Source organism: Lonchura striata, chromosome 6 (assembly GCF_050655825.1).
Source record: "Lonchura striata isolate lonStrDom1 chromosome 6, ASM5065582v1, whole genome shotgun sequence".
In the NCBI taxonomy this organism is placed as follows: Eukaryota; Metazoa; Chordata; class Aves; order Passeriformes; family Estrildidae; genus Lonchura; species Lonchura striata.
Genome location: NC_140708.1, coordinates 27884113 through 28125000, shown reverse-complemented (window position 1 = coordinate 28125000; position 240888 = coordinate 27884113). Strand labels below are relative to the sequence as shown.

Below are 240888 nucleotides of genomic sequence, written 5' to 3'. Positions count from 1 at the left end.
GGGGGACACGAGGCAGCGCTGCCCCCGACGGGGCGGGTGATGAGCGGTCTCTGGGCCTCCAGCTCGGTCCCGCAAGGCACTTCCATGTTCCCACACACCCTTTTGCCCATTGCTAGTTTTCACCTCTCCGGGCCAGGACCTGGGGTGTTTATGGGGATTAACGCCTTTATTTTTCTTGTCGGGAGTCACTTGAGAGAGGCCTGGGTCTCCCTCTACCCCGTGCCCACGTTTTCCCAGGGCGAACCGTGGCGAGCCAGTGCCCAGGGCACGGAGCACCGGGCTGGGGACGAGAAGCTCCCAAACGCTGAGGGTTTGCCAGGACTGTGCCCCCCGCTGTGAATCGCGCAGGAAGTACTGGGGGCAGGTTGAAGGCCAGACAAGGGGACAGCCGTCCCAGGTGTCCCCGGCCAGGAAGTTCCAGCTGGGGGTCTCGGCCCACTGCCCTCCTTCTCTGGGATAGCACTGGGCACGGACGGGAGCGGCCGGCGGCGAGGCAGATACGGAGACCCCTAATTTGGGGTAAATCTGGGAATCTGGGGCGGGCAGGAGGCGTTCCATGCCGCGTCCATGGCAGCAGTCCTCTGAGTGGAACGGGAAGGGCTGCGGCTGGGTCAGCCCAGAGGGCACGATTCAGTGCTGTCACTGCGTCCCTATTGCTGCTGCGGGGGGAAAAAACCCCCACAAACCATCCGACAAACAAACAAGAGTCCCACTCCCACACCCACCCACCCACCCCCGCCCCCCTAAGAAAAGAACAGAAACCAGAAAAAAACCCAAACAAACATACGGCCGGAAAAAAAAAAAAAAACCCACCAAAAAAACCCAAACAAAAAACGAAAAACAAAAATTGTATCTAAAATTCGAGGCAGAGCAAACCCCGAGCAATAAATCTACTCATGTAGGTGATCCCAGAGAACGGCACATTTCAAACTGGATGATAAACGAATGGCACAAGCCAGAGATTCATTTTTAAGCTAAAAAAAAAAAAAAACCAACAACAAAAAAACAACAAACAACTTTTGTTTGTCAAAATACAGATTAAACAGCCAAAATCACAGTTATCTGGAAATAGGGGGCTAGCCAAATTAACGGGCTACAAATCTTCAGGAGGAGGCTTTATTTACTAACCCGCCCCAGCCACGTGTGGTAAACTTCTGCGGGTGCAAGGCGGCCCGGCCTCTTCTCTTTGCACTCAGAAGTCAATAGATCAGAAACCCAAATTAACTCCCAGCCTATTTTCCATACACCCAGCCACTTTCTTTTTTTTTTTTTTTTCTTTTCTTTTCTTTTTTCTTTTTTTTTTTTTTATTTCTTGGTTATAGTGAATTGTACTGTTTGCAGCCTCATTAAATCCATTCCAAGACAAAAGAATAAAAGACTGGGGGGAGGGAGGGGACAGGAGGGGAGGGGGAACAGGAGAGGGAATGGGGAAAGAAACAGATAAAGAAAACAAATAAAGCCCTTTAACTAGATCTTCACATAAATGTCACAGTTTCTCAGCATTTACGATTTCCCTGTTTAGCATAAAAACACTTAAGGACAAGATTGAAGGCTTTCCGAGAGATCTGGACAGAAGGACAGAAGTCAAAGCTATCATTCGGAGGTTAAAAAAAAAAAAAAAAAGAAAGAAGAAAGAAAAAAAGAAGGGATGGCGGAGTGGGGGGCGGGAGGTGGCGGAAAACAAGTGCTCTTCCAAATAATACTAAAGAAAAGTGAATTTCATTGTAATTCATAGGCTTGTTCCAAATACCAAGAGAGGAAGAAAAAAGAATAGAAGAGCACAGATGCCCCGACGAAGGGAGAACAGCTCTGCTCCCATTGTTGTGGAGTTAAACAGTGGAAGGGAGGGTTAACCTAATCCATCAAATTGTCTGGAAATTGTGAAGAAAATTCAAAAACCATATGGTCTCCAAGCGCTCGCCTTCTCTCTGCTGCGGAGGGGCACGCTTGTTTCAGCATGGCGAACCGCAGGAGGCTGTATATGCTCCATTGTCGCTTGTCACTTCAGAGAAGAGGGCTCATTTGTCCCCAGTTTTCATGCTTTACGCTAAAAATTACAACCCCATCCATTCTCAAAGAGGAGAAAGATTTATTTAGCCTCGGAGAAACTGGACCAAAAAAAAAAAAAAAATCCAACCCACAAACCAACCCTGTTTTATCTGGACACTTCTCTGCCGACTCCACCACTGTACACCAGATTTGCCTTTCTCACATAAATTTTGCAAAGAATAGGGAGAAACACAGGTTGCTCGACTCCAAAGGCAAGTCACGCTGCCAAGAGAAAACACATTCACCAGAGCTTTAATTTTGGCTGGAAAAAAAAATATAAAAAAAAGAAATGGGGAAAAAAAAAAAAAGAAAAAGGAAGGAGGAAATTAAAAGAAAAATAATTAAAGGAAAGTAGGAAACGAAACATTTTCCATCCCCGTGGGCCCGTGGCAGCTTTTGCCCAGACACGGGAGGCCTGGCCCGCCGGGCGGAGGGCAGCTCCCCCCGCAGCACAGCCCGCTCCTTTTGTCCAAATCGCTGGTAACTCCTTGCAGCCGCTCAGATTTGTTTTTTATTTCCATTATTTATTTTTTTCCTCTGCCCCTCTTTTCCCCCTGCAATTTCAGGCTGGAAATGCCCTGCTGACAGCGGGAGGGCCCCGGGGTCCCGGTGGCTCCGCTCGCCCCTCCGTGCTCCCGCCGCCGCCGCCGCGCATCCCCCATGCCCGGGAAGCGCTGCCCGCACCTCCGGCCTTATCGATGCTCCTCGTTCTTCCTCTGCTAAACTCTGCCTGGCATCAGACTTAGAAAAAAAAATAATATTGGTCTAGCTCGTGTGCTCCTTTCCCGTCATTTTTTCTCGCAGATACTGCTCTTAGAGTAACTTTAAATGCAAACGGGATGGGAGATTCCTGTGGGGGAAAAGTCTGGTGTAGCCTCGAACCGGCGGGGTGTTTTTTTCGGTCACAAATGAAGGACGTTAAAAAGTATATTAAAATGGTAAAGATTTTATTGTATCGGAAAAAAAGAGCTATCTGTACAATTCTAAGAGACAGTAAATAAAGCGACATTGTCCCTATCGGAAATTAAATAGCAGGCCTTTTAAAATTTGTACAATTCAAACAAAACCAGGTCTTAAATCTGTACATTTTTTAAAATTTATAGTGTAATATTTAAATGTATTGATTTTGGGATTTGTCCTCTTTTATTTCCATAGCATGCAAAAAATTCTAAAAAGAGTAAAAAATAATTCTAGGATTTTTTTTTAGTTTTCTTTTTTTTTTTGTTACCACCTTCATATCAAAAATACGAAAGGCAGCTTTTTAATAAAAGCACAACAATAGCAGAAAATGGTAAAAATAGCTTTTAATTGGTAAAATGAGGCAGAAATTGCATTGGAGACAAACCTCTATGCTCTAGGAAAAAAAGAAAGTATATATTTTTCAACTTGCAGTATCACCCAGCCCTAAGTTCCCAAGATTGTGAAAGAAAAAAATATTTTTAAAAGGAAGAAAATTAGTTCGTGCACATCTGAAACATGCAAGGAAAGGAAAGCGGCTAATTTTTTGCTGTTGCCGTTTTAAGCCTAACTTAAATCTTCTCTAAAGTGGTTTGTTTCGGAAGTCTTTGAAAACAACTGCTTTCCCAAACATCTGTTGGAAGCCAGGTTTATTCCAAGCTTACGTGTCTCCCTTATAGATAAAATAATCATCACTGATAACTATTAGAAAAAAAAATAATAATCAAAACCTCAAAAAGAAGGGGGAAGAAAAAAAATTCCAATATATAAGTTTAAATATTTATACAGAAGCCGTCCGTAATTGCACCGTTCCGAAGATGTGGCAGGCGGAGGGATATCGACTCTACCCTAAATTAATCGGGGGGTGAGTGTCTGTGGTGGGGTTCTATTGCTTATTGCTCCGACCGAGGGGAGCAGCCGCCCCGCCGCGCTGCCGGGGCCGGGATGGGGGGCCGAGGGTGCCGGTTTGGAGCTGTCGGGATGGGGGGGGAGGGACATGGTGGTGGGGGGGGGAAGCCGGCCGCCCCTCAGTCATCCACGTCGATCTCCACGTCTTCCTCCTCCTCTTCCTCCTCCTCCTCGCTGTCCCGGCGGCTGCGGGGCCGCTCCGTGGGGGGCGAGGCGGGGCGGGGCGGCGGCGGAGCGCCGGGCTCCCGGGCGGCTGCGGGGGGCGGCGGAGGGGACCCGGGCCGCGCCTTGCCCCTTCCCTCGGCGCTGGGCTCCAGCTCGGCCAAGGCCACGATGTCCACGGCGGGGTTGGGGCCCAGCTTTTTGGCCGATTCCACGTCGGCCTTCATCTCCTCCAGGTCTCTCTTGAGCTTGGCGCGGCGGTTCTGGAACCAGGTGATGACCTGGGCGTTGGTGAGCCCGAGCTGCTGGGCGATCTGGTCCCGGTCCGCCGGCGACAGGTATTTTTGGTAAAGGAACCGCTTCTCCAGCTCGTAGATCTGGTGGTTGGTGAAGGCCGTCCGCGACTTCCGACGCTTCTTCGGCGTTTGACGCTGCCCGAAGATGGTCATCCCGTCCCGGCCTGCCGACGAGCCGCCAGATTGTCCCCGTTTTCCCGTATTCACCCCGACCCGAGCCCCCAGACCGCACACCGCTGCCCCGTCGGTATCTGGAGGGAGCGAGGCAGAGCCCCCTCTCCCGCACCCCGAGGGCCACGGGAGAGGATGCTGCCGGGTACTGGTCGGGTACGGGCCGCCCAGGGACCCCCATCCCACCCCATGCGACACCCTGGGAGATGTCGGGGGACGAGGACAGAAGGAAAACCAGGCCGTGGGGAGGAGCGGGGCACCCACCCGTTGGAGGGCCCCCCTACTCTGAGAGGGGCTTACCTTCCGCCGCCTGCAGCACGCTGACTTCCAGCCCCTTGAAGGTCTTGCTGGCCAGCTCTTCCAGGGCGCAGAGGGGCGAGGTCTGGGAAAGCAGCGCCCGGCCGGAGAGGGGCAGCCCGGCCGGGGGGTGCTTCTCGGCGGCGGAGAGGAGGTGGGCCGTTCCGCAGAGGGTGTAACTCCTCCGCACCGAGGGCTTGTTGAGGATGTCCTCGATGCTGAAGGGGGTGAGGGGCTTGTTGGAGTTGGCCGGCGGTGGGAGGTGATCCAAGGGGCTCCGCCGCCGTTCTTCCCCCGAGGAGGGCTTGGGTTCTTCTTTGGAAGTCATGGTGGGGCCGGGCTGCACGGGGCTGCCTTCCCCACCCGCGACGGGGATGCGCTGCCGCGGGGAGAAGCCCCCGGCGGGACCGCGGGGTGACGGCGGCGAAGACAGCGAGCAAAAGTTGAAGCCCACCTCCAACTCCGGCGGAGGAACCCCGGGTCCTCCCGGGGAGAGCCACGTCGGGTGTCGGGCAGGGCGGCGGGCGGGCGCGGAGCGGAGCAGAGCTGCCGTCGGTCCCTCGCCGAGAGGTGGTCCTGCCGTACCTCTTGTCCCAGGGTTTTGGGTCGGAGATTTCCCCCCCTCCTGTCTGTCTCCTCTCTCTCTCTCTTTCTCTCTCTCTCTCTCTCTCTCTCTCCCTCTCTCCCTTTCCCTGTCTCTCCTCTTTCTTTCTCTTTCTAGTTGCTATTTTAAGAAACACCCCAAATCACAGCACTTTCCCTGCCCCCCCCACCTCCAGATGATACCCACCCCAAAATAATTTTGAAAAATAATTTTTAAAAAAGAAAGAGAAAAAGAAAAAGCAGACTTCGTCGAGGGGAAGAGCAGCCCTCGTACCGAGACCTCGGACCAGGGGGAAAGAAGCGAGAAGAGATGGGGTAATTGACTATTGCTAACAAGTTATTGTTGATTGGGAGGTAATCAATTATCTTCAATGACACTTTTCGCCCTCTCTCTCTCTCTCTTTCTCTCTCTCTCTCTCTCTGTCCAATGCAGGCTTTTGCAAGTTCGGAGACCCATTAATTAGGAGGCGGTATGGAGGTGGAGCCCAGTTGAATTATAATGCTGAATGCACTTGTCATATTCTGGCCCTGCTATTTGTTTGGACATATATATTTTTAAATTACATTACAAACCAGCCTTTATTGCATCAGGATAATACAGTATAGTGAAAAATAATAATAAGCGAAAACAAAACAAACCGAAAAATATCCGGCTGTGTCTTTTTTTTTCTTCCCCCCCGAGATTTTTTTTTGTTTGTTTTCTTTTTATTTCTCCCTCCTGCTAATTTCTGCTACCAGGTTATTCAAAATGTCTCTCTCTAGCTCTATCTAGAGCCGTTTGATTTTTTTTTTTTTTTATGAGGGGAAGAAGGGGAGAGCCTGGTTTCAGGTAAGGCAGACCTTTCCTTTCCAATAAAACCCGAAGGTTTCCGCCGAATTTGTCGTGCTCCTCTTTCCCAGCGCCCTGTGTCGGAGCGTGCTGCGGGGGCCGGGGCGGGAGCAGGGCCCCTCCGGTGTCGGGAGAGCCCACGGAGGGATTGCGTGGCGGGCTGCGGGCCGGGAGTACTCCGGGGATGTCGGCGGCTTCTTGAGCTCCGGTGGCGCCGGGTGGTCCTGGCCGGGAGCAGCGCGGGGGGAAAGAGTCGGGGAGGGCCGGTTTCTAGCCCGAGTCCTTTTGCTGCGAGCCCACGGGTGGTTCTGGAGAGGGGAAGGGGTGGCGGGGGTTGCTGTGCCCCCCACGATCAAGGAATCCGGCCCGGCCCGGCTCTCCGCAGGGCCAGACCCGTTCCTTAGTATTTCAACGGGGATCACCATCCCGCTGCTGTCTCGCCGTTCCACAGGGACGGAGACAAAGCCCAGAGCTGGGGTAAACAGCTTGGCCCCCACTGCGGACGTGAACGGTCTCCCCACGGTCCCTGGGGGAACCTCGGCCGGGACACGAGCCGCTGGCCGGACTGGGGCTGGGCGGGACGGGCCGGGTGCTGGCTGGAGGGGCGGTGGGGCAGGAAGAGAGACAGGGGCTTGGATGCGGCCCCAACTTTCCCTCCTCACCTTGAGGGCCAAGAGGAGGACGGCTGGCAGCTCCCAGGCCGCTAGGTACCAAACAAGCACAAAAGAAGCAAATGGCTCCTCTCCTTAAAGCGCCCTCTTCCCATTTTTTATAGCTCTCTGGGAGTCTCTTTATGCAGTGACCTATTTTTAAAGGCCTATATTGGGTTATTCATCATATCAAATACTGCGAGGAGATGGGGGGGGGAGCCGGTCGGGGATGGGGGGGAGCGAATTACACTGATTCTAAATCGCCGAGCTTCTTTGCTTTGCTAGGTGGATTATTTGCTTCGCTTTGCTTGGGTTTTATGAAGTGATTTAAACATATTTTAACCAATTAGAGACTTTCCTCCTCTCCCTTGTGTCCCCTCGCATTGTTTTTCAGCATGTCGTTTTATGTCAGGTTCCAGGTTTTATTGAGAACTCAGCCGGGGTGCTGGTGTTATAATTACAGAAATAAGATTAAAAAAAATAAAAGGCGGGGGGGAACGAAACAAAAATAGTCTCGCTCCTGAATGCGAGTTTGGACGGGCTGGCGGGCGTACGGGATGCTCTGAGGCTCAGCCGGTTACCGGCTGCAGCCTTTCCAACTCAGAGCGGAGTGCAGACACGGGAGCAACTTACTCCCCATCTCAAGCACAGCCCGTTTCGCTCAGGGCACGGGCAAAAGTGCTGCAGACACAGCGAAATCCTGCAAACCGTTTTGGATACCCCGTTGTCCCCCTAGCCTACGTTTCCCCTCTCTTCCTACGCGGGAGGACAAGGCTGTCAAAGCACTCCGCTTTTTTTTCTTTTGGCTCCCTAATAGGGCCAGCGCCCTGGGGAGGACGGACACCAGCCTCAGTACAGACTTCCTGACACAGAGGGACCCTTCCTCGTTTGCTTCGGCCACTGCCTGGTAGGGAATAGCTGGGTTCATGCGTTGCATTAATAACTCAGCCCGGCGGCTCCAGGCCTGTCGCCTGCCCTTGCGCCCAGCCTCCCTCCCCAGATAGCACCTCACTGAAAAAAGGGTGCTTGAGAGGGAAGAGAGCAGATCCCGGCCCCCTTCCCCGAGTCCCCTGGCTCTCGGTGGTTGCCCCGGCGGGCTCCGACCGAGCCTTCTCTGCTGTGCTCTCGGCTGCCCGGTGCTGCCTTTGGCGGGTTCGGGTTCGTTTGTCCTGCGCTTACTTTTCCTTTGCAACCGCTGCATCTCCCTTCTCGCAAACGACTCCCGCTATGCGCACCGGGGTGGGCTGGGCTGCCCCCAACCCAGCTTAGGGGGAGAGCTCTTCTCCCCTCCTCATCCTTCGGAATTTAATTATTTTAATTTTCTTTTTTGGCAGCCTATTTGGCACCCAGCCCCAAATTAGGGACTCTCAGTGCCCCCCGGCGTGTCCCATTGCATCTCACTGTCCTCGGAGGGTTCCTGAGAGCAAGGGAGCCCCGGCTATCGCCGGGAGCCACCGCCACGGAACTTCGCATCCCTCGGGCTCTTCTGCCCGTCCTGCAGGGACGCAGCTGCTAGTCGTGTGTCCCAGCTTTGAGGTCGTTTGGGGAAGAACACCCTCATCCAATGTGCTCCAACACCCTCCTTCCTCCCCGCTTCTGCCTGCAACAGCCGCTCTGAGTGGGACCTGGGTCTCACCTGCTCCTAGAGCAGGCTGAAGTTTGAGTCGAGTCCCCGGCCGAGAGGCGGGGGGAAGCAGGGCTGGGGAGTACAGCGGCCCTTGGATGTCCCCGGGTATGGATGAGGGCTTCCCCTGAAACCTTTGGGGAAGTGTCGGTCTGGGTCCCTGCCTTCCATCGTGGAAGAAAAGCGATTAAAGCTGCGGCGTTTCCTCGTCACAGAGGAGAAAACTGTCGCTGAAATCAAAACTCCTCGTGAGAGGGGGCACACACACACAAAAAAAAAAAAAAAAAAAAAAAAAAAAAAAAATTCAGTCTACGAGTAGCATCTTTGGAAGCCTTTGGAAGCCTCTCCTCTTGCCGTCTCCAGAACCGTATTTCGGGGTGTGGGCATAGCTGCCCTCCCCGGAACAGTCCCGGGCCCGGCGGGCAGCAGCAGGACGCTCCCGGGGCTGCCCGGCTCTGGCTGTGTGCGGTCCGTTCCTGTCCAGGAAAATGTCACAGGAATATAATTAAAGCAGGCGGCATATATCATTCAAGTGTTGATCACCAAAGTAACTGCGTACAAATGACACCTCCTTTCCCGGCATAGCTGAGCCGTGCATGGCTTCCAGCTATGTCTGCCTAGTTTAAGTGGTCTAAACACGTTACCACTCCCTGTTAGCAACGGGGAGACGAGCAAAACTCCCTGCCTTCGAGCAGTATCTAGTCTTGGCACAGCATCTCTCAAAGGCCGGGAGGGCGAGCCGGGAACCTAAGAAATAACTGTTTTAGTTTTTCAAGAACTCCTCCAAGTTTGGGGCTGCGAGGGGCAGAGAGGCCCCGGTGGGACCCGCGGTGAAGGACGGACAGCCACAGCAGGGTCTGTGGTGCTGTCCCAGTCGACTCTTGAAAAACGGCCGATAAACGGTTCCTTACAGGTATCCCCCGATGCCGCCGCCGCCGGGCACTGCACGGCGTTGCTCTCTTTGGAAAACAACCGTCCCGAGCTGGGTGACCGTCGGCTCCCAGCTGTGGTGGGGAGGGAGCACTGGGGTACCGGGGAGCGCCGTGGGGCTGGGGAGAATGTTCCCAGCAGAGCACGTTTCTGGAGCTCGTTGTACAGCTATCGGCCGATCCTTCCTTCCCCCGCAACCACCTCCTTACAGGGGAAAAAACTTATCTGCACCAAAAATGAATGTGTCCCGAGTACTCGCATCCGGCCTGGGAGCCGGGGTTAGGGGCAGCGCGCCTGGCCTGGACCGGCCCGGCCCGGCTGGGACACACTGGCACCACGAAGCCCAGAACTTCCCCCGGCAGAGAAAGATGGAGGAGTCGCCGTTCCTTTGGAGGTCTTCGGCCGCGGGGTCGAGACCTGAACGGAGTCGACCAGGGACGAAACCCGCGGGCCCAGAAACCCAACCAGAAGCGGGATGCAAGGAGTAGCCCCCCTCGGGCGGACGGGCGGTGCGGTGCCCAGCTCTCCGACTCCACCTGGGGATTTTCGTTTGCAAACCAACTCTGGGGGCGACTCAGCGGCTTCGAGATCAGAGGAGCTGCAGGGACCGTGTACTTTCTGCCCACCCCTGGGACCTATTTGTTTCTCACCCGCAAAGTCCCCGCATAATGGAGCTGGCACGGCAGTGCTCGCACCGCTCTCGCTGTCCCGCTGTGGGTCCGGGAGGGGGAGTGAGGTGGGGGGCTAAATTTGGGCAAGCCCCTGGCCCGGTGTAAGCAGGCACTCTCTCGGGCTGGTGTAAAGGAAATAGGGAGCCCGTCTCCCCCACAAGCCATTTTAGAGCACAAATGGACAGGAACGACGGGGGTGGATGAACTTCTCCAGCCACCTCATCAACCTGCGTGGGGTCCCAGGGAGCATTTCCCATAGCGGGGGAGAAATGTGGGCGTGCCCCCATCCCTAATGTCTGGAACCAGTACATTGTCGGTCCTCTTAGCACAGCCGAAGAACCTCTAGTCCCACCACTCGTGGTGGATTTTAGGGATTTCCTGGGGTTCTTTGGGGCTGCAGAACCAGTCTGCGCTGATGGCTCCCCAGCCACACCCCCGGGCTTCCCCTGGGAATAGAGTCTCCAGTAGCCGTTCCGGGACTTCTCGTGAGAAAAGGGCCAACAGAAGCGTCTGAACGTATTTAATTTTTTACATTCCAGTATTTTATCTTCTAGTCCAAGAAATGCAGTAGGACTCAAGCTTCTTGGGAAGAACAGTCGGGACGTGCCTGTCCCAGCTCCAGGCAAGGCGAGAGCTTGATTTTTATCAATTCATAGTTTTAAACCCCCTTAAATACTCCAATAAATGCCGTCCACAAAACTTCTCTGGAGGGCAGGGAGGTGGGACCGAGACTGTCGGGGGCATTTCAGGCCTCCTGGACGTGTCGGGGTCTGTGGATGACAGAGATTTAGCAGCTCTCGGACCCTCCCTGCCCCGTCCCGGTTCTGGGAGAGGTAAGGCCGGGCTGCAGGGCAAAGCGGGGAAGACTCTTTAGAGGGGATCAGCTCAACCCCGGCCTGTTCAGAGCCTGTGTGTCCCCTGGGCCACTTTCGTTTTGGGACGGGGAGCAGCCACCCCCTTCTCTCCAGTCCCTCTCGGTTCCAGCGAAGAGGATGGAAGAGGGGAAGGGATGGCCACGGAGCTGACCCTGGGACGGCGGGGCTGGGCGCTGGGGAGGCGGGGGCAGACGGCACCCGGCCCGTGCAGCGGCGCCCGGAGGCGGCTGGAAATAGCGCGCAGCGCTGGGTCCCCCTGTCACCTCTGGGCCCCGCGGGGCTGGTCTGGGGGTGTCGAGACCCGAGGTGATGCCCATCTCACCCCAGTCCCGGGTATCCCTCGCTTCCCCTGGGCGAGAAGCTGCGGAGGGTCTGCCGCAAGACTTCTCCCTGCCCCGCAACTGCACTCCGGACTCGGGCTCCACAAAACTTTGGTTGGTTGGTTGGCGCGGGGGGGACAAACGATACAGCCACCCAGGACTGTGGCAGCCGAGCCGCACTGGCTCCTCCGAGACCTGCAATATCTCTGCCGCTCCCGGCACGCGTGAATAATTCACCAGGCTGCCAAATGCAAGTAACGTTTGTGCCAGCTATGAAAGAGCTGGGGAGGCGAAGGCTCATTTTTGGGGGGCAGGAGGAGGTGTGGGGAATCAATTGAAACTTAATAAAGGGAGTAGGGGGGGACAATGGTGGAAATAAGGCAGGCAACTTCTTCTAATAACAACTTGGTGTTAATAATTCAGGAGCAGTCATTGGATTATAGCGCAATATCCGAAGTACACGTTGCCAGCACTGTGCGGGTGGATAATGTAATCGGAGCTCATTTTGCCTTCCAATAAATTACAGCAGCAAAAGTTTCCTGTTAAAGCAGTTATTTGTATTTATTTTTTGAAGGTGATTCCCCTTCCAACAACTGCAGTAAGACAATTAATTAAAAACTAATATTTCCATCCATTGTAAGAGCAGCACCAAGACGCAAAGCCACAGTTTGACTGTGATCGCTTCCAACTTTCAGTGCTACGAGATTGCTCCTCCTTCTCACTTCTTTCTTTCGGTCCCCCTGTTTTTTCATCCCTCCTTTTTTAAATCCTACTCCATCTGGCCTTGGAGGAGCCCTCCAAGCTCAGAGAAGTGCTGCTGGAAAGAAAACTCTCCCTAAAATACATCTCTTCATGTTAGACTTGCCATGTTTGTTCTTCTTGTCCCTCTCAGGTTCTGTTATGAAGGGGTAGCAGCTAGAGGTAGGGTCAAACAATAGTTCACTTGTCTTTCAACTCACACATGAGGTGAGTTTGCAAGGCCTCAGATGATTCTTCTTCTTTTTATTCCAAACTGCAGCAGCATTTAGGAACATACACATCCCCAGACCCAGCCAGGGTATTGCAACTTTCCTCTTCTCTATTCCCCTGTACCTCTCACCAAAGGCTGGGCAATATCCTTGCCTTCTCATGGCCTTAATCTCCAGCTGGGGTTCAAAAGATGGTACACAAACCTCTCCCAGCCTCTGCTGCTGGACAGAGGGATCCACTCCAGTGCTAAGTTGCTCTCTGCATCCTCAGACCTGCTTCATAAAGGGGCCTTTCCCCAAGAGTTTGTCCATGACTATCAGACATCTCTGATGAGAGGCTTTACACATACGTTTATTTTATTCTGCTTTCTCTTTCAGGAACCTTAAACACATTCCTCAGCTGGTCATATTTCAGGCAGGGCTCTTTCTATGGGTACTTTTAGCATCCTGTAATGGTGACTGGCATTCCCATCCTGCATAATAGCTGCTGTCAGCTTACAGTGTTTCTGTACTGATCACTGTCAGATCAGGCTGTCTCCCTGTCTCCAGTGCTGCATGGAAGTACAATAGGGAAAGAGAGAAAAGAGCTTCCTGGAGGAGGCTGGAATGAAAAAAATATCTCTCTTGTTGGGCACTTTCCTAATTCCCACTGTCCAGATTCAGACTCTGACCTCTGAGGATTAATATTACTACAAAAATCTCTTATGATTCCACCTCTGAGCATTCTGTAGTCCTGTCCACTTCCCTTCTCTGTTTTATTCAGTTTGTGACATTTCTTGGCATCAAATTCCCATGTCCTCTGGCCTGGTACCCAGAACTCTTTCAGCTGATATACAGCCACTTGTGACTTGTGGAACTTTACAGCCTGGACTTTTTCTCCTGGGCACTGAGGAAAGCCTGTGTAGTGAACAACCTCAAGATTTATTTCATTTTTCTGCTTGAAATCTCTTTGGGATCTGTTTAGTTGAGTTGTTTTTTACAGGTGTGCAAAGCAGGTCTTCACTAGTGTCAAATATGCAGCAACAGTGGGTCTGGATTCTGCTCGCACATGGGAAAGCCAGTCAGGTTCTCTGCATTTGCCTGTTTACAGTTTAACAAAGACCTGCCAGTGCTTCTCAGTAAGAGCTAAGAGGGTGAGCAAGGGATGTATTAAGGCTGCACACAGCAGAAATAACCTGGTCTGGGGTGTGCAAAGGCACTGGCTGGCTGTTGTGGGCATCTCTCACCCTTGGGAGAGATTGGGGCATGAGGGATCCCTGGCTAGGGAGCTGCCACTGGAGGTAGGGCACCAAGGTCAGCCATGGAGGGGCTAGCTTGGTCTGTCTGAGAGCACAGATTAACTTCCCAGAAGCAGCCCTTCTCCCTTACTTTAAATCTTGGGATTTTCTGCTTGGAAAGCTGTGTACCTGCTCTGGACGCCTTTTACAGTCTCAGTGAAGCAATGGGCGTTGAAAGTCTCCTGCGCCCTGTGAACGTATTGCCAAACTCCAGATGGACCTTTGTTTACAGCGAAAGGAATGTTTGTGAATCTTGGAGTACATGGACTCCAAGGACAGGAGAGAAAAATGTTTTTAATTTCCCAATGCTAAATAAACACTTGTTGACTGGTAATGCAATGTAAAATTTACAGAAGATATGATTTTTTTACTGAGATGTGTACAGATCCCTAAATGGTGACCTCATTGAGTACAAGGAGTGTAGGCAGTAGGCAAGGAGGTGTGAAGTCCAGCAGTGGATCACCTGTGCCCCCACAGCTGTGGGTGCACCAGGGCCTCTCTTCTCTTTGGTCTTTGTCCTTTTGCCCTTACATGTGTGCAGTCTGCAATCTCACCAGCTCAGCTTAGTGGAGCTGGGCACGCTGTGCTGCAAGAACATGACCTTTTGCTCTGAAGATGGCAACAGCCTTTTGCTGGCAGCAGAACAACATACCCAGTACAAATAGAATCATTCTGATAATAAATCACCATCCATAATAAGAAGACATCGTTAATAATAAGTCATCCAGGGGCCTCTTGAGACCAGAGTACAACTTACTGTAAAAATAGATAGAAAACATGGTGTGATCATTACAAGCAAGATAACAAATAAAACAGAAAATGACTTTTATAGGCATTTAGCTCTTCTTTCCTTCCCCCAGCTTCCAAATAGTTCTGTTTTCAGTCAGGACGGCTATGATTTAAGTTTGGTCACAAACATTGACTGGATTTTTGCAGATGCAGAGCCCTGGGTTTACTACACCTGTAAACTGGCCAGATCACTATCTGCAAAGGAGCTGTCTGGCAAAAATCCCTCCTTTTTTTCCCTTCTGCTCACAGTGTGATCCTTTAGTTATCCTGATTTCTCCAAAGGTGATGGATACAGGCTCCCTGGCTATGATATACAGAAGCCAACTGAGGCTTTTCTCATAGATACAAACTCTTTCTGTATCCCCTCAGTTGGCAGGAATTGTTGCCCAGCTCCCATGTCTTTGTTTTGGTTCAGCTGATAGGGTAACTTCAGAAACCAGAGGAGAGTGAGAGGCAAATACATGGCAAAATGTGAGCTTTGAAATGAATGAATATTTGCATCAAGAACTCACCAGACCCAGGAATATTTTCACACATAAACTGCCTGGCAGCAAAAGACTCGTGAAAATTGCTTCATGCACAGAAGCAAAGGGAATCTCACACATTTGTTTAAGGACAAATTTGCAAGTCACCCTTGTACTGTTCTGTCAGCTCTAATCTGCTTGGGATATCAGTGCTGCTTCCTTGCAGCAGAGGGGAAAGAGGCTAGGGCTGTTCAAATCTTTCTTGGTTTTTCCTCTTGTTTGCATTTGCCAGGCAAACAATAGCAGATGTTATATAGTCAGTTCAGTTTGCTACTAGTCCCATTATGCTCTATTTATGTTTCACTTTATTGGCTTTTTTTTTTTTTATTTTCCTATTATTGTTTCACTCTGGGGGAGGCAGAGGATATAATATATTCATCTTTATTATACAAAATCTGTGTGAAGCATTTAATAAAATGCTGTTTCCACACAGCTAGGAATATTACTGTTAGCTGTTTTTAAGTTAATGCTCCTATTAAAAAATGTTTGATGGCTGCAGTGACTGGAACTTGTGTGGACAAAAAGCACACACCACTAAATAAGGCACTCATAGCAATTCAGAGATTTCTTGATGCCTTGTGGAAAACTTCTGTTTTGTCAGATTTCTGCTTATTTAGCATATTTCCAGCATTGTTCTTCCCTATTAGTTGTATTTGAATGGAAAATAAATTTTTTCTTTTTTCCCCAAAACTTTCCCCTGAGATTCAGGGGTCAAATCTGGCCCCCATCCCCAGGTCTCTTTCCCAAGCAGGAGTTTTGACAGAGTTTGGGCAAAGGCAAGTGAGGAAGGAGACTAATAGGAAGATAGTCATGGCTGCTCTCTGAACCTGGACTTGCTTGTGTCATGCTCAAGGTGCTTTCCTGTCCCAAAGCTGCTGATTCACACCCAAAAATGAATGCATGAGGTAGGCCAGGCCAGTTCTGCTTTGCAAGTGGGTGATCAGGGGCAGAGGGTTTATGCTTGCTCATGGTCATGGAGCAGGGCAGTTTTTGAGACCTCCATGTCACGGCACTTCGCTGTGCCAGGAATGGGGGTGGCTCTCCATGGACCAGGAGCACAGGAGATGGTGCTGTTTCTGGGGGTAGTCAGGTAATGATGCAAAATAGCAGTGAAAAGTCAATGTTACTGCATTAGATGAGAAGAGTGAGCAGTGAAAAATAATCTATTTCTGAGAAACTGGAGAAAGATCTTTCAGAAAAGTGTTTCCCTAATTGGTAACTTTCCAGGAAAGACTGGAAACCACACGCAAGACAAGACTGACTCAGAGAGTCTGGTTTTAGACCCAAAGCTCAGTCAAACACACAGTTTATCCTCAGCACAGGCAGGGGTCTGACATGGAGGTGTGGATCAGATGCTTTATCCTTTGGAAGAGAAAGGAGGCAGTTTAGTGACGTGAGTGTTACATGTTTGCAGGAGTGCTAATGGCATTCAGCCTGGCACTGATCCATACTGGATGTGAGAAGCTGAGGAAAGCCATACAGGGTTTAATGAAATTCTGCATAGCCTCATATCCTGACTCCATTGCTGCTGCTGCTGCTGCTGGTTGTCCTGAGAGAGAAAAAGACCCAACGGTATTATATATAATTCTGTATATTATTACCATACAAACTTCAGTAAGTATATGTCATGCTTCCCAGGGATACTTTCCCAGCCCTCAGCTGATTGTGGTTCAGAGCCAGAAGTGATACCTTCATGTCTTATGGCCCCAGATAGATTGTTTTTGCATGAATGCATCTAAACACTTGTTCTACCCATATAATCTTTTGGCATCCATGATATCCTAGGGCAATGTGCTTCATGGCTGATCTACCAGCTATGCAGATAAGATCTTCCTTTTGTTTGTTATGAATCTGCCACCTGATAACTCTACATCTGCTTGCACTTGTTCAGGAAGTGGTGGCACATACTTAATCCCTGCTCACCCACTCCTCAGCCTGTCTGACAGCACGGAAGTTCTTTGGTAAAACCTGTCAGCCTGCATGGAGCTGGGAGTGGGAGAGGTGAATCTCCTGTCATTCAGGACTGAGTACTCAATAGAGAAGACCAAGGAAAATCAAGATGCACCTCGGAGGAAGGATGACATTCATGGTGTGGTGGGCAATGGAGCAGCCTCTGGTGCCTCTGGTTGAGCAAATACCTGAGGAAGGTATTGGACCAACACAATGCATTGGAAGAAGTTTTTTGGCTGATACATGGGGTTGATAGCGGTCAGTGTGAAGGGTTGGCTAGTGGAGCTGCAGTGGTGGAATAGAAACAGTGGGGAAGGAGGTCAACCCAGTCAAAATCTCCAGAGCTTCCTGAGTAGTTAGGAAAAAGTAGACCAGGGGTTTGGGGTTCACACATTCCCTCTTGGAATGAACCTAAGCTGGACATAACTGCATTGAACAGAGAGCATCCACTGACAGCACCCAAGACATCACTGTCTGGACAAAAGACTGTCCCTCAGCCTGACCCCACCATGGCCTGAAATGCTCTGGGTTTGTTCCTTTGCCCACCGAGGTTTTGGTGCCTTTGTATACCCCACATTCTCAGGGCTGGGAGGGCTTTGCAGCTGAAAATTAAATCTAAGGGACTTTTTGGCCCTGCTATGAAGTTATGCTTTGGGACGTTACAGCAAAAGTGTAAGGACAAGTGTGCTCAGCCTTCACAAGGTTTTTTTCTAGACATGTCACTGTTGGGGAGGGAGAGGAGCTGGGGGAGAACATGTCAACTGTCAGAGCAGTCATTTCATGACATTGCACTCTCCAGACAAGAGCACCTGCCAGACAGAAAGAGTTTGGTAAGCTTGAGAAAGTGGATGTGTTTACAAAAGCACCATAAACATCTGCTGAGAGGTACCTGGGAACGTGACTGTGAGACAGAATGAGGAGATGAAAAGGGGAAGGAAAACAGGTCTTTAAAACAGGTGAAAGCCACCAGCCCTGTGGGGGTGATGTGAAAGCCTCAGTGGCGCTGTGGGGGGACACAAACCCTGCCAGGCTGAGGGCGAAGCCCCTGGGGAGACTTTCTGAGGCTTTTGCAATGTGGTAGGAGTAAAGTAAGAACCAGATTTGCTTGAAATACTTAATTTTAACTGCAGGAGGCTGCCGGCCATCTCCCTGCAGCCTCACTGGGATGTGTTTCTGTCTCAATCATACACATGCGACTTTTGGACTGGTGAATGGTGCCACTGATGGGCGAGGGCCAAATCGTCCCTGCTGTAGGTATCTCCCACTGTTTAAATAGATCTCTAGGGCTTAAACCCTGACCAGTGTCCTGCTGGCCAAACTCTTTGGGTCACCCAGTCTCACTGCTTCACTGGATTTTTGCCAGTTGTTAACATTTCACTTAAAATGTCACTTGGAGACAGTTCAACTTGCACATGTGGGTTTTCTCTGACACAGATATCCTTGAAGGTGAGTGAATATTAAGAACAATCCACTCAGGACAAGGGACATGGATAAGCCACCATGTATTTAATTGGTTTAAGCATTCTCTCATGATTTTGAGCCTGCTTCCCAGTATTTTTGGCTGCTTGGTGTTGACAGCATAGAAACAGAGCACAAGTTTCCTGCCAGGATCCAGAGTTCTAGTGATTTTCCCAAAACCCTCAGTCTCTAGAAGCCATTAAACAAAATAACTTTATTTCCTGCGACCTCCCATTACAGTTCCTGATCTGCAGTGTTGTGACACACAGCTCCCAAGGTTGCATCCCAAGGGGCACCTTCCAAACCCCATCTCTCTGCTGAGCACCTTGCAAATGAACTGCGGGTTCAGCTGTATTTGATGTGCTCCTTGTTGATGAAGAGTGAAGTATGAAGGGAGCAAATCTGCATGCTCCAGAGGCAAAAATGTGGTGCAGATATTTGTAGGTCTTTTGGTCTGGAAACGTCAAAGAACCCATGAGTTTATCCAGCCCTTCATCCTATAGTGGTAATTAGTCATACTGGGGTTTGTGTGAAATGCACCATTTTTCCCAGCAAGTGATCTCCATTGCTTTAGGTGAGGACCCTGAGACACAGAGAGGTTATGATACAGGTTCTCCTTTTGTGCTCTTTCCCAGCTCTTGGTTGTCTTGAAGGCTGTTATGCCAAAAACTTCTCCTCACTGTAATTTCCCAGTTCAGTTTCCCATAACCAGCACTGGATAATCTTTCTCCACCACCTAGCTGCTTATACCCCAGACCTGAAACTGCACTGCTGAAATAGTCCAGCTGAAACATCTCTACACTATTGTATTCCTTTCCATCAGCTCCAAACCTCAGAAATGAGTGACAAATATCCCTTGTGGGGTCTGAGGTAGGACCTGTCTCAGTCCTATCCATGCTGGTCTCCTGGTGTGGGTTGGACACCTTCCCACTGCAGGGCTAGTTCTTCCCCTGGATCCCAAACTGTGTTGCCCTGGGAGCAGTGCCAGGTGGGATTTGCAGACTTACCTGTCCGATGGTAACTGAGTTCAGAGGAGGGATGTTGCCCTGGCTGTGGGGCCACGATGAGCAGGAGTTGTGGCAGTGTGGGACACTCCTCATCCTATGCAGAAACAACTCTGGGGTGTGGAGACAGATGAGGGTATTGGGCAGAGCATCAGGGGCAGGCAGAGTATTGCAGACATTCCCTTACCATAGCATCACTGCATGGGAGCAGATCCCTCCCCATCCCATAAACTTCTCTCCCCTCCCCAGAAAGGGTTTTTCCTTTTCCCTCCCTGTTGGAGGGTTGGGCTGATGTGCATTTGCTGAGCCCTGGCTGCTTGCTATCTCTGCTGCCATTTGCTCTGGGAACAGCCCACGGCACCGGCATCGTGCTCTGCTGTCTGTCTCAATGTCTCTTTAATCCTGTTTCCCTGGTTTCGCATGGCAGCGGCCCATGTTTGCTTGTGCAAAGCCTTCCTCTGGATTGCTGGCAGCCGTGCTTCCAAACCCAGCTTGCCGTTTTCCCCAGAGTGGTGGGATTGATTGGCTCCAGCCGGAATGGGCATGGCTCTCCGCTGCTTGGACCGAAATGCAACCATCTGTTACACCTCTAGTTAAAAGTACATAAAGTTGAGCATTTGCGTGTAGACAATTCCACCCCTGATACGCTTTCCACCACACATCCCTCTCACACTTTGGCAGGATCTTGCACCGCAATGGGCCCAGTACAGGCAAAACCAGCACTTTAGCTCTGCTGGAGCCAAGCAGCGTGGAGATGTTGGGGATGTAAATCAACCTTTCCTTCTTCTGCTGTAGCAGGCCACCGTCAATTTTGCAGTGGGTTGTGCCCCAGGTTTACCCCTGGCTGTGGGTGGTCCTGCTACCTGCTCTGCATGGAAAACCCTGCCCAGGCTGGCAGCCAGGCTGCCTTGTGCCTGCTGCACCACCAATGCAGGTGGAAATGGCAGTGCATCGCTGAGCCTCAGCCGGGTGTTCCCATCTAGGAAAGGCACTGAGGACAAACACGCAGCAGACTTGTGGGAAGATGGGACTGGCATACGAGATAGCCCAGAGAGTGGGAGGTGAGCATGGCAGATGCATTGTCTGTATAGCCCTGCACCTGCAAAGGCCTGGACAGTCCACCTGCCTCATCCCTGCCCTGTGCTGCCAGCCTGGCTTTGTGCTGCCCATTCCCTGTCTACATGGGCCTGTGCAGCTTTGCCAGAAGGGGAAGGCAGGGAGTGGGCTGGGAACATGGCTGAGCCGCTGCCTCTTCCCTGAAAATGCTGGGCAGAAGACACTGCTATGGCTATAAGGAGATTTTCATGGGCAGAAGAATTCTGGTTTTCCAGTGTTGCTTTCCAGTTCCTGCCTTTCCACATTTTTGAGACTCCCCTTCCCTGAAAGCTACAGAGAAATACTGCTGGGGCATAAAGTTGTTTGTCATGCTGCACTCCAGCAGCAGCCGCTTTACATCTGCCCACCCTGTCTCCAAGTCCTTGCTGTGCTTTCCATGTCCACCAGCAAGTCTATGCTCAGAGATCCACAAAAGCATCTAACAGACTCCTGCTGAGGTCTGGGCTCAGTATCCAACCTATGTTGGATATGGGTGGGCAGGGAAAGCTTTAGCACCTGTAAGGTGGAGGAAAGCCTAAATGTGTGCAGCAACAGCCACAGTTGTTGGAATTGCTGAGGTACCAGATATCCCAGTCCAAAATCATCCCCTGCTCTGTGTCTTTCCATGGAAATTGTGACCACATTAATAAGGCCGAGAAGCAGAGGACAAATAGAGACACTGGGGTAGGAAATGGTCCCGCCAAGCCCAGAGAACAGATTGGAGTCAAGAAAGGAATTAGTTTGCTCCAGCCCATTTATAACACTGTATCACTGCACCATTTGCTTGACCCACTATTTTCTCAAAAACACATGGCTGTTGCTGCGATGGGGCAGCTCCTTTTGGAAAGACTTAGGACAGAGAGAAAACGAATCTCCCAGCCTGCTGAGGCTCGCAAATGAGGAGTCATCAGTGATAAGGATCCTTAAAATGCAGAGGCATTCCCCATCAGTATCAGTAACTGTCTCTGGAAATACTGGTCTCTTAATGCTTTCACTAGAGCCATAGTTCAGAAGAAGTGAAAAGAATGTCATCGTTGCAACGTTCACATGAGTGATGTCCCAAGGAGCCAATGGATATTGGGTAGCCAAGTCTTCTTCCAGGTCTCTCCTGAATTACAGGCATTACAGGTCCCTCCTGGATAATACCAGAGGGACTGGTGGTGCTGTATGAGACATTCCTAACCCTGCTTATGGGGCAGTGGGGCAGTGAGGGTGGTGGGGGAAGGAAAAGGCTAAATGCACATCCCAGAAGCCAGGGTGGCTCTGAAAGCTGAGAGGAGAGCTGGGGGCTGGAGGAAAAGAAGAGACATCTGAGCTCAACACAGGGACAGCAGATAGATTGGAAGGAGCATAACCTCATGGCAATGCATGCTCTGGTCCCTGCAGCTGGCATTAAGGGTCAATTATTTTCAGTGTAACAACTCATTTCTAACTGAAAAGAGAGTGACCTGATGACACTGATAGAGCCTGCTGACGTCCATCTCCCTGCTATGGGAGAAGACAGCAGCACAATTCTTGAGCTTTGCTTGATGTGTGATCACAGACCACTGTGCCTGATTCCCTTCCAGACCTCCTGGTGGGCTGAATCCAGCACTTGCAGGCCTGCAAAGGAAGTGCTCCTGCAGATTTTTTGAGGGGCAGCAGCATGGTGTTGCTGATGAACCTGCATTTGTCATTCACCCCTTTTAAGAGCTCTAGGAGATGTAATCTTTTTCACCCCATCCATATTAGCTGGGCTTGGATCCTCTGTCCTGATCCAGATCAGAGCCACTTCAGCAGGAAAGGGCTGAGGCAGGACCCTGCATGGTGGCGGGCTGGATGCCAGCCTGGCCTCCAGTCCCAGTTTCTCACCTGTGAGTGTATGCACACCTGGACTCTGCTTCTTATGGAAGAACTCCCTAGGGCTAGAGGGCTTTCCCACTACAAGGTGCAGCCCACCAAGGCAGCAGGGTGTACATCAGCCCTGGTTAAAGGATATAAGGCAAGGTTGGGGTGCTGTCCTTGCTGTGAAGCATGAGTCACCCATCTGCAGATGGTGACTGCTGTGCATGATGCTCCAGCATGAGCTGCCCTTTCATGTCAGCACAGTTTAATTTAACCCCTGGAGCACTAGAGTCTAGATTTTACAGATGCAGACAGCATCAAAGTAACTTTCAGGAAAAGCATATCCCAAGGGCTATGGTGGAGGACAGCCCTGGCACCCTGACTTTGCCTGTACCACAGTCTGGGACATATGACAATCAAGGCACAAGCAGTGCCAGGGACAGTCATTGCCTTGCTGTGTTTCCCTGTGCTGTTCCCATCAGTGGCCGAGCTCAGGAGCTCTGTGCTCCTTGGGAAGGGGTCCAGCCAACTGACATGAGTAAAACCCCCCATCTTGTGCCATCCACGTCTGGGAGTTAAGTGATACCCTGCACTGTGCCAGGTCCTTGACCCGGGAGGAATTGTTTGTGCTGTCAGAGTGCACTGGCCACCCGACTCTGGCGACAGCCTGTTGTGAAGAGAATCCACAGCACAGCCTGGGGCAGTTTGGTGTGTCTCCTTTGAACATCCCTCTGATCATCCCTCTCTGGTGCAGCCACATGACACTGGTGAGGTTCATATTATTCACCTGCCCCACGGTGTGAGGATGTGAGCAGTAATGGAGGAGGATGCTGAAATAGAGCACCCCCCAAGCTCTCTCCTGCCATGGTACGACACGGTCCCAGCTTGGTCCCATAGACTGAGACCCATGGTCACCAGCACCTCCCACCATGCCAGAGCATGCAAATGCAGCAGTGGATTGGATGACACCCTAAATCACAGCAGGGATGTTCTAGAGTCTACTCTGCCCAGGATGGTAGGAATAGTATACATGGAGGGAGAAAGGGAGCAATGCAGAACAGAGAAAAAGACCCCAAAAAGGCACAGGGTGAAAATAACCAACCCAGGCAGCAAAAGAAAGGGAATCAGTCAGACCTTCAGAGATTGAGTGTAAAAGGATCTCAAAGGGAGTGGATGCAGCTCCTGTCAGTCCAAAGCCCAGACAAAGGAGATGATGACAAGCAGTTATTTTAGCTGATGGCCTGAAGCCATCCTGCCTGGGGTGGTGCACTCAAGTCTCCTAAACTAAGCAAAGTTTAGCCTGGGATTGGGAGTTGGGAAAAGCCAAGATGGTGGGATGAAGGGGTCATCCCAGACCAGCACCATGAAAGAGCCAGATGCTATGCGACACAGGGAACTGCCACCTCCAAGGGTGTCAAATTTCCAACATGGTGTTTGATACAGCTTTGTTGCTGAGGAGTTTTCTGCCTGTTTTACAGTGATGGGAATGTGAGCTTCAGTGTTGTGTTCCAGTAAGGGGATCTCAGTAGGCACCTGCATGGGATGCTTCAGGACCTGCTCACCTATGAATGAGGCTTATGTGGGACTGCTGCTTTCTGAAGGGGCATGTCTCTCCTCCTATAAAACAGAAAATTAGTCAGGTTCATGGTTTTGCTGAGATGCAGAACTTACACCTGCTCACAAGGTGCCTTGGGAACAAGAATAGAGAAAAGATGCTTTTCGTCATATTTAAATTTCCTTTCTTTTTATATTTTTGGTGGTGCAGCAAGGGGTGTGTGGGAGTGAGGCACATCAGGGGAGCTGCTGGAGTGCCCTGCTCTGTGGCACAGCAGTGAGCTGTTGGGAAATACAACCAGCAAATACCTGAGTATCTCTCCTAAAGCCTCTCACTGTTGTGTTCAAGGGACCATGGGAAGATGGTGCTTCTGTGAAAAGGATTCAGGACTCAATCCACAAAACACCTGCTTTACTTAAAGCACAAGCATAAATTCCTTGAAAGCCAGAGAGATTAAAACACATTTGGAGAGAAGCCTGGCTGCCAGCATGCTTGTTGAATCAGAATGGAGTCTGTTATATAAGCAGAAAAACTGTTTTGCAAATGTGGCTGCTTTGAATTTGTCACCCAAATTCACATGGAGGCACCTTTCTGTATGCTCCAGTAGCCAGAGCAGAGCTGCTGGGTCATGGGAAGCTGCCATTTATAGAAGCCAGACCAGAAGCTGTGCCAGGCAGGCGTGGAGCAAACCCAAGAATGTCACACATTATTTGAATTGAGACATCATTGACAGGGAGCAAAAAAACCCCAACAACCCAAAGCTCCTAAATCCACCAAGCCTTAAAATGGCAGGAGGAAACAGCCAAATGAATTACACCCAGGATGAACTTGGCCCTGCTGCTCCTTCAGCAGTGATTTCTGAGGCAATGTGGAGTCTGGCATTTTTATCTCCTCTGACGTTTTTATCCTATTTCATTAATTCTATTTATTCCTGATCCTGTTAACTTTATCCTATTGATTCAAATGCATTTTCATACTCCCTTATGGCCCCTTTTGCATCACTTTCAGCTTTTAGGCAAACAGGATGGGCTTTTTCTCTCTTGGAAAAATAATGTTACCTTGGGAGCATGCTTCTCCCAAACTTCTTTCCTTGTTCTGGGAGACTCGGGTCTATTTATTTTTCTTAGTTAGACAAATAACTTCATTTTCACGCAAAATAGGATATACTTCTGAATGCATACAGAAAAGGTCAAAGGTCTTTAAGCATGCAAAGGGCAAAATCTGAGCCTGTTGAAGTGATGTTGGTGCAGTTCAGAATGTCTCTGTGAATGGAGCCAGCCCTAAAGGCTGCAAATATATTGGGAGGTGGAGATTTACATACCTGTCAGCTAGCAGATATATTCAAGCCTTCCACTGTAGAGAGGTCCCAGCATTACTGCTGCCTTCTGCTCTGTGTTGGCTGCTGGTACAGATTTGGAAATCACATCTCTTGGAGATGCTAGATTTTACTGTTGCCTGTTTGTAAGGACACCTTTAGTATTTAGATGTATCTGTAGTTGAATACTGAATCTTCAAGGCCCAGAGAGAAGCTCGGGTGTCAATTTTAGGGATAAGAACACACTTGTTTTGATGAAGGTCAGAGACAAAGGGTGGCAGAGGAGCATGGGCATCTGAAACAGAGGTTTTACGCATTAGATTCCTCAACAGTAGTTTTTGCCCTAGCCCAGTCAAAGGCCTATCTCCAGTGGAACTATAGATACTTGGTACTGTGGGATAGGAAGAATGGAGAAAGCAGGGAATTTGGTGTTTGCAAGAGTAATTATTTTCAACAATACTTTCCTCAGATTTGGTGCCTTGACTCTAAGCAAACTGGGGACCTTCAACAAGAATGTCCCAGTGGATCTAGACTTGGAAGCAGTGGGTGTCTCCATGGCTTGAACTCATCAACTTTTATCACCCTGCAAATTTTCCTTTTGAATAAAATTTGTAGGGGCCCAGACTACCACTGCTTCCAGATTGTGCCTCTGGCTGCACTCTTTTGAGATAAAGACCTGTTTTCTGGCACGTACATTTTGTCTGGAAAGAGGAATAAAAGACCTCACCGTAAATAAATACAAACCTCCAAATGGCATGCACAGTGCCTTGTTCAAAGAGCTCGGCCTGTTTGAAATCAGCAGCCCCATAAAATCCGAATGGGTTCAGAAACACTTGGAGTCATGGGATCTCTCCAGATGAAGGGTCCGGCTCAGCGGCTGCCCCTCACTGGGGTATCAGGGCTCGCTTCTTGAGCCAGTGAGGCTCCATCGTTCCCCACCTCGCAGCCTGGGGCTGCAGCTCGGGACACGTAAATCAGAGCCTTTGCCCTTCGCCGTGGCTCTCAGCAGTGAGGTCAGGGGTCACGAGCTCACCTCTCAAAATAATCCTGGACGATCAGGAAGTGTTTCTCATTTGATAAATTAGGTGTATAAAATCCGTGAAGGGCTCACAAATGGACAGACCTTTTCCTTTCTTCATGGGGATAATATTTCATGATTTGGGGAGGAAAGAGTGCAGAGGGAGGGGGGAAAAATAATTAGTAATTTGTGATTAACTCTTTTCACGCATATTTTGTTTCTTTGTTCTCTGATGTTGCCTGGAGCCATTTAAAAAATGACTTAACAACAACAACCAAACTAATCACTCTTTGTAAGTAATGGCTATGTCAGAACTTGGAAATCAAACCAAGGAGTCTTGCAGAAGTTGCAAGGGAGATGCTGAACACAGGGGAAGAGGTGGAGAGGAATTCCCTCTCTGGTATCAGATGGATGCTTAGAAAGGGCCCAGAGATAACAGCGATAAAGGGAAAGACAGGAAACACTCCCTAGAAAGCCGGTGGCTGCTCTCACAGATCTATGTTGACCAGGCTGCCTGTGATGCACCTTTAGTCTCCACATGGGCAAAAGTTTTTTTTTGGTAGCACTTGGAGACAAATTCTTCCAAAATCATCACTTCAGCTCTGTCTGATGCATTATTTAAGATTACAGAATCATAGAATTATATAAATTGAAAAAGACCCTTGAGATCATTAAGCCCAACCACTAACCCAGCACTGCCAAATCCACCACTAAACCACATCCCAAAGTGCCACACGTACTTCTTTTAAATAGCTTTGGTGATGGTGATACAACCACTGCCCTGGGCAGCCTGTTCCAATGCTTGACAACCCTTTCTGTGAAGAAATTATCCCCAATCTAAATATTTTCTCCCCTGGAACAACCTATTTCCTCTTGTCTTGTCATTTGCTACTTGGGAGAAGAGGCTGACACTGATGAATAACCAGATTCTATAACTTTGACTTTGGGCTGGCACAGAGATTCCCAACAAGAATGTGAGCAATAGGTGGAATTCTGGTGCTGTTGCTGACTCACCAAGGTGAGTCCATCTTCATAAATGATTTGGAGACCTCTTCTCATATACACCCAGTGCATGAATTAGACAGAGCAGCACTGCCTGCTTCTGGCTTGCTCGAGTTTGGTTTTTGCTGCAAAGTGAGGTGTGTTTCTGGCTGTTAGAAGGTAAGCATCAAGGAGTGCAGGTAGTGGGAAGCAGAAAGGGATGGGATTCAGGGTAAGGTTGCCTTCCAGTCTTGAAGGCCACCAACAAGCAGCATGTGTAAATGGTTATCAGGTTATCAGAAGTGACTGGGGTCCAAAGCCTTGTGGTCTCTAATTGGGCCACACATAAAACAGAGTTTCAGATTGAAGGCCTTTTGGAGCTATGATTTAGAAAGGCAAATCCATTATGATATCTGATTATGACACTGACATTAAAAGCACTGCGAACCTCTAATCGATGAAGGTTAATTTATTTAGACCATAAACCAGGAATTAATTTGAAAGGGGCTGTGGTGAAGCTGCAGCTGAGACTCCAGCCATCCCTTGTGTGATGCTGGTGGGTGACAGGGACAGGTTGGCCAAACTGAAGGCAGAGACCACAGTTCTACTGACTCTGTAGAGCTCTGCCTGTCCTCTGTGTTAGCCCTGTGCAGACCAAGGAGATCTTATTACAGAAAGATGAGAAGCTGAGTCTCAGATGAATGTTATCTTTGATTTGCCCTACAGTGGAGATTGTCCCTCCTTGGGCATATCAGGATCCCAAATCATGGTGAGAGTAGAGTCCTGTTTTCTGAAATGTTTTTCTGGGCACACAGTGATGTGGCTCAGTCCTCCAGCAGGTACCAATGTACATTGTGCCCACACCAGAGACCCCTTGGGCAGATGTGGCCAAAGAGCGTCAGGTCTGGAGGGGTCTCAACACAAAGGGTCATAGCAAGTAGCTCTGGTCCAGAGGAGTGATTTACAGTTCCTGGCTCCTACCTAGAGGAGTGCTGAAGTGGAAGAGATTTCCTTAGCCCGTCACTTTTATTTTCCTTGGTTATTGTTTAAAATGCAGAGATTATGGGGTCAAACTTTCCCAGCCAATATTTTTCCTAATGAAAAATGTAGTAGGGTACGAGTCAGTGATCGAATCTATATGGTGAGTGTTCCACACTACAGTGATTTCCACAGACAGAACTTCAATAAATCTTGTTTTCAGAGAAATTATATGAGGCTGATGCTCTTTTTTTGCCAGTTTAAGATCACTTTACTCCTCTGCTGTGCTCTGTCCAAGTGGAAGTTTCCTTCTACACCAACTCAAAGGTCTTCATGGCTACAATGCGAGCAGGGCAGGGCAATGAAGGTGGCCACCAAAGTCCCTCTGGGGCTGTCCCACATGACCATGTTGTTGTGGGGTCCCTTTTCCGAAGGGGACCAAAGATGCTCCTTAGACTGAGCAGTAACACTGTCTCTCAATATTCTAGCCTGAGTTCTGGCAACCCTGGGGATGTCGCCTTTTCCTTGTAGAGAATCACAGGCATTGGGTAGTGCTGCTTCTGCTACAGACTGTGTGGGATATCCATCACAGAGCTGTATTTGGTGAGAGACATGTCTTTGTCCTTCCACCACACACAGTCTTGCCTCTTGTCAGTATTATTTAATGCTGGAGCTGCCATGGCCTCAGTCAGTGCCCCACCATGCTGTGTGTGATGCAAAGGCAGCCGTCACCCCGGACGTGCATGCCTGCAAACATCCCCGATGTACTGATAATATTAGTATTGGTTGGATGGATGGGAGAATTCTTCAATATCTTCTCTCCATTCAAGCCTAGGAGCTTTTTCCTGATTTCCATCTCAGTTTAGTGTTGCTTATCGGGGAGGCAGATGCACGGGGGCAGCTTGATCCCCATATTGACTGCCCTGCTGTCAAATGCCTCCACTTGCTCAGTGGATTCGGCGACAGCCCATGTACAGCCATATTTCACAGCCTGCCCATAGGATCAATATGACATTTCCATTCATCATTAAATATGTCTTCTTTACTTTGTGCTGCATAAATCAACCTTTCAAATGTGGCTCCTGGAGTAAAGAGTTGATCTCAGAGACCACTGACCAAAACAGGAGCTTTTCTAGGTGGCTTCAGAGTTATCATGTGCTGCTGGTGTAAATGGTACAAACTTCGTGAAGAAGCACAGAAATTAGGTGCCTCTTGCAGGAGTTGGTGGAGTTTTAAGCTTCATACTACCCCTGCATGCCCTGCCAGTTGCTCAGAGAAGGAGGAACACACTGCAATAGCATCTGCTTGCCTCAGGATTTGAGAAGATACCATTTGGTCTCAGGTTGTGCTGGGTTTTTTACCTCTTAGGCTGATTACAAACCAGCTTGGTGTGAGCAAGGTCAGGTGCACAGGCAATGAGCTCCAGCTTGCCCTCAAGATGCTATTGATCCATACACTGGAGGGCAGGTAGTTGTCTCTGCTGGGGTGAGTTTACCTGTCTTCTGGGGTTGGACCAGGAACTGTGGGAGCCATTACCTCCCCAGATAAGCACAATTCCTGCTTCAACCCACCTCCAGAGAGGTCTGGAGCAGGCTGGAAACAGCCTCTTTCTCACCTTCTGCATTAGATGTGACCCTGGAGAAGCTGGTCTTTGCTCATGTGCTTCTCCTCCAGACAAGGATGTCCAGCACCCACACCTGCTTGTGCAGCTCTGGCTCCCATAGTGGGGGACAATGTGGGACTAGGATTGCTCTGCTGAAATGGTGGGGAAAGATAAAAAACACCACATTCTTGGTGACACACAGGTGCAAGAATGGTGGATGCATAGGATCCATAGGATGTCTGGGCAGAAAGGTACGTTCAGACCTCTCCAGAGCTGTCACAGCCCTTGGTGGCAGCGGAGACAAAGGGAAGGACTTGAAAGGCACACATGGAGCTGCCTCTGCAGCATGTTCTGATCTCCCCCGTGAGGAGTGGAGCCCTCCCCATGCTCTGGCTTTTTGTCAGCCGGCTCCCTTGTCCCTGCTGCACACACACACACATTTTAGCACTGTCTGCAAAGGAGTTTGGGAATCGATATTGCAATTGTGTTGTAAGTGAATTAGTTATAGATCAGCTTGGGGTAGGATTAGCTTATAGATCAGCAGGCTGGCAGGTGCAGGGAAGGAGCACAGGCAGACATGCACACTCGCACATCCCCCAGCGTGCTCCACTGCTGCCCAGCAAGGAGAGGAGGGTGAGTCAGGGCTCTGCAGGCTTGGGACTGCTGCCCTACAAAGTGCTGCCATACTATGGTGTTATAGACAGGTAAATACTTGCTCCTGGGTTTCACAGTTGTTGGGGCAGTCGGGCAGGGCTTCAGAAGCAGCAGAGGTGATTTTACAACCCAGTCTTGAATTTGCAGATGTAGAATGAGAACTCATCAGCTGGCTGCATACAGTCCTGGCCCCTTGGCTTGCATCCTTCCTGCAAATGCCCACACCTCTGGCAGGAAACTGCTGGGGGCCTTTATCTCAGCATTTTTGCAAGAAATGCATAAAAATACCATAAAGACAAACCAGTCAGAGATTTCCTTTTATGTTTTCTTAGAGATTGAAAAAAATGGCTCTTTTCTAGTTGCCATCTGCACATCCTAAGTCTTGACTCTTTATTTTAGTGACCTCACATGAAAGTTGTATCCCCACACAGGGATGGGGAAACTGAGGCACCAATCATAAGCTGCTTGCTACAGCCAAAGTGGCTGATTCGGTGTATCCACACAGACTCTCAGCACCAGTCCATACATGATTACTCCTGGACCCCACTTTCTTCTGGTGTGCTGCCCACTTCTCAAAGGCCCACTGAGACTCTTGTCATGACTCCAGAATAGTCTGGCTTCTAAAATTAGCCCAGTTCCTGGGTCCATGCTCAGGGGTTTTCCCTTTAAATAATCCCCCTGCCTTCCCTCCCACTTTTGCTTTGACTAAGCATGCTGCAAAAACAACTTGCTTCTAAAATAAGCATCTCCTCTAACTCCCAGTTTAAACCTGAGTAGCTGAGCATGACATAGCGGAGTTGGGCTGGCAGCTGTGCCATCTCTCAGGCTACCTTTTGGTGCAATGGCACCTGGAACAGCTGGGGCAAGCACACATGTGGATTAGGGCAGTGTGGGCTTCAAAGGAGATCTGCTGGGAGTGTAGTGGGATTATGAGGTAGGAGAGAGAGTGTCCCCACAGTAGTACCTGCTGCTGAACAGTCTATCTTCTCTGAAGAGCACATTTGACATCGGGACGTGTTCATTTGTTGAGATGAAATACAGGCAGACCTCTGAGGAATGCCAGCCCTCTGGGCAAGGGATAGTGAAATGACTTTTCCCTGGCACCTTGTGCTGACTTTCCTAAGTAACCCTGTCTCCATCCTTCTTCTCCTTATGTCAATCCATTTTTCAGCTGTGGGGCCAAGTTGCTACAGCTCAGTTTACACCCACAGGATTTGAGCTGGGGCCAGATCCCAAGCTCAATTTCAGTCATAAATCTGGAGTAGTTCCACTGAAGTCAGGGGAGTTAATTCCAGATTTACACCCGGTGGCACTGAGGTGGGACCCAGAGTGTCTCTGGCTTTGGGAGCAAAAGGGGTAAAGTCTATAGAGGATTTGCCCTGGCAAGTTGCAGTGCTCGACCCTGGCAGTGGCCTGAGGATCCCATGGTTGGAGTTATTAGAGCAAGCTTTCTCTTTATTATTTGATATAATCTACTGCTATCCCACCGGGTTTCCCTCACTCTGCACTCTGGGAAACCGAGTGGAACTAAGCCGAATAGGAGGATTACAGGCTCCAAATGGAAATGGTTGCACCAAGCCGCCAAGCGGAGCTCCTTGCACTGAGCAAAGAGGGCGGCTGACAGCCTCAATGACATGCCAGCACTTAAAATGCTGGATGATGGATGAATGTCATCCTGCTGGGAAGGGAAAGGGGGGTAGGGAATAGGGGGGTTGGGGGGGCAAGGAGGGGAGGGAATCCAGCCCGGAGGAGCCAGGGAAGAAGAGCTGGCACCAGAGTTGACGTCCGCACTGATCCTCATCCGTGGGCTGTGATTCATGGGGAGAAGGGAGGGCTGAGCTCCTGTCCACAGGCCCCACAGCTTTCTGCACGCTGGAGCGAAATTTTACTGTTGCTGGCAGCTCTCTTGCCCACAGCACAGGCACGTGCACAGATGCATACATTTATATGTGCATGCATAGGACATATAAGAAGACTGTTTAACACGTGTGTGCAAATGTGTGTATATTTATATAAACATCTCCCCTTGACACGCATACGCAAACATGTGAGATTTCCTCATTAAAGGCCATTGCTGTCCCCACCTTTCACTGTATATTATAGTTCATCCACAAATCACAGCTATTAAATAACTAAAGGTTTTCTGCTAGGTTGTTGGGTTTTTTTTGTATCCCCAGATGTCAGGGGATGTCAGTGATATGGCTGCATTACTCAGAATATTGCAGTCCTGTCTCCAGAGTGCCCAAGCAGGGGATTTCTCTCTCTGTCTCCTGTTGTATTCCTGACAGCAAAGTAATTTGCTTATATAGATTCTGGCAACAAGAACAACGCAAAGCCTGGCTGCTTGACAGTGTTGCATTTTTAACTCGAGGTTGAACAGCTTCAGTCTGAAGACCTCTGGGATTCCTCTTCCAGGGTTATTGACTCTTGAGATTTGCTCCAGCATTGGGTGACTCGGTAGATGGGTCCACGCTGGTGCCTTCCCCAGCACAAGGGCTGGTGAAAGGGGTCCTACTGTTGGCTGTGTCCTGGGCTGGGGCAGAACAGGACCTTTCCTCTGGGGAGGGTCCACGATACTTTTCTGCTCAGAACCTCATACTGCAGGCATACCATGCCACATGTGGCCTCAGAGCTGTTCCCAGAGGCACGAGTCCCAGAATGGCCAAAAGTCCATAGCTATTCTGCAAAGACATGAGGACTAGCCAGGGGGAGAGGGATCCTGTGCCTCAAGATGCCTGTGAGCACGTGTTCTCCAGGTGCGTGAGCACATCCATGCTCCAGCAGCCAGGCAGCTGACATGCTAGAGAATGAAGCAAAATCCATCTCAGTATATGCAAGTCGTGGTTCTGCAAGGCCAAGGGGGTAGAAGAGAGAGGGGCACAGCCTGGGAACAGAGCCCGCCGGGGCAAGTGCAGCCCCCAGGAGTGGCGGCGTTTCGGCAGGCGGCGCTCCTGCCCCCGCCAGCGCTGACCCCAGCGCCCCCGGGATCCATCCTGTCACCCACCTCCGACAGCAGCTGCTTAACCGCGCACAGCAACCCGGCACAGCAGTTTCGGCAAGAGAGCGAAGAAACCCGTATCCAATTGAAACCGCAGGGGGGATTTAGGGAGGCAGAAGGTAATTTCCCGAGCTGGAATATGGCCAGCATACAAGGACTAATATCCTGGCGCTTGGGGAAACAGTCATGGGATCTTTGCTTGCTGAGAGTCATCCTGATCTCTGTTTTAAGTCAGATCTGGAAAAAAGGAAAACGAGACAAAGGGAAAAACCCTTCCAAGATGTCAGGGCTTTGGGGCACTGCTTAAAGCTGCCCTCACCACAGGGAAGATTTTCCTGGAGGCAAAGCTGACAGGCATCCCCAACACAGAAGCCTGGCAGCTGATACACGCCTGCTTGCCCTGGGGCTCCCCCATGCTCCCAGATGTGGCCAGAGTGCCTTGGCTCCCAGAAGAGAAGTAGGGTGCTAGTGTCCATCAGTAGCATTACACAAACTATTGCTGTAAGCTGGTCATGTCCTTGTGCCAGTGTTTCCCTCTGCTGGGAGATACCAGGGAGGCTCAGACAGGTCTCATGTCAATGCAAATTTGGGGATAGAGGGCTGTATGCTAGTACCAAACAGCCCACACTACAGCTGTGGAAAGACTTCTTGGTTGTGTCCAAAATTTATGCCAGATAACCTGCTGCAGGGTAGAAACTGCTGCAGAGAGGATGGAGTGGGAATACAGGCACCTGGTGGCCAGAGCAGTGCCAGTGTGTACACTGGTAAATGCTGCTCCCAACACAGACAACTCCCTTGCTCTTGGTATCTGGCATTAGGAAGGGATCCCACCCACTGCTTGGTGCCACAGAGCAGGCAGGAAGGAAAAGCATCCCTGACATGCTGGGGCAGGTGAGGGCAGGCTGCCTTGTGAGCTGGCTGAGTGCACATCCCCAGCTTTTATGCTGCTGGTTTGGTTAAGTGCTTTGCTCAGGCAGAGCAAGACAACCCCAGCCTGTGCTTGTGTGAAGCCATCTCAGTGAGTGGTGCTGAAGTGCTGGTCTAATAATGGAAGTGAGGGCTGGGTTAGCACTGCTGGGGCAGCCCAATAGCTTCCTGCCTGCAGGAAAAAGAGAAAAGAGCTGCTCTAAAATTTAAAACACTTGGAAACAACACTGGAAGCACTTCTTGGTTAAGTATTATTGCTCTTCCTAGTGTGGCTAGAAAACCTTGAATGTAAGCTATAGGGTAGTGTGTCTTTAATCAGTGTCTGCAGCAGGTTAATAGCTAGTGCTCTCCTCACCTTTACAAGTGATCCTTTCAGGTCATCCTTTTCTATGGCTGGGCTCCCTATGATCTGCCTGCTGGCTGGCAATGACTTTTTGCATCATCCCCTTGTCTGTTGCTGCAACAGGGCAGGGGATAACAAGCAGCAGCCCATCTCACTGCCCCATACATCATGGTCAAGATCTGTATTCTGACAGTTGCATTTTGTCTCCTACTTTCTGAGCAATGTTTCCTCAGAAAGTCAGGGAACAAAAGTATCCTCAGGTTTGATTGAAGACCCAGGGCAGGCAGATACATCCTCCAGACCACCTTGGGAGATCTGGTTGCTGTGAGCTTTTGTCTTCCTAAATTCTATCAAGGGATAGCAAGAAAGATGCCAGTGCTTTGCTTTGCTGTGTGGTCTCACTGCTTCACCTGTTCCTCCACTCGTGTTCCCGCCTGCTGGCAGCCAGGAATGAAACCAGCCAAGACCTAACATTAGCAAGCCCAGACCATTGCACTGTACATACTAAGAGTTTGCTCTCTTGTGGCTGGGGTGACTGGGCAACACCCCTCACAGATAGAGCATGCATGGAAAAACAGAGTCACCATTCACATGAAGCCAGTGGTGAGCCACAGCATGTGGAGGAAGCAGGGAGATTTTCATGAGAAGTAAACCAAAGTTCCTGCCAGGACCTGTGTATCACTGATGCAGTTTCCTATAGAGCCACAGCCTGCCCTTGAAGATCAGAAAAAGATAATTTTGGCCATTATTAATAATAAAAGTCTTGGTGGCAACTTCTTGCCCAGCTGTGCCTTCCCCAATGGACCAGTTCTGTGTTTCCCAGCCTGGCAGGGAAACCATCTCCCAGTCTTCCCACTGTCTCTCCAAGGAAGCTGTGTTTCAGGAGCAGGGGAAGGTGCAGCTCCATCATGCTCAGTGGGTGAAGTTGCGTGCACGTGTTTCAGAGCAGGACTGAATCAGCTGCTTGCAATTCTCTGAGGGTCCCGTGTCTTTGCAAAGGCAGCTCTGTCAATCAATAAAAAGCAATCACAGTAACGAAGTATCATGTAGGAAGAAAAGATTTCAAGCTCTACATTGTTGAGGGATTGGGGGTTTTCTTTAAATGAGGCAAGAGAAGCTGGGAAAGCAGAGCCCATCAGGGATGATAAATCTGTTTCTTTTGCATGGGGGAAGTGGCAGGACAACAGCCCCTCCAACCAGATCCAATAACAAGGGAAAAGCTGAGAGAGAACCCCCTTTCTGCAGACGCAAAGGACAAGCCAGTGGCGGCGACTTTCTCTCTGAAAAGTCACGTTTGCCAGGGGAGGCTGTGAAATCTAAGACGTTCCCAAGAGCTTGTTCCCTTCCCGTCCCCCCAGTCAGGGGAAGGGAATCATTCTGATTTCATTTTTATTATCGTTATTCCCTCCTGGGTGAGTGCTGGGAAAGTGGTGAATTTTGCAGCTGCCCAAGAGTCAGTGAGAAGGGGGATGTGAAGGATGCATGCCAGAGCAAGGGTCCCTTCTCACCTTTTCCCTGCCTTCCCATGGGACAAGGAATAACTGAAACCAAAGCATCTTTTGTTGTCTTTACCCTCCAACTCAGTCACCCCACACAACCTATTGCCCCTTCAGTAGGATCTGTGGGGTGGTTTGTGCCATGAAAAGGAAGCAGTGCCCAGTCATGCAGGAGTGTGCTGCCTGCATTGGCAAAGGAAAGAGGAAAGGTATTTATCTCAGTAGCTGTTTAGAAAGCAAGTCATGAGCTGCCTTTTACTGGAGGAGAAGTTGCTGGGGACTCTGGTTAGAAAGGCTGGTTAGGGATGGGGAGCTCCCTCCTGCCAGTGCTTGCCAAACTGGCCCATCTTGCCAAGGCAGGGCTGGTCCTAACAGGGCTTTTTTAGTGCCTTTTTTAGAGACAGGTCACTCAAGTCATCTTCTGTAATTAAATCTTACACAAACTGTAGCAGTCTTTACCTGCAGCCATGCAGCTCCAATAGGGCAAAACTCTTTCCTGCCATAGCAACATCAATTAAAAAAAACAATCAATGAGATTTCTACCTGGCAAGCAAAATCTCCACTGATCCATGGAGATAAGGGCTGGATGTGATTGTACATGGTCTGAGAAGGCCTGAGACAGGATCTGGGATTGCTGTGAAGGGATGTAGGTCAGTCACACTGATCCCATGTCTCTAATGCTAGCTTAAGAGGAATTTTAAATAGTCTTTTATAGGTATGAATTTATTATGGCCACAACACAGACAGGTGAGTAAGGTAGAGACAGGGACACATCCACTGCCACTTTTGCAGAGAAGAGAAGCTCAGTGTCCTGACACCTGAACTTTCCTGCAGGGCAGCTGTAGTCCCTACACCAGCTTCACCTCTTACCTCTCCTCCCTCCTCCACCTTGTACTCGATCTCTTTGCTCTGATTGTACTGATTGCCAGAGAAACACTCATCACTAAATGCCCAGATTCTGATGGTCTTTGAAGTTACTGGTAACATGAACCCCTGCAGTGGCAGGAAGGAATGGAAGAGCCATGGGCTGTGGGGACCTCACCAGTGTCTCCCACATGAATAACAATCTTGCAGTATAACGTGTGCTGTCACTCCAAGAGAGGTGCAGATTTAAATCCCCTAATTTCTTTGATATTCTTGCAGAGCTGCTTCTTTATCCAGGTGGCAGCACCTTGGGCTTCAGTGCTTCAGGCCCTGGGTATAAGGCAAGCTGCTCCAGCTGGGGACTGGCTGCAACTCTTTCCCTGGCCATGGCATCCCAGCTCAGCCTGGGGAGCTGTTGCACCTGCCTGCCTTGAGCCTTAGCTCTCAGCAGAGACCTTGTCTCAGAGACAGGGTGAGCTGCTCTTCCCATCCTCTGTGGGCTTTGTCCTCACTGGGGAGATGCAGATGTGGAGGAAAAGATGCCCTCTTGGCAGGATGGGCACAGCTGTACAGATTCTGTCTGGAAGGCATCTGCTTGCCTTTCCAGCAGAGGGAAAATGACATAAAGTACCTCTCAATTCCAACTTTCTTCATGGAAGCAAGGCTTGCCATTGTTGTCCACCTTTGTCGAATCAAAGAGACAGTACTGGTCCCAGAGATCACCAAGCTTCTAGTAATGGTCTGACCAAGAACAGCATTGGTTTTGCTGGGTACTCCTTCCAGTCCAGCAAACAGCCTCCAGCTCAGGCCATAGGAGATGGGAGGAAGAAAAGAGGACAGATTTATTCAGTGAAATTAATGGAGTGACACTGGATATTAATGGACTATTTACCAACATCTCCTCCTCTGTCTTTCACTTAGCCTGAGAAGCTGCCCTGCCCTCAGCTATGCCTGTTGTGCTTTCTCCCCAGTTTGTTTCAGACTCACAAGGAAGGGCCCCTCTCTAACAGGAACTCCAGAGCCAGACCCCCACAGAAGACCTGACTCAGCTTACCTGAGTGTCTCAAGCCCACATGTTCTCACTCCCACCTTGTCTATACTTGCTGGCAGGAAAGATGAAGTTGAACAAACCATTTACACGCCAAGTGGATTAGCCAAATTGTGTTAAGCTCCCGCAGGGATGTCCTTGTTCACAGCCTTCATTTGATTTCTCTTTCAAAAGCCCACCAAGCTGAATGTGATTATGGCCTCTTAATCCTGCCTGCATGTGTCCACGTGGGGTTAATGCAGCGTAATAGATGCCCTTTACAAGTGCACGCTGGTGACCATTGCTGCATGGCTAAACCTCAAGCCCAGATGTTCAGCAGATGTAAACCCAAAGCACAGACTCGGACTGCTACTCTTTGGCCAAAAAGTTGCTCTCACAGCTAAAATATGGAAGGGAAACTCCATCTTCCCAAGGTTGAGCAGCAAATCTGTGTCAGAAGCAAGAACCACTCTTGGCACTCAGATCCAGACTGGTTCAACTCCTGCAGAACCCAGCACACTTGGCAGATCCAGCCTGTGATCAGAACTTGCTTCTTCCTGGAGATTAGGAAGCGGTACCAGACTCCCAGCCCCATCAGGAATGCTGCCCTTCCAATCTGATCCCCACTTGTCAGCATCTGCAAGCCCCTGCCCATGGCTGGCTCTGCTGACAGGCAGATTTCTTTGTGAAGGAGTATCACTTTCCTAAGGCAGAAGCTACAACTAAAATGTCATTGCAGCCAAACAGCAACAGTGGAAATCCATAGAGATGCTCAGCTAGGTATTGCAAACCTGTCTGGCTCTGCCCAGCCAGGCATGGGAGACTGTAAAACACATGGGAAGACATTAGAATTGTTGCCTTTTGCAAATAAAAACCAAACTGATGTTACCTTCAAGGAAGGAGGTCCACAAAGGGCAGAGGGAGTTATTCCCCAAGTCCATTCTGTGAATCACACTTTAAAACAAATCCAGGACTTGGCACAGCAGGATTTGCCCTGTCCAGAGCACCTCTCCCTGTTTTCACAGAGGAAACTACCCCAAGCCACTCACACATTTACAAGAAAGTTTGCTACAGCAAGATGTGCAAGGTGCTCCATTTAGGGAGAGAAACCTGCCATGGTTCAGTCCTATTATCAGCAAGAAAAACCTACCAAACAAACCTCAAAGACCTTCTTGTCCAGAGACAAGGGAGATGGAACTACAGGGGGTAATTTCCATAACTCTTTCAGCCACCACTCAGCACACAAACTCTCTTTTCTCAAAGTCAGACCACCTGCCACGGGAGCAAATCCATTCCTCTGGTATCTCAGGACTGTATCACGTAATCCCCTTAATAAAGCAATCAAGTCCCAGATTAAAAACAGTTAGATTTCTACCCCGCTGAAAGGTTTTTTTTCCAGAACATCACTAGGAGGAAACCTCCTTAAAATGTGCTAGTTTTGCTGGGCTGACCAAAATAAAAAATAAAAAAATAATATTCCCCCCAACAAGGAAACGGTAAAACTGTTATTTCCCCATGGAAACTGTTGGGTTAGCCAGAATGATATTTTCCATTAAAAATGTTTTGCTGGAGAATTCCCAACAAGTCAGGCTGCTGCATCACTGATTTTAATCGAATTTAGAAATTCTTGTTTCCTTTTGTTCTTAAACTTATATTTAGGAGCAGGGATGGTTACAGATCTGTCTGCCTCCTTCACCAGCAATGTAATGTCACCCACCAAGTGACACATATGAAGAAAGATAGCAAAGAAAACCCAACGTAGCTCTTGCTACAGTCGGTGCTCCCCAGGCAGAGGCATAATCTCTCAGAAGGCTGCCTCAGCTCTCAGAGCCCCCTTGATCTCCAGCTGTTTTTTTGGAGATGCTCATTTTCCTAAGCATAGCTCTAACAGCGAGGCTGTGCTGAATTCACAGATAATCAGTACCTAATTGGATTAGGAACTGATAATATCTTTGACCTTTTTTTAATGGCTTGTCTGGCCTGGCTTTCTGCAAGGCTGAGGCTTAATTTTAGGCAGGAGGTTTTCCACAAGTGAAGCGTGACCCTGTTAACCTCTGAATCAGAGAGGTGACCTTCCCTCTCCCCAAGCACGATGGAGCTGTTGGAGATTTTAGGTACACACGGGCTTCACAGCCCGAACAGACTGAACCTACCTTCTGTAGAAACCAGAGTCAGGACCTGATTTTCAGCCAGAGCTATTCTGGTATTGGACTAAATCTTCAGACAGAAATGATGAGTCAAAGGAGTTTGAAGCTCCTGTGTAGTCAGTGTCCCTGCCAGTATCTGCTGCACAAGTCACCGCTTTTCCTCACCAGTTCTTCCACATGCAATCTGGGGGAATGAATCACCAGTGCAACAAAGGATCCAGAGATTTGGATATAGGGTGTTTGTGAGACAAAGGCACAGGAATGCTTGTGCATTTGTGGGGTTACATCTTGCACTGGCTCACCTAGTCCCATCGTTGCAGCTAAGTGTGTGCTCCCACACATGTGAGTGGGTTCCTGCACAGCTGCGAGCAGAGACAGTGTGTTTCTGTTACACCTAGCTCATGCCCAGCACAGACACACTGTATTTTGGGGCACTGGGATTTCAGGAGAGGCAGGGAACAGGAGGGGAGGGAAGGCTGCCTGATGAACAGCAGATGTTGGTGATCATTGGATGGAGCTGTTAATTTAAATGGAGTTTATTGAATAGCAATTAGGTTGGGGTCTCATTACTGTAGCCAAGTGGCACAAAGATGTGCTGTTTAAACCCAGGGAAGAGGGATGTACACGGGCAGAGTGACAACACTGATGGCATATTTAGGACCTGGGGCAGTAAATCTTCTCACTTGCCCGGAGTTTCTTCTCCTGGGTGGTGCTGGCTGGAGCTTGGCACCTGAACTGAGCTGCTGGGCTTGTCTCAAGATGGGACGCTGGAAACACAGTGAAGGGTAGTGAGTGTGTGTACTCGGGGAGCAGAGGACAGCAGAGAAATGAAAGTCTGAAAACGGTGTCAGTGAAGAGGTGTGAGTGAAGCCTGGGTAAGACAGCAGTTCTCTAACTCAGCCAGAGACAGGGATGGAAGCAGGACAAAGGTTGGAAGAAGGGTTTGGAAGTCTGTAAGATACATCCAGGTGTCCTAACCTGCCAGGGGATGGGACAGGGTGTCTTGGTGCTTTAGAAAGAATTACACAAAACAAGCAGAGCAGCACTACAGCAGGGTGGGTTTCCATTTTGTGTGTCAGAGACCACATGTTTAACTGCTACTTCTCCAGGAAGCTAGGATTTGTGTTTCACACCTCTGCTGTGTAGGGTGGCCTTGACACTGAGAGGGAGGGAAGTCAGTGCTCTGCTCCTGCTGAATGTGGGCATGAGATCCACCAAGCTATCTCCCAAGAAAGACCCAAAGGTGCTCACATCAGCACAGCCTGAGTATTTGGCTTAATAGTGCAGAGAGAGCAAAGGCACATTCCTACCCCTGCACCACCTTCCTGAGCTTTTCATTGTCCAGTGCAGAGTAAAACCCAAAGAGAGGATAGAGGCAGGGCAGAAAAGTCCCAAACAGAGCTTGCTTCTAACACGAGAGGCATACACAGACACACACAAAACCACATTCACTCTTCTAATGACAAGATTATATCTTGCTTCTGTCTTGGGGGAGAAATAAAATTATCCAGGTTCAAAAAAACCAAAAAACTTCCACTAATGAACAAATTGCCAAACTAGAGTGCAGCAGGGATTTGGAGGGTTAAAATGTTTGGGATTAATTAACTGATTAATTAAGCCCTTGCATCAGCCTTCATTCCTGAAGCTCTGCTATTGCATGAGGGATGTACTGGGAATGTATGATCCTGTCAGCATGATGCAGGAATGCTGGGGGGAAGGTGTTCAGCAAGGGAATTTTACACAGACATTTGTGATTGTGAGGTTAAAGTCAGCTATGCCCTGCAGACCTCCTTCACACCTCTGCCCTGATTGGAGTGGCTGCACATCAGGGCTTCTGGCTGCTTTGAGATCTTAAAAGAAAAGCTTAGTTCTCAAAAGCTAGAGGCATTTCTCTCTCCTGAGGGCATGGGGCTTCCCTTTGAGGTGCCCTGCTGTGAACATGACAGCAGTCCTGCTCTGCTCAGCAGTCCATGATTCCCAGTGTCTGCTTATCCTGGAGAAAGGGAGCAGTGGGCATTGCGGTGTGGTCTCAGAGGACAGTAGCTGTGGGGCTTTTTGCATGGGTCTCTGGCCCCATCTGAGTATTTAATGCTCAAAATTGGGTGGGACCCTTCATTTCACAAGTGGCCAATCTTACTGCATGGGGAGAAAAAAAGGCAAAATGCTTTTAGCTTTTTCTTCCTTCCCTCCTGACCCACAAAACAACCAAAGGAAACCTCTCCATGCCATGAGGCCACCTGTCTGCTTCCCATAATCTGACTTGGTAGATGTCTGTCCACCAAACCTACTGTTGGTGGATCTGGAGGACCATCTGCTTCCTGGTACAGTCTTCAATACTTGAAATACTGCTGTACCAGTCCTTCTAACGCTTAAGCTGTTTACAACCCATGCTCTTCTCACGGGTCAGCGGGCTTAGTGTCTGGAAGGGTGCAAACGACTTTGGTTCATTAACAAGACCTGGTTTGGGTACTTCCTTGCAGCTTTACAAAGCCGTGCTAGCAGATCTCTTGTACATCAAGAACAGCTTTGCAACCCCTCCCATGAGAGTAAGTTAGAAAATAAAGAAACTCAAGTGGGTTTGTACACACAGGAGTTGATCATTAATCTGAAGCAGGTATTTTTATGTAAAGCGCAAGCAAAAAAAGGAGAATGGTTACAGCAGGGTATAAAGCATGCCCAAGCAGATTAAAATAGCCTGCCTTGGAGATATCTTTCTGAGAGTGGATGACACCAGCTTAGCCTGTCTGACATGTGTTTGTTTAGCTGGATGCAAGCACAGCAAAGGAAATGGCAACCGGAGCTCAGCCCACCACTGCTTCACAGCTTCACACTATAAATAAGGCATCGAGCTATTGCACCCACCAAATTCTTCCCTGTCTTCCGGTCTATGGCAGTGTAGTGTCTGGGCTATGTATAGCATCAGCCCCTTTGTGGTATCAGGTGTTTTCTCTAAAGCCCTGTCTCCTAGATTCTGCTATTACATGGTCAGCTCCGGATTTTTTTGGAAAAAAACAAAGCAGACACTGGAAAGAAAAACTTAAGATTAGAGTCCAAATGCATCTAAATAGTCAGAGTTGATCTGTTTTGCTTAAGAACTTCTTATGGAGAAAAATATGGTTATTCCAGCATCAAGATCTTTCTGAGGAAAATATTTTGATACAGTTTTTTTATTTTCTGATCAGGAGAATCAAAGCAACAATACAAATCATTCCAGCTTCAAATTCCCTGGCTGAGCAGCAGGCTTTATTTTAAAATATGACAAGAAATTTCCTCTTCCAAAGTTATATTTCCAATGGAAAAAGAGATTTTTCTTGCTGGTGTTTTCACTTTCTAGATTCATGACTTAGCTGCAATCTGCAGTTTGGAGATGTTTTCTTTTGCTTTCTGACATTTCACCTTTTCCTTCCAATTCCCACTGAATATGATTTGGAAACACCAAGACTTCCAGCAAGTGGAAGTTTCTGTTTATTTTCCTGCATTGCCTGGCTGACAAGACCGAGAGTAGAGAGAAGTTACTCCAAGTTCCAGGCAGAATGTCTTGGTTCTGTGTATGAACATTGTTTCTTGGTGCTGGCTGCCTCAAAGGCCCTGACTTTGTCCCAGATGAGCACTGTGAGTGTGTGGAAGTACCACAACAGCTCTCCCTGGGAGCTCTGCCTGGAGAATATCTTGTTGCAAAGGCACAAGGCTCTTCTGCTGAAGATGAACAATTTCCAGATTGCAAACCCCACAAGTATCACTGTTCATTTGCCACCTGCAAAGGAGATTAAACCACGGTTGGTAGAAATGCAATTTTCATCAGGTGTCAAATAAGTGGCACAGGCTGTAAAGTCTGCAACTTCAACTTGAGGTCAGGTGGGCTTACCCAGCAAGATGAACAATTTCTACTGTTTCAGGATGGGATTCTTCAGCAGCTGAGCTCATCTGGGGGCATGAGGCAGCTCTTACACAGGCACAGGCCTGAGGTTACCTGGGAACAGAAGAGACTTCTTGTCACTGGGTGCTGAGCAGCAGCACTGCTGACATTCTTGCTTTGTCCATTCATTCCAGCCATGCCTCTGAGGGTCCTCGCAGTCCACACAGACTCACACCAAATTCTTATTCTTCAGTAATATACTGTGATTGCAGCAGTGCCTGGACAACCCCAGGGAGATGCTGGTCCAACTGCTGGAGCCATTGCATGTCTCCAGGGCACCAGACAGGTCAGCATCTAAGAAGAGAAGATGGATGCACAGTGCAGCAAAAAGAAACACAGCGACTCCTGTTTCAGAGGCAGGAGAAATGGAGCAGAAAAAAAATAATATTAAGTCCTGCACTCCCCCAGAAAGTTTTGCTGCTGAAGCTTTGAGTGTATCCATGAACTGGCAAATTCCCCAGGTATGAGTGAACCAGGATGCAGTGTCAGGCCTCCCCCTTTGCAATCCCTGGCTCCATGTCATTGGAAAACACCTGGGTTTAGTACATCCTGGATGGGCACTGGGATGTGCAAACTGCTTTTCTTCCCCATGGCTCCTAAGCTGCTGCACCAGCTTCCCTGTTGCTCTGGGGAAGGTAGAGCTGAGGGTTTGCTGATGCTGGTTGGAGGGGGTCCAGCCCCATGCAGGGAGTGTGGGTGCCACTCACATTGAAGATGTGCTGGGGACAGAGAAATTCTCCTCACCCAGAGAAACTTGAGGATGCCAGCCAGGATAGCCTGAAGAGTTTGATGATTCATCAGTCCCATGTTTTTGGGTATAGCAGGAATTTACATGGGCCCTGAGATGTGCCAGTCTGGCAGAGGGTCAGAGCAGCCTCCGGAGTATGTTCCAGCACTCTCTGCACGACCACTGTTCACCCAAAATCACCATGGGAGCCTTCGGGCAGCAGGGATGGGTGACAGCAGACAGCCCCAGTGTGGGAGGGCTGTGCCGTGCGACCTGGGGAGCGAGGAGGGCAGCTCCGGAGCTGAATCGAGAGGATGCCACTGCGAGCCAGAGGCAGGATGCTCTGAGCACAGGGCTGCAGGCAGCGGGGAGCTGCCAGCACAGCCTCCCGGCGCAGAGTGCTGACGCTTCTTTTTGTTCAGCCTGACAGCGAGCACCTGGTGCCCCACGCGCGGAGCCGGCGGCCGCAGCGAGCGCAGGCACACACGCGCGCTCAGCCCCGCAGCTTGGAATCGATGCAAACATATGCTGCCATGAATGTGAAAATCACTTCTGCAAACATGAGGGTCTTTCTATTCACGGCCTTCCACTCTCCCTGCAGGGAGGAGGGGGGTCAAGTGCAGACCTTTTATGTGAAATCACTGAAAGGGACAAGGGGGGGAAAGGGGGAGATGGATGGGGCTGATTGTGATAGGGAAAACAAGACAACAGCCCAGGCTAACATACAGGAGCTGCTCTCCTGCCATGAAATGTACTAAATCTGCAATGTTGCCTTCCTTTCTCTCAAGCCAAACGCCACACTGGGGCTGCCAGTTTTGCCCTTGCCTATTTCTGATAAATGCAAGAGGGGGCTCTGTAGAATAGTGTGACCAGATACTGCAATGATGGGGGCTCATATAGGAACTGAGGGGGTAAATTTATGAAGAGGTGGCAAGCCCTCCTTTCATGGTTAAAAAAATGCTGATGAGGAGTGCTAGCTAGAGTAGTTGTGGTGTCCAGCATTGGAATACCCAGTCTTACCCTAAAGCATAACATATATTTTGGCAAGCCCTGGTGTGCATGGCCTTATCAACAGAGTCTGGTTATCCGGATGCTGCTCCTCTGCCTCATTGCAGTGATTCAGTCTGCCTGCTGCAGACACGGCTGACTCCTCTCCTCTTTGGGCAAAGTGGCTCCTCTGATATCCTCGATACCACTGCCTGCCTGCTGTGAAACACCCTGAGTTCTTTGTCAGGACAGTGACAGTGTGGATGTGGGTGGGCAGGTTTGGTTCACAAAGCATCAGGGGTCTGTAAAACAGCTGGAAGGGCTCTCTGTGAATCTGAATGAGAAAAGGGAAACAGCTGACATTAGCAGAACCAAATGGAGTTTCTGAACCTCTCAGTTGTTTGTCAAAGGCTTTAGAGCAACACTGTGAAATGTCACTAAAGTGCCTTGCCCCATTCTGTACCCACCTCCCCCATGAGACAGGCTATGTCCCTTGTCTGTCCTGTACTGAAACAACTTTATGTCAGCAAGACTCTTCTACATATCTGCAAAATCTCTGCAAACTCTCTTGTGGGCTGTTGGTTGTTGGTCTGATACAAAAAAATAATCTTCTCCAAAGCTTAGAAAAACACCACCTTTCTTTGCATTTTGTTTCTCAGTACTGAGCTTTTCTTTGAGAGGGAAATTTTTCCTGGTTCAGCTTTATGTCCATTTCAGACTCATCTCAAAGCACTTGGTACTTTACAGCATCTCCATTTTGTTTCCTTGTGATGTCCTAGACCAAGCACGTGTGCTGAATTCCCCAGCATCTGGCCTTCGCCCATATCTATCTGTTGGAAGCTGAATGCATCTCTGATTTGGGAAATCAATCACACTTAATTGAAGGGTGATTGTTTTCACATACGAGCCTGCCACATCACTTTCATCTTTATCACATTCCCTTTCTCTCTGGGTTTTGTGTGACAAGATACTGCAGAGCAGGAGGGAAGAGGTTGTTGACCCTGGACCTGGATATAATTGAAAAAAGGAGGGCAGCATCTTCCTTTCTCTCCTTGGTGGATCAGTTTGCATTTCCTTCAGCTGTGGGACTGAGCACGTGCATATGCACCCAGAGCCATATTTAATGCAGCCTCACACACAGCTGTGCTGCCATTCTGCACAGCAGAGAAGCTGGTACCCAGCATGGCTTGGCATTGCTGTGCCATGGAGGTCTGGCCCCTCAGTGAACCACAGTGGGGAAGGGGGAACAACACAGCATTGGTCTGATGTAGCAGAGTGTTTTGGGTGCCCAGTGTTCCAGGGTGACTCTGAGCATCCTGAAGAGTAGTCCAAGGGAGATCAGCATGAATTTTGAATAAAATTTTGGGGCAAGCCTATTTTCTATTCCGTCTTGCATTTTGCCTGGCCACACCTAGAGACCGTCTTGAGCCAGGATTCATTCTCCTTTTGCTGGAACATTATGCTGCACAGCAGGGCTGTGATTTCCTTCAAGAGCTTCCATAACACAGATGGTGCATGAGCAATCCCTCCCAGTGGGCTGTTGCAGACTTGTGCAGTCCAGCCCCATGTGGCCACCTGTATTGTCACCCCACTGGGACGTACCAGTCCGAACTGCTGCTAAGCCCTCAGCTCACAGAGATGTCTTCCTGTCTGTACCAGCAAGCTGAATTGTAAGCTGCTCCCCAGATTCCAGTTTGAAGGTCTCTATAGTATTGACTTTCTCGCACTTGGAAGTGCCTCATTTATCTTATGCTCTGCATTTGTCTTTCCTGCCAGTGTAGTAGTAAGCAGCTGAAGCTTGCTGCCAGCTTTTCTCCCTTAATGATATTCCACATATGCAGACAAAGATCTGAATCAGTGCTCTGGAGTCAGTCTCCACTTCCTCACTTTGGAGAAATGTATCTTAACGAGTAGCCTTCCTTTGCAGTTTGTCTTGGGGCTTGGCAGTGAAACAGCCCCAATACCTACCTCTGAAGGTTGCGGTCCAGGGCATGTGTCCAGATTTTAGACTCATTTGAAGGCTGATTGTGTCAACAGGAAGACTCCTGCTGGCTCTGATGGCTCTTGGACTGGGCAGTCCCAACTATCTCCAACTTTGGCTCTTTTCCACTGGGGACAGATTTATCCCTTCCAGATGTGGGGAGAGCCTTTCCCAGCAAAGACCCAATACAAGCCTTTACCAGACAAAGGGTCTTTTCTAGATAGAATGGAAGGAATTTTAGATTCCTCTGGGTGGATGGTGCCTGTTTTTTCTTATGTACCTTCTCCACAGGCCTCTCTGACAGGTGCTGATGACTTGCAGCCCAGGCAGACAGGACTTAAAAGGGTAGAAGGACTGGATTGTGTGATGGAGCTGTGGGTTTCATTGATTTCTAAATAAAACTTTCATCAAGACATGGAGCCCCACTTCCCTCCCAATTTTATAAAGCTCTTGTCAATCTCTGACACAGCTGCCAGGGCAAAAAAACAAAGCTGCTGGCATCATTGTGAAGGTGTGTACACAAGCAGAACAATGGGTGGGGAGTTGGATATCTTCCTTGTGGAGAGGAACCAGACCCCAAGCCCAGTACCCTGCAATGTACCCACTCCCTGTCTTTCACTCAGGGCCAAATCACCCCACCATGATGAAAATGCTCTGCTTCCTCTGGGCCTGCTCTTGCCCAGAGGGGATTTGTATTTGCAATTAACTTTGTGGTGGCTGTGTGGGTTACAAATGACATTTTACAAAGCCACAGTGGAGGTGGGCAAGGAAGAATGTGATGTTCACCAAGGCTAGGGATATGTGGGCAGAGCTCTGCACTGGCCAGGGATTGAATGAGGTCCCTGGGGTCTCCTTATGATGGTAGAAGGTCACCATCCTCTCCCAAACCTACTTACTGAAAGCTAACAGGAATGACTCTAAAGAGCCAGCAGGAAAACCTTTTACTGCAAACTGTGTCTTTGGTGGAGCCTTCCCCATCACTGGGAGACAGTAGACTCACTCCTCCCAGGGCTAGTGGAGGACGCACAATCTCCTTGCCCAGAAACTGCCATGTTCTGGAGCAGGAGGATGGAGAAATCAAGCCAAAAGCAACGATCCAAACATTATTTGCCTCTTGCACAAAATTTGATGAAAACAGATGGAACATTTGCAGGTTTTTATTAAAAAAAAATCAAAACCCAAAAATTTGAAAGCAATCTTGTATTTGCTATTAGACTTTTCAGGCTTTGTTTTTCCCTCTTGGCAAAATATAATTGACAACATTTTCCATCACCAAAAAAATTCCCCCAATGAGAATTAAGTATAAAGTCTTCTGTGTTGAGCAGAGATAAAAGGAAGGAGAAATGCTTCACATTCTCTTCGTTTAGTCCAAAAGGGACTGGAGATCTGCTGAGAGTCTGTGTCTCCAGCATCCAGAGGGAGCAGAGACTCTCCAGAGCACTCTGAGTTGTTGCTGTGCCTCACTAAGGTGGCAAAGTTCTCCTTTGTGAGCATGAGGAGTATCTGCAATTTTCACCAGCCTTGGAGTCCAGAATGGCCTGAATGGCCTTTGCTGGCTGGCAGAGGGAGCCACTGGAGTTTTCAGGGAAGACCACCTGTGATGGAGAAAGGGAGACATCATAGTGGGGGTGTATGGGGCAGTGGACCACAGGGTGTCCTGGCAACATCCCCAAGAGAACAACCAACACTGCAGTGGCCAGTGCATCTTGTCCTTGGAAGCCTCTTTACCTACAAGACTCAAGAAATTGAAGCCAAATGCCTTCACTCTCATCCATCAGCAGGGATGGAGGAGCCCATGGCCTCCCTCCTCCTTCTTACACTGGCATTTGATTCAGACATAGACTAAAAAAGGAGCTGTCGGTTAAAGTAAGAGCTGGTTTTTCAGCTCTCAGAGGATCCCCCTGGTATGACCTGCAAGGTGTTGCAATCCCTCTCTGCCACTGGCCTGCCTGGTTTTTGTCACACATGCACACACCTTCCTCCCCCTTCCACAGTGCTTATCACAAGCGTTTTGGTAGAACTGCCCTTGTCATATAAATCTAAACATAATTCTCTCTTTCCTGTTAAGCTAAAGAAAATAAACGTGTAGGGCTGTTACTGGAAGCCAAGCTGTAGGACTGCCCTAAATTCTCTCCTTATTGAGTCTCGGCTGAAAATCACTCAATTCTGCTGAGGACACACATCTATGCTTGCACACACAGGGAGGGAAGGTGGGAGGGGGAGGGAGAGAAAGAGAGAGAGAGAAAGAGAGGGAGAGGGAGAGAGAGAGAGAGAGGACATGGTGTGTATAAATATCTCCAGCTCTCTAGATAGTCGGCAGATTTATTCCGCTGCCAAGCCTGCAGAAAATTGACTTGTTTCATGGAGGCAGGCTATTGACACATTACCGCAAGGAGGGTTAGGAGAGAAAGCGGTGCGGCTGGCGCCCCTCTATTATACGATAATGTAATCAGCATTGTGGGAAATGACTGTGGGTAAAATGGCATCGCTGACATTTATATTAGAGGATATTGATGGCAGGAACTGTGACCACATCTATCGTACCTCCCGTTTGCCAGGATTGACACAGACGGCTCTTGTTGGCTGGATTTCCTCTCTCTCTTTCTCTCTCTCTCTCCTTCCTCTTAGCTCCGTTGCTCGCTGCTGTCACTGCAGATAGATAATTGAAAAATGGATCTCACCTTTCCAGCAAACAGGAGTGGTTCAGGCAATTACTGCAGAGGTTATCTACTCAATCTCGAGGCCTCTTCTCAGAGAGAGATTCAGAGGAAATTGGATTTTACATGGATGTTTTATTCTACAAGGGCTTTAGTATAAACAGAGGCAAGGAGACACCAGCAGACTGTATGGGTGAGAATCACATGCAGAGGGGTAGGGTGAGGTTTTGCAAGGGGGGCTTGGCTGTAGATGTGGTGGTAACATAATTTGGCAGTCCTCTACAGAATTTCTGATCTCAATTTTTTTTGAGGTTGCTATTGTTGGGTTTTTTTTCATATTTGGCAAGGGTTTTTTAAAGTGGAGGCTAAGAGAAGCTATGTCCACCTGCAGCAATTTGGCTACATTTTGCCCCTTGAATTTTAAAATTAAAGGGAGTTGTTCCCAAAGGAAAGAAAGGCAAAGAGAGATCAAAATGCTCTGAAGATGAGAGGGCAGAGGAGAGCAAGATGTATTAAAAGAGCTCCGGAAAATGTCTGTCTCTGAAAAGAGAGAAAATTCTCTCAGGCAGGGAATATTGCCCATAGGCCTATTCTCCATCAGCATCCCTGAAGAGCATTATACCTTGAGGTGAGTGGTTATATGAGAGGCAGAAATATACCCATGGTCCTTTCATACACACTGCAGTGCCAGGCTTTGGGCTGAGCTTGGTGGCAATCTAGCCCTTCAAAGCAATTTGCAGCTGGTACCCTTGCCCTCAGAAACTGCTGAGACAGGGAGGCCAGAGAAGGATGTTGATGGTCTTGGTGACCTTGACAGTTTTAGTGGGCACACAGGAAGACTGTAGGGTGACCCTCAGAAAGGCTTGGCAGATGTATCTGATCAGGGACCACTTTCTCAAGAATAGAAAGCTAAAGTAGGGTCTGCCAAGGAGTTCTTGGAAGAAACTCATTCCTCATTTAGGGAAATTCACCCATCATTTAATGTTTAATGTTATCCTTTCATAGCTGCCACTTTTTCATGTGGGTGTTTGCACATGTGGGTAAACACTCATGCATGTGGGTAAGAGCAAAGGTCCTTGCACCATCCAATTGGTTTTACTCCCAGCCAGTGCAGGATGTGTGGGAGCACAGCTTTGCACCAACATATCCATCCCAGATGGAAGCAGCAGGGATGGTTTTGCAGGAGAAGAAATTCAGCACAGCATTAGACAGCCTGATCAGCCCCTTGCTGTCCCCAGCAGAGATTCGTGCCATCCATGGGTGCTGCTCTGCAGCCCTGGGTCTCTGCACCCTGCCATGTGCTGCAGTCCCACTGTCCATCACCAGCTTTTTCGCACTCTCCTCTGTCTGTCCCCTGATGTCAGTGCTAGAGGTGCTCATCTCTCTGGCTGATCAAATCATTCCTGACATGCACAGTGGCAGACTCTTCCTCGCTGAAAATCTGTCTCCAAGGTCCTAGGTGAGGTCCTGCTCTCTCTTCCCCAGACAGTGAGAAGGCAGAGGTGGGGGAGGGTGGTGAGGAGGGGGTAGGATGGGCTCCCCCAGCCCTCACACCTCTTCTCTCCACGATGCTGGAAACCAGAGGGCCCTCACAGCCTATTGCCTATTCTGGCAGTGAATGCAGAGCTGGAGATGAAGCCAAATGGCTTTGAATGAGCAACAAATCCCCATTTTTAAGTGAAAGAAGAGATGAGCCGCTGGAGCTCAAGCCTAAGGCAATGATGGCTGTTATGTTCCTCAAGATTCCTGAGTCTGGGAGGGATGTTTTTTGGGAAGATAAGCACAGGTGATGTGGCTGATCCTAACCCAAAATCTCCCAGCATTAACTGGCAGGATGGGATGGGGAGAAGAGTCCAAGACAAGTAAAGCTTTGTGTTTGCCCTCATACTGCATCAGTCCTGGGCTTTCAGTGGTGGCCATGAGAAAAGGTCTGGCCTCCTGAAACAGGACCCAGAGCAGTCATCTAGGTTCTGTAGAAAAAGGTGGCCAAGCTCTCTGAAACTGACTCATAGTAAAAAAAAAAACAACAAAAAACCAAACAAACAAACAAAAAAAAACCAAACAAAAAAAAAAAACAAAAAAAAAACAAACAAAAAAAAAAACCAAAAAAAACCTGTGGAGTTCAAATTTTCATATTGATTTTTGCACATCTTTTTTGAGTAAAGGAAATACTGAGTGATGTGACCCTAACCTGCATCTGTTGAAGAATGACAAAAATCTGCTTTCTGAGCTGCAAATGATAGACCGAAAGAGGATGAGGAAAGGAAGAAATTTTTTAAATAGCAGCAAAAAAATTTTAGATCACAGTGAAATAACACATTGGCTTCATTTCCTTCCAAATTTTTTCATTTAAAGAAAAAGGCAATGAAATGCTGCTGAAATGACATTTTTGACAAAGTGCCATTTTTCACCATGACCTCTTGGACCCACTCACACCAGTGCTGCTAACTAGTTCTGCATTCATCAAAGCCTGCAGGAGCAGCAAGTACTAATGAGCATAAATGCCTTGGGTTTTCAACACATGCCTTGGATTTTTTTCCACCAGCACCCCTCAGGTCTATGTCCCAGAGCAGTTTTTGCTGGAGATGTTCTGGCTGGGCTATTGGTGTCTATGACTTCAAGAAAAAAGGAGGTGACACAAAGAGACTTCTTGGTCATCAAGAACCTTCTCTTGTGGATGTGATTTGCTCCTGGAGATTGCTGGTTCCTGACAGGCTTGTGCTGACACAGCTCTTGGAGGGAACAAGGCTTGCAATAGACAGTGAGCTTTCCATCTCCTCAAGTTAGCACATGAAGAAATCCCTCCTGCAGAGTGCCAGAGTGAGGCTGTGCTGAGCCACATAGAGGAGACAGCAAGGCTCCTGCTTTCCCTGCTTTCAAAATCAGAAGCACATGGAACCCAGAGCAGGATGAGAAACCACACTACTGCCGAAGGTCTTAGTGATTGACCACTGTGGGTTCTGAACACTACAAAAAGTCTCTTAATACATCTAAAAGCTTAGTGGTTGAGCTGGTTGTCCTGGTACACTGTCTCCTCTGTAACCCCTGTAATTGTCCTGAATATAGCATTTGCTTTCATTACTTCACCTAGATTGCTGTGGATTGTTATTACCTACCCAGAAATAGCTGCTGTGTTCCACCTTGGATGAGACTGTATGCCACAGAAGTGGTGAGAAGGCTTTGCTGCTAAATAAGCTTTCTTGAAGTGGGATGGATGCCATGAGACTTCCTTTAAAAGCTTAGATCTCCTTGGATTGAGGAGCCCAACATTACTTTATTAGCATCACCACAATTGCTAGTGGTATTACCAATATCAATCTTATTATAGACATAATATCTGCTCAGGATCAGAAATTATGAAGCTTGACTAGATAAGTGAAATGCTGGGTCTCAAGCCACATTTCCCTGGTGGGTACATAGTGATTGTCCACCAAGGATCCCAGCCCCACCACTGGAGAGGATATAAGCCCTGGAGATCTTGTAAAATGCAAAACACGAGCATGTTGTTACTTTAGTTAATTTTTCTTGGTATTACCCTACTGTAGTGAGATATGTGCCTTGTATCAGGGTCCTGCTTGTCACTCCAGCCTCAGAAAAAAAGAACTGTCTTCAAATTGCTAAAAGCTCCTGTGCTTTGCTCAGCTGGTGTTTAACCTTTCCCCATGTCCTTGCCCTGGCCATGCCAGCCTTTACTCCCAAAAGAGCATCTTTTGAGCTTTGCTTTCCTCGCTTCTCTTGGTATGCACCCGTGGGCAGGAGGAAGGTGGGAAGGGTCCATGGCATTGATCAATAACTCTTTCCTGTCTAGCCAGGAACCCAACCCGCCCAACTTTATTACTGCAACCAGATCCTGGCTCGAGGGATGTTACGGCAACCAGCCTGGGCCGTGGGGGCCAGAAGAACAAATACCTCCCTAACAGGCATGACTTGAGCCAGCACATGCCCCGCTGCCCGGATAGCTCTTCTGACAGAGGAAGCCCCTGTGAGGATTTACAAGTCCCAACCACTTCCTGAAATCACCACTCCTGCTTGTTATCTCACCCTCCATCACCTGCAGGGTCCGGATACTGTTTGAAGGGAAAGGAGAGCCCTGAGAAGGAAGAGGAGGAGGTGTGTGAGTCCTGGTGATCTGGCCATTAGGCTGGGGGATGGCAATGGACCCCAACGATGAAATATCTGAGCACTCTGGCTCAGTCTTTTTATTACCTGCAATGGAAAATGAGTGCCAGCTGCAAATCAGGGATTTCAACAGCCTCTCTGAAGGCATGTCAAGCATTTTATGGCTGGAAATACATTTAGGGTTTATTATGGGCTGCCCACTGATCTTTCCTGCATGCACAGAGTGGCTGGACCCAGTTCCCACCCTGTCTTTGGATGGGAAGGGGTCCCCACAAATTGATCGGTTTTCAGATGGCAAATTGATTGGTTCCATTTGCTGCTTTTCTACTTTCTTTACCCTGAACAAGGATTTAACCTCACATTGAGACAGGCTGGAAGCTGATTTGGAGGACAGCCTCAGCCTGCAGGGGGATGCAGCATATGTTGCAGACCTGTCAAATGTCACACAGAGCAGCACTTGCCCCTTGGGTCCCTCTGCAGCAGAAACAGGCTCTCCTCTTCTCACCACTGTGCCACCACCTCCTCAAACTTCAGCACTTGACATTTGTAAACTCCACACCTTCATGGAGGAGCACTCCAGTCATCCAGTCCCATGCTGGTATCTTGGGAAAGTGAGCCAACTAATGGGAACTGAACCACTTGGAGGTGGGAAGCTGGCAAGACAGCATGTAGCAACACAGCTTTGCAAACCAGCCTGCAAGCTCTACAGGAGCCAGGGCACAGTCTGAGCTGTTGGAGAAAACATCTCTTGTCTTCACTTCTAGACATGCTACAGCCATGTCTTCCTTGCACAATGCACACCTCAACTATCCAAGTCCTTCTGTTAAACCAAGTGCTTTATAGCTCCTTTCAATTTCTTATTGACTGGCCTCTTCTCTTCTCATTACACTAATATCACATTTTGAAATTTCCTCTACCAAAAAAATGAGCAGGAGTTTCCCTGCAGTGTCCCGGTGTTAAGAATTTGGATCTTGAAGGCCTGCAGAAAGTCATCACTGGTGAGAAAACAGGAGAGAAGGGATAAAAACAGGGATGTATGTGGAGGAAGGAGAAAGAACAAAGGGAGGAAACAGGGAGAGCTGCTGGAGTAAATCTGAAGAGCTGTGGGGAAGGTCAAGATCTGCTATATTGTCACCCCTGAGAGAACAGGGTTGCAAGGTCTCAAGCGGAAGAATCACAGTCCAAAAGCAAGCTGGGAAAAATGGGGCTGTAAATCAGTTCCTGCCCAGTGCTGTGACAGCTGTTTTGGCTTGAGCCATGGCTGACATCTTGCCCAATGCCATGGCAACCATTCTGGCCTATGCCATGGCTAACACCTTGGCTAACCCACCCCAGCTGGCCACTGAGTCTACAAACACACCCCCTGCCATTCCGGGTCTGAATTCACTGTAGGAATGGTGAGTACTGTGTTAAACTCACGGTGTCCATGGCCTTGTCAATAGGGAAGGACTGCAGCCCCCCTTGGTGCTTTGGCCCTGGGTGCTGCTTTCTTGGCAGTCATTCTCTCTGGACATGAGGAGCAACATTGCAGTGTCCAGCTGGGGATCCCACTGTGGATGCCCATCCCCTTGTTTACTCCTGCTACCATCTGCTGGAAGGAATCAGCCTGTGCACTTGCCTGCCATATGGAAACTGTTGGGAACCATAACGGGACAGCACAAGGACAAGAGCAGCACTAAGGTGAATCTGCCCACAGACAGAACAGAGATAAGGGCCATGCTGGGGTGAATCTGCCTGTTCTCTGCCTTCCCACCCTGTATTCAGGACCAGGACACCCATGTATCTCTCCTAGGGCTGTTTAAAGCCAGGAATTTTGGAGGCTTCCTTGACTCTGACACCATCCTACTCCAGAGCCTGGCACAAGGCATTGTTTTGGTCTGAACCTCAGTTTCCCTGTTACTACTTAAAACACTAACCTTTGGTGTGGCTCAGTCCCCTCCATTTGACTTACTGTGAATGTAAACACTGTCCCTTCCTAGATAGGTGCCATCACTTTCACCATATTCCCATCCCTGCTCTACCCCACCATTCCTAAAACAATTCCCACTGAACAGTGCTCCCCTGTCACAGAAACACAACCACACCTTGAATGAGGCATGAGGGCTGCTCATCTGTGACCATCTAGGAAAAAAAAAACAGTGCTGAAAGCCAAAATATCTGCTCAACACACTCTCCTGTGCAAGCTGGCCTTGGGACCGAAGACAGTCAGTACCAGGCTGGAAGCTTCTGTATTTTTGTTATGGGTTGTTGAACAAACCACACAGTTTTACCCCACAGGGTGTCATAAATAAGCAATGAAAAAGCAGAGAAGTGAAAAGGAAAAGTATTTGCCTACAAAAATATGCTACACAGCAAATGAGTCAGAAGGATGTGGACTGAACTGTGTAGGGCCTGCTATGTCTAAAAGCAAAGCTTTTATAAGGTAGGGAAAGTGATTTAAGAGTCTGCAGGTAAACATGGGCTGCCACGTATTGTTCTGGGGAAAAGTGGCAGAATAAATATGCAAATCCTTCTTATGTGACAGCCAGAATGGTGGAAATGATTATGAAATAGACCTGAAGAAGCCTGATTAATAATTTATCCTCAAATGGAAGTTGATTCTTGGCTGAACAGCAAGGATAATAAGGCTGAGGAATCAATAAGAGCATTTACAACTCTGTAAAATGCGTTTACAAGTACAAAAAGATGGGTTGCTTTGTGGCCATGCCTTGCATGAGCTAGGAGAGAGGGAAGGGAGAGAACACAATAGTGACTGTGCAGCATTGGCCACATAGAGGAATCTGGAGAGGGAGCTGAGCATTGTCTTTGGATCGTTACTGATAGCTGAATGATTCTCCACCATTAACACATATCCTGACAGCCCATGGAGGACACATTAATTGAACTCAGTCACTTAAGAAAGTTTGCATAATGAATGCAGTGTTGACAGAGCAATTCAGTGGTATCTTCAGCCAGAATGTGACTGTTCTCAGGGATACAGTGTAGAAGTGACTGCCTGGACACCATGCCCTTGGGTGGCCTGTGCACATCTGGCCTAGCTAATCCCCCTCTTCACCACACCTGTATCACAGCACACATCAGTAGGAAACTCACCCTGCTTTCACAGAGAAACAAGTGACCATCAGCAGCCTCCTTTGATGTAAACTCTTAAAACTTCATACCTCAGATTTCTAAAAATATTCTCAGCAAGATCCATTGGGCAACTGGAGGTTCATTGCTTGTCCACCCCACCTTCCCTGGGCAGCTGAGGAGTGGGTGCCTTAACAGCAGCCCTGCTCTGTGATGTGACAAAGCTGGAGGTATTTCTACACAGCCTGATTCAGAGCTGTGAGCAGGCACTTCTGCCTTGAGGCAGATGGGAAGGATGGGGTCTCTCAGCTTGGCTCCAGACTCTGTGACCCTGGAAGGGACATGAACCCATGACATGTAATTGTCACAAACATCTTCCAGTCTGTGGTCCATGGGTTCCCAAAATGAGAAAGAAAAGCCAGTGGGGCTGTGAATGACCAAAATCCACCTTCCCCTGGCAAGTTTTTCTTTGTGATGTCTTCTGTAATGAGAGCAGTGACATTTTGGGGTAGCAGAGGGAGGTGAGAAGGCAGCTCCCACTGAGGATGTGCCTGATACTGAGACCCTCCCTGCCTTGGGCAGAGATTACAGATAATAGATTCGCACAGATTTCCTCTTAGTGCTGCTCCTCCCCTGAGGGCCTTTGGCAGAGTGTGTCGAGCGCCTGGATGGCACGGTCTGTCCTAGACGAATGGTTCAACAGTGGGAACATGAAGGGAGAAATGAGAGGCTGAAGGGACCCTGACAGACAGACTTGCAAGACAGCTCTCCCTAAACCCTCCCAACAGATGGGTGTCCAACCTGCTGGTAAATACTGCCAGTGAAAGAGGCTCCATCCCTTCCTGACAGCTTCCAGGGTTTGTGTGCGCTCAGAGCTGGAGAAGTTTCCTAACACCAGACCTAAATCATGCCTGCTGAAAATGGAGCCTTGCTCTCCTTATCTTGTCCCCATGCTGAATATGGAGAGCAATTCATCCTTATCCTTGTAGAAAAACCTTATATACAGAAATACATTTTACTTGCTGCCTTCTGGTCCTTTTGTTTTCCAGACGAAACAAGCCCAGTTCCTTCAATTTTCCTTCCAAGGTCAGATTTTCAGCATTTATCTTTGTTTCTGGTGCCAAGGAGTGGCAGAAAGCACTCTGGATGTCCCACCTGCTGTGAGCAAAGAGGAATAATCAACTCTAGGGTGGACTCCTGGTTTTCCTCTCACAGGGCATCAGCAGGACCTCATGGAAATGGAAAAGAGCTACAAGGATGGTCAGAGGATTGACACTGCTAGGTGTGAGCTGAGACCCTTCAGCTGATGCAAGACTAGAGGAAAGATAGGTGATAGAGGTGAATGTTATTGAACAGGTAAATAAGGAATGACTGTCCACTGTTTCTTTCAATGTAAGAACCAAGGCTGTCAAGTGAAAGCAGCAGAACAAACAGAAAGATAAACTGTTTTTGCTGTGTATGACTAACCTGAGAGACTCCTTGCCTTGGGATACATGGAGATTACCTGTTTGAAGAAATTAAAAAAAGAACGCAAAAAAATTATTTGGAAAAAACCATAACAGCTGCTATTGAATGCAAATGTTTGACTGAGGAAGTCCCCCAGTGAAGACTGGGAAACAATTCTGAAGAAACCTCATAGCACATCAAGCCCCTTCCTACACTTTAGGTCTCCTCTCAGAAATGGTGCAGGATTGTGTGGACCTTAGATTTGACCTGGTTGGTCTTTCTCTGTTCTGGCTCACACCATGCTTTTGTTGAGCATCCAGAACTCTGGTTACTTTAGTGAACGACAGGCCTTGCTAAAAAAATGGGTTCAGCATCAGCTGTCAGAAGGACACCTTGGCTGTCTCAGTCATCCAGTCTTTCAACAGCAAAAGAGAGGAGACCTGAGGGACATGAAGAAAGAGAGGAAAAGAAGGCATCAGTGAGTCTTGCAGAAACCCACACAAGAACAGACCAAACTTAGTGGTCCTATTTAGGAGTTTGTCTTGTAGCATAATACACTGTGATCCTGAGAACATTGCTCAGCTAAAAGCCCCTGCTGTGCTCATGTGGGACACTGAAGTGGGTGGATGCTGACCTGCCTCACAGCCTTGTGTAGCCACAGCTTCCTTTAAGTCTCTGCTCCTGGAATTAAGGCAGTTTACAATGAGATCTCACACATCCCATCCTAGCCAGGTGTGAGATCAATTTACTGTCTGGAGCAAAGGTTAAGCATCCCGAAGGGTGAAGTCCAATGCAAAACAGTGTCTTGGCCCATCTAGGCTGAAGTTGTCAGCAGCCATGGTTTTTGTGTCTGTAATTTAACCCTTAACAGACAGAAAGACAAAACTTTGTGAGGGAACTCTCATCTATTTCACTTCTACAAAGTTTGGGACTGGAGCACTCAAGAGCATCAGACCTCACCTGATATTAAAGTCCTTCTGGCATGAGTTGAAAGATGCCTTTTGCAGGTAGAGGACACTCTGTGCTTTAGAGGCCCCATGTTTGTAAATGGTTGACTTCTACAGCAGCTCCTTCCAGGGGACAGTGCAGACTCATCTATCACACAGCTCAGACGGTGTGAGCAGCAGCTGGTGAGACCCAGGGAAGGGTAGCTGAAGAGAACATGAGATTTTGCTGTCCCCACACCCAGCATGTGCCTGGTGGTCTCTCTATTTCCTTCCTTAATAAAGTTCATGGATGACTTTGTCCAGTGTTGAGACATGGCACAGGCTGTCTTTTGGTTCTCCATCTATCACATTTACACCTCCAGGGTTCTCAAAAGCATTGAGGATGATATTTCCTGTGGGATACACTGTGTAGCTGCTCTTATGGAGGTTGATGGCATTAGCAGGAAGGAGAGGGCAATTACTTAGATTAACAAGGCCCCAACACATGGACTTGAGAGTAAGGGTGGGCACATTTGTGGGTTTAAAACACTATTTATTTTTATAATCCTCCTGTTTCCCACCTCCCCTCCATGGTGTCTTGGAAATCAAGACTGACACCTGCCAGGATATGAGAAGTCCAGACAAAATCAAAATGATCCTCTCCAAAGCTGGAGTGGAAGGGAACTTTTTTCAGCCCCCACAGAGATCAAAGAGCCAGCTGGGTCTGGGGTTGCAGGGCTGGGCAATTCCCAGGTGCAGGAGACTGGCAAGGTGTCAGTCATGTCCCCCTGCACATGCTCCTGCAGACGCTCAGCATATGACTGAGGGGCAGCTGGTGGCAGCTAAACCTTGGCCCGCACACCCCCTTCCTTGAGAAGCATGACGGAAGGGATTAAGTGGCTTGTAAGGTGACACGGGGTTGATCAGCTCTCTGTAGTGTGGTGGGAGGGAAGATGCTGAAGTGGCTTTCCATCTCTGCTCCTGGTCTCCTCTCCAGTACATACCCAAGCCCAGAAGTCTGTTGTCCTGCTGGAGGAGCAGCACCTCCTGTTCCTGTCACCCACTTTCAGACCTTACCTCTATGCCCTTTTCTCTCTAGGGGTGAAGGATTTGTCCCTCCAATCTCTTCTTTATGTCCTAAGCAGTGACATTCCAAGGGGAGTATTTCCAGGAGCTGAAGGTGCAAAGGATGAAAGAGGGCAAGTAGATGCTATTCAAGCACAGATGTGACAATTAGACAGGATGGACTCTGCAAATCTCTCTCTCCTCGTCCTTGCAGACCTGTGGCAAGGCTACAGCACTGCTTAGAATACGAGGATGATTTGCAGCACAAAATTGCTCCTGCATTCATCCATGTGTCTGCTCCACCACAGGGACACAGGAGCCAGACATATCCAACCATCTTAGCTCCCACAGGCAGATAAACCATCACACACCCCAGCACAGGGAGCTTCCCAGGGGCTTGAGGATAGATGTTGCCTGGCCATTAGGGAGGGAAATCTCTGAATGCAGCCCTGTGCTGAAGGTGTGAGCATCACTTATTTTGATCACCTTTTCTTCATCACTTGTCAGTTCTACCACTGTGATTTTCCCTCCAAAAGTCACACAAAAACATTGTGGAACCCTACCACCATCATCAGACACCAAAAAAGAGCTGTGCCACATGAAGAGCTCTTTCTCCAAGCAGAGGTGGCTCCAGCGTCTCCCTGTAATTCCCTTGCTCTGCCCGCTCCTTCTTCCTGCCCTCAGCCAGCCTCCTGGGCAGGTACTTCTGGATGACTTGAGTGCTCTACACTGGACCAATTCTTGTAACCCCCATTGCCACTGACAGACAATAGGATGCCAGCACACGGGTCTTGCTGGCAGGGTCCTAACAGCCATAGGGAGCAGGATTAGCAGCTCCTGTGGTATTCCTCTATTACCACATGCACTATGAGCTTCGTTATTCCTCTGCAGCCTTCCCACCCTCCAGCGACACCCAGACATTCTGTAACACAAATTCCTTTCATAGGGAGGCACCAGAGAGCAGGGAATAAATTTACAAGATTAGTTCATGTGGTCAGGGCTGAAGCTGAACAGATTTTTTCCATCTAATTAGTTCGCATCCCTGCAGCACCTATGGACCCCACTGAGGTCAGGCACGCTGCGCTTAATCAGTGGACCTTCGGCAGACCTGCTGAGTTTTACAGGAACAAGAAACACTTTTGACTGTCCAGTCTTCTCTGCTGTCTCAGGGCCAGTTGCTGAGCTTTCCTTTCCTATGGCAGGTGATGTCAGATCAGGTGCTGGAGCACAGAGCAAGGCACAAGGATACTGCTGGCATGAAGACAGTCTCTCAGGGCCCTAATGAGCTTTGTTTCCCTGCTGTATATTCCTCCAGTCTCCCTCCTGGTCCAGAAGGCTGTATGTCAGGCATGGCTGTGTCAGTAGTAGGGGTCAAAAAGCAGGGAAGATACTCGGTGCTGTGCACAAGTGATATCCAGACTGGCTGCAGGGCAGGAGATGAGGCTGTACACTTAATCCTCGAGGTATGACAGCGTGGCACTGCCCTCTAACAGGGATTTCCCGTCGCTGTGAGAGCCTGCTGGTGACGGCTCAATCCAAGAGAGGCAAAAAGGCTCGTAACTGGCATTGGTAGTGGAAAAAACCACATCCTTAAGCAGCATCTCTAGTGGAAAATATTGCATCTCTAGAGTGGAAAAAAATCCAGGCCAGTTCCTCTAGAGAACAAATCTCAGAAAGTACGGCTCTGTCTAAATATGTATCTCTCTCCGTGAAGGTCCCACAGCAGTCTCAGCGCTGTCCTGAGGTGATGGAAGAGCCGGAGGCAGAGGGTGCAATACAGACCTGGCAACATTAGAGGGAGCTTTGGGAAGGGGTCTAGGAAGAGTAGGAAACAATAACTAGATGTAAATTACATTTTGTGAGTTCGTTTAAATAAGGGATCCAGTTTAATCCCATCGAGTGTTTGCTTAGTGTACAGCTGAAAATTAGCATCAACAATTTTATGCACACTAATAAATTCAAGCCATTACTCTCTCCATCTGCATCTTCATTCATATAGTTTAAGAATCAAAGTGATTTCCCTGTAAATTTCCAAGCCTCAGTAATTTACTCCGAAGAATGTAAATAGAAAGAGCCTGAAGGCCCAGAGACACAGTCTTACAAGCCCTCCCTCCCCTCCCTCCTCTTCTCACTCATCTCAGGTGAAGATGATGGGAGATGTCCAGTTTGGTGAGCCAACATGGATATCAGACTCTGGTCTCTGACTGCCCACTGGTGTTACCCTGCAGTTGGACACAGAACACATCAGCTAGGCAAAGGGAGCCCTGCACATTGGGATGCTTGGTGTGGGTATAGCACTGTGCTCCGAGGCGGCTGCGAGGAAATCAATCATCTTTTATTGTTCTTTGCTCCTCCGGTCGGGGTGGAACATTCCTCCTAAAGAGAAACTTGTTATCCTCCCAGGCAGCGTCCCTGCCGAATTCCTGGCATCAGCGGCTATAAATAACCCCCTGTAGATGAGAACAGCATGTGGGCAAGGCTCCCAGGGACTGCAGGCAGCGCAGGATCCATCCTGCACACACACTGGGCCCTGCCATCAAACCCCCAGGAGAGATTTCCAGCCGGCTGGGGAGGTTGTTCCCCCATTCTTAGCTTAAAAGCCAAGGCAAAAGAGGCAAAAAACTGCAAGGAAACCAGCTGGTTGGGAATTCTCACTCTGGGGTTTTAGGCTAGGCCTGTCCAGCTGGGACAAAGTTAGGATAAAGTTCTATATCTTTATGAGTTTTACAGTCTGAGGCCTTGAAATGTGGCATGGAATTAAGGTTAGAAAGTCTTGTTGTTTTTGGGTTTTTTTTCCTGAGAAATATCCCATCCCTAAGTCAGTACAACACCCACCAACAGTTACAGCAGCCCTTTTTGCCATTCCCTGAACTCTGTGGTCAGAAACCTGGATGAATATATTTGTATGTGCCAGTTTGAACCACTGGATTTCAGTTTTCAATACCTCATCAAATTATTTTATGGTGTAAATGTAAAAGTCCCTTTTAGATAGAAAACATCTACTTTTTCATTGTACAGCCTGTAAACCCTAAAAAAATGTTAAATTTTTAAAAATAAAATAGGAAACATATCTAAAGCAGCCAATTGGACAGTTTAGCTTCAGCAATTTAAAATATAAAAATTAATAAACCACTGTTCTGCTTAGGCAAGGTGTTTATATTTTACAGCCAAGGAATTGGTGGATTATACAAGAGATCTAGGACAGAGCAAGGGCATGTTTGGAGAAACCTAGGGGTGGTAGACTAAAGTGAAGTGGATGCTGCACAAAGATATGGTAAGAAACAATTTTGGAGGAGAAAATCCATGCTTGTAAATGAAAAACATTTGGCTACATAAGAACTGAAGCTCTGGGATTTGAGCTGACATTGAGGCTACCATTTTTAAATGCTTCTATAGCATTGAGCACAATAAAGAGCTGGACAGAGCTCTGCAAAGTGCAGAAGTTTGCAAAATCCAGAGGGGAGAAAGAATGCTGAGAGTTCCAGATGTTCAACATTTAATTAGAAATGTCCATCTTGTTCCCTCTCTCCTTTCACTGATCTCAAAATTATCTGCAAAGGAAGGTCCTCAAGGAGCATTCCTTTCAGATCAGATTAATTAATTTCATTTTAATGTCAAGGTTTAAAAGTATCATACAGCTCAAATGTTAAAACAAAAAAGCTGTGTCTAAACAGCATAGTTTTTGAAAATATGGAAGTGAGATCTTTAAACATTGACAAAATGTTTCCTTTGTATTTTCTTCCAAATGAGCATCATGCTAATATTAGGCACCACTCTGTCCTTTTCCTTAAAGTTCAGGGGACCAACGTGTCAGGAGGAAGAAGGCTTCTTTCAATAAGCATAGAAATCATGTGTTTAAAAACATTATTTTATTACTGTTGTAAGGCTCTACTGACAAGTCTAAAAAATTATCTTATGAAGGTAGAAAACAATCTTATTTCTAAGGAGAAATAAACCATAACAGACAGATAGTTGTCCCAAATAATTTACCAAGAAGTCTTTCAGTAATGGAAAACACCAAAAAACTTAACACTTGAGATGAAACACATTGATTGACACATTTGACCTCAATCAGGTTGTTGCCTGGGTCTTTTTGAAAAACCAAGGGGAGAAGCAGGGAAAATATGAAAGTTAAACATGACAAGAAGCCCCTCCACAAAGCTAGAGAAGGGATCCTCCTCACACCTTTTGGGTGGACAGACTCTAGCTTATCCAGTTTTTATCTTTTTTCCTACTAATATTCCCCAGGAGTAAACAAGGCTTCAGACTGTCCCTACAGAAGACCTTGGAAGTGCCTGTCTTGCTTAGGGTGACTGCTGGACATCCATCTCTGCTCTGGAGGGGACAGGCAAGGAGGCACAGAATCTATCCCCACTCCTGGCAAGGCGATGGCAGCAAGCCAGGCACAGGGGCTGGGGGATGTGCTCCCACCCAGATGTGCTCCCACCTGGCTGCAGAAGCAGATCAGCTGCACTGTTTCAGTGCAGGATGTCCTTATCACTTCTGGAAAGGGGAGGCTGAGAGAGCTCGGCTTGTTTAGCCCAGCATGACACCCGCTGAGAGGGGATCTGATTGCTGTCCATAAATACGTCAACAGGCCTAACAGCAGGGAAGAGCCACTGAAGCTAAAAGAGGACACTGGCACTGGAGCAAACAGGGCTAAAGCACAAGGAAAGAAAATGTAGGCTGGAAATTAGCAGCAGATTTGTAGCCAGCAAAGAGAGGCTGGAATAGGCATCCCACAGGGCCAGAGTGGGCCAAAGTCAATGTTTGTGCAAGACAGAGCCTGCTCAGTCCATGAAGGAGCTGCAGTACTGGATGTTCTCAAGGCATTACTCCCCAGCTCCAGCATGTTTTATATGCAAGTCAGGTATGGCTGGTGAGAGGCACATTTCTTTGGCTTTTCTCTCTCTCTCAGTGGAGATAATGGCACTGGGAGTCCCCCTTTCTTAACCAGATGGACCAGCTTCTCTACTGGGATGCACTCTGTCTTCAAGCCCCAAAGGGCAGATAAATGTTTGATTTTCCACATGGGGTCCAACCCATCCAAGCCATAACTTAAGCTGTGCTCACTCTCTGTGCTAGCAAGACCACACTGAGGTGGTTAACACAGTTAAACTTGGGTTGAGTGCGCCGCAGCAACATTATCCCTGCCTCCCTCCCTGCCTCTGCTAGAGAGACCAGCCCTGGGGTGGTCAGCATAACCCACTGCTGAAGATGAATTTGCAGATTTATGATTGGGAGGTAGCAGTGAAGGCCATGTTGTCTTCTGCCCTTTCTGCTCCAAGAATAGCAACATCTAGCAGAAGAGCAGGGCAGCCAGCAAGGGAGAGCAAGGGATAACCCAAGTGCTGTAGGCCAAGGTCAGATACCATAGCCCTGACCCCCTGACTGGCCCTAGACCCAAAGCTGCCCCTTTGCAGCACAGCAGCTGAGTGGCTGTATATTTGCTCCCAAAGTGCACAGCCTAAACCCTGTCTGCAGATGTCCCTCTGTGCTGATGCAGTAGTGCCTAAATGCTTTTGGTAGATCAGGATGTCTCTGGGCTGGATGCATGATGTGTTCAGCTGTCTCGGGTTTCGGAGGGCAGCAACATCTGTGAGAGCATGAGGGAATGGCTGCAAATTGATGTATCACACATGCCTCCCATTCGTGTTGGGAGCTCAAACGCACCATGCTGACGGAGCCTGATGTGTTCAGGCTGCAGCCAGCCAGCTGGAGCCCAGGGACAGCAAACTGACAGGTTTCAGCCATCAGCTGGACACAAGAAACCTGGATTTGGTCCAGTTTCTGTCCAGTTCCAGAGCAGGGAAAACCGACAGCTCTGCTGGAGGCCCTGTGACGTCAGTGGCTCAGGCAGTGTTTGGGTCCCAAGGGGATTTGAAGTGGGCAGTGCAAGCTCAGCAGGTTTGCACTGGGTGACCTACTTTGCCCCAGGCTAGGTGTGAACTGTGTGGCCGGCCATGGAGCTCCTCCAGTCCCCGCTATCCGCTTGGGCCAGACTTCCCTTTTCTCCTCTATGCCCAGTGCAGATCGTGTTTTATGACAAATTGAATTTAGTTATGTGGTTCATTGATTCTGTGCCCTGGAATTCCCTCACCCCAAGTACCTCCTCCCTCCAGCATGTGCTGGGAATCTGCTCTGAAGCAAATCCCCTCTGATACCGGCTAATCCTTTTTGTCTCACTCCACACCACCATGACCTGAGCTGATACCGCTCTCTCTGCAGGGGAGCAGACCCTTCCCCAGTGACCCGCTTAACAGAAACCACTGCAGCCTTTTGCAGTTCAATACATGCTCAGCCATTTGTTGTCGTCTCTTATCTGGTCAGTGACACTGATTTTGGCTGATGGCATCTAGAACTGTAATTGGTATCCATAACACTGCTTCCCAAACAAGTTCCCTGGCAGCAGCAAAACTCAAAAATTGAGAGCAGTGCTTGCCCTGAGCTCAATGACTGCCATGAAGTTTAGATCCTTGTGCAAACATCTCTTGAAGTGAAAGCCATCCCTACACCTGCAGCAGCAACAGCATCACCTTCCCAGGCACCCTGCCTGATGACAGACAGCTGTTTCACGTAGGCACACGACTAAGAGAAGATGCCCAGTAGTTGTTTTTTCCCCAGCAAATGTTGTGACAGTGGCTCTGAGGCAGGTAGGGGAGGAATGCAGTCCTGGTTCCTCTCCTGGTCCGCTCTCCTGACGACAGTGTTGTGTAAATGTTGAAATATGGCTCTTTTGTACTTCCAGTTATGAGAGGTGGGTATCCTGCTTCGATCTGTCTCTCTCATACACATTCATAACATTCAAATTTATAATGTAATCTTACTTGCCGTTCCATATTTATGAGAAGTTTTGATGGGTGTTTCTTTATGTGATAATATCAAGCAGAATGCTAACCCATTGCCTCAAACCACTGTAAAGTCGTTTTCTTACATAATTGACACCAGCATATTCTTTCATTATACAAGATTTAGCATGCATCTGCTCCACCATTGCACGGCAATAGATGACTTTTTCCAGAGTCTCCTATTATCAATTCAAATTAGCCCCATTTCCCGAAGCTACTGTATGGATTTTACAGTTGACAGTAAGGGAAAAACACAGGAGCATAATGACTCTATTAAATTATTCAGGCCTAGTTAAACCCAGTTCGGTCTGTACTGGAGAGCAAGGAAACAGGGAAGCGGGGGGGAGACAGGCAAAAAAAGCCTTAACTCTACGCAACTCATTGGTTATAAAATGCAGCCATCTTTACAGTGAGTTATAGAGTGCATCACCTGCAAGAAGCCTGGAAGTCCTTAATCAAAGAGAAAAGTCTATCATATGACAGAACATTCATTTTAGTTAGGGTAATTGGGTTCAGCAAGAGGCTAAGAAGAAAAGTTTGGTGAAGAGATGGACGTTTATCACCTTTTATCTTTCCCAAATTTTGGTCTTGTGGGCTTTTCTTTCCAAATTGTCTCATGGGGCTTCCTGCCCCACCTCAGTCTTTCCCTTCTGTAAGAACAGGCAGCTGGACAAGGTGCCATTGGGCTTTGCCATCTGATTCCATCCTAACCAAACTCAGTGTCCTTTATTCCCTTGGACAGACATACAGGTAGACAAGGATGGACCTTTGACTTTGGAGAGGGAGATACTGTATGGGAATGGACAGGAAAAGGGGTGACAACTGGCTGCCCATGAAGGAATTACTGGAAAGAGAAAAATGGGACTAGGTGTTTTGACCAGATCACATTTCAAAATGGAGGACAGATATATCAGACTACCTGAAAAATGGAAAAATAAGGCTCAGAGACTACTCAGACAGATGGTAAGTAGATGGTAGATGCCAAATTCCCAAATAGCTTTCTAGGGTCTCACACTAAAATGAATATATTGGACATATTCAGCTGTAAATATTAGACAAACAAGCTCTTTGATATTCAGTGTGGCCAGTCAACCACCTTCCCTTCTCTTGGCAGCCCACTACCTGGTCTTCTCAGCCAGTTGCACCTCCAGGTTTGGCTTTGTGCTGTGGAAACTCAGTGCAGACAAATGGAAAACAATGGTTTCAGATGTAGTGATGTTCCTGCCACTTTGCCTGGACTATCAACAAGCCCCAGTGTTTATCTATATCCTGTAGAGTCTGCACAGTGAAATGATAACAATTTGTAGGTTATGACTTTCAACAAACAGCACTAAGCCCACAGAGCTATATTCCCAACAGACCCTGCCACAGCATCAAGACTCATCTCTGTGAGCAAAACTTGGTTCTAACCCATGGTTGTGAAAGAATGCATGAGCAGTGGAGCAAAATCCCCCTGCTGTACACATTTTTGCAGGAAGAGCAGGAATGAATCAGGGATTGTTGGGGGTTTTTTGGGACAGATGAAGACAGAGGCAGAAAAGCAGCAGAGAAAAAGACAAAGACCAGAAGGAGCTTTCTGGGAGGCATTCTGCATCCCTGGGTCGAGGTTGCAAAAGGCACAAATAACCTTCTCTCAGCTGCTCTCTCCTACTTGGACGTATTTGCCCAGGTTGAAAGCAGTGAGTCCAGGACAGTGTAAACTTGTTGTCTGATAGATCGATATAATGCAAAGAAAATCCCTTCCCCATTTTTTTGCAAACAAGTATTTTGGCAGCTCTGAAGTGTTTGCCAGGCTCTGGAAAACTGAGTAGAGATTTTCTGTGGAGCATGGTGTGCTAGCACCAACCACTGCGCTTGGTCCAGCAGCTGTGGTCTGTTGGCCTCCCCAGTACCTTGGTGACAGTTGAGGCACAATGTACGGATTCCAGACTTGCAATGCCCTGAAATACCTATTGTGGTAGAAAAAAGATGGGATCTGGCATCACTTTGAGAATCCTGGCCAATCCAAACTGCTCTCCATTAACAGGAAGGAGCCTTAGGGATCAGGATGGAGAGCAGCAGGAGGGCATGGCCCTTATGCCCAAGGTGGGCTCTGAGGAGCTTGTAGACTCTTCTCATTTGGAGTTTCCCCCTCAAACTGAGTTTTTGTCTTCTTTTCTTCTTTCTGTTCTGGCTGTACTCAGGCTTTTCTCACTCTGCCTTTTTCATCCATTGCTATTTGCTCTAGAAGCTGTTTCTTGCTGTTTCTACAACAGTGTGTCCCTTGGGTCTCACTGACTACTGGGGGTTTCTTTCACTTTTGCTTCATAGCTGCAGGTGATAAAGCCCAAAGAGAACACACCCTGGGGAACTGTGCCCAGTAAATTGCTGGTTGAATTGGAGAGGATCATTTAACAAAGCAGGGAATTGAGTGAATGGCTGAAATCACAGGATCTGAGGAGCAGCCAGTGGAGTCAGACTGAGGACCCATGCCCCAAATTCCTGCAATCCTCATGCTCAGCAGATCCCAAAATGTTTTAGAGCCAATTCTGGTTATGCTGCCTGTTTTAACTGCGTGGCACAGTGTTTAGTCCAGCTGGCTGGGTGCATGGGTCCACGGGTCCTGTTCTCCAGCTGCTCTTTAGACTGTAGGGTTGCAGGGTGGGCTGCCCTGACCATCCCTACTCTGGCTACAGTGTGTGCAGGAGCCCAGCTTCAAATTCCCCTGCCCATATCATGGCTGATCTTTCCAGAGAATTTGCGTCGAAGGGCAAAGTCTCTGCATAGTTTAGTAGCAGCTGTTTTGCCTGATTTATTGGCTGTTGCAAAGGCCTGTGTAAATGTAGCAAAGTGGTCTATTATCACAAGATATATCCAGTGCCCCCTGCCTCGCTGATGACTGATGCCCTGATCCAGCAGCTTATTTAACACCTGTTCAGTTTTAAGCACATGGGCCCAACTCTTTGAAGTCCTCTGGGAGCAGTGGCAGAGCTCATGTGGTCATAGTTTGAGTGTGTGCTTCAATATCTTCGTGAGTTGGGATCCCAGTGGGGCTTAGCTTTGAAAACAGCAAGGGGCAGGACATAAACCAATCTCTGTGGAGACTTTTGCCCACTCACAGGGTGCAGAGGGTTGGATAGGATTAGGGTACATGTGAACAGAGGCTCATCTCTTGTGTCAGTGGGGACAGGGACATGACTGCTCTCACAGATTGCAAAATCCCAGGAGAATGGGGTATGAAAATCCACAAAGGGTGCCTAGCATGGAGCAGGGAAGGTGAAGCAGTCTGGTGAAACCCAAAATATCTTGCACAGGTCCCTGTCAGCAGTTTTTGTTCCTAGTGAATGAAAGTGAAGCAAAACCAAGAGTACCCACTGATTAATCTCATCTCTGTTTTCTAGAGGGAATTTTCTGTATGTGGGGTTACTGTGAGAAAATGCTTTTGAAACCCAAATAGCCTCAAACAGGAACAAAGACTGCTTTGAGCCCTTTTTTTACAAAACATGTGGAACTTTCTGGCCTGGCTGTACCTGACATTTCTGTCTGTGTGACATCTCAATCTAAGGAAATTTTTTTTCTGGATATTAGGAAACCATCTCTTCCCCAAACCTGCTAATGAGAATATTGCTTTAAAACCCCAAAATACCTCACCATGGTAAGTACTCCAGAGGAGATAGTGATGGGACAAAACAAAACAACCTGAAATATTTTGTTTCATCAGTCCTGCATTCTATATTTCAAAGAGGCATTTTCAATTTTAAAAACTGGTCAAAACTTTAGCAAGGGCAGAAAAGGTTACAGGGGGTACAAGTTGTTAAAATGAGTTGGAGCTACAATGAGTCCTGGAGTCAGTGATAAAAAAAGCATGTTCTTGATGGGAAAATGAGAACAGCATGACCCTGTCACCCATCTGCAAAATGGACTACCCTTTTCCAGCAATGATGACTGGTGTTATGACAGCTTTTAATTAAGCTCCTTGTTAATGATCTGGGAAGAGGCTGCTTCATTCCTGAAACCTGCAGGTGGTAGTAAAGTCAGAAACAGATAGTGAAATGACACCAAAATATTTAGCACCCGGTTTCATTCCCAGTGGGAGCTGGATGAAGCCCATGGGAACTGTGACCTGGGGTTTGAAATAGCAGATGAAGGTCAGCTTGGGAAAACACAGCTGATCTGCAAAGGGAAAAATAACAGATGAGCCCATCAGGTTTGTTCCAGCCCCAAACTTCAAATACCCATTGGTGGCTTGACTTCTCACTGGCGGAAAGAATCCTGTTCCGTTTTCACCTGTTCCACTTTTTACGTGAGTTGCCACCTCCTCCTTTATGAGATTAAAGGAAAACAGTCTGGCTTTCTTCTGAACAATAATAAGCAGAATGGAAAGTTACTATCTTTTTTTCCCAGTCTACATTGGTTCAGCAGGTATTGGAACACAGGCACAGCCATGAGTAGCCAGTAAAGATGAGATTGCCACGGGAAAGATGCTGATATGATTTAGGACTGAGCACAAATGTACAGAGGGAAGGATCAACCTAGAAAACCCCTCAGCAGCTTTGCCTTCAGCCCAAGTAGAGTTCTAAGGGTCATTTGCAGGCTTATGACCTGAAAGCCATTGGCATGGTTGGAAGACATTCAGAAAAAGCTATGAAAACAAGCAGAGGTGCAAAGAGAAAGATTTACAAGGAACTTTTGAAGGAGTTAACTGCAAGAGCTTAACCTAATGATGGCACAGTGAGGACACGATGATAGCTTGCAAATATCTGAGGGGTATTAGCACTAGGAGCCAGTCACGGGGGACTGAAAGGGTATAATTTAGAGGGACAGGAGTCAGGGAAGGAAGGCAAAGAAGGAGCTCCAAGACAGCTTCCAGAGAACCAGGAGCATTAAGAAATGGGATATGCCTTTCAGGCAATGGTTGGAAGCCACCTGGGACCTATGAACAGCCTGAACAAGGAGCTGAAATGTGTGCTGGGGAGCACACCTGCCATGAGGGGCAAGAGGGGCAAGCTCATGGGCTTTTCACATTGCTGGCCCATGTGATTATTGGTGTGACAGGTTTGTGCATTGCTGGGGAGTAACAAAGCACTGGGCACTAGAGGCAAGCATTTATGGAAGTTCTGGGAGCCAGTGCCAGCCAGCCATGGCTGGAAGCCAGTTGAATCCATGCCTTAGTCACACTCACACATCAGCTGGGATACATAGTCCAGGACTTTGATGTCCAACCCTGTCCCCTTTGCTGGAGCCCTCCATCCAGCTCTGCCACTGCTGCTCAGGCACCCTTTTCTCTCACTGTATCCTTGGGCTCTCCCTGCACCCTTGGGCTCTGCCTGCATCCCTCTTTTCCTCCTTATCCCTTCACAGGGACCTTTGTGCATCCACCATGTTATGGTATGCCTGACCCTTCCCACCTCTGTTATTTCAGGCCTCTGTCTTTCCAAAGCAAGGATTCCCAACCATCCTATGTAGCACATTGAGGGATCTTTCCCTTTTATTTTTTCTTTTTGATACTGAATATCTATTGGCAGCAGGCTCTGGAGAGCATGGGCACTCTGAGCCACCTCCCTGCATGTCCCCATGTGTCCCAGCAGTGTCAGATACAAGGTCACCTCTGGAGATGGGATGCCATGTGGCACAGAGATGTGCCAGCCCTGTCAGCTGACGCAAACACTGCTCCTGCTCCAAGGGAGCAGCGCCAGCCACAGAGAAGGGAGGGGATGGAAGAACAGGGGAAGACTGATTGCAGGACCTGACCTTACATTTGGACCTCCCAGAAACTCTGCCAAGGTTGCCCCCATATGCTTTCTAAATGAGCCCTGTCTCTCCCCTCTGCATCCCTTCCAGACAGGATGAGGTCTTGGAGACAGGAGCCCCTCAATCACATCCACATAAGGCTGGGCTGACAGGTCCTGCTTCTTGTGAAAACCCCTCAGCATGTCTTTGAACAGAGAGACTCTTCCTCTGGAGCAGAAACTCCTTAGAGATGGCGATAGGGTGGGCTATCTCTAGGGGAGCAGCGCTGCAAATGGTGCGTCACAGAGGTGGCACGGGGAGTGTGACGGATCACCCGGTGCCTCCGCTGCTGGACAATCAAAGAATTCCTCCAACTGGCTGGATTTATCCAAAAGTGGCATGCATCTGGGCTGGGGGCGGGGAGAGGGGGCTGGCAAGGGAGTCTCCTTTTGGTAACAGCTGGGACCAGACCTAAATATGATTAATTAACATCATAAAAAAAAGAAAGATCAAGACTGAAAGAGAGCAAGAGAAAGGGGAAATGAAAACCCAAGTCACAGACACAATTAAGATTTATGAACCCAGAAGGATGAGGAGACTGGGGATGGAGAAGAACAAGGAAGGAAGGAGAAAGAGTGCCAAGAAGGTAGATTACAATGTAATGCTTCTTTATGCTCAAAAATTACAAGAAGGGGCTGAGTGTTCTTCCATGTTATGGGGACTGCTGCAGCTTGGTTGGGCAGGAGTGGGGAGGTGCGGGGTGCAAGCTTGCTATACTTTTTGAAGGGGGGGAACATGTCCTGAGCAAAATGCCACTGAAGGAATGTGCAGGCATGATTTACAGCCCATGGGACAGCCTGCCCGGCTGCACTGTGCCAGTGCTTTTTTGGCCCACAGGGACTCAATTCCATGGGATCCTGAATTATGTGGGACAAGGGGGGTGGCTGACTCCATCCCCCCAGCTCTACCCACCCCACAAATGTCTCCTCAGAAAGGCAAGGGGGTGAGATCGAAGGGCCACAGCAAGGTGCCCACCACCACGCAAAGATTTTGCTAGATAACACCAGGTCTGAAATGGAGAGGGAACAGGAGGTGGGGCAGGTGACCCACTTTGAATGAAATAGGAGCCATCTGGGACCTCTTCCCAAAACCGCTGACCAGTCCAGCATTGCTCTACCCCCATCAACTCAGCTGTAATTTATGGAATGGAGGGTACATGATCCCAAACAGCCCTTTCACATCTCTGTTTAAGAGCTGTCTTGTACCAGCTAGAGTTGTGACATAGCATTGACATTTTCCTTCTGCCTGCCCAAGTCTGTGTGCAACTGCCAATGACTTCATTTTTTCTCCTTTATTTTTCCTATCAATGAGTAAATACTCTGGAGGAGTATTGGCTGGAAGCAACCTGCCCTTCCTCTCTTCCAAAATCAGCTTTCAAATCCAGATTTTGTAAAATATGCTTGGCTTTCCAAAAATTAGAAGAAACTCCTGGTTATATATTTTTTTTTTTGCCTTGCTAAGACCCGAATTGGACTCAAGGGCTTTGCAGAATCATAAACAAAACAATAACTAGGGGAGTTCTACTGAAGTGAAAGGTTTCTGCAAAGGGTTTGGTGTGCTTTAAAAAACATTTAGTCCAAAATATTTTGTCACCTGGCTCCATCATCATTAGCTGCAGATGAGCACAGCTCATGAGCAGGGTTATCCTTTGCCCTTCCCTTCTAAAACATTGGCATCACCAGTTCTGTTGTCTCTCATCTCACAAGGAAAAAAAGGCTATGACTCCACTGACTCCTTCCAAGTAACACCTTGTGGCTTTTCCCAAAACTGCTTGTAGAATGCAAAGCACCACCCTCCCAGGATCTCTGCGTGCCCTCTGACCAGTTGGCTCCTGCAACAGGCAGCAGATGTGAGGTGGGGCAAGCCAAGGGTTTGAAATCTAGTAAAGAAGGAGATTGCTGCTGTCTTGTGCCCATGAACTGTGTCCCTGGGTAACTGCAGCCATACTGCTGACCAGTGAAGGAAAATTTCCTCCACAACACAGAGGTCTACAGACTTTTCTGATGCTGTGCAAATCAGAGGGTGTTTGGTGAAGACAGGGACTAGCAACCTTCTCTGTTTCCCAAAGTCCTGGAATGTTCATACCTGTCTCATAGAGCCATGGAATTGTTTGGGTTGGAAGGGACCTTAAACTTCATCTAGTCACAACCCCTATGCCAAGGGCAGGGATGCCATCAACTAGACAAGGTTGCTCAAAGCCTCATCCTATCTGTCCTTGAACACTTGTAGGGTGCAGAAGATGAGTGCAGAGGTCTTGGTGGCTGATCAGACTACACAATGTCACAGGTAGGACAGAGGAAAATACAGACTCAGGAGTATCCAGTATCTGGCCCTGAGGGAGTGATGCTCTTGTGGGAAGGATGTTAATCCTGGCTACTTCGCTGCAGTGCTTTATTCTGTGCAGAAAGGGACTTGCAAGCAAAGCACCAACAGAATGGCATCACATTGATGTCAGAAAGTGGGAATAAGGAAAAGTTGGGGGTGTTTGGTTTCACTACAGCAGATGGGAAAAGTAAAATAATATAAGGAATTTAAGAATTTAGACCGGAACCTTGACTGGACTTAGCACCCATCTGGGCTGTCCTTCATCCGTCTGTCCATCCAGGGATCTTCCATGAACCACCCATTCATCCCTTTATCTTCCTCTTCCTGCTTGCAGAAATTGTTGGCACAAGGCATTGCACAGAGGAAACCAGCTGCAGAGTGCAATGTCGATTTGCGTGGCATTAATTCCCCAGGAATGATGCTCCATGGTCCTACAGGCCTCTGAGTTGCTCTCTGCACATTAACCCCCTGTGTGTAGCAGAACAGCCACCTCAGCATTTCCATGGTTCAGGGCCTGCTCTGAGAAGAGCACTGCCCCAAATCTGCTCCCCATTATATCAAGACATAGGGATGCAAGGAGCCTGGTGATGAGGCCAACAAGACCTGGAGCAAGCACAGAAAAGATAGAAGCAATGAGGCAGGGTTTGGATGCAGGCTGATAGGAGATACCCAGTGAGAAGTGAAGACAGGAAAAATAAGGGCTGTTTACAGGAAAATAAGCAAGAGACAGGAGTAAGAGTCAGCAGCTGCAGTGCTGGGAGCAGATGGAGTTGTGCTGTGCACGGGTGTCTTGAAGGGGTCCTCCAGGGAAAGATAGAGCTGAGAGAGGTAATAAGAGAAGCAGCGAGACCTGGTGCCCATGTCCCTTGGCATGGGCAGTGCTAGCTCCCCAGCCTGGCAGGCTGCTCTGTCCCATGCTGCTCCTCAGCCCCACTAGCATGTTTCCAGCTGTGTCCCCTCTCCAAGGAAAGCCCTGATTTCATCAGGAAAAAGGCAAGAGAGCACACTCCAAAATGGGATGTTCATAGTAATTCACTCTTCACACCCCTGGAACTGCTGTGGGCAACAGTGGCTGGCATGCTGAATGTAAGCCACATGTCACTCCCATCAGGAATGAGGCAGACAGCATCCTGACCCAGGTGGTTATCCCATGCCCATGGCACTGGGAGGCTGCCCTGATGCTGTGTCCAGTTAGGGAGGGAAGTAGAGGAGCTGAGTAGGGTCTGTTGGCCAGGACCATGGCAGGGAGCAGTGAGAACACAGCGGGTCAGTCCTGTACTGTGAGAGGATTTTTACTGCATTACTCAAGTGTGTCCCTGTGTTTCTGTAGGTTGGACTAGACTTGCAAGAAAGCTGAGCTGTTATTTATTTGAGGCAAACGTGAAACCTCTCTGTCCCTTTTCTCTGGGATCTATCCTCAGATGGCTCTTGATGCATCTTAAATCTGACCCAAAATGCTTCCTACTGATGAGCTTGGGAAAGGGACCAGGTGCTCTGAGCTCATGATATGCTCTGTTTGGGCAAGTCACCAACAAAGGTTTTTCTAGTGTGTTGGATCAAGGCAGCTTTCAGTTCACTCCTCTCCCCTGCAGCACAGAACACATAGGGGTCAGTCTCACTGCTTCTGGTTGACAGGCTACATAAACCAGGGGAGTCTTCTGGAAACCAAACTCCCCAGGATCTAGGGAACACATACTGAGAGAAGCTAGAAGGTGATCTATGTGCTGGAGCTTGTGAAGCAAAGTTTCCCCTTTGAAAACATATATGGTGATATATTCTTCTCTGGTCTCAGCATCATCATGTGGCAGTGAGAAACAAACTCCTTGTGTCACCCCCATGTTCTCTGCTGTTTGATTCCCCTGGAAACCCCTTAGTTTTGTGTGGCAAGACTGGGAGAAGACACATCAGCTGCTTTTGCTATTCTGCAGTTTTCTCCACTCCCTTACATTCTTCTTCACAATCACTACTTCCCTGTTCTCTCCAGCTTTTCTACAAAGGAAAGTCTTTCCAGTCTCCCTGTCAGAGGCTCAGCCAGACATACCTAGGCAGGAAAAGCTGCAGTTTTCAGAATCCTTGTAGGGAAAAGAAATGGCTTAATGCTTAAATACCCTCCCTGCCATGTCGACACCTTCCTCCCCCCGACCTGGTGCATGTTGAGCGAGCAGCAGGGTACCCCAGGGAGCTCTGCTCCAGCTGCACGCTCATCAGCCATACGGGGAGCGCGCAGCAGTGCTTCGCCACTAACACTCACCGTGTTTAATCACACATCTGTGGGTTCAAACAGACTTAGCCAGCATGGGAAGGGATGCACCAGGTAGCAGCAGGTGACAGAAGTTGCTGATTCTGGTTAAACTGTGAAAAACTGATAAGCTAGGGGCAGGAAAGAGGCGGTGCCATGGGAAACAAGGAGCTAGGGGCATCCTGGCCTGGGCAGATAGGGTAAAAAAAAAATCTGTGTTTGTGTGTGTGTGTGTGTGTGTGTGCACCCATGTTCATTGGGAATACCCAGATGTTTGTACCACTTTGGTTACTGTAGGCTGTGCAGCCTAGGTCTGCCATGTTCCCACTACCTGGCTCACATGGGTTGGCAGTGCCTGAGCCTTTGGGTGATGTCTCCGCACACAGAATAAGCACCACATAATTTGGGCTGAGAAGTTTGTGAAGCAGTCAGTGCTGGCTGCAATGATCCCTCGTGGGTGTGTTGGGACAACAGTGTATTGCTGTGTGTGACAGAGCTCCATGTGGGCGTTTGGCAGGAGGAGACCTTCAGTCTTGTGTAGGTGTTTGCTGAGGTCTTTGTCTGTGAGATGTCACTTTCTTTATTTGTTTGCATGCACTAGCAAAAAAAAAAAAACAAACAAAAAACCCCAAAAAAGAGCAGGGATGCCTAGCAGAGGGAAATGATGAAATGAGGTTTTTGGAGCTTGGGCTCCTGCTTCATGAGTGTGTGCTTGTTCTCCCTAATGACACATGCATGTGTACAGGGACTGTGCGTGTGCCCCACACACGTTCAACAAAATGCCTGCATGCAGGCTCCTGAGGAAGGAGCTAAGTGGGCTGTGGTCTCCAGCTGTTGGCCATGGTAGAGCTTGCATGGCACAAAGGCAGCTCAGAGCAGCCCCTCTCTCTTTGTGTCCTTGGCACAGCCTCTCCTGCAGCTGAGGAGAGGGGGAGATGTCAGCCTGGTGCCAGAGCCAGGCACGGCTGGTACTGCCATGCCCAGGGATGAGGAGCTGGGCATGGCCACCTGATGCTGCTGCTCATGAGCAGCTATTTAGGCAGTTCCCACTAGCCATCATCACAGGCAGTCATGAGGTACTCCAGGCTGTATTTTTCCCCAGGGATGTTCCCCAACTGCCTGTATGCATAGCCTGACCTTCACTCTGGCTCTGCTGTCCCTGTCCCCAGTTCCCAATGCCCTGTAGCCTCCTTTCCTCTTGCTTTCGAGCCCAGCTGGCAGCCTTCATGCTCTCCTGTTTCTCCAGCCAGCCCCTTGCCGCCTCCTGCCCATCCCAGCTCACTGTCCTTTGGTCCCAGCCTACCCCGAGTTTGACACACGGGGTGTCCTGGCTGGCAGCCACACTGTGACGGCTGGTGGAGGGGACAGGTGGGGTCACAGGCAGTCTCTGCTCTGCAGCATGGCACACTTTGGAGCTGCATTTGACTCCCTCAGTGGGAGGGAGGCGGACGAGGTAATGGCTGCTCTTTCGGGAACATGAGCATCCATCTGGTGCACTGAGGCCACAGGGGGTTTGGCACCCAGGAGCTGGCTCTGCCACCACGTGTCATGGAAGGGCCAGGTCTGAGCTCTGCCTGGAATGGAAAACTTGTCCTTCCCTCTGACCTTGGTGCTGAGCAGTCTCTGTGGAGCAACTGCATCCCTCAGTCCCTCTGCTCTGCTCTGCACCAGATCTCCACATAAGCCAGGCACAATTCAGAGTTTTCCTGTCTCCTCCCAGGCTGTGTCATGCCCTGAACTGTGAGAGAAAATCCAAGGGACACTGCTCTGGGAGCTGCACCTTGTGCCATTTGCATCAGTACAAAATATGAATGGAAGAGCATTTCATACACTAGGTGTGTTTGCAAATGACTGCATAGCAAACCAAAGGGTCAGGAGTCTGGAGAGGCACAGGAAATTCCCACCACAGTGCTGCAGGTCCTCATGGCGGGGTGAAAGCAAAAAGCAACAGCAAGATGTGAGGCACACAGCTGAGCTGACTAAGAAGGTTTTCCAGTGGGAGTAGAGCACATTTAAGCTTGCTATAAACCCCACTGAAAGAAAGAACTTAGCATATTTCTCTGTTCTTCCCACCTCCCAATATCTGCCTCACTTTACCTCTGCAAGACTAGTTATATTTATTTTCCTCTTTTGTTGTTTAATAACACCCTCTGTTTTCCTCAACCTTTGATTTTTGTTATTCTCTCAAACTGTGCCCAAAAACACATGGTAAATGCACCCCTTGGATGCCAACACGCCTCTGCAGATGCAGGAGCCTGCTGGAAAGTGTCCTTGGTAGGAGAACTCAGGGACACTGGGGTGCCAGCACAACCTCAGCGTTACTGCTGACAGATGCACAGTTCATAGTTTATCTTTTTAATGTGTGTCACTTTGGTATCTAAAAAACTCGTGCCTGCAAGTTGCCTTGGGCTGCAGTATCAGGGCACTTGCTTGAGTTCCAGGCAGAGCAGTAACTTTTCATCCCTGGATCTCCTCTCTGTGACTGCCTGGGGGAAGCTGGTGATCATGACTTGTCCTCATCCCACAGGAGGTTTCCCAAGTGCTGCTGTATGATGGATAGCAGCTCCTGGTCTGGAACATGTTCTTGGACTTACAGGCTCTCCAGGATGCCAGCAGCAGGATGGGACCAGGATCTACAGCAGTCAGACATGAGTGACAGGAGTGGCAGAAGAGGAGTGAGGTTGGAGGGTTTTGAGCATCATCCTTTTCTTTGCATGGATTTATTCCAAAAGAACTCACCTACATCTCCACTACATGCTGCTGCACGGACACCCAGCACCATCCCAGCTGTAGAGCTGAAGCTGGAGTTTGAAGTAGAAAGTCCAAGGTTGCTTCTTCACCCAAGAAATCTTTGAGGGCCGACGGGGAAAGTTGGCTAATGCATGGGACATGCAGAGTCCACAGAATGTCACGCTGACTCTCCATCTCACAGAAATACCAGAGGCATCAATAATTCACATCCCCAAAGCCCTTGCAGTCCTCTGCAGCCTGCAAACAGCACCACGACATTTACACTGATCCCCTCCTCTCGCTGCTCTGCAGCTTCCATCCCTCTGGATCCTCAAAACTGAAACGGCGGCTCAGTTTCCTTGGCATCACGAACAACCAGGGCTGTGAGAATTACTCGCAGACAAACGCACCCGGGTGCTCGCACCTACTGCCCCATCCCTGACAGCCGCTGCCCCCAGCCCGCTCCCGGCTCGGCGGCAGCGCGCCCCGGGCACAAACCATCCAAACCATCTCTGCCCGCGGCCCCGCACGGCGGGAGCCCCCACGCCTGCTCAGCAGTCCCGGCTGCTCTTAGTTTCTCCCTACTGAAGAATTATGTAGCATGAAGAAGCAGGCTCCACCATCTTGAACTGGCAGTGAACTTTGCTTTCTACATATAAATACAGATAGCAATCACACCCCAATCAGCACACAAGCTTCAGGGCATCATCACGGCAACTCTAACTTTCCCATTACGATAATGTGATTTTCACTCAGTCTATAATATCACCAGCCATGAATAAAACAACTGGCTTTTTCTCTCTTTCTCTCTCCCTTCCTTCTCTCCCCCCACCCTCCCTCTCCCTTTCTCTCTCCCCCCTCCCTCGGATCACAGTCTTTGCATACTAATGATGGCTGAATAAGCTTCCAGGGTGCGATCTCTGATGGATAGGGAGGTCAGGCTCTGTGTGGATCCTCGGTGCTTTCCAGTCCTCACACACACGGCTTCATCTCTCTTTGACCTCCTGGGTACGTGGAACCGGACTGGACTAGCAGACCTGTTTGGACAGACACGCAGTCACTGCCTTCTTGTCCTATCTGCATCATGCCCCTAGAATGGGGCAGGACATGCTTTAGGTTGTGTGGCTGAGTAGAGGGAACGTCCTGGTCCCCGAAGCCTACCCACCCCTACCCGGCTCCCTGGAGCATCTCCATCTCAGCTCGAATGCTCTGGTGTGTGGGAAATGTGTCAAACCGGGATTAATCCTGCCCCAGGGCACCCTCACCCCTGCTGCTCAGCCAAGCTGTTTGTCTAACCCCGTTCAGGTCTGCTGTCCCTGAGGATGTATGGAGGCTAGATCAGGGGAACAATCCCACTGAAAACAACCCTACCACAAAAAAAAAAAAAAAAAAAAAAAAAAAAAAAAAAAATTGGAAAAAAAAAAAAAGTAATTCCCATAGGGATCAGGTACTTGATCCAAACCACTACAGAGAGCAGAGCATTTGCAGGACATTAGGGCATTGCCTGGATTTTCCCAATGAGAGGCAGCTTGCTGGATCAAATCCTCTTCTGGTTCCCAACATGATTAACAGCTGCTGCAGAGAAGAATACCCTTCTGCAGGCTTCTCAGGAATAACCCTGACAAGGAGTTCCTGCTCATTTCAGCAACTCCAAAAATTGCAGCCTGATGAGTTTAAACCAGCCATATAGGGTTAGTGACAGATATTGGGGGTTTCTGGCAGACTGAGCATCACTGTGCATGTTCTGGTGCAACTGGGGCACCACTGTCCCTGTACTACATGCACGGCTCTGCATTCAGCCCCAGTTAACATCCCGTGCCTGCTCTGCATGCCTCTAGCTGAAACTGGCACCCAGCTGTCACAGGAATGGCATGGTAGGGAGCACTCCCATATGGAGAGACTCAAGATATGTCAGTTTGATTTTGTTTCCTATCCTCACTCCAGAAGCTATTGTACCAAGGCACAGAAACTCAGAAACAATTTTGCACTTTCCAGACCATGCTGATCCAACTTGCTAAGCCAAAGTTTAATTCCCTTGCATCCTTCCCACACTTGTCTGCTTTCTAAGTTTTCAGTAGTCTCTTGTTTGGGAGCACTGGTGGAGCACTGTGAGGTTTTCTAACCCCAGAGTCTATCTCAAAGACAAAAGCACTGTTCCTTTAACTCCTCTCCACCCAGTGCTTTTCTTAGGATTATTATCTCATGTGGATAATTAATTCTCTTGAACATCAGCATCTGGCCCTAGGTGGGAGCTGTGCTGGAGAGAGCAGCAGAGCACAGGATTGGGTTATAAGGTGCTAGAACACCTGTTTGTGCCCTTTGTGATCTTCCTCAAATCTATAAAGCAGGAGAGGGAAGGAGATAAGGTCTCTACTCTGCCCCAGAAAGGTGCCTGTGGGCAAGCTGCATTGTGGAAAGGACTGGTTCTGCTTTTTGAAAGATAAAGGGATTTATTGAGTGCTAATTGCTCAAGTGGCTGTTGAAATGTCAGTGTTCCTCATGAGCACTCCTTGCTGTGTCGGGAGAGTTGCAAGGGGAGTGTTGAGTTACTGGAGCCCTCCAAAGGCTGAAGCAGCAATAAAAGGCATTAGGAGCAGAAATAGTATAGGATGGTGCCTAGACTTCGCAGTGGCTGAAATTGTGGATGTTAAATGTGTGCTTGCAAGTTTTGAGTGTTCAAAGGGGGAAAACAGGCAGGAAAACACAAAGGAGCAGCAACAGATTGCCTGAGGCAGACTCTGATGTTGTTGACCTGCCAATTCCGCGGTGGGCTGCGGCTGACCTGGCTGGACAGTGCATGCAAAACCAGCCCTGCATGCCCTGAGCCTGAAAAGCACATGGCCAGGGGCTGCCATGCTCATGGCACTCCTGTGCAGCACTGCCACTGCTCCTGACTGCTTTGCTGGAGAGCCACATAGGGAGATGGAAGACTCGGTCCCTGCAGCTTGTCTCTGGGACAGGATAAGCAGGGAAGCTGCATATTACAGACACTTGGATCCTAGTTAATATGTGCCATGGGGTAGCAGACAGGGCATCTCTCAAAATGAAAGACTGAGACAGGCTACCTGTTCACTCCTGCCTGTGAGCATTCATGACTTGTAAGTGTCCTTATATAAATCAAGCTTCTTTCCCAGCTGATGGCTGTCCTTGCAGTATAAGTGGCTTTGGGGATGGCTTTATCTCTGCCATCTCTGAGATGTGATATAGGCTGATTCAGGGTCCTGCTGCAAGCAGCCTGGAAGGTGCCCTCTGCAGATGAGAAAAGTGTGCTGGAGTGGTGTAGCGCAGAAACCTAGGCTGGCATCTATTGCATGTCCTTTCCCCACCCCCAGCAGCAGTCTGGGGTATGGGTTGATTTGGAGTTACAGAGACAGGGAGGGATGAGTCCTCAGCTTTGCAGCTGCTTTTGCTTCTTCTCTAGCTGGAAAAGGCTTCCTTACCTTCCCTGACATATAGAGAAGAGCAGAGGTACCCAAAAACCAGAAGGCACCTGTACCAACGGATCCTGGCACAGGGCTCACCCCACACAGCAGGCTACGAGTCCCCGGTGGGTGACAGAGCTGGCTGAAATGGATGGGGCTGTAATGGAGGTACCTGCCGGCAGGGCTACCTGGGAGACGCTCTTATCTGTCATCTGATTTATCCAGGTTAAAAGGCTGCAATCAGTCACCAAGGTAGATTCATTCCCCAGTAAATAGTGCCCGAGGGCTTCCAGGACCTATTTTACTGCTAAGCACTCTCTTTCCAATGCTTGAATACCTTTGCTCCCGATGGAGCTGTTGCCGGCTGATATATATATGATATGGGGAGTCCCGGTGACTTTTTTATTTTTGCTCTGTACAGCTCCTGGCCTTGTCTCGGCTGCGTCGGGCTGCACGATGAATTATCTGTCCAAGGCTTTCTTGCGTCTGGGGGCAAATCCAGCCGAGACTGCTCTCGGCTGCCGGGAGAGCTGTCTCTATGAATCAGCTCTGCCTGAAGCCTGGACGATTGGCACAGCAAGAGGAGAGGCTTGGAGGGGAGGGAAGTGCTGCTCAGAGTGCTGATGGGCTGGTTTTGGGCTGGGGGCTAGGAGGGACCATCCTCTCCCGCCCTTGCTTCTGTCGTGGGGCGCTTTGTGATGGGGTGATAGAGCTGGGCTGAGGGACAGTCATTTGCTGTGGTGCCCAAACAGTTGCTTTCTCCAATGACCGTTTCCTGCTGGATCTGCCTAGAGCCTGTTCCCTATCACAAGTGAGTCCTTTCCAGGTTTGGATAACTCCCGGGTTAGGAAGGTTTCTCGAGCTATGGAAAGCAGTGACTGACATTACTCAGACAGTGGGACCTGGACCCCGGTGATCTCCCGAGAAAGGACACTCTCTGCCCTCTGGGGTTTGACTGTCACCTCTCATGACATGTCACAAAGCCAATCTGATTTCTTCTGAACACTGAGGTCCTCTACCCTTGCCCTGCTGTCTGGGGGCATGTTTGCATTAAACTTGATGGTGGAGAAGAGGAAAACTCTATCAAGAAGACTGTGGACAAAACAGCAGATTATATCCTCATTTTTATTTTTACTTATTTTTTTCATCCTGGTTGAACTCAATAACAGATCCATCAAACTGCTGGCAAGGGGATGCCATTCCCATCCAAGCTCCAGGTGTTACCTGCTCCCCCATCCCAAAGGACAGAGGAAGGGCTGCATCCTGCCCCCTCCTTTGGGGAGGGTTCAGGAGCCCTTGTCTACTACACCTTGTTCTTCAGTACCTTCAAGCATTTGTCCTGCAAACATCTGAGGTTTGACTGCTTTTATTCCTTTTCCTGTCTTTGACAAACCTCTTATGTAGTTTATCAACCCAAATCGGTTGTTAACTTCCTCCTGCTCTTCCCATCCCCTCCCACTCCTCCTCCCACTAATTGAAATGAAGGACTAATGGAGTATTACTGTGAGGGACCAGGCAAGCTTCCCAAAGTGCTTACCTAAGAGGAGAACACTTTGACTAATAGATATGCATTAGGGCTCTGCATCCTCTTGTCCTGAGAGTGGGAGGAGGGGTCCAACCGTACAGAGCAGAGCTCCAGACATTGACATTACTGGCTCTCTCCAGATATCCAGACTGTACAGTTAGACCATCTCTGCTCTTAGATTCACACTTAGGGATGGGTTTCAGATCTAATTTGCCCTTTGGCAGCACCCAGCCAGGTGGATTTGACCTCCGGTAAGTGCAATGCTGTCCTTTGCTAGTTATGGATATCAGTTTTCCTGCTAGGGCAAAACAGGACTTTTCCCCATGCAGTGTTTGTACAACACCCAGCACAGGAGGGCTCCTTCAGTACCCCAGGGGATGTTCTGAAGTTTGTGCACCAGTACTTTGAGTATTGGATCACCCAAAGCTGTCCTGGGACAAGACACTGGGATGGCCAGAAGGAGAGCAGGATGAATGTCTGGAGGCAGAGAGCACTTCAGGAGCTGGTGCATACCTAGACCTTCCAGCCATATATGTCATAAGAGTTTTTTTCCTGCTAGTTGCCTGGCTTTGAAGCCTCCTATGAATTTTCCAGGGGCCATATCCACCACTGGAGGAGGCTTTGAAGTTGTAACTATGCAGAACCACAAAACCTGAACTTTGGAGATGCACTGGTATGATAGCCTGTGATGATCAATACGTGCCCCTATCCCTGGTCCTGCAATTTGGTTTCTGAACTGATGCTAGGGTGCAGAACCAATTAGATCAGCCTGGTGACCATCACCAACGTCATCTGCAACCTTCAAGTGTTTTGTAGCTCAATCTTCTGAACCCCTGGAGGGCATCACACTGACATTTAAACATTGTAAATGGCAGCAGTGTTCAAAAGCACCAGGAGAAAGGTCAAATGCTTCCGTAAGAGGTGGGCTGGTGTAGGACTGCCATGGGCCTTCAGGGAGGGAGAAAGTATTTCCAGAAGCTAGGTTTGGAGAAATAAAGCCATGATGTTTATGAAATGTAGGTGCCCAGGTTCAGCAGACTCCTGATGGCTGAGTCTGGAGACAGCATCAGGGAACAGTTCACAGCATGCTTCTGAGACCCCTTGTTTCACCAGGGAATGTGAAACTTGCTAAGTGGGTACAGGATGTGCATGTGGCCAGCCCTACCTTTGCTTTGCTTGGGCTCTCCAGGTATCCCAGATTTCTCTCTGCCACTTCTTACTGGGAGCCACCCTTAGGGTGTCCGACCTCTCAGCAATCTCACCTAGGTAAGTGCTGGCTCTTTGGAAAGCTCTTGTGTGTTCCTGGCTTTGCACCCTGATTAGCAGTAGCACTATAACAGGAGGATGGTATGATAAACAAGATGGAGTGATAAACACAGGATGGGTTCAACTTGTCCAGCTTCACTCCCTATAGTCAGCACCTGCTGAGTCACCCAGACTTATGATATTCTTTATCAGGATGCTTCAGGAGGAAACTCGGCCAAACTGAGCCTGAGTCATTCATCTCCTCTTATGCTGGGCAAGGGCATGAAACCCACAAGAGCAGACACTGATATGAGAACTGAGTTTGGCCCAGCTGCAGCATAGATTGCAGTTTGTGCAATCTCAGGCTCTGGGCTTTCAAGCACTGGTACCTGACACAGTGTGTGGTGGGAGAATGAGGAATCCATCGTAGCAAGAAGAGCGTCCTCAGGACAGCTGCCTATGTAAACGTAAAGGTGAGGGGGTGGGATAAAACACCTTCCTGATACAGGGAAGAGAGTTGTCATCATCCTGGCTGCACCCATGCAAGGGAATCCTTCAATCTCTTTATGTGAGCACTGGGGAGGAGGAATATCAAAGCTCCCCATGAGCTGGACACCACTCCCTCCCTGCCCCAGGGAAGGCACAATGAGCGGCCACAGAGCGGGGTCACTCGGCAGTGCTCCCATCAGGGAGGAAGCCTTCCCGTGCCCCAGCAAACCCCTAGTGAAAGACAATCAGGCTCGCTGTCACCGAGCTAATTCCGATGGCATAAAAGCAGTAATGAAATTCACGGCAGGATTAGCCTCTCCATCCAATGGGCCGGCGCCACAGTGACATATCGTGCTTCTTGCCCGAATGTAACACACCATCTAATTTACGTCGTGTAGCGAGCGGGAATGAAATGTTCATAAAGAATTGCTGAATCTTGTCACCTTAACTGCGGCCCCGGGCTCTGAGGCATCTGTCAGGGAGAGGAGAGAGGAGAAGGAGGCTCCTGCCTTGCAAATCTGCGACCAGGGCTTTGGGAAAGGGGAGATGGCTGCATTAATCTTCTGGGTCTGTGCAATGGAGATGTAGCACGTGGGGATGAGGACTCTAAGCTGGAGGAGGGGGGCTGCAGAGCTTCCTTACGTGTGCATGCTGTAGAGTGGTGTTAGCAACAAGAAAGGGGCTTTTAGAGCTTCCCCACCCAGAGAACTGCATGCCTGGGATACATGAAAATGGACATGTGGTGGCATCGAAATAAGGGGTAGCATCCTTGGAGATACAAATGCTCGCAGCAGAACACAAGTTCCCAAATTCCATTTTGGGTCCCATGTGCAGGTACACACTATTTAGCAACTGCAGGTGTTCACTTGTCTGGGGAAGCACGTGCACAACCTTTTTGCTGTGGCTTGGCAGCCCCGGTCCCCCTCCCCTCCCCAGTGTTTATTTGCAGTTAATTTTCATGGATTCTAATGGCTCAGATCCTGCTAGGGGGGATTGCGCTTGCCTCTTCAGTCAGAAAGTTTGCTGAAAAAAATAGCCCTTTCCTGTTGTGTTTGGAGTAATAGCGTCTTGGTGTCCAGAGGGGAGTTGGCAAGGAAACAGGGAAGTTTATTAAGAATAAGAGATTGAATTCCACTGGGTTTAATTGGAAGTGCTTGAGCAAACAGCAGAGGGAATTGTCCAGTCCAACTCTCTGGAAACAGCAGTACTAGCCCCAGGCTTCATGCCCATGGAGCCGACTAGTCACAGGGCCACCTTATCCTCTTGACTGCTGGGGAAGTTGCAGGGTCTGTTTTGTTTGCTTCCTTGGGGTCATCTGTGCACCTCAACCTTGGCTTTCTATTCCATCAGTTGCTAAGGTTCCTACATGGGATCTGGAAATGCATAAGATGCAGCATTTGGATTTGTATTTTACTTTGGAAGCTGGTTCAGGGCACAAAGTGTGCAAGTGAGGCATAAGTCCTTGTCCTTCCTGTCCTCTCTCAGTCCTCTCCCATGAAAATCTGGCTTTTCTCCCTTGGTAGGGACAGCACAGCTCCAGGCTGGGGCTCAGCAGCAGCTGGCTGGACTGCAAGTATTGGGTATGGAATTTGCAACTGTGATGTGTTTTGGAAGAGTAACCTAAACTTAAGATGCCTGCTCTGCTTTCCCATTTTAAAGCAGAAATGAAGAAAATCCACTTCTGGATCCTAATCCGTACACATCCTTCAGGGCACAGAAAAGTGTCCAAGTCAGATTCCCATGGATGAAACCATCTGCCTGCCTTGGGCTGGTCTGAATGCTGCCTGCAGAATGAGCTGCCGCACCACTGTGCCTCTCCTGCACTGATAATCACAGGTATGCAAAGCGGTGTAGAAATGTGCCTTTGTGGTAGTAAAAGGAGCTGAGGGCCAAAAGTCTGATTCCTTCCTAGAAAAGCCTCTCCTTCAAGACCTTCTCTCACACCATGCTGAGTTGAAAGAGGCATCAAGCATTCTCTTTGCAGATGAAGGTAAATGGGGGCTCAGACATTTGTTTTGCCTTGAATTCAGCTGATCGCTCTGCTGAAAAATTCAAAATTAAAGAACAATAAATAATTTATTACTTTATTTACTTTAATTCAATAAATTGCTTCCCCACAAATTAAGATATATTGCTTCAAATTAAATGTTTCATTAAATCTGAGATTAAACTTTTGGGGGCTGGGGAAAGTAAGACTTTTTAATTTGGCTAGAAACATGAAAACTGCTGTTTTCCTTTGCTTTAATTGCAAACTCTAGAACCAAAGTGACACACATTTTACAAAGTGTGGTTGTGCTGGTTTGGTGTCTGCTCCCACTCCTCTGGGAGATCAATGGGTTTCTCTTTCTGACTCTCTCAAAAGGCTGCAGACTTTCAGCTGCAAATCCAAATGGAGCATGTCTCTAATCCAAACCTCACACAAATGTCCTCTAATTGAAGCACTTTGTGTCTTCTAGACTTTACAGAGTCCTGTTTCTCCATAATCTTGCTTTATGGATGAAATGGTCATAGTGGTTGACTGTGCTCCAGCCACACTCTATGCTCTTTGTTTCAAATATATATAAGTTAAATATATATTTATAAGTTAAACATGATTTTTATATAAATATATAGATTTAATTTTCTTTTGGTTGATGTCCTGTGCTGGGACTCTTAAAGGTGGGATTTCAGCTGTATGCTATTTTCCAGTCTCCAAATATGTTCACCTCTAATGAACTTGAGATAAAACCTCATGTATCTGTTTTCTAGTGGTTTTATTCACGCAGAGCTCTTCTGCAGATTTTCACCAGTATGATGGCCTAGCCATAGAGATGAATGGGACAGGCAGACTTACAAATGTGGAAATCTATGCAGTCTGAAATGAAGGAGTTTGCCAGTTTCCTGGGCAGCGATCCTCCAGAAGTGCACCTAGCATGATTGAATCTGCTACAGAGTGGCATTTCTGGGGCCTGCCTGGCTGCTGGATATTACTACCAGCTTTTGGAATTTATTAGGGACTGTTGAAGGGACTTCCAGACAGTTCAGCACATGCCTCTATAGGAACTCATGCACCTCTGCACCAATACAGCCACTGCAGAGCACTTCAGTGCTCTGTGACAAAGACTGTGCTGCTCAATTTAGGAACAACCTGCACAAACACAGTTGCAGGAAAAACAATTGCTAAAGGGCTTCTATCTTTCCCCCCCCCGCCCAGACTCTGCAAGCAGATGAACTGTAGGCGCTATGAAACAGTGTTGGAGGAGTTCTCCCTTTCTTATCTAACCTCTGGTTGGAAGGTTTTGAATGGCAGAAGTGCTCAAAGTAGTTGCTTGTGACTCTTTGGTGCCCTCTTTGCCCATGGCTACAGACACACAGCTCTGGGTTCTTCATTGTCACGGTATCTGCTGCAGGTTTGCAAAACTGGTACCATGGTTGCCTTTCACAGGAAGGTTAGGGCAGCAAAAGGAGTTTCTGAGATATTGGGAGAGGGAGGGAGAAGGCCTTGTGATGCCTACTCTGCTCTGAAGAGGATTGGTAGGAACTGGGGCAGAGACAAGGCTGTGTGAGTCATTTCCTAGAGGGAAATCTTTCCCATGAGGGCTTTCAAGAGAGGTGTCCCTCTTGGGGGAAAGGGCTGGGAAAATCTCCCTTTCTGAGTTCTCCTTCAGACACCAAACGACAGGAAAATGCCCCATGAGGAATGAGGTGCACATGAATGAATGGGTTAACTCTGCAGGCAGGATTCCAAACTCCTCTTCTGAGCAGTGAATGATGCTGTAGAAGCAACCTGTAAGAACTGCATGTCTTTCAGCTCCTGGAACCCAGGTCACTCTTGGACTCGTTTGGTCCATGGCAGAGGGCAATGACTTTTGGATCTATGCATTGTAAAGTGCCTCTGTGATATGGAGAAAGGCACAGTCACTGCAGTAAGTGGGCTTTTGCCAGGAAAACTCTCCTATATACTTACTCTGTAACTCAAAAGTATTTACAGGAGATCTTGCTGCCTGTAACTTAAAGCTTTAGCGAAACAAATTGGAATTGCCTTCTGGAGGCCGTTGTTATAAATTACAGCCCCAACATCTGTCCACAACTGCAACGTCTAGACAACCCGTCTCGGCTAGAAGAGCGAGCGAGGGGGGTGCTGTGATCACAGTGGGGAGGGGAAGCAAAGGGTTTATGCTGGGGTTTGTGCCAAGCACCCTAGCTCATGCTGCCCTTCTGCTTTTGAGCATGATGCTTAAAGCAGGATCCATCCCTGCCTGGCCAGGAGGGACTTCAGGAGCATTCAAGGTAGGAGGAGAAACATCTGCCTTTCCCCATTGCAGATTGATGCTAGCAACAAATTTGGCCCTTGGAAGTCGTGACTGCTGTTGCCTCATTTATTGCATGTTGAAGGATGTGAGAGAAGGCAGTGCCTTCAGCCAGGCTTGTTCCTTGTTTCCTTGGCCCCTGTGCAGCACTTTCGATAAAGAGGCCAGGCCCGTCAGCTGAACGATTGTATTTTTTTACAGTTCCTAGCGAAAACCTTCTCATTTATATGTAAAGTAGCCATTAGTCATAGCTCTGTTCCCTCACACTGCCTGATGTACAATCACATTTTGCAGTGGATGAATCTTTCCACACAGCTGCTCTGCTATGAATAATCCGTTGCTGGGCCCATAAATCAGAAAAAAATCATGCACCTCCTTTGCCTGATCCTTACACAAAGTCATATATTTTACATGAGGACAAACTAAATATTCATGAGGCTTTAAAAGGCTGTTCTGACTACAAGGTACTTGTTGGGGTTGTTTTTGTTCTGTCGGGTCAGGTTTGGTGGTTTGGGTTTGTTTTTTGTCCTTGTAAGAAGAAATCTTTCTTTCCCCTTTGCCACCCTTCAGGCAGCAGCACTGAGCTCCCAGCAATGCTCCTCTGGACTCGTATTTGCTGAAGGACTGATGAATTTGTCATTGCTGCTGTGTCAAGGACAGGCTGATGGAAGGTGCTGCAAACACCAAAGGACACACCCCAGGGGAGGTAGCAAGGTCTCAGAGAGGGAAGGAGCTGTTCTAAGGGTAAAGAGGCACTTCCAGATCTGTGCTGGAGGCACCTGGCAGGCTGGGATTTGGGGTGCATGTTTCTGTATGTGCCACAGCCTGGTGCTCCTCACCGTGGCCTCTGGCAAGACCTCAGAGTCTGGGAAGGCTGCTGAACAGTTGGTACAGCACCTGTGCAAGAATGTTGTCACCCTGATTCATTTTAATCCATATTTTTAAACAAAGCACCTACAGAGTCTATGGAAAAGACTGGGACCAGGGCTTCAGCATCGTCAGCTTCCCAGTGGCCCAGTGAATCTGGTGGGGGAGCAGCACCATGCAGCCACTACGGTAGGATGGGAAGTGAACTCAGGTTTAATCTGCTCAGGATTCCTGTAAGTATTCCAAACTTTCAGGATGTGTTCTCTCCAAGACACTCTGCCTTGGCCATCCAGAGCCAGTGATGATGATATTAGTGCAGAGAGGGCTCTCAACCCTCAGGAGGGTCCAGGGATCCTGACAAGTGGGAAGACAAGAAGTTTTCCACCTTCTGTTTGCTGAATTAGCAGCTCCCAGTAACTAAGAGGGACCAATCTCATCTTTCTTTGCCCTGGTCCACTTGCCCTTACAGCAACTTTGCCATTTGTGTGGTTGTAAGAAAAAGCCAGTTTGACTTGTGAGCAAAGTGTTTAGTTAATATTTCCTGAGTATAATTTTCCTGCCAATATAGTCAACTAAACCAGCTTACTGTGCTAGCAAATAGGTTTCGGAGCCAGCAGAAGGTGAGAAGAAACATGTGGCTGTCAGACACAGGAGAGAGGATGCATCTCCCCTTTGCAGCAGCATAAGAGATATAATCAGCTCAACCCATAGACGTTAATCTATAGCCTACACTACTGTGGTTTCTCTGCAGACAAGCCTTTCTCTCTGGTCATCCCCTCCATACGTGCAGCTTTGCATGTCTACTTATACCAAGTAATGAGTACTGTCCTGCTCAGAGAACATAATTCATACTGTGTGGTCCTGGACTCCCTCCCTTCCCTCTTGCATGACTGAGTGTCCCTTTGTCCTAAAAGAGACCCTTTGTCCACAGGCTACAGGGAGGCATTCTGCCCTCAGTTTCCCTAGGCCATTGCACACCAAGTGCCTTTAGCTGAGATGCCAGAGCCCTGTGTGGGACATGACACTGTCAGGAAAAGCAAGGCTGGAGAGGCTGAGCTGACCCACTGGGATGTTTCTGGTTGCAGGGGTCCCTGTCACCTTCTCACAAGCTCTTGTGCTACCAGAGATTGCCTCTGTGTTCAGCCCTGTGAAACACAGCCCCAGTAGCAGCTGCTGCTACTGCTGCTGCCAAGTTCTTGCAGGACAAAGGGAACAACAAAAGATTCTTCCACCAGTGAACTCTCTTATTTTCACTTCCCTTCCTCTTTGCTCCAACTTGGAAAGAATGAAGCCAAGGCACTGCCAAAGTAGAGGAAAACAAGGCCAAGCCCACACAGATGGCAACTCCACAAATTTAATTTAAAATCATCCTTTATTATTCAAAATTTAAAAATTCAGGCAATAATGCCCAAAGGAATCGCACTGATTAAAGTTCCCTAATGTTTTATGGCCAAATCTTGCTGCTTCCACCATGGGTCACTGGGACAAGAAGTGAAACCCCTCTGGAGTGCAGAGAAAGGTAGGGCTATACCTGCTGTAGATCTCTTAACCACTTACTTACTGACCCAATCAGCTTCACTTGAAGCAAAGCACCAGCTGTTCCTTACCCAATTAATGACTGCCACAGCAAATTAACATGGCGTTACACCAGGCGTGGATGTGGTCCACAGAGTCTGGAATGCACAGAGCAATATGCTATTGTAAAAATAATCACAGTAATATCTTTACTGTTAGGTAGCATCCTTCATCTGGAAGGATGGTGAGGCCCCTGAGCACTATATGGGCTCGTTTCAGTGCTCTGCAGCGAGGGGGTGGAGGGCAGGGTGGGGGGGTATGATTGCTGTTTCAAGGAAAAGTAAAGGGCAGCTCTACTGTGGCAGAGACAGCACTGACTACACATGTCCAGTTCCTGCAACTCAAACAAATAATTGGTGGTAAATCTATTGAAGTGTGCCTTCTCCCTGCCTTATGAACCACACACCTCTCCAATTGGTCTCTGCCTGCTGTCTGATGTGACACCTTGATGGTGTCACAGCTTGGTGTGCTGATCATCATCTCCTCTGGCCACAGAGGACTCAGCAAGCTGGTGGGTGCAGAGCTGGCCATTCAGCTGCAGGGAGCATCCCACAGTGGGAAGGGGCGACAAGGTCAGGCCACAGACGTAGAGATCCAGGTGAGGTTCTCACAACAAGGTGTCACTCCATGCTCAGCGCTGCTGGGCCAAGTGCTGTTTCTGGGAGTCTTTCCTCAGTCACTCTGTGCTGCAGCTGAGGCTCCTGCCCTGTCCCTCTGCAGTGGTTCTGTGTTGTGGGGTTCTGATGGCAGTGTGGCAGAGTAACCAAGCCATGACCTTCTACCACCAAGTTTAAGTCCAGCACCTAAACACTCATTAGTTCTGGCTCCACAGAGTTCAGGGACATTAATCCCCTGTAAGTTACAGTCCAGACAGATCAATCAGCCTGGAGGGCTTTGGGACACTGGTGTCTAATGCTGAAGCATTACACTTTCCAATTTTCCAACAATTAGGTCGGCATCAGATATTATTGACAAATAAACCGTGCAATCAAAGCTCTGAGCCTGCCACGCTGCTACCAGGAGGATCCATTTACACCCCAAGCCAGCTGCAGGATGCCTGGAGGAAGGAGACATGGGAGAGCCCTGCCTCGAGCACCAGCAGCCCCTGCTTGCCTTCAGTGCTGTTACAGGAGCCCTCCCTTTGTAATTATAGGATTCCCTCCTTATAATTACTGTTATTTATATAATCGTGGTGAGTGTTCTCAGTGCTGTCAGCAGTCTGGAAAGTGCCCAGCCCCACTAGAGCCAAGCATTTCAGGCATTTCACTGCTAAGAGTCTGGGCTTAAAGCACGACAGCCAAGAGCATGGCTGGGTCATGAATGGCAGCCTCTTGTCCTGGTGACATGGAAGCTTTATTTGGGAGATTTCAATGCCCTGGGATTGTAGAGGGAGAACATCAGGTTATCTCTTCCTCCTTCTCTTAGACCACTGCTCTGAGAGCATGGATCATGCCAGCATCACACCCTGCAAAGGCTGACATTCCCTGTCACCTCTGCTGGGTCACTGGCTGCAGCAGACTCTCCTGGCACTGGATCACAAGGCACTACCTAGTCACATGCCCTGGGAGGAATCCAGTAATGGGCACATTCTCTGCATCCTCTGTTTTCTCTCTAATCATTCTGCCTGAAAATCTGGAGGAGATGGAGTGTTTAGAGAAAATGAGGGAAGGCACTGGGACTCAGGAGATACAGGTTTTGTACCTGCCTGAAGCTTCACTTTTGTTGCTGTGTCAAACAGGGAATGAAAACAATGGGTTTGAGCTGCACGTGGACATACAAGTGCTGATGTTTGTGGCTGGCTTCTTTGCATTTAAATAGGAAGAAATTCAGAGTATCTCACTTAAAATGCAGAGCCAAATATATAAATGCAGCAAGGAAAAGAACCAGAGTGTTTTACTAGATGACAAACTGGCTAGAAATCAGTGTTTTGTTTGCTATAGAGAAGTAAAAACTTATCAGGGTTTTATAGTTGGTATTAAAACCATAGGAAGCAATTCCTCTCTGCTGCTCCATACACGTCAGCTTAAGTTTTTGGGCACCGTGAAAAATGTAGAAAAACTGGAAAGAGATGAGACAAATTTAATAAAGAGGATTAGAAACAATGGTTGCCACGTGAGCTGATGTTGTAAGTGTGCAACAGAGAAACAGAGGAGATAAGATAAATTTTCTGTCTATATGCAGTTGCTAGTCAAGGAATGCTGATCAATTCTTTTTTTCTCTTTGCTGCTTAGTACAGCAAAGAAAACTTGGTCCAATTTTCAGGGAAAATTGATCTAAAACCATTATTAGAAGAAGGGCACCAAAGCACCACGGGAGGCTTTTTATGTACAGGATGGCTTCAAACAAACATCTCTCCAGAATGATGTCAGCCTCCTTGATCCATGCCAGTGATGCAAATTTTCCAGTTTCACATCCCCTGCGGACCTGGTAACTTTTCCCCAGACATTTCTGCACGCAGTGCAGGGGCTCAGTTTAGGTTTGCCAGCAGCAATGGGCTCGGGCAGCCAGCACGGAGCGCAGCGGGAGCAAAGCCTGGGAGCAGCCGAGCCCTCCTGCGGCGCGTTTGGGAGCGCGGGGCTGTGACTCGGGAGCCAGCCGTACCTTCCAGCCGCAGGGAAGGACTGGAGCTGGACACTGCCCACACGGCACCTGCAGGACCTCGCCTCCCTCCCTCGCCCGCCCCGAGCGGCCGCGTCTATCCTCCCCTGGCCCGCACCTCGCACCCTTAGGCCCACGTTACTACAACCCCCGTCGGCCCTTGCGCTCACACAACGCATGCGCCAGCCGGCTCCCAGCGTGCCCCCAGGCCCGGAACCTGCCGGGATTTGTAGTTTTATCCGGCAGGTCGGCCCTTTGCCAGGGACGTGACCGGGGACTCCATTTCCCGTGGGCCTGCGGAGCGGCGCATGCGCGGTGCGGCAGCGGGGCGCGGTGGGGGGGCGCGGGGCAGCGCAGGTTCCCGTCTGCGCTGGCTGCGGCCTGCACTGAGCGGGGGGGCGGCCCCGGCCCGGCCCCGCAGCGCCATGGACCCGGCCGAGGCCGTCCTGCAGGAAAAGGCGCTCAAGTTCATGGTGAGCGGCCGCGGGGGTCGGCGAAGGCGGCGGGGGAGGGTGGGCAGCTCTGCCTGTGGAGGGGCTGCGGGGGAACGGGGCGAGGTGGAGCGGGGAGCAGCGGGGAAGGGGAGCCGGGCCTCGGGGCTGGCGGGCGGGGAAGGCGGTGAGCGGGCCCGGGGAGGGGCGTCCTGCCGCGGGGAGGGCAGCGAGCAGGGTCCCCAGATCCCGGCAACGGGAGCCTCGGGAGCAGGGGGAGGCGGCTGCAGGTGCCACCTGGGAGAGGGGGAAGTTAAACCGGAGTGAGGCAGGACCTGGCAGAGGGGCCCGCAGGCACCGGCAGGCTTTGCGCATGTAACTCTTGGATTTTTTTCTTTATTTGTGCACCTTAGACTATCCTGCTGTACTGCTCACCATCTCTCTGTAATTTATTTTTCCTCCCATTCTCCTGCCAGATCTCTAAATCCTGGCAGTTAAGTGTTTCACCTGCTGCTGCAGCAGCACATCACTGATAGAACTGTGGGGAGCATATACATTGTTTAGGTTTTGAGTTGGTATGGAAAACAGTACATGCATCCAAGATGCTCTTCTAATATAGCTAATTTCCATAGATTTGAGGCATTGTGTACTTAAACGGTAGCTTCATTCTTCTTTCTTAATTTGTTGATGTTTCTGAGCATTTTGGCCAGAAATGTAAAATTTAGAAACGAAAACAAAGTGTTGCCAACTAAATTGAATGTGAATTCCAGGTGCCCTGAACTCTTCTTCCCTAAGGATATAATTCAAATGACTGGCAGCACTTGCTAAAAGTTTGTTTTGGATTAGTGCTTCTAGTGTCACAGAATTAAACTTGAGCTCATCAGGAAGAAGGAATGCTATTAAATTGTCAGAACATATGCCCAAAATGAAATTGAGGAAACACTAGCTGCAAATTTTAATTTCTAATTGAGCTTCAATACACTTGTTTGACTTTTGGCTTTTCATCTGGAAGAACTTGTTTCTCTCTTGAGACTTTTTAAGCCATTTGCTAGTAGTCTCCAAGTTTGTCAGATTTATAGAGTCTCAGCTAGGTGAAGTGGAAAAATGCTATGGACACCTAAATCAGCAAGATATCAATCAGAAGTAATGAATGGCCATCTTTGGTGTGGGGTTGGCCAAAGGAGTGTCCCAGATCCTGCTGCACTTGTGTTTGGCCAAGCTTGGTAATTACAACCTGCCTCTAGATAGTGAGTTTCACATCCCAGAAAGTTTCTGCTGAAACATTCTTGTCTGCTGCCAGACAGCATTGTGAGCATGCTATGCTGACTTCTCATACATTGCTTTTTGGCCCCCTGTGCTATGATTTTCATTCAAGGGCTTAGTCCGGGTGGTTTGAGATTGTCTGTAAGATTGGGTCTGGAGGCTGAGGGAATCCCTGTCCATCCTGCAGCTGGCAGGATGATGATGGACTCCAACAATAGCTGATATAGATGGACAACAACAGATATTGATGGACTCCAACAATAGAGCTCCCTGACACTGGGGAGAGGCATGCCTGTGAGAGGAAGCTGCTCTTCTGGGATATGCATCTGTTAAGAGCACCAGATAAAGGGAAGAATTATCAAGACCAGGCTGCACTGAGAGCTAAAAGCTAACCCACGTTCTTTCATGTTTTATTTAAGTGCCTCTTGTTTGCAAAATGCCTGTAAAACATACAGTGAAAGATATGACTTCTCTCTGTCCATTCTGAACTTTTTAGGGTTTTTTTGCTTACAGGTTGAGAATAGAGTAAGCAAAGCTTTTGTTAAGCACATCCCAGGCTTTTGCTTTAGTGTGCATCAGTCCAGAACATGGCTCTTCCTTTAATTCTGCTGATGAAGTGAAGTGTTTGTCAGACTTGGTGGGGTCTTCTGGTGTTCTGGAAGGGTGACACAGATAGATACATCAGCATACAGGAGCAATCAGTTGCAAGTATCATCCTGGCCCTTCCTGAAAATGTCTTTTCTGGTCCATGTAGCACTCAGACAGTGCTCAGGCACTGCAGTAGTGGCACTGGTACAGTTATCCACACAGAGGTAGCAGATCAGCTCATGCATCCTCTCAGCTAATGCTGAATCATTCACTGTGGATTACCCTGTCCATCAGAGTATGTGATACGCTTCATTTGCATCTTCCTTATTAGGTGGCTCACAGTTTGGCTTGTGATGGGCTTTGCTAATAATTATTGATTTTCCTGGGAGCTTCCCAAAGAGCATTGTAGGTAAAGATTCAAGTACATTTTGGAGGTATGAGGCCTATTGTCAAAGGCAGGAGAGACGGTTTTGGTTTTGATATGTGTTTGGGGTAGGTTTCATTTCATACTGAAAAGCAGCCCTCGAGGTGGTAGTTTGTTTATGCTTCTCTAGAAAATAATACTTTTTTTTCCACTTAAAAATGTGAGAACTTAATTTTTGACATTGACTTTGAGCAGCTCTTTTGAATCACAAGGTACCAGGCAAGATGGACTTAGTGATTTGATTTTCATTTTAATGTCCAAGTCTAACAGAAAAATGGGAAAGCTTCATCCAGTGCTAATATTATTAATTAAATTATTCTGCTTTAAAGCATCCATATTTGATGCTTTGAAAGACAAACAGTACTCTGTTGTTCTTCTCTATGCTCATGTCTGTGTAACTTTTTGATGGCAGTAGAAGGCAGCTGCCTTCTCAGTAGCTGGTGTTGGCTGGATTACTTGCCAATGAAGCAGTATTGCATTTAACTGATACCTGCTACATTTTCTGGTTATCTGTGCTCAGGTACAATATGTATAATCTAATACTTTAAGATTTAAGTAATTTATTTAATTTCATTTGCTTACTCAATTTACCTCTATGTCTTAATAAGACCTAATTTATTTCTGATATTAAATTGCTGTGTATGAACACTACACAATACTAAGCCACTGCTCACAAGGAAAGACTGTTTTTGCTGGTGAATGAGTGTCTTGTATCATGTGTTCTGCACATCATCTTTCAAAAGTTTTGTTGGTGTGTTTTTTTCCTTTTGAATGAAAGATGGTTCATAGATTTAAAGACAATCTTTAAAATTAAATAGTCTAGTGTTCTGCAGCTGCAGCAAAGATTTTACTAGAGTGGAACCTGTCTTAGTTCACTTCAGTCTCTTTTTTTTTTTTTTTTTGTACAGTCCTGCTGATGAAAGTACACTCTTTATAAAGTACAGTGTGTAATAAACTGATGCACTAGCTAAATAGAGAGGGGAATGTGCCCATTAACCTAAAAAAATGCACACAAAAGTCCCACCCAAAATCCCCTGCCATAGAGAGCTCTGCTTTTATGCATTCAGGAATATGGGATTTCCATATCAAGGCACTCAATAAGTAACTTTCAAGTTTGAATAAGTGTTTGAAACAGTAGATTGAAAGTATGAGTGTGATAGGCTCAACTGAGACTTTGATTAAATGTCATAGAAAGTAAACTACATAAGCCTGCATAGAATAGTAGATATTTTTTCAAAGTAGCTTCAAATGGTTCTGTTAAGTATACGAATGTTCTGATGATTATCTTTTTAATTAAAATGAGAAATCTTTGTTTAAAGTGGCATTCTTTTTTACGGCCTGTTACAGTCTCTGTAACAATCATTTCTAAGTCTGAACGTTTTTAATTCCAGGAATCCATTTATATAAAACTATGTTTAGACTTAATTAAGGAACGATTCTTACAAAGCTTGTAAATAGCCAAGAAAAAAGGGACAGAAAATAAAACTGACATTCACACTTAACAGAATGATTGTTACAAGGTATGTAATATGCTATAAAAATACAATAAAGCCCTTTTTATAAGAGTTCATATTTTTTGTTCCTCATTTTGAAAGGTATTTAAGAAAAATATCAAAGCTCTATGAAGCGACATCTGTTTTCTTGAATGGACTAGTGACAACTTCAGTTGTGTTTAATTAGCAGTGCCTGGAACAGTACCTGACCAGTTTGGGACCTTATCTAGGACCATTTGAAAAGCAAAAGCTTGATATTTAAAAGAGTTTCACTTTCTCAGTTTTTACGAATGAATGAATTTGCAGTAATTCACTTAATTTCCTGGCTTATGAATAGGAAGAAGTCAGTCTGAGTGTTCTTTGTGTTTTTTCCTGTTTCATCCCCAAAATACCATTTTTCTTTTTGTGTTGGATGATCAGATTCTATGAGCTGCTGATGGACCTTCCAGTTTCACAGGAGAACCAGAGCCTTCTGGTTGTATTTTAAGATGCATCTTTGGGTTGTTTTTTGATTTCTTTTTCTTTTTTTCTCTTTTTTTTTTTTTTTTTGGTGGTTGGTTTTTTTTTTTGGTTGTGAGTTGTTTTATTTTTTATTGAGGGAAAACTCCGAAGTTCATTAATTTTTATATTTGCATGTTTGTAGGAGCTCCCACATAACTGGCAGAAAATATAGCAAGGAATAGCCAATGTAATGGAAGGCTGAAGGGTAATAAAGTTGGAATTTTTTTTCCTGTTGTGTGCATGTGTGTCTATGGAACAGATGGGCAAAGGCTTATACTTTAAAAGAGGCTCTGCTTGCACTGAACCTGTATAATTCATGGTGTCAATAGGACCATAATTTTTAAGACCTGTTATTTGTTAGCTATTTTTAAAAAAATCTTTTGAGAACTTTTCAGTCTTTCCAGTAACATATTTGTGTCATGGACATTGTGGCTGAGAACCTTGGGTGTCCAAAGCAAGGATGTCATAAAAGCAATGAGACTAATTTTCTAAGCTGGGGTAACAGAGCATTGCCTCTTAAATGTGGGGCTGTAAATCCTGCTTGAATATTAAACATACACTTACCAGTTTTTCCAATGGTACTGAAATAGCATCCTGGTTTTTTTGGTGTTTGTTGGCACTAGTATGTTGTATGGAAAACATTAATTAATTTTCTTCTATCCCAAACTTCAAGCTGTAGATTTTTCTGCACTTCATGCAGGCCTTTGGTACTTCAGTAACTTCACCCTCGCTTTTCTGGTAATGTTTCATTTCAGCCATTTTGCTCCATTAAATGTATGCAATTAGAAAAGCAAATGGCAAATTTGCTATCGCATCACTGAAGTATTTAGTTTCATAGACTTAAAAAGCCAAATTTGTTGCACCATGCTCTCCTCACTGTAATATGTACTATAAACATCAGAGAGAATAGGCTGACCTTAATATTTGCTTCTCAGACTAAATCGCCGCCTTGCAGCAGTTATTTCCCACTGAATAAAAAGTTTAATTTCACGCCCTGATTAGTGCTAGTATGTGCAGGTGGATATTTATTTTATGCAGCTAAACTAATCTGCCTTGGCAAATTATTTGCCAGTCAGCAGAGCTATAATTCCTCTTGAGTATTTGGTACTAAATTATCATTCTCATTAGTAAGATAAAGCATACTGTTCTAACCACGAAGTTTGGTTAGGCAAAGGGCTTCCTAAATAGATTTTGGAAGATACAAGATGTGTGCTGGCCACAACATTCTCAGTATCCTGAAATGATTTGTGATATACAGAAAGGTAATGAGGATTTTAGAGGAAAAAATAAAATTATTCCATAGTTGTGTATCATGTCCAGAGGTAAGGTAGGAATGTACAGAGTTCAGAGATCACCTCTTAAAGATGTGTCTAATGAAGAAAAAAAATCAAATGGTCCCTTTGGTTGGCCACTGGAAATACTCCAAGCTCTGATATCTGGGCCATAAATGAGATGAAATATAAAGTTATGTTGTTTTCTTCTTTATTTTCAGTGCTAGTGCCTACTGAGGTAGCAGATATAATGACTCAAGACAAAAAGTTGAAATGGTTGAGGAAACTTCCTGGTCTGGTCTCATTTAAAATTCACTTCACACTTTTAAAACATTTTAAGTGGGGATCAGATAGTATTTCCTGACATACAAATATTGAGTGGATATATTTGTCAAGTGAATGGGTTCATCCATTATTTTGTTTTCTATGGATTTTACTGTGTTGGTAGTTTATTTGTATTGTAAAACATATTAATGAAAGATATTTATTTTCTGTTACAAGAAGAGTAATTTATACCTGGAAATTAGGAATTCTCACTAAGTATTGTATGAAGGGATCCCACTAAATTTTTTTCTTCTATATGGGTTGTCATATATTCTTCTCATATTCATTTTAGCAGTGATTACTGCAACAGTATTTAGGGTCATATTTAAGACCAGCAAAACCAGCAAGCTGAGCAACTTGATTTTTTATATAAAAATCTTCATGCTAAATTCATCAATGCAGATGGAGTAGGCTTTTTTCTCACTTCCTTGTCTGCTTGTATTGCATCATCTCAAACTCCATATGTGCTGGTGAGATTTGTGTAATATTTAACTGTCCTCAGCAGCAAGCTTAACTGGTATTTCCAGTACCGAGTGTTTTCTTCAGGCTTTCTCATTTCTTCCTTACAATTCAGGAGATGCTCAACAAACTATATACTTCATACATTTTAAGTGATTTTGCACAGAAGGGCTGTATCCACTGCGTGTTCAGCTGTGGAAGCTGAAAATTAATTGTAGCATAGCAGTGTCCAGTGGCTACAGCTGAAGAGTAAGTGCTCAAAATACAATTAATAAGCAATCAAACATGAAGCTGTTTCCCTGACAGGATACTGATTAGTGCTGTGAAAAACTTCTTGATACCACAGAAATGGTTGAAAATAAACATCCTGGGAATTTCATTAAGTATTTCCTGCTTATTAAACAACAGAGCTTTCTAATGCCAGTTTTTCTGAGGTGCTGGGGAGCTCTGGTGTTGGACAAATGCTACCCCTGCTTGCAGAAAGAGAAAGCTGAAGCTCAGAAATTTGCCGGGGGTCATGGACTGGAGGAGTTTGTGTAGGGTGATTTGGTACACTGATAATAGAAGGCAGAATACAAAGAAACCACTTCTTGTGATAGCTACCCTTGTGCTTCTGACCATGTTTTGGTTAATTTTACAATTGGCTAGCCACCTGTTAAGATAACCCGTTTTATCATTAAACAAAATTAATTTTAAAAATGGCTTGAAACTGTCTGATTTTAATGGGATCTGAATATTCTTAGTTTTAATCTGCCTCATGAGGCTTGTCTTTCTTCTGGGAAGTACATTGTTACATCATTAAAATATCATCCCCTACTGAGAGAGAAATCGGTCCCATTCACTAAATGGCAATGCTGAAACAATGACAAGTATTTCTAAAAACTGCATTAAAATTCATTTTTTTCTCTTCGATGTGCAAGTTCCATGGTCCCATTAACCAATGGGTGCTCAGCCTATTTGCTGCTGTGCATGCACAGCCAGATTTGTTAGCTGGGGTGGCAGAAGGGTTCAGAAGCAGACATGGTGACTTATAGTTTTAACTTATTTCACTTTTCTGCAATGATTTTGCTTGGAAACAAATGACTGATCATAATTTTGCACTCTCTAGCTACTTCTAGTCCTCATCTGTACTAAAAATTGAGAAACATCTGATTTAATTTTCCTTCCCCCACTGCTAAAACAGGGTCTTGTTTAGGCATTTGGACAAGAGCAAGAGAAAGGAGAGAATGAGGAAGAATGGGAAAGCTCAGCAAGGAGCCTTTCTAGTCTTCTTGAGAGAAGGACAGAAGTGTTTCCAGACTGTGGGCAGGAGCCATGCAGCCTCTTGGCAGAATCCATTGGAGTAACCAGTTTGGACTAGAAGCAACAAAAAGGCCTAATGCTGATTTAATTTGCTTTATCCCATGGTGAGGAGGGAAAGGTTGCAGGGACATACTGTAAAGGAATGAAGAGGTTCTTAAGTGCAGTTGTGTGTTAGCAGAAGAATAAGAAGTGTGTTCTTTTAACAGTAGTCTAGATGGATCTGTCTTCTTCAGAAGCACCCGGAGCAAACCAGATCTGAAGAAGATGGTAGAGAGGGAATTTGGGTAACACCAGCCAGTGCAGAACTCTAGTGTGAATTTTGTCATCTGGCTTTGTGCCCTACATGGGATTTTTCCATTTGTAGGAATACTCTCTCATGATATTTCCATCTTAGGGCATAGTTTTTCTTACAGAATTTTAAGAATTTTTCCCAAATATAGTGGGATGGATGAAACACTGTAGAGAAAGGTGATGGCTTGGATAGTAATCAGGGCTGGACTGTGTGCTGACTGGGAAAGAGTCTGAATTTTTCCATGCTTGCCCATACAGAAACCAGAACAGTCTCTAGTTGTTTCAGAGAAAAATGGTCTATCATGAAAGTCATACAATGTAGTCAGTCTCCCTCTCTACACACATCATCTGTAATTTATAGTGAGAGCAATACAGAATGGAGCAGTGTTTATGTGGGAGTTGCTTTTAGTTTATGGATAGTTGGCCTTGAATTCTGTCTATTAGGAAGATGTTGGCTATTCTCCAGGGGGGTTGTTCATTGGGACTGCTCAATGCTCTTCCTTCTTTTTTGCCAAAACTGTCAGCATGATTGAGAAATGCAGCCAGCTATCATTCATCTCCTGCAAATTAGAACAATGAGAAGGGGCTGTAATCTCAAGAAATGATGGATTGATCTTGTTTTAGAAGATGACTCTTAGAGGCATCCCAACAGAAAGAAATCCAAATAATGTTAACATTAGCCTCTTAAATGTGACAGAAAGTGTTTCCTGTTGCTGATATATTCAAAAGGACAAAAATCTTAATTCCCTTTTCTTTTTGTAACTTTTTCCTTCTCTTGACTACAGATGAGTCCAGTGAAACAAATTACTCTAGTACTTTGTTACAGATGTTGTTATAAGCAAGCATAAATACCCTGCAAGTTTTTTACTGACAAGAAAATATTCCTATAGTCTCATGACCTTAGCATAAGAATTTAGGTAGAGATGATAAAGGGCCCATCAGTGAGAAGGCACGTGTCAGTTGGACTGGAATAGGTCTTTTGGAGCATGGGTTCAAGCCTAGAGCAACCAAAGTACTCTCTAAAGCTTTCACAAACTAGTGAAAGCAGTTGCTAAGTGGAATTCTCTTTGCTATGCCATTGCAGAGCTTTCCAAATTTGACTCCTTTAAAAGTCAGAATCCTAGTTCTTACTTTCCTGCTTAACTCCATTCATGGCTGATTCATTCTCATTCATTCATACACCAGTGTCAGTGTCCTTGAGCTTAAACAGCTCTCTTTGTTCCCCTGTGTTCATCTGCAGATACTTGTGGAGAGCAATCATATTCTGCTCTGAGCTGGATCTGGTCAGGCAAAACCACCATTCTTTAATTTACTTTTCCTTCTGTTGTAAGACAATTCCTGGAACTTCTGATCATCTTAATAGACCTTTTTAACCAGCTGCAAAATTTGATTAGTCTCCCTGAAACACGAATGACCAGAGCTATACAGAACATTCCAGGCAATATTTTATGGATTCCTTGTGTTAAGGCAGTGATCCTAATTCCTCTCTTCTGGGAATTTTTTACTTTATACAATGTCCTATAGTAGTATTTGCCATATCTGTGGCCACATCTCATGGGTGAGCCATCATTATCTAATGAGTAACATATCCCAGAGCCCCTTTCCCTCTTCTCAGTTACTGAGTTGCTAATTTATAATGGAAATAATGTAACTTTTTGGATATATATGCATCATGTGTCAGTTCTGTTACCAAATTCTCAGGATGCTTCACCTTATATATTTATGCCTCTTTAATTTCAGTAGCACATCAGTAATTCTTGAGTATTTTTGCCATTAGTGAGAATATTTAACATGAATTTCAAGAATAATAATAGATTTCAAAAAGGGTCATTCTCTGTACAGCTTAATGGTTCCTTTTTCAAAATTGCCTGTGATGCTCTGCAGTTTTTAGTTTCTTAGCCTCCTTCTAACTCTGGTATTAATCCTAATCCTCTTCATTTTAACCAGTAACTTCCTACATGCCATCTATCAAATGCTTAACTACTTCTAATTTGTCTGGACTTCAGTGATCTTCTTAAAGAAGAAGATTGGGTTAGTCTAGCACTAATTCTCATTTGTTCTAAATTGGGAGTAGATTTACTTGGCCTCCCATGGTGACTGTTTCATTTTGGCAATAGTTATCAGTACTCAGTCTCAGTAGATGTCCTTTCTTGGGAGACAGGACATACTGTTTGTCTATGTTTTGGTGTTGGTTTTTTCTTTATGGCCAGCCATTTCTGCAGCAGTTTATATTCACTCTGGTTAGAATTACAGGTGGTTGTTCTGCGTGAGGATGCTACCAGGGGCTGCCCATTAGGTGTCTTCAGCTGCTGCTGTTGCCCCTGCTTCATTCTGGCATTGTAGTCCCCCAAGACAGCAGGTGATGCTTTGGTGTTTCTTGGTTGAAGGAGGAGTTTGCTCTAGTTAAGCCAAGCAAAGGAACATTTGTATCCTTTGCCAGGAATTGAGAATTGTCATGGAGCTGAACTTGGTACAGGGTATTTATATAAGGAAAATAAATGTAATATATTGTGGTAAGGTTTTGAGGCATTTAACAGATTCTGAGTTACTTCTGATGGGTGAAAAGGTCCTGCATTGTAATTGTAGCAGAGTGCTTTGTAAGGGAAATGTATTTAGACAGAATGGCCATTCCTGCAAAGAGGAAGTGTTTTGGTTACTTTATTGAACAGGAAAATGTTTGGCTAGTGCTGGGGCCTGCTCAGAAGATAAGAGCTCAGTAGCTAAGAAGAAAAGGTAGTGGAGTGCTGAAGTGTGCTCTTCAAAGTGTTTCCTTCTGTTTAGAAAAAAAAATGGTATTCCCTTTACAAATTTGTCTGCTTAATGTGTGAACTGCAGATTTCCTTCCAGGATAGTTGGTACAGACCTGTAACCCATCTCTTTCTCCTGCATGCTTTTTTGTCTGTTAGCTAAAATTCAGCAGGATATCGAGAAGGTGAAAGTTAATACTGTAGGTTCTTAGGCTGATTATGGAGATTGTCGTTTTCCAAACATAATTTGGTCTACCTTGGCTGTATTTTTTTTTAAAGTACAGGACTTTCTATTCCTTCTGTTCTGAATTTCAGTGAAAAATCCAAATCCAGGTGAGCTCTCTGACTTTTCTAGGGACTTACAAAAAAGAGACACAATACTTGGAAGGCAGCAGCTTCATTTTGTTGGTCTCTGGACTAGCTTCCAGCTGCTGATTTATACATAAATTCTTGTGCTGTGAATGTCAGTGTTCTTGCTGGATACTTACCTGGCACAAATTCAGGAAGTAGCATGAGAAATGGTCTTCACCACAGATCTTGCAGTCTTAAAGGAGGCTGGATATAGCACTTGAATTTCATACTTGAAGTGTCAAATGGTTGTGAAATCAAGTACAGGCACAAAGAGAATCTCCACACTGCTCGAGTAAGCAGGTTTGTGGATCTTGCTGTTACTTTGTTCTGAGATTAATGGAGTGCTGTCATGGGTCTCCATTTGGTTTTCAATACAGTAGCTTAGGTTTATTGTGAGCCCTAAAGAAAGCATCCAGGTGTTTCATGTTGCAGAAGTAGTTTACCTGGTTGCTGCTGCTCTTGAAGGATATAAAAAAACCTTGCATCTATTTATCTGTCAAGTTGTATAAATAGACATCTCCAGTGGGAGTTGGTTTTGAGCAGATCTCGGTCGAGGAACTCAGGCAGATTCATTAAAGAGCTGGAGTAGCCATGTTCACCACGTGCGGTGAACTCATTAAGTTCACAGGCAGTCAGAACCCACTGTTCGAGAGTGCTGTGTCCTTCTGAAGGAGTTTGTGTCAAACTGTGAGACCTGACAGTCAGCTGACTTAGTGTTTGTTCATTCTTTCTACAAAATCTCACAAAGGACACACTTAAATATTGGCAACTTAAGCTTTTAGGATCAGATAGCTCATGGGTTTTTCTCCTAATAACAAACAATGAAAGATTTTGAAATCGTGTGCTTGGTTTTGTTGAATTGGAGTCCACAGATCTAACTCTGCCTTATTTTGAGTATTGCTTTGGGCAGTAGAGTCAGGGATCTGTTTGGGCCATGAAGTTGTATATTCTGTAATAGGAATTCAGTTTATTGCTGTAATGGATGCAAACTCATTACAAGGTCTAGGCCACAGGGGATACTTTCCTTTGCTGTGGAAGTCATCTGAACTGGACAATCTTCAGTGCAACTGGCCATGCCCTTCCATGTCAGTGACTGACAGATCTAATTCTGCTTTTGTAGCCGACAGCCTGTTAGTTAATGGAGTCCTGAATATTGTTACTCAGAGGCAGCCTTCAGAGTATTAAAATACATTATTCCTGTTCTTCACTTTGATATTTATCAAACAAGGTGTTAGATCTAATGAATTTAATGCTATTGTCAAATACTGTGTGTAGATCATGACTTAAAGGAAATGGTAATATAAGTAGCTTCATTATTGCTTTGCAGTGATGGAGAGAGATGGGTTTAGGTTGCTTGTTTAAATCCTATATGATGGAAACCCAGAGTGAATGTCTTCTCTGAGGGAACAGCAAGCATTATGGGTGATATGATCAGATTAATAAGATCCTTAGTACATATATATTTCATATGGGTCTCTCCCCCCCCCCCCCCGCTCATTTCTTCTTACATGGAAGCAGATAAAATGCAGAAGCAGCAGTACTGCCTTGGAAGTACCATAGTAGGTTTCCTTTTATAATTATCATTCTTGACATATTTATCCTTTCTTATGGAAGTGAAGATGTAGATATTTAAGAACCCTTCTTGCACAAAAAAGCCCAATTTCCGCTCAGTACTTAATTAGCACTTGTTTATGACACAGCATCTGATTTGATTTTCGAAACAAATTGCACAGTAAAGAGGCTGATATTTAAACTGTATAGTAACCACAGCTCCAGCTGTGACTCAAATCTTGTAAGCCTTCAGGGGTTGTGTTTAGGCTTAGAAAATAGGAACTCAGGCCTATAATTAAATGTCCTCTGAAAATCAGCCTTGGTAGAGAAGTGGAGAGGGTACCACTGAATTTTAAATTACTGACTTGTTCTCAAGAATCATTCTGTTGTTCTGGGCTTTGCTAGAGACTGCAGAAATCAAATGGATTAAAAATGGAAGAGTAGATTACTAAAGGAGAAAAAAGGGGTTGCAGACAAAGAGATGAGCAACGTAAGCTATTTTGGCTCCCCAGTTTATAGACAGGTGCAATATATATAATGTTAATATATGGCTACCATACATAAAACAAGTTCTGTGAACACCAGAAAGACTAGAGAGAGTTAAGATTTCATATACAGTAAAATTGCATTTCAGAACTGTGAGTAAGGTGCTGATGGTCGTGGAATAAGCCATCTGGGATAATGGAAGGCTCATTTTTAAAGCAAGGCCTCAATAATAAACATGAATTTCTTGGAAAAGGAAATAAACTAGGTTAGATTACAAATTAGTCACTCACCTAAATCAAAATGTGAAATATTCACAGAATAGCATGATATAAATTAGCAGTTAGAGTGTTTTCAGAGTTACTTTTTGAGGAAAGCAATCACTACTGATGCTATTGAAAAGGAGAGCAAAATTCCCCTAGCAGCCTGACTTCTAGTCAAGGAAAATGCTGGAGCAGATGCTAAGAGAAAATGCTTATGAATGGTATTGAACCATGAGCATAAATGATGTGTGGTCATGAAAATACAAAAATGAGTAGGTCTTGCTGGGCAATTAATTGTATTGCTGGTAGAATTGCTTTGAATGGGTCATAATCAAGGAAGATTTTAGTGTTGATTTATAAATTAATACAGCTTCCAAACAAGACCGTTTTCTGGATCCCACATATTTTTAAGGCTGGGGGAAAGGGGGGCAATTTTAATTTATTTTTAAAAATTGTCAGTCCTCTTACAGTCCTGTCTGCTGTCATTGGGATACTGCAATTCAGAATATTTTAACCAGATATATTACTTTAATTGCATCTGAAGAAGAATGTGTTCCTCAGGATCATTTACAGTGTGCCTCGGAAAACCACAGAAATTCAGAATTTAGGAGATTGGCTGAACTTTTACAACCAGTCATCAACTAGAGAAATTTTAATTAAATTATGCTTTTCTGCTGTGCTTGTTTTGATGTAAATGGGGGCTCACTTCTGCAAATATCCCACCTTTATGGCATAAGCAGAAGTATGTAGGTAATGACATACATACCTTGTACTGGTAAAATTTGCTTCTCTTCTGTGTAGTCTCTCATTACTTCTTAAATGAGAGTAGATTTATCAAATGAGGAGAGGAGACATACCTCATTGAGAGGATTTTGCAAGTACAGTATTGAGGGATGAGTGATGAGTCTTAGTTTCTCCTATTTTTATGTTTCACTTGTCAGCATTGAAAAATAAATTGGGTTTACAGTAGATGCTAGTCCGACAAAAGTCCTGATTTCTTTTATTGCAATACTCAAGCAACTTTAAAGTCACAAAAAATTGTGCTGGTGAGAGTTGTCTAAATAGAAATACAAAGTTATCTTTGCTACTGGAAACATTTCTGCTGAAGAGTAATTCTGTTGCTGGCAACAGATTAGTTAATACACTTACATATTTGCAGGACCAGGGTCTTCAAATTAAATGGTTCAAGTCAGTGTCTTTAAATAAATTATTCAGACTGCTGTGGACTGATGGGCTAGCAAATGTTAGGGAGCCCACTGGTCTGAAGAGCTCGGCGGTTATTCTTTAATTTGTAGGTTAAGTGACAGAAACAGAAACAAATGAAGTAATTTTTCACAATTTATTGTGTATGGAATTTGTTTCTAACATCACAACAATTTGTTTTGTGAACTTGGGCACATCTGAAACTGGTATTCAGGTCTCTCTACATGTGACACTGATTTCAAATGATTGTTATTTCTACTTTCGAGTACTTTTAGTTTTTTTCCTGGATAGATATATATGGGCTGTGCTACTTTGAAAAAGAAACTGAAGTACTTGAGGCAGAAGGTAAAATTGTGTATTTCTGTAGTGCTTTTGCTAGATATGCCGCACTTGATATAGTTTTTTCTGTTTCTAAAACACATAGAAATGTCAAGAGCTCCTCTCAGCAAACCTGTGAGGTGGGTTAAATGAGTGTTGTCCCCATTTTAAAGTCGTAGAGAGACTAACCACCCATGACGTTAGTGCTGAAGGAAGGCTTAGGTCTTGGAGGATGATGCTTCTAGCGGTGTGAGAAGTCTCCTAAAACATAGTTTGTTAATGTGTTAAGCATTGCAAGTCCAAACGCAGCAGGTGAATGCAGTAACCAGACATACTTGACTTTAATTTATCACACAATGATGGTTATTAAAATTCATGTTCAACTCAGATCATTGGCTAGGACACCAGGGCATAATCTTGCTCCTACTTTGAAAGATTTAGGAGGATTTAAATTCAAACTGGTGAGAAGCAAAAATAACAAGTGCTTAAAGTGTACTGTAAAATCCTGTGTGTGTACTTCTCTTTAGACGCAAGATTTTAGTCTGCTCTAGTTCTTATTTTATTTTCAGATTCAGAGGCTGCCCACCATAGGTGTGAAGGTTTGTCATTCAGGCGTAACACTTTTTTTCTCTCCAACAAATTGTATTTCCCGGTGTTACAAATACCAAAGTGGATACAGTTTGTACAAACTAAATACTGTGTTGACTCGAGAACAAGTGAGAGTAAGCTTATCTTTAATAGAGCCATTCTGAAAATGAGTAAGCTTTTTCCAGCCTTGCAGGAGGAAGGAGTGATAGGGGCACACATCTGATTTGGAGGGGAGGTACTGTGAGTTAAGAAAGGGATTGTGAAGTAGTTTCATGCAGTAAGAAAAATCTCTGGACTTGGTGTTTACAGATGCTCTGTCTGGTCCTCTTGCTTAGATGTGATTTTAATTTCTAAACATCTCCTCTTTTTGGAGGGAGTAGGACACTTGAATCTACTTGAATGAGGGAGTATCTTTGAACTATAAATAAATGTCATGTCAGACAGTGTTTTGGGGTTTGTTGCGAACTTTTTCATAGCTGTAAGTTATGCTATATGTGTTTTGTGCTTCTAGAACAATTTGATGTCTTGCCTTTTCTTCAATCCAATAAAGCATGAAAATCGTAAATGGGGGAGATTATATTTGTCTGTTGATTTGAGGCATAATTTATGACTGTGTGTAAGTATAATAAGCTGTTACCCTAGTATTAAGGCTGCACCTCTTTGGGAATTTTCTGTCATCTCTTCATGTTGTCCAGTGTCTGGTCTGACCATGTTGAGGATGGTAACTGAAAACACTCATAGCTTGACTACTGCTGTTTTGACACCATTTGCTTTTTATGTAGTGTCAAAAGCATTAATGACTATTAGTCTTTGCTATTGCACCCACCACAGAGTCTGTGCTTATCCAAGTGCATTTTTGTGGAAATTAAAAAAAATACCTATATATTCTGAACTGAAATGTAAACTGGTGGAAAACATAAAAATAGTGTCTTTATTTAAAAAGTGTTCTTGAAGCAGTTAATATCAGAGCATTAAACAAGAACTAATCTGGGGACTAAACCTTCATATGCGACTTCAAAAAATCTGCATTGTTTAAAGTGCTCCAGAATTTAGACTTAGGTTAGCTAGGTCCCAGTGTAAAAGGAGGTCTCTCTTTATGTCTATTCTCTCCTAGCCCCGAATACACATGCCAAAAGATGGATTTCAACTTATATCTTCTGGATACCAAGCATGGCTAAAGCAGGTTGGACTGTATTATTGTTATTCATCTCATGTGAGGGACCGTGTTAGACACCTGTGCTTGTCTCATTAGTGAAGTACATAAATGAGGGTGTAATGAAGTTACAGTGCCATGTTAGCTGATACCCCTCATAGCCATCACTGTTTTGTGTTTATGCATGCTGTGTTTGTATAACATTTTCTCACCAGTCTGATGAATGTGCACTTCCTGTAAATAAAAGTTCAAAATGCAGTCACCTGGAAGCGAAGAGGGTCAGAGTCTGAAAACAGATCTACAACAACAGCTTGAATTGCAGAATTAAAATGGGCCTTCAAACACAAAGCTGCATGGTGGTGGTGCTGGTAATAATGGGGAGGCCACTGGGTTAAAACTCAAGAGAATTGCATCTACCATCTAATTCAGATCTGCCTGGGTGAATCAAGTATGGACACTTACTCACATCACATAACAATTGTGCAGTTTGACACAGTCTGACACTGTGGGGAGTCCCCACTCGGAAGTGGCCTAGTGCTATATTACTCTGGCTATTATTAAAGGCCAGGCTTTAGATGTCTCAGCAGTCTGCCTCTAGCAATTGCTGTCAGCTTTTCACTTTTGTGAGTGAAAAATCCCCCTTCAGAAAGAATAGCTTAATTTACAAGTGGCCTGTACATATCTCTTCTCTGATGAACATATATGCTGAATCCCATGTCCTTGAGAATATGTGGCTTAAAGTTGCTGTTTCTGTAGAAAGCCAGAATGTGTTGTTATGGCAACAAAAACTGGAAATATGAAAACAGCACAGATAAGCAGCATCCTGTTGTCATGGCAACTGCAGTTGTGAAGTGACAAAATGTTGTGGTGAAGGGATCTTCAAGGTGGTACTGTGAGCCCAACATAAACAAAGAGCCAAGTCACTTGAGCAGAGTGTGAGAATGAAAAGCTGCATCAGCAAATCCCCTTAAAATATGAGAGTTTCATTGAAGGTTCTAACAGGATGGTTTTGATGGTCTCCAGTCTTGTGTCAGTCTTGTGTCTACTACTTAGAAGCAATAAGTAGTAACTTGCTTGTGCAAGCTGCTTACTGCTGTCAACTTACTGACTTCTGTGCAACTGAGCAGAGCTTTGACGCCTATTAGAAGATGAGCAACAAATCTTATATTTGCAAACCATTTCTTTAAATGAGTGATATGCTGCAAGGGTGAAGTGTGCTTTGGAGCTTCTCTCTGAGAGACTGTTTCTCTCTCTCTCTCTCTCCTCAAGTCCACTCTAGTGAAGGTCAGTTGGGACACTGAAGCTTATGTTTTCTTGATTTAAACTTTGCTGAGCCGGAGGCAAGGTGTCTCAGAGGAATCTCAACTCTGCAGTTATTGTCTCACAGAGCTCAAGTTTGTTGACCTATGGGGCACGGCATCAGTTTCTGTTTCTTATGTGGGTTGGGAGAACAATAGGAAGAGGATTGTGTGGCTGTTCTGTTTTCCTTTTACTTCTGAGGCAAACAGAGCAGCCTTATATTACCAATGCCATGATGCAGGTGGGATATATGCTTTTTGAGCTCTGAAAAATACCAAGGGGGTAAAAAACTTTAAATGCACAGTAAAATTTCCAAGGAGACTTTGTACTAGGCAACCTCAAATAATGGAAGAACTTGCACTTTTTGAAAAAGATATTTTTTGTAAGTATGCTTTCCCTTTGATTTTTAGTTTATTGATATTAGTTCTAATGTCTATCTCAATCTTCTTACTCCTTGATCCAAGGAAAAGTTATAAACCTGTGCTTGTCATCAGCAGATACCGTCATGGAAATAGCTTTGCTATTCCAATTTCGTGCTGTGATTTCACCACAGGAAGTGTAAGGGTAAGGCAGTTGATATCAAGGCTGGGAAGAGCTTTCATGAGAAGGAGAGAGGTTAAATTTTTTTGAGGTGAGTTTGGTTTGGTGTAGGATATCTATAAAAGGTACTACGTGTAGGATTCCTTAAAACTATGTATTAAAAAGAAAACCACTTTTGATGCATGTAAAAGCATAATCTACATATGCATCCAGATGGAATGGGGGCTGTGCATCAGGTTTATTCTCCTGTTTTCTGTATTTTTAATGGGATCCTAACTTAATGATTTTCTTTTCCTCAGCATGGCTGAGTATTGATCTGGTGCCTGACTTACACAATGTGAGAAGTATCCCAGGAACACATTGTATTAATGTGGACTAAAAGCAGTTTATATTACAGATGAGGTGGAGGAAGATGGAGTTCTGCAAGACTGGACACATACTATAAATATCCATAAAACTGACAATTTTATCTAAAACCAGTGCTGGCTGCATTTGCGTATTTTCAGCCTTCTTAAACTGGAGATAATAGTTGAACACTACCTGAGCATGGGTTGCCCACACTGATGTCATTACCCTCTGCCCTTTAATGGCAGGTTTTATATTTAATGTTGCTGTGCTGTAATGGAGAGTTGTATTGTGTTCTTATGTGGGCTAGAGGAAATACAATACCAGTGGCCAGAAATGCGTGTTGCTTTAAGACTGACATTTTAAGTAACCTGCATTGTTCTCTTTACTCTAGCTCTCTCCTGTTTAGGTGTTTGTCTTTTTGTAGAAAATACAGTTGTTTTATTCAGCCTTGATCTTCATTTAAGCTTTTGTCTTGCTAGCAGTCTCTAACATCCCATCACCTAGGTGCTGCCCCTTTAGAGACAAGCCACAATTGACTTCTGAAGAGAGAAAGGGAGGGAATGTTTGTGTATAAATACAGTCAATAGACATGACATTTTAATTCCTGTATTATATGGACACTGTCTATAATATAAGCCAAACTATGAAACTGGGCAAGTTAAGCTAATTAGGTAAAACATTTACAAAACCTTATTTTGATTACATAAACGGGGAAGTAAAAGTATCATTTTTAGGTGGCTTCTGAAACATGATAATTCAGAGTTAAAGGTAATGCTTCCCTTTTTCATAGCATTCTGAGCAAGTATGCATCATGGAGGATATGTAATGTAATGCACTCATCTGAGCCTTTCTGCCTCCCACTGTCTTTTTGTAGTAGAATTTTTAAAGCCAAGTTATAAACCTGTAAATGTGTTTTATGCTGGAAATTCTTGGTGATACCTTAAGTAGATTGATACCAGCAAAGACCAGTATAATCAAAACAAGGCACTTCAGATATTAATGGTCTGCACTTCAGTCAAGTCAGCTGGAAAAGAGGGTGTAAAAACCAGGACTGTGGTAAAACCAGGATTCTTCTGCTAGAATTGCACTTTACTGAGAGAAAAATAAAATTATTCTGGATATATTTTGGTTTTGTAATTTTGTCATTTAGCATCCTTTCCTTAAGTTCTAAAACATGTATTTTCAGTGGATCCATATGTTTTTTAAAATTAAGATACTAACTCCTTAGGTGGAAAGTTGAAATAAGATTTCTTTCTGCAGTTCATTTATTAATACTTGGCACTCATATAGTACATTATGTCCTCATAGTGCTATGCAGGCATATCACTTATCCTTGAAACACTTTTGTGTGGTAGGTGCATAACAATAACTCTGAGAGATTTTTATGGAATTAAATAAAGCTGGAGATGAGGGAAAAATCTAATGAAACTTCCGTTTCATTTCTCCACTAATGTAGGTTTTTCTCTGCAGTTTGTGTCATGAAAATAGAAGTTCCAGAAATGTTACACGATTAAGTAGTTTGAGCACATTCTTTAGTATGCTGTGTTACTCTGCCCAAACTCATGAAGAATTGTTTGTGATTGATCAGGCTTTAGACACAGAATTATCAAATCATTAAATTTGGAAGATATTTCTAAGATCATCAGACAATAATGGATCTTAGTAGTAGCTGTGTTTTCTTGCTTACCAAAGGGCCAAGTGCACTTGGTCTTGTAAAATCTCCATTTTAAGCCTTCACATAGTTTCATGCTTTAGACCTTGGGGAGATTGCTCTTAGTAAGTTGGGTGTTATTTAAGCACACACAAGTCTCTACAAGTTTTACTCCTTAAAGAAGTGTATGTCACCTAAATCTTAAAGGTCTGCAGTGGCACTGATTTAGATTTATCAGCTTCGTGCATTAAAGAGCTATAATTATGAAAACATTAGTATCGTCGAGTTCAGATGTGAGCAATACAAATCCCTCTAGCACTTGGCAAATGAGGATCTTGTACACCTTATAGATGGAAGTTGGCCCCTTGCTGGGGCATGTAATTTCTGTTGACTTGAAGTCACAGAGGTTGAACTCCAGTAACCACTCTTGGGGAAAACATTTCTTCACAAACGTTTACCTAAAAGCTGTGATTTGATCCTCCAGATCCCACTCAGGTAAGTTATTATTTGGATAATCTGAATACGTAAATCTTTTTCCATGTGTCTTATCTTTGATATTTAAAAGTAGTTACTGTTAGCTAGAGAGTTACCAGAAGATTAGAGAAGAGTTTGCATAATACGTATGTTAAGGAAAATTTACTGAGCAATTACACGCAGAGTGGGTGGCTGAAGGAAAGAAAACCCTTTACAGCAGTTGGAGTTCTGTGTGCACAGCAAAGCTGGCAGAATGTAGTAACAGCCTGAGGGTGAAGGGGAAAACTGCTGCACTGAAGTCAGTGATCTGTACCAGGGCAAGAAGTCCAGTATTACCTATGTTTGGAATCTAGGAAGAGTGCTATAATTGAATCTGGTAGCATGTTTCAGCCTCTGATTTGTGAGAAATTGTTTGGAAGTCAGACCCTGGTTGTGCCAGAAAAATACACTCAGCTTTCCCCAAGTGAAATGTTGGTTTGGTTGATTTGCAGTTCATGAAAAATAGTCCAAGGGTCTTTAATGAGGTAGCTGAGCTTTGTTATGACCAAGCAGAAGCACAGACCACTTTGAATCATACCCATACATGCTTGTGGAAATGTGACCAATCTGAACATAATAAAAGGTTAGGAATTGTGCAAAGCACTGGTTGTGACAGGAACTGCATCTGACCCTTCATGATTCTGATGGAATATGTGCATTTAGAAGAAGTGTTGGTGGGCTGGTAGAGCCCTGCGAGATCCTTTTCATGGTCACACTCCAAGGATTACTACAGTTGCCTTTTTATTTTTATAAATTGGTTTTCTGACTGTGGAAAGACTTTCAATAAAACTGCCAGTGACAAAGTCAGAATTACGTAGTTATAAGTGTGGAAAACTGGTCTGGGATGCACATTTTAACTGTATGGCTTTTGACTGTTGTTTTTTTGTCTTAATTAAGACTTACAGCTTTTAATGTTTTCCTTATTTTCAAATGAAAACAGGCAAAAAACTTTCTCCAAAAGTTATGAAAGTATTAATTTGCTCTGAGACATTCTAGTCTCTTTGGTAAGTTTATAATTGGGCAGAATTTTTTTTTAAATGCATATTCTTGTCTCTCAGGTATATAACTACTTCATAACTGGTAAATCTGTATTCATATGCTAGGGTTTTTAAAGGCATATTATTTACACAATTCACTTGAATGGCTCCTTTGAAAGCTGTGTGGCTCTCTCATGTAATTATGTATTTAGTATGCCTTGCATCCATTGTTGGGATAGGGGTAAAGAAAAAAAAAAAACTAAGCCCCACAAAATCTACTAAAATAAATAATAAAAGAATATTCTCATTCTGTTTTGGCAGCTTTTTTATATACTTTTTATATACTTTATATACTTTTTTTTTTTTTTTTCAGATAAGAAGAGCTACCAAAGCTAAAAATCGAAATATGTATGGCAGGTTTTTTAATTGTGAAAGTATACAAGATGCACTGGGAGTACTTTTTTAATACTTACATATATTTATTCAGAAAACGCTTCTCAGAATGGTAGAGGGAAAAATAAGAGATACCTTTTCATTTTTATGTGAGAGGTTAAAAGAATGAAAAGTGGACCAGGGAAAGGATCCAAAATAATTTTTTAGCCAGAAGTAAATTTCTGGAATTGTTACTAAGTTTCATGAGACCAACATTTGTAATGTAAATAGCAGCTGCCTTATCTGATATGTTTCATGCAATGTGTTGCATTCTGTGGTGACAGGAATAGTGCAGACTGAACACAATGTGAAAGTGATGTATGTTATATTTTTGGCATTGGCTTAGTTAAGTATGTGGCCAAAAAAAGAGTAAGAGGAACTGAGTGAGATTGGAACGTATTGAAGTTTGTTCTCCCATTTCCCCCTTTTTTTTGTGGTGTATGATAAAAATAATTCTGAATATTAGGAATCCCAGTAAGATCTGAGCATGTGTTTGATAAAGGATTAAAATTCCTTAGGCACATTTCCTGAGAATTAGGTTTTATAGAGCATGCAGGAAACAGTAGTGTGAAAGATACTTTCAGGGAGAATTGTTCTTGCCAGCCATACCATACTTGCTTTCTGAAGTGGTGATCTATCTCCTCATATCAAGCTCACATCTGGTTTATATACTTCAAATACCCCTCAGAGCATCCCAAATGTTTTATCTGCTCCAGTTTGGGTGGTAGAATTTCTAGAACCTCTTTTCCTCTCATGTCTTGGTTTTTGTAAGAGTCAGAAATGGTTATTGGTTTATCTTTAGAGTTCACCTGCATCAGGTGCTGAATGCTGTACTAGGAGGGAAACAGCTCTGAGTTAGGGAAGGGCTGCAATAGATGTGGTTAGCATTTGAAATAAATCTTACGTACAGTATACCAAACACCAACCCTTGAGGAGAATATTTGGTTTCCTCTTTGGCTTTGTCACTAACTTGTGAAGATGTACAAAAATGTATTAGGCTGCCTGTAAATCAAAGGTGTTTTAAGTGCACAGGTTATCAAAGTTCAGTACAGGGTTCATACAGGAGTAGTAGGTAATACCTTACTATTTTAAAATGTGCCACAATTAGAGACAGTAATTCTGTACTACTGTCTAATTAATTTCTCTGAAGTGACTATAAAGAAAATATCCTTCAACTGTTGTTTGATTGTCTTTTGGGCATTCTTGTTTTATAGTGAGCTCAGTATAGTCAGTTTATGCTTTAATGTCTGTGCACTGTAGTTGTGAACTGTAGTAATGCAAGAACTTTTTTTTTCCCTGTGTAGAGCCACTTAGTTTTACAGGACAAGGTGATACATTTCTGACCTGTAACACAATTTACTAAAACTGTATTAGTTACCCCCAGTATATTGTATTTGCTGAAGGACTAGAAGAGAACAAATTTGATAAGAAAAACGCAGTCTGAAATGGTAATGTATAATCTTGTAATGCAGTAGCAAATAAAGTAAATAACCAATTTTTAGCACTGGCAAAAATTTAGCTATTGAGTGTGTATTGAAATTTGTCTTTAGGACATCAGATAATTGGAAGAGAGGGTAGACTATTAGAGGCAGAACATCTGATGTAGTAAAAAAATGTTCTTGCAATATAATTACAAGAATAATTGAATAGGTTAAAATACATCTTCCCTTCAGCTCATGGTTACTGTCCACTCAGCTCAGGCGGAGCCTGTGAATGCATCTAGCCTATTTTAATTCAAAGTAAGCAAACCCATTTTAATCACCAGTGGAGCAGCTGGAACCAGCCTCTGTCACAAGGAGGATGCTGGTCTTGTTTGAAACTGTACTCCCTGTATTTATTTAGTGGGAAAATACATTTCAGAATTCAGGGTGTAGGATTTTAAAATCAGTTGGAAAAAGAAATTGGGTTTGTCATCAAATAATTCCCTATTTTATGCCACTCAGTGTGTATTAAAGATGATTAGCTTTTCTGAATAAAAAGCCTTGTGTCTCTGGGTTTGAACGTTGTGCAGACATCCGTACTATTAATGCAGTTGGGAGTTAGGAAAGTAGAGATTGCTGCATCCTGGCCCAGTACTTAGCAAGCAGTACCAGCATTCCCATTTGGCTCTAGTCCAAGCACTGTGCCTCTCTATCTTTGTTTTGATGAATCAATGCAGATTGACTTGAGTTCAGGAGAGGATTTTTTTTAGTCAGCTTTCAAGTCATGAACATTGAGGCCAGTCCCTTGTTTGTGGAGCTGACAGTACAAAAGTGAGTGTTTGACACGTGGCTTGCTCAGTGCATGGGGAGAGAGGCTGTTGAGATTTTTCAGAGATCAGGCTCTAAATGAAGTTGTTCTGGTGGGTCACTAATCTGATTTACACACAAGCTGTTTTTCTTGAAGCACCTGGGGCCTTTTGTTCAGGCTTGTGAGTAAGCCTCTTTCAGTCACCAAAGTAATTTAGCGTCTCTGCTTCCTTCAATAGGTAAAAGGCAAGTACGGGAATGACATTTCCTTCCACACTGTGCAACTTCATGATTATATTTTTAAGAACTGTATCACTAATGTAGATTTTGTTGTATACTGGAACAGATTCAGAAATCATCTAAGAAATTGGTAGTTTTTTATTTCCTACTTCCTAACTCTGGAACAATACTATGTGGCAGGAGCACATGGGTGAGGAATGATAACCTCTATTGGACAGAGAGCTCTAAAGAATAGGCCTTCAATGGTTTCTTTTGTTATTGTGGCAATTTTAGAGGAAGACATTTCATTGCCCTGTAAGTTCCCTGGCACAATAGAGTGCCCTGCCTGCAGATTATAATGACTCTGACTTGAGCTGTAATCTCACGTAAACCTTGAGTCAACTAGAGCTTGCCTTTCCACTCACAGAGTGCTCCTCATTTTTCCAGCCTCTGTACCATTCCATGCTTCAGTCAGTACAAATATTTAAAGAAACTTCTTTTTTTGTATTGTCAGGCAGTTTTAATGACAATCAGTTCATTGAGTTCATTATCACAGTATGAAAACTTGAGGCAGCCCAAGAGATGGGAAATCTTGAGAATATGGAATATGGAATAAATAAATAATAGCCGCAAGTCTTGGATAACTATGTATGGAAAAAGAAAATAATCCCATATTTATTTTGTATTATGTTATGAATCCTGGGATGGATAACAATAAGCAGCTGATCCTTACCTAGTGAATTTGCTCTGCATCATCAGAGGCACCATGTAGTGAATCTTCTGTTACTGTGACATTCTTGGAGAATAATAAGCAATTTTGATTTAAATAAATAAAATTGGTGAAATGCATAACTATGGATGTCCATTTAATGTATGTATTTTTTTTTAAAGTTATTGTCATAACAGCTTTCAGTAGCTGTAGTAATACATATTACATTGCAAAGAAAAGATTTCTGGCATTTGGAAGGCTTTTATATGTGGAAGCGTTTGGGAGGTTAGAATGGTGGACAAGGAAGTATGGCTCACTTTTGTAGCTTGTTACAATACTATGGGTGTAATTTTTTTGGCTTCAGGAGGGGCATTACATACAAGTAGCAAGTTCATTTGATATGTACTCAAATTCTTGAGTTTCAGTATCTTTGTAAAGGGAAGAGTTTTTTTTGGTTTTTTTTATGAAAATGCAGCGAGGAATGTATTTTAAGGTATCATAGACTTCTATTGAGAACATTTCTATAGGTTATATTCCCCAGCAGTCTTTAAATACTAATTCTGGAACAGCAGTGTAAATTGCAACAAAGTACAGCAAAGAATGTGGTGACAGATAAGGTTAATCTCTGTGTCTGTCTGCACAGGACTAGATTATGGATGTTGGTGATCACCTTTCTGCTCACTCAAAGATAGGTTATGTTGCTCTTACTTCTCATTTAGCGCAAGATTGCGCAAGGTTTTCTAGCCCGCTCAAGAGCAGGAAGAAACGGAGGCTCAGAAGGCAGCTGTCATTTCATACCCATTCCAGCTGCCCTTTCCACTCAAATTTCCTCCCATTCCTTCCCCCTCTATTAAAAAAAAAAAAGAAAAAAAAAAAAAAAAAAAAAGAAAAAAAGTGGGGGCAGGATTGAAAAAAGATGGCTGTGTGAGGGTTTAAAATCTCTAGCAGCTAATCTATCACATCCCTCAATTTTCATGGCTATCTGCCAATTCAAAATACACTTGTTTTTTCCTGCTTTGCCAGTAATTAGACAAATGCAGTAGTGCTTATGGCATCAAAAACTCTGTGTCTGGTAAAAGCAATTGCTATCATAATGCATCCCTAAATTTAATAGTAGTGGTGTAAAATGAATAAGCAGCTCTCTATTTCAAGGGGTAATGGCTTTAACTATCAAAATGGCTAGTATTTTCCTTGATTGGCTGCTTTGGCTCCTTTTTTGTATTTTTGTTTGTAGTAACGGAATCAATTTATTATAAAAATTGTATTTCATTTAACAAACAACAAGGCAAGCAGAAACTCTTATAAAGTGTCACAAACTTCCTGTTCACCTTGGATCATAGGTTTTTCCTTTTATCCCATTTACAGACAAAACACAAACCTTTTCCTGCAAGTATTACACTTAAAGTTGTAATCTACTTTTCTGCTTTCTTTGCAAAATTGCTTGCCTCGTGTTCTGCCTGGAGCATTGCTGTGGATAGAGAAGAGGTCTGATAAATTGGAAAGAAACATTTTATTACTGGGAAAACTCAACACGTTGTGGAATATTAATCAAAATTTATTTTCTTGATCCATAGTGCCTTTTTTTTTGCTACTATGACATCTGTAAAGCTTCTCTCAAGGAAAAGATGCTTCAGCAGTTAATGCTCTCTTAAAGGGCAGTTGTGTTGATGCCATTTGGCTAAGCCTTAAAAGTTCCTGTAATCTGTGCCATCCTGTCTCATACAGTCCCATCTCATAGTTGTCCTTTCTCTGCAGTGCTCTATGCCCAGATCTCTGTGGCTGGGCTGCTCCAGCCTGGCGGACAGCATGCCCTCGCTGCGATGCCTGTATAACCCAGGGACTGGCGCACTCCCAGCTTTCCAGGTACTTTCTGTCTCTCCTCACTCCTTTCCTCTCCATCTGTGTGTGTGTGCATTTCCTTTACTTGCCTGCTTGACCTCTATTTATTCTGGTTCATACTCTGTGCCTCTCCTCTGTCATTCTGATCTCTGGTGTTTTAACCCATCTTGTGTAGATTCAGGGCAGCTGGGGCATTTTCATTTACCTTGATATAATTATTTTATCTAAGTTGGCTTGATACAATCATCTTCTTTTCATTGGTTTTAAATTGTGTCAAAAAGATACCACTTAATTATATCTGGCAAACAGCATCCATCACACAGTCTCCAATCTGGCTATTCTGGCTATTTGTGATTCCCCTCCTATCTAAATTTTCTGTGTGCCACTTAAACGACTGAGAGGGTGAGTCCATTGCCATGATGATAACTGATGCCAGAAATTCTCTACTTCAGCTTTGTTAGCAGGAGTCTGGACATTTTGACTACAGAAAATTGTTGTCCAAGCAAGCTGTCAGTCAAAAGGCAAATAAAGGAAACCTTTTTTTTTTATCCTTTGATCTCTGAATTTGTTAGATTCAGGCTTTTCTCTGTCATGAGTCAGCTTTCTGCCAAACCTGTTTGTTCAGACCCTTTGGGTGACCAGTGAACTCAAAAAGTGCAGACATTTTCCCATGGGTAGAGAGTAAGACAAGTGCTGGGTGAACATCAAGAAACCTAGACAAGCAAGCATTTTTGATGACATGTGGACATAACAGCAGAGACTGGGCTCTGGAGGTGTTATATTCACATTGGAAACTCTGAGGTATTTTATGAACTGCAGTGACTGAGGAACTTTAGAAGTATCTCTGCAGAGAGCATGTTTGAGCTTGTTGTAGCATGAACATTTACTCAAGGTTTATGCTGTTAGATTGTGCTACTGCTGGCCTAACCTGTGGCAGAGAGTTTTATTTACCAGCATCTTTCAAAACCAAATAAAAATAATAGGCCAGAATCTTTCTGAAATTTTCACTTCTTTTGGGGTAAGTTCATTATGCGCCTCTAAAGGAAAGCATGCAAAGATTATTTTAAGTTTTACTTCTTGCTCCCAGAGTGAGGATAGTGCTGTGGAAATAATCCTCTTAGTCCCAGAGGAGGCTTAAGTATCTTGCATGGTTTTGGTGCAACTCTTTTTGCTGACACAGCAGTAGCACTGATGGACTCTGGAAGGTGTCCTGCCAGGCCTCCTTTGCTGAAACAAGCTTTTAGTGGAGCTTTCTGTGGGGGAGGGGGAAACACGACTTTTTAGTAGTCTAAGAGGACTCTAGAGACAACAGTTTAGACTCCTAATCCTGATTTGCATAATTTGACTAAATCGTATGGACCTAATTTCTAAGCTTTTGGCTGTTGAATGAATCTCAAATCTCTTTTAGCATAGCAGTGTATGGGAAGTAATTTATAAACCTAAATTGAGACTTCTTCCTTTCTACTTGAATTATTTTTGATTACTTAAAATAGGCATATATTACAAAGGGAAAGAGAAATTAATTTATTTAAGCTTAAGATGTCCTTACTAATGGTAGATATGAGCAATAACTTCTGCTAATGCAGTACATTGATATTTGGGGTCAAATGAGTCAGCTGTACAACCATTGATTGTGTTGGGATACTGGGAGGACTGACATTCACATTTCTGCATATTTTGAGAGACATTTCCATGTGCATTTAGTGACTGTAGGAATTGGGGAAGTATGTCATACTTGCCATCTGAAATGGTAAACTGGTACTCTTCGCTGAGTTCTGACTGCTGTGTTGAGGAACACATTTACTGCCGGTTGAGAGAGAAACCACATTGCCAGCACCGACTTCTGCAGCACTGAGTCATCCACATTGCAGTCCATTTTTTTTCAATGGGCTCTGATTGATCCTCATTAGCTTGCATGGTTTGAAGAAAACTCCCCTCCGAGGCATGGCTTCTGCATTTTCCAGTGCAGAAGGGAGTGGTTTGGAGCCTGCTGGAAGCAGTGATGTTGCAGTATTTCATCATTCTTTAATGCTTTTTTTTTTTGTATCAAATCTTCAGGAAAGCATTAAAGACTTTCTTGTAACCCAGTGAATTTTCTCATATTAAGTTACTTTCTTTTTTCCATAGCAAGCTTGAAGTAACTGGAGAAGCATATCAATGTTCTTTGCTTGTGGCAAAAGAGAAGATGCCATCTGGAAGGCTACTTAGTCACTGCTGAATTTGTCTAGTTATTTACATGCCTGCCTTCATATGCTCAGAGAGAAATGTGGAAAGATGCTCTTTTTGAACAGCTCAGTTAAAGTCTTGCTGACTCCTCATGGGAAGCATTGGCAGGTAGTTGATTTAGATAGAGATGATTCTGTTAATATTGTCAGGTAACTTCATTTTTCTTCTTTTTGTTTTTATTTTTTGAGACAGGTGAAAACAGGATCTTCTGGTTCCTCAACCCTGTTTTTAGGCAATCATCCTGCAGTGAGAAAGGCTTTAAGGCTAAACCCATGCATAGGGGAATAAGGAGCTAGAAACAGTTCTTTTTTGCATCTCTTTTTATCTCAAAGGGCTTTGCAATTGATAGTCTACTGTGTAACTGAATTTCAAAGCAATCATGGTGGAAAATGGCAGCAAATTGGAACATGAACTCCTATAAGGCACTGTGGGAAGTGGTCAAGTCAAAAAGGGTATTTTAACAAGAGACAAAGGCCAGCTATTCAATTTTCAGTGTCTTGGATGCCAGATTTTACAGTACTGTTAATCTGCAAAGCAACTGAAAATTAGGTTGCATGTAGATTCTCCTAATAATAAAAAAAAATTATGCAGAATACTCTCTGTTTTTCTTAGAAATTTGTGCTTTGGAAGTTTCCAAATGTACCAATAGGTGTCTGTTTTAATGACATTTTCCATGTGAAGATAATTACTTTCCCTGTTAAAATATTTTTCCTTGGATACTCACCAGGCTCTATTTATGTTGTTTTTCATAGTTGGAGCACTCTGAAAATTCAAATTTACAATTACACCCATCAAGTATGCCAAGGGAATGATTGTATTAATCCTTCCAGGTTTGCAGAAGACCAAAGTATTTCCTTGAATTCATTTCTTTAGGCTGTTGTATAAATGAGGAGGCTTGAAGAGGAATTTGAAAGTCTTGATGTATCACCATAATCACAGAGAGCAGTCCGCCTCTTCCTTTTTACCTAATTCACAGCCAACACAAATACCAGCTCCTGTTTAGATTGTAAACTTCTTGGATCAAGAGTCATGCTTTTACTACCTTTGTCTGGAGCCTAGACACAGGTGGAAAAGAAGAGAGTTGTCTTGTCAGCTTTATTTTGTCAAATATGAAACTTTTATTTCTGTAATAGGCTCTAGTAATCAAAGAGGAGGATTAACTTCTGTGGTGGAGGTAGCAGCATCTTGTTGAATACGGAAGTGTCTCTATAGAATGTCAGAAATTTGCATTTTGTTTTACCTGAAGATCGTGGTCATGAAGAACTACACCTCAGGGTTTGTCAGGTGAAGGGGATAAGCTTCTGCTTGGTTTTGCAGAAGTGAGCATGTGAGACTTCCTTGGTCTGGGCTAAAAGCTCTGGCCTGGGGAGGCAGGTATGAGTGTACTGGACTAGGCAAATTGAAGCAGAAGGGAGTGTACTTGAGGCTGTGCAGTATGTATGTGACCTCTATTGACTGAGATTACTTTTGCAGAAAGGTGAAAATGCAAAAGATGTTAAAGGTATGTAGTGGTGGAAGTCTGTTGTCCCTATGAGACAGACATGAACTTATTCTGCAAATTACTTTTATATTATTTTTTCCTAGTGTTTATATTTTTTGTGTTATAAAGTGGAATATTTGTCAAAGAATCATTGCCAGTGTATTGGTAGAATCAGTTGTGTCTCTAAATTTCCTTCAGCCTGTTCACACACTTTTGTTTTAGAAGTTGACGTTTTATTGCTGGAAATACAGTGTAAATGTGAGTAGTAGTACATCATTTCTGGTTATACAGGAGGTTAGAGCTAGAGTCTTGGGGTGGGCAAACTGCATGCTCAGAAATGTGTTTGTGAGAAATACATTTGAAGGAAATTGTTTGGCTTTGGAGGCAGTGTTTGCTGGTGTGCATAGTTCTGTCTCTAATTGGGAAAGATATGGGGTGTCCAGTCATAGACTCCATCAGCATGGAGACACTAAGCCTGCTTTGTATTCACCCCTCTCGCTCTGCCAGTAGCTGTGTGAAGCTTGCCCGGGGGCTGTTTACAGTGCACCTCTAAAGCAGAATCCTAATTTTGGTGACTAATAGCCAGAGCATGTGGCTCCAGCACCCCCCTGGCTGGCAGCAGGCTCTGCCCTGGTTGTGAATGTAGTTAGGTGGCCCCCAACTGTTTACAAGACAGCAGAGGTGAGGTCTTTGATTGACAAGTCAGAAATGCATTAGATCATTCCTCTGCCAGTCTCTGGTTCATGCTGTTAAAAATGTCAGCCTCTCCAAGTTTGAATGGCAGCCCGAGGGCCTCAGAAGCTTTTTGTTTTCTGAGATGGAAACACAAATTGGATGTGTGCCTGAGCGCTTCATCCTGGGCTGTAATTTCATCTTTTAGCTAAGAACCACAAGGTACATGAGCAAAGCACCCTGTAAACAATAATACTGGGGGAAAAAATAAACAAGGTCGTGTTTCTGGTACGTTGATCCACTGGTGTCCTGACCTCTATCACGTTGAACATCTCCACTCTGATTGCTGTTCCCTTTGGCATTACAATGAGAGGAGATAGACTGACACAGGAGGCAAAGATTTAAAGTTGCAGTGCTGTTGCACATTCCTTGTATTGGCTATGAAATATTGAACTGCCACAATGTGACACCTGGTTTTTTAAGCCAAGTTTCTTGTCGGAGGTGTTCAGTAGGAGTCTTTTCTGTTTTTCCTCATTTTACCACCTGGCAGGAGCAATTATAAAGGCATGAGAGATTATAAAAGAAGGAGCAGGAATGAAGCCAAATCACATTTTTGTGTTTGACTTCAGCCCCATTTGTAGCTCAGATTTTAGGGAGCTTCACTGTAGGAAGACCACAGTGCTTAGCCTGGATTTCTTTATTTAAAGTGCCCAGTGACTACAGAAGAGCTTCCTTAAACATATTTAGGATTTATCCCTCTCTAAATCTGGTGACATTGTCTGGCTGGTGGTTTAACCTGTGCAGAGGCTGGGTTATGCTGGGGAGCCCACCAAACTCAGGGAGTTGCTCAGGGTGTGCTGCAAGATCTTAGCTCTTGGGTAGTAGCAAGAGATATTTTCCTCCTTTCAGATGGCAGTGAAATGAAGGGGATTAGAAAAAAAATCCTTCTTTGTGGATCAGTGGTATGGGTTTGGTTGTTTTTTGTAGCACATCACTAATTTCCAATTACATTGAGTAATTACATTTAGTAACAGAAATTGGCATTTGTTCTGCACTTATATTGATCCTCAGAAGTTCCATGTGCTTTTATTAGCTCTTTAATCTGAGTATCAAGAAGTGTGACGGTATCTCTCAGTGAGAAATACCACCTCAGTGTGTCCAGCACAATGATTAATTTAAACTGCATGGTAGCTACAAGGCCTCCCACTTCTTCAGCCTTGGTAGTGATGGTCCGGTTACTACTAATGTGCTTTTCCCACTAAGGTGAGGGCAAGGTTTCTAGCACACCAGCACCAGTTCTACTGTTTGGTTTAAAAAATGAAACAAAACTCATCCGAGTTTTCCTTCCTCCCTCGTTAGGAGTCAGGAAGGTGTAAAGCCGTAGTGACAAACAGCATATGCAGCACCGCGTTGGAGGCATACAGGTATCTTTAAAGCTAGCTCCAGTTCCTCAGGATTGCGAACATCTGCTTGGAGGTATTGTGGAGCTGCACAATGCACTAATTGAATTACTCTTTTCTGGAGTTGCAGGCTGCGCTAATTGAATTAGAAGGCGGCTGTGCGTGTGCGCGGGCGCGGCGCGGGGGCCGGGCCATGGCGCGGACTGTGCTGCGCTCCCCCGGCCGCGCCCGGAACTGCAGCCCGGGGCTCCGGGCGCCGAGCCGCGGGGCTTCGCCGCTTTAAAACATTCCTGCGGCTCTTCCGTGCTGCTCCAGAGCCTACAGCTTTGTCCCTTTCTGTGGAGAAAGGAGGCTCTGAGGGTACCCCGCTCCAAGCCCCTCGCACCAGCCACAGATGGTCCAGTGCGCTTAGATCCAGCTTAGTCCCTGTAAATCACCCCATTATCGCTTTGGATTTGATGGCTCCATGGGCAGTGAGGACTTCAGAGGGAGCTGGTGGCACAAGTACAAGTTGTACCTATTTGTGCACAACTGGCAAAGAGATAACACCAATAATTTTACTTTAAAAATGCAAATATGGAATTTTATGATGAATTTGGAGAAATCGTTAAATGCTTTCTTACCAACATCTAAATTTAAGCCAATCTTAGAATTTAGTCACTCTTAGGAAATATGCAGAGATAGTTCTGAATAATTCCGTATAAGGAGAAGAAAATGAAATGTTTCTTCTTTGAAATAAAGTGAATACATGCAAAATTTCAGGGAATCAACCAAACACTCTCTATAGAAATGCGGTTGCTAAATCTTAAAATTCATAGCTTGAAGAAGTACTTCGCTGCCCAGTGTCAGGTGGATTTCTTCTTATATCCTCTGCTTTCTGTTGGCTATTACTTACACAGTGTGTAAAAATACTCAGATATTCTCTTTCCTGTATTATTTCCTCTACAGATAACCAGATTACTCGCTTTTCCATAAAATCTCAGCTATTTTCACTCAGTTTTACCTGTGTTTGGTAGGTCATTCTCATAAACATAAAACATATCAGAGACAAGATGGTATTTGTTTTGCTTTAATGGTTTCTTGTATTTTGTTATATTTGAAATAAAAATAATTTTCTAAAATACATCTCAACTAAGTAAAGTTAAACTCTTTATGAAAATACACAACCAATACTCTGTCATATACATGATTTTTTTATGATGTTTGTATACTTGCCTTGTGTCTGGTGATGTTAAACATGGCTTCTAATTACTAATGTGAATTAGCAAAATTGCTGCTAAAGTTATTTAACAACCAGCTGCCCCCCAAAATAAAATGCAGATTTTTGTTAAATAGATGAAACAGGTTTTTGTTGCTTTTTGAGGAGAATTCCCAAAGAAGGTTATATTTTTGCGAATTCTGGTTTTTGTATTTTATTTATGTTTATAGTTATTTCCCTCTGGCATTTTGTTTATGTATTTCCATGTTTAAAGATATGTGTGTGTGTATAAGTATAGAAAAAAAATCAGGTTGTCAGTCTTCTTGGCTCCCTTTCTAAGTAGTCAGGTAGACTGCTTCTAGTTGCCATTGTGAATGAAATAGCCAAGTAACTCATCGATCATACGCAAATATTTATTTGGGGCTCATATCTAGTTCTTAAGTAACTACCAATATAATTTGGTACCATTGTAGAATTTTCTAAATTGTGTCTGTACATAGCAAGATCAACCATTGCTTTTTGCCTACCTTCTAAAAAAAAATCCCCATGATTTATTCTGTCAAAATACAGCCATAGATCCAGTGAACAAAGGAAGTAACTCTTCATTCAGCCAATAAAGCTGCTTACACTTCTACTCTTTCAGGAATATACCTTGCTCTTCTATCATATCTTCAGAGTAATAAACTGTGCAGCAACCCTTTGATGTAGGTAATAACATTTGACCTTGCAACACAGTACGTTCCCTTGTGCAAATGAAGACAAACTTAACACATTGATGTTGTGGTGGTTGTTCATTAAAAATCCCAAACACACACACAGAATTGGTGTGTAGGATAGCATAATTACGTCTAGTGCCTTCTTTTGGTAAGTCAGAAGTGAAGATGGTTGTGGTGAGATTGTCTCCTTTAAAATAATGTGAGAGTGGTTTTGGTGCTGCCTTAAGAGGCTGTAAATGGGAAAGAATCTATTCCATCCAGTGTATACAGTGCTTTTAAAATCAATCTATTTCTAGAAACTAAATTGTCCTGGGACCAGCTCTTGATATAAAAATTCATAGAAACCTGTTTTTCTGAGTGTGGTAACTTCTTGCCATAGTGCTGTAGTGTTAGAATTCACATTGGCCAGGTTGTTCTGTAAATTAAACAGTGACAGCTTCCCTCGGGGGAACAGCCAATGTATTTATGATGATGTGCTGATTACACAAAATACACTGCAAGCAGAAAACAGCTGCAGAGAACAAACCTCTTAAAAGAATACAATTACAAATAGCACCCTCAGTATTTCTAGTGGTGAGAGCAAAATACAGCATGCTAATTCAGGCTTCTAGTTTGCTTCCAAAGAAGAAAAGAGATCTGCAAAGAGGAGGCTGAAGTATGGTTGGATGCACACACAATGCCAATGTGGAGCGGCACATAATCCCCTCCTGAAGGTGAAGGGCAAGAACACACCTCAGGCCTGCTGTTTAGCTGTCCTTGTTGCTTAAAATTCCTGTGCCTGCAACTCCAACAACACTGGCTGGTGAGGTGGTGGGGCTCTGGCTTGGCGGTGTATTGACTGCTGTGGTTCATACCCTGTGTCCTGATTAAGAGCTGAGATGTGATTAGATGATTAATTTATGCTACCAGTATGACCATTATGAAACAGATCATGGGATATACTGTAGGAAAAAAAAAAAAAAAGGCCCTGGTTTAAAGCTGAGCTTTCTTTTGCTGCTAATTATTGCTTTGAAGGAACTTTTAGGGAAAAAAAAATCCAATTGTTCTTTGCAGTAGTCTGCAGTGCTTTGTTTTTGAAAAGTTCCTGTTTTGTATGTGTAGGGCAAAGTCTTGTACAGTCCAGTTTAGGATAAGATGAAATTTGAAACATAATATTACTGGAAGATGGTGGAGGTGGGACTGTGATTATAAGCTGAGGATACAGACACGTGAAGAGAAAAGGTCTTCAGCTGGAAGAAAAAATGAGAAGTAACTGGAATTGCTTTGTATAGTGCAGCTGTATGCAAGAGTTTTGTTAAGGAGCACTGTGGTGGGATTTTCTGTGAGGGCTTGTTGAAAATGAGGAGTACATGGCAATGGCAGCTCCCACAACTGCTAATATCTCACTTTGGAGAGTTGCAAAAGCAAAAAACCTCCGCAACTCCACAGCACATTCTTTTTTTTTCTGAGTTGATCTGTCACACTTAAATCATTAAAATATAACATTTGACTTTTGGCTACGCCATGTATGTATGTGGGAGGGTAAAAATACAAAGAATGCCCTTTCCATCCACTTTTTCAGAGTCACTGATAGATGAGTATAATGCCTTTTAAAAGTCTGGATTTACTGGTGTTTGGTGTCTTTGTTATGTTCTGGGACTGTATCAATAAAACATATTTCAGGCAAAAAAATTACCTGTTTAAAATGAATAAATGTGGTTCTTTCAACATACAGATCTGATTTGAGAGCAGATGAACTAAAAGTATTGGTACTCTAATTTGGAAGGACTTAATTCACTAGCTTTGAAGAAGTATCAGATTTTCCAGCTATGGATTGCTGGCTTGTACTAATAGACTGTTATTCATCTGTCTGTATTTTCTTTAAATCGTTTTTGAGTCTCTGTGTGTTGTCCTGCTCTGCTTACATGTATCCCATGTGGCAAGAGGGAGTTTTGTATAATCACCCTGCTTTAATCAATAGAATAATTGATAAACCAGATAAGATTTAAACTGATTACCTCCCCGAGTAGAACTCCCCGAGGGCCTTGGACTCTCTTAATTTTGACATGTATGTTGTGTACCCCGTGGATGAAGTGCAGTTTGAATTATCTGTTTTTATTTGCTTAATGATGGGGAGGGTGTTAAAGTCAAATGTTTAATTAACCCAGCAATGGGCTGCGCTGTCACTTACACACACATCCAGCTGATTGAGATATCTCACCGAGAATACTGAATAGGAATGATAATGTGGCACTGAGACGGAAGATTGCTTTTTCAATCCATTTGCTGGGTCACTGCTTTGAATGTCTTACTGGATGAAAGGCATTCAGCCTGGAAAAAAAATTCAGCATTTAAGTACATTTTGTTTTCCTGGCCCCTTTCCACCAAGAAGTTAAATAAAACAGATATGCTGTAGGTTTAATAAGCCATTCATGTTGTAACAAAAAAGCTGCAACTACTGGATCTCAAATAGGCGGTGGTCTAGAGCTGTACCATTTCCTTAGGAACAAAATGTTTGCCACCCCAATGTAGCTGAAGGTGAGAACCTGTGTACCTCTTTATCTTTCGTTCTTTGGTTGCTTGGCTACTCACCCCATTTGATGGTCTCCACAGCATGTCCAACTCTTCTTTCTTACCCAGTTCAATGAAATTTAAAATAATACTTTGTAACTCCTTGTTCTAGTTAAAGAAAACGGTGTTGTAGATTTAAAATTATTTTATTGCGGCAGAACCTAATAGTGAGCTATTAAATTTAAATGTCGCAGGAGGGGCTGTTGTGTTGCCACATTTAAATTCGCTTTAGCCAAATCGGGAGAGCCCAAGGGTTTGTTTCTTGGGTGGCAGCTGTTCAAAGGCTGCAGTGCTTTGCTAGCCAAACATTATAAAATGTAGTGCCTAATCTGTAACTTTCAATTCTTTTATTAGAAAATTATAATTTTTTTTTTTGCTTAATGTGATTGGACAATCACACCTTTTTTCATATCTACAGTGTTTTTTTCAACAGCACTGTATGGAGGTAAACACACCCTGTATTGGAAGCTAACTAAATTTGCCTCATAGTCCAGTGGTGTGATTGATGCTTCTTGTAAGAAATATAGCTTTGGAAGCTGGAAAAAGCACCGAAGCCTGGCTGTATGGACTAATGACTACTGTGAGGCACACTGGGGAGGTGGAGCTGTGTCATCCAAACTGCTCCATGGTGACTCTGGAGGTGCTTTGAACCTGTTCCAGACTGAGAACCAAGTAGCTTTGGCTGCAGGGTCACCTGGCTAACAGTGTCTAAGACAAAGATCTGTGTGCCTCCACATTCAGTGGTGTGGACAGTGTGCTGTGAATTCCCATCAGTTTGACACTGCAGTGAGATCACTGAATAGACATTTCTTATCAAGTGAGCTGCTTTAGGGGGGAAACTGTGCCTAAAAAGTTAACAAGTTTTGTTCCCCTATGCTCTCATTTTTACTTTGGACAGACAACTTGTGCTTCATGCCTTTGTTTTGTATCTCATTTTCCTCATTCCAATAAAAAATAGGAAGGAAAAAAACAACAAGTAAAGCATAAAACAGTACAGTGAGATGAGGATGGCATGTAGGTGTTTGAGAGTGAGAATGCCACAGGCTCTGAGGAAGGGATGTGATGACAGGTGGAGGTATTTTCTCTGTTTGACAGGGAAGTTCAGAATGAGAGGTTTTGGAAAAAGAACTGTAGGTGATGACCAGGAATGAGAGGGGAAGGGGTTTTATAGTCAGTCCAGTGAGTTGGTATTGGTTCTTCGAGAGAAATAGTTTAAAAAGTTAGAAAATAGTGCTTGGAGAAGGATGAAGCCTGTATAACTTAGATCAAAGTTACAAGGTTCTTATATAGATTGAATTAGAAGATATCAATATAACCTAATATATCTATATAATCTGGTATCAGTATAACCTAAATAATGACTTTTTATGTATCTATCTAACCTGATACCCATATGATCTGAATCATAGGTTTTTATACCCATATAACCTGAATTATAACTTTTATACCTATATAATCTGATATAAATAACTTTTGATACAATGTAATGGCTAGTATATGGTTAACTAGTTGCTGAATAGACAAAAAAGAAGAAAAAAAACTTGCCAGGTGGATAGATAAGTGTAGAACTAATGAAAAATCGGCAAGTGCAAAGCCAGTTAGCCAAAAAAAAAACAATTTAAGCCAGTTAAGACCAGACGGACCAAGAAACACTGTAACTGCACATGGTCCGAAGACAAAGTTGGGATGTTCAGATGTGAAGAAGACCTTGGAAGCCTTCATCAAAGGCCCCCGACCTCCCCAAGTTGGGGCAGCGCCAGCGCAGTGCAAAAGAAGTGTCTAATAACCATGAGCTCATATGATGTAAATTAGTTCTGGTGCCTGTGTGGTGATGTTGTAGTGATACAGTGACACTGAGCAGTACTTACTGTGTAAGTGTAGCACAGCACTGGACAAAGGTGGGTTAGGTGGAGATATCCCCCTCCCCATCAGCACTGCAATAAAGAAATATCTGCTCTGTAGGCGTTGGTCTATAGGGATTTATTTCCAGCCTATCTTTCAGGCATCAAGGACTTGAAATCTACAGCAAAACTAGACACTTTTACAACCAGTTTCTAAGAGCACTTGCAACTCCTATGCAGATGAAGTTGTAATAAATACTGTACAAAGAAAGTTAATCTGTATCTAGAGAATTTTAATAAATAAAAAGTTTTACAAAACTCTCCTTGGATCTGTTGGCTCTTGCTAACTCTTGTAGAAATATGTTTTTGACATTTATTTTGAATGTTGGCTTATATTCCAAGCTGACTTTGTGTTGTCCCCCCCACCCTACATGTAGGGGAAAGAAATCAAGAAAACGTCTTATTCCAAATCACTGATAAAAGCCTATAATTCATGAGAGGGGAGAATGCTGTGAACTGTGAATAAGAGTGTATAATTTCAAACTTTAGTACTTTTACACTCTGGAATGAGTGTTGAAGATTAATTTTTGTGGATGGAATGTAGCAAAATGAAAGCAACAAAGAAATGAGAGCCAAGTCTGGATTGATTCAGTTCTTCTCTAAAAGGCTTCAGTTGCATGCAAAATCCTTCTTCCTGAAGTATGTGTGGCACAATTCAGCAGTCTGACAGAAAAATTTAACCCCAGCTGAAACTGTTATAAAGGAATTTTTACGTGAATTTAAAAGATGGGAGAAATTACTAATGTTGTCCTGAAGAATAGAAAGGGAAGAATATTGTTTTGTTCAATGTGAGGAGCAGATGTACAAGGATAAGTTAGTAGGTAATATTCAGAACAAGTCCTGACACCAGTGTTACACAGATGATCTGGTTGAATATTTGAAAGTATACCCATATTATGTGTATTGTAAGGTTAATTGGATGTTTTCAGCCATGCTTTTTTGGGAATGTGTGCTTTGTATTCCTTAAAAAGATGTAGATGGCTTTGAACTAGATAAAATTTTGGAGTACAAGATGTACGCTATAAAATTGTGCGTAGAAAGTGCTAGCTATAAAAACATGTGTATACCTGTGAAGGTGCTGATCAATTTGTGCTATTTAGGAAAGAAAATTCCAAAACAGACCTGGCTGTGAAGAAATGCAAATAATAAAATTCAACTAGAGGTCCTTGAGGCTTCTTAAGCTCTAACCTTGTTATGAGGAATGGGGAAGTCGAATTGCCTAATGCAGATGTCTGTGAGTTGCAAAAATAACCAGATGTCCTGATTAGCAGAAGCAAATGTTCTTCCCTTAATCCACATGAAATTATATTCAAAGGCTCTCCGAATGTAATGTGTGTGTAAATAAGGGACCAACAAACATTGGAATAGAAAGAGCCATTGGCCAACTAGCTTGCAAAGCTTGAAATATTGAATATTAAAAACAAATTTGCCACTGCTGACTCTCTTAAATTCACAGAACAGAGCTGTTAAGCAGGGCTGCTTCCTGGGAAACGTGGAAAGCCTATTCTCATTAGCTATTTTCTCACTCTCTCTGTCTCTCTCTCCCTCTCTCTCTCCTTCTCTCTCTTGAAAAATGTGGATGAAATGAAACTAGCTTTTTAAAATTCCCCTAAATGACTTGTTCTTAGCATCTGTATTTCAGAGGGGTAGTGGTGGTGTTTTTTTGTTAGCTACAACTAGATTTTTGTTGTTCGAAATGCATCTGTTCATCAGATCTTTGATACTTGTGCTGGGTTTTGGTATTTTAATGTTAAACTAAATTTACTGTTCTAGTAATGCAGACTTCCCACACCATTAAATTACCCTTTATAGCCAACAAGTAATTACTAAGTTAAAGAACGTCATAAGAAGCTTTTCTTAATGTTATGAAATTCTCTTATCAAGTCTCATTGCTTTGAAAATTTATACTTTTTCAATTACTGATTTGAATGAAAAATAAAACCATGAAGGATCTGTTGTAAAGATGTGAAAACCAGAATATTGTCCTGTTGAAACTTTAGTTATCATCATCAGTGTTAACATAGAGGCAGACCAAATTAGGACTTGGGTGAACATAAATGTGTGTGTCTGGTCAGAGGTGTAGTGTTGTGCTTCCCATTTTCACTGCTGTCAGAGCTTCAGTTTTAAGAATTTAAGTTATAGCTGAGCAGCTTGGGCATGAATTTCAACTTGTAAATGTTCCAGGTGGGGGTAAAGTCTTCATCATGGGGCATTTATAAATGTACTGGAGGAAAAAAAAAGCACCATTATTCTGTGCAGCTAACAAGATAATACATATGATAAACAGAATAGGCATGTGCATGCCAGTCTGTAGAGCAGACACTGAACTGGAAGCCTTTTTAGTTTATTCCCTTTCATTTTCCATTATCAGTCAGTGCAAGGCAGGCTGCAGATTCTCTGTCCTCTCCTTCCATCATTCTAATGCTCAGCCAAAACCCCTTGCAAAAGTACCATTTAACTTTAAACTTGTAAGAGCTGGGAAACTTGTCTGTGCCTTCATTCCAGGCTGAAGTCACCCCCTTGTGCCTACACGTTGCAATTTATGGTGTTCTCTAAAAGGATCTAATCTTGGTGAATGATCAGAGCAGCAAATGCCAAGGAGGAATGGGGTCTGATACTTATCTCTGCATTTTCATTGCTGTGGATCTCCCTGTGTGTTATAGCTGTCATTTTTGTTTTATCTACTGAACAGCAGAGAATTCCCTTCAAACTTGCAGCTTTCATACTTGTTCTTTTCAAAGAGCATTACCAATCCTAAGGACTGGTTTTATATATTGTAGTGACTAGCCAAGTAAGTGTGAATTTGAATGTTTTGGACCTCATGATAGGAGAAAAAGGAGAAGCTATCCTTACGTGTTTTTAGTGTATCTTAGACACTTATTTTTTTTTTAACAGTAATACTGCTTCAGGCTGACACTGGCTATGCCAGGATTCATCCTAGCACTGTTTGAAATGGCTGAGATATTTATAAACTGACAGACAGCATTTATAAAATGAGGATGCTGACAGTCCCTTAACGATAACAATGGACTTGGACTCATCTATCACTTACAGAGGTTATTGGAAAGGGAACATAAGGCTTCTATGTGCCTCTGGTCTTAGACTGGTACTTATTTCCACACATATCTCTCTCTTTTCAGTCCTCTCTGGCTGACATCAGCATTAGGCAATTGCAGCTAATTTCTCCATACCTTTACCTGATGATGCTTTGTCCTGTTTTTTGCAAGACAACTAACTTTGAAACATCTTGGAGCAACACCCTCATTCTCCTAAACAAGAGGAACATCCTGACTTCTGGCCGGCTACTGGCTTGAATTGGGAGGGAAGAACAGCGTGCCCTGATTGACAGACTTAACCTGGGGCTGGGCAGGGGTTAAACAGGCCTTCTGCCTCCTTTTACTTTCAAACAGCACCAGTCTGCAGACAGAATGCTGATGTACCTCTTTATTCAGTGGCTCCCTCTTGACTGAGAGAGTACCCTTCTGTCCTTGGTGAGGAGGACCAAGTGCAATGTAGGGACACTTCCAGGAACATGAAAAGGATGTCAGTTATTTTCAATTTCTGATAAAATGCTGTGTTCATTCAATGCACTTAGGAGCTTGAGGGTCAGGTCATATCAACAGTTTGCACTGGAAAAGGAAAAATGCACTATTTCACTGGTGTGTGCTAAAGCATCTATTTTAATGTGGCAGCAGAAATACTGAGACAGCTATGTCTGGCATCCAGTTTGCCCTTGGAACATTTACTCTACTCTTACTGTTTGCACACTGTGTTCCCACCGTATTATTTGCTTAGAGACCTAAAATACCCAAGTAGGTTTCCTACATGCAGTTGGATCTGCTGATACCACTAAAAGCACACTCTGCACACCCAGGCTTCTGTTCGAACTGATGTATACGCACGCAATGGCTGGAGCGAGACTTGATTGGCTTGAGGGGGTCTATTTATCAGGGAACTCGATTAAAATACAGACTGCACATGACATCAAATTTGTAATCATTTTTCCACAGCAAGCAAGCAAGCAGTTTCTGTATTGGATGCAGGTGTTTAAAGCAATAGTGTGTTTTAAGGGCCAGTGCAACACAAATTCTGGCCTTTGGGATAAAGACAAGTGTTTTGCCTGCATAAACAATATATTATTTTTTTTCCCCTCCCCGAGGTCCACACACACCTAGTTTCCCTCAAGCTCATCATCTCTGTCAGGTTAATCAATAGGCACCGTATGGCAGAGGGTCAGTAATCAGTGTCATCGTGCCTTTAAATCGTGTTGAAAATTTGCTTAAAGCCTGGGCCAATTAACATCGAGATGATGAATGGATGGGTAGATGGGAAGAGCCTGGCGCTCAGGGGCTTTGTGAGAAGGAGATGCTCAGCTGTTGAGCAGCAGACACCAGCGAATAAAATCAGCCATTCATGTGAGCTCAGTCCACCCACTCTTAATGATAATGTCAATCTAGCAAAATATATACACATTGGAGTTGTCATGAGTTCATAAATCAAAGGAGTTTGTCAAAGGCATTCAGATTAACGAGGCAGCAGCAATAACAAGTCAAATTTGCATAGAGAATTGCCCGAATCTCAGTAAATTATGATCCTGTTTTTCATTTGATTATTTGCTAATGTCTCAAGAGGGAGAATGATTATATTAGCATGCAAAATCTACTCCAGAAGTAGAAATCCGAGGTATAGCAGACCAGCACACGATGACAATTAATCAGTTTCTGCATACTAGCATAAACACGCAAGGCCCAGAAATGAACTCCTTTTTTATTATTATTTCTCCTTGCTACTGATCCAAATGGTTCAGCTTGACAGAGACTTTATATTGCTTTAACAGTGTTCTGAATTGTGCCTGCAGGCAAGACATAGTTATGCAGCTATAACCAACCTATCCATCTGCCAACCAGATTGGAATTCTCCTATCCAAGGCTTCCATTAACCCCCACTGACAGCTCCAAACAGGATTAAGAATTTGAAAGCATAAAAAATAGTTGTGCTCTTCACACAGACACACGCTTCTCCCCCACCCCCACCTCCATACACTTGGAAAAAAGGCTGTGTCTGTACTCTTTTATAATTAGTGCAGGGCAGAACAGCATCAAAGAAAGCCTCCCCCAGTTGGCAGGGGTTTGATTTCCACCATGAGTGAGGCGGTACTAAAGGTAGCTCTGCCCAATTGGTAGTCCCTGGGAGTGCATTTCTCCATGTATTATATCTCATTCCCAGCAGTGTTTTGCTGGGCTGTGTACACAAAATACTGCATGTCATCTCCTGTCAAATGCTTCAGTCTGGGGATTTCATATGCATTGTAGCATGTTGTGTTTAGTGGTGGAGGAGGCTTCATGGGGAGAGTTAAATAGTAATAATTTTGTAGTGGTCTTTAAGACAACCTGCCATGGAGTTATATTCTGTTAATTACAGGCTGAAGTTTTAAATGCAAATCAGATTTAAAAAGATCTCATTACAGGCAGTAGCCATTTTAGGAAAAATGAGCTATGGAAAGCAGAGCCCCTTTGTAGGAATCTTCTGTTAGAGACAAAATTTCAAGGTTACAAGAACTATGAGCTTGGGTTCCCTGACTTCTCTTCTCAGTACTTCCCCTGTCATTGTGTGACCTTGGGAAAAAAAAAATATATATTTCACCTGTCTATGGAAAGAGGGGGTGCTTTGGAGATTTCAGCATCTAATCTTGCCTGTATTTGTTCAAAAGAAGAGACCCTTGCATGGAAGTACAAATGCTTTTAGCCAGTCCAGCTTAAGTCAAGGAGGCTTGCCTATGGGAAGTAAATATTTTCCCTGGTGGAACGGAGTTTTTTTGGCTTTTCAGCTTTCCCATGTGTACTAGTTTCCCTTGCTTCTTTCTTCCTAACAAATTCCATCATTCCCCTACTATGTATGAAGTATAGTTGCTGCAGATCTTTAATATTCCCGGTGAGTACATCCAACTTACCGTCTGGATGCCAAATGCTTCTTTCCAGGTCTGTGCCCGGGACGTGCATTTCAGTAACCACGAGAGGGTGCTCAGAGCGGTTCCTCCCTTTGTCTGCCTCTCCTGTGGCCGAGAGCATCGCTGGAGTCCTGCTGAGACAAACCTTATTCTGACCTCGCACATGTTTATCCCTCCTCCCACCTTGTTCAGCAAGGAGAAATATATAGATGTACCGTTTCAGTCAATTACGTTATGCTCTTCCCTTGGCCATGGCTAAGTGTTGCCCTGTCAAGTGAAATTCACTTCCATGCAGCTACAGTTAGTCCTGAAATATGCGGGGTCCTGTATCTGCACCTGGATTGATAGCTTTCCTTTTCCTGAGAAATGAGCGGGAGTTATAAACATCTGTGCTTTTTCTTAAGTGCAATGCTTTCCAGTCATTCTGTCTTCACCAAGCGTAACTTACTTGCCGACAAAAGTGCATGAGCAGCGCTCCTCTTTAATAGTCTGCTATCGGAGCTGCTGTGTTGGTGCTGTAGAATGGTGAGACGCCAAGCTGTGAACCACCATATGTACTTGGCAGTCTTTGTCTGGTCTTTGTTCAGCCAACCTCTTAGCCTTGCCACCTATAAAGATAATGAATGCAAAATGGTCCTCTGCTTGCTCTTAAAATTAGATGCTCAGCTTAAAGAAAAAGTAGATAACTTGATGCTTTACAGTAACTAGAAATTTCAAAATAAGGGCTAACAGTTCACAAGCAGTTCCTGCTTTTTGATGTTTATGGGAGGGAGGATCCTTAGTGGCTTTGAAAGGCAAGGAAAATGCAAGATTTCACTGTTGATGAGAGATTATTTGGAAAGGGGAATCGTTCTGACACTTACTGTAGTGAAGGGGGTGGGTGTTGACAAAGCCACAACAAAATGTATTTCCTTTAGTAACTCACCTCAGGTTCTTATAGTTTTCACTCTTGACCCTTTTTTTTTCCCCAAAGCACAAAAATTAAAATCCTGACTTGAATCAACCACTTACTAAATTAAATTTGTAGCAGAAAAGAGCAGCTTTAATGTCTGACCTTCCTTTTTGTATGTATGTGTTTCTAGCTTGTATGTTTTTATGATCACAGTTCTTTCAAAGCAGGATTTAATGTAATAACTTGGTCCTAACTGTGACCTCATACAAAAACTTTTAAAACCTACCCTCTTACAGTGATTTATCAGGCCTGTTTAGGATTGATTTCCATTATAAAACCCTGGTTACAGCATTCCAAATGTCATGGTGCCTTATAGGTTCTATATATTGTTTAAAAAAAAAAAAAATTCAAAATCACTAGTTGGTCTGCAAGCCTTGATTTACTCCTGACCAGTTTATGACATCCCAAGTGGGGTTTTACTATTGTGTTCCTCTCCCTCCACCCCTTGTCTGCCATTTCTCAGCAGCTTCTGTCCCTGCCCTGTGTCCTGGCTGTCCCTGTGCTCACGCAGCGCTGCAGTGGCACACGCTCTGCTCTGCTGACAGCTCCCGCGGCCGCCGTGCTGCTGCCGGCCCTCGCTGCCACTGCGCGCAGGGCCCCGCTCCTCCTCTGCCAACTTCTGTCTCCTGAGGTGTTGGGCTGGAAGCTGTCTCTGTGAGAAGCCAGGCAGAGCCATGCTCAGCAAAGGACGGGTTATTTGGGGGACAGGTACAGAATGCAAACTTGTGCTGTAATAGACGCAGTCCTGAGCCTGTCTGCAAGTAGCTGGATAGGCACCCTTTTCCTGGCAGAGCTCTCCCTAGGCAGATTTTCTGTATCTCTTTAAAACATGTTTAGTTGCTCACTGCTGAATGTGTGGGAATGTGGCCTAAGGCTATGAGTAGTGTGGTGATCAAAGTTATTTTAGATGTGTGTGTGGGATTCCCCCAAAGCTGGCTGTTATTTCTCCCTGAGTGCAGTAGCTGAACCTGTGGGAAGGAGCACTGTCTTCCAGAGTAGCTGACTTTGGCAGTGAAGTCAAGATTCTCCCCACCAAATCCAGCAGTTTTTAACCATACATTTGCAAGAGACTATTCATGCCCTGATACAACTACAGTTTGTCTTTAAACCAAGCAATATTTGGTTTCAATCATCACATTAGAATGACAAAAGTTTCCTAGTTGTATTTTTAACTCATGATGGAAAAGCCCTTGTATTTCTTGTCTACATCCTCTTGTCTGACTGGAGATGGCAGCTTACATTTTGGAGAATCAGTCTTTCTAGAAATAGTGCATGTATGTGGAGTCAGGCAGCAGGAGAGAAGCTGTTAACTACACAATATTTGGGTTTTTTTTTGGAAGGATTTCCTGACAACCTCTTTTAGAACAATTTGGCTCCACCATAATTTCTCTATGATTTTAGGCAGCCAGGCAGACTCAGTGCAATTAGTAATTGTTAGGCAGATTAAAAACATAAGGGGCACAGAGAACAACAGTTGCACCCATTAAAAACCTCTTGTTTTCAACAGGTTCCACTGTTTTAAATGGTTATTCTGGGGTGTTCAGGAGCACCAGTTTTGCCATGCTGATTGAACCACCATTCAATTTTGGAAGTGGCTGTTATTGGTAGTTTCAGAATAAATCCCTAAAGCACGGGTTTCTTCAATAGATACCTGCACAGTGTTGCATTGTTGTGTTGAGGAGGATAAATTCTTTCTCTGCCATAACAAGCTGTTTGGCATAAAAGTACAAGTTAGCCTCCAGTATGTGTATATGTAAAATGCTACAGCCTATGCAGGAAAAATACTCTGTTTCTTTTCTCCTCGCAGAGTAATATTAGAGATAAGAACTGAATTAAAGCTTACTTTCTTTCACAGAATTCCTCTGAGAGAGAAGACTGTAATAATGATGAGCCCCCTAGGAAGATCATTCCTGAGAAGAATTCACTTAGACAGGTATGTGATCAGTCTCTTTAAAAATGTGATAAAACTTTCTAGCTATTTGAATCCTTAAATGCTTCTGGAAGCTGAAGTCTGGCTTGTGCTCATGGAAATCTTTTTTCTTCTTTGAAGTCTGTGCAAGTCATATTGCACCCAGGAAAATCAGACACAGAGATTTAGCTTTCAGGGGAGTTTGATGACTCTGAAGAAATATATGCTTCAGTATAGTTCAGTCAACTGTGACTTTAGCTTTACCTTTCTCCAGTTGATGTTCATCAAGACTGCTTCAGCCTTTTATTTTGTAATTGTTCCTGTCTTGTTTGTAGTATATTTTACCTTGCCTCAGATCAAGACTCTCGATATGCTGGACAACAATTAAACTTTTTATTGCCCTTGAAGGTAAGTTTTCTTGGAGATGATATCCAGGTTAATAACCTGAAAAATGACCTGTTCTTGTTTCTTTTAAATTCATATAAATTACTAATGGGTAGAAAGGATAAAGGATGTTTACTAAAACAGTATTTATTTGTCCTTTATATATAGTAAAGCAAATTCCTTACCAATTCAAAATAATTCATTTTTTTAATCCCCATGGCCAGCAAAGGGATGCTGGCATGTGCTTTCTGGAAAATTTAAGCTGGGTTTAGTGATTTCTGATCCATTTTCACTTTGATCTTTCTCCCCACTGCAACCTTCAGGCATCAGAGGCAAAATTATGTCCATGCCTTAGCTGCCTGAGGTTGCTGCCTGGTGTATCAGAGTGAAGCCATTGGTGAATGTGACTTAAGTGAATACCCCAGGCCACACATTGCAACAGCTGAGGAATTGTTGCATTTCCTTTCTGCATCTCAGCCACAGGAGCAGCAGCCTCAGGCAGAGGAATAAGATGGCACAATCCTGCCCCACATCAGCTATTTCCAGGAGAAGTTGTGGGTCAGAACCATAGTAAAGGAAGATGTATCTTTTTGATGCAGTGCACTTGTGCTCAGAGTTGTTTGGTTGGTGTGGTTATTTTGAGGGGTTTTTGTGTTTTAATAGGAATGTTTGATTTTGTGGGAGGAGGTGTCATGAAAAGGACTACATACATGTGACTAAGACAGGTCCATCTAACAGATGTAGTCCATTTAAGTCTTTTAGACATGAGGCAATGTGCTGGCATAATGGCTGAGGTCCCATTTATAGCTGAGAAGGATTACCTTGCAAAATTGTTTAAATATGTTAGATGAAACTTAAACTGTTTCTGGCATTCAACAACAAACAAGAGCTGGAGGAAGAGGGCAAACCTACTGGGAATATCCTAGTATTCCCAGGATACGAAACAAGGTCCCCAGCATGCCAGAAAATCAGGGGGGTTTTATCTTAGAGTTATATTATCCATGGCAAGCCATCAGGTTCAGCAAGAAGAGATATATGACTCTCCTTCAAAAGAAGATTCATAGTAAGAGATGTTAATTAAGAAGATCATGAGTTAACTTATTTTGTATGTTTTCTCATTACACTGAGTCCTTCCTCGTAGTTATTGATTGAGGAAACAGGTATTTGGAAACTGTATTATATAGATGAGGAAGGTACAGTTTCTTGAATTGGGTTTCCATTTTGTTATATTTCAATCGGCAGAAGTATTCTTAGTGTCACAGGAAATTTGTCTTTTCCCTCAGGTCCACAAATCATCATAATCAAGTACATACCAGGAATACAACTAAAAAAACTACTTGTAGTGTCCCAAGATTTCATATTGGAAATAATTCAATGGACATTGTTTACATTGAAGATGGTTAGCTGTGTTGCACAATATTGTTGAGACTGTGTCAGTCTCCATCTTCACGTGACGGAGGCAGGACAAAATTATGCAGATCATCTTATTGCTATCTGGGGCCTTTGTGTTGAGAACAGTTTTTGTAAATAAATTCAAGATGTAGTCTTGGTCTTAAAGCAAGTGTCCTCTTGTCTAGATCATAAGGAGGTGGTTGTCTATGATTTTTTGCCTGTTATGGAGGGAATTCTGGTTCTTTACATAGACATAAATAAAGCTGTCTGAGCATTTTGAAAGCTCACGTTGCTCCTCTTCTCCATTAGCAATGGACAGGAGCAGTGGGGAGTTTTCTGGGGCTCTCATTCCAGAAGTCAGACACATTTAGCCATGTACCTAAATACACAAAATCAGTGAGTAATGCTTATTGGAAAGATCTGTATCTCCTATAGGAAGGTATGCAGAGTGACTGCTATGTCTTACATCTATCCATGCTTTGTAGAAAAAAAAGAGTGACCTGTAAATGCTCTCAAAGCTATAATACACATAAATGCCTTCCATCTTAATGGAAAGATGCTAACTTGGTAAATACTGTGTGAACAGTTTAGTATTTTTTGTTTCTCCCATAAGACTCCCTTAATATTTCATTACTGGGGAACATGGACCTACATGCACAGAGAAATTGAGCGTATGAGGGTAGGAGTCTGTTTATTTAAATGGTCTTTCCAGTGAATGTATCCTCATATTTAGTACTTTTTGATTAGTCTTAGAAAATTAATGAGATGCATCAGACCACTTCAGGGTAAGTGCTATGTCTTGACATGTTCAGCTGCTAACAAGTTTAAGTAAAGGTGCATTTCCTTTTCTTGCCTTGTTTGCAGTGCTGTTATGCAGCCTTAGCCATAATGTTTTCTCAGGTGGGTTTGTGGATCAGACATACCAGAAGGTGGAGGTGTTAAGGAGGTGTAATGCTTACTTAGCATCTGAAGTTGTGTGCAGGGGCTGAAGACACCCATTGCTCAGTGCTGTGGAACTCTTAGTAAGAGAAATATAATTCTGCTGTTGATTAAAATGGTTTATGGAGAAGGGTGTCTTCAGAAGTTTCAACAAGTGGGGCTGTTGAATTGCTGGAAGTGGAAGGCACAGCCACTGTTGGGTGCATGTGAGGGCAGCAAGGGAGAAAAGACATGGAGATTAGCACTGAGAAACAGAAGAAGGCAATGAACTTGACACTGTTTGCTGGAACAGTGAAAAGATCTAAACTATGACAGACTTGGGAATATGGATGCAGACGTTCAGTTTTTGCTGAATGCTTGATCTGACAAAATTAAATTTTGAAGGGATAAACTGCAAATCATAGTATGAAAACAGACCAGAAAAAAACAATGACAAGTGTGGCAAAAGTTTTTGGCAACTTTATTTAAGCTAACAAACGAATTTTCACACTGCAAAGTTATAAATTAATTTTAATAGGCTGATCCAGATGGTCCATTTGGAAAATGGATAGCTTGATCTGTTGAAAATTAAACTAAATTTATCTCTCTCATACTTCAAACTGAAGTAAGCGTGAGAAGAGTGCCCATTAAGTCCAGCTCATACAGATGGACCGGCAGGTCACACATGGGACTAATCTGATTCATTTTAAAAATAAATGCATGAGTTATTGAATCAGGTTCCTGTTTCAAGCCCTGCATGTGAGCGTGTGTGTGTGCTGCCCTTTCAAAGGGACTCGCAAATGCTTCAGTGCATTTTTAACCTGTGTGTTTCCATTTTAATTCAACTTCCTTGCCAAAAAACATAATTAGTTTTCAGTGCCTATCATTTAGTGTTAGACCCAAACACTAGATTGATTAGGTCAGCCATTTGTTATTTTAAGGGCTGTGTCTCCATCCTTCATTTATGAAGAACATGAGCTCAGTAGTCTTGGGGAGAGAGCTGGCCTTTAGAAACTGGGAAGGGGAAACTCTCTGGGGGCCCCTCCAGCCTTTTAGCTTCTGGGTGTTTTTAACAGAGCCATGAATGCAGATTTGTAAATTTATTGCAGTGCCATCTGGTTTTTTTGCAGGAACCGTATTATTGTTGGCTCGTATCTGTCTATTGTGGTGGTCACTCCCCGGGAGCTTGCCCTCATAGTCCAAAGGAAAGTGATGAATAGTGGGGGTCAACATGAATAGGTCACAGGGCAGCTGTCCGGGGCTGCCCTGAACTTGATTACGCTACTGGTTTTTAAAGAAGACGGGCACAATGCCGGTTGTTTAAAACCCTCCCTCCCTTCTCTTCACTGCAGCGATAATGAAGTGCCTTTTGCTGCTGTGGTTCATCTGTGGGCGAAGGTGCCTTGTGGGGAAAAGCTGGCAGCAGCAAGGCTGACACCGTGTACCTCCTGCAAACCTCACATTGGACTCTGCTGTCTTTCTGCAAGCTTCCAGATGGAAGTCCGGGGGAAAAAAAATCCCTGTCTGTTACCCCATTCAGACAAGCCCGTTAGCATTTTCAAGAATTCTCATTCTTACAGTTTTGGCACAGAATATTACCTCAATTCACTCTTACAGACTTGAGATAATTTTCTAAAATCACATGTAGCACCTAAAACATGCTCTGGGCACTATTTCAAAGTTAAAATAGGCACAGTCTGATCTTAAGAGTTTAATGCCAGTATTCAAGAAAACTGTGAGAAGCAGAAAGTGGCTGAATAAGGTAGAGCAAAGGGAAAACATGAAGTAGCAATTGTTAGTGGTTTACTTTCAGTTGGCAGCCTCACCCTGCTGCTTAGGGCTCCTCTCCATGTGCTTTTCTCCTCTGCAAAAGTGTTTCTGCCATGCAGTATTGAAGCTCTCTTTTTGAATGATGAGGGAAGTTGCCTGGTATGGAGGAAGAGAGGATCCTTCAGCTCCCTCCATCTCTTTGGGGAAGATGCTGCACTTCATATTTGCCTTGTGTTGGAGAGCTGTCTGAGGCAGGGCAGTCCTAGTCTATAAAGTTATCCTGGTCACCTCATCTTTTACACAGTTCTTGGTAATAAGGAGTTGCTGATTGAAAAGCCCCCTGAAATTGCTAGAGGTACACCCTTAGCCTTACTTGCAAGATTATTCTTTCTTTTACAGTTTATTTTCCCTCATCATTCTCAAACAACAACAACAACAAAATCATTTCCATTCCTTTGTGACACACTTAGTGTGTGTTACAAAGCTAGCTAAAGCAGGATGTGCTGGAGTCTAAGTTACAATGGGAGTGCTGCCTTGTGGCGGAAAGGCCACTGGGCTCTTTCAGCATTAGTGCTAATAGGAATCTGTCACCCCGCTGCATTGCTGCATTCCTCTGTAATTGAGTAAATTGCAAGTGTTGTCTGCTCCCCCCTGCCCTTTGTGTCCATGTCCACTTACCATCCGAAGAACGTGGGCAGTGATAAATAAAGCGCTGAACAGGGCTCCCAGCTCTTTGAAAGCAGCATGTTGCCAGCCCCCTAGTTATATTTCTTTAAGTGTTTATGTTTTTCTGTATTCTTTCTCTTGTGTGGCTGGAACCCTGGGGATCCAAAGCCATGAGAGAGGCCAAGAAGCTAACAAAAGTAGCTGTCCCCTTGTTAGCTTGTTCCTTTCTTCTTTAAAAAACAAGATGAAAACCATCTGGCTCAGGGCATTACATTTTCCTCCCCCATGCACCTCTATAGATTAAGAGTTTCACCTGCAGTGAGGGTTTACATTGATTAGGGAGGGAGCAGTAATTCAAGCCTCCATCCACTTCAGTGGTACTTTGCAGTCTTTAAAGGTGCTGACCCATTGAGTTAAACTGTCAAGGGAGGATAAAAAAGGATCTTCATCCCAGGAGGTAACAGCTGCCAGGTTTTCAACACCTTGCACGCTGCTGGAAAAATGTCACAAATTGTCAATGGAAAGAAAAATCACTTGGCTGCCATCTTCCCTTAATGATACGCCTTATAAAATGAAAGATTTAAAGGTTTAAAAATCAGCAAGTAGCTGTTAGGGGGAAAAAAAATCCTGGGGGTTTTGAACAATGGGCCCAACAAGATGTATCCTGAAAGACTGCGAATAATGTATCCAAGTTAGAACAACCAGACCTGATTGGGCTGACCATGGTTATGTCTGCACAGTGGGACAAGAGGGAAGTGAAAGGAGCAGCACAGAAGTCTAACATTACCATGCCTGTATTAACAAAAAAAAAAGTAGAAAAAGTAGTCTGATTCATAAGCCAGTGAACTGCGAGAAGACACTGTATTTCTGCTCTTCTGAGAACAATTTGTTTTCAAGCAGCTACCAGATGGCTAAATACCACATTTTCTTTTTTCTTTTCCCTTCTTTTCTTTAACAAGAGATCTAGTTTGCCTTGCTCTTTATTTTTGTTTGTTTTAATGCTTTTACTGAGCTGAACAGCCCCATGGTGTTGGGCATTGTGGCATACTCCTTTTTGTGTTTCTTCCCCTTGTGCATTGATAGATGAGTTAAAAAAAAAATCTTCAGCTTTAATGTAATTTCAGGTAACAGGCATATTGAAATAAAGCTTTTTGTTTGCATTGTCTTGAGGTTTTTTGTTTTAGGGCCCTTTTTTTTCCATGTTTGTTTTAGGTAAGTCATTTTAATTGTACTGGGTAATTAGAAGGTACACACAGCCAAGGGAGCTTTGTTATGGTAATTGCTCAAGAAAACCCACTCCCCAACTACCACTGCCGTGTGTTAAGACACGTCTTCCCTCTAGTGGCAATATTAAGGACTCTGGCTTTCCGAGTCAGCAAGGTGTAATTGCAATATGACAAACTGTGCTTTAGGGAAAATCCTGTAAATGATCCAGTTTTTTGTTTGGCTAGTCTTTATTTTGTCTTATGACTTTATTTCTGTGGAGACAATCCTTCCCAAGGCTGGGCTAGGGATAACAAAAATTTTGTCTTAAGAAAATAGTCGAGGCGGATCCTGGGTAATGTCTTACAGCTTGACTTAATTCTAGTCTTCTTTTTAATTACCTGTTTATAAAAACGTTTTTAAATTTGTTAAGATTACTTAATTCTTCCAGAAGAAGCACCTCATTTGAAATAAATAAATAAATTGCATTTATTTTAAATGGTCCATGTGAAAGACCTTTAAAGGGTAATTAATACAAGTCTCCTAAGACTCTAAATAAGATGAAAGTGATCTTTCCAAATCTGCTGGAGTGATTTGTTTATATAACTTCCCACTTCTGCTGAATTCTTCAGAGTCTAATAACTTTTTTTTCTAACTGTTTGGCAATTTGTGCTTAGCTACAAAAGCCCTTGTTCAAAAAGAACAGTTTAATAATCTTTTCCCTGAAAATGACTTGAAGGGAGGGTATGGGTTTTGTCGTTTTGCTGTGTTTTTATTAGTGTTATCTTTCTCTGATAAATCATGTAATTACTAACTATTGGGGGGGGGAATCTTATTGAACTCCTGGGTTGCAGCTTCTATTAAAAAGTGGAGCTTCGTTCAGGGACTGGGGATTCTTGGAATGAATGGCCAAAGAAATGGATTTCAGTTGGTAGAAAAGCTGCACATACATGGAGTTCTGCCTGGGGTTTGAGGCTTCAGGCTGGTGCTCAGTGTTCATCCAGAGCTGCACAGACAAGAGTAGAAATGTCTGTGTGTTTGTGTCAAAGAGCAGGATCATACTTTCTTTAAAAAGAAAAATGTAACCAAAGACACTTACGGAATGAGATCGGATACAGCTCTATCTTTAGTGAACCATAGTCTAGTGCCTCTGTGGCATTTTAAGCCTTTGGCTGAGAGTGAAAACAGCTTTGTGGTTCCCCTGCTTCTGACATGATTTGGTGCTCCCATATATTTGTGGGTTTCTTTTTTTCTTTCATTAGAGCTTGTTTGGCTATAGGGCTGCTTAACACTCTTCTCAAACGGCTTTTGCAAGGTTAAAGGAATGCAGCTTGGTAACAAGTTTGTGTCATTTTAAATATATACCTTCTAGTAAATAAGGAGGAGTCTTGCAATCAATCCCTTTTAGTGTGTTATATGTTTCACCTGACAACTAAACCCTCTATTGATTAACCATTACTTTGTTAGATAATCTTGTGTCATTGAAGCCACTGTAAAAATTAAACTCTTTAAAATGTTTTACCCTAGCAGCAGTGTGAAAATTGAAAACTTGTTCAGAATTACAGTCAGCTTCCACAAAGAGGGTAGTTTTCAACAAACTGGTTTATGTTTGCATTCTTTATATGCAATATAAAAACATATTAAAGCACTCCAACGCAAAGCTATCTGCCTGTAGCGTTGAACCAGGCTACCATTTCAGAATACTTTTCCTTGATGAAGAAACCTCTTATTTTGATGAAAGGTGAGGAGAAACTTGAACAGTTTTGGTGCAGATTAGATGAGATATGTAAAAGGGTCAAGCTTTAAAGGCGAACTTGAGAAATATCCTTTTCTAAGGCTTCGTTTTGGCTTTGATTTTCCTGCTTTTCTTCCACGTGAGTCAATGTTCCCATGGGTGTTGGAACAAATGGAAGGAGGTACTCTTATGTTGTGGTGTAGCATTAGACACCATCAAATGTTTCATCTAACATGGAAGGGCTCTGCATTATTACTTGATGATATTACATTAATTCTGCTTTCAGAATTCACTAGTCCAAAATACTTATTGTGAATAGGTCCAGAATTCACTGGACCTATTCACAATAGCTATTAGTGTATGAGCAATATCAGATGAAACCAAATCTCCATGTCCAGCAGCCATTTTGTGTCTCTCAGTAGCCAGTAACTACAGCCTGCAAAAAAGCATCTGGAGACTACCATGTAGTACTGCCTGGACAATATATTCTCCAAGCTTCTTATGACCTGGCCTCATGAGCCAAATGTAGCTTCTTTGTAACACTGGCAATACATTTCTGTTGAGACCTATCAAGCAGAGTGACATTACCTCTTTTTCCTCTGTACTGTAAGGAAGAACTGGGTTTTCTGTGTTTTGCTTTTAACTCTTTAAAACTTATTGTAGAACATGTGTGTGAATCTTCTTTGTGCTCTTTATTCATCCCACAAGGCTAATAAGGCATTCCTCTGTGAGAATTTGAAAATAAGAGAAATTTTGTAAATTTGCAAAGACAGTAATATATGTCAAACTGAAGAGTACTTTATGTTTTAGTCTCAAATATGCATCCTGATGCGTTAAATCCACAATATATACTCTTAATTTTCTCTTTTTCCCTTTTACTTCTACTGAGAAACAAAGAGCTGCTGAAGGACTAAATGGTCATCTGGTAATTTGGCACATACATAAATCCTTATGTAATGAAATTACTGTGTAAAGTTAGCTCTTACAGTAAAAGCATGTTCTTCTCTCCTGTGGTTGAAAAGGTTGGGAAGGAGGAGTTCCTTGGTATGTTATCAAAGAGCAGAGAGGTGTATTGATAGCATGAGAATGCCCAGGTCAGTCAGACCCAGAGCTCATCCACTGCCAACTCCAGCACTGTGGAAAGTGCTGTTGAATGGGAGCAAGGAAGTCTGGTCTCTTTTGGTACTCCATTGCCCTCCTGTTCCTGCAGCATCTACTGCTGTTCCACTAGGGATGTCTGGAAGATATCTGTGCTGAGTATCTGTGGAGCTGCTGTCCCTGAGTTTTAGTCCCTTTTTCCACTTCTGATGATGTTTCTTTGCACAATGTCCTGGGGCAGGAAGCACCAGAAGTTCACTTCCAACTATTTGAAGAAGTGTTTCATTTTATCTTCTTTAAATTAATGATATAATAGTCAAATGTCAGTAGTCCTGTTATTGTGGGATTTGACGAACAAGTTATGCTGGAAGTTCAATTGGTGCTGTTCTCATGAGATGTAATGTGTGGGTGAAAGTAATCAAAATTAAGCAATACACTAGAATAATTATTTGCATTTGCATTCTGACATGAATGTAACTTTTGAATAGTGCATAGTGAGCTTCTTTCATTCTCAGAAAATACTGATGTCTCTAGGTTTAGCATTTAGTATTTCACATTTTGTGTTTGGATTGTCTACCCTTTCCCATTTGTAACTGTGGAGAAAGCCTATTGCAAGCCCAGCTTTTAAAAAGCTGGCATGCAACCAAAGTTTGTGCATACCTGTCTTGGGAGGAAAAAGACTGACAAGACTTGAGTTCATGGTTCAGTTCACAGAGCCACAGACTTCTTTGTTGCTTTCAGTAAATGTTTATGGGGCTGAGCTTTTGATCTGCAAAGTGGAGTTTGTAGTAGCTTTCCTGAATCAGGGCTCCTCATAAAATTTACAGTATGTAGCAGACAAGTTGTGCAGAAGTACTGCATTTGGAATTCTAGGAATTAAATTGCAAGTGAAAAAAAATCACAGAATTCCAATAAATGGGTCAAATTACACAAATGTGAAAACTGAACAAAGAATCTTACCAACTCTTCATGTTTTTTTTCCTTCACAATCTGGTTGAATTTAACTAATACCCTGCCTGTAAAATGAAGTCTGCATGGTATTGTTTGAATGTCAGTGCAAAACAGATGGTATCAACTTTTTGTCTATCGGTTGGGATGCTATATCTAAGCCCCAATTTATAGTAGTTTATACCATTCTGATTTTTCTTCTGAGGAGAAAATTTTATGCATACCAGGGTGATGGTTTTATGATGTTGGCAAATATTTGCAAGAGGCAATCAGACTTATGTTTGCTTGTGGCCTAATCCAGTTTGAATCTGAACCTCTCCTGCTGAAAGATGTACTTTGTTCATCTGCACAGCACCTTGAAAGAATTCATGTGTTTGAATTCTTCAGTTTCTCCTTCTGGGTCTAGAGACAGAAACTGCTTGCTGGCTGCTAGTCAAAGCAGATATCAATGTTGTGACATGTAAGGAGAACTGCTGGAGCCAGAATATTCTGCATTCCAGTCTGTCACTGATTGTTTCTGGTTAGAGAGCTCAGTGAGAAATAAAACATGAATGCTAAAGCAATGAAGAAGATAAGGCTTCTGTGATCTCTTATGTTTCTGTTTCATGGTGAACTTTAAAGGGGCTCTGTAAATAGTTAAGGTGGAAAGGACTGTGATTTCCTTAATTTCTCCAAGAATGTCTGTATTGTGCTGGTCCAGTACAGATCCACCTAAACCAGTATATTGATTTCCCATTGTGTACAGTAAGGACTGTTTCATGAGGATGGTAAGAACTTAGGTGAATGTTATAAACTGACTGAGAACACTCATTTCCCATCAGTTGGTGCTTACCTGAGGTGGGGGCTGCTGGGAATGCTGGGTTTGTGGACATACCTCCTATCACTCAGTGTAAACTCCTTTTCATTTCTTTGCATTTTTGCCTCTGACATCCTATGCCATGTGCTCCTCTGCCAGTTTTTATGTTGCTGCTGACAACATCTTACACAGTCAGGCCTCTGGCAGAGGGGCAAGAGAAGGAGATTGTTTTTTGGTTCTTGGTATGGAGGGAATCTGGCCTCTGGTGATGGAGCTTTGGGGCAAAGGAGAAGTATAGGAGCCCTTATCATGCCAGTGTTGTCCACAGGTTTTGTAACCTGTAGCAGGTTTGGGGTTGAAGTAATTTCAAATCAAGCAAATAGAAATCGTAGCAAGCCCTAAAGAAAACATTTCCTGAGATTGCCAGTGAATATTACAGGGAGATAACTGACAGGCAGCTCACTACAAGTCTTTGTGCATCCTCCCATTAAGGCAATCTTAAAATACCATGAATGTTAGTATGCTTTACTTAGTGCTCTTGAAAATGTCTTCGTAACAAGTTTAATTTCATTCTTTTTCAGCATCTTTCTTGTGGTTTCCCCACACAACTTTTTGAGGTGGCAACATCTTCTCTGTGGTCCACTTTCTACTCTTGAAACAAATCAAATTTGTGTTTGCTTTTGAGCTGCCACTTTTGCATGGGAACATTTTTCTGTAAATGGTGGCAGGTGTATTAATCCCATACTGAAGCTCTTAGATGCAAAGGTGCTGGGGATGAGGAGGAAAGCCTCTGTTAGAAGCTCCTGAGTTCTTCAGGCATATTAGTTTAAATAGCCAACTCAACCAAATTATAATTGTAAGCCCACTTTGTAAGTATTGTTCATACACTTCCCTCAAAAGGGAGAGACTACAAGTGATGTGTTCTGCAAAGACTCTGAAGTCTTCAGCCCCATCTGGGGGTCACTTGGTCAGGACAGCATTAAAGAAAAAAGACATTCTACTTTAAAACAATTTTAAAAGCCTTACATAACTGGGAAGATTAAATACAACAATGGAATGTGGTCTGCATTTGCTCCCTTCTGATTATAGCATTCATTGTGTCCCATGTATTTTACATTTTATATTCTGATAGTCAGATGTTTATTCACATTTGATGTACTCTCTAATAACTAGTGTGTAGAAATCACCTTGCTTTAATTGTTCCATTATGCGGCATTTTGTGAAAGAACAAAAACTGAGATGAGATTTTTTTTTCCATTTTCAAAGGAACAGAGAAGAAAAATTTTCGTCTTTGTACTTCCGTACTGTAAAATTGTACATGGATTCTCAGAGGATGTGCATGCCCTGAACTTAGACTTTTACTATAAACTAGTTTATATTGGTTTGAAACATTTACATCTTAGAAAAAAGAAATGTAGTAGAGTAGTAGACTTAGTGTAGGTTCCTGTGCCAAAAATGTGGTGCCTGAAAGAAAATTGTGTTCTTCTATTCATAACCATTTTAATCTTTTTGCAGACCTACAACAGCTGTGCCAGACTGTGCTTAAACCAAGAAACAGTATGTCTAGGAAGCACTGCTATGAAGACCGAAAATTGTGTGGCCAAAGTAAGTAACAGAACAGCTTTGGTTTTGAGGGATTTTTAGGAAATTGTTCATTGTTAGTCAAGTTCTTGTTAAATATTAAAAAGTTCTTCTAAAATATTACAGTTAGGAATAAATATTTAAACAAAGTGTAAGTATTTTGGGTAGGCTTGTCTCTCTTTCAGGATCCTGTTTTGCTGTTTTTCTCTGCTGGAAATGATTACTTGAGTCCTGACCTATGTAGGATTGAAGGGTTCATTTTGCCATACAAGTAATAGGCTTTTCCAGTGGGAGGACCTATGCCGGCCATGTAATTAGCTGTGGCAACTTCAAATGACAAATGCCCAGATACATATTAGAAATACTGCATGAGAGCTCTGTGTATCATGGTTCCCTTTCTTAGCTACCAGAAGGGAGGTGCAAAAAGACTTTTCAATTAAAATACAGTGAACACTGCACTTAAAGGAAAGGGACAGAGGAGATACTACAGTCAGAATGATAAGAAAATTAATTTATTAGCTTGTCACAGAAAAGTAATTTCTTGACAATTAAGGTAGATGTGATTGGAAAAGAACAGATGCCATTAGCCACCCTCTTGTCTTAGATTTCAGCATAACTAGAGTAAACCAATGTACAGCTTGGTCTGTTTGTGAATAGAGGACATTTGAACCATGATGATGTGTGGAAAGGCTGCGTGAAGGATGCGTTTAGTCTTGTGTAAGCTTTGTATTTCCACTGAAAGGAAGTTTAGAATGGGCATGCAGGACAGATCAGTGCATGCAGCCATCTGTTACTGAAACCAGCTGGCATTTTGCTGCTCCTCTGTCACCACAAACCTGACCACTCAAAAGCCTGTTTTCTCTTTCAGTTATTATTCCTTGATCTTCTTGAAGTCCATTTCTTTCGTACTTTGATTGGTTGTTAAAGGTGCCTTGTCCCTTCAGGGGCCACTTTTGTACTGACCTTTAAGATAATTTCCCAGCTAAATCTTTGCTGGGGTTTTGCTGGTGAAATTTGGATGTCCCATTACTTTTGACTCTTGTCAGGGCTACCATAGAAGTTTGTAATGGTGCTTGCAGGTGGCTTAGCATTCATAAACTGTGTTTGACGTGCCAGTTATCTTCCACTGGAGAAGCACTTTCAAGAGAAGCTACCAGTTCTGGTACAAATTCCTGGTACAAAGTTTGGTCCCAGTGCTTCCATTCTTAACATGACCCCATTCTTAACTGGGGGTCTTGCACATTGCTTCCTGAGGTGTTTTATGATACAGACTAGGTGAAACTCTTTAAGCAGAGCAGCTCTGGCTGAGTTATCTCATTGTGGAGCATTGTTCCAGTGCCATAAAGCAGCTCACAGCAAGCTCATGGGAGTAAACCCATTCAACCCCATCTGCTCTGCAGTGTTGTGTTTGACCTGATTGCCTCACTAAGGAGCAAGGGTGTGCAAGAAGTACAGCTAATTTAAGTTGTGCCTCTTTTAAATAAAATCACGTACTTTAACAACTTAATGTCTTAATAAACTCTCCAAAAGTTATGTTTTCAGCAGATTTGTGGTGAGAGGTGTGGGTAGGGCTCAAGGCAGGAACAGCAAGACTTGTTTCATGCTATTGAGGATGAATTTGAGACATCATCCTGGAGATAAAAAAGTGTATGTTTTAGAAGTATCATGTCTCTATATGCTGTAGGGCAATATATATGTATATATACTCTTTGACAGTCTGCCATCATATATATATGGAAAACCATATATAAACATACATATATATGCATACATACATGCACATACATGTGTGTATATGTGTATATATATATATATATATATATATGACTTTTCTGGGGGTATAATTCCTCTAGTACTAGCTTGCCTGGCTAGTACTTTGCCTTCCTATCTACAAACCAAATGAAGTTGGTTCTAAGCAAACTTGTCTTTCAAATTCCAGAAGTTTCAAAGCATTTATAAATCCAGCTATCTAAATGCACATGGTTCAGTGATGGCATAGGCAAATGGCAAAACTGTTAAATGTTCCCTAGGTGAAGGCTTAAATGCTTTGTATAGAGTTCAGAGGCCTTCTCCTACCACATACACACAGGAAGTTTTATCTTCCATTATTGATGTATTTTATAGCCTTGGATTTTAAAATGTTTTGTCAGGGAGGTGAATACTGGAACGTGCTGCAGTTTTCATTATCTGCAGCACTTTTCCAAATGTATTGTAGGGGGTTCATGAAACATAGAAAGGGTTACTTTGGAAATAATTATTTTTTTTTCTGATCCCTGACTGGGATTAGCTGCATTATCAGCTGCTTGTCAGATGTGTCAGTCAGTCTGCAAGAGACAATGGTTTTTCTGAAAACTAAATTTCTGATTCTGCACATACTTGTAGAAAAGATAATTGTGCTCTCTTAAGACTGTATTAATGGCATTTACTGATTGTGTGCTTGACATTTCTAAAAGTTTGTTCAAAGAATGAAATGCAGTTACCCTTGAGGCCACACATACCAGTACTGAGGTATCTTCTCTCAGACTGGAGCACTGCCCATTTGTTAAACTCTCTTGTGAACGAGTGCTTCTGTACAGGACATCCAGTGTAAACCACCAACCTAACAACTGGCATTTTTCCTAAAACAGAAGGAGGAAAAAACAGATACACATATTCAGGTGTGGAAAGCAGCATAGGGCCACAGTACTTTGATCACTCAAGAAGGTTTGTGTTTATTAGGAAACCTTGTCTGTCTGGTTTTGTGTACAGTCATGCTGACTCTCCAGCCAGGTGCTCTGTGCCTTTTGCAAACCTATGAATTAGCTATTTTTATTCAGACATTTTAAAATAAAGCTAGAATGTAATATTATAGTGAATCTTTGTGTCTTGTTCTTAGCTCTTCTTTTCTGGTATTTGTCCTCTGAAACTCCATTGATGGGACTTAGGACTTCCTTGTTTGGGTAAAAGCAAATAAGGAGCATTAGAAATTGTTTCAAGTGTGTGCATATTTTGACTGAATATATGGGATCTTAAATTAAAAATTATACATTGTGATGGACAGATTTCATATGTGTGATTTGTAGCATCATTTGTCTTGCATCTGTCAGAGTTTTTCTGTTATTTTTTGGCATTTTTTGCCCCTTGCCTTTGAGTGATAAACAAATCTGATGTATATTCAAGCCAATGTCTTTTGAAAGGAAATGCAATCTCTAATTGTGTTTTTACATGTATGTGTACACACACTGGCATATATATATATATATATATATATATATATATAAACTTCCTCTTTTTGCTTCTTTACTTACTCAAAAATCTCTGCAGGAGAGTTTCTTTTAATGATGCTACTGGTGTGCAACCACAAGTGGACAACTTTCTCAGGAATTGGTGCTAGGTGCTTAAATAAGGTAGAAATGTAGCATGAACCTGGGCTCCAAGGACAGGGTGTTTGATTTTAATGAGGCTTATTGAAATCTGGCCAAATGAGCATCTGTTCCTATTGTTTGTTCCATATTTTGTAAGCCAGTATCTTCAGGCAGATAATGGTGTTGGTGTGTGCTTCATCCTCAATTAGAGAGGGACATAGTTAAAAGTCCCCTGGCATCTGGTATGTCACTAGGATTCTTTTGATGCTCCTGGGTGTGCAAACAAGTTTCTCTTCTGTTCTGTGCCCAGGAAATCTTTCTGTGGTGACCTTCACTCTTTCTGTTTGATGTGTGGTGAGGGATGCTCTGGTGTGTCTCCAGTCTCCTTGGCTGAGTATTTGCTTGGATGGATTATATACAGTCCTGTTTTCAGAGGTCATGCCTTTTCACACCTTTGTATGGTGTGTTAGTTTGAGTTTTGCTGTTTGCTTTGAGTTTGTTAGATTTTGCATTACCCTGGATCCTAGAAATACCCTTTTGATTCCAAATGCTCTTTTCTTTTTCATCAGGAGATTGGTGTGTAGTTGATCTCAGAGCTTTCAGTCAATACCCATTTCTTCCATTCATTAGATAGGTCTTACTGTTTGTTAACTCCTGCAGCTGGTTCCAGTTCATCTGTATCTCCTGTACAAAAGAGCGTTCTCAGTTTCATTTTGCACATTGAATTCTTTCCTACTTGTGCCAGAGACAGGCACCCTGTGGCATCCCTGTGAGAGACAGCACTGATGAGACACCTTCAAAATGGCATGCAGCATCTGCAGGTTTCTACTTAGTTCTGGACTCAGCAAGAGCAGCTGGGAGAGAGTCTCTGCCTCTAGCTTGATCTAAGTAGAATTAGAAGAAGAAAAATATAGTCACGCATGCCACCCTTGAAAAATCCAACTTCTGTTCCAGACCGCTGCTTGCTACCCACATGTGATAACTGGTCTTGCTTTTTAAGGTCCTGACAAACTAAGGGACTTCTCAGGGTCTTTTAAGCATTTTCTGTCTTTTAGGGAATCTTTGCTGTTCATCGTACTTCTAAAGGTGGAGGGAGCTCTATTGTGCTTAATTCTGGAAAAACAGAACTGTGAGAACAGGCCTTGGCACTTCCAGCATGCTATGTGAAATTTCTTTCAAAAGATGCATCTTATTATTTAGCTGTAGCTACACATTTTACACTCAAGGGTGATTCAGCTAAAGCAAGGAGTGGTGGAAGTAGCTGGTAATTGAAATCTTTCCTTTGTCAGTTCTTTCTGCATCACTACTTTTGAATTTTTAGAACAAACATAGTCTGCACAATAATAACATTAAGTCTGGAATTTTTATATGAATTTAAAGGAGCAGCCACAAGCACTCTTTAATAAAGAAGCGTTTAGGGTTCCAGGCTGGATGTTCCAGTTGGCAGTAGGACAAATTGATCTGAAGATGTCCCTCTTGTACTCTCAAGTCCCTTTATGTCACAGATTGATGGCTCTTTTTTTCCAGAGTGTGTGTCTGCATTTACTTTGCATGAATAGCACTATCAGCTCAGAGTTCTGCTGTGATATACCACTGACTCAGTGCATCTTCAGATAATGCATTGTTTTCTAGTGATTTTGAAGCCTTTCCAATCCCTGAGATTTAAACTAGAGCAATTTAATAATGAACAAATACTCTTTGGCTAGCAATGTTCAGTTTCCAAGTATTTGTTCTACTGTTTTAATAAGAAAGTATGTTAGCTTCTGTGTAATGATGCAGAGGGACTGTCAGTGGACATGCTTCCAGCCCCAAATCCCTCAATAAAGTATCCTCTACTGTCTTGGCTATACCTTTCTCTGGGAGGGACAGCACTTTCTGAGGTTGTTGCAAACTGGATAAACACTACCTTAGCCACTAGCTGACAGAGATGTAAGCATGTCATTCTACCCTTCTGTTGGAGGTATTCTCTCTGTAATGAGAATCGTGTGACTGGCAGGCATTGCTGGAAGTACTTAACATGCAAAAGGTGCTTTGAAAGGGAATACTCAGACAGCACAAGTAGAAAATGGTATCAGAGTTTTATCTAAAAGCTTTGCCCTTAATGATGATCTTCCTGTCACAAATATGACTATTTTTATCCTCCTTGCTAGGTCCATCTATCTTTTTTTAGGTCAAGACAATTTTATGCTTTAGCTTCATCTTGGTCTAATAACCTCTTTGCAAATTATGGAGAAAGAAATGTGATATTCCTGCTCCCCCCACTCCACCCCACCATACACATTCTCCAGATTTTGATAGACTTGTTTTATTTATTTCCAAAATTATATCCGCAGGAAACAAGCTGTTTAAATTCAGATTATGCTGAAGCAAAATGGTCCTGGTATGAGAAGCAACGTGCTGTTTTATGAGCGCAGAGTCCCTTTTCTCATAACTGATTGATAGTAAATATTTTCCTGAAGAATTATTGCCAACCATGAACAGTGCAACTGTTTCACTTTTTTTTTCTGTGCTACTTGCTGTACCAGCCATTGTCTGTAATTAAGATCTACAATTCACAATGCAGACGTTTGCACTTCCTCTGGGTCTGAGCTATTTATAAGGCATTTCAGCTGTTCAGAGTTTCTTTTGAGTGTTAAACTATGTGTAAACAGGCTTCTTTAGTCTTCAGTTACAAAAACATTGTGGAGTGGTTGTCATTTCTGCTTCTCTTACCACCCAAAATGACTTTGCATGTCAATGAAACCACAAATAAAAAAAGAATTACACTTGGGTTTTTTTAAATGCAACCGAGACTTTGGAGAAACAGTAATATAAAAGCTAACTCATACATTGCTTTGTAGCTGAGGGTCTCTTAAGCATATTATGGAGATCAGTTCTCCAAGCTCTGCAGTAAGGATGGTCAGGCAGGGGATAGGCAAAATCTTGATATGAAGAATAATTTTCAAATTTTGGTCAACTCAGTGGAGATGTTTCTACTTTTTGGACCCCATGGTTTGGAATCTTGGTAAAGCAAATTGCATTACATTTCAAATTGAATTCAGTAAATTAACTGGAAGGTCCCCCCCATAGATGTTAGAAACTCTTCTCATGTTTGAGTGGTTTCAAGGAAGAGTTTTCTTGTGGTGATGATAGTCAAACTGGAGCAGGTTACTTTTGGAGGCTCTTCAGCTTCCATGCTTGGAGGTTTACAAGAGCCATGAGCTACCTGATCTGACCTCATAAAGCACCCTGCTTTGAGCAGGAGGCTGAGCTGGAGAATTCCAGGGGTCTCTTCTAAATGAAATAATATTGGAATGCTCTCAGTGTACAGAGAGTGAAGATGTAATAGAAGTCTTTTAAAATGTAGAACTTGGCCTGGCATCCTTAGTCAAAATTCCTCTGCGACTATATTATGGATAGTATCACATGCTGTTGTTCCTTGCTGTGTTTGCTGGTTTGGTGATGGGTACTCTGCATAAAGAATTACAGCCTTGAGGTCTTCATTCTATATCCATCACATCAAGCTTGTAAGAAGTGTTTGAAACCAAACTGGACTTGTATTTACAAAGTACTTTAGGATCCTTCGTGCTGGAAATGTGAAATAGTTTGGAATCCAAGTCATTGGTGGCTTCGGTGATAAGTAGTGGCAGACATGGGAAGCATTGCTTTTTAAGTAATCACCTGCGGTGACAGCACCCTCAGATGGTACAGAATACATGACATTAGATGTATTTTTAGTATTTTTCAAATACAAGAATTTAAGAAGTTGTTCGACAATATGTCCAATTCTTGTGCTAAAGCTTGTGGTATAAAATGCTGCAATAACAGTTTCCTAGTGTAGCCCACTGCAGGGAAGTCACTGATGTGGCCAAGCATCACATTTCAGAAGGCAGAGTGAGTTCTGAGTTCAGCCTGGCAAGAGAGCACCCAAAAATGAGGCTGTTTATATAGCCTGATGGGGATTAAGGTGGGGTGGGCTCCAACATCTTTGCTGGTGGGAGCGGGCAGGGGAGGGGAGGTAGCGCGGAGCGGGTTGATGGCGAGGCGCGCACTGCAGCACTGCCCAGTGGTGCATGCCGGATCACCCGCACGCAGAGATCACATGGCTCCTCCAAAAGTCAAACGATCAATTCGCCTCGTTTTGGCTCTGTACTTAATGCACAAACAGTGCGATCTGCAGGGCTGTAATTGCATTGTTAGGGCCAAGGAACAAGCCTGTGCCTTTTCAGCAGACAGCTGGCAGGGAAAGAGGCATGTTGTTAGGAAAGAGAGAGGCAAGGCAAATAAAATTACTGCTAACGCTCAGAGATCGGCAGGAGTCCTACTTGCCTAATCTTACCGGTGGGAGCAAGCGGCTGTTGTAATCCAATTATAGCAGCATAAGCAATTTGTTAGACACTCCGCATAATGTAACAATTTCCCAATAAACTCTGACTTGTAATAACGTCGGCAAGAGCCCACATAAATCTGCCCGAATGGTGGGGGCTGGAGTGTTCGGCTGGGGGCTTGTAATTTGTGCCATCAGCACGTTTTGTGGAGTGTGGTGTGGTGCAGTCTTTCAGTGCAGGAATTTTAAGAGGAAAAGCATGGCACGCCCCTCCAAGAGAACACCATTAGCAAGGGTCAAAAGAGATACCAAATGAAGCTAGGAGGTGGCTTTTCTAGGAGAGAGGAAAAATGAAACCCCAAACGCACGGCTCTAGCTGATGAGGATTTAAAAATATTAAAAAGCAGTAATGAAAACTGTAGCATTTTAAATTACATCGGGGGAGGAGGGGGAACTAGAATTACATCTGGTTTGGAGCAAGGGGGAGGAGAATACCCTTCTTCATATTTAATCCATTTAAATATTAAAAAAGAAGCTCAATTCTTGAAAGGGATGCTCTGTGCTTACAAGACAGAGAAACCACAGATCCTGTCCCAAGCAATTCATAATTGACAAAGGAAAAAATTAAACCTTTTCTACCACCCAGTTACCCTCCCGTTGTCTTTCTTGCAGCTCCTAGCTGGCTTCATGCATATTGGCACAGCATCTTGATGATGCGTCTGAGAGATAAAACGTGGGTCTAGAACCATTCACTTTGAGTGTACCCCAGTGAATTTAACTTTTTTGGCACAATGATGAATGTCCCCTCTGGTTCATGCAGATCTACACAAAGAACTAATCTAATTTAGATATTATTTAAAAGTAAAATCAGTCTGCTGTGCTCTGCCTGTCACTCTTGGAGTACATTGCCAGTTAGAATATCGTAGACACCAGTTAAGTGTTTATGTTTAGCAAGATTTAAGGTATCATGTTTCTGTTAATCCCATTATTTAGCATTTCTCTTCACTAAGATGTAGATAAGCAGCAGGCAAAATAATGTGGGACCCTTTATACACAACATAGAGACAGTCAGAGGTCCAGAATTTTCTGCGTGTTCTAAACACTGCTGTGGTGTAAAAATAGTTGACTTCATGCTGCTAACAATACTTTATTTATTTCTTAGCTCTGGGATCTGGTGAGGCTTTAGTGTGGAGTGACATTTCTGAACGTGTTCCCAAATTGTGGCAGCATAATGTCTTTGCGTAGGGTAAAAAATAGCTCCCAGCCGTACAAAAGAGTTTCTCTTAGTTGGACTTTCTTCTCTCAGACCCTGTGTTTTGATGCTGGACTATGCAGGTTCTTTTGCTTAGCCACAAAAAAAAACCCCAAAAAAACAACAGAAAATGAAACCCAATACTAAATCTCTGACCTTGTACATACAGCTCATACAATCATGCCTGTACCATGTCTGCCTTTATGGTAGTACTGTATTTTGTGTGATCATAGGGTGTATTTACATATTCACCTGCCATACTAGTCCTGAGATGATTTTTATTTAAACTGTAGAAGAGTAGCTGAGACGTGCATGCAGGCTGCCATGCGGATAATGCTGCATATTTTGCCCTTCTTTATGTGGAAGTCAAGCTTCCATTGTTCTTAATCTTTGTTGTCTGCCAGCATATCAAAATAACAGGCTGAGACAGTGAGCATTTCCAAAAGTATCCTAATAAATATTTTCTTGCTACATAAGTGCACCTTAAAAAGTGTGTTTAAGGAGGATAGGTATTATCTTAGTTTACCAAAGCTGAATCAATAAACTGCAGTGCTTCTAATAAAGCCACTCAGTGTCTGGGTTTAACTAATGGCTGATTTTCACGGCTTTGACAGTGAGCTGTGTGCGTTATTTTCTCCTGATATTGTAAAAATAATGAGAGCAAATTAGAACAATCAGTTTACCCCGATAGCTGCTGATTGGAGGTGATGGGCAATATGGCAGCGGGTAATCCATCTTCGGGCTCCTGTCACATTAACTTCAGCAGTGTGGAAAAGATCAGGCGGAGCGAGTGGGAATCCTGCCCAATCAGAAAGCTGAAATTAATGAGAAGAGCATTGTTCTGTGATCAACCTTTTAATTAGCAAGAGTGGAGATGGAGGGAGTGATGAAGCTGGCAGCACAGCTGCACAGTGTTGGGCATGTTTTCGGCGAGGGGGAGGAAAAACATGGGTTTTAAATTACCCCTTCTGTGCTCCCTGTACACCAGCAGTGTGTCTTCATTCTAACCCCCTTAAAAGATCTTAATAAACAGCCACATCCAGGTTAATATTGCAAACGTGGCTGTTACTAATGAGTAGTTTCGAAGTAGGTCGTTTCAGGGGTCATTTAGGAAAATGTTGATCACTGTTTACAAAAAAAGAGAGAGAGAGACAGGGTTTGGTGTTAAAGTTTCGCTGCATCAAGGAAAGAAGAGGAGGGAGATGGATAAAATTAGAGTAAGGGACTGCCTGTTTTAATACTCCTCTCCTTATTTAGTATATGTTTGAAATAAGATTCCTCAGCATATATTTGAAACAAGACTCCTCAGTTAAAAATACTGTGTGCCATGTGGCTTTCAGCAGCAAAAAAAGAGGAGACATCAAATACTGGGTTGATTTCCTAATGTCCCTTTTTGTAGGGTTTTTCCAATGTGGTTTTTTTGTCTCAGTATTTTTTGTTTGTTCACTTAACAACAAGAAATTATAATTAAAAATATTTGACTGCTGTAATTGCTGGAATTGACTTGATTTTTTTCCTGGTTTGAGAAAAATCACAGTTTTCTCAAATGCATTCTAAAAAGAGACACTGGAGTTAATGGCTGTCAGTTCTGAATACCAGTCTTAGGAAAATCTTTATTTTTGTAAAGGGAGAAAAATAATGTGGGGGGGAAAAGTGATATTATGGAGCAATATCTGGAAAGGAAAATAAATGTTAGAAAAGAATATTTATGTTTGCAGTGGGAATGCAGCTACTTCTGATTATCACAGTTCCTGTTCTTCCTTCCTTGCTCTCTGTATTGTTGTTTTCAGGCAATTCTTTTTTCCTTCCCTGTAATACCCATAGAAGTTGTAGTGGTAGAAGAATGAGGCTCCATCACACTGTGCACCGCAGCTGTGCTGCTTTCCTTTCATTTTTCCCGTCAGAACACAGGCTCTCTTTACTTTCGGGTACTCCACTTTCTGATGCTGAAAAGCAAATTGTCTTGTCAGTTTGCAAGAGAAGGCAATAGTCAGTGCCCTGCACGCCCCAAGCCGTACAGGCTGTTGTGTGAGCTGTGAGCCCTTCGTGCTGCCTGCTGTGGGTAGGCAGCACTGAGCTGGGGAGGAAAGCTGCTGTGGGTGAGCTTGGCTCCTTTGGGCTTCAGTGCCAGGCAGATCTCACCAACTTTGCTTACTGTAGTATTTGGGGCATTCCTAGTTTTGTAAGAGTGATGTAATCTCTTTCATTGTCACCCCTCTTTATAAAATGAGGGCTTTGTATGAGTTTGGTGGTGTCTATAGCTTTTATAAGCTGAAAGACACTGCATCTCCACACAGAAGTTAACCTGGTAAACACAGTTGTACTTCTAATATAATAATGAGTGGGGCTTGCAGTTCTGCTTGTAAAAGTTGTCTTTTTGTTTGTAAGAAACAGTTCCAATTTTCTATAACTTTTTCACTTTTTAACCCTTCAAAGTAACATTTTATTTCACCCTCCCACTCCCTGCAGCCTAAGGCAGAAAAAAAATTTGGTGTGTGGGATGAACTGTATTCACTTAACAAACAGCTGTTCAATATTTTATTTTATTCGTATTGCTTGTTCTGTGCCCCAGGCTGTATTTACTGCATGCCTTTCAAGTCCTGGTCAGAATATGGAAATAAGGACTGTCTCCTGGGGGTTTCCTCTACACTTTCAGTGCTTCACAAACCTTAATTAATCCTTCCAGTGTTTCTTGGGGTGAGAGTTGGACTCACAGCATACCTTTTTTGCAGAGAGGTTCAAAAGTTATTTTAACAACTGAAATTTAGGAAGGAAATAGTTTATTTGTAGTAAGCAATGAGGTCTCACAGGATGAATATTAGATTAGTAATTGTTACCCCAGATTTTGATATCTTTTGTCTTTGCTGTAATCTACTTTACTTTCATCTGTAGAAGGATAATTCTGCTTAACATTTCCTAATTAGACTTTTGGGAATCTAGAAACGTGGTATCAGTCAAGCACATTTTGTATTTAAACACTATTTTTGTTTATATACACCTAATATTGATTTGGGCTCTCTTGATGTGGCATCTTCTCTTTCCCCAGGACCATGTACATTTTTAAAGGGCTGTGAAATAGCAAATACTATCCTGGATGGAGCCAAGAGGAAAGTCAAAGAGAAAGTGGCCAGTTACTAAGCCAAACATTCTTCTTCTTGTGGCATAAACCACCAAAAGCTCTCAAAGCCTTTTGTTCTCCTTTAATAAAACTCAAGACCCAGTAAATTATTCCACAGCTGCTTAAATCAGTTTGTCAGCTTCCAAAGAGATTCCCCTGTAGGCAGATAGCAAGTGGTAAATACTTGCCCCAGAGTAATCATACTGCAGGAGAATAACTGGAAAGATGCAATGTGTTGCAGAATCCACCTTAAGTATGGAGCTTACCACCGTGACTCTGTAATGGGATGTCCCAACATGGGGTATAATATCATAAATACTGTAAATATGCCATTTGTGAACTAATAGGCAGCCTTGGGATTGTTAATGTTTATATATATGTTAAAATGAACATAGAAGCAATATTAATTCTTTTTTTAACCTAGTAAAAGAATTCATTCTGATTCTTGGCTAGGTTTTGCAAGTGTATATTTTTATCAGTGTTGAATTTCTTGGTTGGGTCTATATTTTACTTAATGCAATTATATTTTCTTTCTTTGCTCTTTGAGGGCTAGCAAACTGTCTACTAGCTGTTGACAGAATATCAGCAACATTTTTTAAAATTACTCTTTATAAAATTTTCTATAAAAACTGTGTTAAACAAAGTTACAATTTTCAGGCAATTTAGCCTGACTTTTGCATGTTGAAAAGTAACAGCAAATTTAATATATCAAAAGATTTTGTATGTTTATTGTCGCTGTATTATTTTCTATTCTTTATACTCTTTTACATATAGTAATACTCTTCAACAGAAATCCTTCTTTTCTTGATGCAATAGTATTTATTATAGGTGAAGCACTTTAAAATTTGAGATTCAAAATTTTCACTTGATTTTAACTTCCCCTTCTCATATAAGCAGTGTGAATCAACCTGTGATACATAGTAATTTTGTTCTTGGGTAGTGAAACATCGTATCTGTTTTATAAAGTGTAAGTACATGAAACTCATTTTATTAATAACTTTAAAACACGAGGGTAACATTTATTTTAAGAGAAATAACTTTCGAAGTTTACTTATTAAGGGTTTTTTGTTGGCTAAACAGTTACTTATAATCTGTTCCAGCATGTAATTTGTCTTTAAAGAGATTGTAAAACCTTAGCTGTACTAATGAAATTAATACATATTTTAAAGTACTATTTCCTGAAATATGTCTTGTAGTTTCCTAGAAGGTGCATCAGAGAAATGTGAATTTATGCATTGCATAGATAAGTTATCAGTTGGGAAATGGGAGCAGCACTGTTGAGTCTGCAGTGTCGTATCCTACAGTAATGCTTAATAGAGTAAAGCAGTTCTCGTAGGACAACCTGATGTCTTGCCCTCAGTTTACTTCCAAATATGTAATTACCTTTATTTCTGGGCACTTATTACCATAGTAGCATATTTGGATCAAGTACTGACAGGTGGAATCCCTTCTAATATGAAAAATCAGATCAACACACTTCAAATCCTGTCCTCAGGTGGAGACACATTTTCTTTCAAGGTTTCCTGATACTGCACTAAAGAACTTTTCATCTTATGTAGGATCTCAAGTGACTCAACATTAATAGTTTGTGTGGAGGTCAGACCCTTGCCTCTATCTCCTTTCTCTCAAAGTAAATCACTATGAATTGGCAGGACACGTTTTGATGGTTGTAAGAGTTGATTTGGAGTCATACTGGGATCCAGCTGGAACCTGTCTGAATTTTTGCTCTTTGCAATCTCAGGAGTTTTCAGATAGCCACTGCAGTCTATACCCATGTCACTGCTCAGTTAAAGGCACAATGCAGCAACAATATTGAAATAAACTAAGTAACTATTCTTCTAATTGTGGAAACAATAGACAATTGGCCCTGGAGAAAATGGAGTTCATAGTTGCAACATCTTGCTGCCCAGGAGATCTTGGCCTAATCTTCCCAGTAGGTGACTTGACAGCAACTCCTCCAGCAAAAGTGCCTCCATATCAGGGACTCTAAGGTCGCTTGCATTACTCAGTCTGGATCTTCATCTGACATCCAGACATCACGTGAATGAAGAGCTTAAAGGTTTGTCCCAGATCCCGTGAGAGTTTACCTGGAGGCAGTGAAGGTATGAAACGAGATCGTCTCTGTTCCCATGTAATACATTTATTATAAATGTATCAGATACCATGAGGGATATCCTGTGAAACCAGTGACAAGCACAGTGAATATGGCCTCGGGGAAATCTGAAGTTACCTGGGAGTTTCCTGGAGGCGAGATCAATGGATAAAACCTCACCAGAATAAGTACTGTTCCTGTGTGTCATGTGTAACTCAGCAGTTCAGCACATGGTGGAAACGTGTAGGCTGTACATTTCATAAATCTCAGGCTCAAACTCACTGGGCACATGCCAAACTGAAAATTGTCAGGTCTTCCAGTCATTCATGAGAGAAGAATGAAGCCCCATCTTTGTGTATTAACAAAGTGGAGTGCACAGTCCCATCAATGTTCTCTACTCATTCTAAGTCAGTTTGCTTAGCTGACAATCAGCAAGTTTGCATCTGTGCCTTTTCAGGTATGTTCTGAGCTGTGAAGTGATGAGTGTCTCTTGCACAAGAATTACCAGCCTTGTTACACCAGAAGGGCTGGAAGGAGGATCCAGGGAACTACAGGCACAGTCTTACCTCAGTGCTGGCGAAGGTCATGGGACAGATCATCTTCAGTGCCATGACATATGGGGCACATATGGGACAAACCATGATCAGGCCCAGTCAGCGTGAGTTTATGAGGGGCAAGTCCTGCTTGTCCAGCCTGATCTGTGGTAAGGGAAAGGCTGTGAATGTGTCTACCTAGACTTCAGTAAAGCCTTTGATGTCAAGTCCTGCAGCATTCTCCTGGAGAGACTGGCCAAGCCCAAAGAGTGGTGGTGAATGGAGTCAAGTGCAGCTGGTCACCAGTTAACAGTAATGCTCCCCAGAGCTCAGTACTGGGGCCAGTTCTGTTTAGTATCTTTATTAACAATATGGACAAGGGGATCAAGTGTATCCTCAATAAATGGACAGACAACACTTAATTGGGTGGAGTGTTGGTCTGCCTGAAGGTAGGAAGGCTCTGCAGAGGGATCTGGACTGGCAAATTATGAGATTGAAGAAAGTGTAGTGCCAGGTCCTGTACTTGGATCACAACAATCCCACACAGAGCTGCAGGCTGGGGCAGCATGGCTGAAAACTGCCCAGCAGAAAAGGATCTGTGGGTACTGGTCAGCAGCAGCTGATCATGAGCCAGCAGTTGCCCAGGTGGCCAAGAAGGTCAATGTATCAGAAGCAGTGTGGCCAGCAGGACCAGGACACTGACCATCCCCCTGTACTCAGAACTGGTGAGGCTGCACCTGAAATTCTATGTTCAGTTTTGGACTCCTTACTACAAGAAAAATATTGAGGTGCTGGAGTGAGTCCAGAGAAGGGCAACAGAACTGGTGAAGGGTCTGTGCTTTAAGTCCTATGAGGAGTGGCTGAGGGAGCTGGGGGTGTTTAGCCTGAAGAAAAGGAGTCTCCGGAGCACCTTATTGTTCTCTCTGACTGCCTGAGAGGAAGGTGTAAAAAGTGAGAGTTAGCCTCTTCTCCCAAGTAACAAACAACAGGATCAGAGGAAATGGCCTCAAGTTGTGCAGGGAAGGTTTAGATTGACTATTATAAAAACATGTTTCACTGAAAGTTTTGTGGGGCATTGGAACAAGCTGCTTAGGGGAGCTGAGTCACAGACCTGGAGATATTCAAAAGACTGGTATATGTAGCATTTAGTTTAGTGTGGACTTGGCAATGTTAACAGATAGACTTGATGATCTTGGAGGTATTTTCCAACCTCCATGACTTGATGATTCCACCTTTGGGGACCTTGCAGGTCGCTGGTTCCAGCCTCTTGTCTTGTAGATCCTACTTTGTCCCTTTAGTGAACTTACAAAGTTTCATCTTACAGTCAGTTAAGGTCTGGTCAGAAGTCTTTTTTTCACTGTTTCCATCAGAAGACTTTTCCAGAACCCAGTTGTTCTAATGACTGGAAATCCCCAGCTAGAATTTCCAAGCTAGTTTATTAATGGAGAAATTGTACCACTGGTTCTTTGTTTCTTCCTTTTATTTTAGTAGTTCTTGTTCCATTTTTGATGTTTATCCACATATAGTTTTAGAGAGCTGTCATACCCACTTTGTTTTATTAGGACAAATTGAATGGTCCTTAGCTTAGAGAGTTGTATGATTTAAGAAATGGAAAAGATGTTTAAGCATTGGTGGTTGAGGGCTTAGTTTTCTAGAAAGAATTTATTTATGTTTACTTTTCTGATCATTTTCTCTTAGGCAAAAGTTGTGAGATTATTGCCCTGTACTGTACTAAAGGTATTGACAGTAAAGGTAAAATCTTTCATGTATGTAAAGGTATTTACATACATGTAAAGATTTAATCCTTCTGGCTGATGCAGTGACACAGCCTGCATACTTCTAAATGAAAGAGAGACCTTGGACTAATCACTGCATCCTCCAGCTTGTTATTGTCAGGTATCATGGTCCCTTGATTTTCCTGGAATATTGTTCTGCCCTGTGCAGTACCCAGCAAATACTACTGCTTGACTGGAATACAGAATCATCAGTAGTCACTGCCACTAATTGGCAGATTTTAAAATTTATCGTTTTCTCGGAGGGAGCTTGTAATGGGAAATAACTCATGTTGTGCAGTAAAAGCAACTGTTCCATATTTTCCTTCATGTATATTTAACGCAATCTGTAATTTACAAAAATAGATTTGAATTAGTCTGCCTGTGGAAGCTCATACCTAAGATAACTTCAGCGAGGCAGGCAGTCCCTTGTTGCTTGTAACCGATGGCTTAGTTGAGGCTGCAGCTTGGAGGGAGACAGCAGTAGTCACTGTATACATTGCTGAACCTTACTGTTGAGGAAAATTAAAAATGAGCAGCAAAGTAGTTGTGCTCACAGTCCTGAAAATAGTATTCTAAGTAGCTGCAATTTTTAAAATGTTGCCATAATAATGAATCTTATCAGGCAAGTAGTCCTTACCTGCTCAACTCATGTTACTAGGCTGTTTGCCTGTGCCCAACAGGCAAACTTGCCTTCCTGATGCCCTGAATTTTTGAAATGCAATAGGTCTATCCTATATGTGTGTGTACAGGTTCAGATTCAACTGTCTTCTCATAACATTGAAGTCTGAAAAACTCCTGTTGCTTCTCAGCACAAAATGAAACCTTTGTAACAGTGACAACAAACTGAGAATTCAGTTAAAGCAAGACTAAAATATTTCAGCATTGTTTTTTTGACCTCACTTCTCTCACTTTAAACAACTGCTTTTCTTTAGACTAACATTCATTTAGAAGAAATAAAAGTGAAAACCACTTAACAACTATACTACAAAAAATTAGATGTTTAATTAACTAAGACTTGTAATTTCTCAGCAAAGAAAGCTCCCTCTCTGACAAGTAAACCTTCCTTATAGGTCTTTGATTGTAGGTAATAAAAATGTTCTTAATTAATGCCAATTATGTGCATTTATTGTTTTCTTTCAAGTCACTGTATTTTACAAAATGGTGTGAACTACAGAGCTGAATCAGGTTGTTCTCCTGCCATGTTGATTTAGAACTGTCAGCCCAAATAGAGTTCTGAGGTGGGTTGTAATGGGAGTATTTCATGGCTTGATTTAGAAGACTGCAGATGATTAGACTTCACAGGCAGTTAATTAATTGTAAAACCTGAGTTTTGAAACTGGTTCAGGTTATAAGTGAAGATATGTTTGGAATTTAATAATTTGTGGAGAGTATCAGCTAAAGTTCCTAGAGAACACATAAAAAAATATATAGTTTTTGAACATTTTTAAGTAGTTGGACAGATGTAACTGAAAATCAGTATTGGGTGTCTGAACAGATGACTACTTCTTGCTCTCAACTTGTAAAGCCAGAAGGCAGGTATATCTGCAGTACTCTTGAACAACCTGGTCTTTAGTGGCTGCAAAAAATTAACAGCAAAGGCTTGTGAACCCTAGATTTGGAAAGTCTTATTAAAAAATAATTCTCTATACAGCATTTTTTTAAAAGAGTTCCAGATTTCACCTATGATAAATACATAATAAATACAAAGTTGTGAGTATCCAAAAGCCTGTTAAGTGTGTATGAGCTTTGATAGTGCGGTTAGAAATACAGAGTCACTTAGGCTGGAAAAGACCTCAGGAAGTCCAATCTTCTGCTCACAGCAGAATAGACAATATTGAATTCATTACTCCCAGGTAAGCTCCACTGCCAGGTACCTGCTTCTCCTGGGTTTTGCATCTACAGAACATCTGCCTACAATCTGAGGTCTCAGACTGCGCTGAGAAATTAAGCCAGCACGTGCTTTGCCTAAGAAGGGCTACATTTTGCCCTAAGCTCTTGCCTGCCTATATCTCCTAAGATAGCACCAAGGACCACCTCATGTTATGTAGTCTTGAAGTAACAAAGACATAAAACCAGCTGCAAGCTGCTTTCCTAAAAGGAAGGAGGATATATTGCTGTTAATATGCAGAAGTGATCACAGATCTCAAAAGTTTCAGTACTTGGTCATGTATGTGGGGGAAACTGCTGCTGCTGCCTTCCTGCTGTGTGGTCAGCACCACCTTTTACCTGTCTTATTCAGACCTAAGCCACAGCTCTGTGGAGGTGGGGGGAGAACAGATGGATTGTAATGTCAGCCCAAGAGACACCCAGCTGAAGGTCACCAGCCCAACCAACAGATCTGCAACTGCAGAGATCTTGCTTTCATTTGAAATGTCCTTTCACTGCTGCTGGACAGGTCAGATGTCACACTATAATCCTTCCCTGCCACATGCAAGAGGAGTGGGGAGAGAGAAGTTGTTGCCAGTGCTTTTCTCCAACTCCTCTTAAGGGGATAAAAGGAATGGCCTTGGATGCCATCTGTACTGCAGAAGGAAGGTCTGTGTGTCAGGATTTGGGTGCAGCAGCAGGACTGTGTACAGAGTTCGGGCCCAAAATGGCAAGGACAGCTGTCAGATGGGACTGAGGGACATCAGCAGGCGATGTTGGGAAGTTTTGGTCAGGTGCTTCTGTCATCTACTCGGGTCTAGTTACTTCTAGTCTTTCTTATTGGACTTGTCAGAGACATAAAAACGTAGCTGTGGATAGTCTAACACATCCTACTGTATTTCCTCATCTCTGTCACATACAAATATTAAAATCACAAACTTCTAAACCCAGGCAATGCTCTGAAGTCCCCCAGTGGTTACATGTCAGAATTGCTGTGATGACTAAAGAAACTTACCTAAAGCATATCCTCCCTAGGGCACTTACCTTCAGCATGTGAGTTGTTGCCATGTCTGTATTGATTTTGGAGTGGTACCTGTGTTTTTCAGTTTGAGAAAACTCAGCGTGAATTTTTTTCATAACACACCTTTTGGTTCTGCTTTGGAAGGCTGTGGAAACAATTAGTACTGCTGCAGTTTTTCTAACTGGTGAAGTGAGACCATGCCTTTACTAACGAGTCTGTTTTGTTTAGCTTTTACATGACAGATTTGTTTGCTGACACTTGAGAGGAAGTTTACACTTGTATGGTGTGGTGTCACTTTGTGACATTGCCCTCAAAGAGCACCTTTGGGTGCTGAGGTTTCATTCCCAGCATTAAGTGGTGCTTTGTCTGTGTGAAGCGTGTTGGGACACATCTGTTTAACTGATAGACTTGTGAAATGGAGTGATTTGCCTATGGCAGCACAGGAAGGGAGTGGGAGAGTTAGGAATAAAACTCAAAAGACTTGGCTCCTGTTTCTCTCATTTTTCCATTTGTACTGCCAGCTTTCAGTTTATCAAGAATTCATAAGTAATAACCTATGATTGAAAAGGTTCCGATGCTTTCTGTTATGAGATGTTTCTCTGTTTTCAGCATTTTGCAGAGCTCAGAATTGTTGCACCTTTTTAGTTTTACTTCAGCAGCATTACTCAATATTTAATGTGAAGAAACGTGTAGTTCACAACTGCAGTCAGCTTCATTGGGATGTTTGTCATCCAAAAAGGGGTGAGGTAGCACAACTTTTTTATGCCATAAAAATTGAAAATGTTCAACAACTTTTTAATTTAGTTTCTTGCTACATCTCACATTGTACACTTGGCTGACATGATAATCCTTCAGCTTGTTGTAAATTACATTTTAAAATAGAGATCAGTTAATTACAGCAATCTGCGTATTTTTAATCAGCTATAGAGGGAATTTCTAATGACACTTGTTTCTCTTGAATTTCAGATAAACTAGTAGATGTGTTCTTAATTATGCATATGACAAAAAAAAGTAAATCAAGTAAAAATTACAAACAACACTACTCAAGACTGCTTTGAGTGAGATTGGGTAGTCACAGCTTAGCATCTATGGCTTTTCTGTGTGGAAAGTGCTAGAGGGAGCTCTAACCCCTCGATCGAGGAACAGGCTGTCAATGGTGCATCTCCGAGTGTGGGCTGTGGTAGGAAACGTTGACTTTTGATGTTTTAATTTTATTTTGTAGCAGGAAGTTGCATATGGTTTTCCAAGTCATGAGCCCAAATTGCTCTTCCTAGATGCAAAGATGCAAATAGTATGTTTGTGAGTGTACTATTATTAGATTTAATATAGCTATTGTGAGCTACCTGAAAATACAGAAAACAAGTGAGAGGTATCACTGGGATGTTTAGAAAATAGTGAGTGCTAAAGTCTAATGGTCTTTTCCTTTCACAAAGGAGAAAAATTCTCACCATAGAAGACCTAATGGTATTTAAAAGAGAATACATTTTAAACTGTTGGAAGTAGAAGCTACTTTACTCAGCAGGTAATAGGTTCTTAGATGTTTAGCCAATTATTATAGTAGAAGTTATAGAAAATGGTGGTGGTTGTTAGGCAGATTTAGAAATGGGATGCATCAGTGCATGAGGATGTGAGAGATTTCTCACATCGTATACTCCACACTTGTAACATTCTTGATATGACATGAAAGTAACTCTCAGAATGGGATGAAAAAAAAAAAGAAGAGAAAACTTGTTTTTTTATTTGTAGAAAGGAAAATATAGGTGAACTGATACTATTTTCATTGTTTATTAACAAACACACTAAAAGGAATAGCAGAATCATGGCTTTGAGTGGAGGAACATTATGTGGGGAATAGAATATACTGAAGCACCAAGTGAGGCTAGCAGATCTGTTTTGCCACAATTTACTGGGGGATTTATATTGTTTATATGCTATATTCAAATGCAGCCGCTTTGATTGAGTCTACTATAGAGAGAAAAGTAATGGAAAGCTTCCTCTCTCCTTTAGTTTGAGGTAATTTTTGAAAGATTATTGGCAGCTAAACACTGAGCCAAGAAGGGATCCCTAGTGGAACAGTCTGTGACAGGCTTCTGAGTTGTGCAATTTGAGTGTCAGCTGATAGGAACAAGGTCTGCTCAGCTGTGGAGCTGCATATGCCTTTCTCAAGTGCTGTTATGGTTAGACCTGGTCCCTTGCTGTAGCAGAGGGTACTGGTTTCTGCCTTCCTTCTGTCATGTGCATTCACATTTCAGCAGCAATTGGCCTAAGCCAACTTAATGCACTTTCTGAAGATACAGAATTCATTGTCCTTAGCATGGATTTTTGGAGTCTGTTCCTCAGGTCATAAATCTTTTGCCACTTACCAATGAAAGAATGGACCAACACAATCTTAAGATATAAAGTCAAAGAAAACTTCAAGGTAGGATGGACCTCTGGAGGTCCAGCTGCCTGTTCAGGGGACGATTATTTTACAACCAGTCCATTTTGTTTGGAACTATGTCCACCTATATTTTGAATATCTTCCTTTTAATGTCTAGAACTTTGCTTGCTACAGCCTGTTGCTGTTGCCTCTCTTACCTGTCATAATAGATTTCTGGAAAGATTCGGTCTTTCTTTCCTCTGAACCTTCATTTAGGTAGTGGAAGGCTGGTGGATAACCCCCAGTATTCTCCAGGTGAAACACATCCATCTTCCTTTGCAATCCTAGGGGTCCTCCATGGGAATCATCCCGCTTTGCCAGGAAGGTAAGGTTTGACTGAAAGTTTAGCAGAAGAGCTCATCTCAAGAAGACAATGCTCATTAGCGAAAGAGGGGAGGCTACAAGGCAATATCTCAAGATTTTGGCTGTAGACCACTGACCAACTTTAGCTTAGCACTGTACCAGAATATTTAATGGATTTGTCCTCTTACAACTGTCTCTGTGGTAGCTGCTAACAGCAGTAGTATTGGTATTAGGCAGTGTGAGTTGCTGAGATGTCCTCTTCTAGATCTGGCTGTACTGGTGGAAAAGAATACCATGCAGCCTTTGCCTGGCTGCTGCAAGTTGCTGCCCTCCAGGATCTGTCAGCAAAACTGCAAACCTGCTCTCAGTTAAGATGAGGTGTTTTAGCGTAGACAGTTTAAATAGCAGGTTTCTGCTAACAAGCTTATTTTGACTGAAATAGGTTAGGGAGTGCTCATGTAGCTAACTCCTCCAGCAGATTCAAGGAGTACATTTGCAATGGGAGCAGAGCACATACATGAATCTTGTGCTTCAGAATGCTGCTGGGTTTTTGTTTGTTACATCTCTCCAGTATGCCTGGAAATACATATACTCCTGTAGCTGGAAAATATTATATGATACCCAGCATATATATTTCTGACTTCCAGTTCTGAATCTCTCACATTGCCTTGGCCAAGTAGTTTGGTGTGCGTATGCCCTCTTTGTTGTTGGTAACAAAATGCATCTCAGAGGAAAAACTAATGGAAAATGCTACTGAGTAAGCCATCTTGGAGGGCTTGTGTTTCTTGGTGCTAAAAGCTTTACATAGGCAGAACCAAGTGGTTTGAAAATCTCAATAGTGTTATTGAGAGCAGATAAGTTTTTATGATCATTCTCTTTTTCTGTTGTTCACAGTGGTATCAGTCTTCACTGTTAATTCAGCCATGTTTTGAATCACTTGAGTCCATCTACCTGCTCCTGTCTGTTTTTCTCTCTAGGTTAAGGGAGCACTTGAAGCAAGAAGGAAATCAACAGTAACATCCATAAAGAGTAACTTCACTCAGGCAGTAGATCATGCTTGAGTGTTTTAAAAACAGAAGCAACTGTTCCAGAAAACTGAAACTGCTGCTTGGAGCATTGTTTACTTTTGCCTCTCCCTGACATAAATGAGCACTTTGCTGCTACTGGCCATTAGCCGATGACTTTAGTAGACTGGTTCTCCAAGTCATAATGTGCATATTCCTTCCCTCCATTAACAGTAATAACATGTAATGGTTCCAGCAATTCAACTCTGGTTCTGGTAGCCATGCCAAGGAAGAAATAATTTCCTTTGGTGTTTTCCCCCCGGAAGAGATTTGTTGTTACTGGAGTGTCTGCTTTAAAATTAGTGTATGATCACTTTACAGCTAGTAAAAGGTGTGCTCTGAAATCTATCTCTTTAAGAGTGATGGTGCCTGCCCTCCCCCCATATGTCTAGATAAGCATTTGGTGAGGGATCATAGTTTGGGAAAGTAACATATGCCAGTGCTGTGCTGATGCAAGCAGATTTCTCATCAGTGCTTGTTATTTTCAAAGACAACTTGGAGATGAGGAGGAGGAGAGGGACTCCCAATTCGCATTCATGGCATCAGAGAAATTTTATTTTGGAGGTTTTTGTCAACACTTAAAATCTAGGTGGGAGACCTATATCGAAGGAAAGTTTACAGTAAGAGCTATGAGATTCCAGACAATTAAACTTTATTAGCCTGTCTGAAACATTAAGTATTAGCTTAAAAGAATAGTTTTTTAATCTCCTCCCTGTTGCTGTTTACTGTGTAGCAGTGTGGGAGGGGAACATCTTGTCCAGCAAGGTATTATTGCTGCTCTTTGTATGGCCTATGTGCAAGTACCCATGGCTCAGTCCTGTCTCCCCAGTTCCAAGAGAGATTCCCCACATTACTTCCCTGGTGCCTGCAGCTTTTCCTAGCCTTGAACAAAATCAGCCTTTTCCCTCTCTTCTGTATCTGAGGTAATATCCTTAGCCAGGTGCCCTCCAGGCTGACACCATATCATAGGTACTTAGATGGTACCTCTGAAAACTATTGCCCTCCCAGGATTTCAGAAAGTGCAGCAGGTTGGGCTGCTGTGTCCAGCGTAATTCCAGTGATCTTTCATCTAGATGTATCCTTTCTTACAAAGCTTTTCTGCAGTGTGATTAGAAACCAGATGTGGACAAGCAGTCTAAAGCTCCAGAGAAGCAAAATTGCTAGTTCCTTGGGTGCTGTTAATTTCAGTATGTGTGTTTTGAATTTTCTCTTGAAAATAAACAGTAGAGATGCTGTGGTTTCTTTCAGGGTGCTTTCTTTTTGACTCTCAGATGTGATTGATGATCATCTACTTCTGGGTTATGTTCGTTTTTCAGAATGTTTCAGTGAGCTTTGCAGCGTGGAAAGTAATTCAGTACTGAGCGAGTAAGTCCATATATGAGCTAAACCCATGGTTAACCTCACAGAGGCTGTTATGTGAGATGGAGGCAGGCAGAAATGGGTAGATTCTAAACTGAGCTTTTAAAATAAAAGTAAATGGAGTGAGTTGTTTAATGACCTAGCATTGTAGCCTTGCTGTCAACTCAAACAGTGGAAAAGCAGGTTCATCCTGCAAAGGAGAAAAATGAGGAGCTGGCTGCCCTACTCATGTCTCTCGGGTGCTATGGCTCATGAGATCGTGTTTTTTATGGTGAGACAACCCCCTCACCACCCCTCAATTCTCAAAGCAAAGGAGTTCTTTTATAGGGAGCTGCCAGTGAGGAGTTGCAAAGGAACTTCTTTCCTCTTTGTTTCGCCTTGGCAGTCTAGGAGTCAGTTCTGCAGCATTTGGTAATTGCAAGCCTAAAAAAGAAGAAGCCAGCCATAGAAACTGAACCTGTATCCTCTTAATTGTGGTGTTACTGCCTTTAGGCCATGCAAAAAACATCCTTTGTCTGGATTCTCAAATAACTATCTCTGCCTTTAGCATGGAGGGCTGGCATACCTCAGCCCCGTTTCACCATTTTTATTATATTGCTGTGGTTACATTGTTGTAGTGAGTGCTACTTCATCATGTGCAGTAGCAAGCAATTCATGGCCACACAAGTAACTTTGGGAAAGTCAGCTGGGCTGAGCTTCTCTGATTAAGAGCACCTTTTCAGTCCTCAATCCAAATCATCCCATGGCCATGCTGGTACTTTTGAATCCCTCTGTTTTTCCCACATGCTTCTAACCTGATCCAGAATTCCTGAGCTTTTGCTGCTGGTGAAAATAGTTTCCTGGTTGGATTCATAGTTCTGGGCATTTTTAATGTCTTGAAGAATATTCAGGATAGAGAGGCAAGCATGGCTTTGCTTCCATTGTGAAGTTCCTGTCTTTCCCCACCTTCCCTGGCCCCTGGACATACACCTCCGTGGTTCCTTTCTTTGTCATTCCATTGCTTGGGTTTTTTTTCCCCAGTGTCTTTTATCTTGTGAGTAAAGTTTGAACAGTACGCAGGAAGTTAACTGCCTGGAGTCTTTTAAATATAAGTAACACGCACCCAGTAATAAGCTGTCGGTTGTTTTTTTGCTGCCTGCAAAGAAACATAAACACAGCGCTCATTTCTGGCAGGTTTTTACTGTCAGAGTTTCTCCTATTATATTTATCTTACAATTTGCCAGGGGGTGAAGTTATTAAGTTTTAGCAGCAGCCATCGATCAAGTTCACAAGTTAACACGATAAAGGCTCTGTGCCGCTCCGATCCGGGAAAATGATGATCCTCACTCGGTAATTAACTAAATGAGAAAGTTAAATCTTACTTGAGAGCTGGGAGAGATGAAAGAGAGGTGTTTGTCAGTTTCTCAGTGGAAATTAGAAGCAGTTTTCTGCAATTCCCTAAGCTGCTGCTCTGTCATATTTTACATAAGCACTGGGAAAACGTCTTGTAATTAGTGCTGTCATGGAGGATTTTTTTTGCTGAAGGATGTTGGAATAATTCATTAGATTATCAAGAAAGGCTTGTGTCCTGAAATGATTAGCACAGTGAAATTTAAACCATTAACGATAACAAGTTTAGAGCTTGCTGCAGTGCAGAGGCACCCGGGGTATGTCTGTGCCTATTTCAATCATTTCTTATAATTAAACATTATGTCCTCTTTTTTCCTCCCCTTCACTAAGACCCATCCGAAATTCCTGTTAAGGTGGCTCTGTCTAAATCGGTGACTTAACCACAACGGGCAGTGCAAGCAGTTGGAGGTGAAATGCTGCAGTTGCAGACAAGCAGTAAAGGACATTTGTCTGTGTCAGAGCCTGTAGTCCCAGTGAGTCCAGGAAGGAGGGAAGAACCCCAGTATGACCTGTTGGTACTGGAACGTGCAAGAGAACACCATGGAAGAGAAGATCTTTCTTTTTATCTAGGGAGAAACTGAAATTTGCAGTGATGGTCTAAGCTCTCAGTATTTTCAGAGCTTCAGCATGAAGATGTCTTGAAGGTTCAGAAGGTCCCAAACCTTGCTGGGATCACTTAAGCCATTCTTAATATCCTAGGAGACAGTTTCTCCTTGACTATTAGAGATGTCTTCTTTGCACTGAGAAACACAAAACCTGAATTCATCTACCCAGTGAAAGGTGCCTGAACAAAGTTCTCTGCAATGACTAGAGGATGTAATTTTTTTAAGAAGTGTATAAAAGTTGTGACCACTCGTATTGGTGGTTAAACACTATTACTATACTACAGTCAGGGAAGTTGCTTGGTTTTGTTTTTTTCTGTGCTTCAGGAGGCTCCTTGGTCCCCTGTACTGAACAAAACCAAAAGTAACCTTGGTTGTCATATATGGGTTACAGCTGTGATTTACCATAGCTGGTTTGTTTATATGCAAAGCAGTAGATTTACCCAGTCTTTATTTATCTGTGTTGAAATATTACACCTTCCTACAGTTGAAAGCCATTATTTAGATTAAAATCCTTTCATATATTAGTCCTCTTCTACTTCACTGGGCATACAAATGTGCTTTGTGTTAAATGTAGCCATTTGGAGAAATGGTCTTGTAATTATGAGCTGCACTGGAGCATAGTACGTAGATCCCTGAGCTAGTACCAACCTGAGGCACTCAATCCCCTGGGTCTCCTGGCACAGCTTATGAGCTCAGCTCAGCATTGTCAGAGGACACCTCTGCCATTCCTGCAGAAGATGAGTCATGGTGCCCAGAGCCAGCTGGGGCACCTCTCAGCCCTCACATACAGGCCTTTCTAAAAAGGGAGTTGGTAAAGTTTCATCTGTTCCAACTTAGTAGTTTGCTCTGTTATACTCAAATTTCCTCCCAGATGATGAACTGCCAGTTCTCATTCTTCTTTGCCATTTTTGGAAGTAAAGCTTATAGAAAATGTATACAGTGCATTGGGATGGATATTTACCCTAGCAGTGTGGATGGCAAGTGAAACAGGTTTTTCTTTTTCAGGTGAGGCCTGATTATTGTATCAAGAGAGGGAAGAGGCTGTAGATGACTTAATAACACAGAAGCTTGATGATGTTGTTTTTTTGATGCTTTATTTTGTAATAGGCCTTTTTCACTGAACTGCCCATGGATTTTCAGGAATCTTTAAATTACAATTCTGGAGTTTTTGTTCTAAACTGTAGTTTGAGTGATTTGAGAGCCCTGTCAGTTTACCTGTCTCTGCAGAACTGGTGTGTTCATGCTTGGTCCCCTGCTGGCACAAACCATAGGACCTGCTGGGCACACCTCTGGGCTTCTGCTCACTCCTTTTGGTGCGAAACCAGAGCAGGCAAGGGTGCAAACCAGGTCTTAAGCTGACATAATAAGAATGCAGCTGATGAAGTATGAACCTAAAAAATATGGTGTTCTCACATCCACTAATTTGGACGTAAACACTGTAACATGCTTTTCTTAGCAGAACCACTTCTAGAGCTGTTAAAACTGCTGCTCAATGAATTCTTTAATTTACTCATTATTCCTTTCCAAGAAGCCTGTGTTCAGGCAGAATTAATTGTTTTGTCCCATCTAAGCCATCTATTTGTACACACATAAGCCATGACTTGTATTTGGAGATGTTGCAACTTCTATTTGATACCACAAACCAATGTTTTAGAAGTAACTGGGGAATGGAAGGGTGCTAGGAGAAGGGTGTTCAGAAGGCAAGGAAAGGCCAGAACATGGTGCCACCCTGTGAAAGGAGCTGCTCTTTCATCAGCTTTGCACATCAGCTGTATGCTCACTCAGGCTCAGCAGAGTCAGTCTCAGGCAGACTTCAGAGTCTCTCAAATTAAAATACACTTGGATAGGTTTTTTGAAAGGGCTTTATAGAGACAACCTTTTTTTTTAAGATGCACAGCATACAAAATGAAAAATTAAATGAGATCAAACTTGTAGGTTACAACATCTCCTCACTGTCTTAATCCAGCATTTTTACTGGGATGCCTGTATTGCAGGCAGTTTACCTGCAGCAAAACTTACCAGAATCCCTTAACACAGGTGTTCAGTTCACTCCACTGGTAATCATCTTTTGCCAGGCCCTTAACGAGTGTGGACTTTGCTAGAAAAAGTCTAGTCTTTCACACATAAGGCTTGATGCCCACAGTCTCTTTGGTATTTCTCTTGGCCCAAGAGAGAGTTTTTCTTTCCCACTACCCAGTGCTGGCTCTGTGACTTGTTTGCAGTCAGTGCTGTCCATGTGAGGATTGAATGAAATCGTAGCTCACTGTCCTTGTCTTGCATGATCTTGCTGGACACAGCCACACACAGCCACAGCCACACATTTGCAGGGAGGAGCAGGGATAAACCTGAAAACATTGAGCTACAGAATGGAGCACTGATGGTGTGATCACCATGTTCTGTGTTCTCAAAGAAACTTAAGTCATACTACAATACAGAAGGAGAAAAAAGCTACTTGGTAAAAATCACAGCTCTTTTCTGCCTTTTTCTACCAAAGGAAGGTCCAGCTCTCTAGAAATGTTGGAAAGCTTATTTAGGTGCATTATCTCTAAGAAAATTAAATGTATACGGTGATCAGTTAAGTAAATTTTCAAATTATGAAATTTTGGTGTTCCAAAGTCAGGATTCCTGTTGGGATTGGGAGGTATTATTCCCAAGAAATGGAAACTCCTGCATTCCAAATCTACTACTGGTAACTAAATTTTGTGGTCTCTAAATAGCCTGCTGTTTTGGCACTTGGTGAAAAGAGGGTTTTTTGTTGTTCTTCTTTTTCCCATAAAATCAATGAATCATTGCATTTCTTTTAGTTCACTAGATATCTTTGCAGAGAGATTTAGGGATTCATTTTTTCCCTTTAATTTAATAAGGGCCCCTGGCAAGGTTGATGCTTGGAATTATCATCATAGAACAAAAATATGTCATCCCTTCCTCAGTGTTTTATGTGTTCTTATTTCTGTCAGTTATTTTTAATTATTTGATAATTAGTGAAGAACCTCTGCATGTATTTTTACAATAAAAGTGATGTAATAATATTGACTATTATTATAATGCTGTCTGGTGTTAAACTGTTACAATGAAAGAGTAAAAATCACATATTTTCAGCAGGAAATAGAAACTATTTGACCAGCATAAGAAAAGATAATTTCCCAGTGAATGGTTCATCTTACTTTGACAAAGGATACCCTTGCAATGCAAAATGCACACTTTTCTTACAGTTAAATCATTTAGAAAGCAGAATTTATATCTTACTATCAAGTAGTAAATTGAAATGTCAGTGTTTTGTCTTGCATCTGAAACTCTTCTTTGAGCTGACTCCTTCTGACAAGATATTAACAGTGATCAGAAAGTTGAAAATATTTTACTCTGTGAAAGAACTATTTACCAAATGTCATGGTATATTTTAGCTGGCTTTGCTCTCGAGGTATAATTCAATTTTTTTCATCCATTTTATGCATTCCCTATGAATTTTAGCAGCAATCCATTCTTCAGAAGAAAAAAAAAACCACCAGAGTACAAATGCAATTTGCTGTAGGTGTATTGAAGTAACTGGTATATGTACATGAGGAATCCAAATGCATTTTACTGTCGACATGTTAAATAAAATTGTGTTTATGTTAAACTGTTGCTGAAGGTCTCCCGTATGACCAGAGTCCTTTGTGTGCAGCTCTGGCACGAGCCAGTGCATTGTCCTGCAGGCTGCGCTTGGGCTGACGGCACCAGCCGGGATGGGTGGTCTGACAGCTTTCATGTGGCAGAGTGCTTTTTGCATTCTGTTGTCTGTCCCCTAAAAGAAATTGTACAACTGCTTGTGTTTCTTCTCATATGTGTTATTTGGGTTGTTCCTCTCCTTCCTGTTTACAGACAAAACTTGCCAATGGCACTTCCAGTATGATTGTGCCCAAGCAAAGGAAACTGTCTGCGAGCTATGAGAAGGAGAAGGAGCTCTGCGTCAAGTACTTTGAACAATGGTCCGAGTCTGACCAGGTGGAGTTTGTGGAGCACCTCATCTCCCAGATGTGTCACTACCAGCACGGACACATAAACTCATACCTCAAACCCATGTTACAGCGGGACTTCATCACTGCACTGCCAGGTATTTCTGCAGGCAGAGGGAGCTTGATCCTGTCTTTCAAAAAACTGTTCTGTTCTACCCTACCCTGCTGGAGAGGTCTCTTGTAGGTTCAGTTTGCAAAACAGAGCTTTTGAATGAAAAGCTCTATACCACCATGAAATGTCATAGTATTTTAATTTGTCTTCCTACTGCATGTCAAGGCATGGTCTAACACCATCATGGTTTATCTAGGAGTAAATGATAGCTAATCTGTGTATTGTACGGGTAGTTATCCCAAGCCACAGGGCAAGTAGTTGTGCTCTTAATGCCCACAACAATGCATGAATAACGAAAAATTTTAAAATTAAAACTACTATTCTTTCTGGTTGCTCAGCTGAGGTTTTCCCTTTTCTTATTTAGATATTTGTCTCTCTTTCCTACTGAAATAACTTCCTAAAGCCATTGCTTTGATTATGTGTTAATTGCTAATAGAAAATGGAGGGTATAAGAGCAAAAGATGGAAGTGTTCTGGGTTTTACACCTTTGTAATGCTTTCCATTGAAAATATTATCCTAGCTATTCTCAGATGTGGCATTGGGCAGATCTCACAAAATGCACACATAAAGTAGTGTACATGCAGTTTTATATCAGCCCTGTCTTATAGATGGGAAAAACTAAGGTGGTGAGAGATCAGATATATACAGCAATAGAGTTTCAGAACTAAACAGAAATTCCTGGCTCCTTAGCTCATATTTTTTCAGACCATTAGATCATACCTGTGTAGATACATAAATAGGTAGATACTTAAAATATTAGCATTCCCATGCCATAGGTCCTTAGTTTGAGAGAGACCTGAGCAGCAAGTGGTACAGGTGTTGTCTCTAAACAGCCAGTTGAAGAGAGGTGTTTCTTGACAAAATCTTATTCTTTGTATACCTTTGGAGAAGTGCTGAACTTTTGGCAATTTGATCAATCCTGTAATTTGATTATTCTTCAGAAGGGACTTCTCAACATGAAATATAAATTCTAGCCTTAAAAGATGGAAAAAAGTATGTTTAACTGTGAATTATATAAAGCATAAAGGCACTGCAGGAGTTTTGCTAGGAAGTTAAATAGGTAGACTCATTGGATTTTAAGCTCATTGTGCCCAGTAATCAAATGGCTGTTGTAGCATTAAAAAAAAATCTTAGTTATGCTAAGTACCTGCTTTATGTTAGTTTTTAGTAGTCCAGTGGCAATAATCTTCTTGTACTTAGAGCAGCATACTTGTGGAGCTGCTCTGTTTCAGAAAAATAGGAAGTGTTTGGAAACTGCATTGGTTTCTCCATTTCATAAGTAGAAGTATACATGTAGGTGCTTACACAGTTTTTCCAGGTCTTTCTCCAAAGAGACCCATGAAAGCACCCCACAAAATCAAGACATTTCTCTGCACTTGGTTAATTTCTTCCTACAGGGCTTTTTCTGAGAATTTTGGGCAGGTGCTATAAATACTTGTAGAGACATTCCATATTTGCTTGCCATACCATACTTGTTACTGGTCCAGTCATAGTTGCCCAGGAAGCAGCTGATTTTATTCTATCAGAATGCAGAATAAATAGGAATCAAGCAGCTAATATGTGAGTATTTTAATGGTTGGGGAAAATGTGTCCGTAAATAATGTATGTGCATCAATTTGCATATTTACAAAGTGCAAATGTCCTAGTGAATATTGCTCTGAGGGAGAAAATTAATAGCAAGGAATTACACTGGTGCAGACTCTGCATTCTGTGCAGGATGTCCTAAGTATAAGCAGGTTCTAGTGAAGGGAATGGGAAGGGAGGAAGGTAAGAAACTGCCTAGGAAAAAGTGATGAACCCAAAATTCTAAATTAAGTCATATAATGAAAGAAAACCCCTAAGCTCTGTAAGTATTTTTTAACTTTCTGAAATTCTCAAGTGTTAAGTACTCTGGTTTCATTTTTACTACTTCATTCTCTCTCCTGCTCTCCCCCTTGAGTGAATAAAACAATAAAGCTACTTCAAAATCATGAGGCATCTTATCTCTGTCCTCCTAGCACAGTCCCAAGGAATGACCAGAATTTTAGGTAATTTTAGATCATGGGCGTGTGTTACCAAGATACAGTAAAGTTGGCTCAGATTATTTTCCCAGTTCTTTGAACAGAATTAAGATTGTTTGAAAAATACAGCTTAACTGTGTACTTAACAAAATTTGTTCAGTTTCTGAAAAAAATAAGGTTTCTGCTTAGCATTTTCAAGCTATTTAACATTTTTTATGAGGAAAGTCATTTTGATAAGGATTTCATGTGTGAAATAGCTGAAACATTCTTGTTGGTTCAGAGGGTTGAAGGGCTAATCGTGTTTCACATCCATTTAGCAAAATCTTCTGTGAGCAGAGTTTTCCCTTTTTAAGGAAGCAGTGCTTTGTTAGATACATGCCTCAGTGAGTTGTGCTGTTCCTAAGAAACAAAATAATAAAATTGAGTTTGCAACTAGGCCAGAATAGCTCTGCCCATCCACTTACCATAAATGTGAGGAGAGGAGGCCAAGACATTAGTATTCTTTTGCTGCAAAGGGTCTAGTATAGATGGCAAAGGATGACTTATTGCAGCCAGGATCTAAAGTGCAACTCCTGATGAAGTAGAAGGGACACATGGGTGAAGATTACTGTGCCCAGGTGTTGCAGTAGCCCTGCTTCCTAAAACCACGAGTTGTTCCCCATATATAAAATTAATTCATCAGGTGACACTGCTGACTTAAAGCCACCTGTAAAGATTCCATGGAGGCAGGCATTTGTAAGTGTCCCGGTGGGTCTGTAAATGTCTGTGAGCCCACTGGAAGCAGCGCAGACTGGGAAATCTGTCATTTCCACACAAAGCTTCAGGAACAGGGAACAGGATGTCCATGTCTACCCTGCCTGTTGTGGAATTCCTGCAAATTCCTGTTCACATTCACTAAACTGTTGTCTCTCTCTTTCCACAATTTACTGTGGAGTCAATCTAAATTTGCAAACACTTTTTTTTTAAATAGTGGTTGTACATATCTTTTCAGATTAAGTACATAATAAAGGCTGATGATGCTTTTATTTTGCAAGTTGACATCTAATTTTGCATCTCTAAAGATAAGAAATGTCAGACCTCTTTCTCCACTCTCTGTGCCTGGTATCATTCACATGCTTTTTTTACATAAAGATTGAAGCATAAAATGCTGAGCAGAAAGTCTGACCCAAAGTGTATTCTAAGTTTAGTATATTTGAAAGCAGCAGGAGGACGCATGCTGAATTGTCTCATTTTCATGCAGTGGGAGATCCTTTTGAGATCTTTTCATTAAGGAAGAAAAGGTTGGGCCATTTTGTGTCATGAACTCTAATCAAAGTCAGCTGGTTGCACCCAGTTTGGGTTTGCAAAAGTCCAGACATGTGACTGTAAAAATGTACTTACTGCCTTTTCCTACCCTCTCACAAGCAGGGCCTGGTCTTTGAGGCTGTTGTTTTAAAAGCAAGAAAACATGTATTTAACTTTGTCCCAAATGTGAACCTGAGGGAAAATGCATCTAATACAAATCTGCCATGCTTCATTTTTGGCTGGACTGAACATGATGCCTGAGGGATGATGTGGTCTAAACTTTCACAAAGCGTAGGAAATTTAACCTGTGAAGTGCGATAATCTCTTGGTGTGTCTCACTTGTGAATTAAACAGCCTGCAAGAGAAGCTGTAAGCTTTTTCATTTAAGCGGCATCTTGTTTTCCTGAAGTCTTGATTGTGATTAAATTTGAGTTGGTAAGGGCACATTTTTACTGACTACACCCATCCAGTTAAGAAACATAGCGTAACCTTCCCTGCACAGACATTACATTGAGCTGCTTGGTGCCAACCAGGCAATTGCTTTACATTTCATTCCAGTCATGCTGAGGTAAAGCCAGTCCTGGTATTCACACTGGGAAATATTTGCAAATGATACTATTTTGGTGCATATTTTTCCTTCACCACTAAAATAAATGAAACTAGCAAACCTGCTTCACTTCTCCTTACACAGCTTCTCCTTCCCTCTTGACGTCCCTGTACATCTGCATATCCTTCCCTCCCCCCTGTCTAAAGGTACCACTACTCTTCAGGGCACACATTGGGAATATATATTTTTTTCTTCATTACATTTAAAAGCTACTGCTTTAGCAAAAACAGCTTTTGAGCCGTTGCAACATGAGAACAGCTGTAGCAGTGAGATGAGAAATGGTCCTAATATAGAGAGATTTTGGGGGCTGCATTGCTGAGTTGGAAATGCCATCCATAGAATATCCCCCTAGTGCTAAAACCCATCGAAGTAGATTGGAATGACTTCTTGGATTCTTTATTATTTTTAATGACTTGTTGTGCTATATCCAAAGGAAGTTGGATAACACTGCTCACTCCTGAACTTAGCCTCAAATGCTCTTCTGTGCATTTTGTCCAGCTCCTCATGCAGAAGAGGAGATGGAAGGAGAATGTCTCTTTGTACTAGCAGGGGGAGTTGTCTGTCCAGCAAATAATGTTTTTCTGTTGTTGTTGTTCTCCCCCAGCTCGGGGATTGGATCACATTGCTGAGAACATTCTGTCATACCTGGATGCCAAATCTCTGTGTGCTGCTGAGCTGGTGTGCAAGGAGTGGTACCGGGTGACGTCGGATGGGATGCTGTGGAAGAAACTCATTGAGAGAATGGTCAGGACAGACTCTCTGTGGAGGGGTTTGTCAGAGAGGAGAGGATGGTAAGGAAACTAAATCTTCACCTCTTTTGCCCCCATTCAGGACAGTAGAGGTTGTGTGTTTCAAACCATATTTGAAGAGGATTATCCAGCACTGAAACATCATGTTGCTTCCAAACCTGACAGTTGCTTACACCAAAAATCAGCCATTGGGGAATTAGTTGCCACATTTGGCTATGTGGCAACATGGGGGATTTTTTCCTCAACTTCCTCTTCTAATCATGCTCTTATCCCACTGTGACAAGTGAGATATACAGACTGAGATATACAGACACCCAGCTGTCTTTCAGTTCAAATTAAGAAGCTGTGTGTGCCTCAGGGGAACCCTAAACCGGTCAGCAGTTCAGAGCAGAAGAGCTTTTTCAGGAGTGGCAGTGGGGGAGCATGTGCTATGAATTAGTTCTTTCCTGATAGGTCTGTTTGTTTTCCTCAGCAGATTTTCACTATTAGATATCTGTTTAATTTTCAAACTGGAAGCTGAGGGTAGGTACCATGGAGAATAGGGGACTTTAGAAATGCAGATAGATTAGTTAATAATCATCTGGAATAGCCGTACTACAATGTAGGTCTCACTCAAGTTTGAAGCTGCTCTGCTAACATTTCATTAGAACTTTCTCTCTCAGGGGTACACCCTTTAATACATAATTTTCTTTTCCAAGGGTGTCCCTAGGATGTTGGCAGAAGGGAAACTGGGTATGAATATTTCATAAACAAGATAAAAGTGACAGCTCAGGCATTTTGGTTGCTATTAAAAAGAAAAAGATACAGAGTTGCAAACAAAGACTCCTGGTTTATGGTTAATTTTGTTATACTGTTTGTCTCAGGAAGTAAAGGCAAGTAAATCAGGATTATGAGACATTCTTTAAAAATAAATACTACTTTGATCTGCTTCCGATAGTGCAGTGTTTCTAAAGAGTGTAAAATAAACACAAGCATGGCAGTGGTAACTTTTGCATTTCTTTTAATACCTTATTCTCTCCAGGACTTCCATTTTTTCTCCCTACAGTTGAAGTCACAGTAAGTCTTAAGAGGAGCTTGAGAGGTCATTTAGTCCTTTTTGTTTTCCATAGGAAGAGACAGGTTTTCCTTAAGTTATCCCAAATCTTTGTCTTAACTTGTTCTTAAAATCCTCTACTGATGGAGATTCCCCAGGCAATGCCTGGGAAAAGAAATTCAATGGTTTCACTTTTTCACTCTTTCTAAATTCAGTGTTTGAGAGGTTTTCCTGATGTCTAAGCTGTCTTCCTAGCTACAGTTTGATTTGTTGCATTTAAGCTGCACAATTAACCAGGACAGTTTCTCATTCTCCTTTTTGCAGTAATCTTTTCCATATTGGAAGATAACCATGTTTCCTATGTTTAGGTGCCCTAGCCAACCATAATGATGTGTTGTCTTGTCCTCTTACTATTTTTGGTTTTCTCTCTTTAGACCCTTCCCAATTACTCCATTCTTGCAGTATGGTGTAATCAGCTGAGTGTCTTCTGCCGAGGCATCACTGGGCTTTGCTCCCTCCACACGTTAGAAATAACATTAGCACCAAATACTGGTCATACAGACACATGACATTTCTAAAGGACAGGTGCAAAATTTTGCTTCTCATCTCAAGGACAGTCACCCTGTTACTGCACCTCTTCTTCAGGTTTGTGCTATGTGCTGGAGGTTACTTTGACACAAGAGCAAGTTGTGCCTAAGTCTTTCAGATTGCCCTCTGGTTATCCCTGTGATGAACAGATAGAACTGTGTGGTTAGGAGATGCAGACAGGAAATAACCCATGCAATTGCATCTCTGCCATATAGAACTTCATAGCTTCTAATCAGTGCTATCTATGTGCATGGCACAAGGAGGCTACTAACTGGACAGGTCAGAATGATGGCTGGTGTTATTTGCTTACAGCTCCCCAATTTGCACATGAGCTGCCTGATTTCAGCATTTGCAGCTCATGATTTACAACAGAACCACCCCCTCCCCCTTCTGCAGCACGGCAGCCTTCACAGGCAGATTGTCAGGGAGCAGTAAGGGTTACACAGATTTAGAGAAATATAAAACAGAAGCCCAAAATCTCGGCATGCTTGTGTCCATCTGATTGAATTGGCTGGTCATCAAAACCTGCAAACAATAGTTCCTTTTATCCCAGAGCCACAGCACAACAACTACTGGGATGCCATGGAAATTCCAAGCAATCCTTCAGCTGAACAGTAAACAACTGACTATACGTGCAGCAGGGTACAACTTACAGGTAGCAACCAGACTTTGTGTTACATTAGCTAGTAAAGTTAGAAAGAATAAAAAGGGTTTTAGGCACATAAGCTTGTACACAGGTTTTTCTAGACCTGCCCCAAGTCTTCCAGGATGTCTCCGAGGTATTCTGTGCATCTTGAAAGAAGTTTTTGTCATCCTTGGCCAGTAATGCTAATTTTCATGAATGCACTTCCAGGCTGGATCACAGTAAATAGGCATTTGTCTAGTTAGCAGCTTGTCTGCATCCATGTGTGCCGCCTTCATGTGTTTGGTCCCATATGCATGTCTGCTGGTCATTACATGTGAAGAAACAGGTAATTCCTCTGTCCAAACATTAAGGCACCTTTCTCTCTAGTTGTATTAGAATTCTTGATTTAAAGAAGTATCAAAAGTTCTTTTCCTGAGCATTTGTCATTTTGCTTATCCAGTTCTGTAGTTTGGTATTGCCTTGCAACCCAAAGATTTTGGTTCATTGTTTTGGTCTCTCTAGTTCAAGTGTATCAGGGCAGCTAATGTACACTCTCTGAAATGAGTTTTGAGGTGTACTGTATGGAAAGGATGGGAAATGCACAAGGAAGTATTGAACAATTAATTATGCTGTAATGGAGCAAGGGAGGGAGAAGTGGAGAGCTGGCCCAGTGTAAACTCTGTGCCTCTGATGCCAGGATTACACTCGGAGGCATTTGTGCCTCTCTCCATTTTGTGAGGCATGTTGCCAGGCAGAGCAGCAGTTAGTACGCCCATGGTGGGGTTTACTAGCTTCCACACCGTGTTTGGTGGCTTCTTAACTTCAGGATGAGGAATTAAAGTTTTTTACACAGCAGGCAGTGATTGCCGTTTACAGATTTTTTTGGTAACAAAACTCTAGCTTGGGATATGAGTATTCCAAATCAGTGTTGAGATGAGGGAGGCACCACAGATGAGGTGCTGCTTACCAACACAGAGTAGTAGCAGTAAAATGTCCATGTACCCAAACTGATACTGTTCCTGCTAATGCAGATAAAAGCTAGCCTTGAATGTGTGGTGAATTTGAGGGTTCCTTGCCTTCTTTTGTTTGTTTTGCATGCTTTATTTTAAAGGTGACCTCTGATAATGTGTGTGAGTATTGCAAGCATGAACTGCTGTCAACCCTTACTGAACTGAATGGGCCCATGTCCATAATAGAGAATTTATTTCCCTTCCCCGAGTTACTAGACACAGATTTTTCTTGGGCATTTCAGTGTTAAAATGCAACACTGACATGTTGCAGGGCAAACAAACAAGGAGCCATCCCATCTTAGTAAATGACGTTTGACTATGAATCTGTCAGCAGTGGTTATCCATTTGTAAAATGCCAGGAGGACCTTTCTCCAAAATGCTGAAAGATGATTTGTGTTCAATTGAAATGTTCTTTATCTTCCAGGGGGCAATATCTATTTAAAAATAAACCTCCTGATGGAACTGCACCACCCAACTCCTTCTACAGAGCACTTTACCCCAAAATTATACAAGACATAGAGGTAAGAAACAGGTGCCAGATATGGTGGTGTTTCACTGTTGTTTTTTTAGTTTTGTTTTTTTCAAATGTTCCCGATGTATTCATGATGCTGAAATTCTGGGGGTATTCTGTTGCAGTGTAATATTTCATTAAATCTGACATGTTGTGTTTGTCTGGAGTTTGTAGATCTGGGATAATTATAAAAGATCCTGCTGTTCCTTTACACGGAGGATGAGTTGGATTGTTCAGTGAGCTGTTTGAAAGTGAAGTCTCCACACTTTGCATATCAGATATCACAGCAGCATTATCTTGGTTTTCTCTGTTCCATGGTACTTTGCTCCTCTTGGTGCAATGAGACCTAATAGGCTATTAGAGGAAGATGTCAAGAACTGAGGCAGGGAGAAAATGCATTTCTGAAGTCTGCAGTCCTAAGACTCAGGGAAAGAGGAAGCAGCTGAGCATGTTTGCCTTGCATTTAGTGTGAACAAAATGGCATGTTCTGGTTGTTTCCTAACAGCAGAACCAGTGCTCAGGCACGGTTGCGACAAGTTTGTAGATGCATTTAGAGCTCAACTGAGACTTTCTCTTCAGTTATTTAGCTGTTGAGTCACAAGGGGCTAAAGATTGGAGATAGAAAAAGGCTTTTAGTTACTTATTCCTCACCATTCCCAGCAACACAGACCAGTTTAGCCACAATGTTTTCCAAGCATTTGTCTGTTTAAATGGTTTTATTATATATATTCTAGAAAGCAGTTATGTCATTGTATGGGCCTGATTGCAGGAAAAAGCTTAAACAAAAGTGTCTGCTGCCTTCTCAACCAAACAAAAAAAAGGGTAGATAGTTCTGTGCGTTTTTTTTTCCCCCTACATTGCATTTGTCTCCTGTCTCTCCTCAAGACAATAGAGTCGAACTGGCGGTGTGGAAGGCACAGTTTACAGAGGATCCACTGCCGAAGTGAGACAAGCAAAGGGGTTTATTGTTTACAGTATGATGATCAGAAGATAGTAAGCGGCCTACGAGACAATACTATTAAGGTGAGAATGCTCCATCATGGCATACTAATGGCTTGGAGTGCCTATGCCATAAATAATCGTGTCCTAATTTTAGTGACACCTACCCAGTCTCTTGTTAGTAACCCAACCTTCTCCTTCCTCTTCCCCCATCTCCCACCTGCACAGCAGCTACTCTTTTATCTGGCTAGAGACCCTGTTTTCAGACAGACAAGCTTCACCAGCAGAGTTTCTGTCCAGCAGTAATTACAGGCTATGTAATTACTGGGCCCTGTATCCTAGTGAGAAGGGTAAAACCAATATTCGTAGTAAAGCCAGTAATATCAAAGACGTCAATGTATTGCACCAAAGAGCCTGTAGAAGACTCTGCAGATGCCACTAAAGGTGTTCCAAATGCACTGTGGAAGATGTGCTGTAGTGAAAAACAGTCTAGTCAAACCACTAAGTGCTAAAAGATGAAAACCCTACTGAACTGACCAGTTTTGAATGTTTGCTGTCTTAGATCTGGGATAAGAATACATTGGAATGCAAGCGAATTCTCACGGGACACACGGGTTCTGTCCTGTGCCTCCAGTATGATGAACGTGTGATCATTACTGGATCTTCAGACTCAACAGTCAGGTGTGTGCTTGTGATTTGGACCTTTCTGTTTGCCTCTTAAGATTTTAGCTTTGCAAGCTGCTGAAATGATCTCTTCTTAAATGTGTGCTGTTCAAACAGTTTAATGAAGTAGTTCAGCATATTTGTCCAGCATTGTGCTATCCTTATCAGATTTCCATGAAACTCACTGTTAGGGAGAAATGAGAATCTGAGCCAAGGCCAGTCAAGGTCAAGATGACTTAGGAAGGCCATCTGGCATTTCACCAAGGTTTTGCATAAACCTCCCTGAGAATGTTATAAATTCTCTTTGAGAATAACTTCTGAAGAGTTGAGGTTTTCAAAGCAAGTTTGAAGGTTTAGTTGTCCGTTGTCATTTAATTTTAACAAAATATTAATGACTTGAAATTAAATTTCAATTAAATGAATGACTTGAAATTAAATTTCAGCACAATGTTTCTTTTCATTAAATCTTTCTAATCTTGCTTTCCTTCAAGTCTCCAGTAAAAGGCTGGACACCTTGATGTAGCACTTGTGGTGCATGTTGTGCATTTGTGAAGTCCACTAGTCATATTAGAGGATACCAGTGAGTGTAAGACCTGTAGTGTAAATAGAGGCACATATGAGTTAATGAATTGCAATATGAACTTGGATGTGAAAGGACAGGTCTACTTCTCCGTGCTGTTATATACTCCCTTCTTGTCAGAGTACAAGCAATGCTCATGTAGTGGAGTTAGACAGCAAAAAGCTGCATCGTTGGCCCATTTTTGGAGCCATTAGCATGCATTCAGATGGCTGCAAGGTCCTCTGTGCTTGTGTAAACTACTGTTGTTAAGCTAATAGTAGTATTGTTAAGCTAATTAAATTGAATTCCTGACATGTGATGCATTCATTCTTGCAGTTCTGCTAGGTTTTGGGGTCCTGTCATTCATAGGAATCCAGAATTTCAGCAACGCTGCCTGCCCGGAAATGATGTGGGAACTGCACTGGACTAAACAGATCACAAAAGGAGAGGCTGATTTCTGTAACAAGCACTGTCATTTTCCATATCAGGCCAGGCAGGCCAAATTGCAGACTGGCTACTTGCCCAGGAATACTTTGTCTCCCACTGTATCTATGAATGTTTGTGCAGACCCCAGAGGCACATAGGATGCATCACTTTTATCCTTGGGTCTCCTCAGGAAGAGAGGCTTCATCCAATAGACAGTACAGATGGGCTCTTAATGCTTCTGAGATCTCAGGGATGCACTTGTCCAAAGAAGTCAGTGGGTCTCCAGCTCCTGTTCAGTTTGGCAACCCTGTCTGCAAACTGTTCGTATGTTAATGGCTCAGGTCTTTAGTTTTTTCTCCTTTGCATTTTCTAATTGGAATGTGGTTTTCTTTCTCATTGATGCTTTTTAGTTTCCATAAGGTATGAAATAAGACATTAAAAGTCTTTCTCACATCTTGCCTTTTCTTACTGCTTGCCTTATTGGCAGCAAGAAGTTTTAACTTCTGCAAGATCTGATGTGCCTGATGATACAGCCATTTTCTGCTTTCATATAGTGTATCTGGGATATAGGTGTGATAGTACCAAAAGAAATCTCTTCATGGAGGATAAAAGAAGTTTGCCAACAGAATAGCCCAAAATAAGTATTTTTGAGGCTTAAGATTTTCATTCCAAATACTAAAAGTTCTGTATGAAGCTTTTGTCTAACTTGCATCTTAAATTATCTTTCAGTTGAAACAGTTGGTTCCAATGACATTAAATTGACATAAATGCTATGTCTTAATTTGGGTATTCAGCGCATTCCTGGAATGTAGCTGTGTACCAGATGCACTGCAGGGTAAATGCAAATCATGATGCAACTTGTGACAATTACTTGTATTTGTTTGAAAAGAATTGTCTTGTCTTCTGCTTCTGTATAAATTACCACTTGAGCTGATAGTCCTATGAGAGAGGTCAAAAATGAAGCCTGTCAGGGAACTTACTTCTCCACATTAGCTGGAAATGAAGTGTATAATAGGCTGGCACAACCAGGAAACACCAGTCTTTAAGGCCATCAGTCTTCTACCTTTCCTCAGCATTAAATTCCCTTAATTAAATAATGCTTTTTTCTTGGGTGCATTATTTTTATGGTGTTAACTGCATTGCAGGGTTTTTGGCTGCTGGTCTGTCTCAATGCACACATAATCAACAGGTTTATCTAATACATTTTTTAATGAACTATTTAATAGATGTAGATATAACTTATGGTGTTTGCTTCTCTAATATCACTAGAGAGTCAATTACCTCTCCCTGTCCCTCTCTCGCTCTGCAGAAAATTCACAGTGCAGGTTGTTAACTCTCTTCTCTCTGGTTTGAAATCTGAACCTGCAGAGTGTGGGACGTGAATGCAGGCGAGATGCTGAATACCCTGATCCACCACTGCGAGGCCGTGCTGCACCTCCGCTTCAACAACGGCATGATGGTGACGTGCTCCAAGGACCGCTCCATCGCCGTGTGGGACATGGCCTCCCCAACAGACATCACCCTGAGGAGGGTGCTCGTGGGGCACCGAGCTGCCGTCAACGTAGTGGACTTTGATGACAAGTACATTGTGTCAGCTTCAGGTGACAGAACTATCAAGGTGAGGTGTTTCAGAGGCTTTTTATCTGCTGCTCTGGGGTATTTATTAACAAAGAACAGTGACCAGACAGGGAAGATGGCCCCTGGCAGGGTCTTGAGGAGCAGTGTTCTTCCTCCTGCTCATTTGCACTTGTCCCTCCTCAGTTGAGCTGGCACAGCTCATTTACAGAACCTATGGCAAATCAGTTCCAGGACAGATGCAGCTAAAAGAGAACATTTTTTTCTGTTTTTTTTTTCGACTTGACCACTTCCATAACCTGTTCAGTCATTTAAACAGTTGTTAGAGGGCAGCATGGGGACAGAAGTGAAAGTGAGTGGATAGGAGACACTTAAGTATTACTGCTATGATCCCAGTCTGCAGCATTAAACCTCAGGAGAATCTATATCGTGTGTAAACAAAATCATAGCCTAAAAAATGCTAAACCTGGAAGCTAATTTGATACTGTGTGGCAAAATTCTTCTGTGTACAGTGACCCAACCTGCTATGATTTGCAGAATATAATCACAGGTCATCAGAGGGATGATTTTCCCAGTCTTAATGGTAGCATCTTCATTAAGAGCATTCTGGATGCATCTATTTATCATACAGACTCCATCTTTTGTTAGTCTCTTCGTAATAATTTTGTCTCTGTGTGGTTCCCTCCCCCCTTCCTGTCACAGGTATGGAACACTAGTACCTGCGAATTTGTGCGCACCTTAAATGGCCACAAACGAGGCATTGCATGTCTGCAGTACAGAGACAGGCTAGTAGTGAGCGGCTCTTCAGATAATACCATCAGGTGAGAGACAAACTCCCCATCACAGGGTTCTGTGCAAGCACGCTGTCTCTGGTGCCCTGGGACGTGCTGAGGTTAGGCAGCTGAAGTGCTCTGTACCCTTGTCAACTTTGAAATATGCTTTCTTTAGTATAGAACATTGGGAACTGCTAGAAAGAGATATTAGAAGCCTGTTTTACTGTGTTGTCTTTCATCCTCTACATCTCAAGAGTCCCATACTAATCAACAAGTTGAATTTGCTCTGACAGTTCTGGTGTATGAAAGAGCTGGCAAGTACCACTTTCTACGATGTCCTCTTGTGATATTTTAATTGGGCTATGTGTCTAGTTAAAGGGGTCAGATTTGCAGTAAGAGGCATTTAATCCTCTGCAGAAATCCTCCTGGGCTCTCGCCAAACTCTTCTTGTGGTACTTGGCACCTGGTTAAGTTTGGAACAGCTGGTTTAGAGCATGAAGTTCAGTTTGCTGCCTTTTGCACTTCTCCAGCTGCCCTGGTTGCCGTCTGAGATTTAACTCTTTCTGGTATCAGAAGCCAGAATATCTCCCTACATCCTGCAGCTGCTGGCAGAGGAATTTCTCACTAATTTCAGGATGTATGGAACAAGCTTGAACATTAGTTTACATGATACAGAAAAATGACTCTGTCATGGAAATGGGAATAACAGCAAACTCCTTTTCCCTTTGTCATTTTTTTAAGTAATTATCTGCCTTTTTATGAAACTTGAAAACTGGATAGTGTAAGCAGGAACCCTTTACTTCACATGTCAATAATAATTTTTTGTCAGTGAGAATTATCTCTGCTATTGTTTGCCTGTGGACTTGGTTTGCCACATGCTCTGTCTGCTCTGCATTCTGTAGAAAACCAATGGTCCTTTGGTTGACATCACCAGGTCACTGTTCCAGATTTTAGTACAGGGCTGTCTGAGAGCATGACCAGGAGAGCTAAAACTTTGTCTCTTAATCAAGTGAAGAAGTATTACAGGCATTGTGTAAGAGCAGCACCAGTGCTGAGAACTGCACTTGAAATAGAAAACATAAGCCTCTGCAGTTGTACTGTGAAACTTGGCCACAGAGATAGAGCAAGAAATAGTTAAATACTACAGCAGTTAGGGAAGGATCTAAAAATGCAATGCTAATAAAAATAAATGTTAAGATAGTGATAATGCTAAACAGGAATAGTTACTTTTATGCTTGCATTGGACAAAATCCCTACTTAACAGATAAATTGTGCTAGAATTTCAGGAATGTCAACAGTGAATCATAATGGAAGTCAAGTTTAGCAGTAGTGTGAGCAAGGCAAAAGACTTACCCAATGCTAAAAGACAGTTTTCTCCCAGCCATTAGCAGAGGCACAAGTCAGTGGAAGGATGATTAAGAAAAAGATTCCTAAGTCCTCTCTGTGGGTGGCTTGGTGCTTTGTAGGTTTGATTTTAATCCACTACTAGATGTTGTATACTAGACTTAAGAACTTAAAAGCCCATTATTCTTCAGTTGCAGGGAAACTTTTTTCCAGAAGATGACTTTGTGATTTCTAGTTTTGCAACTGCAAATGTTAAGGACATGTGAAGTACCTGAGACATGGAAAAATTATTTAGGTTTCAATTTAGGCCAGAAATTTTACCTGTGTAAGAGGACACAGCTACATAGACATCACTAGTATTGTGCCAATTTCCATCTGGCAGAAACTGTTTAATCCAATCACTTCAGTATCTTAGCTTCTGCAGCCAAAGTTCCTAATTGCTACAGACAAAACAAACAAACAAACAAACAAACAAACAAAACAACCAAAAACAAACAAACAAACAAAAAAAAACACCAAAAAAACCCAGAGAATTCAGGGCAAGAAAATATCATCTTGGGTTAAATTTTAATGGGTGGTTGGTCTTCATGTGTCTTTTTCTAGGGTGTGCACACATAAGGATCTGATGCCTATCTGTTTAGACAACAGCATTCTCTCTAAGAGATGGGGATTCAGATTCACCTGCCTTCTGTACATCTCCCCACTCAGCTTTCAAGTGAATTAAAGGCTGAGATAACTGCAGACCTCCCTATGTTTCCAGGAGTTCTCCCAAGTTATAGGAAAGAGCAGTGGTAATGTTTTTTACCCCCTTTGTACATGAAAGCTCATTTGCCATGTGACAAGGGACATGATCACCTCTTGTAATCCCATCCAGGTAAAACCTCAGACTGGGACCTGAAAATACAGGCCTGAGTTAGTATGATGCAGCCTTCCAGAGCTGCTGGCAATTTCAGGATCAATGGCAAGGAATGGAAACACATGGCACAAAAGTTTCTGGCGCAAGATTGCTCTTCAGACCTTTCTGCACCAGTTAATGTCTGGCATTGTCCATCCTGTTTACAGTCCTTGAGAGACATAATGCTCTCTATCAGCCAGAGAACCTTTGGCTGACCTTTGTCATGGAGTTGCTTGCTCTGACCTTGACTGGTGTGCTGGACTCAAGTGAAAACTGTTGGGCCCTTCACAGATTCCTGAAAGATCAACTTCACAGATTGAAGAATCACTTTGAGCTCCTTGTTGGCTTCAAACATGTGCATAGACCTATCCTTTCTCAGTTCTACAGTGACAACAGCGTTCTGTTCATTCCTCTGTTGTCCAAAGTGAGAGGAGCTTGTTGTGGCAAGACAGCTGCAGTCATTATCCACCAGCCTTGGGCACACATCAACCAGATCTGGATTATTCCCTGGGGAACCTCAGGAATAAAATACATGGGGATGGTTTATCTCTTTCTTTGTCTCTCAAGCAAAAGTGACCTGACCTCTCTGCAGCTGTACTGCTTCAAGATGTATCACTCAGAGAAATTCCACAAACCCCCATATTTCTCACTACTGTGAAGTTCATGCCAGTCAGAGCACTTACTGAATAAGCATTTGAGAACATTTGTGACTGCTTTCTTTCTGCTGTGTGTCAGGGAGTCAGAGTAGATACTGCTATTACAAGACTGCTGTATGAGCAGAGCATGTCTCAGCCAGAGATGGAACACCTCTAGACAATACATGCCAAAGAATTTCAGTTCTTGTAGGCAAATAATCTTTTTATCCACGGTAATTTGGAGTCATGTCAAAGAGCTGGCAAAAGTATGGAAAACAAATAGACTTATTTCATTACTGTTTGAAACATTTAACTGGTTTTCAAGGTATTTTGCAAGTGCAAAAATTATGTATTTTAATTTATTCTCCATGCTGAAAACCCATCACAAAAACTGAAACTTTGGGATAGTTACATTTGAGAGAATAATGTGTTGGCTGGGCCTCTTACTGTATGTTGGTTTGGGTGCCAGAATTTTTTTTAAATGCTGTATTATTAGAAACAGTTCACATAGAGCCACAGGAGTTATTTGAGAGCAAGAAAAGAAATGCATTTAAAATAATAAACACAGATAATCCGTTTTAGTTTATGCATAAGGTGCCTGGATTACAGGTTAAACATATCTTCAGGGAGAGAAATGACAAAGGAAAAGGTCTTGTTAATTCTTGTACCTCTCACCATTATATTGATAACTTAATTTGCCTGATGGTAGTCTCCAAATCAGAAATGGGCATGTAGGGGAACAGAAAGGGGCACATGCCCCATTGAAGGTGATCATATAAATTGAAACAAGCTGCTGAAGGGATTGGTAAGTGTCACTCTCTTAATATCTTAAAACCAAGGCACAACACTTTTACAAACTATGAACCTCAGTAAAATAAAGTCAGGCTCACAGTGAAGATAACTGGGAGATACCCTTTGTTACTAGAGCTGTAGATACTAGATACAACTGGTTTGTGACTCATCTCCCATGTGTTACTGTAACAGCATAGGGTCATGTGGAAAATCATGTATCCATTTAACTGTGGGAAAAGGAGTGATGATTGTAGTTTGTTTCTTCTTTGTTTTTCCATCATAAGCTTTATTTCCACGTTTCCGGTAACTACAAGCAAAGACCAAATGTTTCACTGCAATGCTAAGGTATTAAAAAATTCTTTGTACTCTCTTCCAGGCTGTGGGATATCGAGTGTGGGGCATGTTTACGAGTACTGGAAGGCCATGAAGAGTTGGTGAGATGCATACGCTTTGATAACAAGAGGATAGTCAGTGGGGCATACGATGGGTGAGGTTATCAGTGCAGTCAACGCTTTGCATCTTCTTGTCTGTCTCAGTGTCTCCCATCCCACTTTGTGCATCTCCCATATAAATATCAGACTCTCTGTCATACTAAGTGGACCTTTTCATAGCCAGTAAATGAGGACCATGCTACAGAGCATAGCTTTCATTCTTTTGAAATAAGGCCATGTGATTTGATGTGTGTGGTCCAGTTCTTGTGCTTGGTACGAATATCTGACTGACTCAACCTGAAACTTCTTCCTGCTCAGCCACTTTTAAGAACAATCTTTCCCATCTGTGGTTGTCTGCAGGACCATTTGCCATTACAGACTAGTTGTCTGCACACCCATGTGTTTCTATTAGTTATTACCACCTGCTTTTTTATGTGTTTTACTTTATTGACAGCATATTTTTGCCTCCCATTAAGTTCTATAAGCTTTACAAAGGGAAAATGCAAGAACCAGGTCTCAAGAGCGGAAGGATTGCTGCAATTTTCCTTACACTGGCGTATTAGCTAAGTTGTACTAACAGTTATTTTTTTTCTGTGAGTGCTTGCTCTTTTCATTTTAATAGAGCCATGGTGTTTGTCTATTTTTTCACCACTAGGAAAATAAAAGTATGGGATCTTGTGGCTGCTTTGGATCCCCGTGCTCCAGCAGGGACCCTCTGCTTGCGAACCCTTGTGGTAAGAGCTTTAGATAGAGGTGTTGAAGAAAGTGTGCTTGTTCAGAACTGTCTTGAGCTGTGAAAACTCAAGTCAGTTTAGCCCCAGTCTACAGGATCTTGAAATAATTTCTAGGGGTTTGGCTTTTTTGGGTGTCCAACTTCTTCTAATTTTACAAGCTATTAATTGCAAGCATTAAAAGTTAGAATCTCTGATCTTTTCACTCGACTCTGGGCTTTTCAACAGTTTTATTCTGTGATTTGAAGTTAATAACTGAATCCATTTTTAACTCATCCTTGGAATCCATATGCTAGTGGATTTACATTAATCTGTGCGTACCTGATGATGTAGTAAGTTCTCCGAATTGTTGGCATGAAACTTCTTAAAAATAGTACATTCCAAATTTGAGGACCAGGAACAAAAACATTCTTGGGATTGTTTTTAACTGCCTTTTGGGTGCTTAAGGAAAAAGCAGGACAGAAACAGATAGTGAAATCACCTTATGCTTAAACAGCAACTACTCTTTTCATGCTGTCCACTGGTTTCTAGTGTAGTTTAGTGATGGTGTGGTTAAAATGTCATTATGTGAGTGTTAACAACATTCACAGTCACGTTTAAAAATGGCTCTGCTCGGTCTTAGAATAATGTGGGAAAGTTGTGAGAAAAATGCCAGGACAGCCAAGGCCTTGGGATAGTTCTAATAGGTGTTCCTCCACCACATTCAACTCCAAAAAAATGGCACTGTTGCTGAGGATAAAGCAAGATTTCAACCAGTACCAAAATCTCATTGAAAAATAAGTATTATATGTTTTTGTTTCTTAGGTTGAAAGTGTTTGGGCAGTGTTTCAAGAGGTATATGTTAGAATTTTTCCTGCTGTGGCTCATGACTGTAGTCTGTGCTTTAAAACAGGATTGTACCAAGGCTGTCTGATTCTCTAAAAGTGTGGTTACTTCTCACCAGCTGAGCTGTGCTGGCTGACCTTCTGCACACTCATCAACCACCTGAATTGCTCCTGTTGTAGATTTCACTGAAGTACTTTACATCACATTTGGTGCAGGCTGTGAGCTTACTGGGACTCAGCTGACAGGCAGGAAGATCATTCAGTCATGCTACCCTTTTCCAGTCACGTATTTGGACCATCAGCTACAGGATCAGAGTCCATGAGAGCTTTGGATGCCCGTAGGTGCTACGTTGAAAAACTTTCTTGTTAGCCAAATAGAAGTGCAAATAGTTTCATGGCTGAAATACAGAAAAGCCCTTTGTCATTGGTCACCCAGTTCCAAGCGATGGAACAACTCTGCCCATGAGCTAAGACTAAGAGTCTAAGACTAAGGACTTGGTATTAGTAGTGTTTCTGCTCCAGCCTGAGACAAATGTGTGCCTGGTAACCTGTAGCCTTAATTTAACTGGTGTGATTTCCTCTGCATTTTCCAGCAGTGGACAGCCAAAGTGCCCCAGCTAATTATATTATAAATCAGAAGCGGTGGGATGGAAACACTGTAGGAATCTCAACACATGGATACTCATAAATCCCTGTTTGATAGCAGTGGAGGAGGCCAAAAGCAGGGTGGGGAGCAGAGGAAGCTGTTGCTGTGCTTTTAGGACTTTTATGACAACAGGGTGTCTTTATACCCGCTTACCCATGCTTTGGTGTTTTTTTTCCTCTTCCCTCGTCCTCCAAAATTAAACCTGGCTGCACAATGAACATCATGAGTCTCCTGCTGCTTGTGTTCAATTTTCAAACAGTAGGAGGAAAGTGCACAGATAACAAATGTTCACTACATGCCAGGTCCCTTCCAGTTTTGTCTTCCGTTAGCTGGAACAGTGGCCACATGAATTTGACAGAAGCTTTCCATGAATAGAATGAGCTCAAGGTTCAGCTTTCCTTATGACATTAACAGTCCGGGTAGGGCAGCCTTACTTAGACCACAGTGACTGGGATCAAAAAGAGAGTTTTGAAAAGAACTTTTAAAAGTATCTGTCTCTTTATCTCTCTCTGTCTCTGTCTCTCTCTCATCCCCACCATCTCTGAATAATCTATCAGTGGATCTGACTGTTGCAATGATACTTTTTGGAAGAACTTCTTTACTGCTATAACACAAAATCTGGAAAAACACTTCCCTTAAGAATAGGTGGGAAGACAGAAACTCATAAGGTGTTTATAAAACAAACTCATGTTACAGTTGGAAGATCAAAAAGGTTCCATTGATTAGAAATTCTAAAACTCTGTCTTAGAACCTGGCTTACATTTGCATTTATTTTTAGATAATTTTGACGTAAAGATGCAGAAATTCACTTTAAAGCATCTGTTGTTCTTTGTAAAATGAGCTGTATTTTTGTAGTCTTGTGCTATAAGACAAAGACTTCCCCTTTAGTAACTAGCAAGTCTCTTTTGCCTATATGCTTGAGAAACCTGTAGTTTCAGTATTAAAATATTTTAAGACATGTTTTTTTCCTGACCCTCGGAAGCCCCTAACAATGTGTGAGCCCTAAAGAGAAATGTGTGTTCGTGGGAGAGACAGGGCTCACCATCACTGCACAGTTTCTGTTCCTTGATGACCAAGGAGGAAGCCACTGCTCTTGGAGTGTCATGAGCACCAAGAGAAAATAGGCAACACATAAGGGAAAGCAGAGTGGATCTGCTCTGTGATATCCAGGATCTTGCCACTGCCTCCTGTTAATTGTGGTCTGAACTCATGCCAAATCGTCGTGCCATTTCCACTCAGCCTTGGAGCAGAATGGAAACTGCCTATAAAGAATGCCCTTTCTAGATCATATTTTTAGAACTGCTTAGGAGGAATTACTGCTGTGTCTCTGGACTTTACAACAGGCTCCTTAGTGTTCTCTGGTGTTAAGCTGTTCCCTCTTCAGCAGTGGCAATGATGCCAAGGCTTGAATGCAAAGTTCTCATCTCTTACCCTGTAACCTACTGTACCTGGGAATGCTATAATTTCAGGGAGGAGTTTTGTCATGGAATAGGGAAGACAGTGCACCTGTCAGCTTCACCAGATGGAATAATGTGGGGAGGGAGTTTGATTTATTCTGCACAGTGTGTGTCTAATACTGGGATTTAAGGAGTAGTAGCTCTGTAGTGCTGATGCACAGTGTGTCACTTGGGGTTTACTGACAAATTAATATAACTAAAATCACGCCCAAGTTTATCTTCCCCACTCCATCCCAGGTGCCAGCTGGTTTGCAAAGTAACATGCTCTGTCTCCCACTGGCATTTCAGGAGCATTCTGGAAGAGTCTTTCGACTTCAGTTTGATGAGTTCCAGATCGTCAGCAGCTCACATGATGACACCATCCTCATCTGGGATTTTCTGAATGACCCAGCTGCCCAGGCAGAATCCACTCGTTCCCCGTCCAGAACATACACCTACATCTCCAGATAAATAGCACTACACTGTACCTCACACTCGCACAGGTAAAAAAAAAAAAAAAATCTTTAAAAATAAGGTGAGACTCAAAGGTGACATTGGATGTAGTGTGAGCCTGCTGTTTGAATAACTGGCTAGGTCTATCAGTGTTTGTCATCTTGGTTATGCAGTAATTACAGTGTCCTGTAAAAGCACAGGAATGGTTCTGGTACCTTAGAATAGGGACATTATTTTTGGATTTGTGACATGTGGTGCCTGTGACTTCCCCTGAAGAACTTCTCCTCCTCTGTCCATCATCATCAATAATTAAATCAGTTATACTGCTGTCCAGAAGGAAGAAGGGTTTCTGCTGAGCGAGTAAAGCAGCTGCTGCCTAACAAGAGGATGCAGATGGCCTGACCCTGGGCAGTTGTCACCAGGCAAGAGAGTTTTGCCAAGAACCTCCCTCTGAAGGGATGACCATTCTCCTCACTCTGCAGCAAGCTGATTGAAGATTACAGTTTGGCTAGGGGAGGAGACACTGAGGCACAAGCACAAGCCCAGGCAAATTAAATCGAGATGCATCAATGTGCAAAATAATTTATGGATAGGGCCTAGCCCTTGTTCTCTCTGGCATAGCATGGATGTTAAATTATTCATATCAGAGCCTGGTTGGTTTTCTCATCACCTTTTGTCTTGGCCAGCCCAGTGTGGGAAGTACAAAATGTTTCATATGTTTGGGTCATCTGTAGAGTGAATTTGATGCATATGAGTGAAGTGGCATAACACAATTGCCTGTGTGGGTGGGTACATGCACAATTACTGCTAATAGCAGTAAACATAAGAGAGAAGAATGCAGAAGAGCTGACAGGCTCCTGCAAAGGGGTGTCCACAGTGACATTTTCCCATGAAAATGCTCTGTTGTGGGGCATATCCTGTATCCTGTTTGGTAACTGTACAGTGATGCTCTGGACCTGTCAGATCTTGATTTTCTCAAACTCTCTGGTCAATCAGATGTTATTTTAAATCATTAAAAGGCTTAGTATGAATGGGGTTTGTTTGGTTTGTTCTGTTTTTTGTTCCCAGGACTCATTTAAGCTGCAGTATTTAAATGCCAGGACAAAAGAACTATCCACGTAACCAATACTTGCTGAAGAGAGAGGCTCTCAGACTTGTTTCTGGAACAAAGTTGGCATGCGGTTGATCTCAGACAGGGTCTACTCAGCGTGGCTGACTGCTAAAGTGCTGCTATATCAGAAGATGACTTTTATCTTTAATGAACAGTTAACATTTTTAAACCTTCCCATCCCTTTCTTCCTTCATTCCCCTCTTCATGCTCACTCTTCCCTTTACCCCATTTGATTCCCCTCCAAGCCCGGTCACCAGTGTCCTATGACTATATTTAAGATGTCGCCAGAATGTGTTGCTTTGCTGTTAAGCGGAAGACTTACAGTGCATCCTGCTGAGAGTCACTTCAGGGTGGGTGGGAGGGTGGGTGGGTGGGGAGGCTGCTACTCTCAAGCTGAAATCAATATCCATTGCTAGGCCTTTGAAAAAGCATTCAGCTCTGAAGAGCAGCAGAAACACTTAAAACAGCCAGACCATCATCCCCCTAACCCCAGCTTCCCTGCGGCTTTTGGCTGTTCTGACTGCAGACTTATTTTTTGTGGAGAGAGGACCCTTGAAATTTGACTATTATGAGCCAAATCCATCTCTTTCCTCTCCTGCCTGCTATGCTAACCCTTTGGAAGTTGGATGTGCGTTGTAGTCTCCCCTTAACATCAGCTTTGCTGGGGAATGCTAGTCAATGAAAAGTTAAATTCTCTCCTGCCAAAGTCCCACGCATGATGGACTGGGACTGAGATCCTGTCCACTCCCACCCCAGGTGAACTGTTGGCCCAGGACAGTATTTCACTAGCAAAGGGATTGTCTCTACCATCTTCCTACTGCTGTTCTCCCTGAAGACTGTGTGTTTCTGATGGCTTATGAATCATTCTATAAATTGGAGAAAGTTTGAGGCTGGGCTGAGAAGGAAAGCTGGACATTGCTCCTATCTTTCCATTCCTTCTCCCTCAGAGAGGCTGTAGATGGGTACTGGAAGAGGGAGCTGTTAAAAATTTCATGGAGCTCTCAAGAGCCACCCTAGAGTGGGCACACTACACAAACATTCTGGCCATGACTATTAGACTTTGCATCACTTGAATGGTCAAATGCACACCCTGGAGATGGTGGTTGAGTAAAATGAGTTGGCCATGAGGACAGTCATTGCATTTAGCAATGACTTCAGGCCAGTTCTGCAGCATTTCTGGGACTGGCTTTGCTAGAAGGGATTGAAGTGTTTTGGTCTGCTTCTGTAACCTGTGTACTGCATTGCAGTTTAGGGACACAGGCTGATTAGTCCTTTTGCTGATAGCTGAGACGGGTCTTTGCTTTCTGGCTGAGACTTCTGCAAATTGTCATTGTTTAGAAGACAAAAATAGCCCTGAAGAGTAGGTACATGAGAAACAATTCTGCATGTCTCTGAGCTAGACAGAGGTCTGGGGGTAAACAGCTCTCTTCACAGAGCTGGAACAAATTGCAGCTGGCCTGCATTTAGATCAGAAATGACTCTGTAGATCAGTCCCTGGCCATTCCATGTTTAGGCCCAGATCTTCTTCTGTAGGTCTGGAAGAATCTCCATTGTTTTAGTGGGGAGTTGCTTTAATCCCACAGTAGGAAATTGAAGTCCTTTGTCTCTGGGCTGGAGGGCTACCTGCTAACTGGCTTTGTTAACACCCTCTGAACTTGGTAGATGGGATTTTTTTAATAAGCTTTTCTCATCAACTTCACATTGCTGGGGAAGCTGCTGCATTGTTTCTAATTGCTTGGGATGTGCTTTTTCCACCAGTGAAATCTAGCAAGGAGCTGATCCAAGAGTCCCCAGAGAGCAGTCCAGAGGGCTTGAATAATTTAGGTGCTAGCTAGGACAGATGAGAAGGCAATGGAGTTAGAGAGGAGGGCAAAGCTGGTTCTTGGGTAGTAGTACCTAGTGCATTTCCTGAAGCATGTGGGCAGCAGTGTCAAGCATCTCGGAGCATGTGATGACACTCCTCTTCTCTGTTCCAACTATTACTGTAAAAAGTCAAACAGAATAACAGCTCTATTCAAGTATCAGCGACAGTGACTTACCTCTGCAGAGTCATAAATAAGTTCTGAGTCACAATGTTTATCCACAACTAATTTGAAGTCCAGGAAGGTTGTTTTTGCTTTCAGGCAGCTCTACATATGATGAATACTCTAGTCCCAAAGCCAAAGTGGAAAAGGGAGCAGAGAGAATAAAAGTTCACATCCCAAACTTTGTTGAATTCAAGTTCTAAGTCTTAATACTATTTAAGAGTCCCTCTAAGTTCAGGCATTACAAGGTCTGCAGCATGGCTGCATATCAGCAGGGGTTTACATGACCTTGGGTGAAGATTTATTAATTATTTTCCTCAGTTTTGTCATGCTCCATCTTTTCCATTTCTGTTACTGTAGAAAACAATGATCTGTTACTCCAGCTGCTGAAGGATGCAGAACTTCCTAATATTTTAATTACATCTTTTGGCCAACACCTTCAAGGATGTGTTGTATTTTTGCTGGTTGAGAGAATTTGGGAAAACTGGCAGGCCAAACACAAGAGACACCACCACTGCAAATTGTCCTTGGTTGTCATAGCCCTGCTGCTCTGTGCTGCTATTCTGTTGGGTCTTCAAGTGGTACCATACTTTGTACTCTGCTGTATAGAGCTCTTTAAGGTACATTTAACAAGCAACTGCTGGAATCCATTTTTGGCACATGGTAAGAAAGGTGTGTCACCCTCAGGAAGGGACTGTGTGTAGGTACTTCAAATAGGACTGCAGAAGGGTAAGGATTCCTACCCCACTCCCCAAGTTGTACAAATTTCTGATAACTAAGAAGGAAACTGAAGTTAACTGATCTAACTTGAACTTGAAACTGCCACAGCCTGACATTTGGTGGTGTTTATTGTGCTCCCAGGGAGGAGCAATCTGGTAAGTAGATCTCCCAGTGTCAGAAGAAAGTGGCTTTTTCAAACTCCTTCCCTTCCCTTAGGATATGTGTGCATGTGTGTGTGAGTGTTCAAGAGTGCATGTAAGAGAGAGGTTTCAGCATGAACAGGATGGATAATCCCTCAACTAGATTGAAGTAATTGCAGAGTTTCTAATGCAAAGAACTAGAACATGCCTGCTGAAAGGAGATAAAAAATGGCTGGAAGTGTCTGTGGGCTTTAAGTGTTGCACATTGCTTTAAAATTAAATACCTCTGCTGCTTAGGGTTTGTCACTTCTTCCACAAGTAGGAAGCTCATGCTAACCTTCCACCTTGGATTATGGGATGGAAAGTACTGGAGATGTGGGACAGTCTTGTGGCCACACCATCTCCTGAGTGCAACTCCTTTGCAATAGGGCACAGTTTTGCTGCAAATATTTTTTGTCCTCAGAGGAATACAGCTTGCTTTCAAATATGCAAATAGAAAATGGCATGAAGGAGTTTGCAGTGAGGTAACTTCTACAGATGTCTCCTGGAGCAACTCCCTCTGCTCCCTGTTAACATTCAAGGACAGACACGTCCAGTGTTGGAACGGAAGGATTCAGGTGACAAGTTGAGAAGTCTGTGATCATCAGAAACACTGAAATGCTTTACACTTGTTTCTAAACTGGAAGCTGACTTGGACCACCGTGCTCTACCTACCCACCTCCTGCTCCAAAGGATCCTTTTTTCTTAATTTTTTTTTTTTTTTGGACACTGAAAAAGCTGGAGAGTATCATGCACATTTCTCCACTCCCAGGTATGTTTATCTGCCCCTTCCACATGTTCCTTCCTCAGTCTGAGCAGAGCTCCAGGCTTGGTTCTGAGTTTTTTGGCATCACACCTCCAATGGGAAGCACCTCTCTAGGTTGGGCTGTTGCCTAACTTAGTTCGCTTTCTTTAACATGATTTTGTATCTGCCTTTTGTGGCTCATTATTCGTTAATTCACTGGGAACGGGCAATATTTGCATTTAATAAATCACAAATACTAGCAGCTCTCCTTTGCTAGAGAAGGAAACAAGAAGGAATGTCCAGCCTTCCTACAGTAGGCTTGCTCTTAACTGCGTGAGGAAACGGAGGAGATGACCCGAGTGGTTGAAAACCAGGTGTATGTGAGGATGGAGATGGATCTCTACAGAAGTGGGGACAGTGCTGAAAATAGATCTTTTAGCTTGTGTAGTTGGCTGCGAAAAATTGGGGTTTTCCATGATCAGAAATCATCAGGAGGTGATCAAGTAAGGTCTCCAACTGTTGAACTTGCCAGCTGATGCCCCTTTTAGGATGCAGTGGAGACATAAGGAGAAAGGGATGGTCTAAACTGTGCTTAACAAAAGAAGAATGATCTTTGCCAGGGTCTCAGTGGCATGCATGATGCATTTGATGTGCTGAGCTTTGCCCTACTGTTCCCCCCAAAATGATAAGCAGCAGCTTCCCAGAAGGAGGGGGGAAACAGCAAGTGACCCAGCTGTCCTCAAAGGAAGTCTCCATATGAAATTCCTCTATCCTGCTGGAAACTGGATTGATTGGCATGAGAGGATTACAGTCTTTCTGCCCCCACTTTTACTTCAGAGATGGGAGCAGCAGGTCCCTTGGGTGTGTTCCTTCTCCAAAATCCCAGTAGTGGGTTGAGAGGAATGGCTGCCTGCTGAAACTGGGCATTTGGCTTCCTTCCATTCCCCGCCTTGCCCCCCTTTTTTTTGAAGATGATGTGTAGCCAAACTACTGGACAAAATACCCAGGGGGAGCCTTGGCACACTGCCAGAATGGATCATCCTTTGACTGGTCGGAAAACTCTTCCCATGACTTTGTGCTTGTTCCCAAAGATCACTGGGCTTCCACATATCTTGTCCAGCAGATAACCCCTGGGAGTTGGCAATACTGGTTGATCTTTAGGGATGTTAAGATAATACTCTCAAAATCAGAGGATTCTGATGTACATGGATGTGCAGCAAGCCCTTTAGATACTGTAGACAGCTTCTAAATAAGTTCCCTTTTTTAATAGCCTTTTACCCTAAGAGATATCTTGATTTCTGCTCAAGTGCAGCTGTGGCCAGAAAATCAGCATGAAATACAAGTCTTCATCACAGAGCAGCTGTGCTCATACCTGCACAATGAACAGTTTTTGCCTTCACAGGCAAAGTGTTTTAACCTCCTGGCACTGGAGCACTGGTTTACATCTGAGCAAAACTCCACGTACAGGAGGCAGGTCAGTGAGCTGTTTGCGGTGTCTTTTACAAGGAGCTAATATGAAATTTTTTTGGCAATTCAGTGTGAAAAACTGGAGCTGCTTTTGAGCAAAACTTTGCTTTGGCTACTATGTCTTTATCATGTGAGGCACTGCAGGGCTGAGCCTAGCCCCAGTTTTAGCATGGCAGAACAGTAGTGTGGACCTCAGCAAAGTGTAGGCAGTTTCTTCCCATCATTTTCCATCACTGCATTTAGGAGAGTTGCATGCCTGCCAGGCCAGCCTGTGCTGCATCACTCCAGCCTGCTCAGGCTGTGGTGGCTGTGGAAGTGGGAGAGGTGAGAAAGAACATGGTTTCTCCAGAGTTTTCTGTTTGTTACTCTGCTATATTTGTTATCTGGATTCTTAAGTAATGAGTGCTTTGAATTTTGTGATTATGTTACGGTGATGTGTAGTTAATGTACTAATGTTCACTTGAGCTAGGATCATGGTAACAGTGTGGTTTGTTTTTTTGTTTTTTTTTTTTTAACTGTTCAGAAAATAACTTAAATACAAAGATTAAGCTGTGAATCTCTCCTGTTTTCCTTTTGGGGGGAAAGGTGCTGTCAGAATATCAGTCCTGTATCTTCCTCGAGCCCATGTGTGTGAGTCATACTTCTGCTACACATGTACTGTACACAACATCTGCAGTGTGAACACCTGGAAGTGCTGGGGATGAAAGGTGGACAGCTTTGCTCCAAGCTAGAGGTGGCTGCAGAGCCTGCAGTAGCCAGTCCCACCTCAGAGCTGCTGCTCATTAACAAATAAAGCATAAAAGACTGCCCTGGAAGTCAGAAAAAAAAACACTTATTCCTAAAACCACAGCATACTTTTTAATTAACACTCTCTCCATTCATAGTTAATGGCCTCTGGCTGGGGCAGATGAGTCTGCCCTGTGAGCCAGAGAGTGGATGTGACTGATAGAGAAGAGTTGGAGCCATCCTGCCCATTAAAAAAGTGTGGGGGAAAACCTGTAAAGACTTTGTGTTTTTCTGGGTACTGTTGCAAGATCCTGGTAGGAGAAGCACAAATTTGTTTTATAAGCTAATCAGAATCCTGCTGTTCAATAATGAGTGAGTAATTGACATATCACAGCACCACCACACAGTTCCATGGCTGGGGATGCTTCCACACTTACCGCTCGCCCAAATCAGAACGCAAGCACCCTCACCTTCAGAATACCTTCCTCTTAAAAGTGCTCCTTGAATAGCAGCCTTGGATCTTTCCATTTTACTTAACAGCCCCTTTTAAAACAAAGGCCACCGCAGTTTTAAGATCTTGACTCCAGGGGTGGTCAGAAAACAAAACAAACCCCTGCACTCCCGACATCTCTCTCCCTGCTGGCTCCATTCTTGGGAGCCAGCGGGGGACAGGAGATTGTGAAGGCTCCTGCTTTTCTGAAGTGCTGGGAGCAGGATTCTTGTCACTCCCAATCTCCATCTCTCTTTGTGACAGGGTTCCCAGCAGCCCTGTGCTTTATTTGGCAAGGCTTTGGTGTTCATATGTATGTGTGTATGTGCACACATATATAATAAATATTATATATACATATTTATATATTATATATAATATATGCATTTACACCACTTCAGCCTTTTTTTCTGTTCCCTCTCTGCTATTTCCTCCCATCCAAAAATAGACTTGGAAGAGGAATTGCAGTGGCAGGCTACATCCATTGTTTTGGATTGGTCTGTAACACAGAATGCAGCTTGATTTCAACAACCTGCACACACAAGTGAGACCCCTTCCATACCCACAGTCCAAGTTGTGTGTGTGTACCCAAACAACACACATACTGCCCACTCCCATGAGAAACAGGTTCTCCTTGTGGGTTATTTCTAGATGTTACTTAGATAGTCCTTCCTGTTCTTCTCCTTGATGTTTAAAGATGAGAATCGGCGTCTTTATTCCAGATTTCTAGGACTAGGATAGTGCTGTCCTGCAGGACATGAGCTGGAAAACTTCTCTGAGGAAATCTGGACTGGAATCCAAAAACTCAAGTAAAGAGAGTCTTTGAGAAAGAAAAGCAATCTCAATTGTAAATTTCCACTGGAAAAGAATGAACAGCTTATCTTAAATAGATTCAGTGGTTAATTACCCTTTCTGTTTAAAAATGTGTGCCTTATTTCCACTTCAAATGAAGAAGGAAAGTAATGTTTGCCATAGCTTCAAATTAACAGCGTTTGATCAACCTACAGCTTTAAAATGAAATCTTCTCTTGTTTGGTGGCTTTTTATTGCTGTCTTATACACATGCTTTCAAGAGTATAGTAAGATATTTTTTGGAAAGGGGGAATTGGCCAGTTTAGATTAGCTAGGCTAGAAAGAATGTAATTCTTACAATAACTGTTTAGGATGAGTTTAGCAGTTGGTGGTTTGAAGAGGATGATGAGCTCTCAGGAGAGAAGGCAGCATGGCCAAGGAAACAGAAGGCCCTGAGCAGACAGACATGCTTTAATGCTGCTGTGGATTTCTGTGTGTGAGCTGTCTGTCTGTCCTGGGCTCCAGCAGTGTCCTGATCCCTTTTGTTCCAAGGCAGCGTGTGGCACAGCTTCCTGTGCAATGGCACACATCAGTGCCCAGGATGTAGAAATGATTCAATGTTTTGTGGGAATAAGATGCCGCTCCTGGTCTTGAGAGCCCTGAGTAGCTCTCAAGCACTTTCCAAGTGCTTGAGCTGCTCTGCAGCCAGCACATACACACTGCCCATGACCATGTCCCAGGAAGGGCTGCTGGAGGAGTAGATAAGAGAGGAAAACTAATCTGCTGCATGTTTTCCCACGCAGTGGGCTGCAGCCATTAGAGATCCCAGCCTGACCCCTTTGCCAGCTGATCCATGCCCAGCAGTGCATGTCTGTGAGCACCAGACACTCTGCTTTACCCTAAAAGAGCTCAGACACATTCCCCGAGAGATCCTCTTTGTTTCACATCCATGTTAACTTCCCATCCTGAGCTTTCTCTCCAGAATTATTTGCTGACATGTACCTGGCTGGTAGGAGCTGCTAGAAATCTCCAAATCTGCAGAGAGTTTGCTGAGCTGTAAGGCTGATCAGCTGGGGACCACTGAAGTTGGATAAAGAATATGACCAGGGAAACCTGGGCTGGAAAGGTCTCACCTGTCCAGGTAAATAGCCTGCCTGCAGGTGGAGAATGGTCAGATGGGCTTTGCAGTGCAACAAGGCAGAGACAGCAGCCTGAGCAGTGCTTTCACCAGGGACAGCACTGACTTCCTTGTGGAGCCCACTGTGGTTTGAAGAAACTCAAGCCCCTGGTTAACGTCACACAGCTGATGTATCCAAAACTCCTCGTGCCATGCCCCAAGCACCCTGCTGGCATTACCAAGGCAGATCAAGGAAGGCTTCTCCTCCAAGGGGCAGTGAGGTGGGGAGGCAGCCAGACCATCTCTGTCTCTGCAGTGTCATTTCCCAACGGGCAACCCTGACAAACTGCTCTGACCTTCGGAGCGGTGCCGGTGTCTGTGAGCAGCTCTGCCTATCCAGCCCGTGCTGCTGAGTTCCCTCTCCTTGAGCACAGGGAAAGGGGGCAGTGGCTGCTAAGCAATGCATCTTTTTGCCTTTGCATGAGCTGCTTATTGCTTCCTTGTGGGATTTATTTAGTTGGACTAGATGGTGCTGGGTAAACCCTGAGAACCAGCACTGGGACCACATCCTTTCCAAGGGATTTCTATCTCATCTTGAAAAAGAGGACAGACTTCCCAGTGGGGAGCTGTCAGCTCAGGGGAAGCCCTCAGGTGTCCCAACTGCTTCTCCATTCTCCTGGCCTAAGCAAGTGCCATCACTCTGCAGGATGTGTGCTGGGACCAGCTATGCCTGCTGCTCTGCCTCTCCCAGTTCTCATGGGGTTTTTTGTATGCCTCAGGCACTGTGTCAGATGCCTTGAGGAAAGGAGGTGTGTGAGCATCCCGTGACATGGAGTGCTGGGACAGGGACACCCCAGTGCTGTGCCTGGAGTCTGGGGCAGCACCGAGGCAAGAGTGGGACAGGAGCTTTGGAAGTGACGATGGGTGGGGATCAGGGTGGTTTATGGGCTCACAACCACTTTTGCAGCCACGGGGAATATTTTAGCCAGGGATATGTGGCATGGAGGCAGGGGAGGAATGCCTGTAAAATGTGGAGACAACTCCCTTGCAGCTCAGAGCAGTGGCTATTTCTCACCAGTCCTTGTCTATCCTGTGCCACTATCACCGGGTCAGGTCACAGGAGTGTCTCCAATTAACCCAGCCCTCTGGTGAGCCTTAATTGACACTCCAGGCTCTCTTCCTCCCCCTTCTTGCCCCACCACGAGTTTCTTACCTCTACATCTGCTGCTAAGCCTTTGCTCCCAGCATCCCAGCCACTGCTGGGAACCAGTGACCATAACCCATATTTACTCCCTAAATCAAGGCAGCAGCCATCCCCTGGCTTGGAGCTGTGTCCTGAAGATGTCCCTGCTTGGTGCCCAGCATCAGGCTGTGTGGCAGGAGGAGGGGCTGTGGCTGCAGGGATGAGCACGGGGCTTGGGGACGGGTATGGGCTTCAGTGCAGAGGAGCTGGAAAGTTCCAGGAGGGGTTTTTGGTGGGTACTTGCTGGGAGAATACCGGGGTGGGGGAGAGATGGCTGCTCCTGTTTCCTCTTCCCAGTGCTCTTTCCAGAGACCACTGGACACATTTAACCTTCCATGTGCTGCTCCCAGAGATGAGCCATGTATCTGAATGACCAGAGTTGGAGCATGGCTGCAGGACATAGCATGACCTGGCTTATCATCCTGTCTCAGGTTTGCTGCTTTGGTTGGGGTGAGTCCTGGGCATGTTTAGAGCTGCCCTGCAGCACTGCAGGTGCTTTGGGCATGGCTGGGACCCACAGACTGCATGTTCTCCTGCCGAATCATCTCACCATGGTTAGGTCCAGTAAAATGGATCTCCATCCTGCTGCTCTGGGAATGAACCAGGACCATCCCCAGAAGGACTGTGGTTTCCCTCACTGTGGCCCCGTCACCAAGGTCTCTGCAGCCACCCAGTAACACCTGCACAACAGTAAAGATGACACCTTGATCTAGATGTGAAGAAACCGAGTCTGGGCAAGACACAGGAACTCTTGAGCAAGGGCCAGCCGTGGGAAAAATGAACACTGGCTGGTGGCCGGGGGAGAGGGTCTGATGCTTTCAGGAAGAGCTGGAGGTTCATGTGCAAGGGGGGAGACCAGAGCTGGAACATCTTCCATGGGAGAATGTGGTGCCTGGACTCTCCTACAGCCCAGCCAGCCAGGTTTGGGCTGGCATGGCAGGCCTGGGATTGCCCATGAGGCTCTCCCAGCTCTGCTCTGCTCTCCTGGCCCTGCGGGACTGTCCCGAGTGGGGCCAGCCTGTCGGGACCTGTCCCTTTTAAGCTCCTGGAGCTGTTGCCAGTCGTGGCTTAGTGGGGTCCCCATCCTTTCAACTGGCTGTTCAGCAAATTAAGAGCTTGCTATTAGGCTGCTAATTAAAGGCACTTCATTAGCAGCAGGGGAGGCAGCTCCTGGCCGCAGCAAAATTGGATTCCTCTGAGCTGCCATGAGCGGATTCTCTCCTCTCTGGGGCTGAGGGCTGTGTCCCTCCGTGTCCGGGGGAGGCAGCTGCTCGAGCCATGGCCGTGGGCTGCCAGCCTCTTCCCGAGCGCAGGGGATGGGGCACATTACCCCACGGAGGGAGAGGGGCCAGAGGTGATGGGGTGATGTGGGGCCGCCCCCTCGCCGCCAGCCTCGGGGATGGAGCAGTGGTGTTGCCCCACTTACGGTTCCCGGGGTCACTCCCGTTTAGAGGGGACTTGCGACAGCTCTCAAAGGTGGCAGAGCATCTCGTCGGTGGTTCCGCTGCCCCCAGGCTGGGCCGTGACCCCTCAGCGGGCCGAGCAGCCCGGCGGCGCTGCCCCTGCCCCCGGCGAGGGGAGAGGCTCCCGGACTCCTCCTCCGGCCGCTCAGGCGCCTCCAATGAGCCCCGGGGGCGCCCGGGCCGCCCTGCCCTGCCCTGCCTTCCCTTCCCTTCCCTCACCTCCTCCTTCTTCTATCTAAAAATGGGAGAGACCAGCCGGGCCGCCGCGCTGCCTTCCTCCCCGTCTCCTTCTCCTCCCTCCCCGCGCTCCGCCTGCAGCCCGGCGCCGCCGCTCGGGAACGGGACCCCGCGGCGCGGCGGGGACATCCCTGGGGTGAGCTCCCTGCGGGCCCCATCCCTGCTTCCCCTCTGCCTTACGGGGTCCCTGTCCCACTCCAGCCCCTGGCCTGACACCCCTCGGCCTGACATCCCCCTCCCTTTTTTCCCGGTTTGGGATTCCTGATGGGATTAGGGGGGATTTGCTGTGCGTGAGCCGGGAGCTGCTGGCTACCGTGCGGGGGGCGCTGCGAGGAGGGTCGGGCTGCGGCTGGGGAGCGGGGCTGCTCCGGGGGGACGCAGGTTCGTCCCATGTCCGCACCCCGCAAGCCCCTCTCTCCTGGAACATTCATCGCTCCGGGCATTCATTGCAGCGCCCAGGGCTGTCCCTGCAGCTGGGGGTGCTCTGAATGCTCCCGAGCACCCCGATCCTGGGCTGGGCTGGCTCAGAGCTGCAGGGTGGCTGTTCCCCCGCAGCCACCGGCTCCCCGCAGTGAAGACCCCCAGCAGGAGCGGGAGACAAAGGTGTTGGAGGGGGTGAGGGTTTAGGAGGTGGGTCCATGTGGTGTTTTGGGGTGAGATGGGACCTTCCACGGGAACATTTCAATGGTGTTGGGCCACTCACAGCAGCATCACTCAGCTGCTCTGTTGAGGTAAGGGGATGGATGTCCCTCCTTCTTCCACCTGCCCCTTTCCATCTGCTGCTCCTCCCAGCTGGGGGCAGGGGTGCCCAGCTTACCCAGGCTGGGTCACCACCACAGTAAAAAAACTCACATCACAGCCACGGGAAAGCTGGAATAGCTGGGCTGGGTGCTGGGCACTGGCATGAAGCAGTGCTGAACAGAGGATTCCATTGCACTGGGGTCCTTGCTCTGGGCCAGGGTCATCCCTGCTGGAAAAGGGGCAATTCATGACACCTTGGCTCCTGGTTCTGCTAGCCAGGATTGTGCTGATCCTTCCTCCTCTTTCCCAGCATCTCACCTTCCCCCTGCTGTCTGTCACCCTTTTGGTATCCTTTGGCTCATCCATGCTTTATGGCTACAACCTTGCTGTGGTGAACTCACCAGCAGAGGTAAGGGTTGGGCAATCTCTCTGGGAGCAGGGAAAATGGCTCTGCATCCCTCCTCTGGAGGGTGGAGGGACAGCTGTCCAGCAGCCCCACATCAAAACACTGGCATTTTACTTGAGCAGTCACCCAGAGAGGAATGACATGGAAAAGACATCAGAGTCCATGTTCATGTACTCCATATTGATCCCCCTGGAAAAGCAGGGCCTGGAAAGCTGGCTACAACCTCCCTGCTTCAGCTTGAGGGCTCTCTGTATCTCTAAGTCATCTTTAGTCCTCTCAGGTGCTGAAACTTGCTGACCAACCAGACCAGCACATCCCAGTCATCCCCAAACATGTTCTGCCCTGCATCTCCTTTAATGCTGTTAAACCCATGATATTGTCCCTATAGATCCTGTCTTCCCTTGTCTTCCCCTTTCTGCCAACAATCTGGTGCCTGTGTGTGTCTCTGCCCTGCAGCACATAAAGGTTTTCTACAATGCCACGTGGTCCCAGCGGTTCGGACACGGGCTGGGCCCTGCCCCCCTGACCCTCCTCTATGCCCTGACTGTCTCCATCTTCGCCCTGGGCGGGCTGGTGGGCTCCCTGCTGGTGGGGGTGCTGGTGGAGCGGTACGGCAGGTAAGGGTGGCACACCATGGGCCACGGGCGTCAGAGGTGGGGTGGGACTGGAGGAGCTGCCCTGCTGCTTGTGCCTGCCAGGAATGGTGCTCTGAGCCGCAGCGCCCTCCTCGTCCTCCTGGCCGGCAGCTTCATGGGCTTCAGCCGGGAGCTGGGATCCCCCGAGATGGTGATCATCGGCCGCTCCATCACGGGGCTTCACTCAGGTGGGTGTCCTGGGCCGTGCACAGCCCTTCCTCATGGCTCAGTCCCCTACAGCCATTCCTAGGGGGATGGAGAAGGCTTTGTATTCCCCACAGGCTCTGTGGAGGGGTTCTCTGGTACAGCCAGGGCCACCTCCAACGCCATGGGGTCCCCACTGTGTATGATGTGGACATGGGAGGAGATGGACCTAGGCTCTGGCTAGGTACCCTTCTCCCCACTGCCTCTGCCATCCCACTCCCTCCTGTGCCCCCAGGTATCTGTCTCAGTGTGGTGCCCCTCTACCTGGGAGAAATCACTCCCAAGAACCTGCGGGGCTTCCTGGGGCTCATGCCCAGCATCTTCATCTGCCTGGGGGTTTTCTCTGCCCAGGTCCTGGGCCTGCCGGAACTGCTGGGCAAGGTGAGCACAATACCCCAGCCCACACATGCTGGACACTGCTCTGCCCTCCCCTTGACACATCCTATTTCAACTCCTTTCAGGACAGGTTCTGGCCCCTTTTCCTGTCAGTGGTGGTTGTTCCTGCCTCCCTCCAGCTCCTGCTGCTGCACTGCTTCCCTGAGAGCCCTCGGTACCTGCTGATAGAGAGAAATGACATCTGTGGGGCCACCAAAGGTGAGGGGATATCCTTGGGCAGACTGGCTCTGGAAGGTGCTGGGTGATCTGGGTGCTTCTCCAAGGTCTTCCAAGACCAAGATGCTTCTTCATGGCATCCTTGCATACCCATACCTGACAGCCCACCACAGTCCTGTTGGTTCAGCCCTTCTGTCCCACCTGGTTGTGCCACAGCATTTCCATGGTACCCAGCACTGTGGTGTGATGCTCTTCCCCATTTCCTATGTATGGATTTCCCATATGAGGCTGCTGGGGAGGCTGGGCCAGGGTAGAGCCAAGCCCCTACCTGGTGCCATATCTGTGAGCATCCACCCTGTGCTGGGGACACGTGTCCATGGCCCCACTCTCCCCACAGCGCTGCACCGGTTCCTGGGGAGACCTGATGTACAGGATGTGATCGAGGAGATGAAGGAGGAGCAGCGGTCGCTCTCCTCCGTGGAGATGGTGTCGGTCTGGCAGCTGCTGCGGGACCGCTCCGTGCGCTGGCAGACGCTCTCGGTGGCGGTGGTGAGCGCCGGCATGCAGCTCTCGGGGATCGATGCCGTAAGCCCCATGGTCCTCGCCCCAGGACACGGCTGTGCAGACACTGAGCTGAGACCTGGCAGCGCATTTCCTCGAGTGCCCCGTGGCTCCATCCCCCAGCTCATGCTGTGTCCCCTCCTCGGCAGATCTGGTTTTACACCAACACCATTTTCGAGCGCGCCGGGATCCCCACGTCCCAGATCCCCTACACCACCATGGGCACCGGCGCCATTGAGGTCGTTGCCGGGCTGATCGGGGTGAGTGAGGGACAGAGGGACACAGCTCCTCCATGCCAGAGCCCTGTTGCCAGCTCCCAGCACCATCAAACAGGGGGGACAGAGTAGACCCCCAAAGAATCATCTGTGCCACAGCACAGCCCCTTTTCTGGGGGGCAAAAATGGGGATGGGAGATGGGATGAGACAGGCTCAATTTAGGAGTCACATCTAGGAGTGGTGAGATAATTTTAGGGTAGCAGGGAGGTTGGGTAGAGATGGCAAAGAGAAGGTTGGAGATGATGGAGGGGACTAGAAGTTTCCTCTGGCTCTCGCTTTCATTGTCCCTCTGTTAGCAGAGTCACATGTCCCCATCTCCCCCCCCCAGCCAAGCACTGGCCTGGCCCCAGGCTAGCAGCCCTGCCCCCTCCGCAGCCAGCCCTCATTTAGCTGGAGAGTTAGCACTGGGCCAGGCAGATTTATGGCCCTTGTCCCATCTGCAAGTGTCACCCAGGGCCAGCCCAAGCCACCCGGCACTAAATCCACTCCCTGACAGTCACAGAGATGGATGGGGGTGGCTGCTCCCAGAAAAGAGGGAACGAGTGGGGGGCTGTTCCCCGCTCCCATAGCCCAGTCCAGAGTGGGGTCCCCTGCCTCTCTGAAGGGTACCCCCTCCTCCCCTCCCCTTTCTATGGGCGTGTCCCAGCCCCCCAGCAGTCTCCCAACATAGAGCCAGATTGCTTGGGAGCAGCCCCACAAATGGCTCCTGATGGACATGCTGAGATTGGTTATAAAATTACAGGCATTTGTTCTGCTGTCAATACCCTGCCTGCTCCCACTGCTGCTGCGCTGCCTGCCCACACTCTGCTGTGCCCACTCCCCCACAAACACCCCCAGCACCTCCACCTGGCACTGATACCAGCCCCAACCCGGTACCCTAACCCCTGCTCTGTGGGACCATCTCCTGCCCCATGTATGCTCACCCCTGGCACTTTCCATGCCCAAACCCCAACCCTGGACTCTGAGCTGGGGTTGCCCCGGATGCCCAGACGCCACCGGGATCATCCTCCCACCTCCAGCTGGATCTGGGGTTCAGGGGTGGTCTCATCCACCTTGGAGCTCCCCAACACCTTGTCAGTCTCTGCTCTCTCTTGGCAGTGCTTCACCATTGAGAGGGTGGGCCGGCGGCCCCTCATCATCACCGGCTTCTGTGCCATGGGTGTCTGCTCGGCTGGCATCACCATCTCCCTGCTGCTGCAGGTAGGGCCTGGCCACTGCCACCCCCTGGGCCATTATCAGTGGTGGAGGGATAGGTAGAATCTTGGAGGAAGGAGCATGCGTGGAAATGAGAAGTGAGCTGGCTCTTCCAAGTCATGCTTTCCCTTCAAAGTTAAAGAGAAGGTAAATTTAGCACCAAGAACAGCAACAAAAAAAAAGAAAACACAAATCCATATGAGAAAAATCCTGCTGCTTCTGGTAGCTTTTTTTCAGAAATAGTTTTTCCTAGGGAGGCAGCTGTGAAATGCCAGGGCAGGTGAAGGGTCCTGCTCCTGCTGCCTTCTTCCTGAGGATGCTCCCGTGGCTCTGGGGACACTGCAACATCATGAGCTGCTGAGCTGGGCTGAGGCTGACCCTCACCAGCTTTACCCCAAACCACTCATTGCTTGTCTGCATCTCATCAGTGTGTCCTGTGTGGCCACTGTCCCCAAGAGCCACCGCCAAGCCAAGGGCAGGCCTGAAGCCCAGGGAATGTGCCAGGGATGCTGGGTGTGAAGCTCAGGGCAGCCCCAGCAGCCTCCCCAGCCCAGTGTCCCCTCGCAGGCCACCCTGCCCTGGATGCGCTACCTCAGCGTTGCCTGCGTGGTCGGCATCATCGCTGGCTTCTGCATGGGACCAGGTGGGTCTGGGGCTGCGGGAGTAGGGAGCAGTGGGGTGGGAATGGGGCTCCAGGAGACCAGCAGGGTTTGCAGGCAGGTGACAAGACCTGAGCCTTGGCTCCAGCCCCACATATCCCCAGGGCACTGCCTCCTCCTTCTCTGCTTCCTCCTGGGCCATGCTCCAGGAGAAGCAGAGTGAAAGCCTTCCCCAGACCTCTGTGGAGGTGTCACCATTCCCATCATGGTGCAGAATCATCCTGCCCCTAGTCGAGTGCAGGCTCCAACAGCCAGGAGTGAAACCTGGACTGGTTTACCCAGTTGATGTATTAGCAGAGCTCTTAACAGATCTATAATTCATCCTCAGCCCAGACTTTATTCACTGTAATTACATCTTTAATTAGGATTTTAATGGCTCATTGTTCACAAACAATGATGAATAGGAGTTTTAAAACAAAAAAAAAATATATCTCTGTTCTGGGCAAGCTGTGAGTAAGAGTCCGTCAGGGGCTCCACTCCCTCCCTCACTTCTTACACTTGTTTTTTGGTTTATCTTTTCCCTGCATTTATAAAGAAGTCCAGCCAGCCCTGTTTCAGGCAGTTGGGATCCCAGGCATATCACCATATCAGAAACAATCCCTTGCCAGATTCCTGTGTGTCTTGGAATGTATTCTGGACCTCGGATCCTGCCCCCCAGTACAGGGACAGTCCTGGGACCCAGGAGTTCTGCCTCAGTGACACTTGGCTGGAGAGGCTAAGTCCTTCTAGAAGAAAGAACCACGACCTGTGTCCAGTTTTCAGACCACTTCCAAGTTGGTTTGGGAAACCACTTCCATATATTCTGGGTTTTTTCACTCTGCATGGGAAAAGCAGGTTGGAAAATGGCATTTCTGTGTTGTGCAGGAGATTCTGATGCTCAGAAAAGTGGTTGCTTCTTTTCCCCATTGATCAGCCACAGTGGCAACAGAAGCTGATTGATAGAAGGAAGTTTTCTAAACTGTTTTGATCAAGGGGGTCTGGAAAGGGCATTATGGAGGGTGCCAGGAAGATGTTTCTCTATGCCTGTGATTTCTATGACATTTAATATATCAGCATTTAGAAACATTTTTGGAAAACAAAAATGAGTGATCAAAAAATGATCCACATGAAATGTTCCACCTTTGTTTTGACTCATTCTGAAACTTTCCAGTCATGCAATTTGGGGAACTGGCCTGAGCACTCAGCAATGTGCCAGTGTGGTATGTCAGGGGGACATCGCCCCTCCACCCCCGCCCCAGACAAATGCCAAGGGAGACCAAGGGTAGGACACTGTTCCACCACACTCCCTGTCTCCTCCAGCTCTCCCAGTACCACCAGTTTGAACCATGAATCTTGCTGGGCTCCAGCCTTTGACCACAGGACTGAGATGGGCAAAACCTGTTGACCCCAGAGGTACCTGAGTCACCCTGTCCTCCATAGCCTCGATCTGTCCCCTCCCTCTGCAGCTGGTGTCCCCTTCCTGATGACAGCTGAGCTCTTCATGCAGTCACACCGCCCGGCTGCCTACATTGTGGGGGGCTCTCTCAACTGGCTCTGCAACTTCACCATCGGCTTCATCTTCCCCTTCTTGCAGGTACCAGTTCAGAGGGGCCCCGGTGATGGAGGGAGCAGGCACAGCCCTGCTGCTCTCCCAGGATGGGGTGCCAAGGCAGGGATGCCTGTGCTCTTGGCTCAGATTGGTGCTGGACAGAGCCAGCCCAGGGCAGGGTGATGGGAGGGAACAGTGCCTCGTGCCATGCCCAGTTTGGGAGTGCCTGGCTCTCTGCCTCATCCTGCTCTTGTCCCCAGATGTCAGCCGGTGCCTTTTGCTACCTGGTTTTCTGTGGTGTCTGCCTGCTGGTGGCCCTGTACGTCTACCTTGTCATCCCCGAGACCAAGAACAAAACCTTCATGGAGATCAGCCACGTCTTCGCCACGCGCCGCTCCGTGCTCTCCGTGCCAGCCCGCCTCACTGGGATGATGAAGCTCGATGGTTATGGGACTTTGCAGAGCAGCTCCCTGCAGGGCTCAGGCTCCAGCCTGCCCTGATCTGAGTGGGCTGGGGGGGTGGGGATGGTGGAGGAGGCTCGGGGCTGGGGAAGGATGTGGGGGCCAATTTATTCCGACCTGGTCATGAGCCCCGTTGATGCACCAAGGTTGCCCTGACTGCTGGGCATGATCCCCATGCTGGAAGAGATGCCCCCACAGAGACAAGGGGACCTCCTGAATTAGGGAGTTCTCATTGCTCCTGGGTGTGGGGCCCTGGCAAGGGCTTCTGGCATGAGCTGTTTAATAAAGAGCATTGCCAGCAGAGCCATTGTTTGGCAAGTTTAGCCTGGAATGGCAGCAAGCAGGCGTGTGCTGGAATGGGCGGGTTCTTCTCCAGCACCAGGGAAGAGCAAAATGAGAAGAGGGGCTTGTCCTCCTCCCCCCTGGCTGGAAAGGTCAAAGTCACCCCACATTTTCTAGGAAGGGTGGGCAGGATTGTTCCCAGGCTCTTGCATCTCACCCCAAGTTGGTCATGCAAAGCTGGAAGCTGTTGCAGAAGGGACATAGAGCAGCTCTGAGCTGGGGGTGACTGTCCAGCCACTGTGCCCTTCCACAGGCTGCTGGAAGCTCTTGATGCCTGGCCTCGTGTGCTGGCCCCACAGAGTGCTCCCATGGAAACTCCGCACACTCCCAAACTCCCTGAAGGACAAAGGGATCCAGGATACTCATCTCCTTACTGCACCCCATGAATCGCTGTGACCCCAAGGTGCTCTCCAAGCACAACCTCTCCCTTGTCTCTGCCCTAAATCCTGGGGCTGTGTTTGGAGGGAGAAGATGTCCTTTGTCCCAGGACCCCCCCACAACAGGAGCTCCCAGAAATACCATGGCAGACCATGGGGTTCCCAGACCCTCCAGGAGCTGTCATTTGCAGGAAAACTACAACATTTTGTTCTGGTGAGAGGTAAATCCAGACAGTGGGAAAGGCTGTGTGGCCAAAACATTCCCATGCCAACACAAACATCATTTTGTTGCAAATAATTGAGCCTTTAATTTTTTTTTTCCCTCCAGTTTCCCCCTCTGTGGCAGCTCCACAGCTTGGTGTTTGGTATTTGTGGTCACTTAGTGAGGAGCCCACCCTTCCTGCATCCCTTGGCAAAGCCTCAGGGCGCCTCTGGGTGTGTGTGGGTGCTGGGCCCGTGGGAACAGGGACTGGGCCACACTGGATCCCCAGTGCCTGGTCCTACCACCCCTTCCATCCTCAGCCAGCAGCCCGGGGCTCAAGGGGATGAGCCAGAGCAGGGTCAGGGCTCCGCGGCACCAGGCGCTTCCCACGCCGCCTCCCTCCCGACGCGCTGCTCTCGGCGGCAGAGCAGAGCGGTAAATATGTGCAGCATTACATATGTATAATGGAGTGTAAATAACCCCAAAAAGTGCATTGTAAATAGACTCCAAGTTTATCCTTTATTAATGAGGCACTGAGTGCCCTGCTGTTTTAGAGCAGCGAGACTTTGATAATATCAAAACCTAAATTACACTTGTGTCTCTCATTCCCAGCAAACGACAGCATCATTTCAGGCCTCTTTGCCACTTGTATTTATTTATTCTGGTATTTATCTATCTCTCCCACCCAGCATGTGGGCCAGCTTGGAGGATGCCCCCTGCCCTCCCTGTGTGAGGCAATGGTCCCCCTGGGACCAGCCCCCCATTTCTGGGGTCCTGGCATAGCCAAGGAGTCAGAATGTTGCCTTATGGCCAAGGACTGCTCTAAGTAGCCAGTGAGATGGGGCAGACCTGGGAAATGTGGGGTCAGGACCCATTTCTGTCAGGGTTTTGGACCCCACCAGAGCCAGAAGTGCTCTCTTTCCAAGGACTGGGGGCCACTGGAAAAATTCTATGGTGCCTTCTGAATGCATTTGTTCCTGGGGACTTGTTTGATGGTACCATGTCAAAAGACATGTTCATCTTCTTTTCCATCAGGGCCTGGGGGTGAGGAAACCCCTGCTCCTGGAACACTGGCAGCTAACTCATCAGTTTTCTCTGAGGCTATTGAGGCAAGATTTTTTTGGGGAGGTGTAGTTCAAACTGCCCCATGCCACTGACCTTTTACTCTTGCAAAAGAGGGATTTGGGCTTCCTCTCTGCTTGTCTTGCTGGGGAGGCATTCCCAGCTGCTCCGCTGCAGGCTCCTCAGGAAGGATGGCTGGGTGAGCTCTGAGCTGCTTTCCCTTGTCCAGAGCTGCTTCCCCACATCAAAACGCAGCTCCCTGTTCTGGACTGGTTCTGTCCGGTGAGGATGAGGCTGTATTCTCTAGTAGTGTCCAAGTAGACCTTGAAAAACTGGAGAAGGTGCAAAGAGAAGAGTCTGAGGAATTACTTGGACAGCTGGAAATGCTGCTGATCCTCTTAAGGTTTGCAGAATCAAAGATGAAAGTGGCTCTCTCCAAATGCACAAGTGCCTTCTCCTGGTGTGCCCAGTGCTAAAGGCTGGGTGGGTTCAGGTGCTGAGGTATTCACATGGAGCGCTGGGGCTCAACCCTGGACAATGTGGAATGGGAGAGAAGACTCTGGTTCAAACTCTACAGATGCTTTGACTGGTGATCCTCAAGGAAATGGTCACGGCCCATCACTGGATATCTGCAGATCCTCCACTGAAGCCCTCTAGGCTTGAGCTCAGCTGGGTGAACGATCACATCCCAGCTGGAGAGCTGATTAAGGCTTGCTGGACACACCCTGGTGTCCCTGTGCAATCTCTGGGGATTGGTGAGGCCACAAGTGGCCACAGGGCATGGTCAGACAAGCCATGGAGCACTCACACCCTGCCAGTGCCCTCAGTCCCTATGGCTCCAGCAGAGATGGGCTCCAGGAGGATGGATCCTGGGGATCCACCAAGCCTTTGAGGCTGAACCCTTCTTGCACTGGTTTCACCAGGTGGTCTAACAGCAAACTGTCCCTGTCACTGCAATGGGGATGCCTTCACTCCCCACAAGTGTCACCTGAATGCAGAGCTCCATCAGGAACCAGCTTTGACTGAGGTAGGTTCCTTTGTGCTTCACCTCCTCTCATATTCCATGTGGGAAAAGCAGTGCTGGGGCAGCACCCTGTTGCCCCAGAGAGGCTGGTGCAGAATTTGTCCCTGCCTCTTGTCTCACTAAGGTTGTCCATACTTCCAGCTTAGCAGCCACGGGAGAAGGGTGCTGGACACAGGGAGCATTGCCTGGGTCAGCTCGGTTTGTAAACAGGCCCCATGTTTGCAGCCTGGGCCCTGGATGTATTTGAGGGGTTCAGGGACTGATTCAGGGACTTGGAGGTGGATGAGAGGCTTGACATGACTCTGCAATCCACGCCTGCAGCCCAGGAAGCCTGGGCTTCATCACAAGAGGTCTGACCAACAGGTCAAGGGATTCTGTCCCTTTAGCACACTCCAGTGATTCCCAGCTGGAATACTGTGTCCACCTCTGGGATCCTCAGCACAGGAAGGGCATGGACCTGTTGGAACAAGTCCAGAGGAGGTCATGAAGATGCTCAGAGTGCTGGAGCACCTCTCCTGTGGAGACAGGCTGAGATGGCTGAGGTTGTTTAGCTGGGAGAAGAGAAGGCTCTGGGGAGGTTTCACCGGGAAGGGACTTGGTAGAAGGGCATGTAGTGATAGGAAAAGGGAGAATTGTTTAAACTGACAAAGTTGGTTTAAATTAGATATTATGGAGAAATTCTTGACAATGAGAGTGGTGAGGCACTGGAACAGTTTGCCCAGAGAAGTAGTGGATGCCCCATCCCTGGAAGTTTTCAAGGGCAAGTTGGCCATGTGGCTGCCCTGGACCCATGGGCACTGCTCACATAATAACTGCCAGGATGCAAGTCACCCAGAGGGAAAAGATTGCATGCCCAAAATTAGGGCAGCCTCCCCCCACCCAACAGTGAAAATTCCTCTCCTGTTTTGACATAGCAGAGGAATCTGTCAGCACCATCCCAGAGCATCTTCTGCCTGGCAAGGGTGATTTCTTTAAGGCACCTCTTGGTGCCTTCTTTTGTTTTTCTTTTGCCTGGTGGTGTCAGGAGTTTCCCAGGGAGTGGAACAAGGACACAGAGGCAGTGTAGGTGGGTCCATTCCAGGTGTCACAGCCCCATGGACACTTGTGCTATGATAAACCTGGCTCCCTCGTGGCTGAAAGTCATCCCTCAGTGGGGCCTCCCCAGGCTGAGACCACAGATTCATCTCCTTAAAGTGCAGAGCCAGGTCCAGCCTGCAGTTCTCATGGACTCTGATCAATAGCCTTTCTGCAGATAAAAATCTAAAATGGGTGGGGTTTTTTTCTGTGCTCTGGGTAACAGGCACTCAGCTGAAACCCAGCACTTCAGAGGGGTAGAGAACAGTGATTCATATATTTTAAAAACCTTAAATATTTTTCTGGCATCAACAATACCCACTGAACTTCAGGAAAAAAAAATATATATAATGAAAAATATTTACAGCTGGGTGGGGAAAAGTGTTTCTTACCCTATGAGAAGTAGAATAATTCTGTGTAGATGCCTGCAGCCCGTGGCTGGTGCTCTGCAGGTCTCTGCAGCAACTGTGGGGTGCCAGGGCCAGTCCGGGCCGGGTGGCCGGAGCGAGGGTGCCCGGCAGAGGGTGTGCACCAGCAGATGGCACTCCCAGAATTTATTGCTACAGCAAGCTGCCTCTCGGAGAGCAGTCATGTAGGAGATGTCCTATTATATGGGCAGTTGACTTTAATAGTCATTGTGTGCTTAAAGCACAGCAAAACAACAGTGGGAAAAAAAAAAAATCCCCACTCCACTTGGATGGCCCTTTTCCCCCCAGCCCTGCTAGTCTATTTGTACAGTAAATTAAAAATATGAATCACTTCTCTCTACTGCCTCCCCAAACACTCATCCTGTCAGGCTCTGTGTTGTCTTCATTTGTATTACCTTAATTTAATGTTAATTATGTTCTTCATTTACAAAGAACAAGCATTTACACTCCCTGTCTGGGGATTTTCCACACTCGCGGTCTCCACGGACGGGAGGAAGGGGAGCGGAGGCAGCGGTGCCGGGGAGGAGCTGTCCAGGGCCGTGGGAACGGGGGGAGCAGGGTGCCCCCCCGAGCGGGCCGGCAGCGATGAGCGCTATTGCCTCTCGATTTATGAAACCGTATCGCTGCCTGGGCTTAAATCCCCCCTAATAAATCCTTTTTAAAAGGTCCTCGGCCAATGCAGGGCAGTGATTTATGGCGGGGAGCTGGCGTGGAGGGAGGTTTGGTGGCAGGGTTTGCTGCCGGGGGTGTCCCAGGGTTGGGAGCCTGAGCACTGCTGGGCAGTCCTAAGAAAATTTCCTGCACACCTTTTCCCTGACGTCTGCGGACTTGTTGGATCTTGCTGTTTGATGTGGATGATCCACAGAGTGGATGAGGACTGCAAATCCTTGCTCCATGCCTCAGTTTCCCCACTAGCACCTGGAGAAAACTACCCCCTCCCAGCTCTACCTATCCTCGGTGCTCACCAGTGAGCCAAAGGTTGGGGTGCACTTACAGAAATGACTTGTGTGTGTTCATGTGCACACACATAAAGGACCCAGAGCTCTAAAAACACCCCACACCTCATCCCAAATCCGACTTTCCCAGGCACAGAGCCTGTGACTGGAACGAGGCAGGACTGAAGAGAAGAAAGAGAAGAAAAACAATGAAAGAAAGAGTCATGAGCTTTCCGGGGCTACAGGACATGTTTCTCTTCACAGCCTGCCCCTGACCATGCCCGGGGTGGGGGACATGGGGGTGAAGGCTCTGTGCAGCCACATTTTCAAGCCCCTGTCTGCACCCAGCAGGGTTTCAGTGCTGCCCATGCCTGCCTGTGCCCTGCCATGGCCTGTTCTTCTAGCACTGTGTCCAGCCACAGGTCGGGATTTTCCTAGGGAACCTGAGGATAGGATTTGAGCAGAAGAAGCAGCATCTTTGGTCTCATTTGTGTAAGAGAAACCTGCAATTATATTTTGCAGTGCAAATTTGGGTTGTACCAGGACATCATGGGAGCTGGGTAGAACTAACTGAGATGCCCATCCCCAAATCTTATAAAACCCCGAAAAAGATAATTAAAGAAAAAAAAAAAAAAAAAAGGCAGCCCACCAAGCTTTCCTGTTCTAGATGACACAGGAACCCCAGAAAAGTCCAGAAAACAAACTCCCACTGCCAGGAAAACCCAAGATACCACACACCCACTCCTCCCAGTCACCACCACCCATTTCCATGGCAACAGCCATGCATTCTGGGGTGGGGACCTGAGCTCCCTTGTCACTATATGGCCTCAGGACCAGGGCAGGTCTCCTCACTGGTTGCTTAGGAGGGACATCTCAGGTTTGACCCTCTAGACTGCTGCCACGAGCTTGTCTTGGAGCTGCAGAGCCCTGTCCCAAACCCCTGTTTGTGGGGGCTGCAGCCCCACAGCCCATCCCACACCCCAGTCCTGCCCTTGGCCAGCTATGGAGCAACCCCACTGCAGGGTTTCCTTCCCCATACCTCATCCTTCTGCCATGTAGATTTGAGGCCGCTCACTTCATGACTGAAGTGACTCAACCATTTCCAGTGGAACAAACACGCCCCGGCTCCAGGGGGATGACAATCTCCTCCATCCTCCACTGGCCATGCCTGCGCCCTCCCCACGTGCTCCCACATGCTCTCCCTTATTAACAATGACCTTTCCACCGTGCTCACCGCTGATTCCCCAGTCCCAAATATCTTTTAAATGGGTTTCAGGAGCTGATGCGAGCTCCGTTAAAAGGCCACCGTGCCGCACCCGCCCCACGCCCTCCTGCGCCGCGGCCCCCGTCCCCACGCAGTGCCACCCGCACACACGCTCACTCTCTCACACTAACATTTTAATTAATGAAAACCCTCTTTTTTTTTTTTTTTTCCCCCTCCCCTCATAAGCGTTTAATGCGTGTTCGCAGCCCGGCTGATCCCCACAGCCATGGAAATATTAGGTTGACGGATGTGGTCTGTCGCCAGCGCTCCCTCAACGGGTCTGCCTGTCAGCTCGCCGATGATGACATTAACACGGGAAGAAAGTGATGACAAATGCCCGTTATCAGGGAACGAGGCCTGTGACAAATCGCACGGCGCCTCGCGAGCAGCCCCATTACGCTGTAATAAAAAAAGATGGATGGCTCAGCGCACCGGGGCCCCGCGCTAATGCGATTTCGGCTGGTCTCTCCGGGTTCTAATTAAGGCAGAAAACGGAGAATGAACAGGAGTCCCTGGTGCCCGACTCCCACCTAGCCCCCCCTCGAACGCCCCACGGTGATGGGCACTCGCCCTCAGGGACGATGTCCCCCAGCTGCCCTGGTGCCCCAGAGCTTGGCAGAGGGCTTTGGTGGGGATGCAGATGGACAAGAAGTGCAGATGTCTGGGGGGTGCAGGACGGGCGGGGGCTGGGGGGTCCCTCAGCCTGTGCCTGCCCGTCTTGTCTCTGCCAGGTGGGCTCAAGGCTCCCCCATCCAGGGCGAAGGGAGGAGGGGGGACACGGCCACCGTCAAATGCGTCACTCGGAGACAAATGTCACCTCCACCATCTGCTGCAGCATGTGAAGTGCGGGGGGAGCGCTGCGCGGCAGAGGGGGCGGGCGGGACAGTGTCACCCTGGGAAGAGGCTGTGGAGCAGGGACACCAGTACTGATCACCGGCCCCTGTGGGGACACAGAGGGGGTGGCCACTGACGGGGCTGAACAGGGATCCATGGGATGCTCGTGGGAAGCAGCGACTTGCTTTTGGACAGGAGTGGGAGAAAGAAGCTGTGTGAGGAGAGACGGGAGTGGGAGAAAAAAGCTGTGTGAGAACTCCTCCAGGAGTTCTGTGTGTCCACACTCACTGAGCACACCGATGGCAGTGTCCTTGGTGACAAGGACACAACCACAGCTGCCCATGAGGTGGGAGCACCTGCTGGGGGAAAGGAGGAGTCAGCCCCTGGCAGGGGTGCACAGTGGGGATAAACACCCTACAACCCGGATGGGGGGCCCAGACTGTGCAGGCAGGCACTTTCCCCACTGTCCCCACACCTCCCCACTGCCACCCAGCTGCCTGCACAGCCCTCACCCCCTCCCAGCTCCCCAGCAAGGAGGTAAGCCTGGTCCCCCTCTCCACCTCTGCCCACCTCACATCCCCAGGGTCCTTGGGTGCTTTCACTGGGAGAAAGAGATGTGCAAGTGACAGCTGATCGCCTGTCCTCTCCCCGGAGATCTGAAGAGCACTCACACACGTGACTCAGACTTGTGGGGTGTCTCAGTGGGCTGCAGAGACACCCAACAGTGCCTCCAGTCCAGCTCCTGAGAGAGGAGCAGCGGCACTGCCACCAGGGCCCTTCTGTGTGGCTGGGCCTACCCCTGACCGCACCTTGCAGATGTGCTGAGGGGCCACACTGATGGAGTTTTCCCATCTTTTCTACATGCAGGGAAGGTCTGGGCAGCCTCCAGCCCTCACCAGACCTGATGAGGGTGGTGCCAAGGGGATGCAGCCTCACAAACACTCTACACCCCACAGGATAGCACAGAGCAACATCTCCTGCTGCAGGTCCTGGCCACATCTAGCACGTATTTACCTCATGCCAGGCAGTCTGTAGGCCCAGGTTCTCCATTTATTTGCCTTTATGCCATACATCTTAATAATTCCAGACAGGACACAGCAAGGTATGGGGAGCAAGTGGCACAGGGACCTCTCAGGGAATGTCACTATCCTTGGGTGATGGAGAAGGAGGCTGGGACAGAGGCTACTCCCTGCCTGGGAACCACATTGCACTGCTCTGAATGTGCTTTTGAAAGTATTTTTCCTATTCAATGGAGAGCTAAGTTTCTTCAGAAAAGATCCCTGAATGATTCCTGCCATGTCCTGGGGGATTTATTGGTCATTTCAGGAAGTTTTTTAAGGCTTATACTTATTATAGCTCCCCATGCTCCTTTCATCTATCCAGGCCTTCAAAGGGGCTTTGACAAATTTGAAATATTGCTGGAGCAAAACTGATCCCAAATGGCAACCACTGTCAGTGGGAGCATCCCAGCTCTGTTGTAAAAGTTGCCGATCTGAAGCCAGACTCAAAGTAGCTGTTGCTCATCAACTTTTGTATCCCAGATCTAATTTTAGACCTATTCAAAGTGAGAGCTGAGCAAAGTCTTCCAACAGCTTCTTCTGGATGAAACTCAGCCTCTGGTGCTGCCTAGCAGCCTAGATTAAACCTGCTCTCTTGGATCCAGCAGCAAAAGTAAGTGCAGAGACCATGGAAATTATTTAAACAAATCACCTTTGCTGAGGGCCAGCTGGGAATGCACCAAGTTCCTGTTTTTGCAGCAGGTTCAACCAAGGGACTTGCTTCCCCAACTGGGATGAGCTTTGGATGCTGCACCTGACCTGTCAGAGGCCAGTGCTCAAGGGTGATGCTTAAGCATTGGCCTCAAGCTGCTGCTGTCTGAACCCAGCTTAGCCCTAAGAAGGACCCTAAAAATGCTAAATCACCCCTGTAACATTGCAAAAACAACCTACAATAGGGTCATGTGGGGGACTTGACAAACTTGTTGGGCAGGGGCTGCTTAGAAGGATGGGAGCTCTTGCTGCAGCCTTGCAAAGTCAGTAATACTCCTTGGCTGAGAAACGGGAGCAGAAATGTGTGCTACCAGTTGGAAAGCACAAGTGTCAGTCTGGACACCAGCACACCCTTCAGTTTGTGACCAGCAACAGGAGCCTGACAGGACTTTGACAGATCCACTGCAGCTGTGGGATGGCCAGGCAGTGCCAGGAGAAGCTCACAGAGCCCTGCCAGGGGGTTGGCAGCCTGCACACCCCAGTCCTTGGCTGTACTGTGCACCAAAAATGAGCCCGTCCCAGCACAGGCAGGCAGATACAGCTTATCCCTGGGAAAGTCCTAATGCCTTACTCAGATATGTTTTGCTCTTCTCCCCCTTCCCAAGCAGAGAGCAAAGGCAGGGTATTGGCAAAAATGTTCTCCCTTACTGCTGGACAGAGGGGAGCTCAGTGTGTGGCCAGGAGTGGCATGGGGTGTCTTTTATCGCACCCCTCAACCAGCTTAGACCACCTGGGCTGGCAGGTCGGGCTGGCATCATCCTAGGATGTGGAACAGCTGCCTGGTGGGTATGTGAATATCCAGGTTTACAGCCATGTTCAGGTCTCACCTCAGCAGTGGTGCAGGCAGGGACTGGGCTGGCAGCTGATAGAGCTGTCCCCAAAGCTCAGCTCCCATGGCTGGGCTGGATGCTGGGCTGGTCATCCACTCCAGCTGGGGAAACAAACAGGGCTTACTGCCAAAACACACAGGAGTATGCTGAGGTGGGGCTGTGTGACACAGGGCTCAGGCACACTGGGGCTCTGGGACCTGGAGGTGAACCTGTCACAAGGGAACGGGAGGGGTGTACCCCCCACAGGAGATTTCTGCGCCCTAAGGCTCATGGATCAAGCAGAAGGTGAGAGCAACAGACCAAAGGGGACATTTCAGGCCACCAACTGTGGCACTGCCCTCTGCTGTACCTGTATCAGGTCCTCTTGGCTCCTCACGCTGAGTCTTGGGCAGGAGCTGGGCTCAGATACCTGGTGGCCAACCTGGCTCTGCAGTTGATGTTCATGAAACCACCAGTCCATGTGTGCTTCAATTTCCCCCCAACAAGGAGCCACTTCTCCAGGCTTGATACCACTGACCCAGAACATCCTGTGGTTAAAACAGGAGAGTATGGTCAGAAAGAGATCTCAGGAGCAGGGGACAGGGTGGAGGGGGTATACTGGGAGCTACACCTGCTTCACCCCTGCTGTTCACTGCTCTGGGTGGCTGTGCTACTGGAGCTGGGATCCTCAGCACCTGTTCTGCACCCCTCTCCCTGACCAAACCAGCCACTTCACTTTAGCTGTGGCTCCACTGACCTGCCATTAGTTATAGTGCCTGAGCCCAAGCAGGAGGTCAGTGCAGGCTGGCCCAGACATAAATCAGCTCCCTATGGGCAAGGAGACTTGGGGACAGCAGTGACAAGTGCCCACCACATGCTGTAGGATCTTACCACCTTGGCCCTGGGATGGAGGCCTTACCTGCATCACATCCAGCCAGGCTCCCTGGGGACCTTGCTGTCCCACCACAGGTCCTCAGGGTGATGAGAAGCACTGTGTCACAGGGAG

General features: G+C 44.9%; 3 protein-coding genes across 14 annotated transcripts; 2 read left to right on the top strand and 1 right to left on the bottom strand.

Moving 5' to 3' along the window:
* Positions 1-2975: 2975 nt before the first annotated feature.
* On the bottom strand, positions 2976-5294 carry LBX1 (ladybird homeobox 1). The gene is made up of 2 exons (XM_021536236.2): positions 4845-5294; positions 2976-4537 (listed from the first exon to the last, which is right to left on the bottom strand). The coding sequence occupies exons 1-2, from the start codon at positions 5167-5169 to the stop codon at positions 4035-4037; spliced, it is 828 nt and encodes a 275-aa protein (XP_021391911.1). The 5' UTR covers positions 5170-5294; the 3' UTR covers positions 2976-4034.
* A 91988-nt stretch (positions 5295-97282) lies between these two features.
* Positions 97283-213548, top strand: BTRC (beta-transducin repeat containing E3 ubiquitin protein ligase). Of its 11 annotated transcripts, none has more exons than XM_021536362.4 (16): positions 97283-97425; positions 113918-113986; positions 124628-124735; positions 145609-145686; positions 158088-158177; positions 188458-188689; positions 193199-193385; positions 197024-197120; positions 197996-198133; positions 198612-198730; positions 201066-201315; positions 201975-202093; positions 206088-206198; positions 206798-206876; positions 210089-210282; positions 211301-213548. In XM_021536362.4, exons 1-15 carry the CDS (start codon positions 97378-97380, stop codon positions 210248-210250), a joined length of 1887 nt encoding a protein of 628 aa, XP_021392037.1. In that variant the 5' UTR covers positions 97283-97377; the 3' UTR covers positions 210251-210282; positions 211301-213548. The 11 variants fall into 11 exon arrangements, with proteins under 11 accessions (XP_021392037.1, XP_085438822.1, XP_085438823.1 ...); XM_085582696.1 differs by lacking the exon at positions 113918-113986 and adding an exon at positions 145998-146070 and having other exon boundaries at positions 211301-211440; XM_085582697.1 differs by lacking the exon at positions 124628-124735 and adding an exon at positions 145998-146070 and having other exon boundaries at positions 211301-211440.
* An 8436-nt stretch (positions 213549-221984) lies between these two features.
* LOC110473616 (solute carrier family 2, facilitated glucose transporter member 9) lies at positions 221985-230063 on the top strand. 2 transcript variants are annotated; one of them, XM_085582692.1, is made up of 12 exons: positions 221985-222681; positions 223597-223695; positions 224149-224309; positions 224391-224515; positions 224767-224912; positions 224993-225125; positions 225481-225632; positions 225794-225904; positions 227019-227120; positions 227682-227757; positions 229219-229346; positions 229562-230063. In XM_085582692.1, exons 1-12 carry the CDS (start codon positions 222124-222126, stop codon positions 229799-229801), a joined length of 2031 nt encoding a protein of 676 aa, XP_085438818.1. In that variant the 5' UTR covers positions 221985-222123; the 3' UTR covers positions 229802-230063. The 2 variants fall into 2 exon arrangements, with proteins under 2 accessions (XP_085438818.1, XP_085438817.1); XM_085582691.1 differs by having other exon boundaries at positions 225481-225668.
* Positions 230064-240888: the final 10825 nt, after the last annotated feature.

Bases quoted from the DNA above. Each gene is read 5' to 3' on its own strand.
- LBX1 (XM_021536236.2), bottom strand. From the start codon at position 5,169: ATGACTTCCAAAGAAGAACCCAAGCCCTCCTCGGGGGAAGAACGGCGG. The intron at 4,538-4,844 runs GTAAGCCCCTCT...GCTCGTCGGCAG, and splicing joins CGTGCTGCAGGCGGCGGAAG to GCCGGGACGGGATGACCATC.
- LOC110473616 (XM_085582691.1), top strand. From the start codon at position 222,124: ATGGCCGTGGGCTGCCAGCCTCTTCCCGAGCGCAGGGGATGGGGCACA. The intron at 222,682-223,596 runs GTGAGCTCCCTG...CCTCTTTCCCAG, and splicing joins GCGGCGGGGACATCCCTGGG to CATCTCACCTTCCCCCTGCT. The intron at 225,126-225,480 runs GTGAGGGGATAT...CTCTCCCCACAG, and splicing joins CATCTGTGGGGCCACCAAAG to CGCTGCACCGGTTCCTGGGG.
- BTRC (XM_021536362.4), top strand. From the start codon at position 97,378: ATGGACCCGGCCGAGGCCGTCCTGCAGGAAAAGGCGCTCAAGTTCATG. The intron at 113,987-124,627 runs GTTGGACTGTAT...CTTTCTCTGCAG, and splicing joins ACCAAGCATGGCTAAAGCAG to TGCTCTATGCCCAGATCTCT. The intron at 198,134-198,611 runs GTGAGAATGCTC...TTGCTGTCTTAG, and splicing joins TACGAGACAATACTATTAAG to ATCTGGGATAAGAATACATT.